The sequence below is a fragment of the Salmo trutta genome, chromosome 23 (genome assembly GCF_901001165.1).
Source record: "Salmo trutta chromosome 23, fSalTru1.1, whole genome shotgun sequence".
In the NCBI taxonomy this organism is placed as follows: Eukaryota; Metazoa; Chordata; class Actinopteri; order Salmoniformes; family Salmonidae; genus Salmo; species Salmo trutta.
This window is the reverse complement of record NC_042979.1, coordinates 3,180,671-3,469,028: the sequence shown is the minus strand read 5'-3', so window position 1 is coordinate 3,469,028 and position 288,358 is coordinate 3,180,671. Positions and strand designations below refer to the sequence as shown.

At 42.9% G+C, this 288,358-nt stretch overlaps 3 protein-coding genes across 21 annotated transcripts in view; 2 read left to right on the top strand and 1 right to left on the bottom strand.

Moving 5' to 3' along the window:
• LOC115159101 (alpha-adducin) overlaps nt 1-42,461 on the bottom strand; it is a 56,740-nt gene extending 14,279 nt beyond the window's left edge. For 5 of the 15 annotated variants that reach the window (XM_029708500.1, XM_029708504.1, XM_029708503.1 and 2 more), the window contains exons 1-12: nt 42,311-42,460; nt 16,067-16,279; nt 14,801-14,963; nt 12,572-12,723; nt 10,492-10,572; nt 9,702-9,851; nt 9,243-9,386; nt 4,225-4,323; nt 3,780-3,947; nt 3,133-3,480; nt 443-538; nt 47-139 (exon numbers count right to left, since the gene is read on the bottom strand). In XM_029708500.1, coding sequence (XP_029564360.1) covers nt 47-139; nt 443-538; nt 3,133-3,480; nt 3,780-3,947; nt 4,225-4,323; nt 9,243-9,386; nt 9,702-9,851; nt 10,492-10,572; nt 12,572-12,723; nt 14,801-14,963; nt 16,067-16,261 — 1,689 coding nt within the window. In that variant the 5' untranslated portion in view covers nt 16,262-16,279; nt 42,311-42,460. Of the gene's footprint in view, nt 1-46; nt 140-442; nt 539-3,132; nt 3,481-3,779; nt 3,948-4,224; nt 4,324-9,242; nt 9,387-9,701; nt 9,852-10,491; nt 10,573-12,571; nt 12,724-14,800; nt 14,964-16,066; nt 16,280-42,310 lie in introns of all 15 variants that reach the window. The other 10 variants (XM_029708511.1, XM_029708509.1, XM_029708510.1 and 7 more) reach the window with 5 other exon arrangements.
• Nucleotides 42,462-53,459: 10,998 nt separating this feature from the next.
• Nucleotides 53,460-209,943, top strand: LOC115159100 (dymeclin-like). 4 transcript variants are annotated; one of them, XM_029708496.1, is made up of 17 exons: nt 53,469-53,650; nt 59,967-60,178; nt 66,602-66,654; nt 71,431-71,524; nt 75,065-75,198; nt 79,183-79,255; nt 82,234-82,359; nt 85,972-86,114; nt 124,213-124,401; nt 124,485-124,663; nt 128,517-128,642; nt 132,739-132,852; nt 132,978-133,072; nt 155,021-155,105; nt 190,996-191,178; nt 194,581-194,694; nt 207,597-209,943. In XM_029708496.1, exons 2-17 carry the CDS (start codon nt 60,039-60,041, stop codon nt 207,744-207,746), a joined length of 1,998 nt encoding a protein of 665 aa, XP_029564356.1. In that variant the 5' UTR covers nt 53,469-53,650; nt 59,967-60,038; the 3' UTR covers nt 207,747-209,943. The 4 variants fall into 4 exon arrangements, with proteins under 4 accessions (XP_029564359.1, XP_029564356.1, XP_029564357.1 ...); XM_029708497.1 differs by having other exon boundaries at nt 53,469-53,690; XM_029708499.1 differs by lacking the exons at nt 190,996-191,178; nt 194,581-194,694; nt 207,597-209,943 and adding an exon at nt 164,540-166,129 and having other exon boundaries at nt 53,460-53,650.
• A 15,112-nt stretch (nt 209,944-225,055) lies between these two features.
• Nucleotides 225,056-248,431, top strand: smad7 (SMAD family member 7). 2 transcript variants are annotated; one of them, XM_029708495.1, is made up of 4 exons: nt 225,056-226,624; nt 227,735-227,788; nt 232,513-232,575; nt 247,512-248,431. In XM_029708495.1, the coding sequence occupies exons 1-4, from the start codon at nt 226,156-226,158 to the stop codon at nt 248,048-248,050; spliced, it is 1,125 nt and encodes a 374-aa protein (XP_029564355.1). In that variant the 5' UTR covers nt 225,056-226,155; the 3' UTR covers nt 248,051-248,431. The 2 variants fall into 2 exon arrangements, with proteins under 2 accessions (XP_029564355.1, XP_029564354.1); XM_029708494.1 differs by having other exon boundaries at nt 232,504-232,575.
• The last annotated feature ends 39,927 nt before the right edge of the window (nt 248,432-288,358 follow it).

Sequence of the window (288,358 nt, the reverse complement as noted above, 5' to 3'; positions counted from 1 at the left end):
GGGTTTGTCTGGCTGTGAGGTGGGGCAGGGCACAGGAGGGACTCACCTGGACAAAGGAGCGGTCCACCATGCTTCCAGCACACAGCACCTGGGACTCAGGCCCTGCAGTCTTGATGTCCTTAAGGTTCTGCTCTCGGATCTAGAGGGTGGTAGCAGACAGAAAGAGAGGGGTTGGATACGGAGCCACAGGCATGCATTGAATAACACAAAGACAGAAATCCTGATTCTCTAACATTCTTACGTAGTGTGCACTACCACTCATGGATTCAATCTTTTTTTGTTGTTGAAAAATCGCTCCAGCCAACACTTACACCAACCTAATGCTTTAAATCCATGATGAACAGTGTATAAGTGCACACTACAGGAGTAGGGCAGAGAATTGGGACCCAAATCAACCCATGTTGAAATAATCGACAGAGTCCATGTTAAAATGATATCCTACCTTGTTCCTCATCTCCAGCACCTCCTTGGGGTTTGTGTTGAGCGGGACAAACTGATTGGCCACTGCAGCCTGTCGCATCCCTTCCTCATTCGTCCACTGTAATCACCATAGCAACAATTCAAATAAACTGCCAACAATGATGCTGCCAAAATAACATGAAAAAACAGTCGCAAAATATTTAAATATACAGAATACGCAGGCTTTTTCAGGACAATAATAATAGGTCATGCTTTTCAAACTGAAAAAAATTAGAAGGTATGACTAACGGAATTATAAAAATTAACAAATACACCTGGAAGCAGTAAACCAATGATGATACATCTTTTGGCAGGATGGCTCTGTATTTCATAGTTCTAGAAAGTACACACTGAACAGTCCTTTTCAGTATTAAGTTACTGGTATTTTTATGTACTTATCTAACCCCCTAACAGGCATCTGTTATTGAATGTTTCCTCAAAAGATGCACTATCATCATCATCATTGATACTCTGGCTGTTACTCGTAGACTTCAAAAACTGAGAAACACAAAAAAGAGCAACTGAAGACATCACAAGAAGATGAGAGACCGTGGAAGGAGAGGGGGTGAGGACGTGGAAGGGTGAGGCGATGATGGCACTGGCTTACAGTACAGTAGAAGCCATGTACTGTATGTCGACCAGCGAGCTAGCAGCAATGGGTTGAGGCGTGAGAGAGTGGGCATCACCAAGTCATTTCCCAGGCTAACATACAGTAACAGAACAAACAGGGATAAAGAGAAAAACACCGACAGACGAGACACTCGTCCACCATTCACTGACTGACAGGATAACTAATTGGAAAAAAACTCCAACTTTGTGTTACCCCCAAGAATTGAATTTTATACAAGTTAAATGGTCCTTAGTTTACGTTTAGTTAAAAGGGGCTGCTATTATGCAATGGTATTTTGATCTACTACTGAACAACTTTCTTATACGACAGCTGTAGAAAAAAAACCTCTGGAGCGGTCATGAGGGTAATGAACTGGACTGCTCTGGGAGTTCTTGACAGAGGTGTTTAAACAGAAACGATGGGAAAGCTTAGGCCAGGCTGGAAAGAAAAAGATTGAGCTTTTCATTTTATTTTTATAGATGTGATTAAATGAGCAGCCGCTGAATCTACAGTACTTTTAGCCTTCATGCAAATTTTTTATATTTTTCCACCTTTTTTGATGCACTTTCTGGAAAGCATGTTACTATGTATTTTGCCTTGGAGTAGCATAAGCTATGGGTTCTTTTCTGTTTAAGAGATGTTTCAGCTGGGGCTGTTAAAGCTGTTAGGTGCCAAACCAAAAACTAGATGAGGAAGAGGCAAAGGGCATCTGGGATGTAGTTAGGAAACATGGGATGGACATGTAAACATGATATACTCACTGATTATGTACCGAGTCTCACAACACAACACTTTCTCCTACTTCCCAGAGGAGGTAATAGTTTCAAAAGTCAAAACGGGTTAAATGTCTTGTTTAAAAATAAAAATGTTACTAAACATATTCGCTCATGCAGGGGAACACAAATTAAATGTCATTATCAGCCCTGGAGATTTGGGAGGTGGTACGGGATTCAAGAATAGAGGGGGCCAAGTCACAAAAAAAGCAGGCTAGACTCATGAGATTCTGATTCCAATTCAATACCAAAAGCAGGGTGGCCTTGCACCTTATTCACTCTGTCTGTGGCTTTAACTGTGATGTAATTGGCTGTCTGGCTGAAGGACCAGCTACAAGAGATAGAGGTAACTTCCTCAGTTTCAAAGGTCAAACAATGCTCAAAATAAATAAAAAAAGAGGCATGCTAGCTTTGAAGTGAGTCTACAAAAGGGGGACACTGTCTATCTATAATTTAGTGTATGGTTCTATTAGTTTAGCTAGTAATTAGTAATACATTGTCATACTCTCATATCAACTGTGGTACAAAAATTGTGTGCAACACCTTAGAAAGGTATGAGGTTTGCTTTAGTAAAATGCATCCTAGGTTTTGTTTGAGTTTAATACTGCACTAACTTCCCTGGGCGTAACAGTTATAAAAGCTACAGATCAGACACACAACACCAGACAGAAAGGAACGAGAATACATCTGTAAAGCAACAGTAGTGGTTGGTTAGCAACATCATCGAGCCACGCTCACTCTGGGCTCATGCAACGCCCCTGTCGCTCCTCCTCCCGGAGAGCACCTACAATGCATCTGACTACTCATGCAACACCGCATGCGCTGGGCTGCTGGGGTGGCACCCTAAAGCCTGAGGGGAACAAAGGAAGGAAAGGGGAGGAGTGGGACCAAGTTGAGGAATAGAGGGAGGGACCAACTGCTTAAGAGAGTGGTTCGTAGGGAAAACAACTTCTTTAGACAGTAAGATTTAGGAACAAAGAAGTGCATTTTCAAGGGAATGAAAAGGGGTACCAGGATATATAAAATCTCTTAAGCAGTTATTCAAGTCTGGTCTTTGGACTGGCCAGAGAGAGGAAAATAGAGCAAAACTACCACAATGGGAATTAGTTAAATACTGGTCAGAGAGGGTGGTTAGATACATCCAAACACTGGAGCTGTCTGCAGAAGTAGCTATATCACAGGGTCTAAATAGATCACAGGATCCATTTCACCACAACCTTAGAGTGCCAACCAGCTGCCCTGTCATCAACTAGCTGAACTGTAACTATGAACAATAAGGTAGGCACAGACCAAGCAGTTGGTAATACAGCTTGGCACGCAGACACCGGACGAGAGAGACTGCAGCAAGGGTTTGACGTGATCGTGTGTAATGTTCGTCCACACCTTAGTCTTCGACTTGGGGCTGCCACCATCGGGCCCTTCCTCGTAGGCCTCTTCCGGCCGGCCCGAGTTGAGCCAGCGGGTCTTGTCACGCTGCTGCCTCTGAAAGCTGTGCTTGAGAGGGGAGCGAGAGCCCGAGTCACTGTCCTCGGCATAGGAATAGCCCGTGGCTGAGGGAGCGATCTCTACGTCGCTGCTGAACTTTTTAGCTTTGTCTCGCAGGGCAGGGCACCTGTAGGGGTAGCCTGTCCTGTAACCCTAGAGAAAGAGAGAGACATAGTCAGTTAGAGGGTTTTTTATGAAAGGGGATAAAGCAAGGAATATCAAATATTGTTGATAGTAATCTACAGTATTAATAATTATATTTCACATGAAAACCTGTCAACTGTAAGAAAATGTTATCCTGGTAGTCTTATATCTGTTTGTACTGTCTTACCAACTCCTACGGTCAAACAACATTTGGCAATGACCATAGGAGTTGGCAAGACAACAAACAGATCTGGGACCAGTCTAGGAAAAGGTATCATTACTCTCAAGACTAATAGAGGAATTCCTACCAGGTTGTCCAGCATCCTCATGTAAGCCTCAAACTCCTGCTCCCCGACCAGCCACTTCGGGTGTGTGGAGCCCTCGACATGCTCAGAGCACCGTGGCCGGAATTTGTACTTAGCAGGGTCCAGCATCACCAGGTTACCAGGTCCTCCAGCACTGGCTAGGGTGCGCACCTGGAAACACACACAAACACATAGTCCCACAAAGTAATTCAGTCACAGACACGATCATGTCACATGCAGAAGGAAGTATTGTGTTGGGTATATGTTGTGCTTTGATTTCAAATGCTCAGAGAGTTGGCATCTTGCCTGAGAGTAACAGTATAACCTCCTCTTTATAATAATACAATATGATGCATCATTGATCAAGACCAGCCGCAGAGACGAGGCCCTGGAGCAGATTCTCACAGAAATCAAGTTTGGTCTGAAAACGGTCAGGAAAGTGTCCTACCTGGATCTCACATGCAGTGACCAGGTTGTGGATATAGTAGAAGGCTTCCTCCACAGTCTCCCCAACAGACACCAGACCATGGTTTCTCAGGATCAGAACCTAGAGGACAAATAACATCCAAACTCAGTGTACCCTCATACTCTGTCCACTCTCTCACACAGACACTTTGGGCCAGTTTCCACAGACAGATTAAGCCATGTTGTGACTGCCCTGAATTTGTCTGAACCGTCGCAGTGCTTCTCCTGCTGATGGGGTGCTTCCGCTTTAATTCCCTATTAAATAGCCAGCATCAGCTGTGCAAAAGTGGGTTGTGATATTGGGCGAGAGACGAAGTGTTCAAAACTCAGCTTGGAAACGTGTTCATACCCAGTTTGTTTTGTTGTATTTAAAAGTTTGTACTGTAGCTGTGTCGCAAGATAAACCAGTATCGGATCTACTTATGTCCATTGTTGGACTACCGATCTACGTTGGTCTCAGCTGTTCTCCTTGGCCTTTCTCCGCAGGAGATCTGTTGACGGATTGGATTGCTATCATCAAGCTGCCCACTCAAGAAAAAAAAGAAAAAAACTGTCAGTCAACCTACCAGGTTGGGTAGGAATTAAATCATCAACATGAATTGATCACATATTTACTAGCGCTGCAGAAATTTGCTTATAATCAGTATCCAAATCCATAGGATGTAGTGATCACAATATAATAGCCATATCTAGGAAAACCAAAGTTCCAAAGGCTGGGCCTAATATAGTGTATAAGAGGTCATACAGTAAGTTTCGTTGTGATTCATATGTTGATGATGATGATGTAAAGAATATTTGCTGGTCTGTGGTGTGTAATGAGGAGCAACCAGACGCTGCACTTGACACATTTCTGAAATTGTTTATTCCAGTTACTAATAAGCACACGCCCATTAAGAAAATGACTGTAAAAACTGTTAAATCCCCTTGGATTGATGAGGAATTGAAAAAGTGTATGGTTGAGAAGGATGAGGCAAAAGGTATGGCAAATAAGTCTGGCAGCCCAACTGATTGGCAAACGTACTGCAAATTAAGAAGTCATGTGACTAAACTAAATAAAAAATAAACCATACTATGAAACAAAAAAAATATATAAAGAATGATAGTAAAAAGCTTTGGGGCACCTTAAATTAAATGTTGGTTAAAAAAGACAACTCGGCTCCTTCATTAATTGAATCAGATGGCTCATTCATCACAAAGCCACTGATAATGCAAACTACTTGAATGACTTTTTCATTGGCAAGATAAGCAAACTTTGGGATGACATGCCAGCAACAAACTCTGACACTACACATCCAAGTGTATCGGACCAAATTATGAGAGACAAGAATTGTACTTTTGAATTCCATAAAGTCAATGTGGAAGAGGTGAAAAAAATATTGTTGTCTATCAACAATGACAAGCCACCGGCGTCTGACAATCTGGATGGAAAATGACTGAGGATAATAGCAAATGATATTGCCACTCCTATTAGCCACATCTTCAGTTTAAGCCTACTAGAAAGCCCTCAGACCTGGAGGGAAGCTAAAGTCATTCCGCAGCCCAAGAAGTCCCCTTTACTGACTCAAATAGCTGACCAATCAGCCTGTTACCAACCCTTAGTAAACTTCTGGAGAAAAAAAATTGTGTTTGACCAGATTCAATGCTATTTCACAAGAAACAAATTGACAACAGAATTTCAGCATGCTTATAGGGAGGGACACCCAACAAGCACAGCACTTACACAAATTACTGATGATTGGCTGAGAAAAATTGATGATACAATTATTGTGGGGGCTGTCTTGTTAGATTTCAGTGCAGCTGAATTATCAATCATAGTCTGCTGCTGGAAAAACTTGCGTTATGGCTTTACACCCCCTGCTATAATATGGATGAAGAGTTACTTGTCTAACAGAACACAGAGGGTGTTCTTTAATGGAAGCCTCTCAAATGTAATCCAGGTAGAATCAGGAATTCCCCAGGGTAGCTGTTTTTTTTACTAACGACATGCCACTGACTGAGTAAAACCAGAGTGTATGCGGATGACTCAACACTATACATGTCAGCTACTGCAGCATTTGAAATGACTGCAACACTTAAAGAGCTGCAGTTAGTTTCAGAGTGGGTGGCAAGGAATAAGTTAGCCCTAAATATTTCTAAAACTAAAAGCATTGTATTTGGAACAAAACACATACTACACACCAAACCTCAACTAAATCTTGTAATAATTAATGTGGAAATTGAGCAAGTTGAGATGACTAAACTGCTTGGAGTAGCCATAGATTGTAAACGGCCATGATCAAAACATATTGATACAATAGTAGCTAAGATGGAGAGAAGTCTGTCTATAATAAAGCGATGCTCTGCCTTCTTAACAACACTATCAACAAGGCAGGTCCTACAGGCCCCAGTTTTGTCGCACCTTGACTACTGTTCAGTCGTGTGGTCAGGTGCCACAAAAAAGAACTTGCAATTGGCTCAGAACAGGGCAGCACGGCTGGCCCTTGGATGTACACAGCGAGCTAATATTAATAATATGCATGTCAATCTCTCCTGGCTGAAAGTGGAGGAGAGAATGACTTCATCCCTACTTGTATTTATGAGAGGTATTGACATGTTGAATGCACCGAGCTGTCTGTCTAAACTACTGGCACACAGCTCAGACACCCATACATACCCCACAAGACATGCCACAAGAGGTCTCTTCACAGTCCCCAAGTCCAGAACAGACTATGGGAGGCACACAGTACTACATAGAGCCATGACTACATGGAACTCTATTCCCACATCAAGTAACTGACGCAAGTAGTAAAACTAGATATAAAAAAAACAGATTAAAAAAATACCTTATGGAACAGCGGGGACTGTGAAGCAACACAAAAATTGGCTCACACGATAACATACGCACTATACATACACACACATGGATTTAGTACTGTAGATATGTGGTAATGGTGGAGTAGTGGCCTGTGGGCACACAGTGTGTTGTGAAATCTGTGAATGTATTTTAATGTTTTTAAAATTGCATAAACTGCCTTAATTTTGCTGGACCCCAGGAAGAGTAGTTGCTGCTATGGCCACAGCTAATGGGGATCCATAATAAATACAAATACGTGTTGTGTTTCTACAACGTAGAAAACAGTAAACAAAGAACCCCCCTTGAGTGAGTAGGTGTGTCCAAACTTTTGACTGGTACTATAAATAAGGTATTTACCTTGTCATTATGAGGTATTGTGTGTAGATTGAGAAGGAACATTTTTTATTTAATCAATTTTAGAATGATGTACCGTAACAAAATGTGGAAAAGTCAAGGCATCTGAATACTTTCCGAATGCACTGTAAGGATCGACGCTGGAGACGAGAAGAAGGTACAGGGAGTGAACTTTTAATAACCGCGGACAGAAACAGAATACGGACAGCGTCTGGGCAGGGGAAACGGAAATTACTATAATGCTGACACGGGGTTGAAACAGACAGATATAGGGAAGGCAATCAAAAATGTGAAGAAGTCCGGTGAGTCCAATGAGCGCTGATGCACGTAATGATGGTGACATGTGTGCGTAATGAGGCAGCCTGGGAGAGCAGGAGCAGGCGTGACAGTACCCCCCCCCCCCCGTCTAGGGGCGCCACTCGGAGTCCCACCTGGGCGAGCTTGACGGGCCGGCCGAGGCATGTGCGCCGGACAATCCGGCAGAGGCGTGGGAGCCCGACCAGCCGGCTGTGGCGTGGGAGCCCGACCAGCCGGCTGAGGCGTGGGAGCCCGACCAGCCGGCTGAGGCGTGGGAGCCCGACCAGCCGGCTGAGGCGTGGGAGCCCGACCAGCCGGCTGAGTCATGAAGTGGCGTGGGAGCCCAATGAGCCAGCTGTGGCATGACTTGGGATGGGAGCCAGACAACCCAACCGGGGCAAGGACATTTCGAGCCAGCTGAGGCACCCCCGGTTCCATAGGCGGCAGCACCCGGACCCAAAATCACCAACAAAACAAAAACCTCCCTGATGCCTCGTATAGCGGTGTCAGTATTCTGTAAGGATCATCGCTGGAGACGAGAAGCAGGAACGGAGTGAACATTTAATAACCACGGACAGGGACAGAATACGGACAGCGTCTGGACAGGGGAAACAGAAACTACAATAATGCTGACACGGAGATGAAACAGAGGAAACAGACAGATATAGGGAAGGCAATAAAAAACATGAAGGAGTCCAGGTGAGTCCAATAAGCTCTGATGCGCGTAATGATCATGACAGGTCTGTGTAACGAAAGGCAGCCTGGTGCCCTCGAGCGCGAAAGAGGGAGAGCAGGAGTGACATGCACTGTATGTCTATTGTTGGACTACCGATCTACGTTGGTCTCCTCTGTTTTCCTTGGCCTTTCTAGCTGGAGATCTGTTGGCGGATTGGATAGTCTGACTGACCACCACTTTTTTGCATACGGTAATTCATTTGTTTTGGGGTGATATATACCGTGTTGGTTCATGTGTTCAGTTTCTGATACTCTTTATTGTGTGTGGAACGGGAGTTTATTGCAATCTGATTGTATGAATGAGAGATCGGTTTTACGCACAACTTAATGAAAGGACAATTGCGCGACTGATGTCACTTGGGTCCACTGCACTCCTTTACCAGGCTGGACTTTTTTTCATGCCCGAGTTACGGGACATTTACCAGTGAACCAAGGTTGTTATCATTTGTGACTTATTCTGATTGGGTGATTTGTGATAATACAACAAATGCAAATTTCCAATGTGTGAAGGATTTATGAAAAGTGAATTTCCATACTGACTTTTACATGAGTCCTTTGTATTGGTGTAGACTTGACGGACCGGACGGGACTTATTCCCTCACAAACAAAACGGAGAAATCAATATTTTCTCTGGTAGGCAAAACCTACCTGGCACCCCTAACAAACAATAACTTCAAGTCAAAACCGTTACAATGTGCGCACGCACACTTGCAGCCAATCCCAATTTATTACCTAACCCTCCCTAGCCAGGCCCTCATCCTTTTGAACCCTTCTTCTGGTACCTTGCTGGTTGGCCCCAGGTTCTTCTGTATGAGGACGTTCTCCTCTTTGTCTATGAGGATGCCGTGGTAGTCATGGTAGGCCACCTCCCCCAGGGTCAGGGCCTCTGGAGAGATGGGTAACAGGCCACACTTCATGGCCGACACCTGAAATACAACACACAGACAGACTGTAATTATCTACCACTACAGATATGGGGTGCTGTAAAACTACACCACAACAGCTGACTTGGTAGCAGCAGTATTTCACGATTTTTCAAATTTGTTCTAGCTCGCTTGATGCACTGGGTGGGCAGAATTTTCACCAATGGAATGATGAGCTAAAATGGATGTACCTAATTCTATAAAGTTTACAAGAGCATAAAAATGCTAAAGTTCCATAGATCTGTAGCAACCGGGCAAAGACAGGAAGTTAGGAACTGGTCAGGTGTGTGAGTGTGAGGGGGGGGGCTTATTTCTTACTGCAGCTCCTGCCGGTGTGTGGACGTGTACAACGCACTTGACGTCTGGCCGGGCTGCATAGATGGCTGAGTGGAGAGTGAAGCCAGCCTGGTTGACACCTAGATTGGTGCTCCCCCGGTCCACAATCTCCCCTTGTATATTAATCTTCACCTAGGATGGGACACAGAATTAAATAGATAGGATGCATTATTACATAGCTCTATGGGATAGGACCAGACAAGCAGCGTTGAGTCAATGCCTTATGACTGAAAGCCTAGAGAAATTAACAATCTAAAAGTTAACTAAAACAAAAGGTAATACATCTGGGATCATTCACTTAAATAGTGAGTCGATGCCCTGTGACTCATCTTACGATGCTAGCCTGAGTCCCAGATCTAGTTGTTCGGTCTTGCAAACTCTAGCCAAACTTGATACAGGAGTTGGCAAGACAGCACAAACGGCACGCAGGCTACAGTGACACTGCCTGTCAGTGAAATTAACAATGTAAAAAGACGAAACAGGTAGACGGGAAAAGGGTTGACGGCAGCGTCGGCCTTGAAGGATCTATGAGTCAGTATAACACAAGACAAGTGTTATATCTCCAGATTACAGTATACACTAGACAGAGACGGAATGACCTTAACGTCTCTAGTACGGTTGGAAGTTGATAAACGTAACGCGTTCAGAAGCTTATTTAAAACGCATTTAGCACAACATAAGATGTACATTTTTTTTCATTAGTTCACAGTGATATCATACATTATGCAGGCAGCTCTGTTAAGAGTGAGAGACACTGGGGGAAGAAACTTACCAGACTGGAGGCGGAGACTTCACTGTACAGCAGCCCAAAAGGGACAACAATGAACCTCTCCTGATCTGAATTCACCCTGACCTGGAAGAGTACAGATGGTGGTCTTAACAAGTTACTCAGTACCAAACAAACAAGCCTAAGGAATTACCCCAAATGGCTCCCATGCATACAGATGAAGTCGGAACTTACATACACTTAGGTTGGAGTCATAAAAACTTGGTTGGAGTCATAAAAACTTGGTTATCAACCACTCCACAAATGTATTTTAGGACATCAAAGTAGGACATCTACTTTGTACCTGACACAAGTCATTTTTCTAACAATTGTTTACAGACAGATTATTTCACTTATAATTCACTGTATCACAATTCCAGTGGGTCAGAAGTTTACGTACTCTAAGTTGACTGTGCCTTTAAACAGCTTGGAAAATTCCAGAAAATGATGTGAAGCTTCTGATAGGCTAATTGACATCATTTGAGTCAGTTGGAGGTGTACCTGTGGATGTATTTCAAGGCCTACCTTCAAACTCAGTGCCTCTTTGCTTGACATCATGGGAAAATCAAAAGAAATCAGCCAAGACCTCAGAAAAATGTTTTGTAGACCTCCACAAGGAGGTCTGGTTCATCCTTGGGAGCAATTTCCAAACGCCTGCAGGTACCACATTCATCTGTACAAACAATAGTACGCAAATATAAACACCATGGGACCACGCAGCCGTCATACCGCTTAGGAAGGAGACGCGTTCTGTCTCCTAGAGATGAATGTACTTGGGTGCGAAAAGTGCAAATGAATCCCAGAACAGCAGCAAAGGACCTTGTGAAGATGCTGGAGGAAACAGGTACAAAAATGTCCACAGTAAAACGAGTCCTATATCGACAAAACCTGGAAGGCCGCTCAGCAAGGAAGAAGCCACTGCTCCAAAACCGCCATAAAAAGCCAGACTACGGTTTGCAACTGCACATGGGGACAAAGATCGTACTTTTTGGAGAAATGTCCTCTGGTCTGATGAAACAAAAATATAACTTTTTGGCCATAATGAGCATTGTTATGTTTGGAGGAAAAAGGGGAACACCATCCCAACTGTGAAGCACGGGGGTGGTACCATCATGTTGTGGGGGTGCTTTGCTGCAAGAAGGACTGGTGCACTTCACAAAATAGATGGCATCATGAGGCAGGAAAATTATGTGGATATATTGAAGCAACATCTCAAGACATCAGTCAGGAAGTTAAAGCTTGGTCACAAATGGGTCTTCCAAATGGACAATGACCCCAAGCATACTTCCAAAGTTGTGGCAAAATGGCTTAAGGACAACAAAGTCAAGGTACTGGAGTGGCCATCACAAAGCCATGACCTCAATCCAATAGAACATTTTGGGGCAGAACTGAAAAAGCTTGTGCGAGCAAGGAGGCCTGCAAACCTGACTCAGTTACACCAGCTCTGCCAGGAGGAATGGGCCAAAATTCACCTAACTTATTGTGGGAAGCTTGTTGAAGGCTACCTGAAGCATTTGACCCAAGTTAAACAATTTAAAGGCAATGCTACCAAATACTAATTCAGTGTATGTAAACTTCTGACCCACTGGGAATGTGATGAAATAAATAAAAGCTGAAATAAATCATTCTCTACTATTATTCTGACATTTCACATTCTTAAAATAAAGTGGTGATCCTAACTGACCTAAGAGAGGGAATTTTTACTAGGATTAAATGTCAGGAATTGTGAAAAACTGACTTTAATAGATTTGGCCAAGGTGTACGTAAACTTCCGACTTCAACTGTACATGCATACATACAATAATGCAGTAGTTAGTATTTTCACATTCTTTTGATGGTTCATCTGTATAACGCTTACTCAGCTAATGTAACTAACCTAGCCAACCCCACATTTCCATAATGAGCTTTCTGAAGATATAGTCTGCAGGTAAAATGTGCTAAGCAAGCACTACATTATACTGCAGTGGGGAAAAAAATATCCTGTCCTACATACCACTTCAGGTGTTTCCTACGGACTACAAGTCAGCTTCAGTGATATACAGTATTACTGGAGGGGTAAGATGCCTACAGTATAAGGTTCTCTTACGGTTAAGTGGTTGTAGATGAGCTGGGACCAGCCAAAGAGGTCTGTCAGGCGGTAGAAGGCGGCTAGCTTACAACGAAGTAGTTTCTCTCCTTTCTCATAGGAGATGGAGTCAGATCCACGCAGGTCATTCACTGGAGTTACCATACCCAGACCTAGAGAGGGAGAGAGAAACGCTTTGGCAATATGTACATTGTTACATCATGCCAACAAAACAAATTGAATTGAGAAAGAGAGAGACAGAGGAACATTCTCACTTACCTCAGTTAAAAAATAAAATAATGTGTTTATTTTGGCATAAACAAAGTGTTTATAATTACCAAAGCTTCTATAATTACAAAGCCTGACGTTTCCCTCTACTACAACACTACTACCAACCTCTGATCTCAGCGGAGGCCATCTTGGACTGAAGGGACCTACTAATCTGGTCACATGACTATCAGTGGAAGTGCTAGACAACATATGCGTAAAGTTTAAACACATCTACGCAGCATGTAAGTTGAGGGTAACAGACACTGGATGGGGTATACGGTATGTAACAGACCAGTGCACTGCTAACTAGCTTGTGATTCTACATAGGTTAGCTACATTACTTACTCATGTTGAGGGCAGTCATGGCTCCCTGGGGTGCTGCAAGGTACATGCATCACATATAGCTAATATATAGCGCCATATAAACTCAGCAAAAAAATAAAACGTCCTCTGTCAACTGTTTGTATGAACATAAGATTCAACAACTGAGACATAAACTGAACAAGTTCCACAGACATGTAACTAACAGAAATGGAATAATGTGTCCCTGAACAAAGGGGGGGGGGGTCAAAATCAAAAGTAACAGTCAGTATCTGGTGTGGCCACAAGCTGCATTAAGTATTGCAGTGCATCTCCTCCTCATGGACCGCACCAGATTTGTCAGTTATTGCTGTGAGATGTTACCCCACTCTTCCAGCAAGGCACCTGCAAATTCCCGGACATTTCTGGGGGGGAATGGCCTTAGCCCTCACTCTCCGATCCAAGAGGTCCCAGATGTCCTCAATGGGATTGAGATCCGGGCTTTTGCTGGCCACGGCAGAACACTGACATTCCTGTCTTGCAGGAAATCACGCACAGAACGAGCAGTATGGCTGGTGGCATTGTCATGCTGGAGGGTCGTGTCAGGATGAGCCTGCAGGAAGGGTACCACATGAGGCAGGAGGATGTCTTCCCTGCAACGCACAGCGTTTAGAATGCCTGCAATGACAACAAGCTCAGTCCGATGATGCTGTGACACACCGCCCCAGACCATGACGGACCCTCCACCTCCAAATCGATCCTGCTCCAGAGTACAGGCCTCGGTGTAACGGTCATTCCTTCAACGATAAACACGAATCGTCAGTGAAGAGCACTTTTTGCCAGTCCTGTCCAGCGATGGTGGGTTTGTGCAACGTTGTTGCCAGTGATGTCTGGTGAGGACCTGCCTTACAACAGGCCTACAAGCCCTCAGTACAGCCCCTCTCAGCCTATTTCGGACAGTCTGAGCACTGATGCAGGGATTGTGCGTTCCTGGTTCAACTCGGGCAGTTGTTGTTGCCAACCTGTACCTGTCCCGCAGGTGTGATGTTCAGATGTACCGATCCTATGCAGGTGTTGTTATACGCGGTCTGCGACTGCGAGGACGATCAGCTGTCCATCCTGTCTCCCTGTAGCGCCGTCTTAGGCGTCTCACAGTTTGGACATCACAATGTATTGCCCTGGCCACATCTGCAGTCCTCATGCCTCCTTGCAGCATGCCTAAGGCACATTCACACAGATGAGCAGGGACCCTGGGATCCTTCTATTGGTGTTTTTCAGAGTCAGTAGAAAGACCTCTTTAGTGTCCTAAGTTTTCATAACTGTGACCTTAATTGCCTACAGTCTGTAAGCTGTTAGTCTCTTAACGACCGTTCCACAGGTGCATGTTCATTAATTGTTTATGGTTAATTGAACAAGCATGGGAAACAGTGTTTAAACCCTTTACAATGAAGATCTGTGAAGTTATTTGGATTTTTACGATTTATCTTTGAAAGACAGGGTCCCGAAAAAGGGACGTTTCTTTTTTTTGTAGTTTTTTGCTGCGTTTACATTCGATTAAAAGTATCCCAAACGTCTCCTCGAGTACCCCCAGACAGTCTACTTACTTCAAAAGTATTTAAAAAGGAATCATAGTGGTAAGAACTGAAGACGCAGGACAGGATTATACTGTATATTACTCACTCATGTTGAGTGCAGCCATGCCTCCCTGGGGTGCTGCGGGGTACATGGTGGGGATACTGGTGGTCATGAAGTCAGCTATCTGCTGCAGGGCCAACAGGCTGGTGGGAGTCTTTCCCCTCTTCAGCTGGTCATGGATCATCGTATCCAGCTCATCACAAAACGCCTGGGGAGTAAAGTAGACAGTAACACAGTCAGTAACAGACAGACAGAAAGACAGACACACAGTCCAATACACTACCACCGTGGCAGAGTTGACATTCACACAGACAGATGATGAAGGGTCAGGGCAGGACAGAACGCGCCAATACACTGTCGTATTCACGGATGCATTCTAACACTGTCACTGGCTGGCTATTGTTAGTTCATCTATTACAGGATCCATGGTTACTCTTAAATCAAGACTGATCTGAATTAAAAAGGGCCTCTACATTATGTCTGCCTGTGTTCTCTCACTGTCGTTGCTCGACAATGTCACAAGTAAGTCTGAAGTGCCGCATTGCAAAGAGGAGACAGAGAGGCTCCAAACTGAAAATGTTCGTAGGAATAGCCAAGTATATTACAGAAACGCTGACTAGACATTACTGAACTAAACATTCCCACTGTCCCAACAGCAGCTATGAGAGATAACAAAAAAAAAGTATCTGCTCCTCACTCTGGTCCTGTATATTTCATACTGTCCCTGACATGACGAGAACTTAAGGGAGAATATCATGAACTCTACCCTTGGGTTACCCTCTCAGCTTCTGTCGGTGTGTGCACACTTTCTGCATGTGTGTATGTGCGTGTGTCATTGCTGCCCTGAAATAGCTCATCTCCTCTCTGACCCATATAAACTCATTCAGACTAGAGTGCGGTGGCCTTATGGCTCTCTGCCTATCCCTAGACCCTGATCCATCCATCCAACACCGCACAGAATAATAAAAAGACTGTCTTTTTTCCAGCGCTATAAGGGCTGGTGTATAAATATTTCGTTTTTATACGTATATACTGGGCTTAAACTGAGCATTGTGGGAACAGTAGTGTGTTGGAGAGAGACAGAAACTGTTGATCAGTGTTAAGTGGTTATACCATGTGATAGTGGAGAGGGTGATACAGCCCTACACAAAGAGGCTATTCAATTGGAAATAACAAAAGGTGTTCTTATATTCTTATGTTGGTGACATTACATTAAGACATAAGATAGAAAAGGAGTAGCACTGCATACTGAGTGTGTGTGTGTTTGTGAGAATGTGCATTTGCATGCGTGTGTATGATAGCCAGTCCTACCGGGCTCTGCAGGATCATGGAGACCCTCTTCCTCTGCTCCATCATGTTGAAATCCTGTCTGAGGTCTGGAGCCATGTTTCTCTCACGCCGGTACTCTAGGCTGCTTTCATCCACACGGTCAAAGTAGCGCTCCTTGTGGGGGGCGGTGGTGGGAGGGAGGGCAGTCACCCCCCCAGCTCCTGAGTCACCGTTCATCACCAGGTCTGTTGGCTCCTGGAGATGCCAGGGAGAAAAGGTCAGAGGTGAGATGTTACAACATGGGTCATGTTCAGTTGCGACCCGTCATTCAGGGCAGGTGGGGATGTTATTTGGGCATTAGTAAGTGTCACATCAGTTTGCAACAATGTAAAAAAGAAAAAGTTACAAATATTTGAGTTAATAAAGCCGCATACAAAACATACATCTCTTTTTTGCTTTCTTGAGTAAGTCGGCTCCAAAATGCAGGTGTTTCAGCCTAGCTCAGTGCTTTCTGTGGTGGTGAAGGGGTAGCCAGCGGAAAATACGGAGCGTAGGGGTTGGTAATGTTCTCTTGTTGCGTCGTGATTGGCTCAGTGTTCTGTCACTCATGGGGACACTACGACAAAACGTATCAGTGATCGGCCACTGGACAAACATTACACAACAAGGTGAAAATCACAAATTCAACAATGAGTGGGTTGAAGGAATCAGTGGCTAACTGCAAGCATTGCAAAGCAATTACTAGCCTGCTATTCAGTGGAGTGGGTGTGTGGTCCAAGTCTGGGTTTAAGGGTCTCTTTTCCAAGCTTAAAATGATTAACATTCAACATTGGCCATGCTGTCAATGCAGCATGATTTCTGCCGCGCTCAAAATAACTTCCTGTTCAAGTAAGCACAGCACAACAAGGTGAGTCAAAAAATGTATTGTATTCTGCAGCAAAAATTATGTAATATGCCAGGGAGATATGTATACTGTAGCTGAGAAAGTAATACTAAGTGTATGTCATATAGTAAGCTGTTAGTCTCACTCTAATCTTTTGGTCCCTTTTCCCCTCATAATTCAGCCTACTGCTCTGAGTAAGAGCTTTCATTGTCTGCTTATATGCTCCTTTCTGACTTGGTGTACAGGGATAATACTGTAAGAATGGCCCATGTTTGTAGTTCTGTTGCAGTACATTTCAAAAGTGCTGAACAAATACTTATATTGACTACGTCCATCCTAGCTCGCTCATTAATGTCTTAATCTAAATTACAGATTGCCTCTTATCCGCTCGTCATCCCCTTATGCCATAGTTTGTACATTTTCAATTGTCAGTAGAAACCACATTTGTTTAAGCAAGTCAGCCATGTTTTTTTAAAAGGCAGTAAATGAGGCTGAATGAACTGTTTCACTGCCAGACAAGGCTCTGCTGACAGCCAGGTGTAGCAGTGAACTCTGTGGGGCCAGCTTTTTGTAGGCACTGTTTGTCACCGTTACAGTGCAATTCATGTATTGTTTAGTGTTGTGGATTTGCTGGCATCGATCTAAAACATGTATTTCTTTAGTTTGCCCCACCAAGATTTACATGCTAAAATCTCCACTGGTCATGTTAATTAAGGTACGCTGTCGAAAAACATTTTTGAAATGTACGATGAAAATGAGCATTTCTTAACAATCCTGGTTTCATCGAAGTAATCAGTTTAATATCACACAGTCACACTAGACTACTGGGTGTATGCCACTGCCTCAGAATTTAAAATGTGCACGTCACACTTGCTGTCCCAAACATTATCACTTTGCATGGCTTTATGCCATCAACTCTGCTGCTTCCTGTTTGGTCATGTGACCACACATCCCAGGGCTTTTTGATTTCCTGTCCATTTTCTCTGGCTCAGTCATTCAAAACAAAACCCAATAATAACAATAGCAAGGGACAAAATGAAAAGTTAACTATTTTACCCAACACTAGCACGCCAAACACAGGAAATCGTTGTGTTTGATGGCTTCACAGTGAGTACAGGAAGGAGGGAGTGTCTAATGTCAGTTTCAGTCCAGAGTAAAAGTGATTCTGATCTCCACTGATTCCGTTGCATAGCAGAGCTATGAGAGGTTGTTGTTCATGAATACCACAGTACAGCTTGCACCGCCACCTCCAATTTAGACAGAACATCATTGATAATCAGAGAGAGATGGGTGCAATTCCATTTTAACGAAATTACGCCAAGACTCGTCACTTAAAAATACTGCATGTACACACACACACACACACACACACACACACACACACACACACACACACACACACACACACACACACACACCAAACAAAAAACATTGATTTCAAAGTTTAACTAACCATACAACTCTATGCACAAGGACAATTTTATTTAAACAATTTCCACTGAACATTTTACAAACACATTTACAGGTAAAACTGTGCAGATAAAGTTTGGTAACAGAATACAACTGAGGGAGATGTCACCATAGTTCTGTTAACAAACTTAGCATCTGCACACAGTTTTGCCATGTGTGTATTTATTTACTGTGTAAATTGTTCAAAGTATGCATTGCATAGAGTTGTATGGTTTGTTAAGCGTTGAAAACAAATGTTTTTTGGCATACATTTTAAAGCGAGTCAGCATAATTGCATTACCTTGGAATTGCTTATGGAGAAATGGAGCGAAAACAGATGCCGGGATGAGAAAAAGGAGGGACAGTAGTCTCACTCTGCCAGACATGGCACGGATCTCCATTCAAGACTCAACCTAGAGCGGCTGGAGTCGAGGCTAGAGGGACAGAAATTATTTGCAATTGATCTTGTCTCATTTCTGTCAAGGCTGTCTGAGGGGATAATGTTCTCTCAGATAAAGTACATTAGCAGCCTGTAGACAGAGACCTCCCCCCCAGAGGACAAAGACAGGCAGCATAAGAGGATTAGAGTAAGGCTAGTGGGCCTCTATGGGCTGGTAGACACCACTGTAAACCATTTGCCCTTCTCAGTTCTCAGCAGTTAGAGCAGCTTTCAGGCAGCCAAAACTGGACACAGGGATGCTATGACAACTACTAGCCAGGCCCAAACCATCCAGCCCTCACAGCAGACATTGGCCCAATCTGTTTAGTGCCAAATACACACTAAGAAGAGTTTAGGGGCAAATAAAAGGGGAAAATCAGGATAAATTAATGGAGAAAGTAGAAAAACCATGATGATACATCCTTTATCAATTCAAATTGTATATGCAATGTTTCCACACTGTTTTAGTGTGAGTATTGAAGCAAGCATCTCACTTCTGACCTGAGGGATTCTTGTGATTGGTGTAATTTACACCCACAGAATACAGAACAACTAGCTTGGAATCCAAACTGACATGCTCTGTTTTACAGCTTGGATTCCAGGCTACCAAATAACATGAACAGATAGAAAAATAGCAATTAGGCATAAGTCTTGCTGTGCCAAACTCATTAGGACAACAAAAAAAAGTCCTCAAACCTCTGGTTTTGTATGACGAATTGCCATTTATTGTCCAACAGAACAGTGGATAATGCTGCACTGTCTCTGTCTGGTGGAGAGAATTTTATTTTTATTTTTTATTTCACCTTTATTTAACCAGGTAGGCAAGTTGAGAACAAGTTCTCATTTACAATTGCGACCTGGCCAAGATAAAGCAAAGCAGTTCGACAACATACAAAAACAGAGTTACACATGGAGTAAAACAACATACAATCAATGATGCAGTAGAAAAAAATAAGACTATATACAATGTGAGCAAATGATGTGAGATAAGGGAGGTAAAGGCAAAAAAATGCCATGGTGGCAAAGTAAATAAAGTATGGCAAGAAAAACACTGGAATGGTAGATTTGTAGTTTGAAGAAAGTTCAAAGTTAAAATATAAATAATATGGTGCAAAGGAGCAAAATAAATAAAATAAATAAATAAATACAGTAGGGGAAGAGGTAGTAGTTTGGGCTAAATTAAAGATGGGCTATGTACAGGTGCAGAGATCTGTGAGCTGCTCTGACAGCTGGTGCTTAAAGCTAGTGAGGGAGATAAGTGTTTCCAGTTTCAGAGATTTTTGTAGTTCGTTCCAGTCATTGGCAGCTGAGAACTGGAAGGAGAGACGACCAAAGGAGGAGTTGGCTTTAGGGGTGACCAGAGAGATATACCTGCTGGAGCGCGTGCTACAGGTGGGTGCTGCTATGGTGACCAGTGAGCGGAGATAAGGGGGGACTTTACCTAGCAGGGTCTTGTAGATGACCTGGAGCCAATGTGTTTGGCGACGATTATGAAGCGAAGGCCAGCCAACGAGAGCGTACAGGTCGCAGTGGTGGGTAGTATATGGGGCTTTGGTGACAAAACGGATGGCACTGTGATAGACTGCATCCAGCTTGTTGAGTAGGGTATTGGAGGCTATTTTGTAAATGACGTCGCCGAAGTCGAGGATTGGTAGGATGGTCAGCTTTATGAGGGTATGTTTGGCAGCATGAGTGAAGGATGCTTTGTTGCGAAATAGGAAGCCAATTCTAGATTTCACTTTGGATTGGAGATGATTGATGTGAGTCTGGAAGGAGAGTTTACAGTCTAACCACACACCTAGGTATTTGTAGTTGTCCACAAATTCTAAGTTAGAACCGTCCAGAGAAGTGATGCTGGACAGGCGGGCAGGTGCAGGCAGCGATCGGTTGAAGAGCATGCATTTAGTTTTACTTGTGTTTAGGAGCAGTTGGAGACCACGGAAGGAGACTTGAATGGCATTGAAGCTCGTCTGGAGGGTTGTTAACACAGTGTCCAAAGAAGGGCCAGAAGTATACAGAATGGTGTCGTCTGCGTAGAGGTGGATCAGAGATTCACCAGCAGCAAGAGCGACATCATTTATGTATACAGAGAAAAGAGTTGGCCCAAGAATTGAACCCTGTGGTACCCCCATAGAGACTGCCAGAGGTCCAGACAGTAGGCCCTCCGATTTGAAACACTGAACTCTGTCAGAGAAGTAGTTGGTGAACCAGGCGACGCAATTGTTTGAGAAACCAAGGCTACTGAGTCTGCCGATGAGGATGTGGTGATTAACAGAGTCAAAAGCTTTGGCCAGGTCAATGAATACGGCAGCACAGTATTGTTTCTTATCGATGGCGGTTACGATGTCGTTTAGGACCTTGAGCGTGGCTGAGGTGCACCCATGACCAGCTCTGAAACCAGATTGCATAGCGGAGAGGGTGTGGTGGGACTCGAAATGGTCAGTAATCTGTTTGTTGACTTGGCTTTCGAAGACCTTAGAAAGGCAGGGTAGGATGGATATAGGTCTGTAGCAATTTGGGTCAAGAGTGTCACCTCCTTTGAAGAGGGGGATGACAGCAGCTGCTTTCCAATCTATGGGAATCTCAGACGACACGAAAGAGAGGTTGAACAGGCTAGTAATAGGGGTTGCAATAATTTCGGCAGATAATTTTAGAAAGAAAGGGTCCAGATTGTCAAGCCCAGCTGATTTGTAGGGGTCCAGATTTTGCAGCTCTTTCAGAACATCAGCACAATGGATTTGGGAGAAGGAGAAATGGGGGAGGCTTGGGCGAGTAGCTGTGGGGGGTGCAGTGCTGTTGAATGCAGTCGGGGTAGTTAGGTGGAAAGCATGGCCAGCCGTAGAAAAATGCTTATTGAAATTCTCAATTATAGTGGGCTTATCGGTGGTGACAAAGTTTCCTATCCTCAGTGCAGTGGGCAGTTGGGAGGAGGTGTTCTTATTCTCCATGGACTTTACAATGTCCCAGAACTTTTTAGAGTTGGAGTTGCACGAAGCAAATTTCTGTTTGAAAAAGCTAGCCTTGGCGTTTCTAACTGCCTGTGTGTATTGGTTTCTAACTTCCCTAAAAAGTTGCATATCGCGGGGGCAGTTCGATGCTAATGCAGAACGCCACAGGATATTTTTGTGTTGGTTAAGGGCAGTCAGGTCTGGGGAGAACCAAGGGCTATATCTGTTCCTGGTTCTAAATTTCTTGAAAGGGGCATGCTTATTTAAGATGGAGAGGAAGGCATTTAAAAAAAATAACCAGGCATCCTCTCTACTGACGGGATGAGGTCAATATCCTTCCAGGATACCAGGGCCAGGTCGATTAGAAAGGCTTGCTCGTTGAAATGTTTCAGGGAGCGTTTGACAGTGATGAGTGGAGGTCGTTTGACCGCTGACCCATTACGGGTGCAGGCAATGATCGCTGAGATCTTGGTTGAAAACAGCAGAGGTGTATTTAGAGGGCACGTTGGTTAGGATGATATCTATGAGGGTGCCAGTGTTTGCGGCTTTGGGGTTGTACCTGGTGGGTTCATTAATAATTTGTGTGAGATTGAGGGCATCAAGCTTGGATTGTAGGATGGCTGGGGTGTTAAGCATGTCCCAGTTTAGGTCACCTAGTAGCACGAGCTCTGAAGATAGATGTAGATGAAGAAGTAGAATGTAGATGGGTATGCCTCCCAAATGGCAACCTATTCCCTATATACAGTACCAGTGAAAAATGCTGATACACCTACTCATTCAAGGGTTTTACTGAATTCTTTACTATTTTCTACATTGTAAAATAATAGTGAAGACATCAAAACTATGAAATAACACATTGAATCATGTAGTAACCAAAAAAGTGTTAAATGAAATTATATATTTGAGATTCTGCAATTTATTTATTTTACCTTTATTTATTCTGCAAATGGCCACCATTTGCCTTGATGACAGCTTTGCACACGCTTGACATTCTCCCAACCAGCTTCATGAGGTAGTCACCTGGAATGCATTTTTTATTTATTTTACCTTTATTTAACTAGGTAAGTCAGTTAAGAACAAATTCTCATTTTCAATGACAGCCTAGGAACACTGGGTTAACTGCCTTGTTCAGGGGCAGAACGACAGATTTTTACCTTGTCAGCTCGGGGATTCGATCTTGCAACCTTTTTGGTTACAAGTCCAACGCTCTAACCACTAGGCTACCTGCCGCCCCGGCCCCGCACACTCAATTAACAGGTGCGCCTTGTTAAAAGTTAATTTGTTTCATTTCTTTCCTTAATGCGTTTCAGTTAAATCAGTTGTGTTGTGAAACGGTATGGGTGGTATACAGAAGATAGCTCTATTTGGTAAAAGACCAAGTCCAAATTATGGCAAGAACAGCTCAAATAAGCAAAGAGAAACGACAGTCCATCATTAATTTAAGACGAAGGTCAGTCAATGCGGAACATTACAAGAACTTTGAAAGTTTCTTCAAGTGCAGACACAAAAACCATCAAGCTCTATGATGACACTGGCTCTCATTAAGACTGACACAGGAAAGGAAGACCCAAAGTTACCTCTGCTGAAGAGGATAAGTTCATTAGTTAATTGCACCTCAGATAGCAGGCCAAATACATGCTTCACAGAGTTCAAGTAACAGACATCTCAACATCAACTGTTGAGATGTCTATTCATGGTTGAATTGCTGCAAAGAAACCACTACTAAAGGACACCAATAATAATAATAAGAGACTTATTTGGGCCAAGAAACACAAGCAATGGACATTAGACTGTGGAAATCTGTCTTTTGTTCTGACGAGTCCAAATGTAAGATGTTTGGTTCCAACTGCCGTGTCTTTGTGAGACGCAGAGTAGGTGTACGGATTATCTCTGCATGTGTGATTCCCACCGTGAAACATGGAGGTGGTGTGATGGTGTTTTGCTGGTGACACTGTCTGTGATTTATTTAGAATTCAAGGCACACGTAACCAGCATGGCTACCAAAGCATTCTGCAGCGATACTTAGTCCCACTATCATTTGTTTTTCAACAGGACAATGACCCAAAACACACCTCCAGGCTGTGTAAGGGCTATTTGACCAAGAAGGAGAGTGATGGAGTGCTGCATCAGATGACCTGGCCTCCACAATCACCCGACCTCAACCCAACTGAGATGGTTTGGGTTGAGTTGGACCGCAGAAAGAAGGAAAAGCAGCCAACAAGTGCTTAGCCTATAAGGGAACTCCTTCAAGACTTTTAGAAAAGCAATCTTCATGAAGCTGGTTGAGAGAATACTAAGAGTGTGCCAAGCTGTCATCAAGCCAAAGGGTGGCTATTTGCAGAATCTAAAATATAATTTGATTTGTTAAACACTTTTTTGGTTACTACATGATCACATGTGTGTTATTTCATAGTTTTGATGTCTTCACTATTATTCTACAATGTAGAACATAGTCAAAATAAAGAAAAACCCTTGAATGAGTAGGTGTTCCCAAACTTTTGACTGGTACTGTAGTGCAGTACTTTTGACCAGAGCATAGGACTCTTGTCAAAACTAGTGCACTATATAGGGAACAGGGTGCCATTTGGTATGCAGCCCATGGGTCTTCTGTGTCCAGGAATGAAATCCTTCCTTAAATGGTCCCAGTCTCTTAGGTCTCTGGTTCATACTCAACAATCAATAGTGCAGAGTGTGACTATCTTTTGTTAATGTTGTGGTGCCAGTGTGAGAAGGGAGCATTGCAGACTAAATCGGTCTTCTCTTACAATACAACCCTGATACCATTTAGAAAAAGATAAAATGACCCGGAAAAAGAAATCTATAAAACAAACTGTGGTTGAGGGCAATTTCCACAGTTACGGAATTACGCTTTGACTCAGTTTTTTCACCTTAAAATATATGCCAAACAAAAACCACTGATTTCAAAGTTACACAAACCATATTACTCTATGCACAAGGACTACTTAACAATTTCCACCGAAAAATGTAAATGAAAAGAACTGTGCAAATGCAAGCTTTGGTGATGGAATGACAGTAAAAATCTCCTGCAGGCTTTTATGCCAACACGTTTTCCAAAAGCTCTTAAATATCTGCTCCGAATTAAGATTCAAAGATGTCTGCAGAGATTTGTTATTGAACTATAGTAATTGAAATGGATTTACACCCGGTAACGGAATAACGGTAAGGGAATTACATCATTGGTCCCTGACCTGTACTACACAGAAATGCAGAATTATGGATATGAAAGTCATTCTCCTCATGTTTCACAAGTCTGGACACATCGCAGCACAGTACAATACAGCACAGCAGAGTTCAGTACTGTATAGTTTAGTAGAATATAATTGTATAAATAATGCTGCCGTTCTTGCTTTTCACGAGATGGAGCGTGACGTGTGTAGCTTGTTGTTGTAAGTTATCAAAGCGGCAATAGGCTGAAGAGCCCCGCTCCATGTGTTGCAAAAGTTAGGAGGCGATAATTCCATCTTCCATTGATTAGTTAACTTTTAATTCAGTAAATTTAAAGGATAGGCTACAACAACCAAGAGCCAACAGGAAGGCAAGCTGCTACTTAATATTCTGAATGGTTATTTGTAATTGTAGGATGATGCAGTCCAAGACAGATACTACGTAATCATACTAAACTATAAATAACCTAGCTATGGCAGCTATTAGTCTACTATAACGAGAGTAAGCTTGGTTGGTTGCCGTCTCTCCCTCCCTATGTCACTCGCTCACAGTACTCACTCCCCCGCCTGCTAGAGCAGCACCTCTCTCCTTCCCTCCACCTGTACACAAAAGCCCATTGGGTGTTTATTACCATAATGCTAACAAAATTAGAACACGTAACTGCGAATTTCCATGGAGGCTGCTAGCTAAATATGCTAATGAGCGCAAACAAAAATAAACAAATTAGCTAAGACAGGCAATCCATCTCATAAAGTTATACATGTATAGGTAAGGGCTACTGAATCTCATTTTTGGTGAGTTTGGACATTTACCAGGGAATGTGAACGAGAGACATTGTGCAAATGAACAACATTTTGACACGCTTGCCTGAAGGAAGAACAGTACTGGCACTGGAGCTGCATGTGTACACGCTGTGCCTGTGTGGAGTCTGGAGATGCTAGTCCACGCGCAGAAGAAAACTGAAGGGGAAAAAAATGCTAGGAAATCAAGATAATGGCAGCTGTATAAATACCTCATAATAAGACTCTCGTTAATCTAACCCCATTGTCCGATTTCAAAAAGGCTTTACAGCGAAAGCAAAACATTAGATTATGTTAGGAGAGTATATAGACACAAATAATCACACAGCCATTTTCCAAGCAAGCATTATGTTATATAATACATGCATGTTTTGTTCAATCAAGTTCATATTTATATCAAAAAACAGCTTTTTACATTAGCATGTGATGTTCAGAACTAGCATACCCACCGAAAACTTCCGGTGAATTTACTAAATTACTCATGATAAACGTTGACAAAATGCATAACAATTATTTTAAGAATTATAGATACAGAACTCCTTTATGCAATCGCTATGTCCGATTTTAAAATAGCTTTTCGGCGAAAGCACATTTTGCAATATTCTGAGTACATAGCTCGGCCATCACGGCTAGCTATGTTGACATCCGCCAACTTCGGGGTCACCTAAACTCAGAATTACTATTAGAAAAATTGGATTACCTTTGCTGTTCTTCGTCAGAATGCATTCCCAGGACTTCTACTTCAACAACAAATGTTGTTGTGGTTCCAAATAATCCATAGTTATATCCAAATACCTCCGTTTTGTTTGTGCATTCAGGTCACTATCCGAAGGGTAACGCGCGAGCGCATTTCGTGACAAAAAAATTCAAAATATTCCATTACCGTACTTAGAAGCATGTCAAACGCTGTTTAAAATCAATTCTTATGCAATTTTTCTCGTAAAATAGCGATAATATTCCAACCGGGCAACGTTGTATTCATTCAAACACTGAAAGAAAAACATGGCGAGTTCTCGTGACCGCGCATCTCCAGTCTCACTGTCCCCAGGCTGACCACTTACAAACTCTGCTGCTGTACTTCGCCCAGAGACAGCAGACACCCCATTCCACTTTCTGGCGGCTTTAGAGAGCCAATGGAAGCCTTAGAAAGTGTCACGTTACAGCACAGATGCTGTAATGTCGATAGAGATGCAACAGAAGGACAACAAATTGTCAGACAGGGCACTTCCTGTATGGAATCTTCTCAGGTTTTGGCCTGCCATATGAGTTCTGTTATACTCACAGACACAATTCAAACAGTTTTAGAAACTTTAGAGTGTTTTCTATCCAAATCTACTAATTATATGCATATTCTATACATTAAATCGGGTACGTTTTTTATCTGGCCGTGAAAATACTGCCCCCTATCCCAAATAAGTTTTAATGCAACAAAAAACTACAGTATCTAAATTGTTGCAAATTTGACGAAATTACTCACCAAAAATGTACCAAGTATAATATGTTATACGTACAAATATTATTTACGTAAAAATTGTTATTTTTTTTACAAATCAAAACGTGACCAGAGGACAATATTCTGAAAGTATTTCAAATCCCACACAAAGTTGGCCATTTGATTGACAACTTTTCTTAATTCTGTAACAATGTCAACAACTATTCTGAGACCCTTTCAAAATGTATATAACCTCTCTCAATAAGATTTAGTACAGACCAGGCCTGACAAATTTAGAAATAGTAGATTACTTTGACAACAATTCAGTGAAGGCAACAAGTATTAGATAGAGACAGATAGAGAGAAGACACAGAAGACTATTTTAAAAAGTACACAATTTCCCTACAAGATGTGTCACACTGTTACTGAAGTGTTTGCATTTAGCCTACAACGTGCCATGAAACTTCTTGAAACAAGGACCCATCCTACAAAGTGGCACATAATGTACAAATAGTACTTAGATTGAGTAATAGATCAAGAAAAATCCAGAGAAAAAAAATCTGAATGCACCCACACAAATTAGGCAATTTTATTGACAAAGATTCTTATTTCTGTAACAATGTAAAAATGCAAACAACTATTCAGAGACCATTTCAAAATGTAGACAACCTCTCTCAAAAATATTTCGTACAGACTAGGCTTTACACAATATAGAAATAGTAGCCTACTCGGACAACAATTCTGTGAATTGGATGTGGTGGCGGACAGGTTGGTGTTTTAAAACAGCAGATTAAATGTAACATTTTTTAAAAGTCAACAGACTCCTACAACTTTTAAAAACAACTCCAAAATCCCTCCTGCTGTCACTTTAGGCCCAGGCTGTGGTTGGACTTGGGGCAGACACACTCTATGGAAACATAGCACACCTGAGAGGGAGCCTCTCCCTCTTCCTCCTACCCTACATCTCTATCCCTGCTATCATCTCTAACTCCTCTTCCTCCTTGCCCTCTGCTGTTGAGCCCTGAGTTTCCACATCACTTCCCTCGCTTTCACACATCATCTCTCTCCCGTCTTTCTTCCTTCATATCTTTTTCTCAACCATACACATACTCGCTTCCTAATAATCTCCTATTAGGGGTTTCCATAATAAATTGTGTGATACAGTTACACGCCTCCCATTCCACTCACACACACACTAAACAGTATCATGATGCTATACAGCACTTTCAATCCAAATTATTTTACGAAGCCCTCAGTGGCCAGATTGTTTCTCAATTCATGTTGTGCATATGCATGTCAGACAGGATAGAGTACACAAAATGATGTTCATGAATATGTTCATAGATGGGTCAGATTATAACCATAAAAGGCTATATAGGGTACAAACACTTCAAGACCCATGTACAGATTACTTTTCATAGATGGTAAGAAGTCAAAGTATGTGGCACAACGATTTACAGATTCAACACATCAACTACTGTTTATTTAGGATGTTGAAAGGAAAAGATTGTCATCTTTGTAATGTGCAATTTAGCCAAACAGGTTTAGAATAATCCTTAATCTATTTTGATGGTCATAGCTGGTTGTCTTTGTAGAGAGGAAGTGAGACTATCAAGTAAGTGACAGCGTCGTGAGCAAAGCACAATGTTGCCTCCAACTCGTTTTCTTGCCTGACAGACCAACTACAAAGTTAGCTGATTAGTTACGAAGCTGGGACAGTTTCCAAATGAATTGCGTCGGTAAAAACAGGACAAAACAATCCACTACTACGCTGGCTATGTAAACAAATGTCACTGCAACTCAATATCATATGCGCTCCACTGCGCGGGCATCTACCCTAACACGACAGCTAAGCTGTCAAATAATAGGAAAATTAGGCAATGTACTAGTATAGCCTATGTATATCTGTAGCTACATAGAAAACATGACCTAAACATTTTCCCTTTTTAATTTATGGGATTCATATCATCTACCAAAAATATAGTACCTAACATCCGATTTGGACCAGTATTGGTAGTTTCTAAACACCATCCGGTGGCCATTTCCAAATACCCCAGTATATGGTATATACGGTATACCGTCCAAGCCTAGATTCCACGTCTTACTCATTGTTAGGAAGACTTACGGTGTTATCGGATGTTAATAAGTACTATATTTATAAATGTTTTTTTTTTTAAAAAGGCACAATTTGGGTGCAATCAAGTAGAGATCAAATAAAATGATAACTACAGAAACGATTTCATCACAATTTCAGATGGTGGGTGTCGAAATCCTCTTGCTTTTTGGGAGATGGAATGATCCTAAGGATGTCAAGAGACTGCATGCTGCTCAGTGCTTGCCATGTCATTTGATACAGTACAGTATCATCATGAAGCTGAACAAACACAAAAAACACTCCCCATTCATGTTGTTGCTGACTACCGTCACCACAGATCTACTGTGCCCATTCTGCCACACCGAAGCGTCCAACCATCCCCAAGCTCAGTGGAAACATCATGGCCTTTTCCATCCATCCGTACATTTCTACAAGGAATATCAGTTCAACGTTTTACATACATATCTTATACTTAAAAATCACGCTTTCAGGATATAGTACTGTGCAGCTACTGATAAAAGCTGCAATCATAGCATCAGGCCCAGAGTTGTACATTTCACACCTGGCTGATTCATCTGCATTATGTACTAACCCCACATCACACAGGTTCCCCCCTTCCCACTATTACTCAACAACTGGTGCACATCAGAAATGTGCAGGGGTGTAGCATTGACTGTGGTCACTATGGAAACAAAGCACATTACCATGGAAACTGGGAATAGCCTTTTAAACTTATGTAATAGTATAGCAATCTATCATTACAGTACACACCAACTCTACTCCAAATGAAATGTGTTATGAACACGTTCCAGACTTGTTACAGAGAACTGGGAATAGAAATCTCATTCATGACAGATTGCACTAGGTAGAGTAGGGATACAGGTTGCAACACCATGTGTCATCTTTGAACCCAAAATGAGCCTATAAATGTTCTTCTGGATAAAGATTTGGTTCAAAATGCACTCTAAATCTCTCACTGATGCAATGCCTAAATAATTTACAATGTATAACCTTCCAATGTAATCAAAGGAATGAATCAATCTGGGCCACATTCCAACACAATGCCTTGGGGGAAACTAACCTAAAGAGTAGTATCGATTACAGTAAGACGGCTCTGGAGAAATTCTGCAACAGTCCAGATGCTGTCCATAACTTTTCCGTCCTCTCCCAGCCTGCATCCTGACATGAGGCAATGATGAAAGCATTAGGAGAGCGGAGGTGGCGACTAATTGTTAGTACTACAATCATTTCAGTCAAAAAGCTGTTAGCTAGCGAGCAAGAGAGAAGATAGATGTTAAGTTTCAGCTCTGCAGATGTACCAGAGTTACTGTTGGGAGGGTAGGGGAAGGGCCCATTGAGATGAACATGTGTGTTCTTGACTTTGATCTCCAATAACCTTTGCAGAGTCCCCAACAACCGGATGTTGCAGCTCAGGGGAAATGGGAAGAGAGCCTGATGCTTCTTCCGCTTTTGGACGCTAACGAGGCGACACTCCATCTTAACTCCTCCTACACATTTACTGGATAGGTTTTACAGTGCAGAAAATGAAAAACTGTCGGGAGTTTCTCTCGTCAAGACCAGTATGTAGGTGGATTTACCTTCAGGCGTTTATTTTACACCTGCTACATCTCCAATAACAATAGAGAATGTAATGAAAAATAACATTTCAGTTAGCTTATTTCAACATCATAGATAGAACATTTGAGACAGCATTCGGCTGTGTAATGTTATGTACCCCAACTCTACACCCCTTTAGTCATTAGGTTGGAGAGAAAACCCATTTAATTGGCTTGTCTGACTGTGCAAACATTAAAAGTTGAAAAAAAATTGTCACATGCACAAGTACAGTGAAATACCTTTCTTGCAAGCTCTTTCATAAAAATGAAGTAATCAATATCTGTAGTACTATAAAATAAAGCAGAACAAAAACACACAAGAAATAGAAATAAGATAATTTTACCACAGCGCTTTCAATCAGAGCAGGAAGTTCTGTTGAAAATACCTTTTCATCAAACCTAGTTCATAGAAAGAAAAAAAAAAACACCAGGATAAAAAAAAACACTTGAGTTAGCTCCAAAAATATGCCAGTCAAGTCATTTTGTGAAAGGATTTTGCTATGAGAGGAAACTAAAGTTTTGGTCTCAAACTCACCCTCTCTCACTTCCTGTGTGTGTGTGCCTCCATGTCTGGATGGGTCAGTGATACATGGCGAAGTCCACTATGCTTACAGACAGTGAGTGCAGTCTCTAACTCCAGAGTGAATGCCTGTCATAGATGGAATCCATAATAATCCTTCTTTGGGATGTAGGAATCCACTGCCTGACAACTGTTGCCTGTGCCTCATAACTAGTGTTCCGAACTCATAACAGAAGAACGCATTGTAGCCATGGCCCTTTTCACTCATGTAAATGAGATGCTATGAGCATTGAACAATGTGTTCTGTGTGTCTGTTGCAGTGTTTACATGGCAAAGCCCTGATAACCATCCTCAAGCATCCAATTTGTAGCCCAATATGATATCACGTCTGTACTCATGAATGTTGAAGATGGAAATACTTCTATGTGTTTCTGGCTATTAAAATACTATTCTGATTTCACTAAAATGCTCTCTTACAGCTGGGGGACGAGTGGTTATCGACTGCGTAATGTCATTATTGAATCCGACTTCAAGTGACGCTTTATAATCCAAAGTAATGTATAATTACATAAATATTTTTGTGCCCTGATAAGCCACTTGAAATACATTTTTAGAAATAGGAGTTAGATGCCATTTCATATTATTGAATTAGAAGTCTACATTCCAGCATTGATTTGTTTTGAACAGAGATAACAATACTGAGATTGACATTTATGGCAGACTGATAGAGGTCCATGTACAGTGGAATCATATTCAATAAATCATATAACATGATTTTCATCCTCATACAGTGGATTAGGAAAGTATTCAGACCCCTTCACGTTTTCCACATTTTGTTACAGCCTTATTCTAAAACTGATTAAATAAACATTTTGCTCTCATCACCCTACACACACAATACCCCATAATGACAAAGAGAAAAGAGGTAGGTTTTTTGTGCACATCAACTGAAATACCTTATTTACACAAGTATTCGCACCCTTTGCTATGAGACTCGAAATTGAGCTCAAGTGCATCCTGTTTCCATTCATCATCCTTGAGATGTTTCTGCAACTTGATTGGAGACTACCGGTGGTAAATTTAATTGATTGGACATGATTTGGAAAGGCAAACACCGGTCTATATAAAGGTCCCACAGTTTACAGTGGATGCCATAACAAAATCCAAGCCATGAGGTCGAAGGAATTGTCCGTAGAGCTAAGAGACGGGATTTTGCCGAGGCACAGATCTTGGGAAGGTACCAAAAAATGTATGCAGCATTGAAGGTCCCCAAGAACACAGTGGCCTCCATTATTCTTAAATGGAAGAAGTTTGGAACCACCAAGACTCTTCCTACAGCTGGCCCACCGGGCTAAAATGAGCAATCGAGGGAGAAGGGCTTTCGTCAGGGTGACCAAGAACCCGATGGTCACAGACAGAGCTCCAGTTCCTCTGTGGAGATGAGAACCATCTCTGCAGCACTCCATCAATCAAGCCTTTATGGTAGAGTGGCCAGAAAGAAGACACTTATCAGTAAAAGGCACGACAGCTTATAGTTTGCCAAAAGGCGCCTAAAGGACTCTCAGACCATGAGAAACAACATTCTCTGGTCTGATGAAACCAAGATTGAACATTTTGGCCTGTTTGCCATTTGTCACGTCTGGAGGGAACCAAGCACCGCTCATCACCTGGCCAATACCATCCCTACGGTGAAGCATGGTGGTGGCAGCAACATGCTGTGGGGATGGTTTTCAGTGGCAGGGACTGTGAGACTAGTCAGGATCGAGGGAAAGATGAACAGAGCAAAGTACAGAGAGATCCTTGATGAAAACCTGCTCCAGAGCGCTCAGGACCTCAGACTGGGGCAAAGGCTCACCTTCCAACAGGACAAAGGCCCTAAGCCAGAGCCCGGACTTGAACATCTCTGGAGAGACCTGAAAATAGCTGTGCAGCAACGCTCCCCATCCAACCTGACAGAGCTTGAGAGGGTCTGCAGAGAAGAATGGGAGAAACTCCGCAAATACAGGTGTGCCAAGCTTGTAGCGTCATAACGAAGAAGACTTGAGGCTGTAATCACTGCCAAAGGTGCTTCAACAAAGTACTGAGTAAAGGGTCACTTTTGTAAATGTGATATTTCACTTTATTTTTAATACATTTGCAAAAATTTCTAAAAACCTGTTTTTGCTTTGTCATTATGAGGTACTGTGTGTAGATTGACGAGGGAAAACATGTATTTAATAAATTTTAGAACAAGGCTGTAACGTAACAAAATATGGAAAAATTTAAAGGATCTGAATACTTTCCAAATGCACTGTAAAGCAGGTGGATATAATTTGACCTTGACCTGAAAGAGGAAGCAGCAGTTATCCTAATGAATTACCCAGTGTATTCACTGGATAATACTTTGAGCCACCAAATGAATGGAAAATAGTCATTTTCAATAGGAGGCGATGAGTCAGATTGTTGGTGACGGTACTAGGCGATTTCTTGCTACAAAGTAGTTTCTATTGAAAACTTACTGTTTGAATGCTTCACTATAACAACTCTTCACCACAAAGAGGATCACAATCCTCCGCCTTGTAGAGGGAAGAGTAGAAATCCACAGCATGTTGGCGCATAGATTTGGAGTTAAATAAACTTGTTTTTTTTGGCAGGGACATATGCAGGATGCTACCCTCCACCGCACGGCCTTTGCTCCAAATCAAAACTCCAAACCTGCAAACTAATTTTGGCCAAAATGAACTGGAAGGATTACTGCTACCAAGGTTCTATTTTTCCAAGCTATACAGAGAGTGCTCTAGCAAACAAATAGCAGGCCTGAGGACACCATCCAACCTGGAACTGAGTGAGTAGTGTAGCGTTTGGTCTGATACCATTTTGAAAGCCAAGAAAAAAATGCTAATAAAAAATAAAGTACATTACAATGATATATTTTACTTTATGGGGACTGAATGCTGAGTTAAGGCTGCCAGGCTTGCTAGGACAAACCAGATACAACTTCAATTAGCACGGAGGTGTGACGTGGGAAGTGTCGAGGCCTTTGGGCCCAACAAGTGGCAGGAGTCTTTGAAGCCCCCGCCCACTGTTCAAAAACCATCCACTGGCATTTTCAACAAGACATCTGCCTCCAGAAATAAAAGCTTATCCTAAGTGGGTGTTACACTGCTGCTTGGATTCCACCTGGCGATCTGTTCACCGTCTACCCTGGCCTGTCTCCCCCTGGCCACACTCCCCCCTCTCTCCTGAGCTTTCGCTCGCCTCCAGCACACACACACTGTTGGGGCGAGTGACTCTGAACTTACAATGTCTAGCCCCAAGTCGTTATATATTAAAAAATGTTCTTGTGCATTTTGCTATTTGCCTCATGACTTCTGCATGCTTTGTTGACTACAAACTTTCTTTACCCAACCGTGGGACAGACTGTTTGTTCCCACAATTTTTTTTAGCCTCCCATCCTATTCTAACCACCAACAAGCTTTCTCTACCCTTAACCTTGTTCTGAACAAAACAACAAAGGTCATGTGGTTTGGTAAGAAGAATGCCCCTCTTCCCAGAGGTGTTATTACTACCTCTGAGTGTTTAGAGCTTGAAGTAGTCACCTCATACAAGTACTTGGGAGTATGGCTAGACGGTACACTGTCCTTCTCTCAGCACATATCAAAGCTGCAGGCTAAAGTGAAATCTAGACCTGGTTTCCTCTATTGTAATGGCTCCTCTTTCACCCCAGCTGCCAAACTAACCCCGATTCAGATGACCATCTACCCATGCTAGATTACGGAGACATAAATCGGGGGCGGCAGCCTAGTGGTTAGAGCGTTGGACTAGTAACCGAAAGGTTGCAAGATTGAATCCCCAAGCTGACAAGGTAAAAATCTGTTGTTCTGCCCCTGAACAAGGCAGTTAACCCACTGTTCCTAGGCTGTCATTGACAATAAGAATTTGTTCTTAACTGACTTGCCTAGTTAAATAAAAGGTTAAATTAAAAATATAGGACACAATCTTGTTCATTCCAACTTTGCCTGACTCAGGTTGGCCCAGTAGTGTGAAAAGCGTACTAGTGTCTTCAAATTTGGACCTGCTGCTGACTGCTCAGCACATTGCCTGGGTTAAACAGATGGTGCTGTGTTATTATTATGCAAGAGCAAAAGCAGGAGGGACAGTGAATGTGTGTAGCTAGCGGATGACTAAATTAGCATCAAGACATTCTGCATTAATATGGCCCCAAATTTTTCCTAAAGTTTAATTCCTGAAATCTAAATCCACTCAAAAAGTAATTTGAAGGGTGGAAAGATGTTTGGCATATATTTGACATTTGCACAGAAAATGATTATTGAGAAATAATTAATTACAGTGGTGGTAGCCCATTTGTGAAATAGAGGCCTTACCCAGTCCTCCTTAAATCTAGTCTAAAGTCAAGCCTGTTAGAATGGACATGTTATCTGCCTCAAAGGAGAAAGGAGGGTATTTAAGAAAATATCTTATTTCACAGTACCCACGTGTACTCCCACACTCATAATCTCGTTTTAGTAACATCTACGCTGAAGCCAACCCCGTTTACATGGAAATGTTATCCGCTCCATGCTGCAGAGTGTAGAGCGTTGTGTTGAGGGGGCAGTGACAGTGCTTGGGGAGGGTTCTCTCAAGGCTTTATGTGGCAGTCAGATGTCACATGTAAGAGAGAGTGGTGGGAGATCGGTGTCTGAAGGGAGATCGGTTTGGAAACTGGCACACTGTGAAATTCCATTTTAACCAAATGGACAATAAAGTATTGTAATGATCTCGACATATCATGAATAAAAGATTGTCCAGGACAGTGGATCACATTCTCGTATCAAACTGTTTATTATACAATTTGAATAGTATAACTACACCAAATAAATTGTTATATACCAAATCACTAACCCTGATGGCTATCTCACTGATCCAGGACGTAAGAGAGAGAGAATCATTAAGCATGCCAATATAACAAAACCTGCAGTGCCCAGCCCCCCCCACTGGTCCACCAACCACAATGAGGCCTGGCACCGAAACATTCCAGGCATTCCTTTGATTGGCAGACATCAGGGGGACTGGCCTGCTGGACCCCACGAAAGCCTGAGTAACCGGTAAACGTGCCATGATAACCACACAACAACAGGACGTCAGAACACAGGCACACAACTGTCCAAGCGGGTCGCTACATACAGTATCTATTCCATAGAAATGTAATGAATTGCATAATTGGTGGACTGGCAGCCATTTTGAGTGTATCCACACCTAGGTTGAAGATGACAATGTAATAATTACATGCGGAAGCGTTCGAAAAGAGATGTATAAAAAAATATATATAATAATTTAAAAAACTTAAAAAATCATGTTACCAGTGCTGTTGCTTGATTCTATAGGATCAGCATTGACAACAAAACCAGCAGGCCAGGGAATCCAATAATAAAGTGCATGTAGATTATTTTTTAAATGTTATTTTTTTTAACTAAATGAATATAATGACAGTAAAGCAGTTATGCTATGTAGTCGCTGAAATTCACTACAAGTGTGTTCCTTTTTGTGAGGGTGCAGTAACCTTTTAATTAAATTGCGCACCTAGCAAGAGACTGTTTGGCTAGTGGTGTTTCTGTCCTACATTTGATGGCAGAGTTTGCAAAACAAATTTCCCCCTGATTGATTCAAATCATCATGGTATCATTCTGCCAGGGTAGGCCTACTTTGCAGTCAACATTTAGATGTGAAGGTTTTTGGGGGAAGCCTTTAGAAATCGATGTGCTAAAAAGCGCATGATGACTGAATTGCGCATCGCAAAGATTCAACCAAGACTTCGGACCAAATCTTTTTCAATACATGGTTTACATATCCATTGTTACCTTAGCATATACTGGTAGATAAAAGTTTAAACTTATTTTCTACCTACCCTTCCTTAGTGGCTTCCGATGTTTTTCTGTGAGTTGCAACAACCAGTTGAGAGCTGCACTGTCTTGCTGCCTTCTGAAACTGTGTGGCGCGCATCTGAACATAGTATTTCACGGGCTTTGCATTTGTGTAGGTTACTTTTCGCATGATTTCTCTATTGTACTACAACTACATAATTGATAGGGTGTATACCTCCACCACACCACTTTGATACGCATCAGTGGGGATTAAGAAGTGAGTATACGCAATACCCACTGAACAAAAAGTGGGTATACGGGTTATATCTGCATATAGCATCCACTACACCACTGAGCTGGATCAACCTGTTTTTCTTGAAACATTGTAAAATATTAACCTAGGTTTTCAAATCTTTCATGACATCAGAAAACATTGTTTCTTGAGTCCAACACAAGACCCCCCCCCCCTTGCTACAGTGCACTGACAAATCTTGCATTCTACACACTGCCAAACGTTTGCACTTGGAGAAAGGAAGGAAAAAGAGTGAGAGAGACGGGAAACAAACTTCATATGAGGAATACATTTTAATCATCATCCGCACTGGGGTCAAGGGTGTGGGTTGGTGTACTAAAACAAACTAGAGGTCGACCGATTAATCGGCATGGCCGATTAATTAGGGTCTTCCCTGTGGCTCAGTTGGTAGAGCATGGTGTTTGCAACGCCAGCATGGTGTGTGCAACGCCAGGGTTGTGGGTTCGATTCCCACGTGGGGCCAGTACAAAAAAAATGCATGAAATGTATGCATTCACTACTGTAAGTCGCTCTGGATAAGAGCGTCTGCTAAATGACAAAAAATGTAAAAAGTAAATTGAGTTTTCATAAAATCGGTAATCTGCATTTTTGGACACCGATTATATTGCATTCCACGAGGAAACTGCGTGGCAGGCTGACCACCTGTTACACGAGTGCAGCAAGGAGCCAAGGTAAGTTGCTAGCTAGCATTACACTGATCTTATAAAAAAAACAATCAATCAATCACTAGTTAACCTAGTAATATCATCAGCCATGTGTAGTTAACTAGCTTGTCCTGCGTTGCATATAATCAATGTTAATTTATCATCGAATCACAGCCTACTTCACCAAACGGGAGATGATTTAACAAAAGCGCATTCGCGAAAAAAGCACAATCGTTGCACGAATGTACCTAACCATAAACGTCAATGCCTTTCTTAAAATCAATATACATTTTTTAAACCTGTATATTTAGTTAAAAGAAATTCATGTTAGCAGGCAATATTAAGTAGGGAAATTGTGTCACTTCTCTTGCGTTCATTGCACGCAGAGTCAGGGTATATGCAACAGTTTGGGCCGCCTGGCTCGTTGCGAACTAATTTGCCAGAATTTTACATAATTATGACATAACATTGCAGGTTGTGCAATGTAACAGCAATATTTAGACTTATGGATGCCACCCGTTCGATAAAATACGGAACGGTTCCGTATTTCACTGAAAGAATAAACGTTTTCGAAATGATAGTTTCCGGATTTGACCATATTAATGACCAAAGGCTCATATTTCTGTGTTTATTATATTATAATTAAGTCTATGATTTGATAGAGCAGTCTGACTGAGCGGTGGTAGGCAGCAGCAGGCTCATAAGTATTCATTCAAACTTTACTGCGTTTGCCAGCAGCTCTTAGCAATGCTTGACTCACAGCGCTATTTATGACAAGGCTATCAACTCCTGAGATTAGCCTGGCAATACTAAAGGGCCAATTAGAACATCCAATAGTCAAAGGTATATGAAATACAAATGGTATAGAGAGAAATAGTCCTATAATTCCTATAATAACTACAACCTAAAACTTCTTAACTGGGAATATTGAACCACCAGCTTTCATATGTTCTAATGTTCTGAGCAAGGAACTTAAACGTTAGCTTTTTTACATGGCACATATTGCACTTTTACTTTCTTCTCCAACACTGTGTTTTTGCATTATTTAAACCAAATTGAGCATGTTTCATTATTTGAGACTAAATAGATTTTATGTATTAAGTTAACATAAGTGTTCATTGTTCATTCAGTTTTGTTGTAATTGTCATTATTACAAATAATTTATATATATATATTTATTAATTCTTATCGTATGATTAATCGGTATCTGCTTTTTTTGGTCCTCCATTAATCAGTGTCGACGTTGAAAAATCATAATCGGTCGACCTCTAAAACAAACCGATCTTAAAAACAAGTCTGTGTGTGTGTGTGTGTAGCAGTTCCAATCGAACGGGTGTTCCTCCCATTCCAACAAAATCCTGGGAGATACCCCTCCAGTTCTCTCTACAGACTGCTAGCCTAGTTTGTCTCTACTAATCCTCATAAAGGAGGGCAATTACAGCCCACTAACTGACTGGAAAAATATATCAACAGCTAGCAGACTAAAGAAGCAATAGTTTAGTGGAATATGCTCTGATCTCCAGTATTGAACCCAAATTTAACAGCAATCTGCATTCCAGAGATGGCATGGCACACATTCACCGGGGTCGTTCTCACTAGTGCATAGCATAGCAAAACACTTTGCAGCAGAAAACGAAAACAACTCTTTCTTATTGGACAAGTCCTGCAAGTCCCCCCATGTTTCATTGAGTTTGGTTACGTTTGGTGCCCAGTGAATAATAACCTGATATCAGCAAGTCAAAGACAGGGTGATGGCACACATTCATTCGCCAGGTCAGCACAGAGCCTCAGACATTCCTGTTCATCATCTGAACAACCATCAATGCTCTTACCAAGCCTTTCACTGCCTGGCTGCATGACTCTTACCCATGATGGGATAACACTGTACAGAGAAGGACTAAGAATTCATCTCAAGGCATTTTTCATAGAAATCATAATGCTTCCTTATTCTTTGGGTTGTTGACATGTGTACTGTAGCCTAGGCAAGGCTGGATTGTAATCAATGGGAAAGAGTAATCAAACATCACTTGGGAGATTGGAAGCTTATTGGATGATTGTTCAAATAGACAATGAAAAATATGGGATGTTCAAAATCAAACATGAAATACTCCATCATTGTTACAGTGCACTGGGAAAAACACATGCATGGTTGAATTAGGCCTACAATAACACACACCAGCACAGATAAACTCAGCAAAAAAAGAAACGTCTCTTTTTCAGGACCCCGTCTTTCAAAGATTATTCGTAAAAATCCAAATAACTTCACCAAAAGAAAGATGCCCAGGGTCCCTGCTCATCTGCGTGAACATGCCTTAGGCATGCTGCAAGGAGGCATGAGGACTGCAGATGTGGCCAGGGCAATACATTGCAATGTCCGTACTGTGAGATGCCTAAGACAGCGCTTCAGGGAGACAGGACGGACAGCTGATCGTCCTCGCAGTGGCAGACCACGTGTAACAACACCTGCACAGGATCAGCACATCTGAACATCACATCTGCGGGACAGGTACAGGTTGGCAACAACAACTGCCCGAGTTACACCAGGAACACACAATCCCTGCATCAGTGCTCAGACTGTCCGCAATAGGCTGAGAGAGGCTGGACTGAGGGCTCGTAGGCCTGTTGTAAGGCAGGTCCTCACCAGACATCACCGGTAACAATGTTGCCTATGGGCACAAACCCACCGTCGCTGGACCAGACAGGACTGGCAAAAAGTGCTCTTCACTGACGAGTAGCGGTTTTGTCTCACCAGGGGTGATGGTCCGATTCGCGTTTATCGTTGAAGGAATGAGCGTTACACTGAGGCCTGTACTCTGGAGCGAGATCGAGGTGGAGGGTTCGTCATGGTCTGGGGCGGTGTGTCACAGCATCATCGGACTGAGCTTGTTGTCATTGCAGGCAATCTCAACGCTGTGCGTTACAGGGAAGACATCTTCCTCCCTCATGTGGTACCCTTCCTGCAGGCTCATCCTGACATGACCCTCCAGCATCACAATGCCACCAGCCGTACTGCTCGTTCTGTGCGTGATTTCCTGCAAGACAGGAATGTCAGTATTCTGCCATGGCCAGCGAAGAGCCCGGATCTCAATTCCATTGAGCACGTCTGGGACCTGTTGGATCGGAGGGTGAGGGCTAGGGCCATTCCCCCCAGAAATGTCCAGGAACTTGCAGGTACCTTGGTGGAAGAGTGAGGTAACATCTCACTGCAAGAACTGGCAAATCTGGTGCAGTCCATGAGGGGATGCACTGCAATACTTAATGCACCTGGTGGCCACACCAGATACTGACTGTTACTTTTGATTTTGACCCCCCTTTGTTCAGGGACACATTATTCAATTTCTGTTAGTCACATGTCTGTGGAACTTGTTCAGTTTATGTCTCAGTTGTTGAATCTTGTTATGTTCATACAAATATTAACACATGTTAAGTTAGCTGAAAATAAACGCAGTTCACAGTGAGAGGACGTTTATTTTTTGCTGAGTTTAGGTGTTCAAATAACATCTGGCTATTAGCAATGACTGACTCAAAGGTTTGAAGGTCTCCTACTTCCTTTCCCATTAATTATTCAGGCCTACTGTAAACTGTAAAATACTATCCTATTAGGGGCCCCATACATGTCTCTCACATTGCATAATGCTGCACTCGATATTGCATAATGCTATGATAAATATATCATAATAAAACACACCAATGCACTAGTTTAAACTAAACTCAGCGTCCTGTCCCGTGTAGGCTATGCAACATTCTCAGACAACAGCCTACTATAACGTGTGGCTTTAGGAGCCTATAGACTCACTCCTGCGTTTGAATTAGACTAGGTGGGTGATGGGATTAGTAGTAACCTACAGAGCCGTTGTTGTTACTAACCCTACTAGTAGGCCAACACAACTATTCAGTGTATAATTCACTATTGCTTCAGTTACACTTTTTTTTTTTTTTAAATCGTACACGCCCCTCTGCAAAGTCCATTTGCGACGCGATGGCAACGTTGTAGCGACGCTACTAGCAAGTTCGCTACATATTATACAAAGAGAAATGAAAATAACACTTCCATAATTTACATGATCTCGCACCGGCTGGGTCGTACTACTATTGAAATAACATTGTCGGTTGCAACTTACCCTCGTTTATTCGAAATATGGTTGGAAAGACAGCACCTTCTTGTAGATAGCGAGCCTGCTATTTTCACAATTTCTATCCGCTGTGCTTTCAAAGGGGTCTGATTCTGCTTGTAGTTACTGCGACGCTCCGCCCACTACCACCCTCTCACTTGGGTTAGCTCTTTCTGGAATCCTTGGGACGTCCCTAACCTTTACCTAACCTTAACCATTTTACATGTCAACTTCAATAGGGCAACGTCAGAGTTGTGACGTGCCAAGGATTCCGGATAGCACCGACCCTCTCACTTGTGCTCAAAATCCATTGCTGCACATGAAAGCAACAAAGAACCTGGTTGGAGGTTGAAAGGCACAGGCCTTCTACTTATAGGAATGTATGGAGCAACACAATGTTTTTTTATTTTGATTATTTTCATCTCTAAAGACATATAACAGTACAGCCTATTTAACATGACTGTGCATAAAAAGCCAAACCTGATAATAAATCCCAGAAGATTAGCCTATACTGTAGGTATCCGAATGCCTCACGTTTCTCTAAATTGGGGCATTTTTAGGCATAAATGTTCATTGTTTATATAGATAATTCATTTTATTAATTGTAGGACTTATTTGAAAGACAATAACATTTGGTTGAGAAACTCCCCCTTTAATGTGTCCATTACATAAAATAGATAGAAATCATGTAGTCGACACACTCACGTCACCTTGTGGCATTGTAAGGAAATACAGGCTGGCACAAGTCTTTCCCTTCAAAGGTTAAAAAAGTCTACCACTCAATACTATTCATGTTTTATACAATAGTTTACCCCCTGTAGAAGACCTCGAGATTAGGTATAAACCACATATGCGACCATCTGCGTACGTGTCTCTTTGCTTTGAACGGTGTTGCAAAAATGATACAAAAATAAACATTGTTACAAGCTGCGAAATGTTAGTGTTGCTACTGTACAGCACGAACCAATCATCTGGTTTCCACTAGATAGCACAGCCACAAAGTCTAAATAGGCTATATCAAAACAAAATGTAGCTTTTTTGGTCTTAATTCAAGGTTGGGCATAAGCTTAGCAGTGTGGTTAGGGTTAGGTTTAAAATCAAATTGTAGGAAGATAAATTCCAGAAATAGAAAATAGTGACGATCATTCTTTGGCGAATCCGGAAATGACGTCATTTCAGAAATTACGTCATTTTAGTCTGCGTAACATCAATGCACTTCCGATAATAAGACGTACATTACATTCGCTTTTATCCAAGAGTAGAAAATAATCATATTTTCTGATTTAGGTAAGCGTCAAAAGTTGGTTTAATAACGGTAGCTAGCTATTCAGAATGTTTCTAGAGTTATCAAACAGATGACGTTACATTAATGTACTTATTGCCAATTTCATTAACCATATTAGGAGGATAATTTTTTTTTTTAACTCAGCTAATTTACAGGACTTTGCTACAGAAATTGCAGCTTTCATTGATGTGCAGCTAAACAGTCTGCCATACTACGGTTTGGCAGGGCAAAACGTTTTGGTGATTTCTGGTAGGTCTAGGTCATCAAAATAAATCAATGGCAGCATGTTTTTATACTCATTCAGCTGTATATAACTGATTAAGTACAATACCATTGGAGATGTATGTTGAAAATGCAATTTATATTGCTAAAATTTAAGTTACAAATTATGGTTTCGCTGCTTCCTGTTGACAAGACATTTAGATAAAAATAGCCCAATATCAAAGCGGTTTTTAACCTGTCCAAATCAATAAGCATGCAGAAACAGTTCGTAATATTAAAAACCTAAATCGAAAATGTAGTATATACACATACATATGCAACAACAGTAAATTCAATACACTTTTTTTTAAACGAGCACCTTATAAACCGCACACGCACCAAAAACCCTGTTGTTTTGGCAAGGGGGAGATTAGGTGAGAATTCAGGTTGTAAACCCTGTTGAAATTACCCCCCAAAAAAATGGAAACGAGATTTTTTACACCACTGGTTAGAGAACAACCTACAGAAGACGGTGAGCTACATTTTAATTGCTGCGTTTGGATTTGGGAGTTGCCAAATCGGAAAGAGCAACACTTATTTGTCAATAACGCGATATCACGTTGAAATAAATTGCGCGAGAGGGGGAAATTAGGTTCCGGGTCCTGTTTAAACGAGCACCGCAAAAAAACACACATAATCTGGGAATAATGTGTATATCACTGGTTAGAGGACAATTTGTAGAATACCGCTAGCTACATTTTGATTCAAGTGCGTCGCCATCTGGGTAAGTGTATCGCAACACATTTGTTTGTGTTAATCATTTCCATCGATGTCACGCTGAAGACAATAGAACAGGGGGTAAACGTTTGGGGTGTCGTCTTATGACATCGTGATGGCTATACACTTTTAATTTATTTTTATTTTTATACTAACATCACCAATCTGACGTAAAAATGTGTTATTCCACTCAATTGTATGGGGTGAAAATGCACGTTTTGTAAGGTAGTAACACAAACTGTCCATATTAGGGAAATTAGCGCAATATACAATAATTTAGTGTGGCAAAATAATTAAACATGTTAATTTTAAGATTATAGTATGTTGCCCACTCACAAACTATTGCAATAATTACATATTTCTTAACCATTTAAGAGCATGGATGGTTAACTTTGATGGGGGTGGGGGCCACAAACAATCTAAACTCATCATGAGGGGTTGCAGTTGCTCTAGTTCTGTGTACCCACATCCATACCCCCCACTCACTCCACATGACCAGTAAAACATTTTAGTGTCACCCCCTATTGAGAACTGAGAGAATTGTTTTAAAGTGCATTTTGTACATTTTTCCATGGGGAGCAGAGAAATTTTATAAGCTGTCATACCATTCTACTAATTTTGCCATAGGGTGAAGAGAATGTTTGCAGTTTTTATTGATATGAGTGAGACAGACTAACAAAATCAATGGGGGCTCCCTGGCTGGTAATTCGACCATGATAACATGTTGAAAAAACTGGCCACTAAATTTGTTAGTGATCAAAAAAATGTTATCTGACATGGGCTAATTGACTGACAACAAGAGACAAATTGCTTAAGTATAGCCAAATTTCGAAATTGCACCTTGTGTGTTCTACTATTCTAACTCTTTTTTTCCCCACTTTTTTTGTGGGGGGATTGATCCGATGGCCTTCAAAAAGGAGTCTTGGCTGGCAGTTACAACTTCCATGATGGTAGAGAGTTTAAAAATGCTCTAAACAATTTAATCGGGGTACTTTAGACTAGAGCCTGCATAGTGTCTTTGCAGCAGCCTAAACGTTTGACTTCTCTACTATGGTGGTGGGCTGACGCTAGCTTTCTAGGCGCATTCTCCCTACAGTTTTCAGCGGTTAGCTTCGCCCACGACTGGCTCATGTGAACTACAATCCCGACACTTCCAATGCGAAACATATGGTCCTTGTCTTTCATCAGCGAGAAATGAGCCTTCAAATAAAGAAATACACCAACTGTTGCAGTTTTGCACAGATCCATACAGCTATGTGTGCCTCCATCCAACAAGAATACACTTCCTTATGAAGGTGTGTATCAACGTAATTTTTTTTTCGAATTATTTTGTCGCTGGTATGAAAGACAAGGTCCTTCAAAAACCGTATTGTAAGCGATCTGTGTTAATGTTCAGACCGAGAGTCGGGACTCTTAACAAAACTCCTCAGTACAGAAGACTCCTTTGTCCAATGCCTCTTATGAGTAATATAATGGAACACTAATGAATAAAGATGCTCAAACAAGCACGTGCATCTGTAGTTGGTGTCCTTCAACTCTAAAATGCACTAGATGGTGTAAGACATCCACAAATAATGTCTATGTCTAAATAGTGACGGCGGGGTTAGTTCAAACTACAGTAGGATGGTTCTCACAGATGAGTGAATCAGCGCATGCTTGGTGAATAGCATTTGGTTGATCTCTGGGAGCAGGACACAGGAGCACTGAATAGATAATGTGAGACAAAAGTGAGAGACGAGAATAAATGTAGTTTCAGCTAGAAAATGAACATCCTGACAGTCTGAGGCAGGTTGCTCTGCAATCATCCTACTCCAACAATTGACAGGGATAATGTGGCATTTCTTATTTGTCAGTATGAAATAAATGAGTGTTTCCTGCCTTAATGACTGTATTAGCTTTACACTACTTGTCCTATAGAGTTGTTGTAGTCTTAAATTATTACTTAGAATAAATTGATAAATGCCCCTTGTCCCAGAATGGCATGCCAGCAAGTGATGAAGCTATCTGCTCCTGATAGCCAAACTACTAAGGTTGCTGCATTCTAAGTTGGGAGTCATTTTACAGCTTCCATTGATGGTATCATATTTATATAACTAAATATACTGAACAAACATATAAACGCAACATGTCACAATTCCAACGATTGTACTGCGTTACAGCTCATATAGGGAAATCAGTCAATTGAAGTAAATTAATTAGACTCTAATCTATAGATTTCACATGACTGGGCAAGGATGGGCCCACCCCACCCACTTGAGAGCCAGGCCCACCCACTGGGGAGCCAGGCCCAGCCAATCAGAATATGTTTTTCCCCACAAAAGGGCTTTATTACAGACAGAAATACTCCTCACTTTCATCAGCTGTCCAGGTAGTGATCCCACAGGTGAAGAAACCATATGTGGAGGTTGTGGGCTGGCGTGGTTACGTTTGACGTACTGCCAAATTCTCTAAAATGACGTTGGAGGCAGCTTATGGTTGAGAAATTAACATGCAATTCTCTGGCAACAGCTCTGGTGAACATTCCTGCAGTTAGCATGCCAATTGCAACCTCCCACAAACTTGTGACATCTGTGTGACCGAACTGCACATTTTAGTGGCCTTTTATTGTCCCCAGCACAAGGTGCACCTGTGTAATGGCCATGCTGCTTAATCAGCTTCTTGATATGCCTCACCTGTCAGGTGAATGGATTATCTTGGGAAAGGAGAAATGCACACTAACAGGGATGTAAAACTATTTGTGCACAAAATTTGAGAGAAATAAGCTTTTTGTGTGTTTGGAAAATTTCTGTGATCTTTTATTTCAGCTCTTGTTCAGTATTTATTAGGATCCCCAATTAGCTGCTGCCGAGGTAGCGGCTTCTCTTCCGGGAGCCAAAACAGGAAACAACACAATAAATAAGATACATAGCAGTACATTTACATTACAACATCAATAGTGATGCAGTCAATCTCTCCTCTACTTTGAGCCAGGAGAGATTGACATGCATGTCATTGACATTCGTCCTTGGTGTACATCTCAGTGCAACACATGCTGCTCTGTTTTTAGATTACAAATAAATACAAAATATTTGACCTGATAGCAGTTATTTTTTTATGGAGATCTCTCGAGCTGTCTACTACCTTAGATAAAGAAAATGTAATTGGCAGACGTGATCAAAATGTGCAAGAACTGACATTGCCAACAAACGGAAATGTGTTCAGAAGAAATAAATATAACCAATATGTAAAAAAACAACTCTTCCTCGACAGATCGATCATCTCAAACTAAAGCAATCTGTAGCTTGCTACGGCCCACCGTCTACACCGTCTCTGCATAATTAAATATTTAGCTATTTTTTTTGTCTTGTTTACTTGCCACATATCACATGTTCTCATATGCTCTCACTATCTATATATATATATATATATGTTTGGCAAAAAAGTGCAGGACAATAAGGGACACATTTTAGGCACCGCTGTATTACTGTAGATAAGAGTAGCCATTTACCTAATGACAGAACATTTGAGAAATTATTGACCTTGTTTTCTCTGTCCCTTCGGTTGCAGGTTGTCCATTGATTGTTGAGATACAGCTATGGTCTGCATTCCCTGCATCGTCATTCCCATTCTCTTGTGGGTGTATAAGAGGTTCCTCGAACCCATCATCTACCCCTTCATGGGTCCAATTATAAGCCGATTTTGGCCAACAAAAAAAGCTGTCCAGGAGAGTGTCACAGGAACTAGTGATATGAAAGCCAGTGAAAAGAGCAATGGATGCCCAGTGATGAGCAATGGCGCATGCAAGGTAATACATTACCCAAAACCTGTTATTGGATTATGGACTCGGACAGTGTGCCCACACTAGTAGACTGCATCTGTAGCAACCTCCGGTGACCAAGGCTCAGACTGGCTATGAATGCTGAAGAAGGCATCGCACACATTGTATACTGAACAAAAATATAAAAGCAACATGTACAGTGTTGGTGCCATGTTTCATGAGCTGAAATAAAAGATCCCAGAAATGTTCCACATGCACAACAAGCTTATTTCTCTCAAATTTAGTTTACAAATTTGTTTACATCTCTGTTAGTGAGAATTTCTCCTTTGCCAAGATAATCCAGCCACATGACAGGTGTGGCATATCAATAAGCTGGTTAAACAGCATGATCATTGCACAGGTGCACCTTGTGCTGGGGACAATAAAAGGCCACTGTAAAATGTGTATTTTTGTAACATAACACAATGCCACAGATTTCTCAGGTTTTGAGGGAGCGTGCATTTGGTACGCAGACTGCAGGAATGTCCACCAGAGCTGTTGCCAGATAATTGAATGTTCATTTCTATACCATAAGCCACGTCCAACGTCATTTTTGAAAATTTGGTAGTACGTCCAACCGGACTCAACCGCAGACCACAGTTTATGGCACCGTGTGGGCGAGCGTTTTGCTGATGTCAGCATTGTGAACAGAGTGCCCAATGGTGGGGTTATGGTATGGGCAGGCATAAGCTACAGACAACAAACACAATTGCATTTTGAATGCACAGAGATGGTGACGATCTCTTGAGGCCATTCATCCGTCGCCATCACCTCATGTTTCAGCATGATAATGCACGGCCCCATGTCGCAAAGATCTGTACCCAATTCCTGGAAGATGAAAATGTCCCAATTCTTCCATGATCTGCATAATCACCAGACATGTCACCCATTGAGCATGTTTGGGATGCTCTGGATCGACTTGTACGACAGCGTGTTCCTGTTCCCGCCAATATCCAGCAACTTCGCTCAACCATTGAAGCGGAGTGGGACAACATTCCACAGGCCACAATCAACACCCTGATCAACTTTATGCGGAGGAGATGTATGGCGCTGCATGAGGCAAATGGTGGTCACACCAGATACTGACTGGTTTTCTGATCCACACCCATACTTTTATCTGTGACCAACCAATGCGTATCTGTATTCCCAGTCATGTGAAATCCATAGATTAGGGCCTAATGAATTAATTTAAATGAACTTATTTACTTATATGAACTGTAACATGCATGTCACAGACAGTAAACCTTAATTTGTACTGATTGGATAGACTCAGCAGCATCCCATGCACTTACTTTAGAGTGAGCATGTTGTTTTCAAAGCTGCTGGGAAACCAGCTCCCAGACTTTTTGCAGCATCATCATCTAAGTGGCTACTACTAGGGCCAGTGATGGAGAAATGTCTGTGACCCTTACTCTAGTTACAATGACTAAGAAGGTTAAAATATAAGAAATATTATTCCTAATCACAGCAATGTTCAAATTATACAGTGGGGGGAAAAAAGTATTTGATCCCCTGCTGATTTTGTATGTTTGCCCACTGATAAAGAAAGGATCAGTCTATAATTTTAGTGGTAGGTTTATTTGAACAGTGAGAGACAGAATAACAACAAAAATATCCAGAAAAATGCATGTCAAAAATGTTATAAATTGATTTGCATTTTAATGAGGGAAATAAGTATTTGACCCCCCTCTCAGTCAGAAAGATTTCTGGCTCCCAGGTGTCTTTTATACAGGTAACGAGCTGAGATTAGGAGCACACTCTTAAAGGGAGTGATCCTAACCGCAGCTTGTTACCTGTAAAAAAGACGCATGTCCACAGAAGCAATCAATCAATCAGATTCCAAACTCTCCACCATGGCCAAGACCAAAGAGCTCTCCAAGGATGTCAGGGACAAGATTGTAGACCTACACAAGTCTGGAATGGGCTACAAGACCATCGTCAAGCAGCTTGGTGAGAAGGTGACAACATTTGGTGCGATTATTCGCAAATGGAAGAAACACAAAAGAACTGTCAATATCCCTTGGCCTGGGTCTCCATGCAAGATCTCACCTTGTGGGGTTGCAATGATCATGAGAACGGTGAGGATTCAGCCGAGAACTACACGGGAGGATCTTGTCAATGATCTCAAGGCAGCTGGGACCATTGTCACCAAGAAAACAATTGGTAACACACTACGCCGTGAAGGACTGAAATCCTGCAGCGCCCGCAAGGTCCCCTGCTCAAGAATACATATACATGCCCGTCTGAAGTTTGCCAATGAACATCTGAATGATTCAGAGGACAACTGGTGAAAGTGTTGTGGTCAGATGAGACCAAAATGGAGCTCTTTGGCATCAACTCAACTCGCCGTGTTTGGAGGAATGCTGCCTATGACCCCAAGAACACCATCTCCACCGTCAAACATGGAGGTGAAAACATTATGCTTTGGGGTCTTTTTATGCTAAGGGGACAGGACAACTTCACCGCATCATTTGACGGGGCCATGTACTGTCAAATCTTGGATGAGAACCTCCTTCCCTCAGCCAGGGCATTGAAAATGGGTCATGGATGGGTATTCCAGCATGACAATGACCCAAAACACACGGCCAAGGCAACAAACGAAGATGCACATTAAGGTCCTGGAGTGGCCTAGCCCGTCTCCAGACCTTAATCCCATAGAAAATCTGTGGAGGGAGCTGAAGGTTCGAGTTGCCAAACGTCAGCCTCAAAACCTTAATGACTTGGAGAAGATCTGCAAAGAGGAGTAGGACAAAATCCCTCCTGAGATGTGTGCAAACCTGGTGGCCAACTACAAGAAACGTCTGACCTCTGTGATTGCCAACAAGGGTTTTGCCACCAAGTACTAAGTCATGTTTTGCAGAGGGGTCAAATACTTATTTCCCTAATTAAAATCGTAATCATTTTATAACATTTTTGACATGCGTTTTTCTGGATTTTTTTGTTGTTATTCTGTCTCTCACTGTTCATATAAACCTACCATTAAAATTATAGACTGATAATTTCTTTGTAAGTGGGCAAACGTACAAAATCAGCAGGGGATCAAATACTTTTTCCCTCACTGTATATACAAAAAAACATGATTAGATGAAGATACATAACATGCTAACAAGTTCAGGTCGGAACATTAAAGTGAACGTTTCAGATATAAATACAATGTTTCCACTGTCAGACGTCACGTTCACGCAAGTCTGGCGACATGGAAATATGATGGAATAGGACCAGAGTCAAGTCAGAGCTAACTGTTGTTTACAAAGGTGCTAGACTGTTGCTTTATATCAGTTGTCATTTGTCATCTAATGAAGCCATCTATCTTTTCAGACCGAAGTCAATGGTCTGGTTGCTAATGGGGTAGGTGCAAATGGATCAGCTACTGCAGTCTCTGACAAGAAGACTGACTGACATTTCACTTTACACCTTAAGTTATATTTATCACTGTGAAAGTGTTTTAATACAATATGGAGAAAAAACCTAAGTTAATCATTATTTTATGAAGTTGAGTAATGTAGAATCGTTTAATGCTGGATTTAACATAACACATACTTTACATTTTCCATAATGCTCATTACAATTGCTTTGAGCGATTGATTAAAGATGGTCTTTTTAAATGTTTGCATTGTAATTTCAGGAATTGTCCATAATATATTTGCAGGAATCGTAAAATTTTTGTGTTTCACTGTGTTGTGATTGGCTGTGATATTCGCCTATTCATTCCTCCCACTGGAGCAGCATCTGTTGTCAAAATGTGAAAGCTGTTCTGTCTTTGTGGCTGTGTTTATCTAGTGGTTTCCTGGTTGCTAAAATTGTACACTGTTCACTCAATTTCAATTTATGTCAGAAAATGAGCACTGAATGGTGCAGGGAATCATTGTATGATCTAAATCACTGTGAATTATCTTTTCAATAACAATAAATATTGTTGTTACCACTGTTTGAAGCTGGTGGACCATAACTAAAAGTAACTTTTGGTGCTGGTGGACCAAAACCTGTGGTCCAAAGCCACAAAGTCAGAACATTTTGACAACAGATGCCTGTCTGGCGGGAGAAATCAATAGGCGAATATCACAGCCAATCACCAGATGGGAGGGTAAGTAATACTATGGAACACTATCATTCCACTATTATTGGCAAATATATTATTGGCATTTTCTGAAATTACAATGGATTTTTTTATTTTTATCCTATGTGTAGCACCTTTAATAAATTAATAGTATTTCTGCCTTTGGTTTATCAAGCTTGAATCCCTGATGTGTTTATAACGTACAATACCTAGTTCTGTATAGTATTTAGTACATATTATATTTTATAATTCTGAAATAAATTATCAACAATTTTAAAATGTACATCTTTCCTGTTTTAAAACATTATTTTTCTTCTACTTTATGTGCAATGTAGAAATAAAGCTATATGGATTACTTTGATTGTTCTCTCCTACTGGATCTCATTTAGCCTGGTCTCAGATCTGTTTGCGCTCTTGCCAACACCGTTGCTGTCATTTTTAAGAGAGCAGAAACAGACTAGCAAACAGGCCAGATCTCATTGCAGCATATAATGATTTTCCCATCTATTATTCAGAATAAGTTTCAGCTAATAGCTGAGAAGTATTTATCATGCATATATGAGCAGACAGGGATGTCATAGATGCTTATATCATAACCATAATAGGATAAAAGACCTTGATTTTTTTTACCCTAGCCTCAAGGACATCCGAGGCTATAATAACCCCATCAGACCGACACTGAGGGCCAGATTCCCAGACACAGATTTAGCCTAGGCTTGGACTAAAAGCACGCTGGATTAAGAACTTCCATTGAAATAGCTTTTTAGTTCAGCACTAGGCTTCATCTGTGTCTGGGGAAACCAGCTCCCAGAGTTTTTGCAGCCTCGTCTTCTAAGTGGCTTGACCTAGTAATGTCCAAATTATTTAAAAAAATATATATATATATATGCTTTGAAGAGAAGATGCACGACATGCTAAGAAACTGCCCCAGCAAGTTTAGGGCAGAAAATTCGAGTGAACGTTTCAGATATAAATAAAATGTCTAGAATCGACTTGGCTTTGAAAAAGTGTAAGTGTTGAATCCGTACTGTGTATTACAATCTTCAACTTTATGCACGTTCTGCCTAACTGTCAGACGTCACGTTCACGCAAGTCTGGCGACGTGGAAATATGATGGAATAGGACTAGAGTCAAATCAGTTTTCTCAAATTAGCAAACTGTTGTTTATCATTGACATCTACATCATTAGCTACTGTTCAGTAAGCAGAAGACTTCAGAAGAACCTGGGAGAAAGTAAGCTAGCTAGGTGCCACGAGAGCAGTGAATTTGACAGGTGGGCTGTCAGTTGATGCTAGGGGCTAGCATGGTTGCTAGCCAGACATAGCTGGCTAGCTACTCGATTAATTGGCTAGTGTGTTATTTTAATCTCATGTCAGTTACACATCTGTTTCACCTGACAAGTTTCACAATCTTTAAGGAAGCCTGTCTGTTGCATTTAGTCCGTTTGTTTTGCGGTTTGCTAGTAAGCTAGCTGCAGCTAGGGTGTGTGCTAACTAACGTTAGTTGGCTTGCTAGAGGACAAGTCCATTAACACCTTTTTTGTGTTGTAACTTGTACTTGTGTGGTCGGTAGTCATGTATATTTGTTTTACTGAAAAGGTAACGTTATAGCAAACTGTCAGCCACAGATGTGCAAGGAGGGTGAAATGCATGTTTGCGACTGCTGTAGCTAGTGAGGTTGCTATGGCAAACCAAGGTAGCTACTTACATTGTCATGGTGTCACACCGAGGTAAAGTTGGTTTTATATTCAATCATTCAGACATTCAACAGACATTCGACAAAAGCCATTTAAAATTGTAAAAATCAATTACTATTTCATTGATTGTCACAGAAACAAAAATAGATATGGTTTATTCTATAATTGTCTAGCATACTTTGTTTTCAATTTAAAAACAATCCAGATTTGATGGAAATATGTAAAATCTCTCAAATGCAATTTAAAGCTGTATAAATCAATAACTAATTCACCCTTTGTCACATAATTATCAAACTAGGTATGATTTATTCTATAAATGTCTAGCGTACTTTTACAACCATTGTTTTGAGTAAACATTCCAGTTTTGATATGAATACATAATCTATAATATGCCATTTAAAGTGGTATAAATCAATAACTAATTCACCGTTTGTCACAGAAACAACAAACTATGTATAATTTATTCTCTAAATGTCTAGCATACTTTTACAACCTTTGCTTTGAGTAGAAATTCCAGTTTTGTTTGAATAAAAATACATAAAATCTCAAATATTGCATTTAAAGATGAAGAAATCAATAACTAATTCAGTGATTGTCTCCAGAAAAAAGTGAAAATATGCATTTATTTGCAGTAACTTTAAATTGTATGCCAAATCAATGTTTGCATTTTTAGTGCAACAGTTCCACATTTTAAAGTAGTTACAAGGCACAACAGTCATTTATTTATATGTCTCTAATTTAGCAGCAAAAGGCCCCTTACAATCATTTTCTATTTTGGCTTTGTTGAAGTCCTTCTTTGTCGTCCCCAGACAAGCTGAATGGTACCATCTCTGGCACACAGAGCATTCTATCTGCAGTATTAAAAACATAAAACAGGGTTATGTTTATTTACATGTAAATTACACTTCTGGAGTACCCAAATTATGTTATACGCTTTTGCAATTCGGAACATTTTCAAATTGAATTGGATTTTTGTGTAATTGCTAAATTTACTTTAAATGACATGCATTTGACCTCAACCTTGACAGATGCACACATAACTGAGGTGTTAATCATCGTTGAGTATTCAGGCAATATAAATCATATAGTAATAAAGGCATACGTTTTCAAAAAACATATGCGTGTATAAAAAAGGTATCACACATCAATGTTGTAATATCAAACATTACAATAATGTCAGTCTTTGAAATCCAAATCAGTTTAATCGTCACTTGTGCCAGATACATGTGTACCTATTACAGTGAATTGCTGTCATAGTATGTATCTAGTATATCTCATAGTAGAATAATACAATTATGTAATGATAATAGAACATTAGAGCAAGGATAACCCTGATAAAAGTTTCCAGACAAAGTTTCATACTTCTAAATGTCTTGAAGGATGAAACTACATGAGTTTTCATAATCTACTCTTATATTACACAAAGACAAACCCAGTTGGTCAGATGATCATCAGTTTTCTCTGGATGATGCAAAGCACTTATTGAGCAGCCTTGCTTCAAATTGAAGACTGGAAAAAAAGAGGAACACATTCTTATGCATTGTTGACAGATTTAAAGATGCTTTCTGGAACCCATAGTTCTAAAGGTTGTGCTTCAAAGAATAAAAAAAGTATGCTAGACATTTATAGAATAAATCATACCTAGTTTGATGTTTCTGTGACAAACGTTGAATGAATTATTGATTTATACCGATTTTTAAATGGCATTTTATAGATTTGATGTATTTCTATCAAATCAAAACTGGAATGAATCAGTTGGACCAGTCTAGCCAAATAATGGACTAAAGGAGCCTAATGGTATCCCTTATAGTCCAAGGACCTTAACTTACATGTTCTGTTTAAAGACGAATTGGCTCTGGAAGTCAAATAGTCCATCTGAATGTGAATCGATTCTCACCAGCGGTAAGCCGCAGAAACATAAATCACTCTACTTTCATATCTCATCAATATAATTTCACTAATGCAAAATACACACAACACACACTGTTTCAGCGGTTTTATTTTACTTGAATAACATTTTGATTTTAATTTAAAACAATTTAACACTTGCAGCCAACAGTATTTTTCAGTGACAACACGTTTGTGGCGACCGTCTTCAATTCAGACACAGGTGTTAATAGGAGATGCAGATAGATAATTAGCGCAGGTAGTAGGCTCAGTCTTCCATCTGTTTGCCGTGAACACGTGCTGTAACATGGAGATATGGCCTTGTGGGAACACTAATCCTATAAAGGTGTGTATCAATTTTTGTAATTTATTCATCTCTAATGTTTCCAAAAACGTACCACGAGTGATGATGTTCTGACCGAGCGACAGGGCACTCAAATGGAGTGTCTAGTTTGAGAAACAGACACCTCACAAGTCCTCAACTGGCAGCTTCAATAAATGGTATCCGCAAAACACCAGTCTCAATGTCAACAGTGAAGAGGCGACTCCAGTATGCTGGCCTTCTAGGCAGAGTTCCTCTGTCCAGTGTCTGTGTTCTTTTGCCCATCTTAATCTTTTATTTTTATTGGCCAGTCTGAGATATGGTTTTTTCTTTGCAACTCTGCCTAGAAGGCCAGCATCCCGGAGTCGCATATTCACTGTTGACATTGAGACTGGTGTTTTGCGGGTAACACTCCAGGATTCTTTTTATTTGTGTTATAGTCTCCTACATTATTTTAACATTTCTACAAACTTCAAAGTGTTTTCTTTCCTGTGGTACCAATTATATGCATATCCTGGCTTCAGGGCCTGAGCAACAGGCAGTTTACTTTGGGCACGTCAGTCAGGCGGAAATTGAGAAAAAAGGTGCCTAGCCTTAAGAAGTTTTAAGTGTCAAAGTACATTTTGTGTGCACTATGTCTTCAAGCACTGATTTTCATTCGCAACAAGTCAGTTTGGTGGAAACGCACCACTTCATGCAGATTTTAGAATATTCGCATGAAACTCTGTCGCCAATTGGATGGAAATCTAGATATTGAAACCTAGATATTGAAACTCCTTAGATGTCAAATGGTACGACTTCCCTAACCAAATCACGTGAACATTATTTACAAATGTTTTGATTTAGCTTTGATTAATTCAGCCTGTTTTGAGTTTTATATGGCGATCATCTCACCTAGGCAATATTTTCTAACGTTAGACAGCACATTGTAGCCGAACTAGAACTATTTTCTTGCTATCCCATTGCCCTTTGTGAGGTACGAGACTGATCAGTGCAGGTGGAATCGACGCCCTATCTGACGCAAGACAATGGTCGTCAAAGCAAGTGTGAAAACAGTCTGGACAACCCCTCTCTCTCTCTCCAGTTAATGTCACCTCTCCTGGCTGACACCTAGCCATGAGCCCCTTTTCTTTCCATTTACTGTAACCAGCATCCTTAACCACTGATCACCGACCAGCACTGGACGTCCATGGACGTAGAAATGTTGTCAATCTGAGCCTGGCCTTGATTTCAATATGTCGCTTTTGGTACAGTCCGGAGCGGCCTTAATTTGGCCCAAACCGGAAACAATCATAGACGTTTATGTTTCAGAAGTGTGGGGAATACAGTACAATAGAGCACAAAGTAAAGTCAAAAGTTGAATATAGTACAGTACACAGTAGAGCACACGAGTTGAGTACTATAATGTACTGTATTGAGCTGTACTGTACTGAACTAGCCTATACTCTACTACTCTGTTCTGTACTGTACTCCCATTAGGCTCCCGAGTGGTGCAGCGGTCTAAGGCACTGCATCTCAGTGCTAGAGACCTCACTACAGACCCTGGTTCGGTCCCGGGCTGTATCACAACCGACGGTGATCAGGAATCCTATAGGGTGACGCACAATTGGCCCAGCATTGTCTAGGTTTGGCCGGGGTAGGCCGTCATTGTAAAATAAGAATTTGTTCAAATGAAGGTTTAAGAAAAACAATACTGAGCTCTACTGTGCTGTACTTTGATGTCCAAACATTTTAAACATACAGTTGAAGTCGGAAGTTTCCATACACTTAGGTTGGCGTCATTAAAACTCATTTTTCAACCACTCCACAAATTTCTTGTTAACAAAACTATAGTTTTGGCAAGTCGGTTAGGACATCTACTTTGTGCATGACACAAGTAATTTTTCCAACAATTGTTTACAGACAGATTATTTCACTTATTATTCACTGTATCACAATTTCAGTGGGTCAGATCAGAAGTTTACATACACTACGTTGACTGTGCCTTTAAACAGCTTGGAAAATTCCAGAAAATTATGTCATGGCTTTAGAAGCTTCTGATCGGCTAATTGACATCATTTGAGTCAATTGGAGGTGTACCTGTGGATGTATTTCAAGGCCTACCTTCAAACTCAGTGCCTCTTTGCTTGACATCATGGGAAAATCAAAAGAAATCAGCCAAGACCTCAGAAATGTTTTTTGTAGACCTCCACAAGTCTGGTTCATCCTTGGGAGCAATTTCGAAACGCCTGAAGGTACCACGTTCATCTGTATAAACAATAGTACGCAAGTATAAACACCATGGGACCACGTAGCCGTCATACCGCTCAGGAAGGAGACGCGTTGTGTCTCCTAGAGATGAACGTACTTTGGTGCGAAAAGTGAAAATCAATCCCAGAACAACAGCAACCGACCTTGTGAAGATGCTGGAGGAAACGGGTACAAAAGTATATATATCCACAGTAAAACAAGTCCTATATCGACAACCTGAAAGTTCACTCAGCAAGTAAAAAGCCAATGCTTCAAAACCGCCATAAAAAAGCCAGACTACAGTTTGCAACTGCACATGGGGACAAAGATGGTACTTTTTGGAGAAATGTCCTCTGGTCTGATGAAACGAAAATAGAACTGTTTGGCCATAATAAGCATCGTTATGTTTGGAGGAAAAAAGGGGATGCTTGCAAGCCGAGGAACACCATCCCAACCGTGAATCACGGGGTGGCAGCATCATGTTGTGGGGGTGCTTTGCTGCAGGACGGACTGGTGCACTTCACAAAATGGATGGCATCATGAGGCAGGAAAATTGTGTGAATATAATGAAGAAACATCTCAAGACATCATTCAGGAAGTTAATGGTTGGTCGCAACGCTGTGTGTTACAGGGAAGACATCCTCCTCCCTCATGTGGTACCCTTCCTGCAGGCTCATCCTGACATGACCCTCCAGCATGACATTGGCACCAGCCATTCTGCTCGTTCTGTGTGTAATTTCCTGCAAGACAGGAATGTCAGTGTTCTGCCATGGCCAGTGAAGAGCCCGGATCTCAATCCCATTGAGCACATCTGGGACTTGTTGGATTGGAGGGTGAGGGCTAGGCCATTACCCCCAGAAATGTCCGGGAACTTGCAGGTGCCTTGGTGGAAGAGTGGGGTAACATCTCACAGCAAGAGCTGGCAAATCTGGTGGAGTCCATGAGGAGGAGATGCACTGCAGTACTTAATGCACCTGGTGGCCACACCAGATACTGACTGTTACTTTTGATTTTGACTCCCCCCTTTGTTCAGGGACACATTTTTCCATTTCTGTTAGGCACATGTCTGTGGAACTTGTTCAGTTTATGTCTCAGTTGTTGAATCTTGCTATGTTCATACAAATATTTATACATGTTAAGTTTGCTGAAAATAAAAGCAGTTGACAGTGAGAGGACGTTTATTTTTTTGCTGAGTTTAGATCAGAAGTAGGCCTAGGTCTCAGGTAAAGAAGATGATCTATTAACAGCTGAACTAGGACCCCATTCATTTCGAATTTGGCTAGAATGAGGCCTCCGTTTACATCCTATTTCATGAACCATAACAAACATTTTAGTTAAGCTTTTAATCTTGATCACCTGAGTACAGTGGTTCTATTGATTAATTGAACATAAGTATGTTTCCTTCTGTTCACCAGTACAGTACCTGATGTGGTAGTGGGAGATGAGGCAGTGAGAGAGAGCCTCTCCCTAGATCCACATCCCAGGAGATGGGAGCCAACACCAGCCAGGTCAGTGACCTGTCAGAGAACCAGAGCCTCCGGACCCTGATCGGCACAGAGTCCATCTCAGATAATGACCCCTTCTGGAACCAGCTAATCTCCTTCACATTCATCAGCCCCACTAGCAGGTAAGAACATGTCCCGTATCCTTACACCACAGACAGAATCACGATGTGCTTTTCTTGACCACGCCACCTGATGAGTTGGGGGCAGACCAGCATACCCACCAGGGAAACTATGCTGGCTCTCTCCTCAGTGCCAGACGTCTTGGCTCGACCACTTTTCCCGTAACGTGAGAACTGAGAACATGGAGCACTAGGTAGGAAATAGGGTGCCATTTGGGACGCAAGCCCATGATAAAGTAGCAGACAACAACCATAGCAGTTGGGAAGTCAACACAAACAAATCTGGGACCAGGCTAATACAGTAGGCAAGTACCCCTCTGATGTATTCTTTTTTTAGCTTGTTTGTTTTTAATGTTTAATCACATAGAAATTGAGTTGTTGAAATACAGGTGTTGCTGTCACACAGAATTACACATTTCCCCCAAAGCGGGAAAATGTTTAAAGTTGCTATATGTAACTTTTTGGGCGACCAAACCACATTCACATAGAAATGTGTGTTATAGATCTGTCATTCTCATTTAAAGCAAGTCTGAGCAGCGGTAGATCTGTTCTGTGTGTGCCTTTTCTATGCGTCCAGTTCTTAAGTTTATTTTTTGCGTCGTTTACTTTCGTTTTTGTACACCAGCTGAAAACACAATTTTGGGTTATGGAAAAGAAAATTCACAGCGCTTTGGATGGTACGATGATTCTTTACACTGTACTTGCTTGTTTTATCACATAAGGGCTCCCGAATGGCGCTGCGGTCTAAGGCACTGCATCTCAGTGCTAGAGGCGTCACTACAGACCCTGGTTCGATTCCAGGCTGTATCACAACCGGCCGTGATTAGGAGTCCCATATGGCGGCGCACAATTGGCCCAGCATCATCCGGGTATGGCTGGGGTAGCCCGTCATTGTAAATAAGAATTTGTTCTTAACTGACTTGCCTAGTTAAATAAAGGTAAAATCAAAAATAATTATTAAAAACTGAAATTAGGCAAAACAATTCTAATTTTAGCAACCAGGAAATGGCGGAGCGATTTCCATAGTGCTTCTTTTAAGTAGATCAAACACCAGTTTTGTAATGTTTACCGTGGCTTCACTTTGCCCTCACCAATTACGTAATTTCCTGTCAATAACATACACTCGCATGCACACACACTGTGTTTTTAAACTCCAGAGAACCGGAAACCGGAAAAGAAAGGAATTTCTCAAGGAACAGAATCAGAACTGGGAACGAAAGTGATCTATACTCTTCCGGAACAGAACCTTTATTTTAATAGCATTGGAACCGGTTAATAGTGTTTTTTTTAGATTCCGGGCATTGTTTTCCAGTCCCACAAAACGCAACAAGCGCCTATTCAAAGCCCTTACTCTGTCTCTCAGAAACATATACCAGTGTCTGCCTGCCTTCCAGCTGAGAACTTTTTGCCTGTCTCCCCCTCCAAAGCATAGTCTACTGTAGCTTACTGATGTTACAAGCCTGATTCAGTAATTAAGGAGAGATTTTTAATTAGAGAAAAATGTATTAAACTTTTTCAATACTGATTTACTAGTATGCTTATCACATTTCACGTTTAATGTCTTTAAACTTATGAGAGATGGGTTAACGTTGGACCAGAGCTAGCTAGCTTGTGTGTGAAGAGCGGCAACAGAATTAAAATAAAAACACGTATTACCTTTTTGTAGTTAATACATACAAAATTCCTTTATAGAAGCTGCTCCTCCATCGGTATAATTCTGTGGGCCTAATTCAGATAATGCATGTCATAACAACAAGATGCCCAGCAATTCTCAATATTAAGACAAGACATGTACAGGTGAAGTCGGAAGTTTACATACGCTTAGGTTGGAGTCATTAAAACTCGTTTTTCAACCACTCCACTAATTTCTTGTTAACAAACTATAGTTTTGGCAAGTCGGTTAGGACATCTACTTTATGAATGACACAAGTAATTTTTCCAACAATTGTTTACATACAGTGAATTATAAGTGAAATAATCTGTATTACAATTCCAGTGGGTCAGAAGTTTACATACACTAAGTTGACTGTGCCTTTTAACAACTTGGGAAAAAATAAAAATAATGTCATGGCTTTAGAAGCTTCTGATAGGCTAATTGACATCATTTGAGTCAATTGGAGGTGTACCTGTGGATGTATTTCAAGGCCTAGCTTCAAACTCAGTGCCTCTTTCAAGTCTGATTCATCCTTGGGAGCAATTTCTAAATGCCTGAAGGTACCACATTCATCTGTACAGACAATAGTATGCAAGTATAAACACCATGGGACCACGCAGCCGTCGTACCGCTCAGGAAGGAGACGCGTTCTGTCTCCTAGAGATGAATGTACTTTGGTGCGAAAAGTGCAAATGAATCCCAGAACAACAGCAAAGGACCTTGTGAAGATGCTGGAGGAAACCGGTACAAAAGTATCTATATTCACAGTAAAACATGTCCCATATCGACAACCTGAAAGGCCGCTCAGCAAGGAAGAAGCCACTGCTCCAAAACCGCCATAAAAAAAGCCAGACTACGGTTTGCATCTGCACATGGGGACAAAGATGGTACTTTTTGGAGAAATGTCCTCTGGTCTGATGAAACAAAAATAGAACTGTTTGGCCAAAATGACCATCGTTATGTTTGGAGGAAAAAGGGGGACGCTTGCAAGCTGAGGAACACCATCCCAACCGTGAAGCACGGGGGTGGCAGCATCATGTTGTGGGGGTGCTTTGCTGCAGGACGGACTGGGTGCATTTTGTGAAAATGGATGGCATCATGAGGTGGGAAAATTATGTGGATATATTGAAGCAACATCTCAAGACATCAGTCAGGAAGTTAAAGCTTGGTTGCAAATGGGTCTTCCAAATGGACAATGACCCGAAGCATACTTCCGAAGTTGTTGCAAAATGGCTTAAGGACAGTCAAGGTACTGGAGTGACCATCACGAAGCCCTGACCTCAATCCTATAGAATATTTGTGGGCAGAACTGAAAAATCGTGTGCGAGGAAGGAGGCCTACAAACTAGAGGTCGACCGATTATGATTTTTCAACGCCGATACCGATTTATTGGAGGACAAAAAAGGCCGATACCAATTTATCGGCCGATTCTTATTTATTTATTTGTAATGATGACAATTACAACAATACTGAATGAACACTTATTTTAACTTAATATAATACATCAAAATCAATTTATCCTCAAATAAATAATGAAACATGTTCAATTCTGTTTAATTAAATAATGCAAAAACAAAGTGTTGGAGAAGAAAGTAAAAGTGCAATATGTGCCCTGTAAAAAAGCTAACATTTAAATTCCTTGCTCAGAACATGAGAACATATGAAAGCTGGTGGTTCCTTTTAACATGAGTCTTCAATATTCCCAGGTAAGAAGTTTTAGGTTGTAGTTATTATAGGAATTATAGGACTATTTCTCTCTATACCATTTGTATTTCATATACCTTTGACTATTGGATGTTCTTATAGGCACTTTAGTACCGCCAGTGTAACAGTATAGCTTCTGTCCCTCTCCTCTCCCCTACCTGGGTTCGAACCAGGAACACATTGAAAACAGCCACCCTCGAAGCATCGTTATCCATTGCTCCACAAATGCCGCGGCCCTTGCAGAGCAAGGGGAACAACTACTTCAAGGTCTCAGAGCGAGTGCCGTCACCGATTGAAACGCTATTAGCGCGCACCCCGCTAACTAGCTAGCCATTTCACATCAGTTACACCAGCCTAATCTCGGAAGTTGATAGGCTTGAAGTCATAAACAGCTCAATGCTTGAATCACAGCGAAGAGCTGCTGGCAAACGCACAAAAGTGCTGTTTGAATGAATGCTTACGAGCCTGCTGCTGCCTACCACCGCTCAGTCAGACTGCTCTATCAAATATCAAATCATAGACTTAATTATAACATAATAACACACAGAAATGTTGGTTGCAAGATTGAATCCCCGAGCTGACAAGGTAAAAATCTGTCATTCTGCCCCTGAACAAGGCACCGTTCCTAGGCCGTCATTGAAAATAAGAATGTGTTCTTTAACTGACTTGCCTAGTTAAATAAAGGTAAAAAAAATAAAAAAATCCACCATAATCGGTGTCCAAAAATGCCCTAATTAATCGGCCATTCCGATTAATCGGTCGACCTCTACTACAAACCTGACTGTTACACCAGCTCTGTCAGGAGGAATGGGCCAAAATTCACCCAACTTATTGTGGGAAGCTTGTGGAAGGCTACCCAAAACGTTTGACCCATGTTAAACAATTTAAAGGCAATGCTACCAAATGCTAATTGAGTGTATGTAAACTTCTGACCCACTGGGAATGTGATGAAAGAAATAAAAGCTAAAATAAATCATTCTCTCTACTATTATTCTGACATTTCACATTCTTAAAATAAAGTGGTGATTTTAACTGACCAAAGACAGGGAATTTTTACTAGGATTAAATGTCAGATCAGAATTGCATCAAGCAGTGCACAGCAGGGTAGTGCATAGTTGACATTGAGTAAATTGACTATATTCCTATTTGATATAGCCTATTTCAATAAATTGTTATATTTACACATCAAGAGAACAGTGTAGACAGACCTAAGAGTCTCACCATTGCAACGAGAAATGTCTTGTTATAGAAGCCCAAGTGTTATAGTTTCTATCCATTTTATATCAATATTACTCTGCCAATCAAGCCACTTTTTCAGTTTAATGCATGCTAGATTTATCCTGCCGTGCTATTTCAAACAATGAAAGCCTAGAACTCCGTTAGATTCATTCAGTTTGTATATATATTTTTTTTACCGTTGCAAACCAAACGACCAAAAGCCTAATCCTACTAATTGAAATATCATAAAAGCATTAAGACAAATTAAAGTTATGAAGTATTGTAGTAAAGTGTTTAATGTCCTTAAAGTTGCAGCTTTTAAATGGGGAAAATTATGGAAATCGGAGTCTATGCTATTCTCAATCACAGATCTATTGTGAATGACAAATGTTATAGGCCACAAGAAGTGTAATTGAGTAAACATTACAATTTGGAAAAATCGAATGAGTAGTCAAAAGATCTTAGGCTACAGCTAAGCAAAGCTTATGAAAGAAATGATGCGTAGTTGGCCAAGCCCCATCTCCATATTATACTAGCAATGTGCAACCTACCTACAACGCATAAAGGCAAAAATGCGACTCCGTTTATCCAGTTCTGAGGACATCACAGGTCTGCGGCCCATGATTCTGGCTCTGACTGTGTGTCACTTGCTCCATCTGTGCGCTTCAGCATGCACAGATATCCAGATATACCTAGGCTACTACACATCTCTTTCTTGCCAAGGCTCCACCAGAGTGGAATAGGCTGTTAGAAAAGATTTGGCTCCACAAAATATATTTAGTCAATGTCATGTTTCATCTCGTCCCTCCCGTAGCATGCAAGCTTGCGCTAGCAGTATTTGTGTTAAACATAAAAAAAATAATCATTTGGGATGGCTGCTAGGGGCTGATAACATTGTCTATGGGCAGGCAAAGAAAATGATTTGTTCACTCATTTCAGTCACCTTTCTGTCCGATGGTGTTGGACCTTTTTTGGGAGGGGGGGGAGAAGTGACTTCAGCTTTCGGACATGTAAAAAATCTGTCCTACTTATCCGAAGGACAAGTGGCTAAAAAAGTTAATGTCAAGCCCTGCCCAGCGCTTTAAGCCAAGTCGTCTCCTCCACCCTCTCTCGCTTTCTCGCAAACTTTCAGTCGCATCTCACACACTACACTTGTCTGTCCAATGCATGTAAATAGCTTGCCCGCTCCATAGCAAGCTGCTCTAGCCGCAATGATTGGTGAAGTAATTTAATGTCGAGCTAAATATAAAAAAGAAATTGAACCCTATGGGCCCTGGTCAAAAGTAGTGCAAAACATTGGGGATAAGGTGCCATTTGAGATGCCTCCCGGGCTGCAAACATTAGCTAAGGTGCAGGATGCAGCGAAGGCCCACGTTACACCAGGCTGTCTACATTAGCTAAGAACTTGAAGTTTGTCTTCCAAGCCAAACAGCTTTTAGGTTCCGGTTTATACACATCAGCTGACTTGGAGTAATGTTCTAACAGACTTGATGATCAGATGCGACAGTAAATGTAGTTGACCTTAAGTTACAGTAACAGCTTGCTGAAATGGTAGGTGTTTTCTGATTGTACAGTACAAGCTTATTTACATTAGTGAGGCACGTAAGAGGAGTGGGTGTTTTCAAGTGGTAGTGCTGGGAAACCAGAGTTAGCCAATGAGAGTTTTGAGACGTATATAATTGTACTCAAATTCTGTTTCTATGAATGAGTGTGTTGTGACTATGCTAACTTGACAGTAGAGGGCACAGTAGACTGTCCAGAGTTCCACAGTGCTGTGGTATTGAATTGACCAACATTTTCTCGCTCTGTCTCTCTCTCGCTCTTTCACTCTCATTCTTTCTCCTCTACAGTGGTAACTCCAAGCTGTTGGAAGAGGCTGTAATTCCCCTGGCCAAGATCCTGAGTACGTCTTATGTTTGTTGGTTTGAGTGTTATGCCTGCCTATTTATTTATATACATACATACGTACATACACACACACACACACACACACACAGAGTACATTCGGAAAGTATTCAGACTAGAGGTCGACCGATTATGATTTTTCAACGGCGATACTGATTATTGGAGGATCAGAAAAAGCCGATACCGATTAATCGGCCAATTTTTATATATATATTTGTAATAATGAGAATTACAACAATACTGAATCAACACTTATTTTAACTTAATATAATACATCAATAAAATCAATTTAGTCTCAAATAAATAATGAAACATGTTCAATTTGGTTTAAATAATGCAAAAACAGTGTTGGAGAAGAAAGTAAAAGTGCAATATGTGCCATGTAAAAAAGCTAACGTTTAAGTTCCTTACATATGAAAGTTGGTGGTTCCTTTTAACTTGAGTCTTCAATATTCCCAGGTAAGAAATTTTAGGTTGTAGTTATTATAGGACTATTTCTCTCTATACCATTTGTATTTCATATACCTTTGACTATTGGATATTCTAATAGGTACTTTAGTATTGCTAATCTCGGGAGTTGATAGGCTTGAAATCATAAACAGTGCAATGCTTGAAGCACAGTGAAGAGCTGCTGGCAAATGCAGTAAAGTGCTGTTTGAATGAATGCTTACGAGCATGCTGCTGCCTACCACCGCTCAGTCAGACTGCTCTATCAATTCATAGACTTAATTATAATAACACACAGAAATACGAGCCTTAGGTCATTAATATAGTCAAATCCGGAAACTATCATTTTGAAAACAAAACGTTTATTCTTTCAGTGAAATACGGAACCGTTCCGTATTTCATCTAACGGGTGGCATCCATAAGTCTAAATATTGCTGTTACATTGCACAACCTTCAATGTTATGTCATAATTATGTAAAATTCTGGTAAATTAATTACGGTCTTTGTTAGGAATAAATGGACTTCACACAGTTCGCAACGAGCCAGGCGGCCCAAACTGCTGCATATACCCTGACTCTGCTTGCAAAGAACGCAAGAAAAGTGACACAATTTCCCTAGTTAAAAGAAATTCATGTTAGCAGGCAATATTAACTAAATATGCAGGTTTAAAAAGATATACTTGTTTATTGATTTTAAAGAAAGGCATTGATGTTTATGGTTAGGTAGACATTGGTGCAACGACAGTGCTTTTTTTGCGAATGCGCTTGTTAAATTACCCGTTTGGCGAAGTAGGCTGTTATTCAATGACAAATTAATAGGCACCGCATCGATTATATGCAACACAGGACAAGCTAGATAATTACACATGGTTGATGATATTACAAGTTTAACTAGTGATTATGTTAAGATTGATTGTTTTTTATAAGATAAGTTTAATGCTAGCTAGCACCTTACCTTGGCTCCTTGCTGCACTCGCATAACAGGTAGTCAGCCTGCCACGCAGTCTCCTCGTGGAGTGCAATGTAATCGGCCATAATCGGTGTCCAAAAATGCCGATTACCGATTGTTATGAAAACTTGAAATCGGCCTTAATTAATCGGTCATTCCGATTAATCGGTCGACCTCTAATTCAGACCCCTTGACTTTTTCCACATTTTGTTACGTTACAGCCTTATTCTAAAATTAATGAAATCGTTTTTTTTCCCTCATCAATCTACACACAACACTCCATAATGACAAAGCAAAAAAGTTTTTTTAGCAATCTTTGCAAATGTAAAAAATAATAATAACTGATTACAGCCTTGAGTCTTCTTGGGTATGACTCCACAAGTTTGGCACACCTGTATTTGGGGAGTTTCTCCCATTCTTCTCTGCAGATCCTCTCAAGCTCTGTCAGGTTGGATGGGGAGCGTTTTCAGGTTTCTACAGAGGTGTTCGATCGGGTTCAAGTCCAGGCTCTGGCTGTGCCACTCAAGGACATTCAGAGACTTGTCCCGAAGCCACTCCTGCGTTGTCTTGGCTGTGTGCTTAGGGTCGTTGTCCTGTTGGAAGGTGAACCTTTGCCCCAGTCTGAGGTCCTAGGCGCTCTGGAGCAGGTTTTAATCAAGGATCTCTCTATACTTTTCTCCGTTCATCTTTCCCTCGATCCTGACTAGTCTCCCAGTCCCTGCCGCTGAAAACCATCCCCATAGCATGATGCTGCCACCAGAATGCTTAATCGTAGGGATGGTGCCATGTTTCCTCCAGATGTGACGCTTGGCATTCAGGCCAAAGAGTTCAATCTTGGTTTCATCAGACCAGAGAATCTTGTTTCCAATGTGTTCTTGGGGACCTTCAATGCTGCAGACATTTTTTGCTACCCTTCTCCAGATCTGCGCCTCGACACAATCCTGTCTCTGAGCTCTACGGACAATTCCTTCAACCTCATGGCTTGATTTTTGCTCTGACATGCATTGTCAACTGTGGGACCTTATGCAGACAGTTGTGTGCCTTTCCAAATCATGTCCAATCAATTTAATTTACCACAGGTGGACTCCAATCAATTTGTAGAAACATCTCAAGGATGATCAATGGAAACAGGATGAGCTCAATTTCGAGTCTCATAGCAAAGGTTCTGAATACTTATGTGAATAAGGTATTTCTCTTTTTATTTTTAATACTTTTTCAAGAATTTCTAAAAAACCTGTTGTCGCTTTGTTGTTATGGGGTATTGTGTGTAGATTGCTGTGTAGAAGGCCTAATTCGTGGAGTGCTGCGGAGATGGTTGTCCACCTAATCTGGAAGGTTCTCCCATCGCCACAGAGGATCTCTGGAGCGCTGTTTTTGCTTTGTCACTATGGGGTATTGTGTATAGATTGAGGGACAAAAAAAACCAGTTTGATCCATTTTTAGAATAACAATGTGGAAAAAGTCAGTCTTAATACTTCACAAATGCACTGTACCAGTCAAAAGTTTGGACACACCTACTCATTCCATGTTTTTTCTTTATTTTTACTATTTTCTACATTGTAGGTTAATAGTGAAGACATCAAAACTATGAAATCATGTAATAACCAAAAAAAATCGGAATTATTTTACATTCTTCAAAGTAGCCAACCTTGGCCTTGACAGCTTTGCACATTCTTGGCATTCTCTCAACCAGCTTCACCTGGAATGCATTCCCAACAGTCTTGAAGGAGTTCCCACATATCCTGAGCACTTCTTGGCTGCTTTTCCTTCACTCTGCGGTCCAACTCATCCCAATCCATCTCATTTGGGTTGAGGCCGGGTAATTGTGGAGGCCACGTCATCTGATGCAGCACTCCATCACACCCCTTCTTGGTCAAATAGCCCTTACACAGCCTGGAGGTGTGTTGGGTCATTGTCCTGTTAAAAAACAAATGATAGTCCCACTAAGCGCAAACCAGATGTGTGTTTGTTTAATACTTTTTTCAGGACTGCTGGAAAAGCATACCAGGTGAAGCTGGTTGAGAGAATGCCAAGAGTGTGTAAAGCTGTCATCCTTTTTGGTTACTACATAATTCCATATGTGTTATTTCATAGTTTTGATGTCTTCACATTATTCTACAACGTAGAAAATAAAAATTACATTAAAAATAAAGAAAAACACTTGTATGAGTAGGTGTCCAAACTTTTGACAGGTATTGTACATATATGCATGCATACTGAACAAAAATATAAACTTGATTTTACTGAGTTACAGTTCATATAAGAAAATCAGTAAATTGAAATGAATTCATTAGGCCATTATCTATGGATTTCACATGACTGGGAATACAGATATACATATGTCGTATCTAGTGTGACCACCATTTGCCTCAAGCAGCGCAACACATCTCCTTTGCCAAGAGTTGATCAGGCTGTTGATTGTGGCCTGTGTAATGTTGTCCCACTCCTTTTCAATGGCTGAGCAAAGTTGCTGGATGTTAGCGGGAACTGGAACATGCTGTCGTACATGTCAATCCAGAGCATCCCATACATGCTCAATGGGTGAGATGTCTGGTGAGTATCTATGCCATGGAAGAACCGGGACATTTTCGGCTTACCGTTTACGTGCATTATCATGCTGAAACATGAGGTGATGGCGACGGATGAATGGCACAACAATGGGCCTCAGGATCTTGTCACGGTATCTCTGTGCATTCAAATTGCCATCGATAAAATGCAATTGTGTTCGTTGTCTGTAGCATATGCCTGCCCATACCATAACCCCACCGCCACCATGGGGTGGCGGTGGGGTTATGTTCACAGCGCTGTTCACAGCGTTGACATTAGCAAACCGCTCGCTCACACGACGCCTTACACGTGGTTTGCATTTTGAGGCCAGTTGGAGGTGGCTTATGGTAGAGAAATTAACATTAAATTCTCTGGCAAACTGCTCTGGTGGACATTCCTGCAGTCAGCATGCCAATTGCACACTCCTTCAAAACCTAAGACATCTGTGGTATTGTGTTGTGTGACAAAACAGCATATTTGAGTGGCCTTTTATTGTCTCCCAGTACAAGGTGCATCTGAGTAATGATCATGCTGTTTAATTCGCTTCTTGATATGCTACAACTGTCAGGTGGATGGATTATCATGGCAAAGGAGAAATGCTTACTAACAGAAATACAAACATATTTGAGAGAATTAAGCTTTTTGTGCATGTGGAACATTTCTGGGATCTTTAACTTCAGCTCATGAAACAGGACCAACACTTTACATGTTGCGTTTATATTTCTGTTCAGTATAGATTATTGATGTAATGCGTGTCAGAATCACCAAGCAGTTCTTTTAAATACAGTGTACTGTGTCTTCCTCTCTCCTCTCCGGTCTGTCCCTCCTACAGTTGAGAACAATCCCAGAACAGGGAATTTTGGAGCCCTAGTGAGAATATTCCTGGGAAGAACCAAAGAGTTGAAAATATCCACAGAATGCCAAGAGTGAGTACTATGTGTAAAACCAAGTAACAAGTGCTGTTCCAAGAACAAGTGATGGGATGGGAATCAGTGATCTAAATTGAGTAGTTGAATAATAAATAGACCTAGGCAATGTGTTGTATGCTTATGTTTAAATCAATGACTGGGATGAAATGGTCATGTAGGCTTAGAGTTTGGGCCTATGACATGGATAGTACAATAATTCATATGTTGTGCTGTACTCATGATTTAGTGGTAATGCTGTAGCAGATCCATTGACTTTTTACATTTCCCATGGGAATCCACCAAAAGGTATAGTTTGGGCTGTGTTGGTGACAAACCCAACCGCACTCTGGATGGGAGGTCCAACTCATCCAAGTTGAAATCCAGATGATCTGATAAGTGTTTCATTCATAAACCTGAGGGTGGAGTGAGTGAGTCAGTTATCCCTCCCTATTCCTCTCTTCAATCTGGTTTGGATTGGAAGTGGCCATGCGGTTTAATGATACCCGTGAGAGATCCCGCTTATGGTCACTTGTTAGAGAAGAGGAGCAGCTGTCAGACCTCTAGTAAGGCAAGAGACACACCAGCGGTTCTCAGACACCAGCTGTCAGACTTCCAGTAAGTAAGAGACATCAACTAAAACTTCATAGTAATTAGTGGAATAGGGGCGGCTCTAAGTTTACCAACTAGATCTGGTGGACCAGATGTGTGCGGTGGTGGAAAGGTGTCTTCATGGGAAAACTCTGTGGGAGAAAAACATTAAAACATAAAAAATGACAAAATGTGAAGATATTGATGTTTGTGTGAACTGCAGGGCTACGCTGGTTCTCATAGAACTGTGCAGGTCATGCCACTCGTAAAATGGTGGGTGTCCTCACAAGGCTTCACATACAACCTTGCCACAGTTACAATGGAAGCTAGTAGTAACTCCCAAAATAAAGGAAACACCACCATAACGTGTCTTAATAGGGCGTTGGGCCACCACGAACTGTCAGAACAACTTCAATACTTCCTGGCATAGATTCACCTGGAACTCTACTGGAGGGAGGTGACACCATTCTTCCACAAGAATTTCCATCATTTGGTGTTTTGGTGGTGGAAAACGCTGTTTAAGTCACTGCTCCAGAATTTCCCTTAAGTGTTCAATTGGGTTGAGATTAGGTGACTGAGAGACACACATACACACACGTTCGATACTGCGACCAAAACAGTCTCATTTGATGTAATTTGACTTGGCAGTGCGACACACTTTTTTTAATTGGTCGCAAGGGTGCCAGTGGAAAAATGTACCAGTTCACGTTAGTTTTTGGTTCACAATTAGCTTATTTTTGTATTATATTGATTTATTCAAACAGTATTGTGAAATTGCCCAAAAGTAAACCAACTTTCTGAAGAGCCAACAACAGCATGGGAATGCCCCTGTCTGTGTCTGTCAGGACTCCACATAGCCTACAGGGTTGCCCGCTGGCCCGGGGAGGTTTTAGAAACCCTAGTCAATCATCCCTGTCAGTGGCCCGCTGCGGCCAGTGATAAAAAATATTGTAATAATGCTATTTTTAATCTAGGCTACATAATTGATTAAAAAAGGTGTTAGTTCATTATGTTGATTATTTATCACGTGTGCTGCACACATATAGCCTGTAGGTAATCTATCCGGCAGAGAGAGCGCGCAGCACTCAAACAGCTGCTTGGAGCAGCTTAACGAAGACTGACAGCGGTAGGGGTAGAAAGGTGGTAGGAAAGATGTTCCAAGTTATGATATCTACCAGTAAATGCTAAGGCAAGAATGGGTAAGCAATGTAACTACAAAGTAGCGTATTTCTACCTGTCAGAATAATAATTATTTGCATCAATCCAGTGGCAATTAGTTTTGAAAACTCCATGTGTGCTATAGAAACACCGCTAACCAAACACAACTGTCTGGCTGGTGTGCACCTGAATTAAAGGGTAACTAAGTTCTTTTCCCCCCAGATTTAAAAAATGCTCCCCTGATGTGGATTTAGAACGTCCAGTGTGATTTTTGAGAATGAAAACCTGAAAAAAATGGTGGATTATGCCCTCTAGATTTAGGAGAAAAGAACACATGTCGCTGTGAAATCTGCAGTAAATACATTTTCACTATATTTTAAGTCTATTTTCTTTGCTGTTACAGTAAATCTATCCAAATCAATGTTAGAACACAAGGGCATGCTAATTTAAAGATGGCTAGTCATAATTAGCCTGCTTCTGTATGGAATGCAGGCGCATTATGGGACTCGGGCCAGGTCATTATCAATTATTTAAAAAAATTAGTCTACCAAATCATGTGCTGGTTTCATCAACTGAAAACAGTTGGTAGCACTGGTAGAACAAGTTAGTGTTGAACCCTGCACACACAAACTTTTATCCACATATGCTCCTTTGAGACCCATCTTCCAAAGTCACTGAGATCTGTTCTTCTAGCCATGGTAGCCAAAATAATGGGCAACTGGGCATTTTTATACATGACCATGATGGGATATTAATTGCTTAATTAACTCAGGAACCCCAACTCTGTAGAAGCATCTGCTTTCAATATACTTGTTTTCTTTATTTTATTTTGGCAGTTACCTGTATTACTTTGGTCATAATATTGGCTTGAATGTGTATTTATGCGAGTGTTGGTGTGCTTATTTAAAAGTAATGCAGTTGCTTTGGTCATGTATTGGCTTGATTATAAGTGTTGGTTAGTGTGCTGGTTAGTGTGCTTACATGAACTGTTGGGACATGCCTTTGGTCGTAATATTGGCTTGTATGTACGTTTTTATGTTAGTGTTGATTGGTGGACTTAAATGAACCGGTGGTACATGTGTGTGACCAGAAATCAGAGGCTCATCCTTCCTTCCTGACTGTCATGGCTGTTGTGACTGTCACTGTGAGAGGCTGCTCTTTTCCTCAGTGGTAGTCAAGGCTGCTGCTACGTCTCTATAGCGGATGTGTCGCAAGTCACGACTGTTGTCACAACTGTTGTCACCTGCTGTGACTTGTTTTTGTGAGTGTTGGCTTTGTTGGTGTTCTTATATGACCTGGTGAACACCAGAGATCAGAGCAGAGGCTCATCCATCCTTCCTGGCTGTGGTAACTGTCTGAGTGGGAGAATAGACAATTAGTCAAGGCTACTGCGTGTCTCTATAGCGGATGTGTGACGAGTCATAACTGCTGTCTCCCTGAAGGAGCCAGTCAGTCTGAGGACAAGCCAAGGGGCCACAGGACATCTCTATGTCACAGGATGTCCGCTGTCTGTAGCCTTGACAAGGCCACCTAGCCACCAGTTTTGATAACAGGGTTGTTTAATTTGTCTGCAGTTCCCCTCAACCCCTCCCTCCAGTCTATAGATAGTGGTACTAGGGACTTAATGCGATAAACAACCAAATCAGTTTTCGTTAACAATGAGCATATTTGACACAATGGAATGAAAGTGCCTGATTTTCATGTTTAGTATTTGTGTTAATTACGATGCCTAGATTTGTCTTGTCTTGATAAAGGAATAATACAAATCTCAACCAGGTAATAATCTTCATCTTCTTTTTCCCCCCTTTCCAGTCAGCTGTTCATCTGGCAGGCCCACAATACCTTGTTCATGATTCGCTGCCTTCTCAAAGTCTTTATCAGGGAGATGACAGAGGAGGAGCTGCACTTACAGTTCTCCTACCAGGAGAGGGTGCCAGGCTCCTGTGGTGAGTGAGAGAAATCCCTTTATCCCTCGCTTCAGACCTGTATTCCTTTATCCATCCCTCCACGCATGCACACGTACACACGCGCACACACACACGTCCCTCCACCACCGCATCCATCCCCCTTTTCAATACTGAAGCACAGCCAGGACAGTGTGTCATTGCAGACGGGAGAGTGGAAGAGAGCAGTTAGTGTGGGAATTGGGAAATGTTTCTCTTTATAGTAAAACCAGTGAGGAAAAAAGTAAACATCTTGATCAAGTAAAAGATTAGGAAATGATGTGAGTTACTCTGAGGTAAATGGTGAATTTCACAGAACACATACAGAGACTGACGATGTCTTAAACAAACAGTCTGGAGCACAGGAGGCTGCTGAAGGGAGGACGGCTCATAATAATGGCTGGAATGGAGTGAATGGAATAGTATCAAACACATGGAAACCATATGTTTGTGTTCAATACCATTCTAATTATTCCGTTCCAGCTGGTCCTCCACAATTTAAGTTGCCACCAGCCCCCTTTGGTCTGAAGGTGCCACACAGTGACCTGCGGTTATTATGGCTGGCTTTTTGTTTAATTTATCCCTTTGCCAGTAAGAGTAAATTATGGGGGGAGAGACAGTATTTGTTTTACTCAATGCCTATGAGCAAGAAATAATTTACGCTGATCACATATCCTAGCTAACCATCTGAGTGAATTTAGTCTGATGTGATGGTAAGGAAATCATCCTGTATAGTGGGAAATGTTTTGCTTTTCAGTAAAACCAAGGAGAGAAAAGGGTAAACATCCTAGTTTGTATAGTGAATTATTGGGAAATTACATTGTTTGTTTTACTTTGACCTATGAAAAAGAAAACAACTTTTGCACAGAGTACACACACCAGGATTTCTGTTAGGAAAATGTGGTGCTGTACAACATGACCTGGAATATTTTAATTTACCGGTCATTTGAGAAATTTACCAGACCCATATGCATTGGGTGCGTAACCCATTTTGGTGTCCAACCACAGTGCTCAGAATGACAGAAATCACATTTCGATTATGGTAATTCATCTTAACAGAACATGTAATGAAGCAGCCAATAAAGCGTCATTTTCAAACATTTGCCAAAACTCTATTCTAAACAGCACACCTGATGGGAGCGGTTCCAAAATCTCCATTCAAAACTTAGAAAGAGGGGGAATCTAAAGATGCATCTACAAGGATGGGTTGCTAATATGACTAGGATTGTGCTTTTGGCTTCTGGACGAAAGAAAGTTGATATGAAAAGTCTTTCATAAATTTGCCAAAGTTATGTAATTATCCCTGTCTCTACAGAAATAAATCAAATCATTCAAATACTTCACCAGAAAGCGTAATTTAGCGACAGCGAAATCGAGGATCTATATTTTATTTTCTATTGTTTTTTTGTTGTTGCTGTTGATTGTTTCAAACCACAAGCTTGTAGTCCTATGCCTATTTGGGAGGCCAGCAAATTGGGCAGAGCAAGTGGCAAAAGACATAGCTGAATACTGAGTTGTGGCTGTCAGTGAAAAGCATCTAAAATATGTATGAAGATAATGTGTCTTGAGTATAATTTCAAATGTTGAGACAAGAAGAAGGGTATGGGTGTGTGACGAAGATATAGGCGAGTCTCTCTCCAGAAGGACTCAGCTGTCTCCCGCCAATTCTTGCGCATTCATTGTTTAATTGTGTGAATTGTTTGCCCTTTGATTGTTTATTTTTTTAAATTCCATATGTCACCAGTAGTAAATGTATGTAATACGGAATTGATAAAAAGAGTAGTTCAAGACGTATAGAAAGGGAGGGAGACACGTTGAGTGGAGAGATGAATGCAATTGAAAGAACCTAAATGTATCATATTTTCTGCTGTTTTTATTTGTCGGCTTTATGTATTTTGTTTTAGTTGACAATGGAAGTTCTAGGCCTACTGCTGCATTAGCCTATAGACTGAGTTCAAAGAGCTCATTTCTTTAGCTGCCAATGGATCGCGGTGTATCAATGTGTCCATATGGCAGAGGCTGGTGCTCTCACTTTAGTTGAATTTAAACTTTTAGATTTTTACCATTTTAATTCAGATTTTTATGATTTACCATGTGACAATGATTTTGACAAACAAAAATGTTATTATTGAAATTAAACTGTTCCACAAATGCGCATATGAAAATCATAACTGGCACTGCAGATCGGTAGAAATGGTAGGATAAATGTTTTGCTTCCCCGAACTTGAAATTAACACACCGCCTATGAAGTCTTTATAAAATAATTGCCTCCACTTTTCCATGGTCGGATTTGCCTATAGGCTACTTTGAAGCAAGGTATGACATGCCTCATAATATGAAGTAAAGCATTCAGGTTTCAAACAATTAAGTAGGCCTATGTTTTCAAAATGCGTACTGCCTCCAGCTCACATTGTGAAGTGCTGGTGACACACTGATAGCCTGTTGCCTGCACTTGAATGATGAATGGAGGCATGCTTCAATTAGGTTACTAGTTGACAAAAAAAATAGTAGGCCTAACTATTTTTAATCGTGGCCATGAAAACAGTTTAACCTGTAGACGATAAGCATGACGGTCAAATGTATTTGCCTCCACTAGTATTTCCATCAATTAATAAAAAGCATTATTTTGCAATTACATTTTTTTTCTCCCGGTCATTTTGGCCGGCAGCAGTTTTATTTATTGGCTTTTCATTTTTCTTATCGTCCGATAGCCAGCTAAAGGAAACCCTAATGTAGAGACTGATGTCTTAATCACACACACTCTGAAGCTGCCACACACTTAAGCCTATGTGAACTGCGGTTCCTTCATTCATCCCTTTGCCAGTTCAGTCACTCCATTTCCTCATCTGGTATTGTCTTCAGTGGCTGCTGGGTAGGTCACCCTTCCAGAGAGAGGGGGAGGGAGATACGGGGGGGGAGACGTGGAAAAACGGCATCACATCCTATCACCAGAGTTAATATCGGCTCTGTAGTCTAGATTGGGTTCCCATTTAAGCCCTTGGCTCCCAAGGGTTGGACTGACGTTGGTGGGAAAAGCTGGGGAAGGGAAGAGAGGGGGACATTAATGGGAAGAAAAGAGAGGGAAGAGGGAGGGAGGGACGTTAGTGAGAATAGAAAAGAGGGGGATGTTAGTAGGACGAAGAGAGAGCTAGAGAGGAGGACTGGAAATGCTTAATTGGAAGTTGTTGGAGACGGAGGAGGAGATGGTGCCAACAGGCTGTCTTCACCTTCCACTGTCTCTCTTTCAATCCTTCTCTCTCCCTGAAGGGGAAGGAGGGAGAGTGGGAAAGGGTGGAAGAAAATGGAGAGAGGGATGGAAGAAAAAAGAGAGAGGAGAGAGGAATTTCAATGGCGTATTGCTAGGAGTTGCAGAAACCAACTGAGACAGAGCAGAGCAGTTGTTTTTATTATTGTAATTTATGTTGTTTCTCTGCTGGTGTTTACAGATTGATACTGTAAATGTGTAGACAGGGAATAGTCTTTTAGTCACAGGAGATTGAATGCGCCGAATCCCGCTTCCTGTTGCATCATGCTGATGGCAGAGTCAGGATATGGCATTCACAGCTTGAGTCCATGGACCAATCCCACCTTGTGGTGTGACCAACATCCCTGTGGAAAGTTTCTGACTTGTAGAATCCATGTCCTGAAGAATTCAGGCTGCTCTGGAGGCAAAGGGGAGTCCGACACAGTAGTAGATGGGTGTACCTAATAAACTGTCCGCATTCGTGTGTATTTAATCAGTATCAAGGTCATGCGTCCTATGGAGCCTTCCCACTGTGCCTTGTGTTCTTCTAATGTGTTTCTGTTTGCCTGTCAGCTTGGGTTGCACTCACCACAGCTTCCCATTGAACCCAAATGGACACAGTGGTCTTTTTACTGTGGTAAGGGAGTGATTTTAGCTACTGGCTGATCTAATTGAAACTGGGGTGAAAGCAGAAACAGGCTAGGTAATTGGCTTAACCCCAGTCTCTCTCTCGCTCTCTCCAGACACAGGGAGCGAGGTACTGCTGGAAGAGCTGATGTGTAACCTCGTACACCTGGTGGTGGAGGTTCCCCTGCTGTGAGTATACCTCTCCTGGGGTAATGGGGTAAGGTGGTTAGAGGGAATGGCATAGAGGGAGGGGAGCAGAGTGAGGTGTGGTGTAGTGAGTCTGGACCCCCTGTGACGACCTCCACGTGCTTTAATGAGTACCCGGACAGTGACAAGTGAAAGGCCAGCTCTACACACTACAGCTTCTCTGCACCTACTATATCATCAGTTAGACTCGTAGCATTTTATACCTCCCCCTTTTTCATATAAAACCTGACACCATAATCTGGTCCTAATGGCACTGTCTGTTGAAGTATCAGTGGTGGCTTTGGACCCCGGACAGGGGCAGATGGGGGTAGACCAAGGTAATAGGATCCTGTGTTCTGCCCCATCTCATTGAGCTCCACTGTGAATGCACAAGGTCCTCTGGTGTCACACCAAGGACACCGTCTTTTGTTTTTGTCTTTCTATTCACCTACTCATCTTGCATCTCTGACTCTGTTTGCCAGCCCCCCTCTCTCTCTCTTTGTGTGCCAGCCGACTTTTCTATCTTTTTCTTTCTGTCTCGGATAGAATAGAGGTCTCTGGCAGAGGTTCAGAGGCAGAGGGTCACTGGATCTCTGTGCTCCCATTGCAGTGCTGTCTCATGGTCCATCTGGTGGGGTAGACACACTCCCTCTCTCACTCACACACCCACACACAGTGAGGCGGTTGAGAGACACTGAGGGTTGGGGAGGGAGGGTCAAAGGGAGAGGCAGGCGGTAAGGGGAGAGGAGCCCCTTGGATAGCTGTTTGGGGGTGGGACATGTAGCCAATGCCCTGGGGAGGGAGCAGGGAGAGCGGATGGTCAGTGTGTATCTTCAGCTGCTTTCCAAATAGCACCCTATTCCTTATATAGTTCACTACTTTTGACCTGAGCCTTACGTCTTTGCTGTGCTGATTCGGCATTTCGCTCAGGGGCTTTGTTGGGTTCTGTGGCGCCGGGCTGGTCGTGGTGAGTCGGCCCAGATCTGGCCCGGCATTGCTGCCGGCTCTGGTGTACATTTCAAAGGCATTTCTCCGCTACGCCTCTGTCTTCGCTTTTGTGCTTTTCCAACACGCAGCGGTGTGTGTGTGTGTGTGCGCACACGCATGTTTATGCCTGCAGCTGTATGTGTCTTTGTGTGTAAGTTCATCAAACAGTCAGCAGTACACTCATTTCTATGTCTATTTCTTTTGCCTTTAGTTTTCATGGTCGACATTTCTATGACTTTTTATTTAGGCCTGGCTACACCTATTGTTTAGCCATGCCATTCACTTCTGAAGGTCTGTAAAAGTGCCTGTGCTGAAAGCATGAGTCTCCTCCTTTGTGTGTGTCGTGAGTATGGCCATGCTCCAGGCCAAGACTGCCTCCCTCCCTCACACTCAATATAAAAGCATCGGCATGGCGATGTCCCATGGAATATTCTCAGGGTTTCCTTGTCTTCCGTTCCTCCTCCATGTGTCCGTCATGCCTAGAACCTATGAATCGTGATGATGACGAGGATAGTGATTGAGGAGTGCATGACGGTAACCTTACTCTAAGAGTGGAACACACTCATACACACTTTGCTATGAAAGTGTCTTATTCAAATCTCCTTGTAGTAACTCTATCAAAGACAAAAGGAGGACTGACCGATGATATCAATTTGTAAGTCGTTCTGGATAAGAGCGTCTGCCAAATGACTTAAATGTAAATGTAAATGTTATTACTCTTGTTTACATGAGAGCCATTCCAAGGCAAAGGTTGGTTGAGGTTTGAAAGAAATGATTGACAGGGGTTTGAAACAAACACATCTCTCTGTCTCTCTGTCTCTGTCCAGCATTTCATTCCATTCTTCATTGTTTTGAAGTTTCACAACGTCCTTGTTTTTTTTTTCTTCTTTTCGCTTTGTTGCCGTCGGCCCATTTCCTATCTACGTGCTCCGAGGAGAGAGGAGAGGGACAGAAAGCCTGACTTTCGGTAGAATTCAAGAATGTATCCCATTTTAAAAACATTTAAGAATGTTTAGACAAATATTTTGAGAGTTGACCAGTGATGGACTGTAGCAATCAATATATGATTGATTGATTGAACTCCTTTTGTTTAGGATCCATCACTTGTTCTCACCGTTTATCCAATAAAAAAAATGTAGGCCTAACTAGAACAGTCACCTAGTACAGTAGCTAGGACAGGCACGCACCATTTGGAGGTGTTTTCCATGGTAGCTTGTGTTAAACTGAAAAGGAAAATAAACATCTGAAGGGCACAGATGTTTTATATACAGTACAGACTGTATAATCTGTGTGTGCCAGTTGGTGTGATTAATGCCAAGAGGAACACTAGATCAATTCCTCACACTACCTGTGTGTGTGGGGGGGGGGGGGGCACAATGGTGTTGGTTGTGTCAGTTGAATAGCCCCCCACTCTGAGTACAGTGGTAAAAATAGAACCCTGAAAGTGAAAGGCATCTGTGGCGTGACATCACTGGCTGCGGAATGGGAGCGAGGCGGAACTGGAAGAGTGTGGGGGGACAGGAAGGAGAGGAACAATGGGGGGTTCGGAGTGTGAGAGACAGGGATCAAGAAAGCGAGAATAGGAGGGACAGAAAAAGAGAGCGAGTGAGGAAAGACTGGTGGTGACACTGATGCTCAAAGACCATCTCTCTGTCATGACCAGTGTCACTAGACATATTAATCATATTACACAGAGATACTCAATCTGTTAGTCACTGTATGTGGGCCAATTCATGAGATGAGAGAGCAGCTTATGTCCTCCTCAGTACACACCAGTTTCATTCAGAATACTATGTTCCATGTGTGTTTCCTGTCAACTGTACAGGCTTGAGCACAAGATGTTGAAAATACGTATTTTCAAACCCCCCAAAAATATTTTCAATGTCTTGGTGCTTATAGGCTTTGTGCAGCATGATGACCAAATTATATGTCTATTTAACACAGTGTGTGTTTGTCTGTCTCTCTCTCTCTCTCTCTCTCTCTCTGTGTTACAGGGACATCACGTACAGTATCCTGTTTGAGGCTGTAACCACCATGCTGGTGCTGCTGTCCTACCAACTCTTTCACAAGGAGATCCTGAGAGACGGACTCATCTACCAGTACCTGATGAAGGGACGATGGTGAGTGGAGAGATGGTGACGCGCACACACATACACACCCGACGGTGAGTGGAGGCATTTGAATGAAATCAAATACTATTTCAATCTAGGTCTGCTACTGTATATACCTAAACACATATGGGTCTGTGACTGTAGTCTCAACGCCTTCCCCGTTCACTCTTATTCGGCATAATCACGACCTAAAAGTAACCTTGGCAAGCGAGTCTCTACAATGACACAATCACATGATCCTAACTAAGAAACTTTAGCAGGAGTCTCCATGAGTCCTTGGAAACAGCTAGCTACATGTTACAGGTTGTGATTCAGATTGTTCCAGACAGGGTTCCGAGTAACATTATCAAGGTCCGAGTAATGTTCTCACGTTCCACGGAAAGTGGTCCAGCCAAGATGTCGGTCTCTGCCACTAAGGAGCCAGTCATCTCCCTGGTGGGTCTGGAGGAGTGCATCCCAAATGCTACCCTATACCCAATATAGTGTACTACTTTTGACCAGGGCCAATAGGGACAGACCCTACTCTGTCTGAGGTTCAGTGGGAGGCTGGCCAGGGCACACAAGAAAGCTGAGCTTCTGCCTCAGCCAAAAACAAGGCCCACAAAAACAAACACAAGTTGTTTTTCTTAGCGCTACACTTCTCTCGGTCTCGCGCACACGCAACACACACGCAGCACACGGTCCCCCTCTCTTTCACACACACACACACACACACACACACACACACACACAATAGAGTTTGTGTTTCTCTCCTCACATTCAAACAGAAACGGAAGCCCACCGCTGCTTTTCTTGGGACGTTTTCCCATATCTGTCCAACGTTAAAACAAGAAAATAGGTTGGTTTCCCACAAAAACATCCAAAAACAGTAAACACTTATTAATCACAGAAAGGCCAGTCATCCTCTCACCTGAGTCCTGATATTTTAATAATAGATTTTTTTTGGTAGAGAAATTTCCACTCTGTTTTACTCACAATAAATGTGTAGGTAAAAAACTGTACAGGTGAAATATATATATATTTTTTTACAAAAATGTACCAACTTTTTTTCTGTTGTATTAGTCACGTCATTGTTTCTGCAGATAGATGGCATAGGTCAGGAATATGTCATATTTTATTCAAAGGGTGGGTTTAAAACTGAATTCCAGCCGGTGTCTTTTCCGCAAGTTACCACCGGCTAATCTATGACGTTAAAATGCCTAGTTACTCTGCGCAATCCACCCTCTCATTAGCACAGACAAGCAATTTATAAACTTGATCTCCACTATAAAAAGCATCTAGACATTATCTCACTATACCTTTTAGACTAACATTTAGTTTTCAACAGCAGAGATTTGTATAAATATTGCTGTCTGTCTCTTTGACATTTACAGCATTGTATCAATATTCAAATTCGATCTCCAGCGGTCCCATAGTAATGAACGTGTTGGTAGTCGGGACGAGACAGGCAGGCAGCGTTTCCCAACCATTCGGAGTCATGAATCAGCTGGCATCATTTTTATGGATATATACAAAGAAATGTTCATTGAAAAAAAGGTACAAGAATCGAATTGCAGCTAGTTTGCGGTCTTTCCAGCATCAGTTTTAAGTGATTGTGTTATCTGTGTTGTTGGCTAGCTTCTCTGAACAACAGTGTCCTGACGAGAGAGCACATTATCTATGCCAGGTGAAATCGCGCCTCTTTAGCTCATTGTTATGGATGTATCCAAATAAATGTCTCTAGAAAACAGCTTAAACAATTTCAAATGAAGTTACTTTGTAATTCTGGCTGCAGTTTTTGATGTGACTAAGTTAGCCGTAGTTGGCTAGCTAGCAAGCAAGGGATAACAACGTTGCCAGCTAGTATGGCAATGGAACAGAACAAAAAGACTGAACGACTGGCTTGTGTCTAGCAACCGAACCAATAGAGCGAATGATCAGCCGGTTTGGGTAGCAACTCTAGATTTGTGTCGAGACTATATCTTGTGGAAGGATGAATAAATTCATCAGAATAACTTATTAATTAAAGTATTTCAATCATTATTTGAATATATTGGTAACTCGACTTTGTCTCAGGCCTAACAACACCCGTGCCAATATATCCCAAACACCGGCCTCGAGGGCATTATCACTTAAATGATGGTGATAATGTGATAAATAACATGTAATAACATACGATAACCTGTCATGCCCATCTATTGCTAGCAGGTCTACTGGGCCTCTCTGTGTCAGTAGTGGTGCGTGGGTAAAATCACTGGGAAGCCAGAAAGAAAATGCCATATTACCACCTAAGTGTTCTAATAATTGCGTTGTTTGCTCTGTAACCAGTTAGTTTATATGCCTTGCGACCGTGATCTATAGGTCTAAAGGCCGAGACCATAAGAAGGCAGTGGCAGAATAAATTCAACCACACCTTTTTGTTTCGTCACAAAACTGGTGAGCAACCTCTGTCCGTTGAAGTCCACAAAGCATATTGCATGTAACAGTTACATGACCTACAGCATGGTCAAGCACGTTTTAATGTTTCCGACATTTTCGTACCACTAAATAACTATTGATTTAGAACCACGGAGAGTTACCGCAAGTCGCAAAGTGAACAGGCGCTGCCTCCGCTATTCCGGCACCATTTCAACATCATAAAATCACCTATGCGTAGTTTAATACAGTGACAACTAAAAGATGCCAAAAACGATTTAGTCCGTTCAACTTAAGCTAAATATGTAGCTGTCTATAGTTCTGATTTATGTGTGTTGAACTTCCATCTTCTCAGGGTTTTATGGTCCCGTGTGGCTCAGTTGGTAGAGCATGGTGTTTGCAACGCCAGGGTTGTGGGTTCGATTCCCACGGGGGACCAGTACGAAAAAAGAAAAAAAAATGTATGAAATGTATGCATTCACTACTGTAAGTCGCTCTGGATAAGAGCGTCTGCTAAATGACTAAAATGTAAAAATGTCAGGGCAGGGGTACAATTAATAAATGAATGGTTGGATCAGAATCACCAATATATTCATTGACCAGTATGGAGACTTAAGTAAAACCACAAGCCCAAATCACTATTGCCATACATGGCTAATTTATGAATGAGCCTATTTTAGCTAGCCACCGGAAGACCACAACACAACAATTCAAGTTGTTTCTCTCAATGACGTATGCTGTCGATGCGATTTGATAGGAATGATGCCAAATCCAAACTGGCTTCCCTTGACGACACTTTTTATTTTGGTGTACCAGGACCATTCACAGTTGAGCTCACTCAGTTTACCTCAACGGTGATTGACTCTTATTTCATACTTTTTTTGTCAAGGGCTTGCTGGCTTCCCTTGCATTCAATGCTACAGGCGGCAACAATGTCATACTCTTTTAGACCAGACAGCATCAAATAGATGGCTTACACATACCAGAGACAGAGGGGCACTGTTTTGCTCATTTGGATGCTTTCTCCGGTGAGATACATTCAACCTCTTGCGAATTGAATGAAAATGATAAAACACAGAGAGACTAAAGATACATTATTTTATGTTTTTATATTTTTTTCTTGGGTAAATTTTTTTGGGAAAGCCTGGCTTTCCTTGGCATCCATGAATACATGCTGTTGACTTAGTGTCACTAATTGTCTCGTTGTCTCTGTCTCATCTTCCCCAGTCTGTCCCTGACCAGTCAGTTGGTGAAGACTCTGCTGTATAACTTCATCAGACAGGAGAAGTGTCCGCCTCCTGCCACACACATCTTTGAACAGCAGTCTGACGGAGGAGGCCTGCTCTACGGACTTGCCTCGGGAGTAGCAAGTAAGTAACAACAGGTGCACAGACAGACAGGCAAATTACTTATACAGACACATACAGTACCAGTCAAAAGTTTGGACACACCTACTCATTCAAGGGTTTTTCTTTATTTTTACTATTTTCTACATTGTAGAATAATAGGGAAGGCATCAAAACTTTGTAATAGCACATATTGAATCATGTAGTAACCAAAATAGTGTTAAACAATCCAAATATATTTGAGATTCTTCAAAGTAGCCACCCTTTGCTTTGATGACAGCTTTGCACACTCTTGGCATTCTCTCAACCTGCTTCACCTGGAATGCTTTTTCAACAGTCTTGAAGGAATTCCCACAGAGTATGTGACCGACTGGCTCAAAACGGTCTTATGTAGCAACATTTTGAAATTATTTTTTACATTGGCTAAAACTAGAGACTCAGAGCTACAAAATGGTATATCATACACTACGGTAGGGGAACATTGGGAAAGTAATTCTGCTTTGAAAGTTGATAAACTTATAAACTCACTTTTGAGAAAATTTGCCTTTGAATGTTTTGGTAGTACTACTGGAGAGCCCTTCTTTGTCTACCCCCATTCTGCATCGTTCACACCCTCTTTAAGTGTTGATCCGAGTGTTCAGTACTAACTGCAGTCAAGCACCCAAGCTAACTTGCTAGCTACTTCCAGACACAAATGAGAGAACACCTCACTGAACATTACTTGCCCTAGCAGAGCTGGTTAGGCTGTTATGTTATCCAGGGCGTTGGTGACTGCAACGGTGCTGACAGATTGTCCGTTCGTAAATTCAGAGCGCTTTGTGTTCAGAGCGCACACTGGATGCTCTGGCCGATGAGTATGTTGATCCGAACGTTCTGACCTCACACCGGCAGTCAAGCACCCAAGCTAACTGGCTAACATTGGCTAGCTAGCAAGCTACTTCCAGACACAAATGAGCGATCACCCCACTCTGACCATTTTACTCGCCCTTGCGGAGCTGGTTAGGCTTTTTTCATGTTATCCGGAGCGTTGGTGACTAACTGTGCTGCTGGCAACAATTTAATTACGCTTTTTTGCTGATGTTTACTGACACCGGCCATATTCAACAGGTGTTGAGCGTTCGGAAATTCATCAGTTTATTCTGTGCTCTGGCACACTCAGACGAGTGCTCTGAAATCGGAGTAGGTGGCCAGACTGAATTTACGACCGCACCCGAAATGGTTACTTGCATAGTGGAGTCTTTTGTTAAGACATGTACAGTGGGGGAAAAACGTATTTGATCCCCTGCTGATTTTGTATGTTTGCCCACTGATAAAGAAAGGATCAGTCTATAATTTTAATGGTAGGTTTATGTGAACAGTGAGAGACAGAATAACAACAAAAATATCCAGAAAAACGCATGTCAAAAATAATATAAATTGATTTGCATTTTAATGAGGGAAATAAGTATATGACCCCCTCTCAATCAGAAAGATTTCTGTCTCCCAGGTGTCTTTTATACAGGTAACGAGCTGAGATTAGGAGCACACTCTTAAAGGGAGTGATCCTAACCGCAGCTTGTTACCTGTAAAAAAGACACCTGTCCACAGAAGCAATCAATCAATCAGATTCCAAACTCTCAACCATGGCCAAGACCAAAGAGCTCTCCAAGGATGTCAGGGACAAGATTGTAGACCTACACAAGGCTGGAATGGGCTACAAGACAATCGCCAAGCAGCTTGGTAAGAAGGTGACAACATTTGGTGCGATTATTCGCAAATGGAAGAAACACAAAAGAACTGTCAATCTCCCTCGGCCTGGGGCTCCATGCAAGATCTCACCTCGTGGGGTTGCAATGATCATGAGAACGGCGAGGAATCAGCCCAGAACTACACCAGAGGATCTTGTCAATGATCTCAAGGCAGCTGGGACCATAGTCACCAAGAAAACAATTGGTAACACACTACGCCGTGAAGGACTGAAATCCTGCAGCGCCCGCAAGGTCCCCCTGCTCAAGAATACATATACATGCCCGTCTGAAGTTTGCCAATGAACATCTGAATGATTCAGAGGACAACTGGGTGAATGTGTTGTGGTCAGATGAGACCAAAATGGAACTCTTTGGTATCAACTCAACTCGCCGTGTTTGGAGGAGGAGGAATGCTGCCTATGACCCCAAGAACACCATCTCCACCGTCAACCATGGAGGTGGAAACATTATGCTTTGGGGGTGTTTTTCTGCTAAGGGGACAGGACAACTTCACTGCATCAAAGGGACGATAGACGGGGCCATGTACCGTCAAATCTTGGGTGAGAACATCCTTCCCTCAGCCTGGGCATTGAAAAAATGGGTCGTAGATGGGTATTCCAGCATGACAATGACCCAAAACACACGGCCAAGGCAACAAAGGAGTAGCTCAAGAAGAAGCACATTAAGGTCCTGGAGTGGCCTAGCCAGTCTCCAGACCTTAATCCCATAGAACATCTGTGGAGGGAGCTGAAGGTTCGAGTTGCCAAACGTCAGCCTTGAAACCTTAATGACTTGGAGAAGATCTGCAAAGAGGAGTGGGACAAAATCCCTCCTGAGATGTGTGCAAACCTGGTGGCCAACTACAAGAAACGTCTGACCTCTGATTGCCAACAAGGGTTTTGCCACCAAGTACTAAGTCATGTTTTGCAGAGGGGTCAAATACTTATTTCCCTCATTAAAATGCAAATCATTTTATAACATTTTTGACATGCGTTTTTCTGGATTTTTTTGTTGTTATTCTGTCTCTCACTGTTCAAATAAACCTACCATTAAAATTATAGACTGGTCATTTCTTTGTAAGTGGGCAAACGTACAAAATCAGCAGGGGATCAAATACTTTTTTCCCCCACTGTAGCTAGCTAGCTAGGTAAACAATGAACCATAATCCCAACTCATAACATTACTACCCTGCATGAATCTGCAGGTAGCTAACCAACCAGGTTCAATGTTAGCTAGCTAACATTAGGCTATAGCTAGCCAAGCAAATTGCTCTGAGATACGAATAATAAGATCATATGTTAGATAGCTAGCTACATAACGTTAGCTGGCTGGCTCGCTAGCTTATGTTACATGTATGATCTTATTATTCGTATCCCAGAGCCATTTGCTTGGCTAGCTATAGCCTAATGTTAGCTAGCTAATATTGTACCAGGTTGGTTAGCTACCTGCAGATTCATGCAGGGTAGTAACGTCATGAGTTGGGATTATGGTTCATTTTCTACCAGGCTGGCTAGCTAGCTACAGTTGAAGTCGGAAGTTTACATACACCTTAGCCAAATACATTGAAACTCATTTTATCACAATTCCTGACATTTAATACTAGTAAAAATTCCCTGTCTTAGGTCAGTTAAGATCACCACTTTATTTTAAGAATGTGAAATGACATAATAGTAGAGTGATTTAGTTAGCTTTTATTTCTTTCATCACATTCCCAGTGAGTCAGAAGTTTACATACACTCAATTAGTATTTGGTAGCATTGCCTTTAAATGGTTTAACTTGAGTAAAACATTTCAGGTAACCTTCCACAAGCTTCCCACAATAAGTTGGGTGAATTTTGGCCCATTCCTCCTGACAGAGCTGGTGTAACTGAGTCAGGTTTGTAGGCCTCCTTGCTCGCACACGCTTTTTCAGTTCTGCCCACACATTCTCTATAGGATTGAGGTCAGGGCTTTGTGATGGCTACTCCAATACCTTGACTTTGTTGTCCTTAAGCCATTTTGCCACAACTTTGGAAGTATGCTTGGGGTCATTATCCATTTGGAAGCACCATTTGCGACCAAGCTTTAACTTCCTGACTGATGTCTTGAGATGTTGCTTCAATATATCCGCATCATTTTCCTACCTCATGATGCCATCTATTTTGTGAAGTGCACCAGTCCGTCCTGCAGCAAAGCACCCCCACAACATGATGCTGTCACCCCCGTGCTTCACGGTTGGGATGGTGTTCTTCGGCTTGCAAGCCTCCCCCTTTTTCCTCCAAACATAAATGGTCATTATGGCCAAACGTTTCTATTTTTGTCTCATCAGACCAGAGGACATTTCTCCAAAAAGCAAGATCTTTGTCCCCATGTGCAGTTGCAAACCGTAGTCTGGCTTTTTTTATGGCGGTTTTGGAGCAGTGGCTTCTTCCTTGCTGAGCGGCTTTTCAGGTTATGTTGATATAGGACTTGTTTTACTGTGGATATAGATACTTTTGTACCCGTTTCCTCCAGCATCTTCATAAAGTCCTTTGCTGTTGTTCTGGGATTGTTTTGCATTTTTCACACCAAAGTACGTTCATCTCTAGGAGACAGAACGTGTCTCCTTTCTGAGCGGTATGACAGCTGCGTGGTCCCATGGTGTTTATACTTGCGTACTATTGTTTGTACAGATGAATGTGGTACCTTCAGGCGTTTGGAAATTGCTCCCAAGGATGAACCAGACTTGTGGAGGTCTACAATTTTTTTTCTGAGGTCTTGGCTGATTTCTTTTGATTTTCCCATGATGTCAAGCAAAGAGGCACTGAGTTTGAAGGTAGGCCTTGAAATACATCCACAGGTACACCTCCAATTAACTCAAATGATGTCAATTAGCCTATCCAAAGCTTCTAAAGCCATGACATCATTTTCTGCAATTTTCAAAGCTGTTTAAAGGCACAGTCAACTTTGTATGTAAACTTCTGACCCACTGGAATTGTGATACAGCGATTATAAGTGAAATAATCTGTCTAAACAATTGATGGAAAAATTACTTGTGTCATGCACAAAGTAGATGTCCTAACCGACTTGCCAAAACTATAGTTTGTTAACAAGAAATTTGTGGAGTGATTGAAAAACGAGTTTTAATGATTCCAACCTAAGTGTATGGAAACTTCCGACTTCAACTGTACATGTCTTAACAAAAGACTTCACTATCCAAGTTACCATTTCGGGTGCGGTCGTATATTCAGCTAACGTTAGCTAGCTAGCTAACAGTAAACTTTTACTTGAAATGAAACCACTTTGTCAAAATTAGATATGTGTAATCTCTGAAAATGTAGCTAGCTAGACTATCTTACCAGTATACATCATTCATGGATGGACGCGTCTCCTGTCGGATGACCATGCCATGGTTGCTCTTAGTTTTAAGATGTAATCCGGAGACAGATGTTTTCTCCATCTCCCTTAGCTATCATACTCGAATTCCACTGATTACAAAACTCGGTCCTCCAGAAAGTGGAGAGCAACACTTTTGCAGTTTTACTGCACAATGCGTAAAAAAAAAACAAAGCAGCGTTAGACAGGATTACAAAGACATACTGACCAGCTCAAATAGACAGAAGCGCGCATTTTGTATAAAAAAAATGGTTTACTTTCAAACGGCTTGCCTGCGAAGTAGTGACCCGCGACATATGCCTACGTTCCTGGAACGGGTCACATATGCTGAGCACCCGTTGACTGCTTTTCCTTCACTCTGCGGTCCAACTCATCCCAAACCATCTCAATTGGGTTGAGGCCGGGTGATTTTGGAGGCCAGGTCATCTGATGTAGCACTCCATCACTCTCCTTCTTGGTCAAATAGCCCTTACACAGGCTGGATGTGTGTTGGATCATTGTTCTGTTGAAAAACAAATGATAGTCCCGCTAAGCGCCAACCAGATGGGATGGCGTATCACTGCAGAATGCTGTGGTAGCCATGCTGGTTAAGTGTGTCTTGAATTCTAAATAAATCACATACAGTGGCACCAGCAAAGCACCCCCACACCACCACTCGTCCTGCACCATGCCTCCTCCATCCGTTCACCTTTTTTGCGTCTCACAAAGACACGACAATTGGAACCAAAAATCTAACATTTCGACTCATCAGACCAATGGACAGATTTCCACTGGTCTAATGTCCATTGCTCGTGTTTCTTGGCCCAAGCAAGGCTCTTCTTATTATTGGTGTAATTTAGTAGCGGTTTATTTGCAGCAATTCGACCATGAAGGCCTGATTCACGCAGTCTCCTCTGAACAGTTGATGTTGAGATGTGTCTGTTACTTGAACTCTGAAGCATTTATTTGGGCAGCCCTTGACTGACCTTCATGTCTTAAAGTGATGATGGACTATCATTTCTCTTTTGCTCATTTGAGCTGTTCTTGCCATAATATGGACTTGGTCTTTTACCAAAAGGGCCATCTTCTGTCTACCTTGTCACAACACAACTGATTGGCTCAAACGCATTAAGAAGGAAAGAAATTCCACAAATTCCATTTTTACAAGGCACACCTGTTAATTGAATTGCATTCCAGGTGACTACCTCATGAAGCTGGTTGAGGGAATGCCAAGAGTGTGCAATGCTGTCAAGGCAAAGGGTGACTACATTGAAATACATTGAAAGGGTGACTACACCTCAAATATAAAATATTTTGTTTTGTTTTACACTTTTTTGGTTACTACATGATTCCATATGTGTTATTTCGTTGTTTTGATGTCTTCACTATTATTATACGATATAGTAAATATAAAGAAAAACCCTTGAATAAGTAGGTGTCCACACTTTTGACTGGTACTGTATACACACACACACACACACACACACACACACACACACACACACAGATATTTGATGGGATGTGGTATTATTTTCGGGGAACACCTGGGTCTGTACAAGCAATTATAAGCAAGGTTTGATCTGAGAGCACCAGGAAATTACATTATCTAAAAAAGCCCTGTTACGGCCTTAGATTTTTATACTTTGCCTCGTCTCGTCTGAACAGAAGTTGCGTAAATCACAGGATTAGTTTTACATCCCATCATTTCAACATTTAAAATGTAATTGTACTGATGTAAGCAAAGACTTAGACATATTAGTAGAGGACAGACAGCGCCTGCATGACTGTACTGAATCTGTGTCTCCATCATCCAGAGAGTGCAAGGATGTATTTCATTTTAATGAACAGCCCTGAGACTCTGTCAGACTCTGTGTTGCCTGTTTTACTTCCTGATTTTCCAGGAACAGACCAAGACAGTGATGTCAGACCTCTCGTCTCTCTCTGAATCTATTTATCATCTTTGGTCGGAATCTGAGTGGGCACTTTGTGTTAAAATCATTGATGTTCCAAAAATGACACTGCAATGGTATTTTGTATCAATTTCAAATCATAGCCAGTAGTCACTGATGAATAAGGGGTATTTTGTGCATTGAATAACTGCACGCCATAACTCCCCTACAGGGACACACACTCCCTCCATATGTGTAAGGTATTGTCTGACTGATCCCCACAATCATTGTCATTGCTATAGTCTGCCATTCTAAACACTGCCCACACACACACAGGAGTCGGGGTTGCTAGGGCAACCAAGACACTCGACAACCCTCTCGTATTTTATTCTCAAGAAGCCTTCCCCCACTGTGATAGAACAATATATCTGTTTTGGAGACCTCTTTGGCAGATGGAGATTCATTATATATTTTATCAATTAAGTTAATGACTGTGGTATAGCTGCCTTTGTTTTGAATTGGGGGTTTTCTGTTTATAGTTAGATTTTGTGGAGTCCTCACTCTCTGCGATACCAGGGTGTGTCCCAAATGGCACCCTATTCCCTACATAGTAAAAAAAAAGTGCACTATCGACCTATGGGCCCTGGTCAAATGTAGTGCACTAAATAGGGAATAGGGTGCCATTTTGGGACACATTATGTTTCAATGGGAAGCGGTGAAGTACTGTAGCAGAGTAAACAATGGTCCCTTAGAGTCAGATGACTGCCTGTTGTGTTTTAACTGTGGGAATCTCTCAGTGCCATGGATGTGGCTGGTTAGGTCTCTGAGACACACACACAGCTACACGACCTTCTCTTCCTCTGATGCTGGATGTAGCCTGTGATAAAAAGATAACCAGTTATAATAAATGTTTTGCTGGCCAGGAACAGCCAGGGGAATCCAGAAAGCCTGTCATGGCCAAACCACAGCCTGGATATCCAGGGCCAGCTGTCTCACTGTCTCTGTGGGATTGGGGCTGTCGGTCACGGCCTAGAGCTCAATGCTACTTGGACAGATATGAGATTTATCTATAATTTACTGATAGTAAAAATAAATAAAGAGATCACATAAAGATAGACAGGAGAGCAATGCTGAATGGAAGAAAGGGGTTTACCTTTTCTGTACTGTTTTGTGATGGGGAGCTTTGATCAACCATATCCCTCCAAAGTGTGGAGTGTGTTAGCAAGGTGGATGTTTTTCTTTATCGCTCAGCTTCTCTGATTCTCCACTTCTGTATTTCCCTCTTCACTCCACTTAGTACACAAGGCCCTTCACAGGCCACATAAGGCTGCTGGGTAGGGTTCAGCGGGAGGTTAGACGTCTGTTTTACTACAACTGTGATGTGGTTGTCTCACCTAGCTATCTTAAGATAAATGCACTAATTGTATGTCTCTCTGGATAACAGCGTCTGCTGAATGAATTAAATGTAGAAAAAAATGTGTGTCTATCCATCTGTGCGCCAGAATGAGGGCCAGGCCTTGATATTGTTCCATAATGTCTCCCATTCAGACGGTACGACAGAGTGCTGTGTGCTCATAGATAGATCGAGGGGAGCTGCCCTGTCCTATCAGACAGTCCACACTGTTGTATACCCGGAACAGATCAGACATGACACATAAGGAAGGCTATGTGCTCAGCGACAGATTTAGAGACCGAGAAAGAGTCCTGTTCCAACCAGACTAGACAGGTGTTTGTACTTTATGATGTTAGTATCTTCGTTACTTAGTTTCTCTGTCTGCTTTTTTTGTGCGTCTTCATACACATCCTCCTCTCCCATTCTACCGTACAATGGCATCATTCTACCGTACAATGGCATCATTCTACAATGGCATCATTCTACAATGGCAGCTAGCTAAATCAGTTTACTGCCTGTCTGCATGCCAAGGCTACAGCTAACTACAGTCTACAATGCATCCTGATTGTAAATCAAACTTTAGTACCCTACTCACACTGATGTCTTTATATAGGACAACAAGCCTGTTCTGTCCGACAGCCAAGCCGAAGAATGAATGGTATTTGTGCAGCATGGAGTCCCCTGGACAATAAAAGAGGATGTGGAGGTGTTAACACTAACAGGGGACTAGGCTGGCTTAGCCCCCTGGAGTCGATGTCCGAGGAAAATTCTATTTAGCATAATACAACCCATACGCATCGGCCACCGATTCAAATGTCTAAAATACGAGTGCATCGGTCCGCGGACCCCAAACCGATCCAAATATGGTGGGGGTGAAATCCAAAGTTGTGATATACTGCACACCGAGTAAACAAAACATTAATAACACCTGCTCCATCATGACAGACTGACCAGGTGATCCCTTATTGATGTCACTTGATAAATCCACTTCAATCAGTGTAAATGAAGGAGAGGAGACAGGTTAAAATAAGGATTTTTAAGCTTTGAGACATGGATGGCGTATGTGTGCCATTCAGAGGGTGAATGGGCAAGACAAAAGATTTAAGTGCCTTTGAACGGAATATGGTAGTAGGTGCCAGACGCACCACCTAAAGCGAGACTGATTCAAGACCGGAGCAAATCGAGTCAAGACCAAGATTGGAGGGGGGTCAAGACCAAGTCAAGACCAAGACCGAGAAAATGTGAGGCCAATTCAAGACCATGAGTGTAATTTTGTCAAATCACCCCTATAACAAGAGTTCAAAGTGTCCAGTATTTCTGTTTTAAATATTTCAGAACAACATATGGATTCTTTAGACATTCAGAATAGTGAAAAAAATGCATGCTGAGGGAAAATAGAGCCACTCCACAAATGATTACTAACCCAAACACAGTGGGGAACAAAGGGCCTTCTAAGAAGGGCTAAGAACTTATAAAATAATGATTAAACTATAGAATTATAATTTGTTTTTGTTGGAAAGTAAAGGGTTAACGCTGAAGCGAAAATAATGTCCAATCTTTTTTCTTTGCTGGTCCCTGGGGAGCTAAATCTAGCTAGCTAAGTCAGCCATTGGCTAGGCCATCAGAAGCTAGATAAAGGCATCTGCCATTCAACTGTATCAGGGCAACATTTTGGTGGAATCAGAGGACAATGGAATCAACCAATCACATTTTAACTTAATGAGTGGGACCGTTTTTACAAAAACGTATGGAAACTTCTGCCTTCTTGCGAGCAGTAGTTTTCCCACGGTCTAGCTAGATAGCTTATGTTGTCGGCTAGTTTTCAGTGGCTGCAGCAGGTGTTGCCAAAAAGGATGTTGTTGGTAATTTGTTAGCGTCTCCCTTTTCAAAAATAACTTTCAACAAGCAGTTACGTTTTAAATTATCGTCTCGTGAGTGGAATTGTGTGTTTTTTTTTATTGCAGCACACTTGCTGTTAGCCATCTCTTGTTAGCCTTCTCTTGTTGCATTTAAAGTGGAACTGACAGTCGAACCACTAGGAAGAATTACACTTTTCTTATTTTGTATTATGAAAAGCGACCACTTAGATATGGTCATTTTCACGTTTTCATGAATTCTTAGAATGTTTGGGAATTACATATAGAGAAAATTCTATAGCAAAATAGAGTGGGAAATCCTCCTCGCCCTTCAGCAGCTTCCCTGCCAATGCATGCTTGTCCCTAACCAAGCACCCAAGTTAACTGGCTAAAGTTGGCTAGCTTTCTCGCTAGCTAATTCCAGCCACAAATGAGAGAACACCTCACCCTGACCACTTTACTCGCCTTAGAAGAGCTGGTTAGGCTGTTTACATGTTATCTAGAGCGTTCTTGACTAACTTGTTTTTTTTGCCTACGTTTACTGACGTCGGTCATATTCAGCAGGTGTTGCACCTTTTGTAAATTCATCAGTTGTTCTGTGCTCTGGTACACTCAGACAAGAGTGATCTGAAATCGGAGTAGATAGCCAGAGTACATTTGCGAACGCAAGCAATATGCTAACTATAGAACAGTCAGTCAAGTTCTTGCTAACTAACCAAATGGCCCCTGCATCTCTAGCTGTGTATAGCCACCTAAAAAAGGATAGGAGGGGGAAAAGTCAGTCACTCACCCACTCCTCCAATGCATGACATGACATCCTCCTAGCAGCTAGCTAGCTAACGTTAGGCTCCGTGTTTTTAGCTTGCATATTAGCCACGTTATGACTGACTTGTAATCATTGCCCTTGCTAGTTAGATTTTTTTTAACATTTCCAGCCGTGTCTGTTTATGTCCAGAATATTGAGTCATTGAAACTGAAACAGTGCATCCCGAATGGAGGCAGCAAACAATGTTCCAGGCTAGCTGTTATTTACAACCTGATAGCAATATTTTTTAGACTGTCAAGAAATGTATTGGTGAATTATAGTAATCTTTCTATTCAGCCAACAATTTCTTAGTGTACGTCATGGAATGTTGAGTCAAATAGAACCTATTTGTAAAACCTTTTATGAAGTTGGTTTTGTAGAATACTGGGAACTTTAAATTTTTTACTGATATTATGATTGTCAGTTTCATATCTGCAAAGTAGTTAAAATGCTGTCAGTTGCACTTTAAACTTTGTCACACTTTGTGCTACACGTTAAATGTTTTTTTGCAATGGAAAGTAATAGTTGTACATTAAGATTGGGAAATGTTTTTGTATTCTTATGATTGAGTTTTATGGACTGCTTATCCTTCAACATCATGCTGTGTGTGACTGCTGTCTTTTCATCGGCCCTATGCAGTGGTGTAGTGGTGCCTGCATTTGGAATCTATTCAGACAGCTTAACTTTTACCACAATTTGTTACGTTACAGCCTTATTCTAAAAAAAAGTATTGTTTTAATTTGAACTTTTTTTGCAAATTTTTTTTTTTAAAATATTAAAAAAGATACCTTATTTACATAAGTATTCAGATTATTTCCTATGAGACTTGAAATTGAGCTCAGGTGCATCCTGTTTGCATTGATCATCCTTAATGTTTCTACAACTTGATTGGAGTCCACCTGTGGTAAAATCTATTGATTGGACCTGATTTGGAAAGGCACACACCTGTCTATAAGATCCCACAGTTGACAGTGCATGTCAGAGCAAAAACCAAGCCATGAGGTCGAAGGAATTGTCCGTAGAGCTCCGAGACAGGATTGTCTGCAGCAATGTCTGCAGCATTGAAGGTCCTCAAGAACACAGTGGCCTTCATCATTCTTAAATGGAAGAAGTTTGGAACCACCAAGACTCTTCCTAGAGCTGGCTGCCCGGCCAAACTGAGCAATTGGGGGACAAGGGCCTTGGTCAGGGAGTTGACCAAGAACTCGATGGTCATTCTGACAGAGTTCCTCAGTGGAGATGGGAGAACCTTCCAGAAGGACAACCATCTCTGCAGCACTCCACCAATCAGGCCTTTATGGTAGAGTTGCCAGACGGAAGCCACTCCTCAGTAAAAGGCACATGACAGGCCGCTTGCAGTTCGCTAAAAGGCACCTAAAGGACTCTGACCATGAGAAACAAGATTCTCTGGTCTGAGGTAACCAAGATTGAACTGTTTGATCTGAATGCCAAGTGTCACGTCTGGAATAATATTGGCACCGTCCCTAAAGTGAAGAATGGTGGTTGCACAGACTGGGAGACTAGTCAGGATCAACGGAAAAATGAACGGAGCAAAGTTAAAAGGACCTCAGACTGGGGCAAAGGTTCACCTTCCAAAAGGACAACGACCCTAGTAGCTTTGGGAGTAGCTTTGACGCAGGAGTAGCTTTGGGACAAGTCTCTGAATGTCCTTGAGTGGCCCAGCCAAAGTCCGGACTTGAACACAATCGAACATCTCTGGAGAGACCTGAAAATAGCTGTGCAACGATGCTCCCCATCCATCCTGACAGAGCTTGAGAGGATCTGCAGAGAAGAATGGGGAAAACTCCCCAAATACAGGAGTGCCAAGCTTGTAGCGTAATACCCAAGAAGACTTGAGGCTGTAATCGCTGCCAAAGATGCTTCAACAAAGTACTGAGTAAGGTCTGAATACTTATGTAAATGTTTTTTTATTTTCAATACATTTTCCAAAATTAAAAAAAAACTGGTTTTGCTTTGTCATTAAGGGGTATTGTGTACATTTTAGAATAAGGTTGTGACGTAACAAAGTGCGGAAAAAGTCAAGGGGTCTGAATACTTTCCGAATGCACTGCCCACCCTGCGAAGGAAAGGCACCCTGTGTGAAAAATGTTTTCCTATGTTTTTTTTAAATGAGTTTTCCCATAGATTTTTCATATTCTCTCAAAATCACACTGTCATGGAAATTCATACACAGGGACACTCTAAGTCAAACAATGATTCATTTAAGATTCTTGTTAGCATGCCGGAGATGTCACAGTCACACTTTGGTGCATAAAGTACCTGTCTGAAATGAGCTCTAGGATTCACCTGGTCAGTCTGTCATGGAATGAGCAGGTGTCCTTAATGTTTTGTACACTCGTGGAAATTGGCCTATATGGATAGGGCAAAATGTAAATGTTTCTAAAATAACTATAAAAAACATATGCTTGACCGTGGTAGCAATTGAAAGAGGACACTTTGGAGATTATGGGGAAATTATCAGACCAAAGGTGAAGACACAACAGTTCACCTGACACAAGACTGAATCCGAACAGCACAATTTTGATTTCATGCAGATTTTACATTTACTGTACTTTTCACAGCATCTGTCAATAACGGAATCTGAAATAACTCTGAATAGATTCAGTAACATAATATAAAAATGCATTGACATTTTGGAGTTGTTGCAAGATAAGAAAAAAATATTACAATGGTTTGAGTGAGAGGTCTAACTGGTGTCTCCAAGTGGGGACACACCTCTCCAAACTGTGCGCAGTTCCTTAGTAATTTCAATGCACTTTTATGACTCATGGAAAATACCTTTAACTATAAGGTGCTTATTTTATCTCTCGTAGCTTTGCCAATGAGGAACTGAAGCAAGCGCGTTTTGTAGTTTTTGTTTGGAACACAGCCCTGCGTCCCCACCATCACACAATTACTGTTAATGTTTACGCAATCCATAAACGTTCCATTAGAAAGCGCACTCTGGGTCAGGTGGGCATTATTTGATAGCTTATTCTTTGTGCAAAAGTAGCTCAATTAGTGGGAGGGGATGGGGGCATCTTTTTGTCACGCGATGTGCTCAAGTTTGTAACTGCTGTCAGTCGAAACCCATACAGCGCTGTGAAGTAGAGAATCTGAGCTCTGATGTCACATACAGCATGTTACTGTACATCCACCGAGTCCAATTTAGGCGTTTATCAATGGCAAAATCTGCACACCTGAATGCACTCATGACTCCTTTCTATGCGCACCAAAATCGATCTGTTTCCCTGATTTTTGTATTGTAAATGTATAACACTGTAATGCCATATTTTATAACAAAGCTAGTCATGTTGGCAATAGAACAAGCTTTTAAATTATTCCCACCTGACCCAGATTGCGATTTTTATAATGAACTCTTTTTGGATTGTGTAAACAACAGCAGTAATTGTGTGATGGCAGGGATGCAAGGTTGTGTTCCAAACAAAACTACACATGTGCTTGCTCTAGTTCCTCAATGGCACGAGCTAGGAGAGATTCAAAAAAGCACCTTTTATAATTGAAGACTATTCTTTGAGTCATAAGTGCATTGAAATTACTCAGGAACTGTGCACACTTTGAACAGTGCACTTGGAGACAACAATTATTATTCTCTCTCATTCAAACCCATTTTCCAGGAATATTCTTATCATGTTACTGAATGTATCCAAAATATTTTCAGATTGCGTTATCAACAAATGTGGCGAAAAGTGAATGCATGTAAAATGCACAAAAATCAACAGTGTAATGTTTGGATTCAGTATTGTAAGGCGAACTGTTGTGCAAACCTTTGGTCTAATAATCTAACTTTTTTTTTTTCTTCCGTAATCTCCCTTTCAATTGCTACGATGGTTATGTATATGCTTTTAATTTTTCTTCTCGAAGAAACATTTCAGTTTAGCCCTATCCATATATTCCCACGAGTGTAAAGGGTTATAAGGGCCTGATCAGATGGTTTAGTTCAGGGGTCTCCAACAGGTCAATCACGAGCTACCAGCAACTATGTGTAGCTCGTCAAACAATTCTGAAAGTACATGCAATTTTCACATGTTCTACCGCAAACTGTCATTAACAAATCTTACAAGTATCAGAATCATCTATCTAATCAACGCAACATTGAAAAAGCCAAGCCCAACTTAATATCTGCCAGTTCAATTCTAACAATATTCCCCCTGTCTGTGTGGTGCGCGCGTTTGTCTATCACTCTGTGTGTAGCCAGTTCATGTGATAACCGTCTTGTGGGTTGACAGAAATACTTTCCCCAAAATCTTCTTAATTAAATGTTAACTGCAAAGTAGGCTTACCTGGAAGAACTATATCATGAGTAAGTATATCATTTGTTATTTGCAAACTTTGCCATGAAATGAGCTGCAGCAGTACAGAACCATCGCTTGAAAGCACATTCCTCACTCCCTAGATTCACAATTAAAGGGCCAGATTAAAGGGAATTCAACTCAAACATCTAAATGTCTTAGTCTTCTGATGTGATTTAAACTCATTGACATGGACTCAGAACATCCAATTTTGTTGTTTCTCTATGGACAATTGTAATTCGGAAGGTAAAAAACCGAAGAAATCTAAAACCAGGAAAAATAAAACTGAGAAAACATAATTTGGGAAAATTATAAAACTGAATTTACGTCAAAAATCACAGATTTTATAGTGCTCCCCTTCGTTGTTTATTAACCATTATTTTACCAGGTATATTGGCAAAAAACAGTGCACTACTTTCTCTTGTACACTAAGGACCTGGGGAAGACTTGCAGGGGAGAGGAGAAGAGAAAAATGAGCCTATTTGAAAGCTGGAAAGAAATCGTGACATCTTTCATTTTTTAAAAGTAGCTTTCATGCTAGAAAATGTTAGAGATCTCTGGTTTAGTTTAGTATTGGCATGTTGTGCTCTCCTGCCACCCCTGCGCCGCCTCCTCTTCCTGGTCTCACACACACACACACACACACACACACACACACACACACACATAGTCCTGCTGCTCCATGGGAAAGCTAGGCCTGTGTGATTGTAGCGGAGGAGCAGGAAGGAAATACTTTCAGGGAACAGGAAGAGGCCAGTTGGAAACACTCCTCATCAGACGAGATGGGACCGCTACTGAGCACTCTGTGGAGGACTGGAGAATTCTTCCCACTCCCAATGCACTTTGTGGCTATGAAAGATCCCATTTCATAATGAAAGGAAGACACGGCAAACCGTGAGAAGCAAAATCAAGCAGAAGGAAATTAAATAACATTGTTGTGATCATAATGATGTAACAAGGATCTTATTTATCTCTATAGATATACCAGGACACAGGGCCCTGTTGGAGAGCAAGAGCAATAGGAGAAGAGGGGGATGAAACCAACTAGAGGGAAATATATTAAAGAAAGAGATGGGATACAACCATGTTCAATCATAGAAGAGAAAGAGGGCGAGTGGCCGTGCCATGGCCAAAGTGAAACTGAGGGAGTGAGAGGCTGTCTAAATGGGGGGGGGAAAGAAAACCATTGTCAAACAAAGCAAGAGAAAGAGGGCCCTTGACCAGAGGGAGAGTCTGTGTGTCTGAATGGAATGGCGGTCATCGGTTTCCCACAGATAAGTGCTCTTTGTTGGTGGCAGACGCCTATCAGCGGGCCATCAGTAGCCGGCCTGTCTCTGTCTGTGTCTCTGACTTGTGTGTGTGTCAGTGTGTAGCGAGCTACTGCCTGACCGTGTGATCAGAGGTCTGAGTTATGCCCTGACCTCTCTGTAATCCCCAAGAGCCTCAGTGTCTGCTACTGCCTCATCTCCTCCCTCACCACACGCACACACACTGATAGATAGACGCCATATCGGATGTTGGCTGACTAGTCATGTCCACAACTGGGACAGATCGTCCCATCAACTGGATGAGCACAGATTAGAGACTGCCTGGGGTGTCCACACTGGAACAAAGTGTGTAATGTGGCAGAAACGGCCAACATGCCTTGGAGGCCTGGGCAGACAGACAGACGGGTTTGGTCAAGGCTCTCTATCAAATTGTTGTGATCACATGTGTGACTTGGCGACATGGTGAATCTGAATGAATGGGTGAGAGCTGTGGAATCCTGACTGTCACAATGCGCCCTTCGTCTCTGCCCTCTAGATGGTATGGGGCCTGGATGGATGGACAGACAGACTCACTGCTTTGTTTCTGTTTGATGCATTGTTTCCCCTCTTCAAGGTAGGGCCAATTTCCCCACTACTTATTCACTCCCAGTCCCAGCATGATAATATGATCCTGTTTCACATGGCACCACAGGACAGAGAGTGTGTGTGTGATCTTTAGTGGGGTATTCCCAGGAAGTCTGTCAGCCATCCAACCACTCAGTCAGTCAATCACTTAGCCTGCCACAGCCAGTCAGTCAGGCTGTCTGTAGGCAGGGCGGTAGCCAACATATTCATCTATTCATCAAACCAGTTTTATATCAGCCCTCTTATTTGTCTCCATGGAGAGGAAAGAGAGCTTTGAAGCCACCCAACCAACTGGATTGTAATTTCCCTTTTACTGTACTGTCATTATCATTATGTTCCAACGCTCTGGGCAAAATTACAATCTAAGGTGATTCCAGACAGACATATGGCTTAGTTTCCAGTGAAAACTGTTGCAAACTCTTACAAACACCAGTTGGAAAACGGTTACCCTAAGTCCATGCACAGTAACATACAATCACATTGATACTGTTGATAGCAGTTGCTCCATTTCTTTTGTACTATATGCATTGAGTCGTCGTCATCACTTGTGGCAGGGAGTAGCCTTCGTAATTTGTTAAACATGCCATCCTGTATGCTGTCTGTTGTAGTTCATCTGTACTCAAACTTTGTCTCCCCACATACCATTGGTAGCAGTTGCTCCACTTCTTTTATGTTTGAGTTACTACTAGTGGTGTCAGTAGAGCTTTGTAATCTGTTTAGCATAGCATGCCTCCTGTCCGGTATACCAAAAGCTACCACATCCTCCCTCCCTCCCTCCCACACACACACACACACACACACACACACACACACACACACACACACGCCCCTCAGCCCACCCTGTCCTGGCAGCCTGCCTGGGTTCTCCCAAAACAGACCATGGCTCCGATAAAGCGTTGCTCGAGTATACCACTATATCAATGTCTCAAGATTGTATTTCTGGCTGGCTTTTGCGTCCGTTGTGGTGATTAGAGCACCCTGTCTACAGTAGGCCTGGGCCTGTCGGCCCCGACCCGTCCCTGCTCTCTTTCCTAGCCCCTGCCTGGGCACCCTGTCTACAGTACGCCTGGGCCTGTCTGCTGTCTGCCTCGACCCAGCCCGGTCTCTCTTTCCATGTCTGGGTACCCTGTCTACAGTACGCCTGGGCCTGTCTGCCTCGACCCAGCCCGGTCTCTCTTTCCATGTCAGGGTACCCTGTCTACAGTACGCCTGGGCCTGTCTGCCTCGACCCAGCCCGGTCTCTCTTTCCATGTCTGGGTACCCTGTCTACAGTACGCCTGGGCCTGTCTGCCTCGACCCAGCCCGGTCTCTCTTTCCATGTCAGGGTACCCTGTCTACAGTACGCCTGGGCCTGTCTGCCTCGACCCAGCCCGGTCTCTCTTTCCATGTCAGGGTACCCTGTCTACAGTACGCCTGGGCCTGTCTGCCTCGACCCAGCCCGGTCTCTCTTTCCATGTCTGGGTACCCTGTCTACAGTACGCCTGGGCCTGTATGCCCTGACCCGGCCCCTGCTCCCTTTCCTAGCCCCTGTTTGGGCCTTCTGTCTATCTGCCTCTCGTCTCTCTTTTGCCCAGGCCCCCGCTTCCTCGCCCAGCTCCTGCCTCCTGCACATGGTACCATAACTTGGCCTGGATTAGTCAGTTTTAGTGCCCGCATTACTACCAGAGAGGGCATGCTCTGGGCTAGAGTTTGGGGGGGTGGGAGTGGAAGTTGATAAGACATCAACATGAAGAATACAGCATGTCAGGATTAGGACCAGGAGTAATGTAGGAATCATTGTCAGGATAAAAACTTGTGGCCCTTGCTGTGAGGTGTGTACTGGTCAAATCAAATTGTATTTGTCACATACACGTGTTTAGCAGATGTTATTGCGGCTGTAGAGAAATGCTTGCGTTTCTAGCTGTAATAGTGCAGTAATATCTAACAATTTCACAACAATACACACATCTAAAGGAATGGAAGTAAGAATATATAAATATTTGGCTGAGCAATGTCAGCGACATAGACTAAGATACAGTAGAATGGATAGAATACAGTATATGCATATGAGATGAGTAATGCAAAATATGTAAACATTATTAAAGTGACTAGTATTCCATTATTAAAGTGGCCAATGATTTCAAGTTTATGTATATAGGGCAGCAGCATCTAATGTGCTAGTGATGGCTATTTAACAGTCTGATGGCCTTGCGATAGAAGCTGTTTTTCACTCTCTCTGTCCCAGCTTTGATGCACCTGTACTGACCTCGCCTTCTGGATGATAGAGGGGTGAACAGGCTGTAGCTCGGGTGGTTGTTGTCCTTGATGATCTTTTTGGCCTTCCTGTGACATCGGGTGGTGTAGGTGTCTTGGAGGGCAGGTAGTTTGCCCCCGGTGATGCGTTGGGCAGACCGCCTCACTCTCTGGAGAGTCTTGCGGTTGTGAGCAGTGCAGTTGCCGTACCAGGCGGTGATACAGCCCAACAGGATGGCCTCGATTGTGTCAAGCCAAATTTCTTCAACCTCCTGAGGTTGAAGGAGGTGCTGCTGCACCTTCTTCACCACACTGTCTGTGTGGGTGGACCATTTCAGTTTGTCAGTGACGTGTACGCCGAGGAACTTGAAGCTTTCCACCTTCTCCACTGCGGTCCCATTTGTTTTGTTGAAGTTGGGTGAGAGGTTATTTTCCTGGCACCACACTCCCAGGGCCCTCACCACCTCTCCGGGTTGAGGTTGGGCGATTGTGGAGGCATCGTCATCTGATGCAGCACTCCATCACTCTCCTTGGTCAAATAGCCCTTACAGAGCCTGGAGGTGTGTTTTTGGGTCATTGTCCTGTTGGAAAAACAAATGATACTCACACTAAGCGCAAACCAGATTGGATGGCGTATCGCTGCAGAATGCTGTGGTAGCCATGCTGGTTAAGTGTGCATTGAATTCTAAATAAATCACAGACAGTGTCACCAGCAAAGCATCCCCCACACAATCACACCTCCATGCTTCACGGTGGGAACCACACATGCAGAGATCATCCGTTCACCTACTCCGCATTTCACAAAGACACGGCGATTGGAACCTAAAATCTCACATTTGGGCTCATCAGACCAAAAGGCAGATTTCCACCGGTCTAATGTCCATTGCTCGTGTTTTTTGGCCCAAGCAAGTCTCTTCTTATTGGTGTCCTTTAGTAGTGGTTTCTTTGCAGCAATTCGACTAGGCCTGATTCACGCAGTCTCTTCTGAACAGTTGATGTTGAGATGTCTGTTACTTGGATTCTGTGAAGCATTTATTTGGGTTGCAATTTATAAGGCTGGTAACTCCTTTCCTGTGGCGGTCCTCATGAGAGCCAGTTTCATCATAGAGCTTGATGTTTTTTGCGACTGCACATACACAGGATCTGTGTCCCCCTTGCAGGCTAATGTAGGCTAAATGTGATTAGCATGAGGTTGTAAGAAACAAACAAAATTCCTAGGACATAGACATATCTGATATGGGCAGAAGCTTAAATTCTTGTTAATCTAACTGCATTGTCCAATTTACAGTAGCTATTACAGTGAAAGAATACCATGCTATTGTTTGAGGAGAGTGCACAATTGTGAACTTGAAAATGTATGAATAAACAGATTTTGGCACATTTGGGCAGTCTTGATACAACATTTTGAACCAGTATGCAATGTGTCATTGGATCAGTCTAAAACTTTGCACATACACTGCTGCCATCTAGTGGCCATGGTCTAAATTGCTCCGGGGATGGAATAATACATTATGGCCTTTCTTTGCATTTCAAAGATAATAGTACAAAAAACCGCATGTGATTTTCTTTGTATTATCTTTTACCAGATCTAATGTGTTATATTCTCCTATATTAATTTCACATTTCCACAAACTTTAAAGTGTTTCCTTTGAAATGGTATCAAGAATATGCATATCCTTGCTTCAGGTCCTGAGCTACAGGCAGTTAGATTTGGGTATGTCATTTTAGGTGAAAATTTAAAACAAATGTGTAGATCCAAAATGTAAAATTTCTTGACATTTTCCGGATTGACCTTCATGTCTTAAAGTAATGATGGACTGTCGTTTCTCTTTGCTTATTTGAGCTGTTCTTGCCATAATATGGACTTGGTCTTTTACCCAATAGGGCTATCTACTGTACCACCCCTACATTTACATTTTACATTTACGTCATTTAGCAGACACTCTTATCCAGTGGAACAACCACTTTACAATAGTACATCTATATATTTTTTTGGGGGGGGGTTAGAAGGATTACTTTATCCTAGCCCAGGTATACCTTAAAGAGGTGGGGTTTCAGGTGTCTCCGGAAGGTGGTGATTGACTCCGCTGTCCTGGCGTCGTGAAGGAGCTTGTTCCACCATTGGGGTGCCAGAGCAGCGAACAGTTTTGACTGGGCTGAGCGGGAACTGTGCTTCCGCAGAGGTAGGGAGGCGAGCAGGCCAGAGGTGGATGAACGCAGTGCCCTTCTTTGGGTGTAGGGACTGATCAGAGCCTGAAGGTACGGAGCTGCCGTTCCCCTCAGAGCTCCGTAGGCAAGCACCATGGTCTTGTAGCAGATGCGAGCTTCAACTGGAAGCCAGTGGAGTGTGCGGAGGAGCGGGGTGACGTGAGAGAACTTGGAAAGGTTGAACACCAGACGGGCTGCGGCATTCTGGATGAGTTGTAGGGGTTAATGGCACAGGTAGGGAGCCCCGCCAGCAGCGAGTTGCAGTAATCCAGACAGGAGATGACAAGTGCCTGGATTAGGACCTGCGCCGCTTCCTGTGTAAGGCAGGGTCGTACTCTGTGAATGTTGTAGAGCATGAACCTACAGGATCGGGTCACCGCCTTGATGTTAGCGGAGAACGACAGGGTGTTGTCCAGGGTCACGCCAAGGCTCTTAGCACTCTGGGAGGAGGACACAATGGAGTTGTGACCTACCTTGTCACAATACAACTGATTGTCTCAAACGCATTAAGAAAAAAATTAATTACACAAATTAACTTTTAACAAGGCACACCTGTTAATTGAAATGCATTCCAGGTGACTACCTCATGAAGCTGGTTGAGAGAATGCCAAGAGTATGTAAAGCTGTCTTCAAGGCAAAGGGTGGCTACTTTGAAGAATATAAAATATATTTTGACTGTAACACTTTTTTGGTTACTACATGATTTCATGTGTTATTTCATAGTTTTCACAATGTAAAAAATAAAGAAAAACCCATTAATGAGTAGGTGTCCAAACTTTTGACTGGTACTGCATTCGGAAAGTTTTCAGACCCCTTGACTTTTGCCACATTTTGTTACATTACAGCCTTATTCTAAAATTGACAAAATAGATGTTTATTTTCATCAATCTTTACACACTACCCCATAATTACAAAGCAAAAACAGGTTTATAGATTCTTTTCAAAAAAATAAAATATGAAATAAATAAATTACATCACATTTAGTTAAGTATTCAGACCCTTTTACTCAGTACTTTGTTGAAGCACCTTTAGCGGCGATTATAGCCTCGAGTCTTCTTGGGTATGATGCTACAAGCTTGGCACACCTGTATTTGGTGAGCTTGTCCAATTATTTTCTGCAGATCCTCTCAAGCTCTGGCAAGTTGGATGTGGAGAGTTTCTGCACACTATTTTTGGGTCTTTACATAGATGTTCGATCCGGTTCAAGTCCAGGCTCTAGCTGGGCCCCTCAGGGACATTCAGAGACTTGTCACAAAGCCTCTCCTGCATTGTCTTGGCTGTGTGCTTAGGGTCGTTATCCTGTTGGAAGGTGAACCTTCACCCCAGTCTGAGGTCCTGAGAGGTCTGGAGCAGGTTTTCATCAAGGATCTATCTGTACTTTGCTCCGTTCATCTTTCCCTCTAGTCTCCCAGTCCCTGCCGCTGAAAAACATCCCCACAACATGATGCTGCCTTCGCCGTGCTTCACCGTAGGGATGGTGCCAGGTTTCCTCCAGACGTGACGCTTGGCATTCAGGCCAAAGAGTTCAATCTTGGTTTCATCAGATCAGAGAATCTTGTTTCTCCTGGTCTGAGAGTCCTTTAGGTTCCTTTTGACAAACTCCAAGCGGGCTGTCATGTGCCTTTTACCGAGGAGTGGCTTCTATCTGGCCACTACCATAAATGGCTGATTGGTGGAGTGCTGCAGAGATGGTTGTCCTTCTGGAAGGTTCTCCCATCTCCACTGAGGAACTCTGGAGCTCTGCCAGAATGACCATCGGGTTCTTGGTCACCTCCCTGACCAAGGCCCTTCTCCCTCAATTGCTCAGTTTGGCTGGGCAGCCAGCTCTAGAAAGAGTCTTTTTCGATTTTTTTCTCCCCAATTTCGTGGTGTCCAATTGGTAGTTACGGTCTTGTCCCATCGCTGCAACTCCCATACGGACTCGGGAGAGGCAAAGGTCGAGAACCGTGTGTCCTCCGAAACACAACCCAGCCAAGCCGCACTGCTAGGAAGAGTCTTGGTGGTTCCAAACTTCTTCCATTTAAGAATGATGGAGGCCACTGTGTTCTTGGAGACCTTCAATGCTGCATACATTTTTTGGTACCTTTCCCCAGATCTGTGCTTCTATACAATCCTGTCTTGGAGCTCTATGGACAATTCCTTCTACCTCATGGCTTGGTTTTTGCTCTGACATGCACTGTCAACTGTGGGACCTTATATAGACAGGTGTGTGCCTTTCCAAATCATGTTCAATCAATTGAATTTACCACAGGTGGACTTTAATCAAGTTGAAGAAACATCTCAAGAATGATAAATGGAAACAGGATTCACCTGAGCTGTGTGTCATAGCAAAGGGTGTCATAGCAAAGGGTCTGAATACTTATGTAAAACAAGGTAATTTTTATTTTATATATATTTTCTCAAATTAAAAATACTTTTTCGCTTTGTCATTATGGGATATTGTGTGTCGATTTTAGTTTTTTTATTTAATTAATCCATTTTAGAATAAGGAATAACGTTGGTTAATGTATTGGTGTGTGTGTGTGTGCATATTTTTCCTGTTGTTAAATCAGCACGCCTACAGACCTCACGACGTCTCTATAAGCTGCTGGCCCTCCGCCACCATGTCCTAATTCATTTACTCTACTGCAAATAAAACTAAGACTGGAAATAAATAACCAGCACAATCTGTCTGTTCTGTTCCTCTCAAACACACACACACATATTCTGTCCCTGTCTGCTCCCCTCTCCCTCCCTTTCATGTTTCCAGAAAGAATGACTTGTTCCAGGAAGCTAGGGTTTGAGAAATTCCCCCTGACCCTCTTTTTGGGCCTCATTTATCAATCGTGTGCAGAACAAATTTTGGGTGTAAACGTTTTGTAGGATTTCAGCATTTGTGAAAGGTTTAGGAACTCAAATTGTTAAACAAACCATTTAGGGTGTAAGAAACGGGATAACTCTTGTGTGGGAGGGAGCTGTTTGAGTGAGCTGGTTTGGAAGAGAGAGTGTAGGTAGCTTGAACAACAGGTAAACAAAACACTTCCAAGGTGTCAAATGTTGGATCAAATCTTGTGTGGGAGTTGTGAGAGTGTAGGCTGATGTGTTACTTTGCTGGTTCTGCTTTACTGACTGCCATCACTTGTTAACGTCATCTCCTCACAAGTCATCCTCCGTTAGACTCACAAAAGTGTAGATGTGATTGAGCAGACGTAGAGTTGAAGTCGGAAGTTTACATACACTTATGTTGGAGTCATTAAAACTCGTTTTTCAACCACACCACCAATTTATTATTATGAAACTATAGTTTTGGCAAGTCGGTTAGGACATCTCCTTTGTGCATGACAAGTCATTTTTCCAACAATTGTTTACAGACAGAATATTTCACTTATAATTCACTGTATCACAATTCCAGTGGGTCAGAAGTTTACATACACTAAGTTGACTGTGCCTTTAAACAGCTTGGAAAATTCCAGAAAATGATGTCATGGCTTTAGAAGCTTCTGATAGACTAATTGACATCATTTGAGTCAATTGGAGGTGTACCTGTGGATGTATTTCAAGGCCTACCTTCAAACTCAGTGCCTCTTTGCTTGACATCATGGGAAAATCAAAAGAAATCAGCCAAGACCTCAGGAAAAAAATTGTAGACCTCCACAAGTCTAGTTCATCCTTGGGAGCAATTTCCAAATGCAAGGTACCGCATTCATCTGTACAAACAATAGTTCGCAAGTATAAACACCATGGGACCACACAGCCATCATACCGCTCAGAAAGGAGACTCGTTCTGTCTCCTAGAGATGAACATACTTTGGTGCGAAAAATGCAAATAAATCCCAGAACAACAGCAAAGGACCTTGTGAAGATGCTGGAGGAAACGGGTACAAAAGTATCTATATCTACAGTAAAACGAGTCCTATATTGACATAGCTTGAAAGGCTGCTCAGCAAGGAAGAAGCCACTGCTCCAAAACCACCATAAAAAAGCCAGACTGCATTTGCAACTGCACATGGGGACAAAGATCTTACTTAATGGTTAAATGTCCTCTGGTCTGACGAAACAAAAATAGAACTGTTTGGCCATAATGACCATTGTTATGTTTGGAGGAAAAAGGGGGATGCTTGCAAGCCAAAGAACACCATCCAAACCGTGAAGCACGGGGGTGGCAGCATCATGTTGTGGGGATGCTTTGCTGCAGGAGGGACTGGGTGCACTTCACAAAATAGATGGCATCATGAGGTAGGAAAGGTATGTGGATATATTGAAACAACATCTCAAGACATCAGTCAGGAAGTTAAAGCTTGGTTGCAAATGGGTCTTCCAAATGGTCAATGATCCCAAGCATACTTCCAAAGTTGTGGCAAAATTGCTTAAAGACAACAAAGTCAAGGTATTGGAGTGGCCATCACAAACCCCTGACCTCAATCCTATAGAAAAGTTTGGGGCAGAACTGAAAAAGCATGTGCGAGCAAGGAGGCCTACAAACCTGACTCAGTTACACCAGCTCTGTCAGGAGGAATGGGCCAAAATTCACCCAACTTATTGTGGGAAGGTTGTGGAAGGCTACCCGAAACATTTGACCCAAGTTAAACAATGTAAAGGCAATGCTACCAAATACTAATTTAGTGTATGTAAACTTCTGACCCACTGGGAATGTGATGAAAGAAATAAAAGCTGACATATATAATTCTCTCTACTATTATACTGACATTTCACATTCTTAAAATAAAGTGGTGATCCTAACTGACCTTAGACAGGGAATTTTTACTTGGATTAAATGTAAGGAATTTTGAAAAACTGAGTTTAAATGTATTTGGCTAAGGTGTATGTAAACTTCAGCCTTCAACTGTAGATTTCTCAAATATATGTCATGCCAGTGTCTTGTCTATGATGGTGCTAGCTATTAGTGTATGACTCGTTAACAGCACACAGATGGAACCCTGAGAGACCGACAGCATGCTGGGTGAACAAGAATACGGTAGATACTGTTCAAGGTTCACTTTACAATCAACCCTCAGCCATTTCTCATAATGATGATTTGATGTCCTGTCTAATGGCAATAGTGACACTATCTCTATGTTCATTATGACGATCATTGTATGGGTCAGTCTGAATGTATTCTCACAGACCGTGGGCCATGATCAACTGAATATGACACACACACACACACACACACACACACACACAGAGACAGAGTGTGGTAGACCACTGTAAACTGTTATTCATCCTAACACAGACACTTTTCTCTCAGAGGGAGCCTGATAGCTGGGGAGAAATGCCAAACAGGCATGAACGGGTTGCAGTGTTAATTCCTGGTTGAATAGCAAGAGAAGGGCAGTGTTGTTGTTGTGTGGGTGGTGTGGCAGACCAAGGGCTAGCCTGGAGCCGAGGATGTGCCCTCAATGCACCCTGCCTTCTTCCAGCCCAGGCGCCAGTCACTGTGTCCACATTAAACCTCTCCTCCTCCTCTTCTGTAATGGCGCGACAGGGCCAGAGCCAGAGAGGCACATGCGATATTGCATTATTGTATTTGTGTAGTGGGCAGGCAGGCAGGGTAAGCAAGCCAGATGCATAACAGTGAGGTAAAGGGAGTAGAGGGGGTAGAGAGAAAGGAGGGGGGAGAAAGAAAGAGATTGAGAGAGAGGCGGATAAAGAGAGAGTCAGTAGAGTGAGTCAGGAAGCGTTGCTGCCAGACAGCCAGGCCCTGGCTCTGCTTTGCTCTGTTCTGTGTCCAAAATGGCACCCTAATCCCTATATAGTGCACTACTAGTATTATATAATTCTTTAGGTAGTGTGCTACGTAGGGAATAGGGTATCATTTTGGACGGAGACCTGCTCTCACAGAGATGGGTGTGGTGTAGCCGGTCTGGTGCCAGTGATGAGCAGGGCTCAGTCACAAGGGCTCCTTATCTACCCCACTCCTCTCCTCCCTCTCACCCCCGACTCCCCCGCTCCATTGAGTTACTGCCGCCACCGCTAGACGCCATGCAAGGAATTAGCTTGGAGTGCTTGACCAGCCAGGGGCCACAGACTGGGGGCTGAGGGAGACTGGCTAGGACGTCACTATCCTGGGGGGGGGGGGGGCAGAGGGGAAAGCAGGGATGTGACCATGGTCTGTTTTTTGCTGTGGATGGTGTTTGTTTATGTCCTTTGGCCGAGGCACTGAGATGTCCAGGCAGATTTTCCACCCACCGGATCCATACAGTCCAGCTCCAGGGCATTTGACTGAGTTGGACAGAGTCAGGGATACACACACACAGAAAGACTACTGCTCCACAGTCACATTTTACATTGACAAAATGCATTTGCTGTGCTTCAGTTCTTTCTCCAAGCACACAGATAAATATGGACCAAAGCATTAACCCAGCAGAGAAAAGAAGGAACATGGTTTTGAAGATAGCAGAGCTATTACTGCCCATAATTGTGTAGGAAGAGCAGTCAGGCTTGGAAACAGGATGATAGTAATGTCTATCACCTCTAGAGGGAGACATATCTATTTCACTTTGATAAAGATTAGTCTTCTAACACACGGTCTGTGTTCTTTCCTCTGATAGTATAAGGCTTAGTAGAGCCAGAATGCACTGTGTTAAAAAAATACAGTACCATGTTCAGAATGTATTTTTAATAGCAACATCTCCATTTTTGGTCCTTACATTCCTCTCTGTACCAGGCGTTGTAGGTTGCTTTTTTTCATTGTCCCATTTTCTATACATTTATTTTTTAGCATAATTTCGACAAAATATTTTAATATATATTTATGAGCAGTTACTAGCGCCTATAATCATGCATTTCACATTGCTTATAAGGTGTTAGAAATATGCTTATAAAGAACAGGGAAGTTTTTTATGGTTCGAGCTAGGCCCTTTAGTTTCAGTGAAGGGAAATCTTAACGCTACAGCATACAATGACATTCTAGAGAATTCTGTGCTTCAAACTTTATGGCAGCAGTTTGGGAAGGGCCCTTTCCTGTTTCAGCATGACAATGTCCCTGTGCACAAAACGAGATCCATACAGAAATGGTTTGTCGAGATCGGTGTGGAAGGCCTGCACAGAGCCCTGACCACAACCCCATCGAACACCTTTGGGATAAATTGGAATGCCGACTGCAAGCCAAACCAAATCAAATTCTATTTGTCACATGCGCCGAATACAACCTTACAGTGAAATGCTTACTTACAAGTCCTTAACCAACAATGCAGTTTTAAGGGGAAAAAAGGGGGAAAAAAGTAAGAGAGAAGAATAACAAATGATTAAAGAGCAGGAGTAAATAACAATAGCAGGACTATATACAGGGGGTACCGGTACAGAGTCAATGTGCGGGGGCACCGGTGTCGAGGTAATATGTACATGTAGGTAGAGTTATTAAAGTGACTATACATAGCTATAACAGAGAGTAGCAACAGTCTGGGTAGCCATTTGTTTAGGTGTTCAGGAGTCTTATGGCTTGGGGGTAGAAGCAATTTAGGAACCTCTTGGACCTAGACTTGGCGCAACAGTACCGCTTGCCGTGCGGTAGCAGAGAGAACAGTCTATGACTAGGGTGGCTGGAGTCTTTGACAATTTTTAGGGCCTTCCTCTGACACCGTCTGGTATAGAGGTCCTAGATGGCAGGAAGCTTGGCCCTGGTGATGTCAGTGATGCCAGCAGCATACCACCCTGCATCCCACTGCTGGCTTGCTTCTGAAGCTAAGTAGGGTTGGTTCTGGTCGGTCCCTTGATGGGAGACCAGGTTCTGCTGGAAGTGGTGTTGGAGGGCCAGTAGGAGGCACTCTTTCCTCAGGTCTAAAAAAATATCACAATGCCCCAGGGCAGTGACAAGGCCCTGTATAGGGTGCCGTCTTTCGGATTCCACGTTAAACGGGTGTCCTGACTCTCTGTGGTCAATAAACATCCCATGGCACTTATCGTAAGATTAGTGGTGTTAACCCTGGTGTCCTGGCTAAATTCCCAAGCTGTCCCTCATACCGTCACCTGATCATCCCCTGCTCACAATTGGCTCATTCATCCCCCTCCTCTCCCCTGTAACTATTCCCCAGGTCGTTGCTGTAAATGTGAATGTGTTCTCAGTCAACTTATCTGGTAAAGTAAAATAAATAAATAAAAATGTACTGGGCTGTACCCTCTGTAATACCTTGTGGTCGGAGGCAGTTGCCATACCAGGCAGTGATGCAACCCGTCAGGATGGTGCAGCTGTAAAACCTTTTGAGGATCTGAGGACCCATGCCAAATCTTTTCAGTCTCCTGAGGGGGAATAGGTTTTGTCGTGCCCTCTTCACGATTGTCTTTGTGTGTTTGGACCATGTTAGTTTGGTGGTGATGTGGACGCCAAGGAACTTGAAGCTCTCAATCTGCTCCACTTCAGCTCTGTTGATGAGAATGGGGGTATGCTAGGTCCTCCTTTTCCTGTAGTCCACAATCATCTCCTTTGTCTTGATCACGTTGAGGGAGAGGTTGTTGTCCTTGCACCACACGGTCAGGTCTCTGACCTCCTGCCGATAGGCTGTCTCATTGTTGTCGATCAGGCCTACCACTGTGTCGTCAGCAAACTTAATGATGGTGTTGGAGTCGTGAAGTCATGAGTGAACAGAGAGTACAGGAGGGGACTGAGCACGCACCCCTGAAGGGCCCCTGTATTGAGGATCAGCGTGGCGGATGTGTTTTTACCTACCTTTACCACCTGGGGGTGGCCCATCAGGAAGTCCAGGATCCAGTTGCGGAGGGAGGTATTTGGTCCTTAGCTTAGTGATGAGCTTTGAGGGCACTATGGTGTTGAACGCTGAGCTGTAGTCAATGAATAGCATTCTCACATAGGTGTTCCTTTGGTCCAGGTGTGAAAGGGCAGGGTGGAGTGCAATAGAGATTGCATCATCTGTGGATCTGTTGGTGCGGTATGCAAAAATGGAGTGGGTCTAGGGTTTCTGGGATAATGGTGTTGATGTGAGCCATGACCAACTTTTCAAAGCATTTCATGGCTGCAGATGTGAATGCTACGGATCGGTAATCATTTAGGCAGGTTAACTTGGTGTTCTTGGGCACAGGGACTATGGTGGTCTGCTTGAACATGTTGGTATTACAGACTCAGACAGGAAGAGGTTGAAAATGTCAGTGAAGACATTTGTCAGCGCATGCTCGGAGTACACGTCCTGGTAATCCGTCTGGCCCTGCGGCCTTGTGAATGTTGACCTGTTAAAGGTCTTACTCACATAGGCTGGAGAGCGTGATCACACAGTCGTCCGGAACAGCTGATACTCTCATGCATGTTTCAGTGTTACTTGCCTCGAAGCGAGCATAGAAGTGATTTAGCTTGTCTGGTAGGCTCGTGTCACTGGGCAGCTCTCGGCTGTGATCCTCTTTGTAGTCTGTAATAGTTTGCAGGCCCTACCACATCCGACGAGCATCAGAGCCGGTGTAGTATGATTCAGTCTTAGTCCTGTATTGATGCTTTGCCTGTTTGATGGTTCGTCGGAGGGCATAGCGGGATTTCTTATAAGATTCCGGGTTAGTGTCCCACTCCTTGAAAGCGGGAGCTCTCCCCTTTAGCTCAGTGCGAATGTTGCCTGTAATCCTTGGCTTGTGGTTGAGGTATGTACTTACAGTCACTGTGGGGACGACGTCCTCGATGCACTTATTGATGAAGCCAGTGACTGATGTGGTGTACCATCGGAATGCCATCGGAAGAATCCCGGAACATATTTCAGTCTGTGTTAGCAAAACAGTCCTGTAGTTTAGCATCTGCTTCAGCTGACAACTTTTTTTGTAGACCGAGTCACTGGTGCTTCCTGCTTAAATTTTTGCTTGTAATCAGGAAGATATAATGATGGTCAGATTTGCCAAATGGAGGGCGAGGGAGAGCTTTGTACACGTCTCTGTGTGTGGAGTAAAGGTGGTCGAGAATTCTTTCCCCTCTGGTTGCACATTTAACAGGCTGATAGAAATGAGGTAAAACTGATTTGTTTCCCTGCATTAAAGTCCCCGGCCACTAGGAGTGCCGACTCTAGATGAGCATTTTCCTTTTAGCTTATGGCTTTATACAGCTCATTGAGTGCGGTTTTAGTGCCAGCAATGATTTCTGTGGTGGTACGTAGACAGCTACGAAAAATACAGATGATAAACTCTATAGGTAGATAGTGTGGTCTTCAGCTTATCATGAGATACTCTACCTCAGGCGAGCAAAACCGCAAGGCTTCCTTAGATATCGTGCACCAGCTGTTGTTTACATAAATGCATAGGCCCCCGCCCCATGTCTTACCAGAGGCTGCTGTTCTGTCCTGCTAATTTTTTATTTATTTATTTATTTTATTTCACCTTTATTTAACCAGGTAGGCAAGTTGAGAACAAGTTCTCATTTACAATTGCGACCTGGCCAAGATGAAGCAAAGCAGTTCGACAACATACAACAACACAGAGTTACACATGGAGTAAACAACATACAGTCAATAATACAGTAGAAAAAAAAATAAGACTATATACAATGTGAGCAAATGATGTGAGATAAGGGAGGTAAAAGCAAAAAAATGCCATGGTGGCAAAGTAAATAAAGTATAGCAAGAAAAACACTGGAATGGTAGATTTGTAGTTTGAAGAAAGTTCAAAGTTCAAATATAAATAATATGGTGCAAAGGAGCAAAATAAATAAAATAAATAAATACAGTAGGGGAAGAGGTAGTAGTTTGGGCTAAATTATAGATGGGCTATGTACAGGTGCAGTGATCTGTGAGCTGCTCTGACAGCTGGTGCTTAAAGCTAGTGAGGGAGATAAGTGTTTCCAATTTCAGAGATTTTTGTAGTTCGTTCCAGTCGTTGGCAGCAGAGAACTGGAAGGAGAGACGACCAAAGGAGGAGTTGGCTTTAGGGGTGACCAGAGAGATATACCTGCTGGAGCGCGTGCTACAGGTGGGTGCTGCTATGGTGACCAGTGAGCGGAGATAAGGGGGGACTTTACCTAGCAGGGTCTTGTAGATGACCTGGAGCCAATGTGTTTGGCGACGATTATGAAGTGAAGGCCAGCCAACGAGAGCATACAGATCGCAGTGGTGGGTTGTATATGGGGCTTTGGTGACAAAACGGATGGCACTGTGATAGACTGCATCCAGCTTGTTGAGTAGGGTATTGGAGGCTATTTTGTAAATGACATCACCGAAGTCGAGGATTGGTAGGATGGTCCGTTTTACGAGGGTATGTTTGGCAGCATGAGTGAAGGATGCTTTGTTGCGAAATAGGAAGCCAATTCTAGATTTCACTTTGGATTGGAGATGATTGATGTGAGTCTGGAAGGAGAGTTTACAGTCTAACCAGACACCTAGGTATTTGTAGTTGTCCACAAATTCTAAGTTAGAACCGTCCAGAGAAGTTATGCTGGATGGGCGGGCAGGTGCAGGCAGCGATCGGTTGAAGAGCATGCATTTAGTTTTACTTGTGTTTAGGAGCAGTTGGAGGCCACGGAAGGAGAGTTGAATGGCATTGAAGCTCGTCTGGAGGGTTGTTAACACAGTGTCCAAAGAAGGGCCAGAAGTATACAGAATGGTGTCGTCTGCGTAGAGGTGGATCAGAGATTCACCAGCAGCAAGAGCGACATCATTTATGTATACAGAGAAAAGAGTTGGCCCAAGAATTGAACCCTGTGGTACCCCCATAGAGACTGCCAGAGGTCCAGACAGTAGGCCCTCCGATTTGACACACTGAACTCTGTCAGAGAAGTAGTTGGTGAACCAGGCGACGCAATCGTTTGAGAAACCAAGGCTACTAAGTCTGCCGATGAGGATGTGGTGATTAACAGAGTCAAAAGCTTTGGCCAGGTCAATGAATACGGCAGCACAGTATTGTTTCTTATCGATGGCGGTTACGATGTCGTTTAGGACCTTGAGCGTGGCTGAGGTGCACCCATGACCAGCTCTGAAACCAGATTGCATAGCGGAGAGGGTGCGGTGGGATTCGAAATAGTCGGTAATCTGTTTGTTGACTTGGCTTTCGAAGACCTTAGAAAGGCAGGGTAGGATGGATATAGGTCTGTAGCAATTTGGGTCAAGAGTGTCACCTCCTTTGAAGAGGGGGATGACAGCAGCTGCTTTCCAATCTATGGGAATCTCAGACGACACGAAAGAGAGGTTGAACAGGCTAGTAATAGGGGTTGCAATAATTTCGGCAGATAATTTTAGAAAGAAAGGGTCCAGATTGTCAAGCCCAGCTGATTTGTAGGGGTCCAGATTTTGCAGCTCTTTCAGAACATCAGCTGAATGGATTTGGGAGAAGGAGAAATGGGGGAGGTTTGGGCGAGTAGCTGTGGGGGGTGCAGTGCTATTGAATGCAGTAGGGGTAGTTAGGTGGAAAGCATGGCCAGCCGTAGAAAAATGCTTATTGAAATTCTCAATTATAGTGGGCTTATCGGTGGTTATACACCCTAATGGGGTGTATAACCCGCCAGCTGTATGTTCTTAATGTCGTCGTTCAGCCACGACTCGGTGGAACATAAGATATTACCGTTTTTAATGTCCCGTTGGTAGGATAAACATGCTTTCAGTGTCGTCCCATTTATTTTCCAGCGATTGAAGCTTAGCTAGCTGGCCGGAAGGCATAGGCAGATTAGCCACTCGTCGCCTGATTCTCACAAGGCACCCTGATCTCTTTCTGCGAAATCTGCGTTTCCTTCTCTAGTGAAAAACAGAGATCTGGGCCTGGTCGGGTGTCTGTATTATATCCCTCCCGTCTGACTCATTGAAGAAGAACTCATTGTCCAGTTTGAGGTGAGCAATCACAGTTCTGATGTCCAGAAGCTCTTTTCGGTCATAATGTTGGTGCTACCGTCTCTTATAAAACAAGTTACAAACAACGCGGAAAAACAAACAAAATAGCATGGATGGTTAAGAGCCGATAAGATGGCTGCCTTCCCCTCCGGTGCCATCACAACACAGTCGCCTAACATCACTGCCTGACCTCACTAGTGCTCTTGTGGATGAATGGAAGCATGTCCCCGCACCAATGTCCAACATCTAGTGGAAGAGGGGACCAACTCCATATTAAAGCCCATGATTTCGTAATGAGGTGTTCGATGAGCAGGTGTCCACATACTTTTGATCATGTAGAATAGCATGCATCTGTCAGAAAATCAATTCAAATGTTACAAATAGCCGATTCATTAACATGTTTTGCTCATATTACATACATTTTCCAAAAATACCTAATATTTTGTGACGACTGATGCAACCTCTCCTTCCTTGTCGAACTGACAGTCATTGACCTACAAGTCATTTTGCATGCTAAACAACCATAGGGAATTCAGTAGCCTAGTCAATCTTTGCCTAGGCAGCCGATAGTGGGCAATAAACTCGTGTCCCCCGTGGACCGGCTCGTACATAAAGCATCCTCCATTCAGGCTGCAAAGGCGTCATTTTCCTCCATAGCAAGCTTGAATGGCGAGCCGCCGGGAAAGAAACTGAAAAAATTGTGTGTACTGTCTTAATAAAACACAATTTTCCACCACCATTTTCAGATTTTTTTATGCTTTAAGATGTTGCTTTAAGATTGTCTGAAAATCCCAAAATGGTGGTGGCCTTATTAATTGAGTGACTGACTATGTAATTTGTTAGGTACAGTATACGGAAAATATAAACATTCTGTCACAGCGAAAATAATACATGCAGGAAGTCCAATCGATTGTGAGGTATGGCAAATACATTGTCGTGATAAATTTGGGTTGCGGGCTCACAATCACTTTTTCCGAAATCTCTGCCCAGCAAGGAGGAAAGGAGCCGACCTAATCCCGCCTCCCACTTTTACCTTTCAACCCCTTTTCACCTGCCAATCAACATTGCCCCTCTTCCCTTTCTCTGACTGTAGGCTACATCCCTAGTTGCATGGTGTGATCAGATCATGATCAGATCTACTAAAATGAGAGGGAAAGACGGGTGACGGGCAACATCCACTTCATAGGATGGACTAAAAGATTAGGTTATGTCACAAATGTTTAATTTGATTGTAACTTTCCTACAGTAGCCAGCTGACAGTAAACATATTCTTGTAAATTAAATTAATTTCTGTTGCAGATATAAAAGAAAGGCTAGGTACTGATGCATGCATCTATCGAAATGTGATTTATGCTCACTGTCCAAGTTTTCATTGGGGTAAATCAATTATGGTATTATTACATTTATGATTAGCCTACATTTACATTTTGAAATCGGTAGAATGACAATCATTTACAAGATGATGCAGGGGATTTAGTTTGCAAGCCAGGGCCCAATTGCCTTCCTGGAGCGAGCAAAAGAATGTGATAATTTTGGCTAATTTCATAAAATGGGAAAGTATTCTTTTAGCCTGTTTTGTATCAAATACACTTCCCTTAAATACCCTACTCCTTGAAAGTCGTGTATTGATTATACAGTGCCTTGAAAAAGTATTCATACCCCTTGACTTTGTGTCACTGGCCTACGCACGTTACCCCATAATGTCAAAGTGGAATTATGTTTTTAGAAACAATTACAAATCCATTAGAATTGAAAAGCTGAAATATCTTGTCAACTATTCAACCCCTTTGTTATGGCAAGCCTAAATAAGTTCAGGAGTAAAAATGTGCTTAACAAGTCACATAATAAGTTGCATGTACTCACTCTGTGCAATAATAGTGTTTAACATGATTTTTTAATGACTACCCCATATCTGTACTCCACACATACAATTCTCTGTAACTGTCATGGTCAAAACATATTGATACCACAGTAGCTAAGATGGGGAGAAGTCCGTCACTAGCACACAGCTTTGACACCCGTGCATACCCCACAAGACATGCCACCAGAGGTCTCTTCACAGTCCCCAAGTCCAGAACAAACTCTGATAGGTGCACATTACTACATAGAGCCATGACTACATGGAACTCTCTTCCACATCAGGTAACTGATGCAAGCATTCAAATCAGATATTAAAAAAAGCAGATGATAATGCACCTTAAGGAACAGCTGGGACTGTGAAGCCACACAAACAGATGCATGCATACACACACATGATAACATACGCACTATACGCACACGTACACATGGATTATGTGTTGTAGATCTGTGGTACAGGAGTATGGGCCTGAGGGCACACACTTAGTGTGTTGTGAATTCTGTAATGAATGTATTGTAGTGAGTACCACTCTAAATATTTTCAAGCATGGTGGGGACTGCGTCACGTTGTGGGTATGCTTGTTATCAGCAAGGCTTGAAGGAAACCCTTTTTTTAGTCTGCTTTCCAACAGACACTGAGAGACAAATGCACCTTTCAGCTGGACAATAACCTAAAACACAAGGCCAAATGGTAAGCAACTCCAGTGTTGCATTGAATGTTCCTGAGTGGCCTAGTTAGTTTTTACTTAAATCGGCTTGAAAATCTATAGCAAGACTTGAAAATGGCTGTCTAGCAATGATAAGTAAATGAACTTGACAGAGCCTGAAGAATTGAAATCCTTCGGAGTCTTTTCAGAGTCTATTGACGCACCTGTGCGTCATTCTGAGTAACATAAAAATCCCCTTAAACAATCTTTCAGTTTAAGCTAGAGATATTGCATGGGCTCCGTCTCAAACCACTGCATCCGCCTATGTCTGCCTTCCGCATCTGCGGTAGAAGGTGACTGAGCGACTGCGGTGTTTGTCAGACCATGAGACATCCTGAAAATCACCTAGATATAGGACAGACACTTCAAAACCTTATTCCAAGGGGTATAAATACTGTCGTTATAAATGGCGGTCACTGCAGTCAACAGCTGCAGTGTTGCTCATTGGATTACCCCGTAACATGGAATAGGCTATGTGAATGTTTATAAAGACAAAAGGCAGACATATGGAATTATTTCATTTGGATGGATGGTTGACATGACAGAAAGGTAGGCGGATATTTTCTTATCTAAAATGTGAGTGAATCTTTGCTTCAGTATACTCTTCTCAAGCTCGTTACGTTTGTTTCGCTCACGGGACTCAACCCTGGATGGGCTCGCGCCTAGTAAAAACCTTAGCCTATTGCGCAATATATTCCAAAATTCAAACAAAATTCACCAGCGACGTCATTAGGAGATAAGGATTGTGAGCACAGTGTTTCTGATCAGATCAACGATGATCTTCTAATGTATTTGTGTGGCTACGATGCCATCTTTAGAGCACAGCATGAAATAGGCTACTACCGAGGTCTGATGATGCTTCTGACAATATAGTAAAAGGCGTGTTGTGTCGGGTGATGTGCTAAGGTCTGTATAACCCTGTGACGTACAGTACCAGTCAAAAGTTTGGACACACCTACTCATTCAAGGGTTTTTCTTTATTTTTACTATTTTCTACGTTGTAGGATAATAGTGAAGACATCCAAACTATTAAATAACACATATGGAATCATGTAGTAACCCAAAAAAGTTTTAAACAATTCAAAATATATTTTATATTCTTCAAAGTAGCCACCCTTTGCCTTGAGACAGCTTTGCACATTCCATATGTGTTATTTCATAGTTTTGAGGTCTTCACTATTATGTTTCCTCCAGGTGGGTTGTGGAGTGTGTTCGCGCTGGGTGGAGCCGGCAGTAAGCCAGGATTGGACCAGGAACAGAACCCTCTGCCACTGTCCAATCAGAGCCTGTTATTGCTCCTGGTGCTAGCCAATCTGACAGATGGACCCAACAACTGTCCCAACCCCTACAGACAGGCTGTCACATGCTTCAAAAACACACAAGGTACAGAATATGCACTAGCACCAGTAAAAGATGACGGGGGGACCTTTCAATGAATGGGTACTAAACCTGTGTGTTTTCCACAGACACGTCATCCATCCCTACAGAGCAACACCATATGTTCCAGATTAACTTCAACAGCCTTTACACAGCTCTGTGTGAGCAGCAGAGATCCGACCAGGCTACACTGATACTCTACACACTGCTACATCAGAACACCAACATGAGGACATACATGCTGTCACGCACAGACATGGAGAACCTGGTGAGTTAGTCGCTAATTGCGCACACGTACACGTACACATCTGCCACGCTGATCCTCAACACGGGAGCTCCCCAGGGGTGCATGCTCAGTCCCCTCCTGTACTCCTAGTTCACCCACGACCGCATGGCCAGGCACGACTCCAACACCATCATTAATTTTGCTGATGACACACCGATCACCGACGAGACAGCCTATAGGGTCAGAGGTCAGAGACCTGGCCGGGTGGTGCCAGAATAACAACCTATCCCTCAACGTAACCAAGACTAAGGAGATGATTGTGGACTACAGGAAAAGGAGCACCAAGCACGTCCCCATTCTCATCGACGGGGCTGTAGTGGAGCAGGTTGAGAGCTTCAAATTCCTTGGTGTCCACATCAACAACAAACTAGAATGGTCCAAACACACCAAGACAGTCGTGAAGAGGGCACGACAAAGCCTATTCCCCCTCAGGAAACTACCGTAAATTCCAGACTATAAGCCGCAACTTTTTTCCCACGCTTTGAACCTCGCGGCTTAAACAATGACGCTATGGATTTTTCCCGCTTTCACATTTTTTTTTCTCCAAAAAAACACATTCTGTGACATGCTCAGTTTTTTGGCGGCATGAAGCTTTCATTAGACCAATGAAATTGCCGAACGGGTTAAGGTCACAAACAGTGACGAGAGCGACAATGAAAACGATCCAATATCGGATGAAGCAATTCTGAGGCTATTCAACTCAGACACCGAAGGAATGAATGACTTCAGTGGTTTCAGTGCACAGGAGGAGGAAGATAGTGACCAATGACTTTCTTGGTAGGCTACTGTTTACTGCTAATTTTTTATTTTTTGTTACAAGCCGTGTTTCGTTAAAGCCTATTTATTTTTGTTACAAGCCGTGCTTCGTTAAGGCCTATTTATTTTTGTTACAAGCCATGTTTCGTTAAAGCCTGTGTAAAGCTCATTTGTTTCAATGTACCGGTAGGCACCTGCGGCTTATAGACATGTGCGGCTTATTTATGTTCAAAATAATATATTTTTTTAAATTCAGTGGGTGCGGCTTATATTCAGGTGCGCTCAATAGTCCGGAAATTACGGTAAAAAGATTTGGCATGGGTCCTGAGATCCTCAAAAGGTTCTACAGCTGCAACATCGAGAGCATCCTGACCAGTTGCATCACTGCCAGGTACGGCAATTGCTCGGCCTCCGACCGCAAGGCACTTCAGAGGGTAGTGCGTACGGCCCAGTACATCACTGGGGCAAAGCTGCCTGCCATCCAGGACCTCTACACCAAGCGGTGTCAGAGGAAGGCCCTAGAAATTGTCAAAGACCCCAGCCACCCCAGTCATAGACTGTTCTCTCTACTACTGGATGGCAAGCGGTACCGGAGTGCCAAGTCTAGGACAAAAAGGTTTCTCAACAGTTTTTACCCCCAAGCCATAAGACTCCTGAACAGGTAACCAAATGGTTACCCGGACTATTTGCATTGTGTGCCCCTCCCCCCAACCCCTCTTCTACGCTGCTGCTACTCTCTGTTCATCTTATATGCATAGTCACTTTAACTATACATTCATGTACATACTACCTCAATAAGCCTGACTAACCAGTGTCAGTATATAGCCTTGCTACTCTTATTTTCAAATGTATTTTTACTGTTGTTTTATCTCTTTACTTACCTACACACACACACAGCTTTTTTTCGCACTATTGGTTAGAGCCTGTAAGTAAGCATTTCACTGTAAGGTCTATACCTGTTGTATTCGGCGCACGTGACAAATAAACTTTGATTTGACACACTACTGCATCAAAACACAAACGTGAGGACGTGCTCAGTTTATTAGGTACAAATTTCAAATCTTGTTGGTCACGTTGTCCGGCACCACGTTCTCCTAACGGAAACTCTGAAATGTACTCTGGGTAATCTGAGTCATCCTCATTGACTTAGTTCTTCTTTTTTCCCTGCTGACACAGTGGGGCACAGTAGACAGCTGGTCCTGTCCGGTCCTAAGCAGGTTTTAAGTGTATTAGGGAGCGCAGAGGGGGGAGCGCCACAGACCATTGCTCTGCAGGACCCACCTGTGACAGAGGATCACTCCCACACACAGTGGAACCATGCTTGAACAAACACACACACACACACACACACACGGGTGGACACACATAGCGCTTCCCGAAGCACCCCTCTGTGGAACAGTGCTGGAGGCCTAAACACACAAACACACACTTTCTCTTAGTGCAGTCTGGGATGCAGTGTGTTGGGATGTTGGATTCGTGTCAGAGCTTGCTCAGTGCACTCTGCCTGCTTATTCTGCAACAGTGTCAGTCTGCACAGCAGGAATGCAGGATTTCACAATAGAAGTTGACGGAATGGCTGTTGAACCATGGCAGTTAAACCATCAAACACCATGCGGACACGTACCCTGGAGAAACACCATGCGGACACGTACCCTGGAGAAACACCATGCAGACACGTACCCTGGAGAAACACCATGCAGACACGTACCCTGGAGAAACACCATGCAGACACGTACCCTGGAGAAACACCATGCAGACACGTACCCTGGAGAAACACCATGCAGACACGTACCCTGGAGAAACACCATGCAGACACGTACCCTGGAGAAACACCATGCAGACACGTACCCTGGAGAAACACCATGCAGACACGTACCCTGGAGAAACACCATGCAGACACGTACCCTGGAGAAACACCATGCAGACACGTACCCTGGAGAAACATCATGCAGACACGTACCCTGGAGAAACATCATGCTGACACGTACCCTGGAGAAACATCATGCTGACACGTACCCTGGAGAAACACCATGCAGACACGTACCCTGGAGAAACACCATGCAGACACGTACCCTGGAGAAACACCATGCAGACACGTACCCTGGAGAAAGACCATGCTGACACGTACCCTGGAGAAACACCATGCAGACACGTACCCTGGAGAAACACCATGCAGACACGTACCCTGGAGAAACACCATGCTGACACGTACCCTGGAGAAACACCATGCAGACACGTACCCTGGAGAAACACCATGCAGACACGTACCCTGGAGAAACACCATGCAGACACGTACCCTGGAGAAACACCATGCAGACACGTACCCTGGAGAAACACCATGCTGACACGTACCCTGGAGAAACACCATGCAGACACGTACCCTGGAGAAACACCATGCGGACACGTACCCTGGAGAAACACCATGCAGACACGTACCCTGGAGAAACACCATGCGGACACGTACCCTGGAGAAACACCATGCGGACACGTACCCTGGAGAAACACCATGCTGACACGTACCCTGGAGAAACACCATGCGGACACGTACCCTGGAGAAACACCATGCTGACACGTACCCTGGAGAAACACCATGCGGACACGTACCCTGGAGAAACACCATGCGGACACGTACCCTGGAGAAACACCATGCTGACACGTACCCTGGAGAAACACCATGCTGACACGTACCCTGGAGAAACATCATGCTGACACGTACCCTGGAGAAACACCATGCAGACACGTACCCTGGAGAAACACCATGCTGACACGTACCCTGGAGAAACACCATGCTGACACGTACCCTGGAGAAACACCATGCAGACACGTACCCTGGAGAAACACCATGCAGACACGTACCCTGGAGAAACATCATGCAGACACGTACCCTGGAGAAACACCATGCAGACACGTACCCTGGAGAAACACCATGCAGACACACACACAGTAGACCAGGACATCCTGGAAAACAGTGTCATTTGTTAGTGAGTGGACTATCCTGGCTAAATAAATGCATGAAAATACAAATAGCCAACGCACATGCTCGTTCTCTAATTATTTTACTCCTTCCCCTCCTCCTCAGGTGATGCCCATCCTCAAGATCCTGTATCATGTGGAAGACAGGAACTCTCATCACGTCTACATGGCCCTCATCATCCTCCTCATCCTCACTGAGGAAGATACCTTCAACAGATCCATACATGAGGTGGTGAGTACTGACCCCTCACTCTAACCCTCGTCATCCTCCTCATCCTCACTGAGGACGATACCTTCAACAGATCCATACATGAAGGGGTGAGTAGTATCCCTGATTGATTGAGCGCTGAAAATGTACTCCAGTGTCACACAGAAATTATGCACACCAGTAATTGCACTCCTATGACAGAAGGGACACAGCCCTGCAAACAACATGTATTCCCTTTCAGCACATTCTAGTTATAAACGTCTGAGACATTTCTCTGAATGAGGTATGATTTCTCAAACGTCAGAACATGTGCCATTTCAGATAATGTGTAAAAGCTGTTGAATAATAGGCCATGGTGGCGAAGTAATTACAATATAGCAATTAAACACTGGAATGGTAGATGTGCAGAAGATGAATGTGCAAGTAGAGATACTGGGGTGCAAAGGAGCAAGATAAATAAATATATACAGTATGGGGATGAGGTAGGTAGATAGATGGGCTGTTTCACAGATGGGCTATGTACAGGTGCAGTGATCTGTGAGCTGCTCTGACAGCTGGTGCTTAAAGCTAGTGAGGGAGATATGAGTCTCCAGCTTCAGAGATTTTTGCAGTTCGTTCCAGTCATTGGCAGCAGAGAACTGGAAGTAAAGACAACCAAAGGAGGAATTGGCTTTGGGGGTGACCAGTGAGATATACCTGCTGGAGCGCGTGCTACGAGTGGGTGCTGCTATGGTGACCAGTGAGCTGAGATAAGGCGGGGCTTTACCTAGCAGAGACTTGTAGATAACCTGTAGCCAGTGGGTTTGGCGACGAGTATGAAGCGAGGGCCAACCAACGAGAGCGTACAGGTCGCAATGTTGGGTAGTGTATGGGGTTTTGGTGACAAAATGGATGGCACTGTGATAGACTGCATCCAGTTTGTTGAGTAGTGTTGGAGGCTATTTTATAGATGACATCACTGAAGTCGAGGATCGGTAGGAGGGTCAGTTTTACGAGGGTATGTTTGGCAGCATGAGTGAAGGATGCTTTGTTGCAAAATAGGAAGCCGATTCTAGATTTAATTTTGGATTGGAGATGCTTAATGTGAGTCTGGAAGGAGAGTTTACAGTCTAACCAGATACCCAGGTATTTGTAGTTGTCCACGTATTCTAAGTCAGAGCCGTCCAGAGTAGTGATGATGTGCGGGCAGTGATCGATTGAATAGCATGCATTCAGTTTTACTTGCGTTTAAGAGCAGTTGGAGGCCACGGAAGGAGAGTTGTATGGCATTGAAGCTCGTCTGGAGGTTAGTTAACACAGTGTCCAAAGAAGGGCCAGAAGTATACAGAATGGTGTCGTCTGCGTAGAGGTGGATCAGAGAATCACCAGCAACAAGAGCAACATCATTGATGTATACAGAGAAGAGTCGGCCCGAGAATTGAACCCTGTGGCACACCCATAGAGACTGCCGGACAACAGGCGCTCCGATTTGACACACTGAACTCTATCAGAGAAGTAGTTGGTAAACCAGGCGAGGCAATCATTTGAGAAACCAAGGCTGTCGAGTCTGCCAATAAGAATGTGGTGATTGACAGAGTCAAAAGCCTTGGCCAGGTCGATGAATACAGCTGCACAGTAATGTCTCTTATCGATGGCGGTTATGATGTCGTTTAGGACCTTGAGCGTGGCTGAGGTGCACCCGTGACCAGCTCTGAAACCAGATTGCATAGCGGAGAAGGTACGGTGGCATTCGAAATGGTCGGTCATCTGTTTGTTAACTTGGCTTTCGAAGATCTTAGAAAGACAGGGTAGGATAGATATTGGTCTGTAGCAGTTTGGGTCTAGAGTGTCACCCCCTTTGAAGAGGGGGATGACCGTGGCAGCTTTCCAATCTTTGGGGAATCTCAGATGGGGTTGCAACAATTTCGGCAGATCATTTTAGAAAGAGAGGGTCCAGATTGTCCAGATTGTCTCCCTCTGTCTATTTCATTCTTCATTATTTCTTTCTACTCAGCTTGTCAATGAATTCGCCGTGTATTTGAACAGAGAGCCTTTAAACCACTTAGCACACGGTGCTTGACGCCATTCTGCTCTTCCATTACATTCCAGTTGTGTGAATCATTTTTGACATTTTAAAGTCATTCCTCTCTTTCTCTGTACGTGCGGAGCCTATCGAGTTTCAGTCTACTGGCTGGGCTGCATATGAATTTGTCTCTGTCTAAGTCCCAAATGGCACTATCCCCCATATAGTGCACTACTTTTCACCAGGGCCCATAGGGCTCTGGTCAAAAGTAGTGCACTATATAGGGAATATTGTGTCATTTGGGAACCCTGTTTGACTGCAGCAGGAAATCCTACAGCCTAGGCTGTGGCTGCCAGCAGACCTCTCTCTGAGTCTCTCTGTTTTGGATGAAAATCCATTTCACATTGGTCTCTTTGCTGTTGACATGTAATTTCCAGCAGTATTTGGTTCAATGTAAACCAACCACAGTTAGGCCAGCTCTCAATATTCAGATGGGTGTTTTTCATCATAGAAAAATCTATGCGGAAGTGCTTTAATGCTGTTGTGGTGTTTTGGGGCTGTGAGTTGAGCCTGGGATTAGACTGCCATGTTGGTCTCTGTTTTGTCCATCAGTTGCTGATGGTTGTCACCCAATGCCTAAGGTGCTGTGTCACTGTGACTCCATTTAGTGTCTCCAGACTCGGATCATGTATTCCTACACACATCACAGCTAGGCTTCTACAACCTCTGTTGCATTTGATAGTACAGACTTGACCATGGCGCAGCCTAGTCAATTTCACAAATGATCTCTTTGAAGTCTAAATCTGGGATAGTTTGACACTACAAAATAGGTCTTTAAATTAGGGCATTATTCTATTTCTGCATGTTAGTGAAAAAGGTGCGATCTGAAATGCATTATTTAATGTGTAATTGTGTGTGTGTGTGTGTGTGTAGATTTCTTTTTCAGAATCTATATCCTTCCCCAACATTAAGTAAGGCCAAACCTTATAACATCCTGTCCTGCCAACCGTTACCAAGACTTACTTTACTTCTGACATGAAGTGCTGTTACCGTGGTCGCTAAGCACCCTGGAAACACAAGGTTGACAACCAGAAGTAATAGGCCTACTGTAGTAATGCAAAAAGAGTCGAGCCATCAAGTTGCATGAAACGCTTACAGTAAATGTCTTGTTTAGGAAAGAGGGGGAGAGGATTTTGTTATTTGTGTTTTACAGAGAAAAAAAGTTATTTGTGATCAAAACGGTGATAGCTACTAGCTAGGGTTATAACTTTTCCTCTTAATTTGTACAGTACCAGTGTTTCTACTTTATTCATTTAGAAGTGGCGCGCCACTGCTAGATTGTTGCCGCCATGCCAAACATTATTATTATTATTATTTATTTTTTGTGATAGAAAAACTTTCAGTGTAAACCTTAAATGACTAAAACCAGACCAAGTTTGTATCAAATTTAATTGACCTATATGTTTTATATATTTGAGAACTAGAAATTGCCTAAATAAAAGCTAAAACAATGAAACAAATCAAATAAAACTATGAATTTAGGAGTACTTTTGCCATGGCTGGCTTACCGACCGGGCACGCAAGGCACATGCCCAGGGGCCCCAATTGTGGTCCCCATTGATTTTGTTATAATGTTTGATCATAAGAACACAGAATTAGCCATGGCAAAATGCAACATTTTCTCTCCGCTCCATGGAAAACATTTATACATTTGCAGGAAAGTAGTCCCTTTTTGATCCAGAAAAAAACCTTGCACACCTGCCTGATAATATGGTATGGTCCCATATATAGGCTATGGTAAAAAGTCAGCCCTAAAATATTTTGGGGGCAATATGTTATATGCTCATGTCTGGTGAGGATTATAGATAGATCAGAATCCTTTGATTTTCATTCATTTTGGAGTATAATGTACCTTTAAAAAGTCACCCGAAATGACCTTCTCTCAGTCCTCTCTCAGTCCCAAAAAATATCCCCCCCCCCACCCACCACTCCCTCCACGACCTTTGCCCCCACTGCTAAAAAAAAGTAATATTAAATGCTGAGTAGTTACTCACGCTCCTTCCCTCCCTCCCTCTTTCTCTTTCTCCCTCTCTCTCGCTTGAACTCCCTGTCTCTCAGGTATTAAAAAACATAACTTGGTATTCAGAGCGTTCATTAACAGAAATCTCCCTGGGTAGTCTACTCATCCTGGTGGTCATACGCACCATCCAGTTCAACATGACACGGACCAGGGTGAGTACGCACACACATACACATATATATCTCCACATGCACTCTCCTAGCTTTGTTTTCTCCCAAGATCGTCTCAATGGAATTCCAGGTAGGTCACTGCACGTCTCTCATTTCCTCTCTTCCAGGATAAGTACCTGCACACCAACTGTCTGGCTGCCCTGGCCAATATGTCTGCCCAGTTCCGCTGCCTACACCAGTATGCAGCCCAGCGCATCATCAGGTGAGGCTACAGCTCCGTCCTCCATAGAATTATTGCTGACTGTCAACACAGCCACGGGTATGGCCAATGCTTCTTAATGGGTATAGATATGATCTCAACTCGAATTAAAGCCTACTGGTAGATTGCGAATTGTAGGGGTTTAGTAGGTCTGTCGAGCACCTTCTGGTGTAGATATTCCAGGGTTGTGTTTTGTGCTGAGTGGGAAAGACCACCTACAGTGAGGGGAAAAAGTATTTGATCCCCTGCTGATTTTGTACGTTTGCCCACTGACAAAGAAATGATCAGTCTATAATTTTAATGGTTGGTTTATTTGAACAGTGAGAGACAGAATAACAACAAAAATATCAAGAAAAACGCATGTCAAAAATGTTATAAATTGATTTGCATTTTAATGAGGGAAATAATTATTTGACCCCCTCTCAATCAGAATCATTTCTGGCTCCCAGGTGTCTTTTATATAGGTAACGAGCTGAGATTAGGAGCACACTCTTAAAGGGAGTGCTCCTAATCTCAGTCTGTTACCTGTATAAAAGACACCTGTCCACAGAAGCAATCAATCAATCAGATTCCAAACTCTCCACCATGGCCAAGACCAAAGAGCTCTCAGGGACAAGATTATAGACCTACACAAGGCTGGAATGGGCTACAAGACCATCGCCAAGCAGCTTGGTGAGAAGGTGACAACAGTTGGTGCGATTATTCGCAAATGGAAGAAACACAAAAGAACTGTCAATCTCCCTCGGCCTGGGGCTCCATGTAAGATCTCAGCCCAGAACTACACAGGAGGATCTTGTCAATGATCTCAAGGCAGCTGGGACCATAGTCACCAAGAAAACAATTGGTAACACACTACGCCGTGAAGGACTGACATCCTGCAGCGCCCGCAAGGTCCCCCTGCTCAAGAAAGCACATATACATGCCCGTCTGAAGTTTGCCAATGAACATCTGAATGATTCAGAGGACAACTGGGTGAAAGTGTTGTGGTCAGATGAGACCAAAATGGAGCTCATTGGCATCAACTCAACTCGACATGTTTGGAGGAGGAGGAATGCTGCCTATGACCCCAAGAACACCATCCCCACCGTCAAACATGGAGGTGGAAACATTATGCTTTGGGGGTGTTTTTCTGCTAAGGGGACAGGACAACTTCATTGCATCAAAGGGACGATGGACGGGGCCATGTACCGTAAAATCTTGGGTGAGAGCATCCTTCCCTCAGCCAGGGCATTGAAAATGGGTCGTGGATGGGTATTCCAGCATGACAATGACCCAAAACACACGGCCAAGGCAACAAAGGAGTGTCTCAAGAAGAAGCACATTAAGGTCCTGGAGTGGCCTAGCCAGTCTCCAGACCTTAATCCCATAGAAAATCTGTGGAGGGAGCTGAAGGTTCGAGTTGCCAAACGTCAGCCTTGAAACCTTAATGACTTGGAGAAGATCTGCAAAGACAAAATCCCTCCTGAGATGTGTGCAAACCTGGTGGCCAACTACAAGAACCATCTGACCTCTGTGATTGCCAACAAGGGTTTTGCCACCAAGTACTAAGTCATGTTTTGCAGAGGGGTCAAATACTTATTTCCCTCATTAAAATGCAAATCAATTTATAACATTTTTGACATGCGTTTTTCTGGATTTTGTTGTTGTTTTTCTGTCTCTCCCTGTTCAAATAAACCTACCTTTAAAATGATAGACTGATCATTTCTTTGTCAGTGGGCAAACGTACAAAATCAGCAGGGGATCAAATATTTTTTTCCCTCACTGTATCTTCTTAGCTACTGATGTTGCAGTGTTCCCTCACCAAGGCAGTAGAGGCGGAGAAAAACAAAGGTTGGATTGATCGTCCTCATCAGAGAGGATTTAAATGAGTCATTTGATTACGCTTTTGTTTTCTTCCTTGACTCATGGCCTACAGTACCTTCTGTACTGAAGTCTGCCACTATTCAGTCACAAACATTACCATACAAAACGTTTTTCTTTTTATAAGGTCTACCACAGAGGACCAACCCTTGCCAAATCACCACACTAGTATGCAAGCATTAGCATGGATTGATTCACAACACATCATTTCAACATTTCCATAACAACTGTGTAAAATGACTAAGATAGTCGATCGTTATATTGGCCGATTATCACATTCCAATCCATTTCTTGCAGATTGAGGCAGTGCTTCCAGATTGAAAACAGTGTTTTAGGTCGGCGCTTTGGAAGAGTAGCTGGTTAAGTCCGACGTAAAATGACTATCATTATTATGGCAGATTATAGCGTTACAATTTGCAACGCACTGATTTCAGATTGAAACAATTTTTTTAAGATTGGTGGATTGGAAGTACAGATGGGTTAAGTCATACACATTTCCCTTAGTGCCAGTGACCGTGTTGGTTTGGTGCATGACGGAATTAAAGACAAGAGCATATAAAGTAAAAGGTCAACATTTAAGGGTAATAATTGTGCGTATTTATTCTGTTTTGCAAATGATCCTGTAGGGTGGAGTGGAAGTATTTTATATGGTGATTATTTGATGTGTGATTGAGTTAGTGGTTTCGTTTGGCTCCTCTGAATGCCTTGACGACTTGAGATACATAGCAACAGACTCCAGATTGCCTTGGTAGCTTTACTAAAGCACACAAACAAGCTTAGACAAACACGTGTATAAGAAAACACACTCACTCAGTCACACGAACACTTACTCCACCCTGATGATGGAATAAAGTTGGTGGTCATAACAAGACGCACAATTAGTGGGAATGTGCTTGGGATTACGTGCTTTGTGTTTATTTTGACTTTCTTCTACTCTCTTTTTCTTTTTTAAAACAATTGATATTAGATATTTCACTGGATGTACAGATCCAACTTATGCCAACGTCTTCGTCAACTGCAGCCTTTGTAATGCTGTAGCCACGGTCTATTGCTCATCGCGTGGCTCACCACATATTACACCACTGGGCTAGCTGTCATAGATCTGTGGTTGGCTCTCAATAAAGACGTCACGTCTTCTGGTTGTGTATTCTGGCTTTGAAGCAGTCAGTCAGTCAAGGAAGGTAATGGTTATGACTCCAAGCTGTTGAGAAGGTGGAGATTTCTCCTGACTTTGTGGTTAGAAGTTAACTATATGAATGAATGGGAATGTGAAGGGCTTGGCCCCAGTGACTCACCCAGATCATTGTTCCAGATGAGCCCTGTTTAGGAGCACACACTCCACTGGTCATACATACTTACACGCACACATACTCCCTTTCAATGTTCGCCAGAACGTCCAGACAAGTGCATGGCCTCCTCTTCCTCTCATCAATTCATTCAGGATCATTTAATGCTGTTCGTGACCACGGGGAAATAGAAACAGAAATGCGTACACACACACTCCATCGTGTTTTATTATTACTAAGAGAGTAGCCTAGCTGACACAGCCTTTCTTCAAATTGTATTAGTCACATGCGCCCAATACAACAGGTGTAGACCTTACAGTGAAATGCTTACTTACGAGCACCTAACCAACAATGCAGTTAAAAAATAAATAAGAAATAAAGTAAGGTCTGGTTTGGGATGTGGTGGTGGAGGGGAAGGTAATGTATTACGTTCATGATTTTCCCTGGGAGGAATTTCCTCCAGGAATTTTTGTTGGTCTATATATTGAGGCAGCAGAGGGTGAAAAGGCTTTCTTTCCACTACATTAGTGAGCCCCCCTCCACCCTTTAATTTCTCTTTCCTCACTCCTTCCTCTCTTCCCTGAAGAGCAGTGACATGGATGTGTCAGTAGCTACACTGATTTGAGCATTAGTCGGTAAGAGGCTGTGGGTTCAATTCCCCGTAGGCATCACATACAGATTCACATACCAAAAAAGGTATGGACTCATTGTACTGTAAGTCGCTTTGGTTAAAAGCATCTAAGATGCATATATTATTATTGTTATATATTAGTTCCTACACTGATTTGCTTGTGCATCTCTGCATCTCAGCCCCATTTCAGATGCCACCACATCTTGCCTCCTCTCTTCTACATCATCTTTCTACATGTTTACAATTGAGTCATTTAGCAGACGCTTTTATCCGGTGCGACTTATAGGAGCAATTAAGGTTAAGTGCCTTGCTCAAGGGCACATCGACAGATTAGTCACCTAGTCAGCTTGGGGATTTGAACCTGCTACATTTCGGTTACTGGCCCAGGGCTACCTGCCGTCCTACATGTATCTAATTTCACAAACAAAGTAGAAAATACTACTGTGTTATATAAGAGCATGTGAAGTATGTCTATAACTCCAAGCCTCAGGCAAAGCATTGGTTATACTTTTACATTTTAGTCATTTAGCAGACAATTTTTATTCAGAGCGACTTAGTAGTGAGTGTATAAGTGAGTGTATAAGTATTTTCATGCTTTTTCCTACTGGTCCCCCATGGGAATCGAACCCACAACCCTGGCTACACAGGACTGTTACATGAACACTCAATGTCGTAAAGGAAAGTTATTCCAATGATTTTACTGCATGCTCAAGGCTAAAGTCAATGTTAGATTTTCTTGAACTGTCAAGTGAGAATACTTTGCTGGAGTCAATCACAAATTCCAATCTTCATTACCTTTGGTTATTATCAGTTATTATTCTGGGATGTCTATTGAGCTATAATATTATTAAACAAACTGACAATCAGTGATGGCTTCTCTTTCGCCTCTTTTTGAACCCCTTTCTCACCTTTCTGACTGTAACCCAAACATACTATGCTGAAGTATTTTACAAAAAAAAAAAAAAACACAAACCAGACTTTTTTTTTTAAACGAAATTGGAGAAAACCAATTATTTTATATATTTTTGGTCCTTTTTTTCCTCCTCCCCTTTTCTTTCAGCTGCGCCAGCCTCCACATATGGAGATACTTGTATGTTCTGGACAATATGTATTTCCCCCACTCCAGTTGCAGTCGCCACAAACACTGGCTGGTTCACCGCGTGCGACTCACTAGGAGAGGAGCTTGTGTACTTTACTTGCTCGCTCATTTTCAAGTCCTATGCTTCCAGGTTTTACCGGACTCTAAGACTACTAGTCTTTTGCTGCCCTCTCTTCCTGCTTCTTTTAAATGTTTTTATTATCTTTCTGTCCTACTGATTGCTGCATGAGCACAGCATCATTTGTATTGCATCTTTGCGTGCTGGAATGATTCACGGATAGTGGACTCGCTGAATGGATCCAAAATGACCCCCTATTCTCTAGTGCACCACCTTTGACACAGATACATTCTACACATGCATGTTCTATGTAAAGCCGTGTCTGTCAGTCAGTGGTGGTCGGTGCCATTTAAGATGAGTGAGGAAAAAAAAAATATTACAGCATATTGGATGACTGTCATTCATATTCCATTCACCCAGTTCAATGTAACAGCAATATTTTTAGGCTATTACACGATACTCAAATTTTCCTATGCCCATCACGAGGTTGCTACAACCTAGCCTATAAATGAAAGTTTACAAAATAGGTGCATACAGGTCGAGAGAAAATGTTGAGGTGTCATTCAATCCCGCCTTGCACACTCTTGTCTGCATCTAACTGATCTATGGTGTAACTATTAATCCAACAGAGGTAAACAAGAGTTTCTATTTGACAAATTCTGGTATGTTTTTTGCCATTTAATTCCATTTGCTTCCGTTTAAGAAACATTTTTCAACAGAATCGGTGGAATGAATTCAACCCTGATAACACATAAACACAGTTCACTTTCATACCAGCCACGTTGTATTCCTTCTCGCATCGATGCGATCTTCTCCTCTCACCTTTTTTCCCTTCACTTGTGGACTTCAATGCACAACACATCAGCTGTGTACCCAGGCGAGAAAATCTTTCCAAGCCAATCCATATCATAACCGCTACACACAACCTACATCATTGTCACCATATTATATCAAGTAATGTCATAGTCAACATAGCTAAAAGAACTAATGCGTTAGTAAACCCGCTAAAATCATGCAGTAATGTTAGTGTACAATTTAGCACTGAAACTGGTGGGCCCCGGTGGCAATACATTTGTTAAACCAAAACCTTACCTTGAATTGGAAGAGTTCCAGTGTTGTGTTGGATAGTCTTAGCCAGCTAGCTAACATAGCATCCCTCTGTTTGAGCATGGTGCTTGAGTAGGCTAAACTAGCTAGCTGCATTTGCTAGCTAAGTAAGTGAAACTAAAAGTGAGAAGAGAAAAAAAAGACAATTTCTGTCTATCTTGCTTCTCCATTTTGGAAGAAATGTATTTGTTGAAAACTGTTCAACTATTTTCTTTCTCTCTCTTTGAGTCAACTACTCACCACATTTTATGCACTGCAGTGCTAGCTAGCTTATGATTTCAGTGCTAGATTCATTCTCTGATCCTTTGATTGGGTGGACAATATATCAGTTCATGCTACAAGAGCTCTAATAGGCTGGAGGACGTCCTCCGGAAGTTGTTATAATTACTGTGTTAAGTCTATGGAAGGGGGTGAGAACCATTTTTTTATTTTTTTTATTTCACAAGTTCTCATTTACATTTGCGACCTGGCCAAGATAAAGCAAAGCAGTTCGACAACATATAACAACACAGAGTTACACATGGAGTAAAACAAATATACAGTCAATAATACAGTAGAAAAATAAGTCTATGTACAATGTGAACAAATGAGGTGAGATAAGGGAGGTAAAGGCAAAAAAAGTCCATGGTGGCAAAGTAAATACAATATAGCAAGTAAAACACTGGAATGGTAGATTTGTAGTAGAAGAAAGTGCAAAGTAGAAATAGAGATAATGGGGTGCAAAGGAGCAAAATAAAATAAATAAATACAGTAGAGGAAGAGGTAGTTGTTTGGGCTAAATTATAGATGGGCTATGTACAGGTGCAGTGATCTGTGAGCTGCTCTGACAGCTGGTGCTTAAAGCTAGTGAGGGAGATAAGTGTTTCCAGTTTCAGAGATTTTTGTAGTTCGTTCCAGTCATTGGCAGCAGAGAACTGGAAAGAGAGACGGCCAAAGGAGGAATTGGCTTTGGGGGTGACCAGAGAGATATACCTGCTGGAGCGCGTGCTACAGGTGGGTGCTGCTATGGTGACCAGTGAGCGGAGATAAGGGGGGACTTTACCTAGCAGGGTCTTGTAGATGACCTGGAGCCAGTGGGTTTGGTGACGATTATGAAGCGAAGGCCAGCCAACGAGAGCGTACAGGTTGCAGTGGTGGGTAGTATATGGGGCTTTGGTGACAAAACGGATGGCACTGTGATAGACTGCATCCAGTTTGTTGAGTAGGGTATTGGAGGCTATTTTGTAAATGACATCGCCAAAGTCGAGGATCGGTAGGATGGTCAGTTTTACGAGGGTATGTTTGGCAGCATGAGTGAAGGATGCTTTGTTGCAAAATAGGAAGCCAATTCTTGATTTAACTTTGTATTCGAGATGTTTGATGTGAGTCTGGAAGGAGAGTTTACAGTCTAACCAGACACCTAGGTATTTGTAGTTGTCCACATATTCTAAGTCAGAACCGTCCAGAGTAGTGATCCAGGACAGGCGGGCAGGTGCAGGCAGCGATCGGTTGAAGAGCAAGCATTTAGTTTTACTTGTATTTAGGAGCAGTTGGAGGCCACGGAAGGAGAGTTGTATGGCGTTGAAGCTCATCTGGAGGGTTGTTAACACAGTGTCCAAAGAAGGGCCAGAAGTATACAGAATGGTGTCATCTGCGTAGAGGTGGATCAGAGACTCACCAGCAGCAATAGCGACATCATTGATGTATACAGAGAAAAGAGTTGGCCCAAGAATTGAACCCTGTGGTACCCCCATAGAGACTGCCAGAGGTCCGGACAACAGGCCCTCCGATTTGACACACTGAACTCTATCAGAGAAGTAGTTGGTGAACCAGGCGATGCAATCATTAGAGAAACCAAGGCTGTCGAGCCTGCCGATGAGGATGTGGTGATTGACAGAGTCGAAAGCTTTGGCCAGGTCAATGAAAACGGCAGCACAGTATTGTTTCTTATCGATGGCGGTTACAATATCGTTTAGGACCTTGAGCGTGGCTGAGGTGCACCCATGACCAGCTCTGAAACCAGATTGCATAGCGGAGAAGGTGCGGTGGGATTCGAAATGGTCGGTAATCTGTTTGTTGACTTGGCTTTCGAAGACCTTAGAAAGGCAGGGTAGGATGGATATAGGTCTATAGCAATTTGGGTCAAGAGTGTCCCCTCCTTTGAAGAGGGGGATGACAGCAGCTGCTTTCCAATCTATGGGAATCTCAGACGGCACGAAAGAGAGGTTGAACAGGCTAGTAGGGGTTGCAATAATTTCGGCGGATAATTTTAGAAAGAAAGGGTCCAGATTGTCTAGCCCGGCTGATTTGTAGGGGTCCAGATTTTGCAGCTCTTTCAGAACATCAGCTGAATGGATTTGGGAGAAGGAGAAATGGGGAAGGCTTGGGCGAGTAGCTGTGGGGGGTGCAGTGCTGTTGACTGCAGTAGGGGTAGCCAGGTGGAAAGCATGGCCAGCCGTAGAAAAATGCTTATTGAAATTCTCAATTGTGGTGGGTTTATCGGTGGTGACAGAGTTTCCTATCCTCAGTGCAGTGGGCAGTTGGGAGGAGGTGTTCTTATTCTCCAAGGACTTTACAATGTCCCAGAACTTTTTTGAATTTGTGTTGCAGGAAGGAAATTTATGCTTGAAAAAGCTAGCCTTAGCTTTTCTAACTGCCTGTGTATATTGGTTTCTAACTTCCCTGAAAAGTTGCATATCACGGGGGCTGTTTGATGCTAATGCAGAACGCCATAGGATGTTTTTGTTTTGGTTAAGGGCAGTCAGGTCTGGGGAGAACCAAGGGCTATATCTGTTCCTGGTTCTAAATTTCTTGAATGGGGCATGCTTATTTAAGATGGTGTGTCCAAGACAGTGATAAGTGGAGGTCGTTTGACCGTAGGCCCATTACGGATGCAGGCAATGAGGCAGTGATCGCTGAGATCTTGGTTGAAAACAGCAGAGGTGTATTTAGAGGGCAAATTGGTTAGGATGATATCTATGAGGGTGCCAGTGTTTACGGCTTTGGGGTGGTACCTGGTGGGTTCATTAATAATTTGTGTGAGATTGAGGGTGTCAAGCTTGGATTGTAGGATGGCTGGGGTGTTAAGCATGTCCCAGTTTAGGTCACCTAGTAGCACGAGCTCTGAAGATAGATGGGGGGCAATCAGTTCACATATGGTGTCCAGAGCACAGCTGGGGGCCAAGGGTGGTCTATAGCAGGCGGCAATGGTGAGAGACTTGTTTTTAGAGAGATGGATTTTTAAAAGTAGAAGTTCAAATTGTTTGGGTACAGACCTCTGCAGGCTGTCTCTGCAGTAGATTGCAACACCGCCCCCTTTGGCCGTTCTATCTTGTCTGAAAACGTTGTAGTTAGGGATGAAGATTTCAGAGTTTTTGGGGGACTTCCTAAGCAAGGATTCAGACACGGCTAACCATGAGCCTCCTAGGTTATGTATTGAAGTCAATGTACCCAGAAGCTAGCTGTCCTCAGGCTACAACATGTTGCTACCCTACAGAGTGCTGCTGAGGCTACTGTAGACCTTCATTGCAAAACAGTGTGTTTTAATCAATTATTTGGTGACGTGAATATATTTATTATAGTTTTATCTAAAAAGGATCATTTAAAAAAAAGTTTTACTATTTTTAATTTAATGAAATTCACTGAGGATGGTCCTCCCCTTTCTCCTCTGATGAGCCTCCACTGTTGCCAGTGCTGTAGACTAGGGCTGAGTTTTGCAGTCAGTCAGTGTGGCAGAGTCTTGGTGCTGGTGGGGATCACCAGGTGTGCCTCTCAGTCTTATTAATACCATGGCTACAAAAGACGCCATATAATCTTAGTTACCCTACAGACAGACTCAGACCTCTTAGCCAGCACTGGTAATCAAATCTCAATACGCTTTTCAGTACCTCAATCACCCCACATAAAGCCAATGATAAATGGACTCCGTGACCTGCATCGGATGAATGGTGCTGACATGTGGAGCAGGTGTACATCTCAGCTCAGTACTGCATTTATCCAGCTAGGTTCTTTGTGCAACAATTTCGGAGATTCTCTCCCATTTGGTCTAGGTATATGTTTTTTTTGTGGCCGAGTCTGCTGATGCGAGAGAGAGAGGGAGAGAAAGCAAGTGGGTGTGTGCATGTGTGCGTCTGTACGTGTCTGTGTATGTGTGTATTTGTGTGTGTGTAGGTGAGCGTGTATGTGTGTGCACGCTGCTCAGCGGTGGCCAGGCAATTTGGCTCTCTCTCGGTAGGTCAATCTGACACAGCTTCCAGGCGCTGTGTCTAGACTAGACATGAACAATATAACAGGTTGCCATGCCGCTGATGCTAATACAATAGTGTATGGCAGCTAGTGCCCTGCCCAGCCCTGCTCTGTCAATCAATTAGTAAACAAGTGTGCCCCCTCCATCTCACCACCTTTATAAAAAGGCAGTGGCTGTGGATCAGACTTTTCCCTGATCTTTTTTTTCTTCCTCAGACTTAAGGACCCGACGCTACTGCTTGTGTGCGGATCACGTTCTCGGCATGTGTTTATTCTCTACTTTACACAGTCTCTGCTCTACTCGTAGAGAACAGGCTACTCAGGCTCGTTTAATAAAGTTATATCAAAGCTGAATCAATGTCTGCAAGATCACATAATGATAGTATTCTACAAAACAAAACCGAATATCGTAGCATAGTATAACGTTACTGCAAGACAAAAACACCACGTCATTTCTCTCTCGTGGCCAAACTCAACAACGCGCGCCACTAGGCAAGATACACAGGTAGACTATGCTATAGTTTTAACACCATCTGCTCTAAAATTAGCTCACTTTACAAGATCATTCAACTCATGAAACTGATTGAGATCAAATGGTTGGTATGCAGATGCTGCATGGACATTTCACCAGTAAAACTTGAAGAATTATCATTCCCGATTGACAGTGAGAAATATGGAGGGAAGGAGACCACAAAAATGTGTGAGTAAATTAGAGGTAAATAAACACCTGGCCAGAACGTGATCTGCACATGTGCAGAAACTTCAGGGCCTTTAGTCCAGGAAAAAAACAGGTCCGGGAAAAGTCTACAACCACTCCCATTTAAAAAAAACACAGAGACCTCATAACAAAGGATGTTTGTTCCCCTTCAGTTTTTCCCCTTAGGCTTTCAAAGAGGACACAGCTTCAGAGCATGCCCAGACGTTAAATTAACTGAATAAACAATCCCAGATCTCAGTCAAAGCCAGCATAGTGTGTCTATGATTTGGAAACAACGAAAACAACTGAGCATGGCCATATCGCATTCATTTTACCAAGTGTGTCATATTTTGGAATCAACAAAAACACACACGCCATGTAAAAGCCCCAATGAAATACAATATTTTTTATATGACATACCCAGTGTGTATGTTTTAGAATCAACAATTAAACAATAGTACATGAGGCTATATGTTATGACATTTTTATCATGGCTGTGATGTGGTCATATCCACGAGGCGAAGCCGATTGGTGTAGACCACCACAGCCATGATAGAAATGTCATAACACATGGCCTCGAGTGTACTATTGCTTTTATACAACGGGTTACCTGCATTAAAAATCAAGATTATTTCCCAAACTATCAGTTTTGAAACAAAAACATGATGCTACATTCACTAACACTGGTTGTCAAGTGACATTTTAGGTGTTCTCTAGTCATTAGTTATTTTCCTATTGACTGCCATGTAAAGCAAAACTACCCAAATGCTGGTTGATAGTTCCAGAACATTGGTTTCTAGGGACGCTGTCCATGGTTCTGAAAACAGTGCACATCTGGTCTATGCATAGGAAAATGTTATGTCAGATGGAAACATTGTAGGGGCACTGTCCATGGTTCTGAAAACGGCGCTGAAACATTGTAGCAAAGACAGCAGATCAGAATAGAAACCACAATGACACTTTTTTTCAGATGGTCACAGCATCGACAGCTATTAATTTGTGATACACATTGAAATGCACATTTCCATTCAGTGTGCAATTAGTGAAGTACTTGTCTAGTGCCGGGGACTCAAGCACAGCTGGCCACCATTTCTCACGAACAACTGCCTTGTTGTCGCACGTAGCTGTTAGGATGTTACTCCATCTCCTTCTGTTTATCCAAGGACGGCTTCCAATAGCTCCTAAGAGAGCTTTCAGCCCTGTGCCCGTTCACATACTCTGTCCTCCAGACCTGCATCAGAGAGCTGCTGGATGGTAGTTGTCCTGATGCAGTGTTTGGTATACCTACGGGATGTGCCAGCCTCCTAGAGAGAGAGCGAGCAATTAATAATGACAATATGACAACGATTCTATTCATGTTTATTATATTCATATACTGTATAGTAGCCTAGCTATTTTAACAAAATGTTATACCTTGCACAGACGGGGCAGCATTGATGAAAGAGTGTTGAGTCCCATTGGCTCTATGGTATACCACATGTTGTTGTCATCGGAGAGCTTTCGTCTGGGGTGTAGATAAAAGGCTGGGTCATGTTCAGGTCATTTAGTGATTTTTTCTAGCGATCGAGCAAAGCTTGTTCCCTAGGTTTTCATACATGCAGCCACAACGATTCTCTCGGTCTCTTTCCATTGGATTTTTGTGGTTCTTGGTTTCTTCATGGAAACTCAGCGTTGCCTATCTCGATCCATTTTTGTCCTCTTTTATTACGAATGAGTCTGGCTTCAGTTTGTGATTTCCTTTGCTGCCTCTTCGGCCAAAGGCAACTGCAAGTCAAACCTCACCTTATACAGTAATCCTCTAGGGGTGGCAGGGCTCAAGGCTTTGGACTCGCAGAGGATTTGTAGGTCCTGCTGTGTTATAGCTGGGTGGTGGCTGGTTCTGTCCCTGCCCTCCCTTCTCAGCTGTTTTATGATACTAGCAAAGACATTGTTTGCGTTCAGGAACTCAGTTTCTCTCATCTTGCACCAAGGCCGGTCCGGTGGAGGCTCATTTAATTGGCAGTTTAGGCCTGCCTGCAGTCCAGCAATGCTGCTGATTCCATATCAGTTTCCTTTAGCAGTCCTCGCGGTGGCGTAAAAACTCGGGAGAATATTACCCTTCTCCTGTTTTGAAACAGTTGCCAGATCGATGTTTATCCCCTTTTCTGACAGCTATTTCAGAAAGCACTTCACTGACTGACCTTCATGTCTTAAAGTAATGATGGACTGTCATTTATCTTTGCTTATTTGAGCTGTTCTTGCCGTACTATGGACTTGGTCTTTTACCAAATAGGGCTATCTTCTGTATACCACCCCTACCTTGTCACAACACAACTGATTGACTCAAACGCATTAAAAAGGAAAGAAATTCCACAAATTAACTTTTAACAAGGCACACCTGTTAATTTAAATGCGTTCCAGGTGACTACCTCATGAAGCTGGTTGAGAGAATGCCAAGAGTGTGCAAAGCTGTCATCAAGACAAAGTGTGGCTACTTTGAAATATCTAAAAACCAAAATATATTTTGATTTAACACTTTTCTGGTTGCTACATGATTCCATATATGTTATTTCATAGTTTGGATGTGTTCACTATTATTCTACAATGTAGAAAATAGTAAAAAATAAAATAAAAAAAACCCTTGCATGATTAGGTGTGTCCAAACTTGTGATTGGTACTGTAAATAAATTTGAAAAGATTTCTAAAAACCTTTTTTTCTTTGTCAATATGAGGTATTGTGTGTCGATGAATGAAATAAAACAATTTCATCCATTTTAGAATATGGCTGTAACGTAACCACGTGGAAAAAGTGACCGTGTCTGAATACTTTCCGAATGCACTGTATGTGTGTTTTTCCATGTGTGTCTGTGTGTCTGCCTGCCCTGCTCCTTCCCCTGCTCCCCGCTCCTATGTGTTATTAGGCGGTGAGCTCCCCTGTGTATTCCCACACGGCTGTTTACTCGTCTCTATTTGTTATTGTTGAGCATCAGCCACCATCTGCTCGGCTGTTTCTAGTGGGTTTAGAGAGAGAGACTGAGCTAGGCTATGTGTGCATCCCAAATGGCACCCGATGCCTTGTGTAGTGCACTATATAGGGAATAGGGGGGCATTTGTGGGGACACTGTATTTTTCATGGGTAGGGGCATGTGGTGGTAGACAGCTCAGTACTGCATGAGGAGCCTAGGCTGAATTGATTTCATTATTTATGTTCTGTGGTCCAGGCTGAGTACTCTGAGATAGAAGAGAAAGATTACAGGAATGTTACTAGAGAAAAATGGTTGTTTGATTCAATGGTGGACTCTGCGCCGATGGTATGCCAGTTGAAGCTGGTTGCTTAGAAATTGCATGCAGTAAGTCTAAGGTGTATCTATATTATATTTTCTACATCATATTTTTTTGCCAAATTATTAAAACATCTATCATATTGTTCCCCCTTGGTTTATAAAGACGATAGAGAAAGAGGATGTGTCTCGGTCTGTGTATGTTGGCGTGTGGTCTGTAGCCTATGTTGTCAAGTGTTGTGTATATTGATGCGTGTGTGATGTGTGTTGATCCATGGTGGCCTGTACTCAAGGTCAGTGGAGTAGACCATGAAATACTTTTATTTTTGTATTATTATAATTTTTCTACTTTTTACCTCTTTTTCTCCCCAATTTCGTGATATCCAATTGGTAGTTAGTCTTGTCCCATCACTGCAACTCCCATACGGATGGCCGATGGTCGAGAGCCATGCGTCCTCCGAAACACGACTCTGTCAAGCCGCACTGCTTCTTTACAAGTTGCTCGCTTAACCCGGAAGCCAGCCGCACCAATGTGTCAGAGGAAACACTGTACAACTGGCGACGTGCCAGCATGCATGCGCCCAGCCCGCCACAGGAGTCTCTAGAGCGCGAGGAGACAAAGACATCCCGGCTGTCAAACCCTCCCCTAAGCCGGACGACGCTGGGCCAATTGTGCACCGCCTCGTGGGTCTCCCGGTTGCGGCCCAGGTCACACAGCCGTGATCGCACCCGGGTTTGTAGTGACGCTTCAAGCACTACATTGCAGTGCCTTAGACCGCTGCGCCACTAGGGAGACCGACCCTGAGAGACTTAATGATGTACAGTGCCTTGCAAAAGTAGTCATACCATTTGTATTTCTTAAAACATTTTGTTGTTACAAAGTGGCATTTAAAAAATGTGTCAACAATCTACCCAAAATACTCTGTCAGAGGAAGATTATTATTTTTTAGATTAATATAAATTAAATATAGTCGTTGCAGAAATATTCCGCTGCCGGAGTCAATACATGTTAGAAACACTTTTAGCAGCGATTACAGCTTTGAGTCTTCTTGGGTAATTCTTTAAAGGTGCAATATGCAGAAATCATTCTGCCATATTCTGGTTGCTAAAATTCTCACAGTTTGCCTATTTTAAGTTTGTGCAAAACAAGCAATGCATAGTGTAGAGAGTCAGATGCAAAAACTTAAGAACAGGAAATATAGAAATAGCGCACATAGAACCGATCTACCGCTTCTTAAATTTGCTGTCAATGAAAATGAGAGGTCTTTAACTCACATTTCTATGTGAATTTAGTCCGGTCGCCCCAAAAAAGCTACATATTGCAGCTTTAAGAGCTTTAGACACTGAATTGTGCAATATTAGACCATTATTATTTTCAAAGTTCTTCAAGCTCTGTCAAGATGTTCGGGATCATGACAGCCACTTTCAAGTCTTCTTGGTAAGCAACTCCAGCGTAGATTTGGCCTTGTGTTGTAGGTTCGTGTCTTGCCGAAAGGTGAATTCCTTTCTCAGTGTCTGGCGTAAAGCAGACTTTTTTTTTTGCCTATGCTTAGCTCCATCCCGTTTCTATTTATCCTGAAAAACTCCCCAGTGTTTGCCGATGTCAAGTATGCCCATACCATGATGCTGCACCACCATGCTTGAAAATAAGGAGTGATGTGTTGTGTTGGATTTGCCCCAAACATAAGGCTTTGCATTTAGGCCAAAAAGTGTATTCCTTTGCCATGTTTTTTGCAGTATTACTTTAGTGCCTTGTTGCATACAAGATGCATGTTTTGGAATATTTGTATTCTGTATATTTGTGTATTTGTTTCACTTTGTCATTTAAGTCATTATTGTGGAGTCACTACAATGTTGTTGATCCATCCTTAGTTTTCTGCCATCACAGCCATTGAACTCTGTAACTGCTTTAAAGTCACCAATTGCCTCATGGTAACATCCCAGAGCAGTTTAATTCCTGTCCTGCAGCTCAGTTCAGAAGGATGTCTATCTTTGTGTCTGGGTGGTTTAATACATCATCCACAGCATCATTATTAACTTGACCATGCTTAAAGAGAGATTCCATGTCTGATTTGTTATTGTTACCCATCGATATACCTATCACTGCCATTTTGAGGCGCTTGAAAATCACCCTGGTCTTTGTAGTTGAATCTGTGCTTGGTAAAAACTAAGAAAAACACTCCAGGCCACTCTGAAACTACATAGAATGTATGTAGAAGTTATAATGGATCTCTATTTTTTTTTTTAAACTGCCCTTTTTCTAGCCCTCAAATAGATTTTAACAAACAAATCAGTAAAAAAAATCTTTGCGGCCCTCCGTTGAATTTCTAAATGTGGCCGTCAAGCCCAAAAGTTTGCCCACCCCTGTTATAAGTTTACCAATAGAACAAGGATTGGTTGACGTCCATATTTTGTTACACAGAATCTATTTGATGATTTTGGAGAAAACTGATGTGAGTAGTAACATTAGTCTGATGTCTGAATGATATTGGGTACCAAACATGTACCTGCATATGTAGTCAGGATCCGTCAACAACGAACATGGTCTGCAACTCTAAAGAATATTATTGAATGATTTGTTTCAGAATAGATAAGATTTTCACCTGTTTGTTTGTTTCGACCTTGCCTTGCCAGCCTGCATACTAAAGATTCAAGCATCCCTTGCGCAGCCTTGTTATCATGCCATTTACTTCTTAGTACTACCAGTCTCGCTCTGTGTCCCAACTGTCACCCTATTCCCTTTATAGTGCACTTCTTTTGACCAAGGCCTATACAGCTCTCGCATAGAGTTAGAGGACTCACCTTTGTATCTATCCTGTTATGGTGTCTGTGACAGCATAGTCAGCACCATTGAAGCCTTATCCATTTTGAAGTGGTCAATTTTCTTCTTATTTTGTAGATCGAAAAAAGCATAAAGCAAATATTTGTGATTTACCGCAACCTGCAATGTTGGGGTCCTGAACCAAATCTTATGTCATTGATTTATTGTGGCCATTAGATGGTAGTGATATAACTTAGACATTTACAAACCATATTTAACACAAGTTGAAGAAGAGAAGGCTCTGATCATTGGCCCAACCCATAGGAATCCCCACCCAGTTGACTACTTTAAAATGGTGGAAGCCCTCAATGGCATTGTCTATGCTACAATTGATTATATCCACGAGTCCTCTAACTAACTCTATGGGCTCTCGTCAAAAGTAGTACGCTATATAGGGAATAGGTTACCATTTGGGATGCATATGTCTTTTATGTACGTCAATCCATCAGGATCCTCTACATCTTTCACACAACAAACTTTTTCTTTGTTCTATTATTTTCTATTATATTTAGCTGCACTTGTATCTGTGAGGCTTGTTTGCCTTGCTTTCATTCCCCTGGTTGCGTTGTTGTTTGTGTTATCATGCCTTGTGATGATGATGCCTTTGTTTGGAATGACACACAGACACGCTGTTTGGAATGATTTGTCAAGACAGCTAATGTGTAGACAGACGGATGAAAAGCATATGCCAAACCACCAAATCTGCAGTTGAATGAGTCATACAAGCCTTATCTAAAGAATCCATACATGAAGAATCCATAGATGTACGTAGCTGGAGCTTCTGTCTGCATCCCAAATGGCCCCTTATCCCATATTTAGTAGACCTTAGGGCTCTGGTCAAAAGTACTACACTATGGGGTGCCATTTGGGATTCACCTTATAGTTTCTAAATAATGCTACTGAGAAATTGCTGTATTTTCTCTCATTGGGAATCTGTGTTTTCTAAAAATATATTTTATGAGATATATGTGGGTCTTTCTATAAATAATGGGTCCAAAGTGTAACTTTGGGATCAACATTTCAAAATGGTTAATATATGCCAATTGGCCCATAAGTCAACCTACTGTAACAACCATATCCTTTAAAATTGCAGGTGTAACATGGAAACCAAAATGCAGGGTTCGTACAGACATTGGCAAGTCAAATTCATGGACTTATAATTACTTTTTCAAGCACAATCATAATTTTCAAGGATGTACATTTTATATTGTATTGCTTTTATAGCACATAGAACAAAAACTCTCCCCAAAAAGTATGCAAAAAGTGTCAGAAGTATGCATTACCACTTTATGTGGGTACTTTTGGCAATGAACTCGTGCATACCATTTTTATGTCTCTGTGTCCAGTATGAAGGAAGTTACAGGTAGTTTCGTTACAAATAGACTTCCAGTCATTGCGCAAATGCTAGTTAGCACTGGCTCGCGAAACGATCTCTAACTTCCTTCATACTGGACACCGAGGCATAAATATTGTATCCATAAGTTCATCTGAATCTTGGGAAGTAGATAAAGGGCCTCGTTGCCAAAATCCCAAAGTATCCCTTTAAGACTAATCCATTTTATAGGCCTCCCCAATGGCACTATGCATTGGCATTCAAATTATTATTACTTTCTATGTAAATAATAGGTTAACGAAAGTGTCTACATCTGTCACAAAAACTGATTAGAAATTATTGGATATTTATATTGGATCAGGAGAGCTTATAAATCGGCTACAATAATTTCAAAGGCTTTTCAAGAACCAAATTTAGGAAATGTTTGATTTCCAAGGTATTCCAGTAGGCCTATTTGATTTTCTGAGTTACTTGTTGTTACATTCTAATGCTGTGCCGACCAAAATAAATTTGCACAGTATTTCAAGTGATTGCTTTAGATAATTGAACAGAAAAAATGAATTGAAAAAAACTATCTCTGATCAAATTGGTAGTCCACCCAGTGGGTGTGTTTTCTGGGATTGAATAAAATCTTTTAAGTGCTCACAAGGGAGCCACACCCGCAAACCTCATTTCTTACATGCATAGGGTAAGTCTGAGTACCAAATATTGAGAAGTACTTAAATCAAAATGCGTAAAAAAGGCATACATTTACTAAGTCTGAATCAGCCCCATTGTGAATATGCCCACTAGGCTACTATGTAATTTGTCATTACTATGTAATTTATTATAAGTATCAAGTTAAGGTGACTCTTCCCGTTAGAAACATTCCATTGTCCAATCGCATACATTATTTTGAATGTATGTGCCCATGAAAGCTGTTTTCACGCCATAACATAAGGAGACATGAAATGGTACGTAGTTAATCCGTTCTACCAAATTTCTATCAACATGTTAAATGTGCAACCAGAGGAAAAAAAACTCTAGACCACCTTTACTCCACACACAGAGACGCGTACAAAGCTCTCCCTCACCCTCCATTTGGCAAATCTGACCATAATTATATCCTCCTGATTCCTGCTTACAAGCAAAAACTAAAGCAGGAAGCATCAATAAAGAAGTGGTCAGATTATGCATATGCTAAACTACAGGACTGTTTTGCTAGCACAGACTGGAATATGTTCCGGGATTCTTCCGATGGCATTGAGGTGTACACCACATCAGTCACTGGCTTCATCAATAAGTGCATTGATGACGTCGTCCCCACAGTGACCGTACATACATACCCCCACCAGAAGCCATGGATTACAGGCAACATCCGCACTGAGCTAAAGGGTAGGGCTGCCGCTTTCAAGGAGCGGGACTCTAACCAGGACGCTTATAAGAAATCCCGCTATGCCCTCCGATGAACCATCAAACAGGCAAAGTAACAATATAGGACTAAGATTGAATCATTCTACACCGGCTCCGACGCTTGTCGGATGTGGCAGGGCTTGCAAACCATTACAGACTACAAAGGGAAGCACAGCCAAGAGCTGCCCAGTGACACAACCCTACCAGACAAGCTAAATTACTTCTATGCTCGCTTCGAGGCTAGCAACACTGAAGCATGCATGAGAGCATCAGCTGTTCTGGACAACTGTGTTATCACGCTGTCCGTAGCCGATGTGAGTAAGACCTTTAAACAGGTCAACATTCACAAGGCCGCAGGGCCAGATGGATTACCAGGACGTGTACTCCGAGCATGCGCTGACCAACTGGCAAGTGTCTTTACTGACATTTTCAACCCTGTCCCTGACTGAGTCTGTAATACCGACATGTTTCAAGCAGACCACCAAAGTCCCTGTGCCCAAGAACACTAAGGTAACCAGCTTAAATTACTACCGACCCATAGCACTCACGTCTGTAGCCATGAAGTGCTTTGAAAGGCTGGTCATGGCTCACATCAACACCATTATCTTAGAAACCCTAGACCCACTCCGATTTGAATACCGCCCCAACAGATCCACAGATGATGCAATCTCTATTGTACTCCACACTGCCCTTTCCCACCTGGACAAAAGGAACACCTATGTGAGAATGCTGAGCACTGAGCACGCCCCCATTCTCATCGACGGGGCTGTCGTAGAGCAGGTTGAGAGCTTCAAGTTCCTTGGTGTCCACATCACCAACAAACTAACATGGTCCAAGCACACCAAGACAGTCGTGAAGAGGGCACGACAAAGCTTATTCCCCCTCAGAAAACTGAAAAGATTTGGCATGGGTCCTCAGATCCTCAAAAAGTTCTACTGCTGCACCATCGAGAGCATCCTGGCTGGTTGCATCACTGCCTGGTATGGCAAGTGCTCGGCCTCTGACCGCAAGGCACTACAGAGGAGAGTGCATACGGCCCAGTGCATCACTGGGGCCAAGCTTCCTGCCATCCAGGACCTCTATACCAGGCGGTGTCAGAGGAAGGCCCTAAAAATTGTCAAAGACTCCAGCCACCCTAGTCATAGACTGTTCTCTCTGCTACCACACGGCAAGCGGTACCGGAGTGCCAAGTCTAGGTCCAAAAGCCTTCTTTACAGCTTCTACCCCCAGCTAATTAAATGGGTACCCAGACTATTTGCATTGCCCCCACCCCCCCACTTTTACACTGCTGCTACTCTATACATAGTTACTTTAACTCTACCTGCATGTACATATTACCACAATTACCTTGACTAACCTGTGCCCCCGCACATTGACTCTGTACCGGTACCCCCTGTATATAGCCTCGCTACTGTTATTTTACTGCTGCTCTTTAATTTATTTTTTACTTAACACTTATTTTTCTTAACTGCGTTGTTGGATAAGGGCTTGTAAGTAAGCATTTCACCTGTTGTATTCAGCACATGTGACAAATACAGTTTGATTTGATTTAAAACATATTATAACTAACAACACTGCCATAAATGCATGGAAAGAAAAGTTATTTTATGTCAAGCGATTTTGGACATGTCTGTCAAGACTCCAACCATGAGAAAGGGTTTTAAATTGTTTTTAAATCAACTCGTGAATTGTATTGAATGTAGCTATGTTCCCCTGTTATATCTTAATGTAATGACATAAAAAAAATGGCAGATTATTATCAATTTATCAACAGCAAATAAGTCCACCGCAGGAAATCCTCAGTGGTACCCTAGTTTCTAGAGATATCCATGTGTAGCGCGTACCTCAGTCAGCATCAGACATGACGACAGTGTTTGTGTGTTAGATCTCTTCTGTAATGCTGTCTCTGTCTGTCTTTCTTGAGTGAGATGTGAGGAGGATGTTGTTGCTAGTCTGATTAATGCTGTTGCTTCTCTCTCTCACACCCCCTCCTCCCCTCTCTGTCTTCACCCCCTCCTCCCCTGTCTCGCTCCCTCATTCTCTTCACCCCCTCCTCCCCTGTCTCGCTCTCTCATTCTCTTCACCCCCTCCTCCCCTGTCTCGCTCCCTCATTCCCTTCACGCCCTCCTCCCCTGTCTCGCTCCCTCTCTCATCCCTCTCTCTCTCCCTCTTCACCCCCTCAGCCTGTTTGCACTGCTGTCCAAGAAGCACAACAAGATTTTGGAGCAGGCTACCCAGTCTGTACGAGGCCTGCGGCGGGCAGACTACGTGAGTACAGTTCCCCTACTGCCCTGGTCCCCTGGACCTCCAGCCACATCAACTGCAATCAGCCACACACACCTCAGCCTCCTCTGTCTACAGGGAGGGAGCAGGCCTGGGGCTGGGGGGGCCCTGACGCCTGACAACCCCTAACCCCCCCCCCCCCCCCCCCCCCCCCCCCCCCCCCCGCAACACACAGGAACAAAGACACAGCAAACCCAGTAAGAGACAGAGGCCATACGCAAACCTAGACACCCAGACGCACAGACCCAGAAGTGGCTGGAGGTGTGTCAGTGATTAGGCTCCTCCCACACACAGGCAGAAGGGAAGCACCCTTCACCCCCACTCGCTTTTGTTTGGATGTCTCCTTTATGGCCCTTTTTCATTCCAAAACACACACTCACAAACACACACACATATACCTGATAATACCATTGCTATGTCTAGAGACGTTGATGCTGAATTAACTTCTGGCCAATGATATCACTTCACCCAAACATTACCCTCCCTCGTCACATTGTGTTTTGAATACATCTTTATCAATTATATCAGGTTTGCTATATGTCTGTGTGAATTATATCATGGAAGAACTCCTCCAAGCTCCAACAATAAGCTGGTCGGGGTCGTGTTCATTAGGGCACACCATAACAAAACATATTAAGTCAAATGTTTTGCAACAGAAAACAAAAACAAGACATTTCTTATTGGACCAGTTCAGGTAGTACCGCCCCCTGTTTATGTTTGGTGTCTAATAAATATGACCCTGGTCTCAGTGGAAGAAGTTGTGACTAGATTCCATCCAGGTCTCAGGGATCTTGTTCTGTGTTCGTATCTCATGTCCAGTCTAGACCTCAACGTTTTGTTCTGTTACTAAGTAATGTTGTTAAGAGGTTTTTATTTAGTCGCTAGGAGGAAGGAAATCCTGCAGTTTAAACATAAAGGTGGTTATCATAACATCCAGTCAACATGGTGAGAACTAACCCTTCTCTGTCTGCAGGAGTAGCTTATCAACCTACAATTACTTCATTTGTTTGCGCTTCTCAATCAGTCACTATAAACGTCTTTATAAGTCATAACACATTGGATGAAAACACACAAATACACACACCTTCCTATTTGGCACACACATTTAAAAAAACGTTATTTTTTTAAGTTGATTTTCCTTGTGAAAGAAATACATTTGAAATTACTCACCAAAGCTCCTAATAATAACAACTATTTGTACTGCAATAAATACACATTATGCATATATACAACAAGCAGCTATGAAAATGTGAAGCTGATGTGCACACAGCGGTGTTGTTGTCTGTAGAGCCAGGCAGGCTGTGTGAGTCGTGTTGTGGTGTAGTGTGCTGCGTTGCAGGGGGGAGGATGGGAGATGAGGGGAGACTAGGCAGGACAAAGGCAGAGTGACAGGCCCCACTTTGCCTTCAGGCCTCGTGACTGATCTGCCGTGACGCAGAGCCACAAGCTCAGACACGATTTACAGAGGGTAGAGGGGGGAGAAGAGAAAGGCTGACGGGGAGTGAATGGGTGAGATGGGTGAGGAGGGAGCAGGCCTTGGTAGGGGGATGAGAAGGGGGATGTAGAGAGGCGGAGGGGATGAAAGGGATGAGGTGGCACGTGGCAGTAATTAAAGTTGACTCCAGAGCGTGCGTGACGGGTGAGAAGGGGCGAAAGCGAGGGTGATTGGGGGGGGGGGGGTTGACTTTACTTCTTCCCCTACAATCGCCGATAGTCCTTCGTTCCTCTCCAGCCACCCCCACCCCCCCATTCACTGCTTTCTCACTCCATCTCACCCTTATTTTCTTTCCCACCCCATTTATCACTCTCAGTCCTCTGTCACTATAATTCTCTGGGACACACCATCTCTCTTTCTCTCCTTCTCTCTCTTTGTTAGTAGTAGATGGTGTTGTGATAGGAGGCCTCGGAGATAGTGGATCTACCTTTGGCCTGTTACTGGTGATAGGAGACTGGCTAGGCCACTGTTCTCCTCTTTCTGTCTCTTGCTTTCCTGCCTCCCAGTCTGCAGCCTTCACCATCCCCTTCTCCCTCCGCCTCCTCTCCTGGGTGACTGGCTGCAGCGACTTTCTCTCCATTACCTCCCTCAAGGTCCAAGGGGTTCACCCCCCCCCCCTCCCAAATTGCCAAAGCAAGTGAAATCGATAATTAACAAAAGTGAAATAAACAATAAAAAATATACAGTTAACATTACACTCACAAAAGTTGCAAATGTCATATGAATTCTTTGTGGGTCTGTGTAATCTGAGAGAAATATGTCTCTCTAATATGGTCATACATTTGGCAGGAGGTTAGGATGTGCAGCTCAGTTTGCAGCTCAGTTTCCACCTCATTTTGTGGGCAGTGTGCACATAACCTGTCTTCTCTTTAGAGCCAGGTCTGCCATCGGCGGCCTTTCTCAATAGCAAGGCTATGCTCACTGAGTCTCTTATCAATCAAATGTATTTATAAAGCCCTTCTTACATCAGCCGATGTCACAAAGGACTATACAGAATGCCAATAAGAATACGGTGATTGACAGAGTCGAAGGCCTTGGCCAGGTCGATGAAGATGGCTGCACAGTACTGTTTTTTATCAATGGCAGTTATGATATCGTTTAGGACCTTGAACGTGGCTGAGGTGCACCCGTGACCAGCTCAGAAACCAGATTGCATAGCGGAGAAGGTACAGTGGGATTCGAGATGGTCGGTGATCTGTTTCTTCACTTGGCTTTCGAAGACTTTAGAAAGGCAGGGCAGAATGGATATAGGTCTGTAAAAGTTTGGGTCTAGAGTGTCACCCCCTTTGAAGAGGGCGATGACCGTGGCCGTTTTCCAATCTTTAGGAATCTCAGACGATACGAAAGAGAGGTTGAACAGACTAGTAATAGGCGTTGCGGCAATGGCGGCGGATAATAATAGGAATAGACGGTCCAGATTGTCTAGCCCAGATGATTTGTAGGGATCCAGATTCTGCTGCTCTTTCAGGACATCAGCTGTCTGGATTTGGGTGAAGGAGAAGCAGGAGGGGCTTGGGCCAGTTGCTGCGGGGGGTGCAGAGCTGTTGGCCGGGGTTGGGGTAGCCAGGTGGAAAGCGTGTCCAGCCATAGAGAAATGCTTATTGAAATTCTTGATTATCGTGGATTTATCGGTGGTGACAATGTTTCCTAGCCTCAGTGCAGTGGGCAGCTGAGATGAGGTGCTCTTATTCTCCATGGACTTTACAGTGTCCCAAAACTATTTGGAATTAGTGCTGCAGGATGCAAATTTTTGTTTGAAAAAGCTAGTCTTTGCTTTTCTAACTGACTGTGTGTATTGGTTCCTGACTTCCCTGAAAAGTTGCATATCACGGGGACTATTCGAAGCTAGTTCAGTGCGCCACAGGATGTTTTTGTGCTGGTCAAGGGCAGTCAGGTCTGGAGTGAACCAAGGGCTATATCTGTTCTTAGTTCTACATTTTTTGAATGGGGCATACTTATTTAAGATGATGAGAAAGGCACTTTTGAAGAACAACCAGGCATCCTCTACTGATGGATGAGGTCAATATCCTTCCAGGATACCCGGGCCAGGTCAATTAGAAAGGCCTGCTCGCACTAGTGTTTTAGGGAGCGTTTGACAGTGATGAGGGGTGGTCGTTTGACCGTGGTCCCATAATGGACGCAGGCAATGAGGCAGTGATCGCTGAGATCCTGGTTGAAAACAGCAGAGGTGTATTTAGAGGGAAAGTTGGTCAGGATGATATCTATGAGGGTGCCCATGTTTACTGATTTGGGGCTGTACCTGGTAGGTTCCTTGATAATTTGTGTGAGATTGAGGGCATCTAGTTTAGATTGTAGGACGGCCGGGGTGTTAAGCATATCCCAGTTTAGGTCACCTAACAGTACGAACTCTGAGGATAGATGGGGGGGCGATCAATTCACATATAGTGTCCAGGGCACAGCTGGGAGCTGAGGGGGGTCTATATCAAGCGGCAACAGTGAGAGACTTATTTGTGGAGAGATGGATTTTTAAAAGCAGTAGCTCAAACTGTTTGGGCACAAACCTGGATAGTAGGACAGAACTCTACAGACTATCTCTACAGTAGATTGCAACTCCGTCCCCTTTAGCAGTTCTATCTTGACGGAAAATGTTGTAATTGGGGATGGAAATGTCAGAATTTTTGGTGGTCTTCCTAAGCCAGGATTCAGACACGGCTAGGACAACAAGTGTGCTAAAGCAGTGAATAAAGCAAACTTAGGGAGGAGGCTTCTGATGTTAACATGCATGAACCCAAGGCTTTTCCGGTTACAGAAGTCAACAAATGAGAGAGCCTAGGGACACACAGGGCCTGGGTTAACCTCTACATGCCACTGTACTATCTGTTTTGGTTGGGTCTAATTGTGTTGCTGTCCTGGGGCTCTGTGGGGTCTGTTTGTGTTTATGAACAGAGCCCAAGGACCACCTTGTTTAGGGGGCTCTTCTCCAGGTTCATTTTTCTGTAGGTGATGGCTTTATTATGGAAGGTTTGGGAATCGCTTCCTTCGGTCTAATTCTGCTCTGCATGCATTATTTGGTCTTTTACATTGTACATGGAGGATATTTTTTGCAGAATTCTGCATGCAGAGTCTCAATTTGGTGTTTGTCCCATTTAGTAAATTATTGCTTGGTGAGCGGACCCAGACCTCAACCATAAAGGGCAATGGGTTCTATAAATGATTCAAGTATTTTTAGCCAGATCCTAATTGGTATGTCAAATTTGATGTTCCTTTTGATGGCATAGAAGGCCATTCTTACCTTGTCTCTCAGACTGTTCACAGCTTTGTGGAAGTTACCCGTGGCGCTGATGTTTAAGCCAAGATATGTATAGTTTTTTGTGTGCTCTAGGGCAAGGGTGTCTAGATGGATTTTGTGGTCCTGGCAACTGGTCCTTTTTTTGGAACACCATTATTTTTGTCTTCCTGAGATTTACTGTCAGGGACCAGGTCTGACAGAATCTGTGCAGAAGATCTAGGTGCTGCTGTAGGCCCTCCTTGGGCCAGATGCATCAGATCATCAGCAAACAGTAGACATTTGACTTTAGGGATTCTAGTAGGGTGAGGCCGGGTGCTGCAGACTGTTCTAGTGCCCTCGCCAATTCATTGATATATATATATATATATATATATATATATATATATATATAATGTGTGTGTGTGTGTGTATGTGTGTGTGTGTGTGTGTGTGTGTGTGTGTATGTGTATATGTACGTTGAAGAGGGTGGGGCTTAAGCTGCATCCCTGTCTCACCCCACAAAGTGTTTTTTGCCAATTTTAACAGCACACTTATTGTTTGTGTGCATTCATTTTATAATGTCATATGGTTTTCCCCCAACACCACATCCCATCAATTTGTATTGCAGACTCTCATGCCAAATTGAGTCGAAAGCTTTTTTGAAATCAACAAAGTATGACAAGACTTTGCCTTGGTTATGGTTTCTTTGTTTGTCATTTAGGGTGTGCAGCGTGAATACATGGTCTGTCGTACGGTAATTTGCTTAAAAGACAATTTGACATTTGCTCAGTACATTGTTTTCATTGAGGGAATGTACGAGTCTGCTGTTAATGATAATGCAGAGGATTTTCCGAAGGTTGCTGTTGATGCATATCCCACGGTAGTTATTGGGGTCAAATTTGTCTCCACTTTTGTGGATTGGGGTGATCAGTCCTTGGTTCCAAATATTGGGGAAGATGCCAGAGCTAAGGATAATGTTTTAGTACAGCCAATTGGAATTTGTGGTCTGTATATTTTATCATTTCATTTAGGATACCAATGAAATGATAAAATGCCTTAATTTTTCTGGAACCCAGGAAGAGTAGCTGCTTCCTTGGCAGCAGCTAATGGGGTCCATAATAAATACAAGCACCACATGCCTTTTTGGGTTGGAGGGTTTGTATTTTGCCCTGTAGTTCATTCAATGTAATTGGAAAATCCAGTGTGTTCTGGTAGTCTTTAATAGTTGATTCTAAGATTTTTATTTGATCATGCATATGTTTTTGCTGGCTGTTCTTTGTTATAGAGCCAAAAAGATTGGAGAAGTGGTTTACCCATACATCTCCATTTTTTGGATAGATAACTTTGTGTTGTTTGTTTTGTGTTTTCCAATTTTCCCAGAAGTGGTTAGAGTCTATGGACTCTTCAATTACATTGAGCTGATTTCTGACGTGCTGTTCCTTCTTTTTCGTAGTGTATTTCTGTATTGCTTTAGTGATTCACCATAGTGAAGGCGTAGGCTCAGGTTTTCTGGGTCTGTTTTTTTGGTTGGACATGTTTTTCAATTTCTTTCTCAGGTTTTTGCATTCTTCATCAAACCATTTGTCATTGTTGTTAATTTTCTTCAGTTTTCTTTTTGACATTTTTTGATTTGATAGGGAAGCTCAGAGGTCAAATATACTGTTTAAGTTTTCTACTGCCAAGTTTACACCTTCACTATTATAGTGGAATGTTTGGTCCAGGAAGTTGTCTAAAAGGAATTTAATTTGTTGTTGCCTAATATCTTTTTTGGTACTACTTTCCTTCCATCTACAGCATTACTTAATATTATTCAGTTCCTTTGGCTTTGATGCCTCATGATTGAGTATTGCTCTGTTCAAGTAGACTGTGATTTTGCTGTGATCTGATAGGGGTGTCAGTGGGCTGACTGTGAGCGCTCTGAGAGACTTGGTTGAGGTCAGTGATAAAGTAATCTACAATACTACTGCCAATAGATGAGTTATAGGTGTACCAATCGTAGGGGTCCCCTCAAAGCCTACCATTGACTATGTACATGCCCAGCATGTGACAGAGCTGCAGGAGTTTGTTGGTTATGTAGTCGTAGTTGTGACTAGGGAGGTATATGGGGGAGGGAATGCTGTCACCTCCAGGTAGGTATTTGTCCCCCTGTGTGCTGAGTGTGTCAGGTTCTTGTCCAGTTCTGGAATTTAGGTCGCCACAGACTAGTACATGTCCCTGGGCCTGGAAATGATTGATTTCCCCCTCCAGGATGGAGAAGCTGTCTTCATTAAAGTATGGGGATTCTAGTGGGGGGATATAAGTAGCACACAGGAGGATGTTTTTCTCTGACGAAAATCTTTCCTTTTGGATTTCTATCCAAATGTAACATTTTCCTGTTTTTTATTAATTTAATAGCGTGAGTTAGGTCTGCTCTATACCAAATGATCATACTCCCAGAGTCCCTTCCCTGTTTCACACCTGGTAGTTCGGTGGATGGGCCTACCAGCTCTCTGTAGCCTAAAGGTAACCAGCTCTCTCTCTTCCTCCCTCCTTCTCCACAGCTTCCCTCTTTCCTTCCCCATGTGCTTAGAGCGGTGGATGTTCTCATTAGGCTAGACTGCAGCTCAGAGCACTGAGCTCCATATGACACCTAGATATATTCTAATCCATGTGAGCTATATGGACCACTCTGATGAAATCCTTCTCTGCCTTCTGGCCCATATTCATATTCAATCCCACAGTCCCTTTGTGAATGACAGTGGGCTTGGCTGGCCATGAACATGTTATTGTTATCATGGGCTATAGGGACATTGGTCTATATGACAGCTTTCTGTCCACTGGCCACAGGCAGCAGACCTGATTGAGTCACTGACCAGTTCTGCTAGGGAGGGGTAGAGTATCTAGCCCTGTCCCCATCCCTGTTCCTGTTCAGTAGTATCTGCTCGGTGTCAATGCCAAGTGGGGCGGGACAAAACATATTTAACTAGCCACAATACAGAATACTCTTTCCCTCTCTGTCCCTCTGTAGTCTCCCTCATCTTTCTATCTCTTCTCTCTCCTTCTCTCTTTCCTCTCTGGTCAGTTTAGCAGAAGAGTGGATGTAAAGGCAGTAATATAAAGCAGCTGGCCCTGACAGTATTCTGTTCCCGGCTGCCCGAGGGGAGGATGAATGGGGAGGAGGAACGGGGGAGTAGAGAGAGCGAACAGCGAGAGAGACCGAAGGGGTGTAGAAAAAGAGAGGAGGGGAGTAGGGAGAGAGAGAGTTTGTGACTGACTGGCATCTGGAAACAATGTAATTTGGCATGGCGGCCAGGCTATGGAGAGAGAGCGAGGGAGAGGGAGCTAATGTTTGTTTAATGTAGGATTGTCCTTAAAGCAGGAGGATATTAAAAAGAGAGGATGAGAGACCTCAAACACTGTCAGCTCAGTGGGGGCGTTTCCCTCTAATACCTGTGTGTTCCAAATGGCACCCTGTTCCCTTTCTAGTACACTACTTTTGACAAAAAAGTGGCAAATGTATATTAAAAGGTAGTGCACTTTATAGAGAATAGGGTGCATTTTGGGACTCAACTTTGTCTTTGCATCTCCACACCACCACCAAATCCCCCTCCTCCTGTTCATCAACCCTTGTTCCTTACCTCCCACGCACACAGCATTCTCTCTCTCTTTTGCTCTCTCTCTCTCCCTCGCTCTCTCCCTCTCGCTCTCTCTCGCTCTCTCCCCCTCGCTCTCTCTCCCTCGCTCTCTCCCCCTCGCTCTCTCCCCCTCGCTCTCCCTTTCCCTCGCTCCCTCTTTCTCTCTCCCTCGCTCTCTCACTCCCTCTCCCGCTCGCTCTCCCCCTCGCTCTCTCTCTCCCCCTCGCTCCCTCTCTCCCCCTCGCTCCCTCTCTCCCTTCGCTCGCTCTTTCCCCTTCGTTCTCGCTCTCCCACACTTTCTCTCCCCCTCGCTTTCTCTCGCTCTCTCAAGCTCTCACATTCAAATTCAGATTGCTTTATTGGTATGAAATATAATTTGTAGATATTGCCAAAGCAGTATAGTGGTACAGTATTTCAGTAAATACAGTACAATGCAACGAGGATATTGAAATCCAGTTCATTTCAGTAGTAATTATAAAAATAGTACATATAATCATGTATACACTACTGCTGTTGTATTGTGGAATCTTTGGTCGATACATTTAATTAAAGAAAATAAGATGATAAAAAGAATGAAGGAATGGCTAATAAATAAACCAACAAATGTAAATGGATGATGGTTACACTGTGTTAGTTGTAAGTTATAAACAATGCATTAATGGTCATGGGATGTCCCTTCGGCTATGGAAATCATATAAATATCTGGAAGTAATATTAGCAGTGTCCCTGACCCAGAATAATTCCCAGCTTTATGTCATTAGTAAATGCACAGAAGTTGGGAATTGATTGACATATTTTCTTGAAAAAATATGATATTATTTGGGAGTATTTCTCACAGTATCTCTCTGTCTCTCTCACTGTCTCTGTATGTTTGTGAAGCTGGGTCTGGTTAGTGTCAGGACTGTAGAGGGTTAGGCCCTGGCCCCTGGGGACAGGCCAAGGGCAGCTCCAGCCCCTATCCCCTGTAAACCCCCTCAGCAGAGGTCATGTGTCTGTTTACTAATGAACATTTCAAAGTGACTGCTGATAAGCACACACACACACACTCACTCTCTCTCTTTCTCTCCCTCATTCTCTCCAGCTATCCGCCCACCCCTGCCCATCCCCCATCGTACTCTACCACTCAATCCCATCGCCTCGTCCTTTCGTGATGAGCTCAACTGAACGTTAGGGCCTGGACTCAGTAGGAACAAGTAGCAGGAAGGATTTGTTGATGAAGGCTGATGTGTTCTGTTTTTGTTTTCCCTTCAAGAATAGTTGAAATAAATGAAAGAAAGAAATAGGGGTTTCAACTAATCTCTGTGAGGAGATCAAAGCACCACACAGATACATCCTAAACCCTACATACTGTATAGATAACCTCTTTAACATGGCATAGCAGACCTCCATGTGTCTCTGTTTACATCTGTGGGCTCACTGAATCTGCTCTGTTTAATTGTCTGTATATATACTCACCGATTTAGCCTGGAGCACTATTCCCTCTTGACTAGTCCTGCTAGCTAGAATATTGCGTCACATATACTGTAGCTGTTGTGCTGATTGGCTGAATCCATACTGTGGAGGCGGTATCATTTATTTGTTTGTTTTCAAACGCTAAACTAGTACTTAGGAATACTACAACACTATGATGACACACCACAATATGTACAGGTGACCCTGCTAGTGCGAGGAGATTAATTTCATCCCTCTCGCTCCTACTGCTTTACCTCCACACCCCCTCCTTCATTAGTTTACACTGTCACCCTGCTTATGGCAGGCAAACCTTCAGACAGACTGCTGCAAAGACCGAGAGAGGATGAGTCAGAGACTGCCCACTTGTCTGTCTGTCTGTCTGCCTGCCTGTCCGTCTCCCTGCCTGCCTGTCCATCTGCCTCTCTCCCTGTCTGTCAGTTCTGTCTGTCTGTCTTCCCGTCTCCCTCCCTTACTGTCTGCAGCCAGCATCTATCTTCTACACAGGCAGCAGGAGGGCCACCCCAGCCAGCCGGCTCTCAGGCCTAATACAATACAGGTATATTATGTACTGTGGCCTTTACACTGCTGGCTTAGCTAGAGAGGGGGGTGGGGGGGGGGGAGTAGCTCAGACTGAGGCTGAGGTTACAGTCAGCAGGTGGAAGCAGCCAGTTAGTCAGTAATCCACTAATGACCAGCCAGTTATGGGGGCTGGATTAGCACGAAGCTGCCACTGCCACTGCCAGGGAGCCAGGGCACTAGGCAGACCAGCCAATCTCCCAGTTCCAGCCAGCATTCCTATTGGCCCCTAACTAACTGTCAGGGCAGACAGGCAGGTCAGACTTCCAACCCAAGCCAGCCTTACCCAGAAGTCCACTAGGCTGAGCTATCGCTAGGTTAGCTAACAGATGTTGGTGAAATAATAAATGCCACCCAAAGCAATTTATAGTACAGTAAACACTTAGAGTACGTTGAGTACAGTACTCTCCCATATGTGGCCCCAGTGGAAATCAACTGCAAACTGCAAAGTGCCATGCTTCTACCAACTGAGCTACACACGATCACAAAATGACTTCAGACATGGGTGCCTGAGGAAAGAAAGTAAGGCACGAGGGGTGGATGGGAGTTTGGCTGGTAGTGTTGTACTTCTATAATGCACTATAGGGCCCCCTCTAACAGCATGGGTTTCAGCAAACAACAAGTGCTACTTATCTGACTTCTGAACTTGAGTCTCTTAGCATGCATACTCACACACACACACACACACACACACATACACTCACACACACACACACACACACACACACATACACTCACTCTCTCACACACACACACCCTCTCTCGCTCTCCTACACACACATGCATTCAGACACACACACTCACTCACCCCTAGACACACTGCTCGTCTCGAGCCTTTAATGAAGTCAAAGCCGAAATGTTAGCGGACAAATGAAAGCTCCTGTAATTACATGGGCTGAGCCCTAATTGAGCCTCCATAATACTCAGAGTACTGAGACTACTGCTCTATACAGTTCAGTTCAATTCAGTTAACGCCCTGTATCCTGTCTGTCTGTCGCTGTCTGTTTGTCGCTGTCTGTCGTGTCAGACAGACCGATATCATTGACCATTTGAAGAAATTTGGAGTTGGTCAGAAAGGCATAGAGATTTGTGCTGTGTTTGTGTGTGTATTGTAGTTATTTCCGCTTCCCTCCCCAACAGCGCAGAAACAGTTCTAAGCTTTTATCTTTCATCTATTCTATACTGTATTGCGTGAGAAAGGATTGGTGGTTGGAATAAGACTTGCAGACCTAGACACTTTCTGCAGAAGGCCCTCCTCTTTTTGTGTGGAAGCCAGTTTGTGATTAAGTGAGGGGCTTCGATAAAACTGCTGACCCTCCCTGTCTGCTAAAACTGCGTCTCTCTATCTCTGTCTCTCTCACCCTCTCCTCATTCTCCTCCACTGTTGCTGATTGCTTCCTTTGCGGACAGGAAGTGTGTTTGTTTACCTTGGGAATAACATGGTTTCTATTTCAGAAAAGGGGGGGATCATTCTGTAGACCCCCTTGCTGTCCGTCCGTCCACACACACACACACCGCCCGTCCCCCTCCCCTTTAATCCGGTCCAGTTCATATGGCCATAACAGTAAGGGGGAGACGAGAGGGGAGGGATGGCCCTGTACAGTGTGGTGTAATTGTGATTATGAAATGCCTCCCTCTATGTGCCGTAACGCAGGTCAGAGAATTACCCATTAGAGCCTCCCAAAAGAATCGTGTTGTTTCAACGCCAGCCTGCCAGCTCTTTTCTGTCTGTGTGTTTCGCACTCTTTCTCTCTCCCCCTAGGGCTGTGGTGCACCATTGGTTGCTGGTGTTGTTTTTATTGTTTCGCTGCGGTAGGTGGTTCTGACCGGTTTGGATTTTGCATACTCCCCTACAAAACCTCCCGAGTGGAGCCGAACATACACGCATGCACAGACACACACACACAAAGTACCTCCCGTGTGGAGCGGGACAGCCAATACATTAAGCTGCTTGTTTATTCATGCCAGCTCTCCTGCTTTAGGAGAAAATCCTGCAGATGTTCATGTCTCTTCACTAAGCCTGCAGCCTCATAGAGAGCATTGTTAAGAGCAGAACACACACACGCAGTAGGACACACACACACACACACTCACACAATGGAATAGTCACCACCATTGATTATTTAACACATTCAAATGTTCTCAGCGCTTCATCTGAATGACTTGGGGAAGTATTTCTCCTTCTATTGACAGTAAATAGTGCACATAGCTGTAACAATTGGAATTCATCGTACTAATAGACAGTTCTTCTACTTGGTCATTTTTTTCTTCCTTTTGTGGTCTGTCTGGTCTCTTAACCTCCCTCCTCAGACTCACAGAGTGCCGTCTGCCTTTTGCCTTGACAAAGGCTATGTTGTGTTGCTACTCAACTCCCACTCAGATAGCAGATATGACCTGACACACACACACACAGAGATATGCTTTCTCCTGGCCGTCACACCTCACCACTGACCCATTAACCTCTGACCTATTCAATATAGCCAGGCCCGGAGGCTCTCTGTAACCACGGTAACCAGCGCTTGCCCCTGGTGACATATCAGAAGGCAGGCTGTATTGGCGTTGTTGTTATTAATAACTGATGATCAGCCCTGTTCTGTAAATGAGTAGGTAGTGGCAGACACAGAACACACACACAGAACAAGTATATACACACACACACAGAACACAGCAGGACGTAGACACTCAGACAGAACAGACAGTTCCCGAGGCCTCCCCTGACCCTGTGTCATGCTGAATGCTAAAACCAGTCTTAACACACACACACACGCACGCTCAGCCCTGCCCTGCAGGTTTAAGGATGAGCAGTACACAGATTAACAGTTATCTCCCAAGTGTACACAGTCTCTCTCATCTACAACACACACACTGTCTCTGTCTGCGGTTATGCAAATAGCCAAACAAGTCAGTCAGGAATTCAAGGCACACTTAACCAGCATGGCTACCACAGCATTCTGAGTGGCGCAGCGGTCTAAGGCACTGCATCTCAGTGCAAGAGGCGTTACTACAGTCCCTGGTTTGAATCCAGGCTGTATCACATCCAGCCGTGATAGGGAGTCCCATAGGGCGGCGCACAATTGGCCCAGCATCGTCCGGGTTTGGCCGGGGTAGGCCGTCATTGTAAATAAGAATTTGTTCTTAACTGACTTGCCTAGTTAAATAAAAAACTAATTAAAACAAATATACGATCATTGTGAGTAATGGCCACGGCTCACCTCCACACAAACACCTGAAGCCATTCATCCTCAACATCTGCGATAGGGATAGAATGAACACATCTCATATATGGGACTCCCAATCATGGCTGTTCAAAAGTTTTACAACATCTACTCATTCAACGGTTTTTCTTTATTTACATTTTTTCTACATTGTAGAATAATAGTGAAGACATTAAAACTATGAAATAACACATATGGAATCATGTAGTAACCAAAAAACTGTTAAAGAAAAAGATTTGAGATTCTTCAAACAGCCATCCTTTGCCTTGATGACAGCTTTGCACACCCTTGGCATTCTCTCAACCAGCTTCCCCTTGAATGCTTTTCCAACAGTCTTGAAGGAGTTCCCACATATGCTGAGCACTTGTTGGCTGCTTTTCCGTCACTCTGCGGTCCAACTCATTCCAATCCATCTCAATTTGGTTGAGGTCGGGTGATTGTGGAGGCCAAGTCATCTGATGCAGCAATCCATCACCCTCCTTTGTAAAATAGCCATAACACAGCCTGAAGGTGTGTTGGGTCATCGTCCTGTTGAAAAACAAATGATAGTCCCACTAAGCCCAAACCAGATGGGATGGCGTGTTGCTTCAGAATGCTGTGGTAGCCGTGCTGGTTAAGTGTGCCTTGAATTCTATATAAAACACAGTGTAACCAGCAAAGCACCCCCACACCATAACACCACCTCCTCCATGCTTTGCAGTGGGAAATACACATGCAGAGATCATCCATTCACCCACACCACGTCTCACAAAGGTACGGTGGTTGGAACCAAAAATCTCCAACTTGGATTCCAGACCAAAGGACAAATTTCCACCGGTCTAATGTCCATTGCTCGTGTTTCTTGGCCCAAGCAAGTCTCTTCTTCTTATCGGTGTCCTTTAGTAGTGGTTTCTTTGCAGCAATTCGACCATGCAGTCTTCTCTGAACAGTTGATGTTGAGATGTGTCTGTTACTTGAACTCTGTGAAGCAGGCTGGTAACTCTAATGAACTTATTATCTGCAGCAGAAGTAACTCTGGGTCTTTTTTTCTTGTGGCGGTCCTCATGAGAGCCAGGTTCATCGTAGAGCTTGATGGTTTTTGCGACTGCGCGTGAAGAAACTTTCAAAGTTTCACGCATTGACTGACCTTCATGTCTTAAAGTAATGAAGGACTGTCATTTCTCTTTGCTTATTTGAGCTGTTCTTGCCATAATATGGACTTGGTCTTTTACCAAATAGAGCTATCTTCCCCCCTTGACTTGTCACAACACAAATGCATTAAGAAGGAAAGAAATTCCACAAATTAACTTTTAAGAAGGCACACCTGTTAATTGAAATGCATTCCAGGTGACTACCTCATGAAGCTGGGTGAGAGAATGCCAAGAGTGTGCAAAGCTGTCATCAAGGCAAAGAGTGGCTACTTTGAAGAATCAAAAATATAAAATATATTTTGATTTGTTTAACATTTTCTTTGGTTACTACATGATTCCATATGTGTTATTTCATAGTTTTGATGTCTTCACGATTTTTCTGTAATTTTTTTTTTTTAATTCTGTTTAAAATTAAGAAAAACCCTTAAATGAGTAGGTGTTCTAAAACGTTTGACCGGTAGTGTAGATATCTGTAAAATACATACTATATGCTTCCCTCCTACAATGAGTGTACAAAACATTTGGAACACCTTCCATGGTTGTCTGGATGTCCTTTGGGTGGTGAATAATTCTTGATACACACGGGAAACTGCTGAGCGTGAAAAACCCAGCGACGTTGCAGTTCTTGACACTATCATACCGGAGCGCCTGGCACCCACTACCACACCCCGTTCAAAGGCAATTAAATCTTTTGTCTTGCCCATTCACCCTCCGAATGGCACACGCACGCAATCCATGTCTCAATTGTCTCAAGGCTTAAAAATCCTTATTTAATCTGTTTCCTTCCCTTCATCTACTCTGATTTGAAGTGGATTTAATAAGTGACATATTTAAGGGATCATAGCTTTCACCTGGATTCACCTGGTCACTCTTGTCATGGAAAGAGCCTAATGTTTTGTACACTCAGTGTATATTGCTATTGCTGTATTAGAGAGGAGAGGGAAATGTGGCTAGACAGAGGAGTATAGGAGTGGGGAGGAAGGCGGGGAAGGCGGGGAAGGGGGCAGGTGGTGTGGGTGTCTGGGTTTTTTTTTTTAAAGCGTCTGCTTCATTACATATGGGGAGAGACTGGGGCACCTCTCATTTAATCAGCCTAGCATGTCTAACACACACAAAGACGTTGAGCTTACACACACACACACACACACACACACACACACACTTCGAAGCACACACACACACACAGACGTCTAGCTTGCACATTTGCATCTGACCTGGATTCCCTGGTGTGCAGTGGGCTAATCTCATTACAGACAGAGCTCTGCTGCAGGGAGAGAGAGAGCTGTAGGAGTGGGAAATGCAAGCTGCCACCTCCAACGCTTCCTGCTACTCTCCTCTTTACTCTTTCTCCCATTCTCTTCCTCTTCTTTCCTCTTTTGTTTCCTATCCTCTCTTCTCTTATTCTCCCCTTCACTCTCCTCATCCTCTCATCTCCTCTTCTTTAGCTAGACTAATTATAACCTAAAACTCTGGACTCCGTGCCTGGCGGGCCACCACCTCCCCTCCCTATGAGCCCTGGTCAAAAATAGTACACTGTACAGGGAAGAGGATGGCATTTGGGAGGCAGACGGTACCTCTGCTCCATGACACACCATCAATCCTTATTAGTCAGTCAGACAAACAGACACTGCTCAGTGAGGCTCTGCTCTGTGAGGCTGGTAATGTCTGGTCTGGCTGCCTCTGCTGTCTCAAGGTCGCAGTCACACACACACATCTATTACCTTCTTAATCCTAAGTATAAAAAATAAAACATTAATATATCTTGATTCGATTAGTGTTCAACCCCCAGAATTGATACAGAATCACCTTTGGCAGTAATTATTTCTGGTTATGTCTCCAAGAGCTTTCCACACATGGATTGTGCAACATTTGCCCAGTTATTATTTTCAAAATTCTTCAAACTGTGTCAAATTGATTGTTGATCATTGCTAGACAACCATTTTCAGATCTTGCCATATAATTTTTCAACAGATTTAAGTCAAAACTGTAACTCGGCCACTCAGGAACCTTCACTTTCCTTTTGGTAAGCAACTCCAGTGTAGATTTGGCCCTGTGTTTTAGGTTATTGTCCTTCTGAAAGGTGAATTCATCTCCAAGTGACTGGTGGAAAGCAGACTGAACCAGGTTTTCCTCTAGGATTTTGCCTGTGCTTAGCTCCATTCTGTTTATTTTTATCCTGGAAAAACTCCCCAGTCAATGTTGTTGATCCATCCTCAGTTTTCTCCTATCACCGCCATTAAACTCTGTTACTGTTTTAAGTCACCATTAGCCTCATGGTGATGTCCTTCCTGTCCGGAAACTGAGTTAGGAAGTATGCCTGTATCTTTTGTAGTGACTGGGTGTATTGATACACCATCCAAAGGGTGATTAATAACTTCACCATGCTCAAAGGGATTTTCAATGTCTGCTTTTTTATTTTTACCCATCTACCAATAGGTGCCCTTCTTTGCGAGGCACTGGAAAACCTCCCTGGTCTTTGTGGTTGAATCTGTATTTGAAATTCACTGCTCGACTGAGGGACCTGTGTGTTGTACAGAGATGAGGTAACCCTAACTCATTGTGTGACTTGTTAAGCACATTTTTTTCTCCTGAACTTATTTAGGCTTGCCATAACAAAGGGGTTGAATACTTATTGACTCAAGACAGTTCAGCATTTTATTTTGAATTAATTGTAAAAATGTTTAAAAAAAAACATAATTCTTCTTGTGACAAAACATCTAAATTTATTCCATTTAAAATGTAGGCTATAACACAACAACGTGGACATGTCAAGAGGTGTGAATACTTTCTGAAGGCACTGTATGTGTCATTAGTAATGTGTGTTGGGTTAATATTCTCCTGCTTCCAGAGCCAATGACATCAGCCAGATTTCAGGAAGTGATTAAGGATGATTGGCTTCTCCTAATCGATAGCCAAGGCTAGTCCTATCGTTGAACTCGCTCCATAATGCAGAGAGATGTAAAGCTGTCATTAGGTTTTACTTTGTTGAGGAAACCAGAGCTTTTTACTGACTGGTATTTACTGACTGAGCCTGTTACACCTACACACAGTGTTTTAAAAAAAAGTTTAAAAAAAAGTGTCATAACACTAATAACGTTGGCAACAGACTCCCACCTTGCTAATATTTCTACTGGCGGGTTTCACACCACAGGTAGATCAGGGCAGACTCTGAGGTGGCGGCCATGGTAACGGACCTGAGGAAGTGTGTGTGTGTGTGTGTGTGTGTGTGTGTGTGTGTGTGTGTGTGTGTGTGTGTTGGTCAGTCTGCATTGCTAAGCAGTCAGATCGCCACTGGGCTTATTTCATTAGTGTCTTTAAGCTGCTTTGGACTTCTTGACTCCAGGCTAGAGTTGTCCTTAGTCAGGACTTGGGTTCCCTCTCAGCCTCTTGCGGTACAGCCTTATGATAGCAGGTTCACTTTAAAGGCACACTCCTTTATTCCTTGCAGTCCCACCACTTGGTTTGCTAGAAACCTGAAACGTCCAAATTCCACAAAAGCAGTGCTAGTAGGAAGACGACCAATATCAAAAAGATGTATTATTATTCAATTGCATGTGTCATCCCAGGCTAGTAGCTATCTCTCAAGACAGCTGTTTTAAAGAAATGTTTTGTTTCTCTTCGTGTTGTCTGATTTGTAGTCATGGGATGTCACAAATGATCTCTACACACACAAACCAGGGCTACCGTTGCCGGTAATTGCGGGCTTTTGGCCGATAAAATAAATTGTCCGGGGCTGCATATCATACATCACGATTTCACGCTTCAGCACCATTCTCACTCCTTGCGCACTGCCTTATGTGCATGTGCCTGCTGCTGAGGAGAGGGAGAGAGCGAGAGAGGAGCCTTGGGATACTGTTGATTGCAAAGATGGAGGCCTGAAGTAAAACCAAAGTTAGAGTATGCCTATAGTGAAAAGCCTTCAAGGGGAATGTCCTCCATATTGGACAAGTTTTAATATTGTAGTGGACAATGATGAGAAGAACGTTGGTGCACGCCCTTATGCAGGCTACTGTGCAACTCGCTATACATGCAGGATGCAATTAGAATATTGTATTTATAATCATTTGATTTATCATTATATATACAGTACCAGTATACAGTTCTTTGTCTACACCCATTCAGCATCATTCACATCCTCTTAAGCTTTAGCCCCACCCATCTCTTTAAGGGTTGATCCATGTGTTTTGTACTAACAGCAGTAAAGCACCCAAGCTAACTGGCTAACTTGCTGGCTACTTCCAGACACAAATGAGAGAACACCTCACTGAACATTACTCGCCCTAGCAGAGCTGGTTAGGCTGGTATGTTATCCAGAGCTTTTGGTGACTGCAACTGTGCTGACAGATTGTCCGTTCGTAATTTCAGAGCGTTTCGCTCTGGGAGCGTTCAGAGCGCACACTGGACGCTCTGGCCGATGAATATGGTTGATCCGTGCTTTCTGACCTCACAACGGCAGTCAAGCACCCAAGCTAACATTGGCTAGCTTGCTAGCTACTTCCAGACACAAATGAGAGAACACCCCACTCTGACCATTTTACTCATCCTAGCAGAGCTGGTTAGGGTGTTTTCATGTTATCCAGAGCATTGATGACTGTAACTGTGCTGCTGGCAACAATTTAATTACGCTTTTTTGCCGACGTTTACTGACACCGGCTATATTCAATGGGTGTTGAGCGTTCGTAAATGCATCAGTTATTCTACGCTCCGGCACACTCAGACGAGAGTGCTCTAAAATCGAAGTAGATGGCCAGGCTGAATTTACAAACGCACCCGAGTGGGTTCCCGAGTGGCTCAGTGATCTAAGGCACTGCATCTCAGTGCAAGAGGTGCACTGCAGTACCTGGTTTGATTCCAGGCTGTATCACATCCGGCCATGATTGGGAGTCCCATAGGGCGGCGCACAATTGGCCCAGCGTCGTCCGGGTTTGGCTGGGGTATGCCGTCATTGTAAATAAGAATTTGTTCTTAACTGACATGCCTAGTTAAATAAAGGTTAAATAAAAAATAAGTGGTTACTTGCACAGTGGAGTCTTTTGTTAAGACATGTAGCTAGCTAGGTAAACAATGAACCATAATCCCAACTCATGATGTTACTATCTTGCATGAATCTACAGCTAGCTAACATTAGGCTATAAATAGCCTATCAAATGGCCCTGACATACGAATAATAAGATCATACACGTAATGTTAGCTAGTGAGCCAGCCAGTTAACGTTAGGTAGCTAGCTAACAGTACACTTTAACTTGAAATGAAACCGACTTTGTCAAAATTAGAAATGTGTAATATCTGAAAATGTAGCTAGCTAGACTATCTTGTACATCATGTTTGGACGCTTCTCCCTGTCACGGATGCCATCATTGCCCTTAGTTTGAAGATGTAATCCAGAGACCGGTGTTTTCTCCATCTCCTTAGCTATCACCATCTAATTTCACTGACTTCAAAACTCGGTCCTCCAGAAAGTGGAGAGCAACACATATGCCATTCTACTAAGAATATATATATTTTTTTAAAGCCACATTTTTTTTAAAGCCACATTAGACAGGATTACTTACACATACCAGCTCAAATAGACAGAAGCGTGCTACAGTATATGGCCAATCGGAACACATCTGTCACGGTTGTCGTTGGTGAATGAGGACCAAAATGCAGCAGGTACGTGTATGCTCATATTTAGATTTATTCACTTACAAAAACAACTGAATACAAAATAACAAAACCACTAGAACTAACAAACGAACAACAAAACAGTCTGGCAAAGCCTAGGGCTGAACACAGAACAATCACCCACAAAACACAAACACAAACACACCCTCATTTATGAGACTCTCAATCAAAGGCAGATAGACAACACCTGCCTTCAACTGAGAGTCCCAACACCAATTCACCAGACATAGAAACAGACATACTAGACTCCACATAGAAATACCTAAACATAAACCAACACCCGGAATTACTAAAACAAACACCCTTAAACCAAACACACCACCCTGAACCACATAAAACAAATACCCTCTGTCACGCCCTGACCAAACTACAAAACAATTAACCTTATATACTGGCCAGGACGTGACAGTACCCCCCCCTTAAAGGTGCTACCCCAGAAGCACCTTAACAAAAAAAAAAAATACCCCCAAACAATACCCAAAAGAAAAATTCCCCCTTACTAAAGGGAGGGAAGGGAGGGTGGCTGCCGTCAACGACGGCACTGTGCTACACCCCCCCCTCCCCAACCCACCTATCTTGGAGGCGGCTCAGGTTCTGGCCGTTCCAGGCAGTCTGGGCAGTCTGGCGGTTCGGGGCAGTCTGGCGGCTCGGGGCAGTCTGGCGGCTCGGGGCAGTCTGGCGGCTCGGGGCAGTCTGGCGGCTCGGGGCAGTCTGGGCAGTCTGTCAGCTCGGGGCAGTCTGGGCAGTCTGTCAGCTCGGGGCAGGTCAGGGCAGACTGGCCACTCCGGCAGGTCAGGGCAGACTGGCCACTCCGGCAGGTCAGGGCAGACTGGCCACTCCGGCAGGTCAGGGCAGACTGGCCACTCCGGCAGGTCAGGGCAGACTGGCCACTCCGGCAGGTCAGGGCAGACTGGCCACTCCGGCAGGTCAGGGCAGACTGGCCACTCCGGCAGTTCAGGGCAGACTGGCCACTCCGGCAGTTCAGGGCAGACTGGCCACTCCGGCAGTTCAGGGCAGACTGGCCACTCCGGCAGTTCAGGGCAGACTGGCCACTCCGGCAGTTCAGGGCAGACTGGCCACTCCGGCAGTTCAGGGCAGTCTGGCCACTCCGGCAGTTCAGGGCAGTCTGGCCACTCCGGCAGTTCAGGGCAGTCTGGCCACTCCGGCAGTTCAGGCAGTCTGGCCACTCCGGCAGTTCAGGGCAGTCTGGCCACTCCGGCAGTTCAGCGCAGTCTGGCCACTCCGGCAGTTTCAGCGCAGTCTGGCCACTCCGGCAGTTCAGCGCAGTCTGGCCACTCCGGCAGTTCAGCGCAGTCTGGCCACTCCGGCAGTTCAGCGCAGTCTGGCCACTCCGGCAGTTCAGCGCAGTCTGGCCACTCCGGCAGTTCAGCGCAGTCTGACCACTCCGGCAGTTCAGCGCAGTCTGACCACTCCGGCAGTTCAGCGCAGTCTGACCACTCCGGCGACTGTTGACTGACGGGCAGCTCCGACGACTGTTGACTGCGGGCAGCTCCGACGACTGTTGACTGGCGGGCAGCTCCGACGACACGACTGTTGACTGGCGGGCAGCTCCGACGACTGTTGACTGGCGGGCAGCTCCGACGACTGTTGACTGGCGGGCAGCTCCGACGACTGTTGACTGGCGGGCAGCTCCGACGACTGTTGACTGGCGAGGCTGGGTTTACGCACTTGCCGTTTAGTGCGGGGAGCGGGAACAGGACGAGTCGGACTGGGTGGACGCACTTCCGGGTCCGCACGAGAGACAGGAGCTGGAAACCCAGGGCTATGGAGGCGCACAGCCGGTCTAGATCTTACCTCCTGCACAACCCGCCTTGGCTCGATGGAACTAGTAGCCCTGCACGAGCGGAGTGCTCGTACAGGGCAGACTGGGCTGTGCAGGGGCTTGATGGTAGCCGTGCGTAGAGCGGGAGTTGGGTAGCCTGGTCCTCGGAGGCGTACTGGCGACCAGATGCGCTGCGCAGGCATCCTCCTACCAGGCTGGATGCCCGCTCTAGCACGGCACCTGCGAGGGGCTGGAATAACTTGCACCGGACTGTGCGTGCGTATGGGTGAGATATTGCGCTTCTCAGCGAAACATGGCGCTCCCCACCTCATACGCTCCTCCATATAACCACGAGTAGCTGGCTTCCGGCTCTTCCCTCGCCTAGCCAAACTACCCGTGTGCCCCCCCCAAAAAATTTATTGGGGGTGCCTCTCGTGCTTCTCCCTCAGCGCGTCTCTGGCCTCGTACCACCGCCTCTCTGCCTTGGCTGCTTCTATTTCCCACTGCGGGCGGCGATACTCCCCAGCCTGATGCCAAGGTCCGGCCCCGTCCAGAACTTCCTCCCAAGTCCACTTCTCCCGCCAGTCCAACTCGAACTCCGTCTGCTCCTTCCTCTGCTGCTTGATCCTTTGGTGGTGGGTGATTCTGTCACGGTTGTCGTTGGTGAATGAGGACCAAAATGCAGCAGGTACGTGTATGCTCATATTTAGATTTATTCACTTACAAAAACAACTGAATACAAAATAACAAAACCACTAGAACTAACAAACGAACAACAAAACAGTCTGGCAAAGCCTAGGGCTGAACACAGAACAATCACCCACAAAACACAAACACCCTCATTTATGAGACTCTCAATCAAAGGCAGATAGACAACACCTGCCTTCAACTGAGAGTCCCAACACCAATTCACCAGACATAGAAACAGACATACTAGACTCCACATAGAAATACCTAAACATAAACCAACACCCGGAATTACTAAAACAAACACCCTTAAACCAAACACACCACCCTGAACCACATAAAACAAATACCCTCTGTCACGCCCTGACCAAACTACAAAACAATTAACCTTATATACTGGCCAGGACGTGACAACATCTCTTGGCATGTCCAGCCCACTCATTATCTCAGCTCATCATGGCTATTTGAAGGTTGCTGCCTTTTTCTGTGGCTAAACCAACTAGGCTCATAATTTAACAATTTTATTAATATTTACAGATGGCATACACGTTTGTTATTTAGGCACATACAGGTTCTAGAAGGCTTTTCTGCCAAAAACGGTTATGTGACCCATTTCAGGAAACTAGGCGTATGCCGCGGGTCACTACTTCAGCCATTTGAACGTGTAGTTATTGTTATTATTGTAGTCCTATTTATTAATCTAAACCAGTTCTTTAAATTTGCTAAAGTTTCATTCTGTTAAGAAATCTTCATTGACTAAATTAAGTTCGATCTGTCTTTTTTAATTGTGTGCTCAGTGTTTAGTTTAAGATGATAGGTTATAAGTAGGCATGTTGTAAAATAAATATCATTAACCTATTGCTGTCATTTGTTGGGTAAGGTAGGCACTAGTCTTTCTTGGTGCTTGCTGCAATATATAGCCTGTTCAAAATGTTTGAAGGTTTAAACCAGTTTGCAAATGTTTTGTTTTAATTCCAGTGAATGAAAGTTCTAACTGTAATGTTGTGTTTTCCACAATATAATATCCTGCTCTATTTTCCCTATAAACAATTCCTTGACTTTTGATATTAACCTAATAAAGTTTAGAAACTTTTGTGAAGGTGTGGTGTGGCTATTAGCTTTTAATACTATAGTCCTATGATTTGAAGGCAGTGCGCACCGACGCTCCAACTGACTCTGCAAGTTGAGCTTGAGGTGAGGAAGAATGTTTTAGGCCTACCAAAGTTAGTCCTATAATCTAAGAATTGAATGCTTATCTTTATGAGAAATATTGTCATAGAAAATGAACGAATTATACTCCTATATCAAGTGTTGCACGGTATACTGAAACTTTGGTACTTTGATACTAGAACATGTAAAACGGTTTGGTGCTAGAATTTGTTACTTTCAGTACTTCTGTCTAATGTGTTTCACGTCATATATGGATTGTGAGGATCGAGTCTGTTGTAATTTGTCTGAATTTTCTCAAGGGGGCTGGCCAGGCTGCGCTTGCACATGTAGCTGTCAACGCAAACCACTTAAGAAGCAAGCAAGAGAGAGATAATACCGAAAGCATTGCCACAGACAGAAGGGGCAACCTTACTTTTAAATATCTTTGGCATGGCTTCTTCTAACGAAAACATCATACCTCCACACCCACAGTTTGTTGACATAAATGGCTCCAAAAGCGAACTATTGGAAACTTTGATTACAGAGCAGATGATGAGGGCCAGCCTACTGAAGCAACTAAACAAAAGGTGTTAGTTACAAAGCAGTGCAGTGCAAGGGAGGTTTAGTTCCAAAATGGCAAAAAAACGATTTTACCCATTACCTTGTAACGTTGTCGTTATTCTACTAAATTTGAATAATTGTGTGATAAATGACATTAGCATATATTCAGCATGACATTCATGTGAGCATTATGATATGATTACACAACCTAAAAGTCATGTGAAATGCACTCAACTTGACAGCAATATATTTAGACTACTTCGCGTTTGTGTGGGCTTCCTAGCAGTAGACACAAGACATCCAGCTGCCATGTGCAACCTGGGAAGTGAAATGCACTCAGGGAATTGTAGTATGCTGTGTAAATTCCATTGTATTTCTGTGACGTGTAGACTATTGCAACATAGAAGCTTCAGAAAGGAGCTGGAAAGGGTTCTTGGTTTTGGTACTAAACTATTAATTGAATACATACAATTATTTAGCTGTAATGAATATTAATTTATTCAGTGCCTTCAAAATGTTTTCACACCCTTAACTTTTTACACATTTTGTTGTGTTACAGACAGAATTTAAAATGGATTAAATTGGAGCCTCTCGAGTGGCACAGCGGTCTAAGGCAGCCTACAGCCCCAAGTTCAATAAGGTGTCACTACAGCCCCAAGTTCAATCCCAGGCTGTGTCACAGCCGGCTGTGACGGAGAGACCAATGAGGCGGCGCACAATTGGCCCAGCGTCGTCCGGTTTAGGGGAGTGTGTTGCCCGGCCGGGATTTCCTTGTCCCATCGCGCTCTAGCAAATCCTTGTGGTGGACCGGGCCCCTGCAAGCTGACTCCGGTCGCCAGTTGGACGGTGTTTCCTCCGACACGTTGGTGCTGCTGGCTTCCGGGTTAAGCGAGCAGTGTGTCAAGAAGCAGTTGTATTTCAGAGGACGCATGGCTCTTGACCTTCGCCGCTCCAGAGTCCGTAGGGGAGTTGTAGTGATGGGACAAGACTGTAACTACCAATTGGATATCACAAAATTTAAATGTATTCAATTTACATTTCTTTGACACTGGCCTACACACAACACCCCATAATGTCAGTGGAATTATGTTTTTCGAAACTTTTACAAATTAATAAAAACTTAAAAGCTTAGATGTCTTCAGTCAATAAGTATTCAACCTCTTTGTTATGGCAAGCCTAAATAAGTTCAGAAGTAAAAATTTGCTTAAGTTGCATAATAGTTTTAAACATGATTTTTGAATGACTACCTTATCTAAGTACCCCACATATACCATTTTTTGTAAGGTCCCCCAGTTGAGCACAGAATTTCAAACACAAAAAACTGAGGATGGATCAACAACATTGTAGTTACTCCACAATACTAACCTAATTGACAGAGTGAAAAGAAGGAAGCCTGTACAGAATAAAAATATTCCAAAACATGCATCCTGTTTGCAACAAGGCACTAAATTAATACTGCGAAAATTGTGGCAATGCAATTAACTTTTTCTATTGAATACAAAGTTATGTTTGGGGCAAATCCAATACAACACATTACTAAGTACCATTCTCCATATTTTCAAGCATAGTGGTGGCTGCGTCATGTTATGGGTATGCTTGTAATCGTTAAGGACTGGAGAGTTTTTCAGGATAAAAAAAACAATCGAAATGGGGCTAAGCACAGGCAACATCCTAGAGGAAAACCTATTTTCTCAGGTGTGTGGCTTTCCGAGTCATATCCAATCAATTGAATTTACCACAGGTGGACTCCAATCAAGTTGTAGAATCATCTCAAGGATGACCAATGGAAACAGGATGCACCTGAGCTCAATTTTGAGTCTCATAGCAAAGGGTCTGAATACTTATGTAAATAAGGTGTTTCTGTTTTGGACTTTTATACATTTAAAAAGATATCTTAAAACTTGTTTTCACTTTGTCATTATGGGGTATTGTGTGTAGATTGATGAGGATTTTGTTTTTATTTAATCCATTTTTGAATAAGGCTGTAACTAACAAAATGTGGAAAAAGTCAAGGAGTCTGAATACTTTACGAATGCACTGTATATCTGACTATAAAAAAATGCATGTCGGTGTCAACATGTCGCGGGCATATCTCTAATTCTCTCTCTCTCTCTGAGGCTTACGCTTTTCTTGCTTTTTTATAAATGTAAAACAATATATTAATACCTTAAAGTGGATGCCTAAGCCTATAGGTGTCACGTCCTGACCAGTATAGAGGATTATTTGTTATTGTAGTTTGGTCAGGACGTGGCAGAGGGTAGTTAGTTTATGTATTCCGGGGTTTTGGGTTTCTTTTCTATGTTTGTGTTTCTATGGGTTTTCTATCTGTTCTGTTTCTATGTTAGTTAATTGGGGTATGGACTCTCAATTGAAGGCAGGTGTTTTCTAGTTGCCTTTGATTGGGAGTCCTATATATTAGGGTGTGTTTGGTCTTTTTGTTTGTGGGTAGTTGTTTTAGCACTGCTATACGTGTGTAGCCTGCTATACTGTTCCTGTCGGTCATTGTTTTTCTTGTTTTGTTCGTGGTGTTCACATTATAATAAATTATGATGAGCACGCAATCCGCTGCATATTGGTCCACTTTTTCCGACAGCGATTACAACATATCTTCTGACGAAGAGGAATGTGACAATAGGCCTATGCATGCAATGCCCTGATGCATTTAGTGCTCAAATCTCCGACAGCTGAACCGTGAGGTGGACAATTCTTGTTTTAGAAAATGAAAAACCAATAAAACAATAGGCTATAAAGTTTTGCGTATGCTACACATCGAAACACAAGGAATAGTGTTTTTGTAATTTGTTACAGGCTGTTTTTAAGGACATGTAAATGTGTCTCATTTGGCCAATATCCCTCATTTATTGATGGGGCTGACTCTGCATGGGTGGACGCCCTAATCGGATACGCACCCAATGCATATGGATGGCCTGTAAATTTCTCAGATGTCTGATAAATTGTCTGATAAATCTTCCCAGTCACTTGTCTGTGATAAATTTTCCGAACTGAAACACTGACAGGGAGACACACACACTATCTCTTCTGAATAATACATGAAATACAGTATATAATGTATATGTAGTATATATTTGACACATTTTTACCTCAACCACCAACCACAGGAGGATTCAGGAGCCCTCTCTCAATGAGTGTAGACAGCCGCCTGCTGCCGCTCTGCTAATCATCAGCTTGGGGGAGGAGAGGAGGTAGGGGGCCCAAGTGGGTAACTGGGGGCCCTGCCTTGAATGGGTAACTGATTAATAAAAAATAAACTGCATATTAAGAAAATGTGCCCCTGACTCAACTGTGTGAGTCAGGGGCCCAATGCCATAAGGGGTACGGGGCAAAACAAGTTATTTTTTATTATTATTTTATCCAACCAAAGGAGCCCGCTTTCAATGTTCAAAATACCCCAGAGAGCAAAATTTAGCCACAGAGCATCAGTAGTTACAAAAAAATAACTGGATAAAATTTGATCACAAGCCATGCAGGTAACTGCCAAAATAAAGTGTCTTAAAAGGGTATTAGGCCACCATGAGCTGCCAGAACAGCTTCAATGTGCCTTGGCATAGATTCTACAAGTGGACCTAAACCATGCCAGGAAAATGCACCCCACACACCATAACATAAACGTTGTATCCCTCATTTACTCAAGTGTTTAGTTTGGCAGTGACCGGTTGCCTACAGTCAGGAAGGCCGCAATTTGGGCAGCATGTGCGCCAAATATACAGCTTGTTCCATTGTGGCCATAGACATATAATCCATAGAAGGGATTTGGAACCTCTGCTCTTACCCTGGCAATTTGAGTGTTAAACTCATGGGTACACTAGCAATGGCAACCCGTCCTGACTTGAGTGGGAACTGTCATCTATGGATTATATTTCTATGGTTGGTTGCGGCTGTTTATTTGCCTTTTGCAAATTTCAAAATACAATTGCGGTAAAAATGTACAGTTTGGAAAGCAAATGCCTACCGCTGAAAAGAGAAGACTAATCTGTCTGTAGAACTCATATTATTATTTTTTTTACAAAATTCTGAACAACTCCCTATTTTTTGCCAACAGCAGCACTTTTATTTACACAAAAAACAAAGCCCCAGGGCCTATGATTTCTAAATCCGGCCTTGTCCCTCCCTGTGTCCTACATGACAGATGGTTGTGTGAATAAATGTTTTACTGACTGTCTGTCCCAAATGGCACCTTGTTCCCTATATAGTGCACTCCTTTTGACCAAGGCCCAAAGGGCTCTGGTCTAAAGTAGTGCACTATGTAGGGAATAGAGTGCCATTTGGGACACTACCTGGCTCTTTTCAACAGTTATCAGACAAACTGTTCCTGCCACACACCATGTTTGTTTGAACACAAAAAGCTTTTTGATGCGAGCAACTCACTCACACACACACACACACCAACGCCCTGTTTGATTCCATATCTGTGTTCCGCTCGCTCATCATGTGCATGTTTCTATGACAACGTCATATCGCTGCCTCGTAGTTTTATCTTGAGTATTTGTATGTGTTTTATATGCACACACACACACACACTCCCTCACACACAAGCTGCCTCTTTGACACACACTCACGCACCAATAATCATACTCTGGCACATACATTTCCTTTTGATGCAGTTTTTGCAGTAGGTTGAATGTCGCTCCTACACACTCTCCTAGAGATGATTCACTGTTCTCCATATCTCTGATCTGGATGTCTGACTTTGAGAACCTTTGCAAGACTGATCAGCTGGACTGATATCTATTCTCTCCCATGTCATTTCATAAACTACTGTAGTGTAATACACCAGGCAGCCAAGCCCGTGGCTATCTGAGTAGCGGCTATCTACAAGCCAGCGCTGCACTATCAGATGTAGATGAAGAGCACAGTATGTCCTCTCCATCTCGGCTGCCCCGCCTTACCCTAGAAGATGATATCTAGCTATAGCTACGCTGCATGGGATTATTCAGACCAGCTTTCTCCTAGGCCTTCTCTTTTCTCCTGGGCTGAAACAGGCATGACTCTATCTCTGTAAGGTACTGGAGATCCAGCTGTTCAGAGGACATGTATCACATGGCGGCGCTGAGGACCCCACGGCCCTACAGCCAGGAGATGCCATCACTCAGATAAACCAACTATCCATCTTTCAGTGTGCACTTCCTATCTACCCTTTGTGTCCTCAGAATGGATCGCTCTCGCTCTCTCTTCCTCTCCTTCTCTTCCTATTTGTGCTCTGCGGTCCTGCAGTCAGTGGCTCCCCATTGCGTCTCTGACTCGATTTTCAGCCAGTGACTCTCGGCTGGTGGGCTGGCTCCGTCTTAGCCACTCAGAAGCCATTAGTGCAAGGGTCTAAATTGGTCTGACGCACGGAGGGTGATCCAGCTCTCCTGCTGCTGCAGACAGACATGATTGGCTGTATCCCAAATGACACCATATTCCCTAGTTAGTGCACAACTTCTGACTAGAGCCATGTGGGACCTTTTCAAAAGTAGTGCACTATTAAAGGGAACAAGGTGCCATTTGGGATGCAGACATGCTCTTTCCTCCCTCTCAGCCATGGGAATATGGCATAAGCGCTGCTAGACGGCAGGGAGGGAGGGACTGGGTAGAATGAAACTGTTGATGTCAAAGGTGAAATGGCAAGTAGACAAGCAGTGGAGGGAGGGCGTCGAAGGGGAAATAGCAAGTAGACCAGCATCAGGCTGGCAGCCCCATGCGGATGCAGATACCATGTGTGTCTCTCTGTCTCTTTCTCTCCCCCTCTGAAGGAGTGATGTCTTCTCTCCCTCTCTGTGAGGAAATTGGTTCGGACATGAGTTGTTCTGTGAGTCAAAAGGACAGTGCAGTTGGAACTGTAGTGTGTTGTTGCTGCTAGTACCCAGCTGACACCCTGGAGGCCCATGTTGTTTGGAGCTATAGAGTGGTAGACCCATACCATATGTTCTATTTCATTTTACATCTATATCACAGATGTTTATATAGGGTAATTTTTAAATGTAACCTATATTTAACTAGACCAGTCAGTTAAGATCAAATTCATATTTACAATAATGGCCTACTGGGGAACAGTGGGGGGCAGAATGACAGATTTTTACCTTGTCTGCTCGGGGATTTGATCCAGCAACCTTTCAGTTACTGGCCCAACGCTCTAACCACTAGGCTACCTGCCGCCCCTAGGGCTGTTATGGTGACTGTATGGTAGAGGTCGACCGATTATGATTTTTCAACGCCGATACCGATTATTGGAGGACCAAAAACAGCCGATACCAATTAATCGGCCGTTGTTTTTTAATTATTTGTAATAATGACAATTACAACAATACTGAATGAACACTTATTTTAACTTAATATAATACATCAATAAAATCAATTTAGCCTCAAATAAATAATGAAACATCTTCAATTTGGTTTAAATAATGAAAAAACAAAGTGTTGAAGAAGAAAGTAAAAGTGCAATATGTGCCATGTAAGAAAGCTAAAGTTTAAGTTCTTTGCTGAGAACATATGAAAGCTGGTGGTTCCTTTTAACATGAGTCTTCAATATTCCCAGGTAAGAAGTTTTAGGTTGTAGTTATTATAGGAATTATAGGACTATTTCTCTCTATACCATTTGTATTTCATATATCTTTGACTATTGGATGTTCTTATAGGCACTTTAGTATTGCCAGTGTAACAGTATAGCTTCCGTCCCTCTCCTTGCTCCTACCTGGGCTCGAACCAGGAACACATCGACAACAGCCACCCTCGAAGCAGCGTTACCCATGCAGAGCAAGGGGAATAACTACTCCAGGTCTCAGAGCGAGTAACGCTTGAAACGCTATTAGCACGCACCCCGCTAACTAGCTAGCCATTTCACATCGGTTACACCAGGATAATCTCGGGAGTTGATAGGCTTGAAGTCATAAACAGCGCAATGCTTGAAGCATTGTGAAGAGCTGCTGGCGAAATGCACGAAAGTGCTGTTTGAATGAATGCTTACGAGCCTGCTGGTGCCTACCATCGCTCAGTCAGACTGCTCTATCAAATCACAGACTTAATTATAACATAATAACACACAGAAATACGAGCCTTAGGTCATTAATATGGTCGAATCCGGAAACTATCATCTCGAAAACAAAACGTTTATTCTTTCAGTGAAATACGGAACCGTTCCGTATTTTATCTAACGGGTGGCATCCATAAGTATAATATTCCTGTTACATTGCACAACCTTCAATGTTATGTCATAATTACGTAAAATTCTGGCAAATTTGTTCGCAACGAGCCAGGCGGCCCAAACGGTTGCATATACCCTGACTCTGCGTGCAATGAACGCAAGAGAAGTGACACAATTTCACCTGGTTAATATTGCCTGCTAACCTGGATTTCTTTTAGCTAAATATGCAGGTTTAATACTTCTGTGTATTGATTTTAAGAAAGGCATTGATGTTTATGGTTAGGTACAGTCGTGCAACGATTGTGCTTTTTTTGCAAATGCGCTTTTGTTAAATCATCCCCCGTTTGGCAAAGTTGGCTGTCTTAGTTAGGAAGAAATAGTCTTCACACAGTTCGCAACGAGCCAGGCGGGCCAAACTGCTGCATATACCCTGACTCTGTTGCAAGAGAAGTGACACAATTTTCCTAGTTAAAAGAAATTCATGTTAGCAGGCAATATTAACTAAATATGCAGGTTTAAAAATATATACTTGTGTATTGATTTTAAGAAAGGCATTGGTGTTTATGGTTAGGTACACATTGGAGCAACGACAGTCCTTTTTCGCGAATGCGCACCGCATCGATTATATGCAACGCAGGACACGCTAGATAAACTAGTAATATCATCAACCATGTGTAGTTAACTAGTGATTATGATTGATTGATTGATTGTTTTTATAAGATAAGTTTAATGCTAGCTAGCAACTTACCTTGGCTTTCTTACTGCATTTGTGTAACAGGCAGGCTCCTCATGGAGTGCAATGTAAGGCAGGTGGTTAGAGGTTGGACTAGTTAACTGAAAGGTTGCAAGATTGAATCCCCAAGCTGACAAGGTAAAAATCTGTCGTTCTGCCCCTGAACAAGGCAGTTAACCCACCGTTCCTAGGCCGTTATTGAAAGTAAGAATGTGTTCTTAACTGACTTGCCTAGTTAAATAAAGGTGTAAAAAATATATATATTTGTTTAATAAATAATAATAATCTGCCAAATCGGTGTCCAAAAGTACCGATGTCCGATTGTTATGAAAACTTGAAATCGGCCCTAAATAATCAGCCATAATTAATCGGCCATTCAGATTAATCGGTGGACCTATACTGTATGGTAATTAGGCTTCTCCAATTAGGCTTCTCCAAGCTCTGATTCTGCTGATGGTCATTTGTAGCCTAACAAACTTGCTAATTGCCTCGTACTCAGTACTCTATTGTCCCTATAATCACTCTGACATCAATGCAAATGTAATCGAAAATCTAATCAAACACTACATAAAAGCCCATGAGCTCATCTGTTTCGAGACAGGTGTATGATAATGGTCCATTCTAAATCAAACAAATTTCACACATTATTTAGTATATATAAAGACAATATTAAATCAAGGATAGTCTGACGGGTGACAATATTAATATCACTTGTGAATTATATATTTGCTGCTGAGAAATTCTATGCATTATCAAGTGCTTGTCAAATTGTGAATGAGAGACTGATGAACTGTGTACAGCCTGCGCAAAAAAACAAAGCAAAGCTCGTGCCTTTTAATGCGACTTTTTTCAAATCATCATTAGTCGCATCATGCGGCCTTACAATGTATTAAAAATCAAAACATATAGCCCAACATTTATCACAACTAAAGTTACATAAATAATTAAGCATATAGGAGTATCTTTGTTAACCTTTCAACACAGAATAGCTGCATGTGCGCCCTCCCCCAAATCGCTTGTAGAAAATATCCTTTCTATTTTATTCAGTTATGTTCAGTTGTATTCTTCATACTGTAAAATAATTCCACGGAATTCTAAGCAAATCTTGTCTGCTAAATGAACTAGTGTAGCCCACCGCCATATGCCATAGCCAGATCAGGGCCTAACATAAGGACAGCTCGTGCTATTCTTTTCATCTGAAACAGACTACATTTTCTTCATATTATGTTTCTTTTGACCTGTCTAAAATAAATAATGGATTTATTGTGGTTTTTGTAGGCTATATTACATGGATTTATTAGACTTTTTAAAATGTAATGTTCCAAAGGTCTGCATCAGTGGCTTGTAGGCTGTGTGTGGAAGCAAGGAGATGCTAAATATGTTTATGTTAATTAATGGTCAATTACTGTGAGACTGGGAGTTATTTGCTTGACAGTCACAAGCTGACAAAATGTCATGACCGCCACAGCCCTAACCACCACGTCCTTTTGTCTTGTGTATTGATGATTGTGAGTTTTAGAATTTATATGTTTGTTTTCAGGCCAATGGCACATGTTTAGATGAGTAACCATACTTCAGCTGTTAGAACATGATTTGATGCCTTTACAATAACCTAGGTTCCTTGATATTCTGAGCATAGTTGGCTAGAGATTGATGGTTTACAAAGTGGGAGTGAACGATAGCATGAGGTAATGGAGGGAGGGAGCAGGGCTGTAATCCAGCCACGGAGGGGACTTCACTTCCCCACTCCGTCTGCTCTTTCTTTCTTTCTTTCACTCACTCACTCACTCACTCACTCAGGCAAGCAGGCATAATATGTTGCTGTTTTGCATAGCAGAGTGCTGCAGTGCTGTCTGGTCCCTAGCCAGAGACTCCAGACAGTCTGTATGGAGCTAGATACCATCTCAGCCACGCAGGCATCACAATGGGTATCCCTCAACATGACACAACCACCCTGCCGCCTGCCTGCCCCTGTGTTCCCTGTGTACTGCCGCTACGGACCTAGTGGTGCCCCCGGCTTCCTCTCTGGCTCCCTCGCTATGGCCGCTGCTACGCTGCCCTGCTTTCACACACCGTCACTTTCTATTTACGACCCAATGGAAACCATTGATTCTAGTAACAAACTTTCCCTTTTACTTCTAGTAGCCTTGTTCTTTTGGTTATGTAACCGCTATTTGCTTTAAACCAGATGACCACTGTGTTGGCATAAGAGTGGACATTTAGCAAAAAATTCTAATTTACTGCAGTCAAAGGTGAAACATCAGGGTAATTCTTTCATACAGTTTTCCCCCAAAGTGAAACATCAGGTCATTTAAATGTTTCACCTAAAAGTCGTCTATTGTGTCTTGCTTCTTCTGTCTGTTATAAAATAAATCCGATTCTCTCTTTATAGGCCCTGTATGTTAATAGTCATCTCTCTCTTCTCCAGGCCCAGGACCTGTATGTTAATAGTTAGTCATCTCTCTCTTCTCCAGGCCCAGGACCTGTATGTTAATAGTTAGTCATCTCTCTCTTCTCCAGGCCCAGGACCTGTATGTTAATAGTCATCTCTCTCTTCTCCAGGCCCAGGACCTGTATGTTAATAGTCATCTCTCTCTTCTCCAGGCCCAGGACCTGTATGTTAATAGTCATCTCTCTCTTCTCCAGGCCCAGGACCTGTATGTTAATAGTCATCTCTCTCTTCTCCAGGCCCAGGACCTGTATGTTAATAGTTAGTCATCTCTCTCTTCTCCAGGCCCAGGACCTGTATGTTAATAGTCATCTCTCTCTTCTCCAGGCCCAGGACCTGTATGTTAATAGTTAGTCATCTCTCTCTTCTCCAGGCCCAGGACCTGTATGTTAATAGTTAGTCATCTCTCTCTTCTCCAGGCCCAGGACCTGTATGTTAATAGTTAGTCATCTCTCTCTTCTCCAGGCCCAGGACCTGTATGTTAATAGTTAGTCATCTCTCTCTTCTCCAGGCCCAGGACCTGTATGTTAATAGTTAGTCATCTCTCTCTTCTCCAGGCCCAGGACCTGTATGTTAATAGTCATCTCTCTCTTCTCCAGGCCCAGGACCTGTATGTTAATAGTCATCTCTCTCTTCTCCAGGCCCAGGACCTGAATGTTAATAGTTAGTCATCTCTCTCTTCTCCAGGCCCAGGACCTGTATGTTAATAGTCATCTCTCTCTTCTCCAGGCCCAGGACCTGTATGTTAATAGTCATCTCTCTCTTCTCCAGGCCCAGGACCTGTATGTTAATAGTCATCTCTCTCTTCTCCAGGCCCAGGACCTGTATGTTAATAGTTAGTCATCTCTCTCTTCTCCAGGCCCAGGACCTGTATGTTAATAGTTAGTCATCTCTCTCTTCTCCAGGCCCAGGACCTGTATGTTAATAGTTAGTCATCTCTCTCTTCTCCAGGCCCAGGACCTGTATGTTAATAGTTAGTCATCTCTCTCTTCTCCAGGCCCAGGACCTGAATGTGATCGAGGAGGTGATCAGGATGATGCTGGAGATCATCAACTCATGTCTGTCGAACTCTCTACACCACAACCCTAACCTGGTCTACGCCCTGCTCTACAAGAGAGAGCTCTTCGAACAGTTCAGAACACACCCCTCCTTCCAGGACATCATGCAGAACCTCGAAACAGTGAGTGAGAGAGAGAGGCATGTGATCGAGTGCTCGCATGCACATACAGACGGACACTGCTCATATACACGCCCGCACCCCATTCCAATGAACTGAAATTCAAACATGAATCCAAAACTCTTCGTAGAAAAACAACGGGCAATTTACAATTTATGAACAGGATTTAGAAAGCGTAAGACTTCAGTAGTTTTGTGAATACGCTTTGTAAGTTTTGGTATGAGGGCTGGTCACTATTGAAGTGTCAGATGAGAAGAAACAAGCACAGTACAACTCAACACAAGTTTCTGAATTGTATTGAATAATAAAACAAGTCCACTCTCTGTACCCTCATGGGGCTGATAGTAAAATATTAATTAAGAACATGATTATGTTGTCGAGAGCTACTCTAGCTGTCATTCAGGCTTCCAACAAGTGTCTCAAAACAGTAAAGACAGATGGCAGCCTAATCTTCACTACTCCTTTCCCTGTAACCCAGCCCTGCTGCCTCTGATGCTTGTGTGTGCTGCATCCTGTTTGAGAGGTCTGTCTGGGACTGTAGCTAGGTTTCCATCCAATTGGTGACAGATTTTCATGTGAATATTAAAAAATCTGCATTTTCCCCACAAGAGATGTGTGGTTGAGATGGACTTGTTGCAGATAAATTGCTATGCGTGATGACGTAGGACAAATAAAATATATTTTGCGGTTCAATTCCCATGAAACAAATAAAAAATACAAATTCAATTGGTTTCCATCGCATTTTGAACTCTATTGATGGTTTTCTCACAAAAAATGTGCCCACTCTGGTCTTGGCACGTGCACTCTAGCCAACAGCGCTATCTGCGTGTTGTCTCTGAGAGCTGTTGGCTGGAGCACACGTATAACCTACATGATGAGATTATTATTATTATGGTCAAAAAAGCTCGATTTTTATTTGTCAAACGGCAGCCAATCCCCGGCCATCGTGTCACTAGAATAAGACTCTAGATATTTATTGGAAGGGAGCAGCAATCTCATCACCTCACACTTTCACAACCCTGTGAAGTTCATCATCATTTATTTAATCTGTAGCCTAATAAACTGCATGCTTTCCCGAGTCGTAGTGGGAGGACCACGCAACATGTCATCGCGTGACTCCAAGTTGACTTCAATATGACTTTTATTGAAGTGTGACTTTTATTATGACTTTTACTCAATTCTACTTTTATTTATGAGAGGTATTGACATGTTGAATGCACCGAGCTGTCTGTCTAAACTACTGGCACACAGCTCGGACACCCGTGCATACCCCACAAGACATGCCACAAGAGGTCTCTTCACAGTCCCCAAGTCCAGAACAGACTATGGGAGGCACACAGTACTACATAGAGCCATGACTACATGGAACTCTATTCCATATCAAGTAACTGATGCAAGCAGTAAAATTAGATTTAAAAAACATGAATAAACACCTTATGGAACAGCAGGGACTGTGAAGCAAGACAAACATTGGCACAGACACACACACACACGATAACATACGCACTATATATACACATGGATTTAGTAATGTAAATATGTGGTGGAGTAGGGGCCTGAGGGCACACAGTGTGTTGTGAAATCTGTGAATGTATTGTTATGTTTTTGCTGGACTCCAGGAATTTTGCTGGACTCCAGGAAGAGTAGCTGCTGCTTTGGCAGCAGCTAATGGGGATCCATAATAAATACAAAAAATATGATGGTTATTAAATCAATATTTGCGCATAAAATATTTTCCACCAACATTCCGTAATAATTTATTTTACCGACACAAACAGATCCCACCTTGTCTAGCGTATTTGGTTTTGTCGACGTTTGGAACGTTTACCGGGAAATGTTCTGTTTCCATCAGGCCGTTCATACATTTTTTTAATCCGACAAAAGCTTTGATAGAAACCTGGTAAACCTCGCAAAATAACTTATAGGCTTATACAACAAGTTAGGATAGGCTACCATTTGTCCCATCTCTCATTTAATTGGACCCACTTCACAGTAGAAAATAGATTCAATCTGAAGCGCAGTTTAACGGTAGAGCAGACGGTTCATCGTTTCCATTGACGTTTGTAGGCTATGTCTGAATACTGTAATTTCTCCAGTAGACTATTTCATTTATAAACATAATAAATATATCTACCATTGCATAATACATTCCTCACCTTTCTGGCCATGAAGAGTTCATATTCACCAAGTAGCCATACAAGAAATGACCAGGCGCATCTCATTTAATTGGGCCTATTAGATAGGCCATTATAATTCGTTTTTGCTCTATACATCTGAAAGGGAACCATTGTTATAACACAGGCCTACAATACAATTTGACAGGTGAACAGACAGTTGATCTTTTGCGTTGAATGTGTGTAGGCTACCACTGCAAGTAGGCCTACGGTAGCTTTATTTTTTTTCAGAGTAGACAATGTTTCAGAATTTGCGGCAGTGCAGCATATTTAGGTTCAGGAAAAAGTAAATGCTAAACATTATTGAATGCAAACTATCTGTTTACAAGTCTAAAACAATTTTGTTATTGTTTTTGTGTTTCCGGAACGATCAGTTACAGCAAATGTCACTGCAAAAGAAAACATTCTGCCACCTCCAAGACATTTGATCAAGTTCACCATTGCTATTTCCTTTAGATACTGTCTTGGCCTAATTCCAATACTTCCAACGTTTAATACAAAGAAGGGTGTTATTGTCACCATAAAAGGTGAAGGATGGGCTTTTTCACGCGTGCACAGTTTTACAACAGGTCTAATTCATAATGGGACACACGCGTATGTATGGCTTGCACCAAGTTTATGAATCTCTATTTTTGGTGTAAAATTTACACAACGGTTATAAATGAAGCCCCGGGTCTCGGCTGGTCTCAGGAAGAAATTGCAAGTCCTCATTGATTGAGTCAAGTAAAAATGTATCCGAGACCAAGACACTCAATATGTGGTCTACTACAACCCTGCCTAAGAGGGTGATGGTGAGGGGGCGACGTCTGTTGCAATGGTAGTGTGAAGACCCAAAGAACAGGATTAAATGAATTAGGATCCAGATGATACAAATAGAAGCTGAGAAGAGATGATAGTTCAGATCAACATGTGTTATTGATGTACAAATGTACAGAGACGAGACTCCATTGAAGTGTCAGTTCTCTAGAGTGTCAGTGGTGACACTGAAAAGCACATGAAAAAGACTGGACCTCAAAGTGTAACTGTGTGTGTGTGTAATTGTCCACTTACAATTACACACACTCAGCCAAAAAACACCATCTCAAACTACACACGCATGCGCGCACACTTACACACACACACACACACACACAAAAGAAGACTCAAAAATAACAGTTCAACTGAAAGGTTCCTCAAGCTAACATGCACACACACACACATCCTTTTTCTGACGTGTGTCCCTGGCCCCCAGGTGATAGGTTTCTTCAGCCAGCGTCTTGAGGCAGCAGGGACAGACTTGTCAGTAGAGAGGGTTCAGGAGGTCATCATGAAGGGAGCACAGGCCCTGCCCAAAGACCGCCTCAAGGTAAGTAACACACACACGCTCGCACCCAGACAGACAGACACACACACACACACACACACAACCTGCCCAAAGACCGCCTCCAGTTAAGAACCCAGACCAACACACAGACGGACGTGCGCAGACTCTCTGCTCAAAGACCGCCTCAAGGTAACACCATAGACACACACACACACACACAGGGTTGGGTAGGTTACTTTCTAAATGTAATCCATTACGGTTACTAGTTACCTGTCCAAAATTGTAATTAGTCATGTAACTTTTAGATTACCTGAACGTAATCTGATTACTTTTGGTGGGAGCGATCAGGGATAGGGATTCATGTGGGATGGGGCTGGGAGTTAATGATGGGAGCTGGGGATGGGGGATAGGATGGGAGATGGGGAGGAGGAAAGGGGCTAGGAGTTACAAGAAAGGGATGGGCTGGGATGTTGAGCGCTTGTCTGGGACTGGGGAGTTAGGGATGAGGATGAGCTAAGACAAAGACCAGCTCAAATCTTCATTAGCATTAATGTTCCCATCACAGCCATCCTTCCTGCCTGGTAAATATGCTGCTGCAGGTAATGGCATTTCAAGAAGATGCCATCGCTCCGACACTTTGTCTTCTGCCTGTGTCACAAATGGCACCGTATTCCCTATATAGCGCACTACCTTTGACAGTGCATTATATAAGGAATAGGGTGTCATTTGGGATGCGTAATCCGGGAGAGAAATAAATCTGACAGCAGCACCTCATTACCTTGCTCTCGCCGCGGGACGCCGCCTACCCACAAATTCCACATCCATACAATAATCAAGGAGGAAATATGTATCCTAGGCACGGGGTCCATCTTCAGCGCCCAGACGCCTTAATTGAGTGTTTCATCATGTGTTCTATGTTCCATGTTCTGTCTCATGTCATTGGAACTGGAAGGCATTTGTCCCTACTACTACTGTAACTAGCTAGCTAAGGGATATAAGGGATATTCTGTCTGGCGACCAGCCATATCCTCCTCCTGTACATCTCCGTTTCAGCATTTCTCTATGTAGCATATAGGACAACCTGAGTTTAAATGGTATTTGTTTTCTTTCAAATACTGTACTGTGTACAGTATTCAGTGTCTGTAGCACAGGATTCCTGTATCAACACCTTCCGTATGTAGCCCATGAGAACCCCTGCGTTATCCTTTATCTAGGCAAGTATCTTTTCTGTACTTTAGGTGCGTCTGTCTATGCAGGTTATGGAACTGGTCTGATTGACAGCTAGTGTCGCTTTATTTCTCCTCTCTTCTTTAGTGTAATGATATCATGCTGCACTTGACTGATGTATCCTGACACAATATTACCACTGCAGTGTGATAATCTAGGTCGATCCTTCCATCGCTCAACTCTGCCTCAGTCTGCTCTGCCTGAGAGATACTCATCACTCCCCTGTCACCCAGTCTCCCTGTCACCCAGTCTCCCTGTCACCCAGTCTCCCTGTCACCCAGTCACCCTGTCTGTCTGTCTGTCTGTCTGTCTGTCTGTCTGTCTGTCTGTCTGGCTGTCTGTCTGTCTGTCTGTCTGTCTGTCTGTCTGCGTTCACTCATTCCCCTTATTTTATTTAGGGTTGTGTCCCAATTGGCATCTATTTTCTATATAGTGCCCTTTTTTATATTTATTTTCAAAAGTAGTGCACTATATAGGGAATATGGTGCTATTTGGGACACGGCCTTATCTTCCAAATAAAAATTAATAGGCTAATGATTAATGTTGTATGAAATTATCAATAAGTCTTCAAATGCCCTCACAAAGCACTTATATAGAGCATTGTCTAGCTATTTGTTAAATTGAGACGGCATGGTAGCAGGGCTCTAAAGTGCGACTCAATATTTTGCTGTGCGACCAGGAGTTTAATTTTGGGAGCACTGTGCAATTAGGGGAAAAAATCTCCCAGTTAATAATTGTAATGATAAGGCTTCGCTGTACCATTGTTTGAGTGCCCTTGAGAAAAAAGGAATTGCAGATTCGGTAGCGTTGTGGTTGTGTCACGACACCTACGGAAGGTGGCGCCCCTCCTCGCCCGGGCGGCGCTCGGCGGTCGTCGTCGCCGGCCTACTAGCTACCATCGATTTATGTTTCACATTCTGTTAGTTAGGCCTAGGTTAGTTGCGCACCTGTTTTGTGTTAGTTGTTAGTGGGGAAGGGTATTTAGGCTAGCTAGTTAGGTTTGTTGTTTGTGCGGGATTGTTCGTTTGTCAGGGTGTGTTTTTGTTATGAGGTTCTGTATTTTGCCTTTTGGAGTTACGTTATTCGTTTTGGGCTGCGTCCCTGGTTACGTTCTTTTAAGGGTGGTGCGTTTCTTTCTGCACACCTTGCACTCCATACCTTTTTCATATTTTCCGTGTGGATATTTTATTAAATTCATTCACGGAATCGTTCTGTCTCCTGCGCCTGACTCCACCTCTCCTGAATCCACAAGCCACCCGTTGTGACAGGTTGCCACATTACTACAGCGACAATGGCTTTGTCAACCAGGTCAAAGGATCTGACCCATATTACCAGCGCAACATTATTATTTTTAATCTTCCTGTAGTACAGGGTTTCCTAAACTAGGCCCCTAGCACTACACAGCTGATTCAAATAATCAAAGCTTGATGAGTTGGTTATTTGAATCAGCTGTGTAGAGCTAGGGCAAAAAAACTAAATGTGCACCCAAGGGGGCCCCAGGTCAGAGTTTGGGAGAACCTGCTATAGCAGATTGCCGGGACCATTTTACATCCATAATAAACCATGTCGTGGACGGTTGTTAACCATTTGTTTACACTTTGTTCAGTCGTGTTACCTCATTGGCTAGCTATCTAACTTTAGCAGTTTATCCAAAAACTTGGGGGCACAGAAAGAATGTAAAAGGGATAGCTTATTCAGGAGATCACAGCATTGCAATGACTGAATGACACATCTCTTGCATGTCATCGTCACAAAGCTGACCTTTGTAAAGAGACAGTAACATTTTCAATGGAAAAATTGTGCTTTTACACAATGCAGAAACCTAATATTCCACAAATGACTTAGTCATATCAATGACAGGTATTTTTATAATAAACAAATGTCTTTACAGTGCTTCATATTAGTTTCTAGGGCAAAACATCTGCTTATGGTGCTCCTAAATTTCATGTGGTGCTCCTAAATTTCATGTAGTGCTCCTAGCTTTTTAAAGTTGAGCGCACCAGTGCTACCAATGACATTTTTTTATTTAGTGCCCTGCATGGTAGAGTACTAGAAAATTGGACAATAGTTGGAAAGGCTATCTAACTGATTATCTATCTTTACTGGCTATCTAACAAGCCGATTTAATAAAAGTGAATCTGAATCTGCCCATCACAGGAGGTGGGTTCAACAGCAGCTGAATGTGTGGATGTGGAGTTCAAATGATTAATTCTGACTTCCTTTTACCATTATCATCTGAGCCCTGGATGGGTCCTTTGTCTCTGCCTAGGGGCTGAGGGCAGAGGTCTGACACACATAATAGGGACAGTCTGACGCTGCTGGGACACTGTGGTGTGGGGAAGAAACATCAGCTAGATATCCCTGGGGCATTCTCACCTTCTGTTAACCCTTTCATAAAGATAAAGACAGACGGCCAGGGACATCAGCATGTCTGGCTGACTCAGTGTCTACCATGTCTACCATGCTGGTCTATGTCTAATTCTATGTCTATGTCTGTTCCCGAGTGGCGCAGTGGTCTAAGGCACTGCATCTCAGTGCAAGAGGCGTCACTGCAGCCCCTAGTTCCAATCCAGACTGAATCACATCCGGCCGTGATTGGGAGTCCCATAGGGTGGTGCACAATTGGCCCAGCGTTGTCCGGGTTTGGCCGGGGTAGGCCGTCATTGTAAATAAGAATGTGTTCTTAACTGACTTGCCTAGTTAAATAAAGGTTAAATAAAATCAAAATCAATAAAAATCATGATGATAGGACATAGTCTAGTTAGTCACTGGTTCTATACAGATGGACTAAAACTAGACATAGAAGAACATGGTAGACTTGTATAGTCTAAAATGAGTTAAAGGATGTATGTCCATGGACATCTGGGTCTCAAGGGGTCTAGTCTGGGTTCGTGTATCAAGGGCTCCGGTTTTGACTTTATATCTCTTCAGACACACAGAGTCACTGGTTTTATTACACATACAGATCAACTAGACTAGACATATATTAGCATATAAGTGGTGAATGACCTAGACATGGAAATAGAATTAGACATAGACCAGCATGGTAGACACTTTGTGAGTCAATGAGTCAGCCAGACATGCTGATGTCCCTGGCCGTCTGTCTTTATCTATATGAAAGGGTTAACAGAAGGTGAGAATGCCCCAGGGATATCTAGCTGATGTTTCTTCCCCACACCACAGTGTCCCAGCAGCGCCAGACTGTCCCTATTATGTGTCTCAGACCTCTGCCCTCAGCCCCTAGGCAGAGACAAAGGACCCATCCAGGGCTAGGGGCCAGTCCCTCTCTCGCCCTGCCTGCTGTCCAGCCTCCCTCTCTCTGCCTTTCCCTCTGTATCTGTCTCTGTCTGTCTCTCTCTTCCTGCCTGCTAGCCATCCTCCCTCTGTCTCTGCCTTTCTCTCGGTCTCTCTCCCTTTTTTCATCTCCTTCTACCAGGTTCTCTCCCGCTCTCCCTGGCTTTCACTCTCCCTCTACATCCCTCCCTGGCTTTCACTCTCCTTCCCAGTCTTCTGTGAGCCCAGTCCCCACTCCCCCTCCTCTCCATTTGAATATCAACAGAGCCGGCCCTGTGTTGTTACTCCTCCACCTATCAGGCTCAACGACTTTCAATGACAGACAGAGGCTATGTCCCAAATGGCATCCTATTCCCTAAATAGTGCACTACTTTTGACCAGAAAAGTAGTGCGCTATATAGGGAATAGTATCCCATTTGGGATGCAGTCAGACAACGCCTGTGGAATGTATTGTTTGGCCTGCGCTGCCTCGTTCTGTAGTGATAAGGTACAGACAGTTTGGCTCCTTTGGAAGGGAGAGGAGAGCGGAGGGTAAAGTGGAGTAGGGGAGGATATGAGAGAGGAGGGAAGAAGACCGGACAGGGGGAGAGTACAGGTGAGAAGAGGGGTAAGGAGAGGAGGTATAGAAGAGAGGAGGAAAGTAGGAGAGGAGAGAGGAGAACGCTCCATACCTGGGGCTTCCAGAGGCCAGCAGACAGAGAAGTAGACGAGCCCCTCACACCTGAAACACACCTGAACATCTACCTGAAACGTACCAATAATAAAATAAATGTTGTTTTGTGTGGAAAGTTATTTTTTTCTTTTTTTTTCTTTCTAATCTGCTTCTAGCTGCATTCCACTCTGTCTGCGTGGGGTCTGTAAAGCCTATTCCTTCTAAGCCATGTAACAGTGGGAACAGAGAGTCCTACAGTCAAGATATGGACCCAGTCAGTCAGTCTGTGTTCTGGGGGCGCTGGTCTGAAATGCATCCCAAATGGCACCCTATTCCCTATAATGCAATACTTATTACCAGGGCCAATAGGGAATATGGTTCCATTTGGGATACACGCCTGGTCTGACTCTGACTGGCATAAGGCTGAGCCAAGTATGTAGTCTGCTCTGCAGGCAGGGAAAGGGAGGGAGAAGGGAATGAGAGAGGGGAGTTGCTGGAACCAGGCCAAACATAAGCCAATCCTGGACCAGCTTGTTTGTGTCTGCTTCCCAGGAAACACTGGGGCCAGTGCAAGGGTGTCTGGATTGGGCTCTATAGTGTGTTTACCTGACCATATTAGTCTGAAGCCAGTTTGCTAGATAAGTTCTTACAAAACAACATTGACAGCAAGCCATGCAAGCAACAAGGGACTGATCTAGATAGCTGTTTTGAATGCATTGTATACCTAATGATAGCTAGCCAGACGAAGCACTGGCTGATACGGAGTATCATATGAACACACAGGGTCCATAGCCCATATGCCAGCCACAGACCGATACCCCCATACCCACAACTGTTATTGTGTTGAGTGGACACAATGAAGACTATAATACTATCCTGTTAGTGAATGGACCCAGCCTGTCCCTGACCACAGCATAAAGGAGGATAAAAGAAAAGTGTATTTCAGTGATTAGTGTGTGGCCCAAGCGTCACCCTGTGAACTGGTGGGATATGATGAGATATCACTGTATTATTGATTATTATACAGGCCTGCCTGCTGCATTTCTTGGATGGGCTAGGTAGGGCTTGGCTTGGCTGGTTTGTTGGTTGAAAGAGAGACTTTCTGGCTGGCCTCTTGTTAATAGTAGGAAGAACAGTATCTGTTACTGGGCATGAGCAGGGTAGGTATTGATATTTTAATTAAATCACAATGGATTAGTTCTCATGAAACTGCTGCCTGTGTTAGCTGCGGAGTTATTGCAATGTCTCTAGCTAATAATCTATGTTGTGCTAGCTAGCAAATATGCTAACATTAGCTAGCTAGCCAAGCATTTGGCTATGGGCTGGCACTGGCAGTATGGTATTATGGAAAGTTAATTAAATAGTTTCTTCGTCATCTTGCTAAGCAGTTATCTAGCTGTGGCTATCTGGCTAGTATCAACAAGAGTTTTCTACAAAATAACAACATTAGCGCAGCTAGCTAGCTAACTTTGGAATCTAGACCAATCTTGACCATTTGTATTTTTACCCATGAACTAGCTAAGCAACATACACAGACATGCATTGTCAAACAAAACTACTGCCACCTTCTGTTTTGGAGTATTTTAATAAGGCTGAGTAGCTGACGACTTGAAGGTCTTTGCTATGTGAATACTAAAGAGATTGACTGCCGACACTGTTCAGAGGTGCTAAGTACTGTCGGCAGGCAAACGTTTGACAATCCTACCACTGTGTCTGAACTATAACCTTAGCAACCCTTAAGCAACCCCTCCGGTCATCCTTAACGAGCGTTCTCTCTCACTTGATGTCCCCTGAAATCAAAGATGGGGTGTAGCTTTCAGGGAGTGGGCTAGGTGAAGCTAGGAGAGCCAAGTAACTGAGGCTAAATGGGTGCATGCACGCACATAGATATACAGTGCCGTCAGAAAGTATTCACACCCGTTGACTTTTTCCACATTTTGTTCTTACAAAGTGGGATTAAAATGGATTCAACTGTCTACACAAAATACGCTTATGTTAAAGTGGAAGAAAAATGTGAACATTTGTAAAAAAAAAAAAAAATTTTAAATGTACTAACTAAAACACTCACACCTTCATTAGATAAGTATTCAACACCCTGAGTTAATGCATGTTAGAATCACCTTTGGCAGCGATTACAGCTGTGAGTCTTTTGGGGTAAGATTCTAAGAGCTTTCCACACCTGGATTGTGCAACATTTGACCATTATTCTTTTCCAAATTCTTCACGCTCTGTCAAATTGGTTGTTCATCATTGCTAGACAACAATTTTCAGGTCTTGACATAGATTTTCAAGCAGATTTAAGTCAAAACTGTAACTCGGCCACTCAGGAACTTTCATTGCCTTCTTGGTAAGCTACTCCAATGTAGATTTGGCCTTTTGTTTTAGGTTATTGTCCGTCCTGCTGAAAGGTGAATTAATCAAATCAAATTTAATTTGTCACATACACATGATGTTAATGCGAGTGTAGCGAAATGCTTGTAAAAAAAAATAAAATAAATCCCAGTGTCTGGTGGAAAGCAGACTGAACCAGGTTTTCCTCTAGGATTTTGTCTGTTTAGCTCCATTCTATTTCTTTTTTATCCTGAAAAACTCCCCAATCCTTAACGATTACAACCATACCCATAACATGACTCATCCACAACAATGCTTGAAAATATGGAGTGGTAATCAGGAATGTGTTGTATTGGATTTGCCCTAAACATAACACTTTGTATTCAGGACAAAAAGTGAATTGCTTTGCCACATGTTTTGCAGTATTACTTTAGTGCCTTGTTGCAAACAGGATGCACGTTTTAGAATATTCTGTACAGGCTTCCTTCTTTTCACTCTATCAATTAGGTTAGTATTGTGGAGTAAGTACAACAACATTCCACAGTGTTGTTGATCCATCTTCAGTTTTCTCCTATCACAGCTATTCAACTCTGTAACTGTTTTAAGTCACCATTGGCCTCGTGGTGAAATCCCTGAGTGGCTTCCTTCCTCTCCGGCACCTTAGGAAGGACGCCTGTATCTTTATAGTTACTGGGTGTATTGATAATTAATAACTTCACCATGTTCAAAGGGATATTCAATGTCTGCTTTTTATTTTTACCCATCTACCAATAGGTGCCCTTCTTTGCGAGACATTGAAAAACCTGCCTGGTCTTTGTGGTTTAATCTGTGTTGGAAATTCGCTGGACCTTAAGATAATTGTATGTGTGGGGTACAGAGATGATGTGGTCATTCAAAAATCATGTTAAATACAATTATTGCACACAGAGTGAGTCCATGCAACTCATTATGTGTCTTGTTAAGTGACCTGAATGTATTTAGGCTTGCCATAACACAGGGGTTGAATACTTATTGACTCAAGACATTTCAGCTTTTCAGTTTGAAATAATTTGTAAAAAAAAAAATATATATATATATATATATAAAAAAAAAGAATTCCACTTTGCCATTATGGAGTATTTTGTGTAGGCCAGTGACAAAAAAAATCTAAATTTGGTCAATTTTAAATTCAGCCTGTAACACAACAAAATGTGTCAAAAGTCAAGGGGTGGTGTGAATACTTTCTGAAGGCACCACAACTTCCCCCTGATTGAGTGAGTCTGTAATATTCCTTTCATACGAAGATGTTTTTCCGACAACTTTACCATACTGTCAACTATTTTCCGCATTTTTGTTGTATCTGAGAGGTATTGTTGGTATCAAAGCCAAAACATTTATTTACGCGTAACGACCTAGTAAAAATTTTGTTAAACTTCTGCCTACGGTTTAGTATGATATGTACCGTAAATTCCGGACTATAAGCCGCAACTTTTTTCCCAACTTTGAACCTCGCGGCTTAAACAATGACGTGGCTAATATATGGATTTTTCCCGCTTTCAATTTTTTTTTCTCCAAAAAAACACATTCTGTGACGTTCTCAGTTTTTTGGCGGCATCAAGCTTTCATTAGACCAATGAAATTGCCGAACGGGTTAAGGTCAAACAACTTTTTTGTTTACTGTTTAGATTAAATCCAGCGCTCTCAAACTTCCCATCATTCTGATTACGGTAGTCATTTTGTCAGCCTCATCATGGCAAAGACACGGAGAAATGCATATGATGCAGCTTTCAAGTTGAAGGCGATTGATCTGGCTGTTGGAAAAGTAAATAGAGCTGCTGCACGGGAGCTTGGTCTAAATGAGTCGATGATAAGACGTTGGAAACAGAAGCGTGAGGAATTGACTCAGTGCAAAAAGACAACTAAAGCTTACTGCAATTTTTTTGTTACAAGCCGTGTTTCGTTAAAGCCTATTTATTTTTGTTACAAGCTGTGTTTCGTTAAAGCCTATTTATTTTTGTTACAAGCCGTGTTTCGTTATAGCCTGTGTAAAGTTAATTTGTTTCAATGTACCGGTAGGCACCTGCGGCTTATAGACGTGCGGTTTATTTATGTTCAAAATAATATTTGTTTTTTAATTCAGTGGGTGTGGCTTATATTCAGGTGCGCTTAATAGTCCGGAAATTACGGTAGCCGTAAATGCTGAGGAGGCATTGGCACACGCTACGCTGTTAAACTCTTGATGGTTGCTAGGTAGCCCCAGGTAACCATCCTCCTGCCAGTTCTAAACTTTGCAAGGCATGTCACTTCTATCTCTTCTCTTAGCCCACCACTAAGCATGCAATGTTTTCTTAACCACAACTGGATGGATCCATAAAGAATTACTGTGGGAATAAATATCACAGAATGACGAAAATATTGGAATAAAGTAGGCTAATGCAATTGAAGGCATGTCATTAAATTGTTGCATACTGAAACTCCCTAAGTTATCCAATCGTTGCAATAAATTTTAAGGAATAGCCTACCCACATGTGGTCAACTAGATGATCATTTCAGCATCGTTTTGATTGGGACAGCGGTCGGGAGTAGGCCCATGGGACCCATGTTGTCCAAAAAGTTATACTTTTGAATCATATGTCCATAGAACAGTCTTCAAAGAGTCTTGATGATCATCCAGGTGCTTTTTGGCAAACTTGAGTCAACAAAACTGCATTCCACAGTAAGAACATCTTATCAACGGTCAAGCATGGTGGTGGTAGCGTGATGGTTTAGGAATGCTTTGCTGCATCAGGACCTGGACAACTTGCCTTAATAGAGGAACCGGCTCTGTATTAGAGAATTCTACAGGAGAATGTCAGGCCATCCCTCTGTTAGCTGAAGCGCAGCTGGGTCATGCAGCAAGACAATGATCCAAAACACACAATCAAGCCTACATGAAAATAGCTAAAAAGCATCACATTTGAAGTTTTGGAATGGCCTAGTCAAATTCCAGACCTAATTCCAATTGAGATGTTGTGGCAGGACTTGAATCGAGTAGTTCGTGCTTGAAAACCCACAAATGTCGCTGAGTTAAAGCAGTTCTGCATGCAAGAGTGGGCCAAAATTCCTCTGCAGTGATGTAAGACTGATCAACAACTACAGGAAGCATTTGGTTGCAGTCATTGCAGCTAAAGGTGGCACAACCAGTTATTTAGTGCAAGGAGGCAATTACTTTTCACACAAGGGAATTGGGTAACTTTAATAAAACAAGTATCCATTGTTTTGTTCTTTGTCAAATCAGGTTCCCTTTATCTAATATTAGGTTTTGATTGAAGATCTGATGACATTCAGTGTCAAAAATATGCAAAAATACAGAAAATCAGAAAGGCAGCAAGTACTTTTTCACAGCACTGTTAAGTATCTTCAGTTTATGGTTTCCAGTGTTCCAGTTAGGTCAATGGAGGGCTGAACACATTTAACTGGGCCTGTTTAAAGGTCAGAGGCCACCTAAGTACCTCAGCAACTAGACTGGTACAGATGGGTTTGACCAGTTTTTGCTTGTAGCTAGCTAGCTCATGTCCTGACTGGCTGTCACCAACCGGCTGTAGATACTGACTCTTTTGTGTTGTCATCTGTAAGGAATACCAGGGAGTTATAGACACTGAATCCAACATTTCTCTGGTCATATACAGTACCAGTCAAAAGTTTGGACACATCTACTCATTCAAGTTTTTATTTTTATTTTTTTAAACTATTTTCTACATTGTAGAATAATAGTGAAGACATCAAAACTATTAAATAACATATATGCAATCATGTAGTAACCAAAAAAGTGTTAAACAAATCAAAATATATTTTAGATTCTTCAAAATATCTACCCTTTCCCTTGATGACAGCTTTGCACACTCTTGGCATTCTCTCAACCTGCTTCACCTGAAATGCTTTTCCAAGTCTTGAAGGAGTTCCCACATATGCTGAGCACTTGTTGGCTGCTTTTCCGTCATTCTACGGTCCAACTCATCCCAAACCATCTCAATCGGGTTGAGGTCGGGTGATTGTGGAGGCCAGGTCATCTGATGCAGCACTCCATCACTCTCCTTCTTGGTCAAATAGCCCTTACACCGCCTGGTGGTGTGTTGAGTCATTGTCCTGTTGACAAACAAATGATAGTCCCATTAAGCGCAAACCAGATAGGATGGCATATCGCTGCAGAATGCTGTGGTAGCCATGCTGGTTAAGTGTGCCTTACATTCTAAACACTGACAGTGTCACCAGCAAAGCACCCCCACACCATCACACCTCCTGCTCCATGCTTCACGGGGGAAACCACACATGCAGAGATCATCCATTCACCTACTCTGCGTCTCACAAAGACACGGCAGTTAGAACCAAAAATCTCAAATTTGGACTCATCAGACCAAAGGACAGATTTCCAACAATCTAATGTCCATTGCTTATGTTTCTTGGCCGAAGCAAGTCTCTTCTTCTTATCGGTGTCCTTTAGTAGTGGTTTCTTTGCAGCAATTCGACCATGAAGGCCTGATTCACGCGGTCTCTGAGCAATTGATGTTGAGATGTGTCTGTTACTTGAACTCTTTGAAGTATTGATTTGAACTGCAATTTCTGAGTCTGGTAACTAATGAACTTATCCTCTGAAGCAGAGATCTTCCTTTCCTGTGGCGGTCATCATGAGAGCCAGTTTCATCATGGGGAAAGGGAAAGGGGGGATACCTAGTCAGTTGTACAACTGAATGCTTTCAACTGAAATGTGTCTTCCGCATTTAACCCAACCCCTCTGAATTAGAAGCGCGTGATGGTTTTTGCGGCTGCACTTAAAGAAACTTTCAAAGTTTAGAAATTTTCCAGATTGACTGACCTTCATGTCTTAAGGTAATGATGGACTGTCGTTTCTCTTTGCTTATTTGAGCTGTTCTTGCCATAATATGGACTTGGTCTTTTACCAAATAGGGCAATCTTCTGTATACCTTGTCACAACACAACTGATTGGCTCAAACGTATTAAGAAGGAAAGAAATTCCACAAATTAACTTTTAACAAGGCACACCTGTTAATTGAATTCCATTCCAGGTGACTACCTCATGAAGCTGGTTGAGAAAATGCCAAGAGTGTGCAAAGCTGTCATCAAGGCAAAGGGTGGCTACTTTGACAAATCTCAAGTATAAAATATATTTTGATTTGTTTAACACTTTTTTGGTTACTACATAATTCCATATGTGTTATTTCATAGTTTTGATGTCTTTACTATTATTCTGCAATGTAGAAAATAGTAAAAATAAAGAGAAACCCTTGAATGAGTAGGTGTGTCCAAACTTTTGACTGGTACTTTATGTTTGTCCAGAGATAGCGTAAAAACCGGAAGTCTCATGACCAAGACTAAAGATCAAGACTCCATCTCTGTGGTTGTCCTGTCCATTGATCTTTATCTTAACATTTTCTTCTTCTGCCTTTTCTCTGTCTCTCTACAGAAGTTCCCGGAGCTGAAGTTTAGGTACGTGGAGGAGGACCAGCCTGAAGACTTCTTCATCCCTTACGTGTGGTCCCTGGTTTTCAACTCTGGAGTAGGCCTTAACTGGAGCCCTACAGGCATAGAACTCTTCAGCATGGACTCTGGCTGATTGTGGGAGTTCACATCTGTCTAGCTATGGGCCAATCCAAACTTCCACTTTAGTCAAATGTTCACTTAGTCATGCATTGATGTAAATGGGAGATGTTACCTTAGTGGAAGTTAGGATTCGTGTGTGTGTGTGTGTGTGTGTGTGTGTGTGTGTGTGTGTGTGTGTGTGTGTGTGTGTGTGTGTGTGTGTGTTTATTTGTATATGTGTGTGCGCACTGCTTTGGAAGTGCCTCTACCCTCACAGACAGATCCCTGGGTTACAATGGGATCAGATGTTAGACAGGAGGACATTGAATATACTGGTCTTCCTTTCTGCTCCTATTCGTTCATATCAGACAGACTTTTCCTCTGTGCTTCCACGTAGCCTGGTTAGTCCAGACTGAACACTGAGCTCACCATTGTGAGTCATAATTCAGTCTGGTACAACCAGGCTAGCTTCCACATGGTTCAGCTCCACAACCAGACCTCAACAGTAGCACTGAATACTAAGGATGGTACTCTTTACAGAGACAGTTTGTTTTCTCCATTATTGGGAGTTTGGTACATTTTTTTGTCCTCCGTCTTTCTCAGGTTTTCTCTGGTTTTGCCTCACTTCAAATTCACCCTTGGTTCTTTCGAGTTTGCTTAAATCTTTCTCTTTTTTTATGAAGTGAAGTAGTTATGGTTCAAAGTAATAAGAAAAATCAGAGTATTCGGAGTATTCAACTGTCAGAGTATTCAGAGCAGGGTCACCTGGGTTCCTGGGTTGAAGACTGGACAGTTGATGACAGTTAACTATTGGTGATGGCCTGTAGCCTAGTCCCAGAACTTGTCACAAACTGAATCTGGGACCAGGATTTTGTGACTGTCTTAAGTCACGTCTTTACCACAATAAGGATTTACTATCAGCAGTTTAGCAAAACAGGGGTCCTCGTTTTTCATCAGTTTGATTCAACTCTCCTTATTTTCAGTCAGTTGTCCCAATGTTATTTTGTGCACAATCACGTTTGTTTATTTGTTTATTTGTTTGATTTATAGGATTTTTTTTTTTTATTATTGTATTTATGTGTGGATTTTGATATTTGCCCCCACCAAAACATAAACGACAATCAACAGCAACAACAGTAGCAAAATGAGATCCTTAATATCCTTGTAAAGGAACATCAACAACAAAAAATGTACGCCATCTTATTTCCCGGTAGTTACTTATTTGTCTTAATGTCAATATAGAACAACAACAACTGACAGTTTTGCAAATTCAAAGTTGAATTTAGGAAGCATAATTATTATCTATAGAAAAATAACTATATACTGAATAGGCTGTCACATGTTTATTTAGCCTTGTAAATGTTCCAGGATGCGTCGAAATTGGTACCCTATTCCCTATATAGTGCACTACTTTAGTAGATAGTAAAAAAATGGTATACTGTAGGGATTAGGGTGCCATTTGAGATGCAACCCCAATGTTGTACAGATCAGGGAATGCATGTAAATGATTTTATAGACAAATACAAACGCATGTTTGTTTCTTTTCCTACCTGTTCCATATGAATCTGAAGGGAAGATGTTCCATCAAGTGTTCCAAATGGCACCCTATTCCCTCTAAAGTGCACTACTAGGGCCCACAGGGCTCACTTTGAATATTTTTTGTTCTGCAAAAAATGAACTGACAAATATATTTAGAATAGATATTTATGAATGCATCAACATGACATGCATAATAAAACATGATTGAGTGAGAGGTTGTCCCTGTAGGCAGACTGTAGGATCCAATGTTTGAAGTAAACATTGCTGTTACAGAACTGCGGTCAAAGATGACGTGCCTCCCAAAAATGTGTCGTTCTTCCTGAAGTGTGCACTTACTTCCCACACATTTAAAACCATTGAAGGGAGGTGAACAAGTGCTCACTTTGGGAAAAAGGAGAGATTATTCAGATGTACCCAAAGATGTATTCTCTTCTTGCATTCAGTAACATGAGTATTCTCTATAGTGAGTGCTTGAAGTTTGAGAAGCACCCCTTTTTTTCAACTTTTTAAAATATTTTTATTTTTATTTTTTACTTTTACCACTTTTTCTCCTCAATTTCGTGATATCCAATTGGTAGGCCCTTGAGAAGCGCTCTTGAAAGCATTATATTTTATTTATTTGGGGTTGTTATGACTGCTGTTTTCATCTGAAAAATAAGAAGAATGTATTAAAACTGGAATCGTGCTGTTTGCGTGTAAGTAAATTATTCTGGAATGTTAGTTCACTCTGGTAACAACGGACTAAAGTACCATGCTTCATATAATATCCCCTTTCTACTTCAAATGTAATAGTTGTCTTCTATACCTCCTATGTAAACACAAAAACACCTATTGTAAAAAACGATTGCATGTTTAAAAAGTGATGGGTTGGTATGTACAGATCTAGAGTATGTTTTATCTGCATATTACTCTATTACAATGACGACAGAGAGACAGACTGTTTTCTATAAGGAGGTGAAGTTGAAGCATGAATCCACTTAGGGAGCTGGAGTTAACAATACAATATGATCCTTTGTGTGTTTGTCAAGCCTATTGAAGGGAATTTCATGCCCTTTCCTCTTTATTGGAACGATTTTCATGGCTGAATTACATTTTCCTTTCTGAATAACAATAATACTTTATTTAATTTAATGTAAAGAATAGACCATATGATGGCTACTGACAATGATGGAACATTTCTATTCCATTTCTGGGTTTGGACTGCTCCAAAGCCTGTTACAAAAAGTATAGAGTCTATCTCTGGTTGCTCTTTTCTGTCCTTTCGTTAGCTAACTCTCATGACATACACACACCTACACACACCCATTCTAGATGCGCCAGATGGCTAAGGTCTTGGTAAAGTGCCATGCTAGCTATACTCACCTTGTTGTTTCCTGTAGTAGGGGTCACCTTACAGAGGGCTTCCATTACAGAGTGCGTCCCAAATGGCACCCTATTCTCTATATAGTGTACTACTTTTGACCAGGTTTGTAGGGCTTTTGTCTGAAGTAGTGCACTTTATTGGGAATAGAGTGCCATTTGGGACGCAGTCCAAGTGACCACTTCTGGGAGATGTAGTTGAAGCAATAGAGACCTCAACCTGGCTCGTATTCATTAGTGCATACCGTAGCAAACCATTATGCAACGGAAAATGTTTTTTCAATGGAAAATGAGGGTATCTTTTTCAGATGGATATTTTGGTCTGTTTTCTTCAATTTGGTGTGTAGTGAATACGACCCTGATCCCTGGTTGGCGGGGGTCGTGTCAGCGGCGGTCTCATCGCCAAAACTAAGACCGTCGTCGAAACAGATGATCTCATTTTGCTCTTTTGAAGCTTTTTCAACTATGTGTGTTTTCTATCCCTGTTCACTCCTCTCCCTGTAGGTTTTGCAGATGTTCCCACCCCATGGCTGCAACCTTTCTAATTTAGTGTACCCTGCGTGCTCAACCCATGTGGAATTCCTAGTCACCGGCAGCGTTTGGAACTGCCAACCTGCGGTCAAGAAGGCTGAGTTCCTACACTTTTTGGCCTACATGGATTACACCAGAGAACACTTCTTGTCAACTGACTCACAGTCCGAGAGCATCTGGTCGTTTCGGTGGTGGCACAGGGCTACTCATTTCTACAAGTGGAGATGTTCTCTTTTATCCCTCTCACACCTCCTCATCTCCTCATTTGAAATTCATGCTGTCACTGTCACTTGTCCACTCAAGCTTTATATTGTTGTCATCTATCTCCCACCAGGTGCCCTTGGAGAGTTCCTCAATGAGCTTGACACCTTGATAAGCTAATTTCCCGACAATGGCTCACCACTCATCGTACTGTGTGACTTAAACCTCCTGATGCCTGACTTAATTTCTTTCCACCTCTTTCTTTCCATTGTTTGTACCCCATGAAGAGTAGCTGCTGCCTTCCTTTTCTCTCCCTCTCTCCTCCAACCCTACCAACTCAGCTCAGACCCTACCCAGATGGTCATGCCCCATCGCAATGTTCGCTCTCTCCCACTACTCTCTACTCTTCTATCATATCATCTCTACCTGCTGCTAACCACTTTTGGAGCTAACTAGTGTGCTCAAATTGTATCCTGATGTCGACATGCATGTAAGTTGTATTCATAACATTGCTAACTTAGCTAGCTAACATACATTGAGAAAACAAGTTATATTAAGTGGCTAGCTATTTAGTGTTAGCAACATTTGGTGATCAATGAGACAGAGCTAGGTAACCAGCTGAGCTAGCAAACAATGTAACAAAAGTATAATTTCTTATTTCGGCCATACATACATTTCGGCCATACACTACACAACTTTTGACCAGTCCTCATATGGGGTGGCATAGTGAATAGGGTGGTATTTCAGACACACCTTGTATATTGTGGAACAAACATAACAGACTTACAGCATGGGGTCATTGGAAGGAAGGGCATGACTAACCTTCTAGACTTAAATCTTACTGTTTGAAAAAGAGAGAGAGAGAGAGATGGAGAGAGAGAAAAGGCTAATCTAGAGGCTAGCAGAGAGTAGTTGTTAAGGCTGTTGTTAAGGCTCCAAAGGATTTACGACAAAGAATTGAACTCTGAACCACAGTTTTATGGCATTATATGACATTAAAGCATGTTGTTAAAAAGCACCGTAATTTCTTTCCACAAAGAGAAAGTCAAGCTGAGGGCTACATGCATGTAAAAGCCATTAGCCAATTTTATTTTATTTTTTTAACACTGCATGGATTTGGCAAAAAATGGTAGGCTATTTACTCACCACTTTGATTTGAAGTTGGGAAAATTCCCTTTGATAACAACACTATGACGAGCTGTCAGATTATGAGGAATAAAACTGTAGCTAGTTCTAACCTGAGGGAAAGGAGAGGCAGGTTGTTGGCTCTGTGGTCTGGAAGTCTTGTTCACACCAACATAATGACGCCATACATACCATTTAAGTAGGCAGGGACTGCTTACATTTTAAGGTGCCTTGGTTGACAGTAGTGCTGCTGCTGACATTACATATCGACGTGCAAAGAGGAGGGATTATTGCTATGCTCAAATGTTGCAAACCTTTTTTCCACTAGCCTGAGAGAACAAATGTTCTAACACTACTTTGCATGTAAGTGAGATTTGAAGATATGTCAATATTCATATTTCATGGCCTCCCGAGTGGGGCAGCGGTCTCAGGCACTGCATTGCAGTGCTTGAGGCATCACTACAGACCTGGGTTCGATCCCAGGCTGTGTCATAACCGGACCAGGAGTCCCTTAAGGCGGCACACAATTGCCCCAGCGTCGTCCGGGTTAGGGGAGGGCTTGGCCGGGGGGGGCTTTACTTGGCTCATCGCGCTCTAGCGATTCCTTGTGGTGGGCCAAGGGGGTAAAATACAAAAAATACAAAAAAAAACAATAGCAAGTTAATCCTGTAAATGTGGCATCCGCATAACAATGACAGGAGAGAAAATGTGTGGATATGACGGAGCCAAGTGACTTGGTAAATAGAGAAGAGAGGGCCTAGAACCGAGCACTGGGGAACACCAGTAGTGAGAGCATGTGGTGCAGACTCAGATCCTTTCCACGTCACCTGGTAGAAGCGACCTGCCAGGTAGGATGCAATCCAAGCGTATAAGGAGCCTGAGATGCCTAGCCCTGAGAGGGTGGAAAAGGAGGATGTGATGATTCACGGTGTTGAAGGCAGCAGATAGATCTAGGAGGATGAGAACAGAGGAGAGAGTCAGCTTTGGCAGAGTGGAGAGCCTCCGTGACACTGAGGAGAGCAGTCTCAGTTGAGTGAACCATCTTGTAGCTTGACTGGTTATGGTCAAGAAGATCGTTCTGAAAGAGATAACAAGGGAGTTGGTCATAGACAGTACGCTCAAGTGTTTTGGAAAGAAAATAAAGAAGGGATACAGGTCTGTAGTTTTTGAAGTCAGAGGGGTTGAGTGTTGGTTGCTTAAGGAAGGGAGCGACTCTGGCCATTTAGAAGTCAGAGGGGCGCAGCCAGTGGTCAGGGATGAGTTGATGAGGGAAGTGAAGAATGGGAGGTCTCCAGAGATGGTCTGAAGAAGGGAGGAGGGGATGGAGTCGAGTGGGCAAGTTGTCGGGCGGCTGGATATTACTAGTCGCAGAATTTCATCTGAAGAGACAGAGGGGAGAAAGAGGTGTAGGGTTAGTTATGTGAGAGTGGGACCAGTGGATTCAATAGGCTCAGTGAATGAGGAGCGGATATCGTCAACCTTCTTTTCAAAGTGGTTGACAAAGTAATCCGCAGACAGGCCGGGGGAAGAGGTGGAGGATTAACGAGGGAGTAGAAGGTGGGAAAAAAACGTTTTCAAGGGTTAGAGGCAGGAGCTTGAAATTTAAAGCAATAGTAAGCGACTTTAGAAGTGGATACAGAGGAAGAGAAGGTAGAGAGGAGGGAATGGAAAGATGATAGGTCCTCCAGAAGTTTAGTTTTCCTTCATTTCCACTCAGCTGCCCGCAGCCTTATTCTATGAGCTCACAGTGAGACACTCAACCACGGTGCAGGAGGGGAGGGCTGAACTGGCCGTGAAGAAAGGAGACAGTGAGAGTCATAGGATGCGGAAAGGGGGGTTAGTAGGGTCGAATAAGTATAATCAGGAGACGGGAGAGAGAAGGATCTTTATCTTCTTTGGGATTGGTGTCCCTTCCACGGGACGGTTGAGCTAACGTAGGCTAATGCGATTAGCATGAAGTTGTAAGTAACAAGAACATTTCCCAGGACATAGACATATCTGATATTGGCAGAAAGCTTAAATTCGTGTTAATGCATTGTAATATGTTGTACAGTAGTTTCAAATATTTTGTGCAGTAGTGGTGTGACTGTTATATGATGTACTGTTTTATCTTTTGTTTAATGTGTAATGTGTCTTAAATGTGTTTGGACCCCAGGAAGAGTAGCTAATGGATCCCTAATAAAATAGAAATACTCACCAGACATGTCACCCAGTGAACATGTGTGGGGTGCTCTCGATCAATGTGTACAACACGGTGTTCCAGTTCCCGCCAATATCCAGCAACTTCACACAGCCATTGAAGAGGAGTGGGACAACATTCCACATGCCACAATCAACAGCCTGATCAACTCTATGCGAAGGATGTGGCGCTGTAATGGGCAAATGGTGGTCACACCAGATACTGATTGGTTTTCTGATCCACGGCCCTACCTTTTTTTTTTAAGGTATATGTGACCAACATATGCATATCTGTATTCCCAGTCCTGTGAAATCCATGAATTAGGGCCTAATAATTTATTTCAATTGACAAATGTTCTTATATGAACTATAACTCAGTACATTGCTGCATGTAGAGTTTATTTCAATGGCAGAGGCTGTGGTATAGCTAAGCCCAGAGCCATAAGAAATACATGACTCTGGCTAAGCCTAATAGCGCTTCCTATGTTAATGGTTTTCACAGTAACAGTAAAATTATACAAATGACTTTACTCACCCCTCAAATGATACAAATGTAACATCCACCTGAGCGCACTGGACTTGAAATAACGATACAGATGTAGCCATGTCTCATTTTTATGTATTATCTGACCTGCACTAGTGCTGCCAAGTCAAAATTACATGTCCATTCTGCAGGTCACATTTATAGGTGAGTGTTCCACAAAATAATCAAGATTAGGAAAAGTTTTGCGGCACACTTGAGAGTTCCTCAAGGCACACCAGTTGGGACCACTGCTGTAATGGACTCTACTGTACTGTAATATACTATACTGTGCTCTACTATACTGTGCCCTACTCTACTCGAGTTTACTTGAGTTTCTTACAAATTACGAAAGGGCCTATAGACTCTTGATCTAGTGGTCTTGGACTTGAGACCACTCAAGACCACATAAATTCAGTCTTTAACTTGTCATGGTCTCAACTCACTGGGTCTTGGGAAATATGGCATGGTATTAATATTGGTCTTGGGCTCCTGGATATTACCTTAAGAATCCTGAAGGAGGAGAGATTACTAGAAACAAACTGTTTACCCTTTTATCTGTGGATTCATTATCAGTGTAGAGGACCATGTGCTTTTCAGGCAAAGTAACAACCCAATGTCTATATCCAAGGACAAATTAGCTAGCAACAGCAAGCTAGCTAGCTAAATTGGCATAAATCTTTAATGTTTTTAGACCTGTCCCCAAATTAATACAGTTGGTTCAGAGTTCGTTTTGATATTTCAGCCAGTGTGTCCTGACCGCGTCTGGTGTGGGTGGACAAAATCAACAAGCGGTCTGGTCAGCATGTAAGTCTGTAGCCGAAGTCTACACACCCTCGTCAGCGATTGGTCAACAGTAGGGATCTTCAGTGAAGTGCCTGTTGTCATTTTCACTTGAGGAACACTTCACCAAACATCCTAGTCAGATGCAAAATTGCACGACTAAGATCTCCTTGTCGAAAACATCAAAATCAATGACAGATTGCGTTATCTCAGATTAATTCTGACTATTTTGACAAAGTGTATACTGCCTATGGTGTCTCAAAATGGACCAACGGTATCATTGCCGCTTTTTCAAATTTTTCAAGCGAAAGTATTTTAAGGAAGTATGCAAGCACACTCGTTTGGTTCAAACCAGCTGAACTAAAGCATGCTGACGCCTTTAGTCTTTAGTTTACAAACCATAGGCAACCCAATTTGAAGAAGACAATGCTCTCTGATCATTGGCTGATCACTCCCAACCCATAGGAATCCCCACCCAGTTGGCTACTTTTAAAGGCCCATGCAGTCAAAAATGTGATTATTAGTTTATTAGGTACACCCATCTAGTACTGGGTCGGACCCCCCTTTGCCTCCTGAACATCCTGAATTCTTTGGGGTATGGAAACATTACTCAATTGGTATCAAGGGACCTAACGTATGCCAGGAAAACATTCCCCACACCATTTATGCCACCGCCACCAGCCTATACCGTTGACACCAGGCAGAATGGATGGGGCCGTGGACTCATGCTGCTCAAATCCGGACTCTTCCATCAGCATGACGCAACAGGAACTGGTATTCGTCGAACCAGACAATGTTTTTCCACTCCTCAATTGTCTAGTGTTGGTGATCGTGTGCCCACTGGAGCTGCTTCTTGTTGTTTTTAGCTGATAGGAGTTGAACCCGGTGTGGTCGTCTGCTGCAATAGCCCATCGGTGACAAGGACCGATGAGTTGGGCGTTCCGAGATGCTGTTCTGCACACCACTGTTGTACTGTGCCGTTATTTGCCTGTTTGTGGCCCACCTGTTAGCTTGAACGATTCTTGCCATTCACCTTCAACCTCTCTTCAATGAGCTGTTTTCGCCCACAGGACTGCCGGTGACTGGATGTTTTTTCCACCATTCTCGGTAAACCCTAGACACTGTCATGCGTGTAAAACCCCGGAGGCCGGCCATTTCTGAGATACTGGAACCTGCGCGCCTCGCACCGATGATCATACCACGCTCAAAGCCGTCACTCGTTTTGCCCATTCTAACGTTCAATCGAACAGCAACTGAATCCCTCGATGCCTGTCTGCCTGCTTTATATAGCAAGCCACGACCACGTGACTCACTGTCTGTAGGAGTGAACCATTTTCATGAACGGGGTGGAGTAACTAATGAACTGGCCACTGAGTGTACACCGAGTATATAAAACATTAAGGACACTTGACTGACCAGGTGAAAGCTATGATCCCTTATTGATGTCACTTGTTAAGTCCATTTCAATCAGTGTAGATGAGGGGGAGGAGACTGGTTAAATAAGGATTTTTAAGTCCTTGAGACAATTGAGACATGAATTGTGTATGTGTGCCATTCAGAGCGTGAATGGGCAAGACAAAATATTTAAGTGCCTTTGAACAGGGTATGGTAGTAGGTGCCAGGCACATCGGTTGGTGTCAAGAACTGCAATGCTGCTGCAACGCTAGTGGCAGGCCAAATTAGTTAACAGACCAGTAAGAAAGAGGGTTCCAAATCTCTGCCAATGACAGCTAATTTTCAGTGTTCCCCTCCTCACTCAGACCACTTTGACAACCCTAGCTAAATTGTTGTTTGAGAAATTGCTCTTTGCTAAGAAGCATTTTTTTTCTTCTTTTTGACCATTTATTTAAAACAATCACATTGTTACCAAGAAATGATTTGATATTGAGATAAAAACACCAACATTGGACTTTTAAATGGTGGAAGCCTTCAATGTCTAGACTAAAACGAGTTATATCCATCGAGAGTTCTCAATTTATCTCTATGATTGACACTTGACACCGAAACAAATAAAGATAGGTTAAGTGATAATTTAACAACATAATTAATTAGATGCATAAGTAATCCAATCAATCAACAAGTTTCAGATTTCAAAGAGGAACAATAGAGATTATATTTTTCTAAATTACATTTAAAGGTCCAGTATAGTCAAACTATGTTTTACTGTGTTTCATATCATATTCTACAACAGCTAATGAAACTAGCATTGTAAATGACCAATTTAGGGAATAGGGTGCCATTCCTGATGCAGCCACTGATAAATCAAGATGAACTTTGACCTTGTCTATGAGGTGGTCAGTCAGGATCAACTCACCTCCTGCTGTGACCTCATGAAGACATTAGATCACTCACAGACAGACAGTGCAAGTGTTGGCTAATGATAAGGCTATGACTGGTTTCTCTCTCAGATAAGCTGGTTGATGGTCAATACATTTTACATGTAGATAAACGTAATGTAACGTAAATAAACTTTATGAATGTAAAACACGTTTTATATGATTTTTTTATTATGAGAGCTAGAAATAGGTTTCATGCCTTATGGAACAGTTAGCCTACACAGAATTACTAAGCAAGCGCAGTCTTGTGATTTGAGGAATTCCTCTGTGCTTGTTATGCATGCAATTTTGCCCATTTCACTGTTAGTTGTAAATAACTGTGAAATGGCTAGATGATGTTGCTGTATGCTATGTCCATTGCATCCCTTCTTGTAGTGCATAGCAGATATTTTTTTTTTACAAACTGGGTTAGTTTGTGTGCAAGAACATGCAACTTTGTACCCTTGGTTTCCACTTAAGAATTTTTTTACCCTTTATTTAACTAGGCAAGTCAGTTAAGAACAAATTCTTATTTTCAATGATGAGTTAACTGCCTTGTTCAGGGGCAGAACGACAGATTTCTACCTTGTCAGCTCAGGGATTCAAACTTGCTACCTTTCAGTTACTAGTCCAACACTCTAACCACTAGGCTACGCTGCCGCCCCAAATGTAGGAATGTAGGAATGTAGTGACTAATTGTGGTATTTCATTATTTTTTATCATTTGTTTGCAGTTTGGTCCTATCTGCTCTGAGATCAGAATAATACAAATCTTTATTTTCTCCATTTTATTATTGCTCTTATCTGTGCAGTTGCTGGGTTAACATGAGCATATGTCACCGTGCATGTAGCCTACATCAATGATCACATGCGCGTGATTGCTCCAGTGGAGTAATCTTGTTTAATTGCGTATACATGAAACCATTCCTGTGTGTCAATAAATTACATTACTAAAGGTTATCTAGAATGTTCATGGCTTAAATACATGATGGCGTATTTCCACTAAGGCTGTTGTAGATAATAATGTAACAGTTAAAAAAGGTTAATGGTTATCTTCTGTATTTCTAACTGGGTTTTGTTTTTAGGAAATGTAGAATATTTGCTTTTGTATGAATAAAAGGCAGGCAAATTGGCAGAATAATCTATTCATGAGCAGACAGGATAGGATAGTGTTGGGTAAGAGCCCCGAACATTGTCCGAATTACTGACACAAAAAAGCTAATTTTGCCAACCCCGAAGTTAAAATATATTTTGATTTGTTTAACTCTTTTTTTGATTACTACATGATTCCATATGTGTTGTTTCATAGTTTTGATGTCTTCACTATTATTCTACAATGTAGAAAATAGTAAAAAATAAAGAAAACACACCTTCCCATCCAGGGTTTCCTTTATTTTTACTATTTTCTACATTGTAGAATAATAGTGAAGACATCAAAACTATGAAATAACACAGCAGTCTAAGGCACTGCATCTCAGTGCTAGAGGTGTCACTACAGACCCTGGTTCGATTCCAGGCTGTATCACAACCGGCCGTGATTGGGAGTCCCATAGGGTGGCGCACAATTGGCCCAGCTTCGTTCGGGTTAGGGTTTGGCCGGGGTAGGTCGTCATTGTAAATATGAATTTGTTCTTAACTGACTTGCCTAGTTAAATAAAGGTTAAATAAAAATAAAAACTAACCAAAAAAGTGTTAAACAAATCAAAATATATTTTATATTTGAGATTCTTTAAAGTAGCAACCCTTTGCCTTGATGACAGCTTTGCACACTTGTTATTCTCTCAAACAGCTTCATGAGGTAGTCACCTGGAATGTATTTCAATTAACAGGTGTGCCTTGTTAAAAGTTAATTTGTGGAATTTCTTTCCTTAATGCGTTTGAGCTAATCAGTTGTGTTGTGACAAGGTAGGGGTGGTATACAGAAGATAGCCTTAATTGGTAAAAGACCAAGTCCATATTATGGCAAGAACAGCTCAAATAAGCAAAGAGGAATGACAGTCCATCATTACTTTAAGACATGAAGGTCAGTCACAAAAACCATCAAGCGCTATGATAAAACTGGCTCTCGTGAGTAGATCTACAGAAAAAGAAGACCCAGAGTTACCACTGCTGCAGAGGATAAATTCATTAGAGTTAACTGCACCTCAAATTGCAGCCCAAATAAATGCTTCACAGAGTTCAAGAAACACACATCTCAACATCAACTGTTCAGAGGAGACTGCGTGAATCAGGCCTTCATGGTCGAATTGCTGCAAAGAAAGCACTACTAAAGGACACCGATAAGAAAAAGAGACTTGCTTGGGCCAAGAAACACGAGCAATGGACATTAGACCGATGGAAATCTGTCCTTTGGTCTGAGTCAAAATGTGAAATGTTTAGGTAAAGTAGGTAAAAGGATGATCTCCACATGTGTGGTTCCCACCGTGAAGCATGGAGGAGGAGGTGTGGGGGTGCTTTGCTGGTGACACTGATTTATTTAGAATTCAAGGCACACTTAACAAGCATGGCTACCACAGCATTCTGCAGCGATACACCATCCCATCTGGTTTCCGCTTAGTGGGACTATCATTTGTTTTTCAACAGGACAATGACCCAAAACACACCTCCAGGCTGTGTAAGGGCTATTTGAACAAGAAGGAGAGTGATGGAGTGCTGCATCAGATGACCTGGCCTCCACAATCACCCGACCGCAACCAAATGGAAATGGTTTGGGATGAGTTGGAACGCAAAGTGCAGGAAAAGCAGCCAACAAGTGCTCAGCATATGTGGGAACTCTTTCAAGACTTGGAAAAGCATTCCTCATGAAGCTGGTTGAAAAGAATGCCAAGAGTATGCAAAGCTGTCATTAAAGCAAAGGGTGGCTACTTTGAAGAATTTGTTTAACACTTTTTTGGTTACTACATGATTCCATATGTGTTATTTCATAGTTTTGATGTCTTCACTATTATTCTACAATGTAGAAAATAGTAAAAATAAAGAAAAACTCTTGAATGAGTAGGTGTCAACTTTTGACTAGTGCTGTATGTATGTGTGTGTGTGTGTGTGTGTGTGTGTGTGTGTGTGTGTGTGTGTGTATATATATATATATATATATATATACATACATGCACGCATGCACACACATCATGCATACATACATACATACATACATACATACATACATACATACATACATACATACATACATACATACATACATACATACATACATACATACAGTTGATGTCGGACGTTCACATACACCTTAGCCAAATAAATTCAACTCAGGTTTTCATAATTTCTGACCTTTAATCCTAGTAAATATGTCTTAGTTCAGTTAGGATCACCACTTTATTTTAAGAATGTGGAATGTCAGAGTAATAGTAGAGAGAATTATTTATTTCAGCTTTTATTTCTTTCATCACATTCCCAGTGGGTCAGAAGTTTACATACACTCAATTAGTATTTAGTAGCATTGCCTTTAAATTGTTTATCTTGGGTCAAACGTTTTGGGTAGCCTTCCACAAGCTATCCACAATAAGTTGGGTGAATTCTGACAGAGCTGGTGTAACTGAGTCAGGTTTGTAGGCCTCCTTGCTCGCACACTCTTTTTCAGTTCTGCCCACAAATGTTCTATAGGATTGAGGTCAGTGCTTTGTGATGGCCACTACAATACCTTGACTTTGTTGCCCTTAAGCCATTTTGCCACAACTTTGGAAGTATGCTTGGGGTCATTGTCCATTTGGAAGACCCATTTACGACCAAGCTTTAACTTCCTGACTGATGTCTTGAGATATTGCTTCAATATATCCACATAATTTTCCTGCCTCATGATGCCATCTATTTTGTGAAGTGCACCAGTCCCTCCTGCAGCAAAGCCCCCCCACAACATGATGCTGCCACCCCCGTGCTTCATGGTTGGGATGGTGTTCTTCAGCTTACAAGTCTCCCCCTTTTTCCTCCAAACATAACGATGGTCATTATGGCCAAACAGTTATATTTTTGTTTAATCAGACCAGAGGACATTTCTCCAAAAAGTACGATCTTTGTCCCCATGTGCAGTTGCAAACCGTAGTCTGGCTTTTTTATGCCGGTTTTGGAGCAGTAGCTTCTTCCTTGCTGAGCGGCCTTTCAGGTTATGTCGATATAGGACTCATTTTACTGTGGATATAGATACTTCTGTATCTGTACCTGTTTCCTCCAGCATCTTCACAAGGTACTTTGCTGTTGTTCTGGGATTGATTTGCACTTTTCGCACCAAAGTATGTTCATCTCGGGGAGACAGAATGCATCTCCTTCCTGAGAGGTATGATGGCTGCGTGTACTATTGTTTGTACAGATGAATGTGATACCTTCAGGTGTTTGGAAATTGCTCCCAAGGATGAATCAGACTTGTGGTGGTCTACACATTTTTTTCTGAGGTCTTGGCTGATTTCTTTAGATTTTCCCATGATGTCAAGCAAAGAGGCACTGAGTTTGAGGTAGGCCTTGAAATACATCCACAGGTGTATTGAGTCAAATTATGTCATTTAGCCTATCTCAAGCTTCTAAAGCCATGACATACTTTTCTGGAATTTTCTGAGCTGTTTAAAGGCACAGTCAACTTAGTGTATGTAAACTTCTGACCCACTGGAATTGTGATGCAGTGAATTATAAGTGAAATAATCTGTCTGTAAACAATTGTTGGAAAAATTACTTGTCATGCACAAAGTAGATGTCCTAACTATAGTTTGTTAACAAGAAATGTGGGGAGTGGTTGAAAAACGAGTTTAATTGACTCCAACCTAAGTGTATGTAAACTTCTGACTTCAACTGTATACACACACACACACACACACTGAGTGTACAAAACATTAAGATTACCTTTCCAATATTGAGTTACGTACCCCTTTTGCTCGGGGGGCTAGTTACCCTGCATTATTTTCTTTTGCCAGTTCGAAATAAAAAATGTATTGCTAAAAATAATTCCTGTAAACTGGGTGAATCCACTTTCATTACACAGAGAGACTGAGAGAAAAAATGGATTCTACAAACTCTTTATGCTCTGAACTGCGGTTGTTTTTTGGTGTAGATTACTTCCAGACTACCTTAAAAATGTTGGGTGCTGCTGCTGTTGGTTTGAGTTTAAACTGTTGTGCGGCGCCAGTGGGGAATCGGTGGAACAATGAGTCTGAGCCATTGACTGTTGGTGCCTGCCATCCTGAATAGAACACACATATCCCATCATCATTACCATCATCCACCCCATCCCAGTGCCCTGCAGCGACACTCACTGCCTTGCCTGACTGGCACCCACATTAACATAGTAGGCTACTGCTGCCTGCCTGCGTCTCCTCCCCTTATGTCTAGAACACAACTAGGCCACAGCAGACGGCATTCTTCAATTTACTCACACAGACCGAGTCAGAGACAGACCTGTCTGTACAGCCAACAAGTCAGTTAAAAGAGTCATGTTGTCATTCCTTTTGGTAGAGGTTTGTAGACTTTGCGGAGGGAAGGTAGTCTTCTGTCTCCTTTCCACACCCAAGTATAGATAAAGAGGAGTTGTATTCTCTTTATTCTGTCATTTGGATGATGTTTTACAATTAAGCTTTGGTCTCTCTTCTAAATAAATGTAGCTACATTTAATCAGATGGTAGGATCCCTATCAGTCTACACTATCAGGCTGAATGTATCAACAGGAAAAGTTACACATTTTCCCAGCACAAGAAAGATATAAACTATAGGCTAGGCCCCATAGTTAGCCTACAGTAGCCTAATGGGACAGGAAACCTCTTTCAAATGGTGGTGCACCAGTCCAGACGATTAGCCTATGTTAATCAAATTAAATGAAATGTTATTGGTCACATACACATATTTAGCAGATGTTATTGCAGGTGTAGTGAAATGCTTGTAGGTTCCAATTTCAAATTTGATCTGATAATGTAGATGTGGAAGTAGCCTACTCAGGCAAACTGAGATTAGCAAACTACTACTGTAGGCCTATAATCTGTTGATTGGCAACAGTCACCAGTCTCTGTAATGATAGACAGGGTAGACAACCCAAGTGTGGGATATTATCAAAGAACAAAAATACAACAAAACGTTTTGTACAATAACAGTGAACTTGTCCATGATGAGTAGCCTAATGTGTAATAAATAAGTAGGGAACCTATGTCAGATGTATTTCACAGGGAAAATAACTGTGACCAGAGGGAGGCAGTAGTTCGTTGAGACCATTCAGGGGGAATAGGTTGAGAAGTACAACTAGGTTAACCACCATTGAAGGGAAACATAATAATAATAATAATAGCCTAATAACAACAACAATATGGCTGTATTCTGATTGTTGTTATTATAATACCAACAATATTATTATGTGTTGTGTTATTATTATTATTATTAGCCTACTATTATGATCAGTGTCAGTCATAGTTAGCCTATTTATATTTATGCCCACTGCATTAATGTGATCATATGGCGCAAAGTAAATAAAAGGTAAAACAAATAATGTTTGCTCAAATATTACCCCGAGGCAACCCTTATCTCTCTTTCAGAGAGTGCGAGAGAGAGTGTGTGTTTCATTTATATAGTAAAATAGCCATTCTAGCTCCATATTTTTTTTTCCCCCAACGTTATCTTTTCGCCTTGTTTTTACATTTTGTTACTTTGTAACTTCTGGAAATTGAAACTTTTCCTCGCCCAACGATTTCTCTGCATGTAAGCTACTTGATCTCTTGTTTGCGCAAGACAATCATTTTTTTTAAGCGACAGGGTGTCTAGACAACCACGTGACGGGGCGCGCCAATGCGCACTGGAGACACGGCTAAGAGCACAGAGAGTCAGAAAGAGATAGCGAGTGAGAGAAGGCAAGGGCACTTGAGCTATTCGAGTCATTCGCAGACCTTTTTCTGAAGATCGCATCACTTCTTTGTCAAGCTCAAACTCACTTTACTCCTCAGACTACAGAAATGCATTCAAAAAAGTGGCTGGATTAATTTATCATGGGATATTTCGAAATATAGGCTGTAGGTAATTCTTGTAATCAAGACTCTGTTCGGTATTCAATCGGAAACGCAACTACTCTACTCTCGGGGTAGATTTCTGTCTGGCACTTCAGCGGCTCCAGTTTTGGATTTGCTCATTCGCTTTGGATCTGTTTGGAGGATCCTTTCCTTCTCTCGTAACGTCCAAATCTATATTGAAGATCACATCCTGTGCAGACGGTTATGATATTTAGAAGATAGAGGATAAAACATAGACACTGGCCTTTGTTAAAGCCTTTTTTTTGTTGCTGTCGGATCAAGGGTTGTGTGGATTATTTATTTTCTAAAGAAAACGGGCGAGCTTCGTTTTTTTTCTCCCATGGATATATCATTCTAGTATTTTACTAGGATATTTAGCCTACTGGCTCAGAATACCATAAAAAAAATCCTACTCATAACCATACGCGCAAAGTAATGTTACGATGTTTTTCTTTATACATAGCATACTGATGGAATGGGACGAATGTAGCATTTAATGTTCACAGTAGCCTAGCTCTACATTGTAACAATTTCCCTATGCTGCTATTTTGTATTCTAGATGCTTAGCGTTCCTACATTGACATTAAGGTTTATGTTTCGATATAGCTGTATATTAGTAGCAGGACTAGTATAGTGTTATAATACCGTTAAGGTGATGGTTAATTTCTCCTTACAGAGAAGGTTACTATCACGGCAGGAGCCTTGATATTTTTTTTTTTTTTGGGGGGGGTTTAGTTTTGAGAAAATTAGACTGGCGTATGCTACAGATTTTCTTTGCTTCTCCACCTCCCGGTTTCTCCATAATAATATCTCAGGCTGCTTGTCGTTGCCTGGACTTGGATCCCGGAATCTTCATGATTTGCGGACATCATGCTCGTTTTTTAGCCGGGAAACCCTCTTTTCGTCCCGCATGTTTAGGACCAAACGAACGGGGCTCGTCCGGCGACTCTGGAGGAGCCGTGCGCCCGTCGAGGGCGACGGGGAGGCGGATACACGAACGCATGGATCCGGGGGTTGCTGTATGGGTAAATCGACGAAGGTTGCCGGGAAAACTAGCGCCGGAACGGAGGCTGAATTGAAAGCCCTGACCCACTCGATACTGAAAAAAATCAAAGAGAAACAATTAGAGGGGCTCTTGCAAGCGGTGGAGTCAAAGGGGGGTGCACGGAGCCCCTGCCTGCTCCTACCCAGCAAAGTGGACACCAAACTGGGTCAGCAGTCTTATTCCCTCCCCTTGCTGCTCTACAAAGTGTTCCGGTGGTCGGACCTCAGGCATTGCTCGGAATTAAAAAGGCTATCTTGCTGTGAATCCTATGGGAAAATTAACCCAGAACTCGTTTGCTGCAATCCTCACCACATGAGCAGGCTTTGCGAACTCGGTAAGTTAACATACACGGACCGTAAATGTTTAAAAAAAAATAATAATAATAATAATAATAACATGAAGAAAAAAAACATCAGTTATTGCTAATTATATGCATGGTGTATCTGTTTCACTATTATATATTAAATGTGGGTAAATTGATTGGCATGTCACTTTGCCAGACATGTTGACACAATTTACCGGTGGTGTCTATTGCAATAGCATAGGTCAGACTTGGTTGGTGTGACGTTAGAACAGTTTTATCAGCATCATCACGTCATGACCATATGGCAGTAGTCCCTCGTTTTATTATTTATCTATCTGGGATATAATACAAATCTAGATTTGCTTTGAATGACTCCTCACAAGTAATGCAGAGATTACAAAGGTCGAAGCAATTGTAATTACATTTATGTCCTTATTCATTTATAACAAGCAGTCTATTATATTATGTCATCTCATTATTGGTTTGGCAAAGCTTGGCCTAGTTATTGTTTTTTAATTGCATTTATATATTTGTTTTTTTGCTTTAACATCGAAATGGAAAAGCTTATAAAGAATTCAAAAAGGCCTATATGTTTATATTATGTTTATAATGTAAGGCCTACTACACATGTTAAATGTGCTTTCCCAAGTTCTCCCACTGTCTCATAAAAAAATCTACTTGATTGAACTTTGTTTTCATGTCAGAACTACTACTAACAACAGGCCTATAATATAACACACAAGAGACCTAGACAATGTTGAACTATTTTAAATGACCTAGCCTTTCATGTAGACTATCTTGTGTATTTGACAGTCAGTCTGGACCAAGTTAGTTTGCTTGCAGCCAGCCCGGCAGCGATTCCGATTGGAGTGTCCTGTTCTGTTGTGAGCCAAAAGAGACCCGTATCTCCCTCAGCCTGAGTCGGAGCCTAGTCAGATAGTCGCCTGGAGGCTGGCGCCAGGCGCCCCCTGTTTATCTCTCCACCAGATATCAAGGCAATCGCAGCCTTGCTGCCTGCCCTGCCTCCAACCCTCACTGCTAACACAAACAGTTTTCCAAAAGAATGCAAACTGTTATCGTAAGTTTCTATCTTCCCCTGGACCCTTTTTCTCATGCCTTCTTCTTTCATTTCATTTTCAGAGTCTCCCCCTCCGCCTTATTCCCGATATCCAATGGACTTTCTTAAACCACCCGGTGAGTTTTATTCTTACTTTCTGTTTTTAAAGTCGTTTCTCGTGAATGTTTCTTGAATGTAGGCTACATATGTTGAGGTTTCTGGTTGTGTTTGTATTTTTCCAATGAGCATACCCACTGGGCATACACTGGTTTAATCAACGTCGTTTCCACTTCATTACCATGAACATTATAGTTATATTCCATTTGTAGAAATTAAAAGGCATATTATAGGCTTAGAACTTATTATAGGTTAAACACAAGTTATAACAACAACATTATACTTTTGCCTAGGAATTTCTAAACAACATGTTATTATGACACTAGTGAAAAGGAAGCCTCATACTGGCTCAGTCATTCACACTATTAGATGCATTGAGTTCTGCTCTGTGTGTATATGGAAATGCTCCCTACTCTGTTTTGATTTATGATGGTAGTCAGACTGAGAGTGGCATGCCTGCCCGCGCCATGCAGCCCAGTGCCGATCAGGGCCCTGTAATAGAATGGCAGGTAGCCAAGGCCAGGGCCCATTCCAGACCGGCACCAGCTCTGCAGTGGCTGTCTGTCTGCACAAACTTTTGGCTGGAGGGGATGACCTGGCAGGACAGATAAACAGCATTGGCACCAGAGGACAGAGAGAGAGGAGACACACGCAGGGAGGTTACACACCAACAATCACACACGCGCACGATGCACACGCTGTGAGGGGGTGGTGCCATCTGCGGTGAAGGGAGACAGTTTAGGGGGAGATGTGGATCACACAAGGGGAAAAGACAAAGATTTCTGGAGCCCTGTTTTATCTGTTGAATTATTCTGACTGTAGATTACAGCTGAGGGTTTGGGAGTGTCACGTGTGCGTGTGTGTATGTTCGGATCTCTCGTGTGTGTATGCAGGCCTGTGGTTTAGTCTGTGAGCCATTTTAGAAGGAAGTGTCTGCCAAAAAAGGGAAGTTGGGAGTTATTGAATTGCTGTGTGTGTTGATGCAGTAGTCTATCATGGATCTCATCCATGCCTGATATGGAATGGATCCTTATAGCCAGCTCTACTATGGTCAAATAGATTTCAGGTGTGTGTTTAACGTTGAAATGAAACCATTAGATAAATGTTCATCGTTTAATAGACAGAGAATCAAGAGACAACGTTGAGTTAAGCGAGGACGAGGTCGTGAGTTGAAGTGTTTTGGCGGCGGCTGTGAGTGAGTCACTCCTTTTTATGAATCAGACGGTTTTTAGGTTTCCCGCATGGCTCCGATCAGGCCGCACAGAGGGGACGTTCCAAATACGACGCTGTTCCCTACATTGTACACTACTTTAAAACATTTTTTCGATGCACTATAGAGGTAATAGGGTCCCGGGGGTAGGAAGACATCGTTTGGGAGGCAGCTTCCTGTGAGGATGCTTGTAGGGCTCCATTAACCGTTTACTACACTTCCGTTGCTCTTTTTGGAGTGCCGCTTCTCAGTGAGGGATGTGGATGAACACGCCATGTCCCCAATGAGAGAACGACACACACACACACACACTAGTCGCTCATCTGGTTGTGGTGAGGAGGAAAGAAGAAAGAGAGACCGAGGAAAACTGGAAAAAGAGAGGGAGGAAAAGCCCAGTGAAACAATAGAGCAGGAAGCAGCAGAAGTTTCCCCAACAGCAGCGGCAGAGAAGGAGAAAGTGCCTTTGATTGAACATAGGGAAAGAAAGGAAGTAATGTGCAGCTGCGATTCTTCGAGGGTTCAGCCTATGTTAATATAGCAGAGAAAGAGGGAAACTAAAGAGTGTGAGAGAGGACAGATATTAATAGGACAATGGAGTGGAGCGTGGCTGGGCTGCGGAGGGATAGCAGACACACACACACACACACACACACACACACACACACACACTGAGCCTAGATGTAGAGGACAGAGGAGATGCCTGACAGACAGACATGGGGTATTCCCTCTGGGCCAAGGGAGCTGTCAGTTATCCAGTCCTCCCACTCTATATAGGCTCTGACTCCTCTCCTCTTCCGTGTGTCTGTGTGCACGCCCGCGCCCGCGCGCGTGTCCACTCCAGCTCTATTTAGTCCTCTGACTCCTCACCACAATTTGTTTCACAGGCCACATTACCATGCTAACATCTTACTGGATTACATGGTGGTCTGGTCTGCATAGCAATGTCCTGCCTCATCACGCCACAACAGGAGGAATACCACATGGCTTTTCTCCCACAACACAATGATGGAGGGCCACTACAGTGTGTACCTGCATATATAACACTTATAATGAGAGGTATAGGTGTGCGTAGTAGAACGTTTTTTTTCTTCCTCTGCCTGGTCTTGGGTTGTACTGTGTGTGTATGTAAACGTTGACTCCGCTGAGGTTAGGAGCAGGATGTTGTCAGGCTTGTGTCCTTGACCAGCAGAAACCAGCCATGTACAATGAGGACAAGGATCCTCTCGAGAGACAGGAAGGCAGACAGGCAGACAGACAGGCAGACAGTCCTCACTGGACCCAGGTAGGAGCTGGTCGGTCGCGGGCCAAGTTCAATAGACTCACTGCCATGTCAGAGGCACTGCAAGTCTGAGTGTGTGTGTGGACAGCTTGCCAACAGGACATGAGCAGCAGATGATCAATAGTCAGTCAATAATGAGGGCTTAGTAGTGCATTGATGATTCCAATGTCTGAAGTTTCTGCTATAATCATTCGGCTATACAAAAAAACAAAAAAACACATCAAAGGGAGGTCAGCGGTGTGTGTTTCAGTTGCTGCGTGCGTAAATCTGAACAGGAGAGTGTGTGTGTGAGGGAGAGAAGGACAGAGAGAGAGAAGTTGTTTAAGGAACAGGATTCAGATGAAGGTGTCAGCCTGTCTCTCCACACTGCCCCAAAAAATGGTCAGTATCAAAGCTGCCGGCGTAAAACGCTAGCTGCCTGCCTCTCTTTTTTATCTCACGCTCTCCCTCTCTCTGTCACTTACTTTAAATCACTCTGTTCACCTCTTTCCCACACTCTTTTCCCCACATTTTCTGTTTCTATCTGTTTTACACCCTGTCCCTGTGACTTTCTATCTACATCTCTCCCCCCCCCACCCCCTCCATCTTTCTCTCAGTAGGTCTTCCAGGTTTTGGGTCTGGACTAGCTCCACCTCAGCCCCGGTGCTGTGGTGAACCGTGCCCAGGAAACCAGGCCTGCCTCCTGGACAGCCATGAAAGAGAGGCAGGCTGCTTGACCGTGGCCCTGTATCTCGTTAGGTTGACCGCAGTACCGTTTTGACTGAGTCTTTTGGATCCTATGGAGGCTGAGACACAGTCCACATATTCGAACAGATTCATTACTGACTCACGCAGACCGATGCGTCGGTAGTAGTCTTATAGACCAATGAATAATGCTACATAGAAAAGTTATTACACTATATAGAGGAGCTATAAACACTACATAAAAGTGTAATGCCCATCTCCCTTGCTGCTACATCTCCTTTTGGTGACGCCACCACAAGAACACAGGGGGTTGATCTTAGCAGGAACGGGGGGGGGGGACCAAGGAGGAGAGGAGAGGGAGCAAGAGTTTCCTCTGTTGGCTAGTATGCCATTAAGAAAATGCGTTATTCACAGTTTAAGGCTGGGGCTATTTCCTGTTTCGTTCATTGTTTTGGGTTTGATGGAGTGTATCCTGCTAAACGGCATATTCCTATTAGAGACTAGGTCTGACAGTGTCCTAAATAGCACCCGTTTCCCAATGTAGTGCACTTTTGACCAGGGCCCGTAGGGAGTCCCATAGGGCTCTGGTCAAAGGTAGTGCACTATCTAGTGAATAGGGTGCCATTTTGGGCCACAACCAGGCTCTGATAAGTGAAGTAGTGCTAGGCTGCAGTGGAGTCAAACATGTTTTTCAAGTCAACGCCTTCTTTTCCCTCCAAGCCAGGCATTTATTTATTCTGGGCCTCTTAGAAAGTTTGAGGAAAAGGGAAAATGTGATTGTGTTGGGAGGAGTGGTTGGTTTTACGGGGTTGGGACTGGGAGAAGGAACAGAGCAGGGGTACTGCTGTATGTTTTAAGTGCTGTATGTGTGTGTCGAGACCTGCCAGAGCCTGTCGTCAGAGCCTCTGCCAGCCCCCCTCCCTCTCTATGCCTCTCTCCCTCTCTCTGCTCCAACATGGCCGCTCTAGTTGTCTCTCTGAGTGAAGACTGCTGAGGATTATGGGATTAGTGGTGGCTAGTGTTGAAGGCCGTCACAGGGCAGGCCTCCCGCTTTAGTAGTCACTACTATTCATATCTGATGAAGGGCTGCTAAGACTCGATGTGTCTCTGAGATATCGCCTACTTTAGTGATGTTACTATCCATTAACTAGCATGTTAAGAATCTGATCTCTTTTGTTTTGTGTCATATTATTGTGCTATCAAATGTTCAGTCTGAAATACTGTACAATTACAAAAAAACGACAAACTACAAAAAATATGTATCTAACACTGGTGTATTTTGGGGTCATTTCACCAGAAAGAAGTGCAGGGAGGTAGTGCGCAGGAGTGAGCTGTGTGTGTGGATGTGTGAGGTTATTAGTAGTGCTCCTGGCTAGCTGTCTGTACTGACTGAGTGACTCCCAGAGCTCAGTGGTCCAGTGTCTTCATTAGGCATTGATTTCACCGTGTGATTGACAGCTTCTCACAGCTGCTCTCTCTGCTCACACTGTGGTTGATCTCTCGTTCTAACACACACACACACTTTTCTCTCTCTCTCTCTCTCTCTCTCTCTCTTCGTTCAGATTCTCTAGACTCGGGGCCTTCATCCACTGAGACTGGAGGAACTACCTACTCGGCCCCCGTGGGGCTCTCAGGTAAGACGCAAGCCTGTGGTTTTTATTTTTCTCTTTCTTTCTTTCTCTGTCCCGCCCATCCTCCCTCTCTCTCGCTCTGTCATGATGCAGTGGCTGGTTGGAGGGGCCCCTACTTCCCCTCTTCGCTGTAATAAAAGAAGGGAGGCGTGTTTCTAGAGATCCAATCCACATAAATTCCTCCCGGCTCTTTGAACAAGCGTTCTTCTCTGTTCCTCCTTTCATTTTCCCTCATGCTGTTTTGTTTAACGTAATCCAAACAGAGAAAAAAAAACGCTGTTTGCTTTAGAGAGCGCTGTATAGTGTGTGCATGTGTTTGCACTCTTCTTGATTTTGCCTTGGATGAGGATCTGAGCTGAGATGTTACGTCGTGTGTGTGTGTGTGTGTGCGTGTGTGTGTGTATACATTTTGTGAGGCGATAATCGTGTCATCAGTGGATGGGGCCACAGCATCTAAAGCTGGATGAAGCCCTGTCATTACTATACCCTCCATGTGAACATGAACACAGACATGCAAGCTGCTTAAAGGTTGCTTAAGGTTGGCTGGTCATGGGGTCGACTCCACGTTATTCTGAACACAATGCACTCAGCTAGCAGGGGAGGTCTGCTACCCTTATTAACCTGTGTTACTGCTCTCTCTGTCTCTCTCTCTGTCTCTCTCTTTCCCTCCGGTAATAATAGTATATTCTGTACCTGAGGGAGGGAGGTGTTTTTGGACGGCCTCTTTAAGTCTTACATTTTCTCCCATGATCCTGTAGGCTGTACCACCTTTCTCACGTCTCTCTCCATCTCGCCCTCCACCCAGAGGCAAGCGGATAACATAGTGTTTATGAGGTGGAGGGTGGATGAGGGGGTGAAAGAAAGAGGGGAAAAAAATAAAGAATTCACTCCTCCAGCCTAGCTGTGCTTTCTCTCTCTCGCTCTCGTTCAGATGTTTCTCATTACGGAGACTTTAAAGGTTTTTTATGTCAGTTGGTTGGGGTGCTTAGCTCATTCACTGCGTATTTTTTTCCCTCCTTTGTTTAGGAGAGGAGCTGGTGTTGGCTTGGAGGGACGGAGGGGGAGGGTCAGCAGTCTCCAGATAGGGGCTTTTTAGATTGGGGACTTAGATTGTAAGCTGGGCTGGCTGTCTGGCTGAGTGTATAAACACAGAGCAAACAAAGCCTCCTGAAACAGAAAAGCGCAGCTCTCTGTCTCTCTGTTGTGGAGAGGTTTTTAGCCTGTTTCTTAGAACCCCAGTGCAAAACTGTGAAATCCTAGACCGGAGTCTAACTAGCTAATCCCCTCTCCTCCTCTCCCTCCTCTTCTCCTCCCTCAGGCATGCACCCCTCCCCTGTTTTCCTTCCTGGTTGAGCCAATGCAGGGCGGCCAGCCCTGGTGAATGGGGCTCAGTGAGGGGAGGGAAGGGGGGCGGCAGGGAGGGAGGGAGTGAGGGAGGAAAGGGCCTGGGTGCCTGGAGCCAAGGATTTGATTTCTCTGGCAAGGGAAGAAAACTGTGCTCCCCCCGGGGCTCTCACAAAAGAAACATGCCCCTCCTGGAGGCTCCATGTTGACCTTTTAATTCACTCACTTTGCCCTTTTTATGTTGCGCTCCAGACGTATTTACAGAAGAAAAAGGGTGGGAGGAGGATGGTATTGCTGTTATACACACATACAGTACACAGCCTATTGAAATTGGAATATGACATTCAATGACGATTGCCTGAGTATCTCACACGTTAAGCTTTTATATTCCTAAATAAAAAAACACAAAATCATTTTGCAACCATCTGAAGTTAAGGTTCTAGATATTGACAAAATATTTGTGAACTAAACAATATTTTGGCAGCACACGCCGTCAATTAAATACTTGAAAGAAATCACTTGGGGCTCCCGAGTGGCGCAGCTAGACGCGTCACTACAGACACCCTGGTTCGAATCCAGGCTGTTTTACAATCGGACGTGATTGGGAGTCCCATAGGGTGGCGCACAATTGGCCCAGCGTCGTCCGGGTTTGGCTGGTCCAGGCAGTCATTGTAAATAAGAATTTGTTCGTAACTGGCCTAGTTAAGTAAAGGTTAAATAAAATAAAAAGCTAACGAAGAGGGAAAAAAACAATGCGGGATAAAGAGCAATAGCAAATCCTCTCTCTGTCTTTCTCTCTCCACCTTTGTGGTCTGGCTGGCTCAGGTTCAGGATGGTGAGACAGAATAGTCCTCTGCTATAGATTATCTGTGGAGCTGGTCTGCACTGGTTAGGAATATATTCTGGTGGGAGGCCCCGAGGCCCCAGACTCGTCCCTGTTCCCTAACCTCGGCCTTCTGTTGTCCTGGAAAGCAGGGTTATTAAGGAGTTAACCTCAATGTGACAGTGACAAGCACAAATGCAAACTAGGCTGCCTGCCAGACTAGGAACATTAAAGCCTCCTCTAGCACGTCATCTGAGTGGAGCAGAGGGAGGCGAGCCAGGGATGGCCGGAGAGACTGGCAGTGGGCCGGGGCTGGGCCAGGATTGGGCCCGGAGGCTAGGACAGAGGGTCACGAGTCCCGGATGGACAAGAGACCAGAATTTGGCCATAGTAGTGGGTCTGTTCTTTTGTATCTGTTGGCCCCTGTCTCTCTGTTCCAGTTCCTCCTCCTCCTACTCATGGTTCTTCTCCTGGCACAGACAGGTCCCCTGCCCCAGTCAGGGTGGGCTTTGTGTTTTGTGTTTAGTTTGGGATTGTTGTATTTTAAAGTAATATTCATGGCTGAAGTGTTTAAAATATTCGTTTGGGGATGTGGATGCAGGGAGGGACCTTCCTGAGTGGGTGGGTGGGGGGGGGGCATAGTAATCAATCAAATGTATTTATAAAACCCTTTTTACATCAGCAGATGTCACAAAGTGCTTTATAGTACAGTAATGGTATGGCGACTATTGGGGATTCATAGTGTGCGCATTGGGGCGGGCGCCAAGCATCGGGAAACGGGGGTGATGAGGAGAAGGTGGTGGAGGCTGGCCCAGATGCGGTGTAGACAGTGAGGTGGAGGTGAGGAAAGGGTTAGGTGTTGTACGTACTGTATCTCCTGTGGGTGCGTGAGACTTGGGTGGGGAGGGTGGACACAGTCAGGTCACAGGGGGGCAAGCTGTTCTATCTCCTGTCCTTGGTGGACTGCGCGGGAGGAGTGCTGGGGGGGGGGGGGCATATGACTTTGTCTGTGGGCGACAGGGTCGGGGGGGGCGGGGTTAGGTGTTGTATCTCCTCTATATTCGATGGGTCTGTGTCGTGAGTGGCTGGGACTCTGTGCGTGTGAGTAGTGGTGGGGGTCGGGTTCAAAGCCGGAGGTGGCATGCCTGGCTGGTGCCGGCTAGGAATGACCCCGGAGTGCCTGGTGTAACCGGATCCTTCTGGCTCACTGCTCTGCTGTGGTGGCGCTGAGCTGACAGGCATGCTGTGTGTGTGTGTGTGTGTGTGTGTGTGTGTGTGTGTGTGTGTGTGTGTGTGTGTGTGTGTGTGTGTGTGTGTGTGTGTGTGTGACAGGCCATGGCCTTGGCCGTCAGACGATGGGATAGAATGACCCACACAGGGACATTGGCTGGCTGGCTGACAGGGCGCGCGCACACACACACACACACACACACACACACACTGGATGTCGGCCTACTGTCACACAGGCGCTAGCCTAGCTTCCTCTTCTCAGCAAGTTAAATTTAGGTTGAAGTATATTATTAAACTGTTAGCTAGCGAACCCAGCCCCTAGCCCCTCTGAACTGGCTATTAGCCACTTAACATAAGGAATATGCTAGGTGACTCTGGTAACATTTTAATGGGGTTTCTTCTTCCGACCGTCAAGTTGACCGTGAAGACCGACTGAGTGACCCAGGCTGTAGTAGCCTGTCTCTCGGTACTATGTTAGTACTTGGTATTACGGTACTAAAGTATAAAAACCTACTCAGTCTGTACCTTTTCTCTTTCCATCTTACCTTCAATGTTTAAGTCTTCCAGCCTATACCTCTCCTCTCTCAGTCCTTTCCCACTATGCCACATTCTCAGTCTCTGCGTGGTCAGCTAGCTCTTTATTGTCCCCAGGCCCCACTCTGAGAGGTGAGGTGGTGGAGGTGAAACTCTCCAGAGAACAGCTCCAACAGAGCAGCCACAGTCTACGGTCCCCCGTTAGTTCAATTCCTGTCTTGTTTGGGTTAACTGAGAAGGAAAGGGCAGGCAGTCACAGGAAATTACCTCATGTGTTTGAGGAAAAGGCAATGAACAGGGAGGGAGATGAGGGTGGCCTCCTGTGAATGGAAAGCAAACATTGAAGACGGTCAGTCAGTAAAACGAAAGAGGGAGAGAGTTAGGCTGAACAGAACACCCAGTTCGTCACAGTTTAGAGAGATCCCTGATTAATCAAATGGCCAAACATCTTGACTTCAACCTTCTCTAGCTTTTCAGTTCAATCCCCAAACTTATTTTATTTCTCTCCTTTGTTTTTCTTACTTGCAGAGAGGGGAAAAGGCAGGGTCAAAGGAGAAGCAGTTCTTTCTCTCTCTGTAATTTCAAAACAGCCCTCTCCTCGGTGAGTGCGTCCCAAATGGCAACCTATTCCCTTTATAGTGCACTACTTTGACCGCGTAGGTCTCTGGTCAAAAGTAGTGCACTATACAGGGAATAGGTTGCCATTTGGAAGGCGACCTGTGTGTTTCTCAGTTGACTGAGCTGCGCTGAGCGAGGAACTTTCATTACTTTCCACTTCCTCTCCAAGAGCTGCGGCCAAGGAGTTCTCTTGGCGGGCGGGGAGTTAATTTGGTTCTGGCCGTCCACGGTTCCCCACCCACTGTCATTATGGTGCATGAATCTGAAAAACTGTGAGAGGGGGAGGATTGAAGAGGAAAACCAGTCCAGTTATTCTACATGGCCAGGCATTTAGTTTAGTTCAGGCTCTCTACACATTAGTAGTAAATGCCCAGGCTCAGGCTGGGCCCCCAGGAAATCACACAAACCCACTCTGTGACTGTTCTGTAAGGCCCCTATCCCCATCTCCAACCCTAACCTCAACTATATTTATTACCCTCAACGTTTCCTCCTCCAGTTCAGGCAGATTCCTTTGCTCTAGGCTTGAGGGGCGCCGGACAGAGTTGACAGAGTTCTACCTCTGCCTTTAGTTGTGTGAGAGTTTTTCCTGGGTAGAGAGTTTTTCACTGGGGTGTTTCTTTTTCCGGTTGTACCTTTTGGGCAGGCAGAGAAGAGTGAAAGGTTAGGGTGGGACTTGGTTATGTAGCTGTGTAGTGTTCCGAGAGAGAGTTGGTGGGAGGGCGGCAGGGAACAAGGTGGCCATTGTTTGGCCTCGGCGGCTCGAAGGCAGCGGCTTTTCACATAACTCATTATGTGAAGATGATCAAAAGAGAGAGGGGAACATTCCTTCTCCCTGGTGTGTTTGTTCGCCACCGCCAGTCCCCTAGCCACAAAGAGAGAGGTGGAGGGAGAGTGAGGTAGAGAGAGAGATCTCTGCTATTTCCAACCACAGCCAGCCAGACCATTCATGTGTAATCCGTCAGTAAAGCTGGTTGGTTACAGCAGATGTCCGGGTACCAGCGCCCCTGCCTGCCTGCATGACAGACAGTACGGTCTCTGTCCCATCCACGTACCTATGCCCAGGTCTCTAGGAAGTGGCTGTGTTTCAAGGGAACTCATAGATCTGCCCTAACCCTAAACCACATAAATGTACCACGGATAGTATTTAATAATCAGTTATGCTTTTAAAACATCAACAAATCGTTTTTTAGTGCCCAACTGGCCTGACTGGTTGCCTGGCAGGCAGCGCTATGGTCGTTGCCGTGGCAGCGTAGCCTGGCGCCGGTTTGGTTCCCACGGAGATCCCTGACATCCTGATGTAGAACAATGCTGCCGGTTGTTCTGTCTGTGTCGCTACGGCTACAGCGGTGTCAGAGGGACAGGGTTCTAGTCGAGCCCTGCTCTGGGCATCTCTGTGGTGGGGTGAAGGACCCATGATGATATCATCATGCCTGCCTGCACGCCCAGCACTGTCTCCTTCTCCACCCTGCAGTGTTTGTTTACTCTGTCGCTCAGGGACGTCTAGGCCGGGGGGGGGGGGGCAGAGAAGGGCAGGAGGGGTACACCTCCCTGCCTCACAAATGATGTAGTGTTGGAATAATAAATCAGTTAGCCAGCCGGGGTAGGAAGGGAAGGGCAGGGGTATTGTGACTGAGGCTGCGGGGGTATAGGAACTAGGATGGGGCCGGGTGGTGGGTTTGTCGTGGTGGAAGTAGAAATAATTGTTACAGAGAGAGGGGTCTGGTTAGAGAGCAAGGCTCTGGCATGGGGAAGGCTGCACATCCTGAATATAGTTCTGAGGAATACTAGTTTGACTGACAGCACTGGCCCAGCATGGGACTGGATACATGGAGCAGGTTTGGGGTCAATTTCATTTCAATCCAGTCAATTCAGGAAGTAGACTGAAATTCCTGTGATCATCACATAAGTGACCTCTGGGTTGGCCTGTGGAGTAATGATAAAAGCAGGACTCTAGTTCCCTCTCTGAGAAGATGTGTCCCTGTCGTTGCTGTGTACTAGTTCTTTTTTTGATTTATTGTACGCATTTGTTCAGATTTATAAATAAGTTAGAAACACTAGCTACATGTCCCCCCCCCCCCCTTTGTGTATGTGCAGCCACTCGTGTCCCCTTCCTGCGAATTGGGCTCGTATGTCTGTATGGACAGACTTTCTGGACTGGAGGAAAGAGCTGCTGACATCTTCCCTGTTATGTAATACTTCTTCCCTAATTAGACATTTCCCCCTTCATTGGCACCCTATGGGAACAGGACAGGGCCCAGTAAACAGATCAACACTGTCACGCTCTCTCTCTCTTTCTCTCTCTCTCTCTCTCTCTCTCTCTCTCTCTCTCTCTTTCCCCCTTCCTCTTTCTTTCTCTCTCACTCAAGAACATCATACTAGTGCCGATGTCACTCAGACACTCACGCCCTCTCTCTCCCTCTCTCTCACGCCCTCTCTCTCCCTCTTCTCTTTACCTCTCTCTCTCTCTCTCCCCAGCCCTAGGTCAGTAGAGCCAGTCCTCTCCTTCTCTCCTCCTATCCTCGTCTGTTGTGTTTAGACTGGCTGGAGTTTACCTTGGCTAATTGCTGGGGAGGGAATGCCTCTTGAGATTTTGCTGCTGTCAGAGGGGTTGATGCCTCAGGAAAAAGATAGCATTTATAGAAGGGTAATAACTCTGCATGCCCCGCCCTGGAGCCGCTCGAGAGCTTCCACAGAGTGTCTGTGCGTGTGTGTGTGTGTGTGTGTGTGTGTGTGTGTGTTTGGCCTGTCTTCTGGCCTGTGAGTGTGAGAACCATATTCTTCTTGGATCTTGCCGAGCCTCTGAATTATTATTATTAAGTTATGGTCCTATAATTATGTCAGCCGGCTAGCTGGGCCATTCGCTCCAGTGACTGTACTGACGTGACTCCACCTCTCAAGCACTGAATGTCTCCTATAGTTAGGATAGTCGATCACTTGTGTATTGTGACGATAAATTGTTTTGTATATCTGCACAAGACATAGAACAAAGCCAACTTTATAAGAACTATAGGACCTAAAAGGTCACTTGTGTTGTTTGTGTGTGCTCAGAAATCTATACGCGCCAGTCTACTAGATCGTTTTAAGATTGACAAAGTACGCAGCCTTTCCTTTCGTTAAAGTCAGTTCAGCTGTAGTCAAACAGAGGAAGAGACAGACGGAGACAGAGGAGGCCAGGCAGGCAACAGAAAAGAAGAGAACACAGAAATGAATGTATTGTCGTGACCTGTGACCCCTGGAATAGACTTGCCCCAGGCTGAGCAGGGTGTTGAGACTATGACTGCCTGACTGAAAGACAAAGACGCCTCCTCCCCTCCGTGGAGAGAGCGAGAGAGAGAGAGAGAGAGAGAGAGAGAGAGAAAAGGGTGCCTGAAAAACCAGGCTAAACAAGAACTCATTCTCAGGTGTCGTCTCTGTATTTACCAATGTTGATAGTGTGTACTCACATTTTGAAGGTTAAACAGCAAGTGAAAAAAAAAAGACAAAATGCTTCTGTGTGTCTCAGGTGGTTGGCGGCACCGTATTTGGAGAGTATGGGCTCGTGGTAATGGCTCGAGCGAAATCAGTGGAAATTGTATCAAATGTATCAAGCACATGGTTCATTCCATCCACTCCATTTCTGCCATTATTATGAGCCGTCCTCCCCTCAGCAGCCTCCTGTGGTGTGTGTATGTTTGTGTGCGCCTCAAATCAAATGGTGTTTGTCACGTGCATCGTAAACAACAGGTGTAGACTAACAGTGAAATGCTTACTTCCCAACAACGCAGAGAGAAGAAAAACAGAGAAATAATTGAGAAATAATAACATGAGGAATAAATAAACAATGAGTAGCGATAACTTTGCTATATACACAGGGTGCCAGTATGGAGTCGGTGTGTGTGTGTACGCCTCAGGTGTTTGTGTGTGTGTGCGCGCGTGCACGCGTGTGTGTCTCGCAGTGTGTGTGTTTGTGTAGACATCCAGAAATAGTAATGAACGGAGTGTGGAGTCAGACAGAATTAATCATTCACTTTTCCAGTCTGCTATGCTCGCTGTCTCCGGTCTCTCTCCTCCCCCTCCCCCTCCTCACTCTCTCTTCCCCTCGCCTCTTCCTCCGCTGCCCAAAAGTCTCAGCTACAGCTGGCTACCGTGGACTGTAAAGCACGGAGCAATTAGAAGGGTAATCCACAGGGGGGGGGGTTGAAGAGAGCGGACTGAAAGAACATGCTTCTTTCAAAGTTGTGAAAGAGAGAGCTTCCTTTTCTGCAGTCTCGTTGGTGATATAGACCTGTATGCCTTTCCTACTAGCTTGTAATCTTGTCTTTTTAGTGTAAGATAAATATAAAACTGTGATATCATTTTAGTTTTGTCTACTTTAAAAAAAACAATAAAAATGTACATAGGCCCGTGAGCTTGTGGTTTTGTGAAGATTGATGGTTTAAACCAGGCTAAAACAACTCCATTACCTAGCCTGAGTATGTATTGACATTATTCTAGACCATCTACCTGAGTCTATAAGAACGGGGGCTAGCCCAGAAAACAGGCCAAACAAAGAGCCTTGGAGCAGATGGCAGCAGCCAGCCTAGCCTAGTAATCTTCATGTAGATAGGAGGGGACTTGAGACAGCCACGCAAGTATTTGCCTGTGTCCCAAATGGCAACCTACTCCCTATATAGTGCACTACCTTACCATGTAGGCAATAGGGTGTCATTTGGGATACACCCTTTGTTTTTCAGAGTATATCGTTTATTTTGGTTAGAGTGGAGGGGTGGGGTAGAAGAGGAGGGGGGGGTAACGTGCCCTGCTCCCCCTCTGTTCCTCTCTGTTCCACTCTGTACCCTTCAGACCGACCCGTTTGAAATGACGCCAGCCTACGACAACAAAAAACAGCATGCACAGAGAGAGAGGGAGATAAAAAGGAGAGAGCTGTACTCTGCTCTACTGCAGTAGGAGAGAAGAAGAAAGCAGAGAGAGAGAGAGAGTGGTAGAGAGAGAAAAAGAGGGAGGGAGAGTAAGTGGAAGCAGTGCTCTGGTGTTGGCGAGGTTTGAAATGTCCCTCCTGGGCCCAGAGCAGAGCAGAGAAAGGCAGAGCGGAGCCTGTCCTACAGTCTGGAAGAAGGAGGGAGGAAAGGAGGGAGACAGAGAGAAGGAAGAAGGAGGGCTGCCACCGGCCGGAGCTCAGGGCTGTAATTTATCTGCCTCTCTGTGGTCATGCTGACGGCAGGCCCTCTCTGACTCTCTCCCTGTGTGTGTGTTTGTTTTCCTGCCTGCCTGTCTGCCTCCCCTCTAGAGAGGAAAAAACCCTGGCTGTGCATACATATAGACGGCACTACAGCCACTGTGTCACAGTGCCTGACAGACGGACAGTCAGGGGAATTAGACATAGTCTGCATATATGCAACACGGGGAAACAACCACAGGCCCCATGGGAGAGACAGAGAGAAAAAGAAGGCTGAGGCCCTCAGCATTCTTTCACACACACACACACACACACACACACACACACACACACACACACACACACACACACTCTGCTGGAGGTCCATCGTTTTTCTCTTGTGTCAGTAGATGTGTTCTCCTAACGCACGGGAGAAATCGGAATGTGTTTCAGCCTGGTTGTGAGTGGTGTGTATGCCATGGAAAGGGCCTGTGTGTTTTAGGAACTCTGCGAGGCTCATGTCAGCCAGGTCTCTCTGTGTGCAGTGCCATTTCTTTTTCATTTCGGGTGAGCCTGCTGTTTGTCAGAACAAGCTGTGAACACACTCCTCTCAGGACTAGGCTGTGTGTGTGTGTGTGTGTGTGTGTGTGCGCACGCGCGTGTGTGTGTGTGTGTGTGTGTGTGTGTGTGTCCCACGGATGGAGGCAGGCTTTCAAACTGCTGTGTGTCCACCCTGTTCGTCAGTTAGCCTTAGTGTCACTGCACTGCCGTAGCTTTGTTTTTGTGTTGTGGTAGCAACTTGCAACAGTCCGTTAAGGGTGTTAGCTAGCACCGTTTTAGCTGTTAATCATTACTGTAGACTGTCTCTAGATGGTGTTGCTAACCTTAGCGGCTCTGTCTTACTGTTACTGACTCTGTGTTTGTGGTTGTTGTGTTTTAACAACTAGCTTGTTACGGTTAACTGAAGCTTAGTAGTTGGTTGGTTTTAGCTGTAACTTTGTCATGGCTGTGTTATGGTTAGCTGTAGCTTAGTGGCCATCTTGTAATAGTCTGTTATGGTTAACTATAGATTAGTAGTTGTGTTGAAACCAGTGTGTGTTGGATGGTTTTAGGCATAGCTTTGTCGTGGCTGTGTACTAGAGGCTTGGCCCCTCTCTCTGTCTCTCGGTGTTCCAGCCCTCAGATCAGTAATGCTCTTATCTAACACTGTTACTTTGGAATGCATTATAATGCTGTCATTAGGGTGGCTGTCAGTCGGCCAGCCCTGCCGCCCGACAGGCAGCAAGCCACTTTAAAAAAGGCCCCTCCGCTGCCACTGTCATCGCCACAGCAATGCAACAAAAGACAGCCAAACAGCGGGCGGGATGGAAGGGAAGTGTCTGACCCTTCCAGGGTGACATAGTTTCGACTGATACATAGAGAGCCCTGGGGACTGAAAGTTAGCTGGACAGACACATACTTTCCCTGTATGTTTTCCCTGGGTTGTACTGTAGTCAGTGACAGCAGGCCCAGAGATGGATGCTAGTGTTGTAATTGTATTTCTATGGTGGAAAGACTGTGAAGTGTGGGTTCACTTTTGTGTTCACTTGTGAAGAGAGTGTGTGTGTGTGTGTGTGTTTGAGTAGGACACAGAACTGCAGGAGTAGGGGCCCTTTTATCTCTCCCTCTCTCTAGTCCCTCCCTACCTCTGTCTCTGTAGTGTGTGTAGTTGTGTGATGAATACCTCAGTGGTTTCAGGCTGTGATGACAGGCTCAGACAAGCAGCCGTGTAATGACCTCCGACGCCAGCCAGCCCAGTCTCTCTCTCTCTCTCTGGCTCTCTCTCTCTCTCTCTCTCTCTCTCTGGAATAAAAAACACAGAGGAAAGGAAGGGGGGTTTAGCGTGGGAGAGAGAGCGAGGGAAAGAGCAGGGAAGAGTAGAGAGCACAGCCCACAGGTGCGCTCTAAGAGCTTTGCCTCGAGTCACTCACATCCAAGCAACAATGAGAATATTAACTTTGAGGCCTTTAAGATGGCACACACGAACGAGCGCACATACACACCGACACACAGACACATAATAGCGGCCTCCTCACCTTTTATGCCTCTTTTCTCAGTCTTTTCTCTTCAGTCGGTTTGAGGAATGCTTTTTTTGATCAAATGTAAATACTAACTTTGTCCCTAATAGCTGGGGAGCTAGCTAGGTGGATTTACAATAATTCCCCTCGGCCTTCCATTGGCTGACTTCAAAGCGAACGGCCCGTAATTTTATGGAATAAATGTTTTCACCTCCCTAGTGTTGTCTTTTCCTTTTTTCCCCACTAGTTCTTAATGAGGCCTGGAACTGCGTCCGAAATGGCACCCTATTCCCTATATCAAGGCACTCCAACCCTGTTCCCGGAGAGCTACCGTCCTGTAGGTTTTCACTCCAACCCTGTTCCCGGAGAGCTACCGTCCTGTAGGTTTTCACTCCAACCCTGTTCCTGGAGAGCTACTGTCCAGGAACAGGATTGGATTGAACACCTACAGGACAGTACCTCTCCAGGAACAGGGTTGGAGTGAACACCTACAGGACGGTAGCTCTCCAGGAACAGGGTTGGAGCGCCCTGCCCTATATAGTATCCCTACTTTTGACCAGGACCCAATGGACCCTAGTAAAAAGTAGTGAAAAGGGTGCCATTTCAGTCGCAGCCTAGATGCTGAGTTAATAGCAGGCCTGTAGTATAGCAGAGCAGCCTGAGGAGGCCAGACCAGACTGTGTGCATACACAAATTGGCACACTTTTCCCTATATGGTGCACTACTTTTGACCAGGGCTCTGGTCAAAAGTAGTGCACTATGTAGGGAATAGGGTGTCATTTGGGATGCATATTAAGATACTTAACATAACTGTACAGTTCTCTCTGCTCTGCTTCGGCTCTGGTTCCTCTGAAGGGGTTGCTGCCCAAATTACTGGGTACACTCTGCCGGCCCAGAAAGATGAAAGGATTGGGGGGGAGCAAAATGACTGTGAGGGGGCTCTGTTCCAGATTTTTTCTTTTTCCTAGTTAACTTTTAACCACTGAAAGTCTGACTTTCTCAGAGGATAGGCTACAACGCTGAATAATTGCTGAACGTGTGTGTGTGTGTGTGTGTGTGTGTGTGTGTGTGTGTGTGTGTGTGTGTGTGTGTGTGTGTGTGTGTGTGTGTGTGTGTGTGTGTGTGTGTGTGTGTGTGTGTGTGTGTGTGTGTGTGTGTGTGTGTGTCTTTGTGTGTGTGTGTATCTGTGTAAATAGTTTACTGTCAGTCCTCTGCCATTTTATACTTTATAGGTTTGTTTGTAATTAGGCCATGGTGGTATAAGAATTGAGAGGAAGTTGAGATGCAAAAGTAAATTTGTGAAAAAAAGCCCTCCCATTTTTTCCTTTGCTCTTTCTCGCTCTCCCCCTCCCTCTCTGCCTGGCTGAATCCCCCTCCCTCTCTGCCTGTCTGAATCCCCCTCCCTCTCTGCCTGGCTGAATCCCCCTCCCTCTCTGCCTGGCTGAATCCCTCTCCCTCTCTGCCTGGCTGAATCCCCCTCCCTCTCTGCCTGGCTGAATCCCCCTCCCTCTCTGCCTGGCTGAATCCCCCTCCCTCTCTGCCTGGCTGAATCCCCCTCCCTCTCTGCCTGGCTGAATCCCTCTCCCTCTCTGCCTGGCTGAATTCCCCTCCCTCTCTGCCTGGCTGAATCCCTCTCCCTCTCTGCCTGGCTGAATCCCCCTCCCTCTCTGCCTGGCTGAATCCCTCTCCCTCTCTGCCTGGCTGAATCCCCCTCCCTCTCTGCCTGGCTGAATACCCCTCCCTCTCTGCCTGGCTGAATCCCCCTCCCTCTCTGCCTGGCTGAATCCCCCTCCCTCTCTGCCTGGCTGAATCCCCCTCCCTCTCTGCCTGGCTGAATCCCCCTCCCCTGCTTAGGAGTCAGGTTTCTGTGGGATAGAGATATGGAGGCAGGGATGGGGATAGAGATGGGAGGCGCGCTAAGGGGGTCGGAGGGAAACCAGAGCTGAACAATACACTCTTTACGCTCGGTGGGAAACTCTAGACATTCTGAGAGGCGTAGCTTTTCAACCAGTCACGTAGCTGCCGTTCTTGTCCATTTACAGCTTTTTCTGCACCTTTCTGCTGAAGACCACTTAGTTTTCCTCTAAAGGAACTTCTTTACCTCATGTACTGTGCTGCTGTACTTGGGAATGAAGACTTGCACTTTTGAGTCACTGCTGCTTCTCGTTGCTGTGTGTTTTATTGGCCCCCTCTCTCTCCTTTAATCAAACCCATTCCTATGCGCAGAGTGGAGAGGAGAGCAGCTCTCATAGTCTGCCTCCCAAATGGCACCCTATTCCCTATAGTTCACTACCAAAAGTAGTGCACTGTAAAGGGAATAGGGGGACATTCAAGACACAGCCCTTGTCCTAGCATGGTTTTATACTGCCTTTCAAAGATAGGCCAAATTTCTTCATGGTTCCCCTCTCTTGGATATTAAACCTATTACTTATAATTTCCTCTGGTGGAATGAGGGAACGGCCATAAAACAATGATTAGGACAGATTTACCGTCCACTTGACGCCAGCACATTGTTAGTTGGCCTGTAAGGAAAATACAAGGCTCCAGACCGAAGATAACCATTAAGGCTTGTATAAACAGGGTTTGGATGGCTGTGTGCGTGTGCACGTGTGTGTGTGTGTGTGTGTGTGTGTGCCCTGGTGCTTGGGCTGGTTGCTTTTCTTGTGCGAATTCCAGAAATTTCGGTACTGTTTTCTCGGATGATTATTGTGAAATGAAGGATGCAACAAGCGGTATTTGGCAGCCGAAAGTAACATTTTTCCTTTGTGCACTGTGATATTGATTGTACTTTTGACTCATAGGTGCTTTGTAGTTGAACATATTGTGAAATGTCTACAGTATTTAGTCAGAGTTGGAAGTTGTAAAACAGTTTTGTTTGTCTTTTATCTCCCTTGCATCATTACTTTTCTTGAGTAGTTGTTGATAAGAATTCCTCTCCTAGCTCTCTGCCACTGCATCACCATGCTGGTAAAAAGACAGATTTGTTTTCCTGTGGACTCACTAATGGAAGTCAATCTTGGCCAGTCTGCTTCCCCTCTATTTTCTACCCTCATCTCGCCTTTTATCCCTCTATCCTTATCTGTCCTATCATCTTTCCTTATGAATTACTCCTTTTAAATGAGTAAAATATGTTATTTTTCAACTGTTGTATCTTCAGTCCAGTGTTGTAACCATCCTCTCTGTTTCTCTCCTCTTATAGATTCCCAAGCTCTCCAGGAGTCGGGTGACAGATCCCACTGGTGTGTGGTCGCGTACTGGGAGGAGAAGACCCGCGTGGGGCGCCTCTACTCAGTCCAGGAGCCCTCCTTGGACATCTTCTACGACCTACCTCAGGGGAACGGCTTCTGCCTGGGCCAGCTCAGCTCCGACAACAAGAGCCCGCTAGTTCAGATGGTGCGGACCAAGATCGGCTACGGCATCCAGCTGAGTCGCGAGGACGACGGGGTGTGGGTGTACAACCGCAGCTGCTACCCCATCTTTATCAAGTCGGCCACACTGGACAATCCCGACTCGCGGACTTTACTGGTGCATAAAGTGTTCCCCGGCTTCTCCATAAAGGCCTTTGACTTTGAGAAGGCAGACAGCCTGCAGAGGCCTAATGATCACGAGTTCACACAGCAGCCGAGGACTGGGTTTACTGTACAGATCAGCTTTGTGAAGGGCTGGGGCCAGTGCTACACAAGACAGTTTATTAGTAGCTGCCCATGTTGGTTGGAGGTTATATTCAACAACCGATAGCAGCAATGGATTTAACCTTCCTCTCCCGAGGAGTGAACCGAGGACACGGACTAGCCCTTACTTATGCTTTTTTTCCCCCCAGAAGACAGAGGTTTAAAAAAATTAAGATGTTTAAAGAAAAAAGAAGAGACAAACAAACCCCCAATGAACTTGTTTAATATGACAAATTACTCTAAGATTGAATTAAAGTGAAATAAAAAGCGACAAATGTATTTTATGTTATATATAAATATATTATTACTTGTAAATATGAAGACGTTTTATATGCATCATTATTTATGTATTGTGCAATGTGTTGATGAGAAAAAATTAAATAAGATGCACTTTGCTTAATATAAATGCAAACAAAGAAATGCCAAAATAAAAATACAAATAAATGTTTCTACTGGCTTTTATTTGCTGTGGGTGTTCTGTAGGTACCAAGGAAAATGCAAATGTTCTTATATGATAATGTCTTCCACTGTAGGACCAAAAGAGGCTGAAATGAGTAGCTAACATGCACTACAATTGTCAGTTACCACTTAATTTGGCATTTGGATGTTGTAAGGCAACTAAATATTGACAGACCCCTATCCAACATGACACAATCCACCTGCCTAACCTTGTCATTGTAAACAACGTCAACAAATGGTTTATTTTCTATATGGTTTTACAGCCATTGTGCCATTTACAGTAATTTAACACAGCCTAAACTCACATCTCTGTCTGTCACCCTCTTCTTAAATGCTTGTTGGGGCTTTTTCTCTTCTTCTACTTGTTGTTTTCTGAAGAATTAATGTTCTCTCCTTCCTCTCTTATTAACCAATCAAAGCCCTATACTACGTACCTGGTTTGAGGAGAACTCGGGATAACTGGTACCTTACCGTAGCCAGGTTATTTCTATGGCAACGAATCCTTCAGAACATAGAAAGGATAACTTCATATCAGAGGCTGGTGGAGGAGCTATTGGAGGACGGGCTCATTGTAACGGCTGGAATGGAACAAATGGAACTTATTCCATTCCAGCCATTACAACGAGCCCGTCCTCCTATAGATCGTTCTCTGAACTCCATTTAGCCAGAATGAAGTGTCTGCGCCGCTGAGTTGAGGACCAATGAAATAAGATTCCCTCCCTCTCGCAAAAACTGCGTCATCACGCAAACATTGAGTCATCGTCCTCTTCATTTGAGGAAGACAACTGATAATATTCGAATACGTTTTGTGTACGAAAATAGACATGTTAAAATACCTATCACGTCAAACATTTAGTAATGACAGAATGCATTTCTAACTTCACACACAGTAAAACGTGTGTATTAATACAATTATTTTATCGATAGGAGTGGTGGAAAAAACACGCATGTGCGTTGATAAGCACACCAAATGCGGCATTAACAATAAGTAATACAATGAAGATGCATTTCAACAAGCTTATTTTTGAAATACCCATAGTCTGCCGAATGAACAAATGAAAAGTGTGCCACTGACACGCCCATGGATTGATGTTTCAGTATTGCCTCAGTGAAGAGTTCGGAGAGCCACGTGCGACATGCACGCGCAGTTTACAAGCATGCTAGAGTTAGCGGCAGGTGGTCGAACAATATCCACCGTCATAGTACGGATGAAGCCTGAGCTGGAATGTGAAGCTGGCTAGGTTTAGAAAACCCTGAGTAGATCTAGTTTCAATCATAGTATACCCCTCTGCTCTGATGACATCACAGGAAGGAAGCTATAATAATGACATACAGGAGCCTATAAAAGTAACAGGCACTTAAAACACTGTCTGTGTCTGGCTGGCAGAGCAGTCTGACAACCAACACAACAGCATGCAGGGCTGTGCCGGCTGCCCAGCTCTCTCTAACTTGTGTGTGTGTGTGTGCCCGGCTCCTAGCTAACAGATGGCATGTAATTAGTGTTTTCCTTCAGCTAAAAGAGAACTTAATGACTCTGAGAGTCTCTTTACAAAGAGAGAAACACTAATGAAGGACTTTCAGAGTTACAAGTTGAGACTCATAGATTGGTTCAGCAGATTCAAATTTGCACAAATGTGCTATACAGCTGTGGAAGTGAAGAAATTAAATTCAAGTGTAGGAGAAAACACATTCTCCAAAACAAACTGTAGCCTACACTGCCTGAAATAAAAACTAAATTAAATTCAAGTGTAGGAAAAAACACACATTTCTCCAAAACAAACGGTAGCCTACACTGCCTGAAATAAAAACAAAATTAAATTCAAGTGTAGGAGAAAACACACATTTCTAGCCCACCCTCCCACCTTTCATTTTTGCCTTAAGTAACCTTCTGTCTCATTTAACCATATAAAACGTAAGATATCATACTAATTTGAGTGCCCCGGATTTACAGTGCCTTCGGAAAGTATTCAGACTCTTGACTTTTTCCACATTTTGTTACGATACAGCCTTATTATAAAATAGATTTTTAAAATCTACACACCCCATAATGACAAAGCAAAAACTTTTTACATTTTTAATTCATAAAAAATATCACATTTACATGAGTATTCAGACCATTTACTCAGTACTTTTTTGAGCACCTTACAGCAGCAAGTCTTCTTGGGTATGACTACAACCGTGGCACACCTGTATTTCGGGAGTTCCTCCCATTCATCTCTACAGATCCTCTCAAGCTCTGTCAGGTTGGATGGGGAGCATTGCTGCACGGCTATTTTCAGGTCTCAGCAGAGATGTTCGATCGGGTTCAAGTCCGGCCTTTGGCTGGGCCGCTCAAGGACATTCAGAGACTTGTCCCGAAGCCACTCCTGCGTTGTCTTGGCTGTGTGCTTAGGGTTGTTGTCCTGTTGGAAGGTGAACCTTCGCCCCAGTCTGAGTGCCCTGCAGCAGGTTTTCATTAAGGATCTCTCTTTACTTTGCTCCGTTTATCTTTGCCTCAACCCTGACTAGTCTCCCTGCCACTGAAAAACATCCCCACAGCATGATGCTGCCACCACCATTTGATTTATGTATTTTATTTAACCTCTATTTAAACGGAGTCACATTGAGATTAAAAATCAATTTTGCAAGAGAGCCCTGTACACATTACAATAAAAACAGAATAAAACATACGTGTATAAAGCAATATAATTCAGCACAATAAACAAAAAGAAACATTTAATAAAAGCATTCACATTCAAATACGTAGAGGTCCTCAATCAATAACTGTAACTGCCATAGTGGCACCAGTACATCTAGCTGCAGTGAAATCTGTATATTGTTCCACAAATTAGGGGCAAAAAAACAAAATGCAGATTTCCCAAATCTGTGGAGACTGGAGTGATCTCTAGTGTTATCCATTCCTGTGAACGGGTTTGGTAACTTATGATTCTCATCTCAATTAATGATGTTACATATAGAGGGAGTTTCTGTAAGTTTGCTTTGTAACCTAAAAGAGAATGCAGGACGGGCTCATTTTATACAGACTACAGTGATGAGTCCTAAAATTGTCTGTTGTGATAAAATGTATTGCGGAATGGTAGACTGCGTCCAAGGGTTTTAAAACAGAGGTTGCCGCATGCATGTAAACAATATCACCAAAATCCAATACAGGGAGAAGCGTTGTTTGTACCATCTTTCCTGTATTTTTAATACTAAGGCATGATTTATTTCGATATGAAAAAACAATCTTGGATCTTAGCTTCTTAGTCAGATTTTCTATATTTATTACGAAGGACAACTTATCATCAATCCAGACACCCAGGTACTTATATAGAGAAACAAGCTCAATTTGGGCTCCATTTATAGCGTAAATATGCAGGACCTCAGGGTCAACATTTTGTGACCTAGAGAACAGCATGAGCTTGGTTTTAGTTAGTATTAGTATTTAACACTAATTTAAGATCTGTAAGTGATTTCTGAATTTAATCTAAGTCATGCTGAAGTACACGAATGGCCTGCTGCACTGAGGTGGCACAGGAATACAAAACTGTGTCATCTGCTTAGAGATTAATGTTACAAGTATTAACAGTGTTTCCTATCTCATTAATATGCAAAGTGAACAATAATGGACCCAAAATCGAAACCTGAGGAACACCTTTTTGAATCTCAAGAAATTCAGATTTAACCCCATCTATGAAGATGGTCTGAGTTCTGTCGCTAAGATAATTCTGAAACCATAAACAGGCTGTATATCCCAGGCCTACTCTTGATAATTTCTTCAGCAAAGCAGAATGATCAACAGTGTCAAACGCCTTTGACAAGTCAATAAACTAGATAGCACAGCTCTTTTTAGCATCCAAGGCAGACAGGATCATTAACAACTAGCGTGGTTGCTATGGTAGTACTATGCCCAGGCCTAAACCCTGATTGGTTTAAATTAAGAATACAATTATCAGATAAAAAGGAACAAGGTTGTACAGTCGTGGCCAAAAGTTTTGAGAATGACACAAATATTAATTTTCACCAAGTTTGCTGCTTCAGTGTCTTTAGATATTTTTGTCAGATGTTACTATGGAATACTGAAGTATAATTACAAGCATTTCATAAGTGTCAAAGGCTTTTATTGACAATTACATGAAGTTGATGCAAAGAGTCAATATTTGCAGTGTTGACCCTTCTTTTTCAAGACCTCTGCAATCCGCTCTGGCATGCTGTCAATTAACTTCTGGGCCACATCCTGACTGATGGCAGCCCATTCTTGCATAATCAATGCTTGGTTTGTCAGAATTTGTGGGGTTTTGTTTGTCCACCCGCCTCGAGGATTGACCACAAGTTCTCAATGGGATTAAGGTCTGGGGAGTTTCCTGGCCATGGACCCAAAATATCGATGTTTTGTTCCCCGAGCCACTTAGTTATCACTTTTGCCTTATGGCAAGGTGCTCCGTCATGCTGGAAAAGGCATTGTTCATCACCAAACTGTTCCTGGATGGTTGGGAGAAGTTGCTCTCGGAGGATGTGTTGGTACCATTCTTTATTCATGGCTGTGTTCTTAGGCAAAATTGTGAGTGAGCCCACTCCCTTGGCTGAGAAGCAACCCCACACATGAATGGTCTCAGGATGCTTTACTGTTGGCATGACACAGGACTGATGGTAGCGCTCACCTTGTCTTCTCCGGACATTTTTTTTTACTGATGCCCCAAACAATCGGAAAGGGGATTCATCAGAGAAAATGACTTTACCCCAATCCTCAGCAATCCAATCCCTGTACCTTTTACAGAATATCAGTCTGTCCCTGATGTTTTTCCTGGAGAGAAGTGGCTTCTTTGCTGCCCTTCTTGACACCAGGCCATCCTCCAAAAGTCTTCGCCTCACTGTGCGTGCAGATGCACTCACACCTGCCTGCTGCCATTCCTGAGCAAGCTCTGTACTGGTGGTGCCCCGATCCCGCAGCTGAATCAACTTTAGGAGACAGTCCTGGCACTTGCTGGACTTTCTTGGGCGCCCTGAAGCCTTCTTCACAACAATTGAACCGCTCTCTTTGAAGTTCTTGATGATCCGATAAATGGTTGATTTAGGTGTAATCTTACTGGCAGCAATATCCTTGCCTGTGAAGCCCTTTTTGTGCAAAGCAATGATGACAGCACGTGTGTCCTTGCAGGTAACCATCATTGACAGAGGAAGAACAATGATTCCAAGCACCACCCTCCTTTTGAAGCTTCCATATTCAAACTCAATCAGCATGACAGAGTGATCTCCAGCCTTGTCCTCGTCAACACTCACACCTGTGTTAACGAGAGAATCACTGACATGATTGTAGCAGGGCTGAAATGCAGTGGAAATGTTTTTTGGGGATTCAGTTCATTTGAATGGCAAAGAGGGACTTTGCAATTAATTGCAATTCATCTGTTCCCTCTTCATAACATTCTGGAGTATGTGCAAATTGCCATCATACAAACAAACTGAGGCAGCAGACTTTGTGAAAATTTATATTTGTGTCATTCTCAAAACTTTTGGCCACGACTGTACATTAACCAAGTATTCAAGAATCTTAGCTAAACAATGTAGTCTTGAAATGGGGCAATAGTTGTCAAGATCATTTGTATCCCCACCCTTATGTAGTGGCAGCGCATATGTGGATTTCCATGCTTTTGGAATACTTGTTAAATTAAAAATATGGGCTACTGAGCCAGCAACAAGGGGTTCTGCACACTTAAACAGACCAGGCTCCAAATGATCAGCCCCTGTGGACTTTTTTTGTATAACGTTAACAAAGCATCCCAGACCTCTTTATCAGTGAATTTCCGACAAGAAAACTCCTGACCAGTTTTTTCAGTACCATTCAATAGATTTCCACCATCTACATCCAAACTACTATTTTCAAGAGCTGGCTTCGAAATACATTCAAATATAAAGCCCGCAGTGATAAAATGGTGATTAAATGCATTAGTGACATACATTTTGTCAGTAATAGGGCCAGAATCTAAATACATTTCTTGGGGGGGAGAAGAAGAGACACAAACCTTCAGTGATTTAACAGCTTTCCAAAATTTTGCTGGGTTCCCTGTACATTCAGATAGTGTATTAACATAATAATCTGATTTACATTTTTTTACTAGTTTTACACACAGATTTCTCAATCGCCTGAAAGACTGCCAGTCTGGGCCCAAGTCTGTGAATCTAGCTTTGGCCCAGGCAGCATCTCTCTATCATGCTTCACCGTAGGGATGGTGCCTGGTTTCCTCCAGACGTGACGGTTGGTATTCAGGCCAAAGAGTTTAATTTTGGTTTCATCAGACCAGAGAATCTTGTTTCTCATGGTCTGAGAGTCTTTAGGTGCCTTTTGGTAAACTTCAAGCGGCTGTCAGGTGCCTTTTACTGAGGAGTGGTTTCCGTCTGGCCACTCTACCATAAATGCCTGATTGGTGGAGTGCTGCAGAGATGGTTGTCCTTGTGGAAGGTTCTCCCATCTCCACAGAGGAACTCTAGAGCTTTGTCAGAGTGACCATCGGGTTCTTGGTCACCTCCCTGACCAAGGCTCTTCTCTCCCGATTGCCCAGTTTGGCCTAGCGGCCAGCTCTAGGAAGAGTCTTGGTAGTTCCAAACTTCTTCCATTTTAGAATGATGGAAGCCACTGTGTTCTTGGGGACCTTCAATGCTGCATAAAGTTTTTGGTATCCTTATCCAGATCTGTGCCTCGACACAATCATGTCTCGGCGCTCTTCGGACAATTCCTTCGACCTCATGGCTTGGCTTTTGCTCTGACATGCACTGTCAACTGTGGGACCTTATTTAGACAGGCTTTCCAAATCATGTCCAATCAATTGAATTTACGACAGGTGGACTCCAATCAAGTTGTAGAAACATCTCAAGGATGATCAATGGCTACAGGATGCACCTGAACTCAATTTCAAGTCTCATAGCATAGGCTCTGAATACTCATGTTAATACGGTTTAAAAAATAATATATATATATATTAATTAGCAAACATTTCTAAAAACCTGTTTTTGCTTTGTCATTACAGGGTATTGTGTGTAGATTGCTGAGAAAAAAAATATTTAATCCATTTTACAATAAAGCTGTAACATAACAAAAGGTGGAAAAAGTGAATGGGTCTGAATACTTTCCGAACGCACCGTCCATTTACTGTTATGTCTAGTCTATAAGATCAGGCTGAAATAGATGATAATATCATTGAGATTGACTGTTTGAGTAAATTATTTAAAAAAATAAAAAATGGTTTTCCGGAGTGGAAAGATACAACTCCATTGAAGTCAATCAAATTACCAAACGCCATATTTTTTTAATCTGACCTCGTTGACTGTTTTCATGGTAAGCCTGTGTTTGGTCAGCATCCAAAATAACATCCTATTCCCTATATAGTGCACTACTTTTGACCACAGCCCTATATAGGGAATAGAGTGCCATTTGAGATGCACCCAGAGCTCTGCTCTACTCCACTCTGACCATAATGTCTAGACTACTGCTGTCTGTCAGATGAACGTCTGCCCATGGGATTACTAGAGTAAACCAACTGCACGAAATGACACCCTATTCCCTATACAGTGCATTACTTTTGACCAAAGCCCTATGCGATTCCATATGGGTCCTGGTCAAAAGTAGTGCACTGTAAGTGAATAGGGTACCATTTGAGACTCAGTCTAAACCTGATTTACCCACACTCACTGTCTCACCTAGGGACCTACATTCACCAAGACCCAGTTTCCACTAACTCCCACCAACCCCCAGAGAATGCTTTTAGAACTTTATTAGGAAATAGAGCATTGATTCCGTTATAACCACGACACTGTTTGTTAATCCCATTGTATGAGGAATGGAGTTGACCCCGGTCTGGATTCCCTTTTCTCTGGACCGAACAGAGAAGGGGCTGGCGGTATAGGACTGGTGGGCTGGGTTTGCGGTATAGGGCTTGTACTGTGCATAGGGACTGAAAGCTGGAGCTAGGCTAGGGCAAGAACCAGGGCTGGTGCTGGACCTGAGGGATAGGTATGAGGCTGAGGCTGCATGGGGCTGGGGCTAGAGCCAAGGCTAAAACTGGGCTGAGGGTAGAACCAGGGCTTGGTGGGAGTCTACTCCTTGGCAGTAGTAGACTTCGGGCAGTGTCCTCACTAGCTGCTGTAGTTCCTGGCCTCGGCTAATGCTGCTAAAGCGGGGTGGGTGAGCTGGGGAGGGGTGGTGGCAGTGGAAAAGAAAGGAAAAGGGAAAGAGGGATACCTAGTCAGTTGTACAACTGAATGCATTCAATTGAAATGTGTCTTCCACATTTAACCCAACCCGAGGGGTGGTGTCACAGCCTATTACTATTAGCTACCATTGTTGCCAGCTACTTTACTAATAGACTATACTAATACAACTACTACTTCAACTACTACTACCACTACTATTAATACTAGGATTTTAATTTGAGCCAGTTTGCTACAGCAGGAAAATAATTCTGCAGCAACAAGAAATGTGAATTATTATGAGGATTATAACTCATGGACATTTTTGTAGAGGTTCATACATTTTTAGTAATGCAAAATCAAGTCTGAAATGTACAGTCAGAAGCCTTTTTAAACCTCAAATATTTTACAAGTTTAAAATGTCCTGCATTGCAGTTCTCCTGCAACAGGGGGATCAAATTACGGTCCTACATCTGTACTACTACTACTGCCACAACTATTACTACTGTTACTACTATCAGGGCAGCAGGTAGCCTAGTGGTTAGAGTGTTGGACCAGCAACCAAAAGGTTGCTGGTTCAAATACCTGAGCTGAAAATCTGTCAATGTTCCCTTGAGCAAGGCACTAAACTTTAATTTGCTCCAGGGGTGCCGTACTACTATGGTTGACCCTGTAAAAACAACACATTTCACTGCTCCAGTGTATGTGACAATACAATTTTTTTTTTTTACTACTGCACACTGCTAACACTAATGCCTAACCTTAAATGTATTTTTGCTTTCATAAAATGATACATTATAGCCAATTTTGACGTTGCAGCTGGCCTATCTAAGGGGAAATCACTAAATTCTGCTTTCAGGACAAGACTCATGACAATAAACATCAACCTGCCTACTAATACTACTACTATCCCTAATTAAAATGGTTAGTCTACTAGTACTCTGAACTCTATTACTTCTGTTTGCACATTCAAAAAAACTGCCTATTAATATTATTACACTGTACAAAGGAGCTCTCTAACAGTGTGTTGTTTGATATCCATACATAGCGGCTAAACAGACAGACTGTTCTATACATACACTGGCTGGTCACTGCCAGCCAGACATCCAGGCACAGTGGCTCCACCATTCTAGAGACGTCACATCACAAGGGGTCTTTTCTCGGCACTAGCCTGGCCTTTCCCTGCAGTGGATCTCCAGACTGTGGCTCCAGTCTGCAGCCCATAACCAGGCCCCGGCCCATGTGTCACCCCAGTGCGACCACTGACAGAGGAGAGGAGTGTTCAGAGTGTTCCGAGCTCCAGACTGCAGCAGGAGCCAGGCCATGTTGATGAATGAGCTGGAGTTCCCCTGAGCTATGTTGGGTCGCTGGGCATGTTTAGCATGGGGCTGGAGGGATGTGCGTGCATGCTGTGTGGTAAGTACAGGTCTCTAGTTTGGCCCTGGCTAAGACCTGGGGTCTGGGTAGTGTATAGGGATGCAGACAGGTAAGTACAGGTCTCTAGTTTGGCCCTGGCTAAGACCTGGGGTCTGGGTAGTGTATAGGGACGCAGACAGGTCTGAGGCCCACAGAGACTATCTAAACAAACACAGGACCAGAGCTGCTTTCTCCGGGAACAGGGCACCCTGTCTGCTGCCCTGCAGAACCCAGCCTAGGACCCCTGGAGCTGAGGTGGGGAGAGAGGATGCAGGGGGGTGTGAAGGTGGAAATGGTGTGATAGTAGAGTGAGGGTACTGGGGATCTGTTTGCTGTTGTTAGTTTTCTGTGTGTGATAAGAAAGCAACTACTAGTCAGTCAGTTTTAGTCACTCAGTCACTCAGGACAGCAGTTCTCCTGACCTCCTCTCCCTGATGACTGTAGACTAACTTCCCTGCTGGAATCCACAATGGTGTCAGTCTGTAGGTGCTGCTGGGTGGGCTGCGCTCAGCCTTCACAAACGGACCCCTCCAATCAGCTCCATGCAGGTCTGCCTGGTGGGGCCAGTCTGGCGGAGGGGAATGGTCAGTGAGGATGGGAGGTGCCAGTGCGGTGGGGTGATCATGGATTAGAAGGGGGGTTCTGCTGTTCGGGCACACAACATTTTTTCTGGAGGCAGGCCGAAGTTCGGAGCCGAAGTCTACACCTCTCCGTCGGTGATTGGTCAACAGTAGGGATTCTTCAATAAAGTCTGTTGTCATTCAACGAGATTACTTGTTTTCATGCACCTTTTTTTCATTGAAAAATACTGCACCAACATCTTAGTCAGATGTAAAATTGTGCAGGTAAGATCTCCTCAGCAAGAACATTAGAATTAATGACTTATCTTAGATTAATTCAGACTATACTGGCTACGGCATCTCAAAATGGACAAACAGTACTAATGCTGTTTTTTTTCTTTCTCAAGCTAATGTCTTTTAAGGGAGTATGCGAGCACAGTCGTTTGGCTAGGTGCCAGTCAAACTGAAGCATGCTGATAACTTTAGGTGTGTGTGTGTGTGTGTGTGTGTGTGTGTGTGTGTGTGTGTGTGTGTGTGTGTGTGTGTGTGTGTGTGTGTGTGTGTGTGTGTGTGTGTGTGTGTGTGTGTGTGTGTGTGTGTGTGTGTGTGTGTGTGTGTGTGTGTGTGTGTGTGTGTAGCTAGCATACCTCACTGAGTACACGTCTCTGGGAGACACAAAGCCGACCCCATCTCCCTCCTTTCCCCATCACCCATATCCCCCCATCCCCCTCTTCCTCTCTTCCACCGGGGGAGAGATAAGGCACTTTACTGTCTGTCTGCTCAGTCTCAGCGGGGAAGGGGGGTGAGGTGGCCTGTTTACAGGGTGGGCGTATTGCAAGTTTTGGAAAGGGGGGAGGAGGGAGGGAGGGAGGGAGGCAGCCACTTCAAGCATTCTTATGCTTAATTATTTCCCTAAGCTGCCCTGCAGTTGTATTCATAATGCTTTCTAAACCCCCCAAAAACTAGGAGGGGTTCAGTTTAGTCATCAACTTAAACACGCAAAAAATCCCTCTGTTTGACTTCTTTGAACATTATGTGAAAGGTTGTGGTCTTTCCCTTAAAAAAATGAAGTAGCATTTTTGGTGAATGATTACCTCTTTTTTTTCAAGCACACATATTTTGAAACTGCACGCAAGGCAAGCAGACAAATCGACTGGGCTCTCTCTCCGGTACAATGCCTTCTGAAAGTATACACCCCTTGACTTTTTCCACATTTTGTTGTGTTACAGCCTGAACTTAAAATTGATTAAATTGTCATTTTTGTCACTGGCCAACACAAATTACCCCATCATGTCAAAGTGTCAATTTTTTTTTACAAACTAATAAAAAATGAAAAGCTGAAATGCCTTGAGTCAATAAGTATTCAGCCCCTTTGTTATGGCAAGCCTAAATAAGTTCAGGAGTAAAAATGTGCTTAACAAGTCACATAATAAGTTGCATGGACTCACTCTGTGTGATTTTCAATGACTACATCATCTCTGTACCCCACACATACAGGTAATTGTAAGGTCCTTCAGTCGAGCAGTGAATTTCAAACACAGATTCAACCACAAAGACCAGGGAGGTTTTCCAGTGCCTTACAAACAAGGGCACTTATTGGTAGATGGGTACAAAACAAATGCAGACGCTTTGGATGGCATATCAATACACCCAGTCATCACAAATCTACAGATGTCCTTTCTAACTCAGTTGCTGAGAGGAAGGAAACCGCTCTGGGATTTCACCATGAGGCCAATGGGGACTTTAAAATAGTTACAAGAGTTTAATGGCTCTGATAGGAGAAAACTGAGGATGGATCAACAACATTGTGATTACTTCACAATACTAACCTAATTGAAAGTGAAAATAAGAAAGCCTGTACATAATAACATGTATACTGTTTGCAATAAAGCACTAAAGTAAAACAGCAAAAAAAAATGGCTAAGAAATTCGCTTTATATCCTGAATACAAAGAATTAAGTTTGGGGAAAATCAAAGACAAAACCTTATTGAGTAACACTCTTCAAAATTTCATGCATGGTTGTGGTTGTATCATGTTATGGGCATGCTTGTCATTGACAAGGAAGGGGGAGTTTTTTATGACCAAAAAAAACAGAATATAGCTAAGCACAGGCAAAATCCTAGATGAAAAAATGGTTCAGTCTGCTTACCAAACAGACACTGGGAGAAAATTGCACCTTTCAGCAGGATAATAACCCAAAACACAATGCCAAATACTGACTAGAGTTGCTTACCAAGATGACATTAAATGTTCCTGAGTGACCTGGTAACAGTTTTGACTTAAATCGGCTTGAGAATCTATGGCGCAACTTAGCAATGATCAACAACCAATTTGGCAGAGCTTGATTCTTTTTTCAAAGAATAATGTGCAATTATTGAACATTCCAGGTGTCCAAAGCTTTTAGAGATTTAACCAGTAAGACTCACAGCTGTTATCACTGCTAAAGGTGATTCTAACATGTACTGACTCAGGGGGTTGAACAGTTATCTAATCAATACATATTAGTCTTTCATTTTTCATATTTTACAAATGTTAGAATTTTTCTTCCACTTTGACAGAGTATTTTGTGTAGTATTTTGTGTAGATAGATTGACAACAAAAAAAGACAATTAAATCCATTTTAATCCCACTTTGTTACACAACAAAATGTGGAAAAGTCAAGGGGGTGAATCATTTCGGAAAGCACTGTATGTCCAACAAGGGCCCAGCCAGGCTGTGCTGGAGCACTAGGAGTGAGTTAGCCACAGAACTGGGTTCAAATAGTATTTTAAATACTTTGAGAATTTTCTTGACCCTGCCTGTAGAGACAGATGGCTGGGGTTTGCCCTTGTGAGGCTATTCCATTTGAACACTATATATCCATTTTCAGAAATGTTGGTAAATTAGCTTTTATTGTTAAAGGGAAATTTCAACATGTTTCGACATCATATTCATAATCTCCAGCAGCACCCCAACATCAACACATTTCTTTTTTTTGAAAAATTTGAGTAATATTTTACACACACATGAAGGTACCCATAAACAATCATTTCTGATGAAAAATGTGTTTATATAGCATTTTGGAAATCAACTCTTAATTTGTCCATTGATCCAGGTAAGATCAATCAAGCACAGAGAAATTATTTCTAAAGATGTCAAATACTGTTTGAACCCAGGTTTGTTTGGCTAAGGGTTCTGGCGTAGTCAGAAGAGAGAGGGTGGGGTTGTCATTAACTCAGCGTAGGCCAAACATCTAGCCCAGCTTCCTTTTCCCAGCCAGTGTGACTGTGTGTGCGTGCTTACATTTGCGCATGTGTATGTATGTATGTGTGCGTCAGTGGAGGCTGGGAGACCAAAAAATGTAACATAAAACATTTATTAAAGACATTTATAGTCAAATATTAGGGGGAATGGGAATGAGAGGGCTACTTACACAGTGTTGGAAAGGGATCACAGCAGTGACAGGGGTTGAGGTGTTCAGAGGCTTCAAGGCAGGACAGGCTCATCATGGATGGATTTGTGTTGGAGAAGAGCTCAACTTGTCCACTGAGGGCAGGAAAGGGTTAGACTGGGAAGACAAAAAACAATAACACAACAACACAACAGTTAGACAAAAGAGTTAAGAATTAGTTTGTCCAAGCAAGGATTCAAATCACATTGATGTGTCATAATGTGATTGTGTTTGTGTATGTGATTGACTCTACATACAGTAATGAGAGAACATTTAAAGGGGCTACTCACAGAGCTTGGAAAGGAAACATTGAAACATTCAGTGGATGAAAGGGCACATGAGACACATGGCTTAAGTTCTTATCAGAGAGTAGACACTGGTAGTGGAGTGGTCACTTAGCTGTAAATACAAATAGCAGATACATTCCATTACAGCAGTGCCATCATAGGTTTGGGCAACAAGTTTCTCCATGAAGTTAAACTCAGACATCTCAGAATTCAAGAAGTCAAACACAGGCCGTGTGTGTGTATGCATGAGAAAGACAGAGACAAACAGGGACTGAATGGAACAACTATGACTCATGTTGGAAGGCAGCGCTCCACTGATAATGAATGGACTCATGGAATCTGTTTACGTTGGTCTGGTGGCATGAATGAACAGTGAGTGAGTGTGTGTGTGTGTGTGTGTGTGTGTGTGTGTGTGTGTGTGTGTGTGTGTGTGTGTGTGTGTGTGTGTGTGTGTGTGTGTGTGTGTGTGTGTGTGTGTGTGTGTGTGTGTGTGTGTGTGTGTGTGTGTGTGTGTGTACTGTACACCACCATAACTGTCTATAAGTACTACACAGAGTTCACTTTAAAGTATAGTGGGAGGCTCCACTACTCCAGTTTTCTCATCAGAGCTGCACCATCACAGACATCATTGATCATTCTTTTAATTTCCTTTTTCAAATTCATGCAACGTAATACCTGTGATAATGTCTCATTTGGATAATGAAATGTGGTGTTATGGGGTACTGTATACATGTACAGTTGGAGTCGAAAGTTTACATACACCTTAGCCAAATACATTTAAACTCAGTTTTTCACAATTCCTGACATTTAATCCTAGTAAAAATTCACTGTCTTAGGTCAGATAGGATCACCACTTTATTTTAAGAATGTGAAATGTCAGAATAATAGTAGAGAGAATGATTTATTTCAGCTTCTATTTCTTTCATCACATTCCCAGTGGGTCAGAAGTTTACATACACTCAATTAGTATTTCCTAGCATTGCCTTTAAATTGTTTAACTTGGGTCAAATGTTTCGGGTAGCCTTCCACAATCTTCCCACAATAAGTTGGGTGAATTTTGGCCCATTCCTCCTGATAGAGCTGGTGTAACTGAGTCAGGTTTGTAGGCCTCCTTGCTCGCACATGCTTTTTCAGTTCTGCCCACAAATTTTCTATGGGATTGAGGTCAGGGCTTTGTGATGGCCACTCCAATACCTTGACTTTGTTGCCCTTAAGCCATTTTGCCATGACTTTGGATGTATGCTTGGGGTCATTGTCCATTTGGAAGACCCATTTGCGACCAAGCTTTAACTTCCTTGTAATGCTTTCGTTAGGAGAAGTATCGGAGTCAGGCGCAGGACACAGGGATGAGTGCAAACAAAACGTGTTTACTCAAAACCATAATAAAACTTCTCCCACCGCAATGAAATATGGTTGGGAGAACCACCTCCAACAACCACAAAACAGGAAACAATCACAGACAAGACAAACAGGAAAGCCAGAGGGTTAAATAATGAACATAATCAGGGAATCATAAACAGGTGTGTACAATTAAGACAAAACCAAACGAACAGGGAAACATAGATCGGTGGTGACTAGTAAGCCGGTGACGTCGACCACCGAACGCCGCCCCAACAAGGAGAGGGGCCGACTTCGGTGGAAGTCGTGACATTCCTGACTGATGTCTTGAGATGTTGCTTCATTATATCCACATCATTTTCCTATCTCATGATGAAATCTATTTTGTGAAGTGCAGCAGTACCTCCTGCAGCAAAGCACCCCCACAACATGATTCTGCCACCCCTGTGCTTCACGGTTGGGATGGTGTTCTTCAGCTTGCAAGCCCCCCCTTTTTCTTCCAAACATAACGATGGTCATTATGGCCAAACAGTTCTATGTTTGTTTCATCAGACCATAGGACATTTCTCCAAAAAGTACGATCTTTGTCCCCATGTGCAGTTGCAAACCGTAGTCTGGCTTTTTTATGGCGGGTTTGGAGCAGTGGCTTCTTCCTTGCTGAGCCGCCTTTCAGGTTATGTTGATATAGGACTTGTTTTACTGTGGATATAGACACTTTTGTACCTGTTTCCTCCAGCATCTTCACAAGGTCCTTTGCTGTTGTTCTGGGATTGATTTGCACTTTTCGCACCAAAGTACATTCATCACTAGGAGACAGAACTCGTCTCCTTCCTGAGTGGTATGACGGCTGCGTGGTCCCATGGTGTTTATACTTCTGTACTATTGTTTGTACAGATGAACGTGGTACATTCAGGCATTTGGAAATTGCTCCCAAGGATGAACCAGACTTGTGGTGGTCTACAATTTATTTTCTTTTGAGGTCTTGGCTGATTTATTTAGATTTTCCCATGATTTCAAGCAAAGAGGCACTGAGTTTGAAGGTAGGCCTTGAAATACATCCACAGGTACACCTCCAATTGACTCAAGTTATGTCAATTAGCCTATCAGAAGCTTCTAAAGCCATGACATAATGTTCTGGAATTTTCCAAGCTGTTTAAAGGCACAGTCAACTTAGTGTATGTTCTGACCCACTGGAATTGTGATACGGTGAGTTATAAGTGAAATAATCTGTCTGTAAACAGTTATTGAACAATTTCTTCTGTCATGCACAAGTAGATGTCCTAACCGACTTGCCAAAACTATAGTTTTTTAACAAGAAATTTGTGGAGTGGTTGAAAAACGAGTTTTAATGACTCCAACCTAAGTGTATGTAAACTTACGACTTCAACTGTATATGTACAGTACCTTGCAAAAGTATTCACCCCCTTGGCGTTTTTCCTATTTTCTTTCATTACAACCTGTAATTTAAATGGATTTTTATTTGGATTTCATGTAATGGACATACAAAAATAATCCAAATTGGTGAAGTGAAATGAAAAAAATAGCTTGTTTCAAAAAATATCTAAAAAATTAAAAATGGAAAAGTGGTGTGTGCATATGTATTCACCCCCTTTGCTATGAAGCCCCTAAATAAGATCTGATGCAACCAATTAACTTCAGATGTCACAAAATTAGTTAAATAAGGTCCAACTGTGCGTAATCTAAGTGTCACATTATCTCTCACATGATCTCAATATATATACACTTGTTCTGAAAGGCCCCAGAGTCTGCAACACCACCAAGCAAGCGGCACTATGAAGACCAAGGAGCTCTCTAAACAGGTCAGGGACAAAGTTGTGGAGAAGTGTACTGTAGTGTACTTATAAGTGTACTTATAAGCCAGGGTTGGGTTATAAAAAGATATCCGAAACTTTGAACATCCCACCTCCCACCACCATTAAATCCATTATTAAAAAATTGAAAGAATATGGCACCACAACAAACCTGCCAAGAGAGGGCCGCCCACCAAAACTCACGGACCAGGCAAGGAGGGCATTAATCAGAGAGGCAACAAAGAGAATAACCCTGAAGGAGCTGCAAAGCTCCACAGTGGAGATTGGAGTAGGACCACTTTAAGCCATACACTTCACAGAGCTGGGCTTTACGGAAGAGTGGCCAGAAAAAAGCCCTTGCTTAAAGAAAAAAATAAGCAAACACGTTTGGTGTTCTCCAAAAGGCATGTGGGAGACTCCCCAAACATACGGAAGAAGGTACTCTGGTTAGATGAGACTAAAATTGAGCTTTTTGGCTATCAAGGAAAATGCTATGTCTTGCGCAAACCCAACACCTCTCATCACCCCGAGAATACCATCCCCACAGTGAAGCATGGTGGTGGCAGCATCATGCTGTGGGGATGGTTTTCATTGGCAGGGACTGGGAAACTAGTCAGAATTGAAAGAATATGGATGGCGCTAAATACAAGGAAATTCTTGAGGGAAACCTGTTTCAGTCTTCCAGAGATTTGAGACTGGCAGGACAATGACCCTAAGCATACTGCTAAAGCAACACTCGAGTGGTTTAATGGGAAACATTTAAATATCTTGGAATTGCCTAGTCAAAGCCCAGACCTCAATCCAATTGAGAATCTGTGGTATGACTTAAAGATTGCTGTACACCAGCAGAACCCATCCAACTTGAAGGAGCTGGAGCAGTTTTGCTTTGAAGAATGGGCAAAAATCCCAGTGGCTAGATGTGCCAAGCTTATAGAGACATACACCAAGAGACTTGCAGCTGTAATTGCTGCAAAAGGTGGCTCTACAAAGTATTGACTTTGGGGGTGTGAATAGTTATGCACGCTCAAGTTTTCAGTTTTGTTGTCTTATTTCTTGTTTATTTCACAGTAAAAAAATATTTTGCATCTTCAAAGTGGTAGGCATGATAAACCCCCCAAAAAATCATTTTCATTCCAGGTTGTAAGGCAACAAAATAGGAAAAATACCAAGGGGGTGAATACTTTTGCAAGCCACTGTAGGAGCTAGGTATTATGTATGTACACTGAGTGTACAAAACATTGGGAACACCTTCCTAATATTGAGTTGCACCCCCTTTTGATCGCAGAACAGCCTCAATTCGTCGGGGAATGGACTCCAACAAACTGTAAGTCCACGCAAGATGACATCAACACTGTTTGTGAATTATTATTAAAAAAAATTTAACCAGGCAAGTCAGTTATGAACAAATACTTATTTACAATGACGGCCTACCGGGGAACAGAACAGCAGGTTTTTACCTTGTCAACTCGGGGATTCCATCCAGCAACTTTTCTGTTACTGGCCCAACGCTTTAACCACTAGGCTACCTGCTGTCCCCAATGACTGGGAAATGACTGGGAAAACAGACTATCTAGAGGGACAATCGAGGAGGAATTACATCGTTGTGGATGGCAAACCAGAGTCTTCACATGAGAACTAGGCCGAGTCTGAGGAGAAAGTAAGAAAAATGATCACTGAAAAGCTGCAGATGGATCATAGTCAGATTGAGCTGGAGCTTGTCCACAGTTCTGGAAAACTTATAACCAGCCCAGGTGACATACCCAGGCCAATAGTGGTCAAGGTCCTAAGGGTTAAGGTCAAGATGGCTGTTCTGGAGAGAGCCAAGAACTTGAGAGGAACCAACATCTTCCTTAACAAGGACTACTTGAGAGCATGTGTACTTACGTCTGCTACAATAGGCTCATTGTCCACCCTCCTTCCCAAAAGACTGGAAGGAGTGAGAGAGCCTAACATCCGGGTCTGTAGCTAAAGCCCCACATCACACACACATACACACCAACTGACACTCATAAGTGCCTGATTGACTGTCTCTATTTTTCTTGTCATGCTTTTTTTTCTCTTCAAATCTCCGATAAGCTTCCTAGGAAAGGGCTGAAAATAGCCCATTTTAATGTATGTAGCCTTAGAAATAAGGTTGATTAAATCAATAACTTGCTAAAATCAGATAGCATTCATATATGGCCATCTCCGAGACTCACTCAGGAAAGCCGAAGGTGGAGGTGTTGCTGTATATGTTTAGAGCCATATTCCTGTAAAGCTTCGAGAGGATCTCATTTCTAATGTTGTTGAAGTGTTAAGGTTGCACGTAGGGCTGCGGCAGTCACGAAATTTCATCAGCCGGTGACTGTCAAGCAAATAACTGTCGTCTCACGGTAATTGACCGTTAATTAACATAAACATACGTAGCAATAAACAGAAGCATAATAAATCCATGTAATATAGCCTACACCTTCACAATAAATCCATTCTTTATTTTAGACAGATCTTAAGTAGCATGATATGAAGAAAATTAAGTCTATTTCAAAATAAAATAATAGCATACTCTGAGTTGTCCTGTTGTTAAGTCCTGATGTGGCTATGCCAAATGGCTGTGGGCTACACTAGTTCATTTAGCAGACAAGATTTGCTTATAATTCCGTGGAATTATTTTATATAATTTTATAGTATGAAGAATACAATTGAACAAAGCTGAATAAAATATGAATATTTTCTCCAAACGATGAGGGAATGCGCAAATACAGCTATTCTGTGTTGAGCAGATAACATGCTTAATTTAGAGAAATTAATGTAACTTTAGATGTTCTACAAACGTTGGGCTATATGTTTTGATTTTTAATACATTGTCAGGCTGCATGATAAGATTCTAATGATGATTTGAAAAAAGTCTCTTGAGAGGCATGAGCTCTGCTTTGTTTTTTGTGCAGTCTGTACACACTCCAATAGTCTCTCTTTCAAAATTTGGCAAGCACTTGATAATGCCTCAAATTTCACAGCGGCATCCCCTTTGTGGCTATAATGCATCCTAAAAAATCCATGCCTTTTGAGGCCTGGAGTGCTACGTTGTGCCCTTCTCCCTGAGTGTGCTGCACAATCTGAAGCCCTCTCACTCACGTGGCTCTCCATCACATGATTGGGTCTTTCTCACAGGCTACAAATGAAGACAGACACATCCGGGACGCAACTGCGCGAGTCCTTATCCAATTCCGAGGTGCATATTGAAGATTAGGAAGAACTTTCAACGTTTACTTTTCGTCAACCAACAAGATTAGGCCTAACGAACAACAGAAGCACTAGCCTATGTCAATCTACTATCCCCCACAGTACAAAAGTCGACCAATTCTATTCTGTGCGAGAAATAAATATTCCCAACATAGACTGGGACATTTGGGGATGCGATAGACCCCAAATTAACACAACCACTAGCATAAAAAAATATTTTGGATGCAATGTGGGTGACAGAACAGATCAGAACGTTTAGCTTAAAATGTTGATAAACTATTAGGCTATATCTTCACATTAAAGCGCAGCAATGCGCACATGGTAGTAGGCTATAAACAGGAATGTTCCATTAGCGGAAAACACCATTATCAAAAGTGACTGCAAATGCAATCATGCATATGATGCTTTTATTATAAAGGTGCATTTTTATGGTGAAAATGATCTTCCTCAAACGTGAAACTCACGCGCTGTTTATATATGCCAGTTAGGCTCTACACCCCTTGTAAAGCGGATTAATGTGCTTAATTTTAAGAAGTTATTTGGCCACTTTAGTTGTGATACAAACCTTGTGATACAAACCCTTCTTGCTTTAATCTTGTCTTTACATACACTAAATAATATATGTGTAACATTTCTTTGGATTTAGAATGGACCATTATCATACACCTGTATTGGAATGGGCAGCGGGGAAAAATATGTGTCATCGTTGCACCTAAATAGCGAATGGAGGACGATTTTCCTTGTGGTTTATTTTCATGCCAGCCAGGTAGGCTACCAGGGTGTTTACAAACAGGATGCCAACTGTATCATCAATGTCTATTGATCACATTTTTACAAATGCTGCAGAACTTTGCTCTAAAGCTGTATCCATACCCATTGGATGTACAGTACTGACCATAATATAGTGGCCATATCTAAAATAAGTGTATAAAAGATCATGTTTTGTACTGACCAATATTTGTTGGTCTGATGTGTGTAATGAGGAGCATCCAGACACTGCACTTGAAGTATTTAGCTGACACGGTAAAAATCTGTGTTCTGCCCCTGAGCAAGGCACTGTTCCAGGGCGCCGAAGACACATTTCAGTTGAACGCATTCAGTTGTACAACTGACTAGGTATCCCCCTTCCCCCTATTCGTTTATTATATTGTTTCTACCAGATATTGATAAGCATGCACCTATTAAGAAACGGACTGTTAGATGTGTGGATTGATGAGGAATTTAAAGTTGTATGATTGAGAGGGATGAGGAAAAGGAGTGGTGAAGTCTGGCTGCACATATGACTGGCAAATTTACTGTAGATTGAGAAATGACGTGACAAAACTAAACAAAACTAAATTGTATTATGAAATAAAGATAAATTACATAAAGTGTGGTGTAAAAAGCTTTGGAATACTTTAAAGGAAATTATGGGCTGAAAGTCTAATTTAACTCCATCTTTCATTCAATCAGATGGCTCATTTATCACAAAACATTTTGATGTTGCCAATTACTTTAATGAATATTTCATTGGCAAAGTATAAAAAACTTAAGCATGAAATGCCAACAAGAAACTATGAGCCATCATAGTCATGCATAAAATACCTAATAATGAAAGAACAGCATTGTAATTTTGAATTCTATAAAGTTTGTGTGGGTGAGATGGAAAATGTATTGTCCTCAGACATGGAAGGAAGCCAAAGTCATTCCACTACCCAAGAATGGTAAAGGTGACCAATCAGCTTGCTGCTGACTCTTAGCAAACTTTTGGAAAAAATTCAGAGACTTGTCCCGAAGACACTCCTGCGTTGTCTTGGCTGTGTGGTTCTGGTCGTTGTCCTGTTGGAAGGTATACCTTCACCCCAGTCTCAGGTCCTGAGCGTTCTAGAGCAGGTTTTCATAAATGATCGCTCTGTACTTTGCTCTGTTCATCTTTCCCTCAATTCTGACTAGTCTCCCAGTCCCTACTGCTGAAAAATATCCCCACAGCATGATGCTGCCAACCAGAATACTTCACCGTAGGAATGGTGCCAGGTTTCCTCCAGACGTGACGCTCACATTCAGGCCAAGGAGTTCAATCTTGGTTTTATCAGACCAGAGAATCTTGTTCATCAGGGTCTGAAAGTCCTTTAGGTGCCTTTTGGCAAACTATAAGCAGGTTGTCATGTGCCTTTTACTGAGGAGTGGTTTCCATCTGGCCACTCTACCATAAAGGCCTGATTGGTGGAGTGCTCCAGAGATGGTTGTCCTTCTGGAAGGTTCTCCCATCTCCATAGAGGAACTCTGGAGCTCGGTCAGAGTGATCATCGGGTTCTTGGTCACCTCCCTGACCAAGGCCCTTCTCCCCCGATTGCTCAGTTTGGCTGGGCAGCCAGCTCTAGGAAGAGTCTTGTTGGTTCCAAACTTCTTCCATTTAAGAATGATGGAGGCCACTGTGTTCGTGGCGACCTTCAATACTGCAGACATGTTTTGGTATTCTTATCCAGATCTGTGCCTCGACACAATCCTGTCCCGGAGCTCTACGAACAGTTCCTTCGACCTCATGGCTTGGTTTTTGCTCTGACATGCATTGTCAACTGTGGGACCTTATATAGACAGGTGTGTCTTTCCAAATCATGTCTAATCAATTGAATTTACGACAGGTGGACTCCAATCAAGTTGTAGAAACAGCTCAAGGATGATCAATGGAAACAGGATGTACATGAGCTCAATTTTGATTCTCAGGGTCTGAATACTTATTTACATAAGGTATTTCTGTTTTTCAATTTGAATAAATTTGCTAAAATTTCTAAAAACCTGTTGTCGCTATGATATTATGGGGTACTGCTTGTAGATTGATGAAGAAAACATTTCATGTAATCCATTTTAGAATAAGGCTGTAACGTAATTAAATGTGGGAAAAGTCAAGTGGACAGAATTCTTTCCAAGTGCACTGTATCTAATATAACTCAGAGGGTTTTCTTTAATTGAACCTTCTCTAATGTCAAACATGAAAAGTGTGGTGTACCGCAGGGCAGCTCTCTAGACCCTCTACTCTTTTCTATTTTTACCAATGACCTGCCGCTGGCATTAAACAAAGCATGTCTGTCCATGTATGCTGATGATTCAACCATATACGCATCAGCAACCACAGCTAATGAAGTCACTGAGTCTTTTTTGGAATGGGTGGCCGGTAATAAACTTGTCCTGAACATTGGAGTACCGCAGGGCAGCTCTCTTGGCCCTCTACTTTTCTATTTCTATTTTTACTAAAGACCTGCCACTTGCATTAAACAAAGTCTGTGACACAGACATGCCACCAGGGTTTTTTTCACAGTCCAGAACAAATTCAAATGACCAGTATTATATAGAGCCATGATTGCATGGAAGTCCCTTCCATCTCAGATTCCTCAAGTGAATAGCAAACTTGGTTTAAAAACCCCCACATAAAGCAATTGCTCATGGCACAACGCCTCTTCCCTATTTGAGCTAGATATTTTGTGTGTATGTCCTGATATGTAGACTATGTGTGAAGTTGAAAATGTATGTAGTTATATCCATAAGCTGTTATTGTCTGTTCATGTTCTGTATTATGTAATGTTTCATGTTTTGTGCTGCTTTCTCAGCAGTTAATGGGGATCCCAATAAAATACCAAAAAATATCAACATTCTGTGCACTATTTAGCACTAAGGTGCCATATATAGGGTACCATTTGGGATGCAGCCTATAACAAGCCATGTCAGTTAGGCTGTCAGAATCTTGACTTTAATAAAGAAAAGGCTACAGTAATAATAACGATAAAAAGAGAACACACGGTAAAAATAATGAGCCAATAAGATTCAGAATATGAGGAATATAAAACAGGAAAGATCCCTCTGACACCCAAAGGGTTGACTTTCCTTTCTCTTGAAAAGATTGAAATGATCCCTTTTCTTGAACTCAACTCACAGTGACAAAATAACATCAATTCATAAATAAATGATTTTTAAGATTTGGTTTGAGGGAGGAGAGAGCAGTCTGTAACAGTCATGTAAAATCAAATACAATTTAATTGAAAGTGCATTTAAATTGCAACAAACTGTACTGTGAAAACAATCAAATAATTTGTTTTACAATAAAGCAATACATGATGTTAAGACTGTTGAGAGGTCTTGTAGGTGAAAGTCTCTTCTCTTTCTCTAGCAGAATTAATTATTGTCCAGTTCAAAGGGCAAACCACTATTTTTACAGCTCTTTTCACAGTTTGGTGTAAAGACACAAACACCCACATGCCGATTACAACATTTCTGACATTTTACAACCCTGCTACAACTACAACAATAAAACAAAAACATGCTTTCACGATATAAAGTGTGACAAATTTACTTGAAGAAAACATGAATCTCTCTGCATGAAGAATATGAAAGCTTGACAAAGCAGAGGTCGGTTTGTGTAATTATCTTGGGGTAAATGTTTTGAGTTGTGTTGGTTAACTTCTGTACCGCTGTTAGTTAGGCCTGGGCTGGAAGGATGAAATGCTGACTTCAGTGAATTCCTGTCTGGATTGTTGCAGTAAAGTAAATGACTGGTTGGAAAGTAGAGCTGCAATAATCATCCCCTGTGTAACCAGAGAACTTCAGACTTCGTAGCCATAATGGATAACCCACCAACCCCCGACTGGGGACAGCCATACTGACTGTAGACACTGGTGGTGGGCCGTCTGGGCTAAAGCCCAAGCCCCCAACCCACACCTGGTCCCTGGCAGCTAGACCAACCTGGGTAGAAGTTAGAACTCCAGGGGCTAGTTTCCCGGACACAGATTAAGCATAGTCCTGGATTAACAGGTTAATGTTCTCATCAGCACTACCAATACCAAACTGAAGAAAGCATTAGAAGTGAAAAGCTGATGTAGTACAAGATGAAATCAGACTGCTTATTTAACATAAAGATTCCGGCAAGGTCCAGAGTTAAAGCTTGGGTAAATATTTAGAGTAGCCAGTGAATTAGCCTCGCTAGCGGATTTACATACATCCCTCCCTGTTGGGAAATTGTTCTAAAAGGTTCAACATCTCTTTATGGCGGTGTCGAAATGGCACCCTATTTTGACACAGCCACAGTCTCTTTGTTATCAATGGGGCTTTTGTACTCTTAAAATATACTGCATAAATTCAGGCATATTCTAAGCACTGAAATAGGCTCCTGAATCTTCAGAGTAACTGTGTGCTGTGTGGTAGGTTGCCTCCCACCATCCCTTAAGTTCCCCCACTCCCCTGTGGGGCTAGCTATGCCCCCCAGTCTGGGTGACAGCAGGGTCCTGTCTGGTTTTGCTAGGGAGGGGCACAGGCTCAGGCTTGAGGAAGGGGGAACAGCGGGGGGTTGGGGCTCCTTGACGATAGGGGTGAGGGGCTGGGGGGAGCCTCCAGGATGCCAACTCCTGTCTGACCTGCACTAAACACTCCTCTCTCACTAATACACCATAAATCAATTCTCCACGGAGGGAGTGATGGAGAGGGGGATGAGGATTGAGATTTTCTTTAATCCCAGTCTTTTATCTAATTAAAGTGTCAGACAAGAGAACAGCGGGGAGTCCAGAAAACACCCTTACTGTAAAAACTGCTCGTGCACAGCTAAAAGCATGCAGACGCACACACGCACACACTGGACATAAGACACACGCACTCACACTCATTCTAACAAATGAACATACCTACCCACATACCCACCTGTGGACTTTGCGTGATACTCGGACTGGGGGGTATCCTGCCGACAGAGCTGGCTACATACCGTCTGTTGTTCTCTAAAGTATAGTCTGTACTCGCATTGCTCCATCCAGGGGATGTGACTGATCTTTATCACAGATCCTAGATCAGCCCTAAATCCTTTATACTGTACTCCACTAGACAGGCATCCTGTCTGATCCTAGTACCCAACAGAGAAACACACACACACACACACACACACACACACACACACACACACACACACACACACACACACACACACACACACACACACACACACACACACACACAGCGAGCAGGAAGAGAAAAAGAGTAGAGAAAATATTAATGGAAACAAATCTTCTCTGTACATTTACTACTGTTTTATTTCTCTAACCTATGTAAAGCTCAAATACATTTTACAATAGGTCAGCTAACAGACGTCACAGCTGCAGTCTGCCGTGCATTTTATGGATTGGATCATGATGTGTGTTTTTCAAGAGGCAATACTTTACCTGGCTCTCTAGCTTTTGGCTTCTTTGCATTACTATACTGTACTGTACTACACACTACATTGTAATGCAATTACATATATTTTGAAAATGGTATAAGGGCACAAGGCGAGACCCAAATGCAGACACAGGAGGTAGATGGTTGAGCTCCGATATTTATTATAACAAAAGGAGTAGGCAAAAGGCAGGTCGAGGACAGGCGAGAGTTCATTAAGTCCAAACAGTACCAGGCGATAGGCAGGCTCGAGGTCAGGACAGGCAGGGGTTCAGTGATCAGGTCCGAGTCCAAACAGTACAAGGGGATAGGTAGGCTCGAGGTCAGAACAGGCAGAGTGGTGAGAACAGGCGGGTTCGGCGTCAGGACAGGCAAGGGTCAAAACCAGTAGGGCTAGGAAAAACAGAGACTGGGAAAAATAGGAGCTAGGAAAAACACTGGTTGACTTGGCAAAACAAGACGAACTGGCACAGAGAGACAGGAAACACAGGGATAAATACACCACTCAAATTAAGATCCTACATCTGTACATCTATAGAACAAGCAGAGAGTGTTTCACTGTCTGCTCAGTCAGTTCAAAGAAAACTCTTAGAAAGAGACAGCTATTTCACTTGCTCTGGAAATGTAAACATGTGTTTCCCATGCCAATAAATACCCTTAAATTGAAATTGAGAGAGCAAGAGAGAGAGAGATTGGACTAAAGAAATGTAACTTAGCAGATGTTATTCAGTCTTCTCCTCAGCTCTATAGAACACCCATGAGTCTTGTTAGTGAGTAGATCAGTCAGGAAACAGAAGAGTGTGCCTGTGCGTGTGTGTGTTTGTGTGTGCACGTGCCTGTGTGCCTGTGTGTGTCTACCATGTCTCCATCTCAGAAAAAGAGAAAGAAAATTCAAAGATTCTTCTGTCACACTAATTAAACCATCAATGTCTGACAACTGATTAAAAAGTCTCACAGAGGAAAAAAGGGGAAAAAGTTCTCAGACATGACACGCTGTTCTTATGTATGACGCAACGCGGAGCCCTTACCGTGGTATATTGGCCACATACCACAAACCACAGAGGTGCCTTATTGCTATTATAAACTTGCTACCAACATAATTAGAGCAGTAAAAACAAAGGAAGAGGCGACTCCGGGATGCTGGCCTTCTAGTTCCTTGTCCATTTTGCCCATCTTAATCTTTTATTTTTATTGGCCAGTCTGAGATATGGCTTTTTCTTTGCAACTCTGCCTAGAAGGCCAACATCCCGGAGTCGCCTCTTCACTGTTGACATTGAGACTGGTGTTTTGCGGGCACTATTTAATGAAGCTGCCAGTTGAGGACTTGTGAGGTGTCTGTTTCTCAAACTAGACACTCTAATGTACTGGTCCTCTTGCTCAGTTGTGCACCGGGGCCTCCCACTCCTCTTTCTGTTCTGGTTAGAGCCAGTTTGCATTGTTCTGTGAAGGGAGTAGTACACAGCGTTGTACGAGATCATCAGTTTCTTGACATTTTCTCGCATGGAATAGCCTTCATTTCTTAGAACAAGAATAGACTGATGAGTTTCGGAAGAAAGTACTTTGTTTCTGCCCATTTTCAGTCACTGTCACTCTTGCCATCGAACCCACAAATGCTGATGCTCCAGATAATCAACTAGTATAAAGAAGGCCAGTTTTATTGCTTCTTTAATCAACACAACAGTTTTCAGCTGTGCTAACATAATTGCAAAAGGGTTCTCTAATTAGCCTTTTCAAATGTAAACTTGGATTAGCTAACACAACGTGCCATTGGAACACAGCAGTGATGGTTGCTGATAATGGGCCTCTGTACGCCTATGTAGATATTCTATTAAAAATCAGCCGTTTCCAGCTACAATAGTCATTTACAACATTAACAATGTCTACACTGTATTTCTGATCAATTCTATATAAAAAAAGTGCTTTTCTAATAAAAAACATTTCTAAGTGACCCCAAACTTTTGAACGGTAGTGTATATTATAAACATTTGAAAATAGATAAAACATTCAAAGCAATTAAAATATATTGATGAACTAAAAGCAATACAAAAATAAAATGCATAAACAATAAATCATTCATTCACGCTCTTTCCCCTCACTCATTCACTCACTCACTGATACAAGGCCAAATGGACATGCCTAAAGGATTTGATGTCAAATGAGCTCTAGAGCAGTGGTTCCCAATTACATTCAGCCGTGGGCTGATTTTTTCACGAGCGGATGGTCAGGGGGCTGGAACATAGTTCTAAATCATTTGTACACTGCAATTGAAAGCAAGAATCCCAAACAGATATAGTATTTGACAAAAACGGAATAATTTCAAACCTTGATTACGTTGGGATACGATCACATATGCCTCTCTATTTATTCATGGGAATACTTGGGAACATATTTCCTAAATTAAAATCAGTTTGAGCTGACTTCCTGGTTATTTTACCGTCTTTTATGTCCAACAACGATTATTATATATATTTTTTTGCTTAGAAAACTTGGGAGCGTCAAATGAAATCACCTGCAGGCCTATTGGGGATCCCTGCACTGGAGGCTACAACAGAACCTCATGGAAATGTAAAATGAATGAACAAACCTTTGAGACCCCCTGAAATAGAGGGGCTATAGATTTGCAATAGATTCATAAGCTATAGGCTACATAAGCTATAGGTTACATGTACAGAGTGCATTACAGTTTTTTCCAAATGCTAACACACTAAAATGACATGCACAGCACAATTATTTAAACTGACACACAGAGAGCAAAACCTCTTCTCAAGTCTCCAAAAGTCTAAACACATTTTCTGCTTTACACACATTTAGCAATTCAAAATGGCACTTTTTAAATGCACTGCACACGGTTCTCTGCATAAGACACAACAATCTGACATAAAGTCACATGTTTGCCATTTCAAAACACTGCCATTCAAAATGAGCTAATTGGCCAATACATGTACCACCTGGCCAAACACCTCAATGGTTAATTGTTACCACTTCAATCAGGAAGTAAGCACTATGAAAAGACCACAGGTGAGCACCTTTTGTTTTACAACAACAATGGAAGCTGTTGCAGAGAGAGGAAGAGGAAGAGGAAGAGGAAGAGGGAGGGTGAGGGTGAGAATGAGAGGGGGAGGAAGAGTGAGAGGTAGGGGTAGAGGAGTTCATGGCCAAAGAAGACAACAACTTTCAAATAAAATCAGAGCAATCTTATTTGATCATGTCATCAACCATGGGCTGGACAATGCGAGAGGCTGGACAGAGCGCAGCCCAACTTGAGCCATTTTACAGTCGCCTGTGTCATCCGGACATTTAGACTGGAATACAGGTATGTAACCAAAATTTCTTTAGCACTATGTAGTACACCCCATGTCATAGTGTATCAGTTGGGTGACACCTGTTTACTTCATGAATAGCTGATGTCATACACTAACTGCACAAATTTCCTGTAGAATTTACTCTACTGTGGGGGAAATATCTTTAGGCTGCATTGTCCAAGCCCTATATTTTAGTTTTTTTGTTTTTCTAAAGGACTGAGAGATGCAACCATGGTGGAGGAAGGGGCCAAATGTTCACCGCGGTACAGGAAGCTGCCATTGTAAACTTGGTTTTGGAAAATAATGAAATCAGATTACGAGAAATTCAAAGCCACATCATCCAAGACAACACCATATTCAAGAACATTCAACGAGCCAGTCTGTCCACATTGGCTCGCATTCTCAAGCGAAACCAAATCAGAATGAAAGAACTTTACAAGGTGCTGTTTGAGAGAAACAAAGAGGTCAGACGAGCATATGTGGATGTAAGTACAATATTGACTGCAGTACACTACACACAACATTGTTTCCCAGTGTACTGGATTACACCATATTGACGGCTTTTGTTCTTTGTTTTCAGGGAGTACTGGAAATGGATGCTCATGCAATCCCACATGAGTTCATCTTTATAGATGAGGATGGGTTCAACCAAGCAAAGACCAGAAGAAGGGGGAGAAGCGTCATTGGCCACAGAGCCATTATAGATGTTCCTGGCCAACGTGGTGGGAACATCACAATGTGCGCTACCATCTCCAATATGCATGGTGTCCTCCACCGTCATGCCAACCTTGGACCATACAACACAGCCCATATTCTCGCATTTCTGGACAGACTCCACAACATTCTCATACCACCAGAGCGTATGAATGATGCAGACCATCAAAGAACCTGGTACGTTGTAGTATGGGACTACGTGAGCTTTCATCGTGCAGTCCCAGTCCAAAACTGGTTTGCTGACCACCCACCATTTCTCGTGCAATACCTCCCACCATACTCACCATTTCTGAACCCCATAGAAGAGTTATTTTCGGCATGGCGGTGGAAGGTATACGACCGGCAGCCCTTTGTGCGCATGCCTCTTGTGCAGGCTATGGAAGAGGCATGTGATGAGATTGATGTGGGTGCGATTCAGGGATGGATAAGGCACTCAAGGCGCTTCTTCCCTCGATGTCTGGCAAGGGAATTGCCTGTGATGTGGACGAGGCGTTGTGGCCAGACCCAGCTGTGCTGCAAGATGCTGCCTAATTATTTTTCTTGCCTCTTTTCTTTTTCTATATATTTTTTCTGCACATTTCTTCTGCAATTTTCTTTTTCAGTTTACTGTTTTTTTGTGAGCATATTTTTGTTCAGTCCAATGTAAATATATCTGCTGTGCATATGTTGCACTGACTTGTTTGGTGAAAAATAAAAAATAAAATGTTTCAACAGCATGTGTGTGTATCTGCAAATATTTCTGTGCATCTGAAGAATCTTCTACAATTTGAACTATTTTAGTATTATGGCAAAGCATACTAAAGATGAGAGTGCTTTTCATTATGCCCAACAGTGTGTAGTTGGTTAGTCAAAAATCTGATAATATGAATGAAGTGTGTGCCATTTTGTGCAAACGTTTGATTTTGATAATGCTATATGTTGCAGTGCTTCATTGTGCAGGATATATGAGGTATTTTGCAGTTTGGGTGTGTGGTTTTGTGAATTGTGTTAAGTATTTTGATAAAAAACCCTAGTTTGCAAGTTGTGTTTTAGCAATTGGGAAAAACTGTAAGTTATGTAGTGTTCCTTGATAAAAAACAAAGGAGTTCTGTTCTAGTGCCTTCACTTGTACATGAATTTGCTGTTCCGTTTCAGTAAACGCTGATTTTCAAAGTGAATCGAGTCGGTCCTGGCTAACTTTGCAGTGAAGAGTAGTCCAGCACAGCTAAAAAGATGCTTACAGGCGGCATATTTAGGCAGGCAGGCCTTTGTTCCGTTCGAGAGACAGCTTCTTTATGTATAGAAAGGAATGAAGCAAGTCCGTCTTGTATGACACACAGGCAAGGTACCCATCCTGCTCCCCTGTACCTTGTGACCTTTCTGGCATCTGTGATGAGAGCAAATCATTTTTATAAGATGAATGCTGCCTCTGTTGTGTTGTCTCGTCCTTTGCCATTGTGTCAAGATGATGCTTCAGGTAGACCAAGCCTGTATAGTGGCAAATACACCACATACACATGTTTAATATTTCTCCAAATTCTGCTTTATGTGGCAACTTAGTTAATCATATCACTGACATTACAATTGCCCAAACAAAGGCTTTCCGTACTTGTTATTTTCAGATACTGAGACTTAAGAGAGTTTGTCAGATGTTCTCTGACCTAAAAAGTTGTCTAACGTTGAGATGAGCCTATGTCTAGCTGTACCTATTGTGTAGACACACACAGTTACAGTATGTGCAAAATGTATCACTTCATATAACACACACAATAAAATTAGACTGTGTACACAAAACATTACTTGTGAGAAACACTGATTTTGAATGAAACATCAATCATGAAGGTTAATGCAATGAATGATAGGCATACAACTCTCATGAATGTGTCCTGAACGGCTTCGACTTCGTCTCGGGCCTAACAACACCCATGCCAATATATCCTCCAAACACCAGCTTCTCTGGCGTTATCATTTTTTATTTTTGTAGGAAGCAACATTCGCCATCCTGGGTAAGCAGCTTCCCACTGGGCAAAAACTGGTTGAATCAATGTTGTTTCCACGTCACAACAACTTTTTTTCACCCAACTTTTAACCTAAATCTAATGACTTGGTGAAACGTTTTGTTGATTTCACGTTGATTTCAAGTTAATTGACAATTGAACCAAATGTAAATCAAAATTAGACGTTGAACTGACGTCTGTGCCTAGTGGGTTGTATTAAATGATTACACCATCGCCTTTCCTGTGCTTGAAGGAGAATTGGTCACTGAAATGCATCCAGGGATTCTCCTCCTCGTCTTCTTCAGAAGACGCAGACACTGGGTCTATGTCTACAACAAGGAGGACGCACAAGACATTCTACAAACACCCCACAGGGCCGACATCCCCGTTATTTGCAAGAGAAAGCGACGCAGGTACAGAGGACAAAGAGCCGGATGCCTGGTCAGGACCCGGAGAAGGCAAGAGGGAAAGCTGCCATTACCGTCATTACTACTCGTCAACGTGCAATCATTGGACAATAAATTAGACGAGATATGATCACGAATATCCAACCAACGGGACATCAAAAACTGTAATATTCTATGTTTCATGGAATCGTGGCTGAATGACGACATGGATATTCAGCTAGAGGGATATACGCTGCACCGGCAAGATAGAACAGCACACTCTGGTAAGATGAGGGGGGGGGGGGGGGGGGGGGGGGGGGCGGTCTGTGCATATTTGTAAACAACAGCTGGTGCACGAATTCTAAGGAAGTCTCTAGATTTTGCTCGCCTGAAGTAGAGTATATTGTGATAAATTGCAGGCCACACAATTGCCTAGAGAGTTTTCAGCTATACTCTTCATGGCTGTTTATTTACCACCACAGACAGATGCTGGCACTAAGACCGCACTCAGTCAGCTGTGTAAGGAAATAAGCAAACAGGAAACCACTCCCCCAGAGGCGGCGCTCCTAGCGGCCGGAGACAGGGAAACTTAAATCAGTTCTACCAAATTTCTATCAACATGTTAAATGTGCAACCAGAGGGAAAAAATTCTAGATCACCTGTAGTCCACACACAGAGACGCGTACAAAGCTCTTCCTCGCCCTCCATTTGGTAAATCCGACCATAACTCTATCCTCCTGATTCCTGCTTACAAGCAAAAATTAAAGCAGGAAGCACCAGTGACTCGGTCTATAAAAAAGTGGTCAGATGAAGCGGATGCCAAACTACAGGACTGTTTTGCTATCACAGACTGGAACATGTTCCGGGATTCTTCCGATGGCATAGAGGACTACACCACATCAGTCACTGGCTTTATCAAAAAGTGCATTGAGGACGTCATCCCCACAGTGACTGTACGTACATACCCCAACCAGAAGCCATGGATTAGAGGCAACATCCGCACTGAGCTAAAGGGTAGAGCTGCCGCTTTCAAGGTGCGGGACTCTAACCCGGAAGCTTACAAGAAATCCTGCTATGCCCTGCGACGAACCATCAAACAGGCAAAGCGTCAATACAGGACTAAGATTGAATCATACTACACCGGCTCCGACGCTCGTCTTATGTGGCAGGGCTTGCAAACTATTACAGACTACAAAGGGAAGCACAGCCGCGAGCTGCCCAGTGACACGAGCCTACCAGATGAGCTAAATCACTTCTATGCTTTCTTCGAGGCAAGCAACACTGAGGCATGCATGAGAGCATCAGCTGTTCCGGACGACTGTTTGATAAAGCTCTCCGCAGCCGACGTGAGTAAGACCTTTAAACAGGTCAACATACACAAGGCTGCGGGGCCAGACGGATTACCAGGACGTGTGATCCGGGCATGTGCTGACCAATTGGCAGGTGTCTTCACTGACATTTTCAACATGTCCCTGATTGAGTCTGTAACACAAACATGTTTCAAGCAGACCACCATAGTCCCTGTGCCCAAGAACACAAAGGCAACCTGCCTAAATGACTACAGACCCGTAGCACTCACGTCCGTAGCCATGAAGTGCTTTGAAAGGTTGGTAATGGCTCACATCAACACCATTTTGTATCATTAGACCCACTCCAATTTGCATACCGCCCTAACAGATCCACAGATGATGCAATCTCTATTGCACTCCACACTGCCCTTTCACACCTGGACAAAAGGAACACTTATGTGAGAAGGCTATTCATTGACTACAGCTCAGCGTTCAACACCATAGTACCCTCAAAGCTCATCACTAAGCTAAGGATCCTGGGACTAAACACCTCCCTCTGCAACTGGATCCTGGACCTCCTGATGGGCTGCCTCCAGGTGGTGAGGGTAGGTAGCAACACATCTGCCACACTGATCCTCAACACTGGAGCCCCCCAGGAGTGTGTGCTCAGTCCCCTCCTGTACTCCATGTTCACCCACGACTGCATGGCCAGGCACGACTCCAACACCATCATTAAGTTTGCCGATGACACAACAGTGGCCTGATCACCTGGTGCCAGAATAACAACCTATCCCTCACCGTAACCAAGACTAAGGAGGTGATTGTGGACTACAGGAAAAGGAGGACCAAGCACACCCCCATTCTCATCGACGGGGCTGTAGTGGAGCAGGTTGAGAGCTTCAAGTTCCTTGGTATCCACATCACCAACAAACTAACATGGTCCAAACACACCAAGGCAGTCATGAAGAGGGCATGACAAAGCCTATTCCCCCTCAGGAAACTAAAAAGATTTGGCATGGGTCCTGATATCCTCGAAAGGTTCTACAGCTGCAACAATGAGAGCATCCTGACTGGTTGCATCACTGCCTGGTATGGCAATTGCTCGGCCTCTGACCGCAAGGCACCACCAGTACATCACTGGGGCTAAGGTGCCTGCCATCCAGGACCTCTACACCAGGCGGTGTCAGAGGAAGGCCCTAAAAATTGTCAGACCCCAGCCACCCCAGTCATAGACTGTTCTCTCTACTACAGCATGGCAAGCGGTACCGGAGTGCCAAGTCTAGGACAAAAAGGCTTCTCAACAGTTTTTATCCCCAAGCCATAAGACTCCTGAACAGGTAATCAAATGGCTACCCGGACTATTTGAATTGTGTGCCCCCCCCAACCCACCCCCCAAGACCTCTTTTTACGCTGCTGCTACTCTCTGTTTAGCATATGTGCATAGTCACTTTAACTATACATTCAGGTACATACTACCTCAATTGGGCCAACCAACCAGTGCTCACGCACATTGGCTTACCGGGCTATCTGCATTGTGTCCCGCCACCCGCCACCCACCACCCGCCAACCCCTCTTTTACGCTACTGCTACTATCTGTTCATCATATAGGCATAGTCACTTTAACCATATCTACATGTACATAGTACCTCAATCAGCCTGACTAACCAGTGTCAGTATGTAGCCTCGCTACTTTTATAGCCTCGCTACTGTATATAGCCTGTCTTTTTACTGTTGTTTTATTTCTTTACCTACCTATTGTTCACCTAATACCTTTTTTGCACTATTGGTTAGAGCCTGTAAGTAAGCATTTCACAGTAAGGTGAAATGTAATTCCTTTTGTATTCGGCGCACGTGACAAATAAACTTTGATTTGATTTGATTGTCTTCTGACTCTCCTCTGTCTTCATTGTTTTTCACACACACTGCTTTGATGAAAAAAAACTTATTTTTGGTTTTTTGAAAATCTTCATTCCTTTTGTGCACACAGCTTGATTGATTGCCCTATTTTGCGAGCGATGCGTGAAATTTGATTTGATTGGTCACTGACTAAACAACGATGAGCAGTTTTTTCTGTCTCGGAGGGGCTCCCACCCGCAAACATAATTAAAGTTCCTAATAAACAAAAAAATGGTGTTAGCTAATTGATACTAGCTAGCAATGTCATGTTTTATGGGGTATAGTGAAACACATTTTGTTGATATCAGTTTAAATCTGTCAGCGCCACTGACTGGCTAGCGCTTAGCTAGCTGGCTAGTGCTCAGCTAGCTAGCTAATGTTAGCTTTCATATTTTTGCACAATTAATGTGATAGCTAGCTAGTTAAATAATGATTTGCCTAAACACTTATATTTTTAGGTGAATATGTTGCTCTGTTTTAGTACCATTATGCATGTGAATAGTGTCACTGTTCAGGAGTATGTTAGCTAGCACAAGGTAGCAACAATATGAGCTGAATTGATATCAAAGCGAGACTTCACTTTTGCAGATGCATACCCTTACCCTACCTGTGGTGTTGGAAGAGGCTGTATTGGGAGAAGGATGCATCAACACCCAGGAAATATATTTTTAGTGCACTCACTTATTCTTTTTTGGGGGAATAATAAATTAGTCTTCAAGCTTAATAAGGTAAGCAAATGCATGTATATGTATTCTCATAAATGTAGCTCATACATTAATTATTTGTAACAATTAGATCGTTCATTACTTTAAACTAGTAGCTAGTGCAAGTCTCCTAGCAACCATGCCATGAGCAGCAGCACTTAAGAAGAGCTCCTCAAATTTCAATTTTTTATTATATTGTATTATATATTTTATTATATGTGAACAGTTTGGTTATTTTTGTGCATTGCTGTGTTCTGCACATCTAGTGGAATTAGAAGATAATTTTATTTTGTGGAAATAGTTTTGAGAGATTTTGAGAGATTGCTTGACTTGGTTCATGCAAGGCTCATCTGCTGAATCATCAGGCAACACAAGGAAGGAATGGGATTGGGGGACTATAAACCCAACAAGGACAATAAAAATGAGGACATAGATAAACAAACACAATACCAACAGAGGGAGAAAGAGGAAGGATTTCAGAGGGATTTTGGGAGGATAATTTAGGCCTTGATGGGGAAACAAGCATTCAAACTAATAAACAAACAAGCAAAAGAGCAGGTGGGAACATTCTGAACATTGGAAAGAGTATATTAATTTATGTGCAATGTGTTGTTTTTTTGGAAAAATGTATTTAATATATTTGTATTATTCATAAAAGTGCATTGCTTAAAAAGTGCATTTGTCTATCAGTGCATTATTTAAATAAGTAAGCGCTTTCATCAAGAGGCACATGCACTTCATTCAAGAGCGGAGTGCATTGTTTAAAGATGTCACAATGGAGATGAAGATGGATGCATTCTCTAAGCTTTGTTTCAGAGACCTTGCCATCACATATCCTGAAAAAGTTACAAGTGAGTCAGGACAAAATTTATTCAAAAATAAGTTGCTAAAGACTTTGAGGGCAGACTTCATCCTAAAAGCAAACCAGGAAATAAAAGGAGACCTTCTGTTCTACACGGATGATCCTAATACTTGGCACACAGTTCTCCACACCAACAATTAACTTATAATGTCAGGAAACAAAACAATGAGGCAACTGTACATTGATTCCACCCACAAACGTAACATTAATATTTATAATAAAGGCTCTGTGATGGTACAAGGTTCATAGGCCAGTCTGGATCTATTTGTCCACTACTTCAACCAAATAAAACCTCTTGTAGCTGAACTTAAAACCTCTCCACTGTCACTACCTACAACAGCCTCCACTCCCTCTGTTCCCCAGTATGTAGTCCCCAATATCCCTCTCCCTTCCTCGCCTGCAGCAGACACAGCCCTGAGCATGCCTCTCTCGCACGTAACACCTGCAGTACCACAACACAGAGGAGGAGATCAGCCTGGTGCGTCAGCATAGGGATGAGATCCGGGAGCTGCAGTGTGCAATGACAAATGTTGAGGAGGACAACCAGGCTCTCAGGATGGAAGTGCGCAGACCTAGAGAGAACTGTCCAGCACAGTCAACACCAGCCACACGCAGAACAGCACAGCTCTACTAGACCCAGCTCATCACAGCATAGCTCTACCAAACCAGGCCCACCTCAACTCAACCCTCTACACAGCACCAACCACTACCCTAGGGTCTGGCAATACACTGTTGAGGGTAGTGCACCACATGATGCAGTACACACCTTGTATCATTCACATCATCAGCCTACGTATGCTGAGAGTTTGGAGCTACGCCAGCCACACTGCCCTCCACACCAGCCTCCTCAATTTTCCCCACAACCTCCCTCCCAGGCTAGATTTGGTTACCCTCCTTACTCCCATCCTCAGGACAGGACAGGACAGGACATGGTAGCCCCAACAGGACAGGACATGGTAGCCCCAACAGGACAGGACATGGTAGCCCCAACACTGCAACCTCCTGTGCACACCCAGGATGGAGCATTGGCAGCCACTTCAGTCCCCTGCAGCAGCTGGAATCCTTTGGCGGGAGCTTCATCTGGGTGGACTGATCTGTTCCAACACTTCTCACCCTGTTCCCGCCTCAGGCCCTGCATCCAGCGACTTGAGGGAGGTCTGTCAAATGCTCAGTCTGCTCTGCTCTCACATGGTTGGCCAGGGACCTTGGCAAAGTCTCAGCTCATCCAACAAATAGCTGCAGATGACCCTATGCCTGTTAGCTCTTATGGGAATGATCTTAACACTCACTCTGACTTTAAATTTAGTAGGGGGCTTGGGCTAATGCACATAAATGTGTGAAGTATGATTTAAAAAATTGACATTTGGGTACAGGACTCATTTCCTGACATTCTGATTATCTCAGAAACATGTTTAAATAGTTCTGTCTCTGATAAAGACATTGAAGTAAATTACAATAATGGATTTAAATGTGACAGGTTCCAGAAAGGGGGAGAAGTGGCCATATATGTAAAATCAAATTTCATGGTGTCCCAATCTTTCAATATTTTGGTTCCCAAAAAATTTGAGCTCCTGGTTGTAGATATGTCCATAAACCAGAATATACATTTATTTGTTGCCATGGCGGATGCTATTGGCGCTATATCTGTGTGTTTAACACCTTTTCTGTCCCCGGAGTTGGTCATTTTAGGGGATTTGAGTCTGGATTGGCTATCCCCGGCCTCAGATCAAATTTAGAGTACTGTCTATGCATTGATTTTAATCAATTGATCTCAAAACCTACACAGCTAAATGTGAAAAACCCTGTTAACTCTTCATTGATTGATTTAATTATTTGTAATAACCCTCATAAATAGTTGTCTAGTGGAGTATTTGCATGTGATCTCTGTGATCATTGTCTGATAGTATGCATTAGAGACATTCGAAACAGCAAAAAACGAATCCCCTTGTAATTAACAAGATACATTTTAAAAAGTGTTATCCTCATGGGTTTTTACATGACATGTTCTACTCTGATTTAGCCACAGTCTCCTGTTTTCCTGACACTGAGTTGATTATAGAAAATGTATCCTCCATATTTATTCCCCTGGCAGATAAATATTGCCCTTTTAAACAATTCAGACTCAAACATAGATCTAACCCTTGGTTTTCTTCTGCGTTATCTGAGCTCATTGGGAGGAGAAATCAGGCCTGGGCCAAAGCAAGGAAAACTGGACTGGCAATCTTTCAGACAATTGAGAAACAGATGTACTATCTCGATTACTAGCTACTTTTTAAGCTCCATCTCTGACTGAATGCACTGAAGTGTACAAATTCCTCTTCTTCCCTGCCTAAGCAAGTTCTGTCTGACTCTGGCATCATAACTGAGAAGAATGGGATAAGTGATGTTTTTAATGATCAT

Coding starts and splice junctions, on each gene's coding strand:
- smad7 (XM_029708494.1), top strand. CDS start 226,156: ATGTTTAGGACCAAACGAACGGGGCTCGTCCGGCGACTCTGGAGGAGC. Junction 226,625..227,734: donor GAGCAGGCTTTGCGAACTCG/GTAAGTTAACAT, acceptor TTTCATTTTCAG/AGTCTCCCCCTCCGCCTTAT. Junction 227,789..232,503: donor GGACTTTCTTAAACCACCCG/GTGAGTTTTATT, acceptor CTCTTCGTTCAG/ATTCTCTAGACTCGGGGCCT.
- LOC115159100 (XM_029708496.1), top strand. CDS start 60,039: ATGGGAGCCAACACCAGCCAGGTCAGTGACCTGTCAGAGAACCAGAGC. Junction 133,073..155,020: donor GCAGCCCAGCGCATCATCAG/GTGAGGCTACAG, acceptor TCACCCCCTCAG/CCTGTTTGCACTGCTGTCCA. Junction 191,179..194,580: donor TCATGCAGAACCTCGAAACA/GTGAGTGAGAGA, acceptor CCTGGCCCCCAG/GTGATAGGTTTCTTCAGCCA.